The sequence below is a fragment of the Jaculus jaculus genome, chromosome 9 (assembly GCF_020740685.1).
Source record: "Jaculus jaculus isolate mJacJac1 chromosome 9, mJacJac1.mat.Y.cur, whole genome shotgun sequence".
Classification (NCBI taxonomy): domain Eukaryota; kingdom Metazoa; phylum Chordata; class Mammalia; order Rodentia; family Dipodidae; genus Jaculus; species Jaculus jaculus.
In genome coordinates, this window is record NC_059110.1 from 126,315,079 (window position 1) to 126,601,428 (window position 286,350).

Genomic DNA, 286,350 nt, shown 5'->3' on the forward strand with positions numbered 1-286,350 from the left:
CATGCCTATTTCTGGCATGGCCAAGGGTGTGGGCTGATAAGAGAAATCTGCTCCCAGAGGAAACAGATAAAAAGTGTGGCAAGTCAGTCAATTTTATCATCTACTTGAAATCAAATAGGGAACAGAAGTAGACTCAGGTAGAGAGAATCCCCAGCCAGGTGACACCTTGAAGTAGGGGCCCAAAGCTCTTTGAAAGGGGGGGAATGTTTGAGCAAACACTTAAGGAGATGATATTTTCTTCTCTCCTGCTTGTATACTTCGACGGCTCAGTTATATTAGCATGTAAGTGTGAAATACATATTGTTTAATGATGACATGAGCCATCTTCTGACTTCTAATTTGCAACCATTAAAAGGAATATAAGCCCTTTAAGGTTACATAGAGAGGGGCATGCTCATGTTTCATAAGCTCCTGGGTGTCTGGGCTAGCCCAAGCCAAGTCAGATTTCAGAACAGGAAAGAAAACTGCCCCACCCTTTCGTTTCATAGGTGAGTTTTGAAGGCCTGGCTACGTGCCACACGGAGAGTTAGAAATACAGTCAGAACTCGAGTAAGCCGAAATCTCCCGGGCTCTCGTGAAAGCGCACTTCCGCACTGCCACAGATGGCCAAGAAGGGAGGACAGAGGACATTTCTTAGTTCTTTGACCTGTAATAGAAATTTCTAGATGTCATACTTGGCCATTAAGTGTTATAGTCCAATTGTTTTCAATATTTCAGTGGTATTGCATTATTCTGCCACTTCTAATAGCAGTGAAATCACACTGTTTCCCCAACATGTTTTTAATAAATATGTTATTTATTTATTTATGAGAGAGAGAGAGAGAGAAAGAGGCAAGGGGGAGGGAGGGAGAGGGAGAGACAATGGGTTGCTAGGGCCTCTGGCCACTGCAAACGAATTCCAGACGGATGCAGCACCTTGTGCGCCTGGCTTTACATGGGTACTGGGGAATCAAATCAGGGTCCTTAACCTTTGCAGGCTAGTCCCTTAACCACTGAGCCATCCCTCCAGTCCCCAGCATGTTTTTATTTTCAGAGTTCACGTGGAAAACCAGAATGCAGGTCAGGCCGTTGCTGAAAAGCAGGCCCTCCCCACTGCACAAGAGTGACTAGCTTGCCCTCCCTCTCCCTTCTAGGTTCTCGTCTCGGCTTGTGGTCTGTTTCTGTAATTCGTACGTGGTTTTCTGCTGGGGCACTTCGTATCATTACTTGCAATAGCAGTTTTATTGAGATAGTATTCACAACCCACAAGCTCACATGTTTGAAATGTATAAGGCAACGGTTTTTAGTATAGTCACAAAGCTGCACATTGATCACTACTATGTGATTCCAAAATACTTTCACCATGCCCAAACTATGCCCATAAACATGCACAGCTATGTCCCATGCCTTCCACTCTCCAACCTGTGACACGACTAATCTACTTCCTATCTCTATCTCTATGCATTTGCCTATTCTGGATATGTCATATACACAAAATCACATAATTAGTGACCTGATATCTTGCTTATATCCTTACTCATGTAGCACCATGTACCACATATCAGTAGTTCATTCCTTTTTTTTTTTTGTTTTGTTTTGTTTTTTGGTTTTTCAAGGTAGGGTCTCACTCCAGCCCAGGCTGACCTGGAATTCACTACATCATCTTAGGGTGGCCTTGAGCTCACCGTGATCCTCCTACCTCTGTTTCCTAAGTGCTGGGATTAAAGGTGTGCACCACCATGCCTGGCTCAGAAGTTCATTCCTTTTGATGACCAAATAGTATTCTGTTACACGGCCATGCTACAGTTTACTCACTCATTCACCTGCTGATGCATAGTTGGTTTGTTTCTATCAGTTGGCTGTTATGACTAACGCTGTTGTGAGAAGTTACGTGCAGGTTTTTGCATGGCACACGTTTTCAGTTCTGGATACACATCTTGGAGTGAAACTGCTGGCTTGCACGGTAACCCTATGTGGTGGTTTCAATTAGGTATCTCCCATAAACTCACGTGTTCTGAGTGCTAGGTCCCCACCTAGTAGCAATGGGGGAATTAGAGCCTTGCTGGAGGAAGTGTGCTATGGGGGTCAGGCTTAGGGGTGTTATGTGGGCTCCCCCTTGCCAGAGTGGGGTTCTCTCTCCTGCTGCTGCTTCCACCTGCCATGGCAGAGTTGATGTCCAGCCTCTCTGCTCATGCCATCTTCCTTCTGTTTTCATACGGTTTCCCCTTGAGACTTTAAGCCCAAATAAACCCTTTCCTCCTGTCAGCTGCTTCTGGTTGGGTGCTTTGTGCCAGCAATGAGCAGACAACCATAGCAGCCCACGTTTGGGCATCCAAGTATTCCCAAGAGCATGCACCACCTTGCATTCCCACCAGCAATTTATGACAGCTCCAGTTTCTTCACACCCTCGCTATCATTTGTTATTTGCATGTCATCTTCTGACAGACAGCTTTACTTCTGCCTCCCAGTCTGATGTCGCTATTCCGTTTTCTTGTCAAATTGCTGTGACCGGAACCTCTAGTACGATGGTGCATAGAAGAGGTGAGAGTGATATTGTTGTCTTATTCCTGACCAGGACCCGCCCAGCCTTTAGCCATTCAGTAAGATCTTAGTTGGAGATGTTTTATAGATGCTGCATGTCAGGTCGAGGAAAAGGAAGCTCCCTTCCATTCTTATTTGGTGAGGTGTTTTATTATGAAGAGACACTGGACTTTGCCTGTATTCACTGATATGGTCATGTAGTACTTTGATATAATATTACATTGATTTCATATGTTAAGCCAGCTTTGCATTCCTGGAATAAATCTCATTTGCTTCTAGTACACTTTTTTAAAAAAGATATTTTAAAAAATGTTTTATTATTTTTTTGAGAGTGACAGATAGAGAGAGAACGAGAGATGGAGAGAGAGAGAGAGAGAGAGAGAATGAGAGAGAGAGAGAGAGAATGGGCATGCCAGGGCCTCCAGCCACTGCAAACGAACTCCAGACGCGTATGCCGCCCCCTTGTGCATCTGGCTAATGTGGGTCCTGGGGAATCAAATCTGGGTCCTTTGGCTTTGCACGCAAGTGCCTTAACCACTAGGCAATCCCTCCAGCCCAAAAGATCTTTTTTTTTTTTAAAGTGTGCATATGTGTGTGTGTACATGTGTGCCCATATTCAGAGGACAACCTTGGGTTTTATCTTCAGGAATGCCATCCAACATTCTTGAGACAGGTCTCTTGTTGGCCTGAAGCTTACTGATCAGGTTACACTGGCTGACCGAGCCTCGCGGGTCCTCCTCTCTTTACTGCCCCAGCACTGGGATTACAGGCACATGCTGCTGCACTTGGCATTTTTATGTGGGTTCTGGGACTAGAACTCAGGTCCCCATGTTTTTGAGGCAAGCATTTTATCCACTGAACCATCCCTCCATCCCTGTGTATGATCTTTTTCTATGCTGATGAATTATGCTTACAAATATACTGTTAAAGATTTTTACATCTATCAGATGGGGGTACTGGTCTTCAATTTCCATGTGTGTGTGTGTGTGGGGGGGGGTTATGCCCTTGTCTTGTCTTCCTTTCAGAACTATAGGAGCCTCGTAAGATGAATTGTAAAGACATCCTTCTTCTTTTATTTTTTTTAAGGATTAGTGTTAATTCTTCTTTAAACGTTTGCCGGCACTCGCCCATGAAACCATCTGCTCCTAGGCTCCTTTGTGGGTTTTTTTTCTACATAAAACTCTTTACTTGTGATAGGTCTACTAGGATATTCTGTTTCTTCTCGTTTCTGATACTTCTTTAAAAACAGGTGTGTTAAAGACTAATTTGTCAAATAAAATGATTACAGAGCTGTTCTTCCCATCAAGAGAGGCGGCTGTTGACAGTGTAAAGCTGCCAGTGGAAGCTTTCCATGAAAATCACAGCATGAGGTTCCTCTGGCGCTCTCCAGGGCCTTGTCCGTGTCCTCTGCATCTCTGAATCAGTTTCTTACCTCAAGAATCGGCTGCTGGGTCCATCGTCCTTGCATTCATTACTTTTCTACTTATTGTGACAAAACGTCTGAAAAAAGCAACTCAAGGCATGGAGGGTTGATTTTGGCTCCTAGTTTGAGACTACAGTTCACCACAGCGAGAAGACAGGGGGTGAGGGTGAAGGAGGTGCTGGCTGTGCTGGCGGGGGCATGAGGCAGCTGGTCACATTGCATCCACAGTCAGGAAGCAGACTGAGAGAGAGAGAGAAATTAGGTACCCTGTTCTCTTTCTTCTTTTTATCCCATCCAGAACCCATGGGTTGGTACTGCCCACATTCATGGTGGGTCTTCCCATCTCAGTTAATCCCCTCTGGAAATGTCCTCACAGACGTGCCCAGAGGCGTGTCTCCTAGACTGATTTTAAACCTCGCCAAGTTGACATGACCAACCGTCACAGTCCTCAAATGCTGTGACAGGATTAGGGATCATCCATCCCATGCTTAATATACCCATAATAATGCAGATCTATTCATCTGTTTTCAGTTTCCGACAAGTACCCTCTGGGTGCTGGGAACCACTCTAGGAGCACGCGCTGTAGAGGAAAGCAAAGTAGACGTGTCGAGGGCTTATGTAGGGCCCTGAATAACCGGGAAGCACCTGAGAGATGGACGCAGGCATGGGACAGGTTGGAGCTCCTTAGGCAGATTGCTAATGCTCAGTGCTGGGTTGTAGTAGCTTGGTGTGGAACCAAGAGGCGTCACCAGGGAGCTCTGACTGCACTTCTGGCCTGTAAGGACGTTGGGTTTGTGGAGTGGGACTGCTTCTGAGACGGAATGACTGGTTCTTACCGCCCCTAGTCAATCAGCTACTCTCGCTGGAGAAAGCTTAGGCCGTGGCTCTTGCCTAGTGGAGAAATAGGACTCAGTGGCTCCTATGCTCAGCAGGTCCTCTTCTGGTGGAGACAGAAGTGGAGGGAAGATGTCGCCCCCTTCTAGCTGACAGTCCTAGGCGGTAACAGGGAAATGGGAGGAACAGCATTTCTGGGAAGAGAACTTCAGGAAGAAAACTGAATGGCAGGAATGAGTCAAATAAGGAAAGAACATGGAGGGCTTGGAGGATATTGGCTGTATTGGTTTCCCTTCTTGTCACTGTGACAAAATGCCTGCAAAAGTGACTTAAGGCAGGAAGGGTTTATTTTGGCTCACTGTTTGTTGGTCCAGTCCGTTATAGTGGGAAAGGTGTGGAGGCAGGGGTGTGAGCTGGCCCATTACATCCACAGTCAGGAAGCAGAGAGCGAGCAGTACCGATTCCCGTCGTTGTCTCCTTTTCATTCAGTCTGAGACACCAGCCCATGGAACGATGCCATTGGCAGTTAGGGTGGATCTTCCCACCTAATGTAATTCACAGCTAGATTCATCTCCGAGGTGAGTCAAGATCCAACCGAGCTAGCAGTAAAAGCAAACCATCACGGTGATCCAGGCAGAAGTGACTGGAGGATCAGACATATTCCTGTCTGCCTCTTCCTCTCCTCTCTTCTCTGTCTTTTCATCCCTTCTTTATATGACTCACACTGACTTTGTCTTCCTCAGAATGCTACCAGGGCTGTCCCTTCCAGCCTGTAGCTTGTCAGTCAGAATTTGTCAGGCAAGAACAGAGTGCCAAGACTTTGAACTCTACTGACAGCCAGCAACAGCATGGCTTCAGAGGCTTGATGACCTCCTCTGCTGACATGGGTCAGCATTCACTAGAACTCTGATTTGTCTTTTTTAAAAAATTAAAAAAATATATTTATTTCCAGGGCAAGAAAGAGAGAGAGAGAAAGGTGGGAGGTGGGGAATGGGCATGCCAGGGCTTCTAGCCTCTGCAAGTGAATTCTAGATACATGTGCTACTTTGTGAATGTGACACTTTGTGCCTCTGGCTTTACTTGGGTACTGGGGAATTGAACCCGGGTCATTAGGTTTTCCAGGCAAGCACCTTAACCACTGAGCATTCTCTTCAGCCCGTGATTTGTCTTTGAACACAACGTACTTTCGGAGATGTTTATTCTGAACTCTGTCTTTCCAAGGGAAACCAGTGAATCTCTAAATGACAAAATCAAGGGTTCTATGTAAACGTGCTGCTGTGGGACAGATGATTCCAGTGGCTCCCTGAGATGCTGACATTGCTGTGGCCGGTACAGTGGCTTCTCCCTTGCTATCACCTGGTACTCACTGAAGCCACTGATGCAGCTTCTTATCCCCAGGTTCCAAACACTGGACGGCAAGGGCCTGCCAGGCCGGGTCTTCTTCCCCTTGAAAGTCAGCATTCTATACAGGGCACTGTCAGCTACGTGGCGGGCTTAGGCAATGGTCTGGGGGTTCTGGGGGTCATAACAACAGTGTCTCCTTCCTTTGGACAGAGTGCGTCACTTGAGAGATTGTGGACTGTTACTTTAAAGATCTGTTCATGGGCAGTGTCTTGGCATCTGTATTTCAGACAATGTTGAGTATGGATCGTGTTCTTTTTTTTAAAATTATTTATTTATTTGAGAGTGTCAGACACAGAGAGAAAGACAGATAGAGGGAGAGAGAGAGAATGGGTGTGCCAGGGCTTCCAGCCTCTGCAAACAAACTCCAGACACATGCACCCCCTTGTGCATCTGGCTAATGTGGGACCTGGGGAACCGAGCCTCAAACCGGGGTTCTTAGGCTTCACAGGCAAGTGCTTAACCGCTAAGCCATCTCTCCAGCCCTGGATCGTGTTCTTGACAGTGCTGGCCATGGAGCCCCATGTTAGGCACAAAGTACATCAGCAACTTGGGGCTTATAGTCTCCCTGGGACGTCTCCTGCAGGGTAGATGAACTCTGCCAAAAGACCGGGGGTTTATTCTTCATCCTCGGAGTGGACGGATAGGTTGAACTGACTGCCACTCACTACCTTCAGATAGCCTGGGCTACCGCTCACCCCTAGCTGATCGACCTTGGCACTTCCGGGGTCCTTCTGCCCCCTTCCGGCTGTGGGTGAGTTACCTGTCCTCCTGAGCCTCACTTTCTGCCTCTGTACAATGAAGTGTCGCTGATTTCCCCAGGAATGTGCCTTCTGCTCCTCAGTAGAAGGCCCTGTTTGTGTTGTTTCTCCTTGCTCCATGCTGGGCACCTGTGGGCCTCTCAAAACGTGTTTTGTTGACGGGGTTGGGAATGTACCTGTTGCAGTCAGGTTCGCATTGCTGGCAGAAACCACCCAACCAAGAGCAGCTTGTGGGAAAAAAAGAGGTTTGTTTTGGCTTACAGGCTCCAGGGGGAAGCTCCATGATGGCAGAGAAAATGATGGCATGAGTAGATGGTGGTCATCACCCCCTGGCCAACAGAAAGCGGACAATAGCAATAGGAGGGTGTGCCAAACACTGGCAAGGGGACACTGACTGTAACACCCATAAGCCCGCCCCCAACAATACACTGCCTCCAGGAGGCGTTAATTCCCAAATCTCCATCAGCTGGGACCTAGCATTCAGAACACCTAAGTTTATGGGGGACAGCTGAATCAAACCACTACATTCCTCCTCTGGCCCCCATAAATTGATAACCATACATGATGTAAAATGCAATGCCCTCATCCAACTTTAAAAGTCCCCATAGTTTTTATCAATTCCAGTGATATTCATATATCCCCATAGTCCAAGATCTTTTAACTGAACCATAATACGAAAAAATTCTCCCAAAACCCATAATGGCATAGAATAAACACTCACACTGCAAAATTATCAGGGCAAACATCAAACTCTGTAGCTTCAAGTCCAACAACTTTAGTCAGTAACAAATCTCCAACTCTGATAATTCTATTTTTTTTTGTTCATTTTTTATTTATTTATTTGAGAGCGACAGACATAGAGAGAAAGACAGATAGAGGGAGAGAGAGAGAGAATGGGCGCGCCAGGGCTTCCAGCCACTGCAAACGAACTCCAGACGCGTGCACCCGCTTGTGCATCTGGCGAACGTGGGACCTGGGGAACCGAGCCTCGAACCGGGGTCCTTAGGCTTCACAGGCAAGCGCTTAACCGCTAAGCCATCTCTCCAGCCCCAACTCTGATAATTCTAACCAGCAACAAATCTCTGGAGTTCAAATCCTCCCTCCCCCCCCCCCCAGCTAGGCTACTCACAGTCCTGGAAAACTTAATGTGGGGCCATCAGCTCTCTTTGGCAGGCATCTTGAGGTCCCAGCATCTCCACTGGGTCGCCACTGCAATCCACGGTTCATCCTCATGGCCCCATGGGGTCTCCATGCAGGCATCCAGCAAACCTGCTTCACAATGCCCATGGCCATTTCCAAAACATGAGACTGTGTTGCAAACTCAATGATCTTCTCTTTCTTGTGTTTCTTATATGCCACAATACCAGGTAGGGTGCCAATTTGCTAATCCAGGGGGAATAAAGCTGACTTTGAAAAACAGGACACTCCTTGAACACTCAGGCCCCTTCAAAAGAGTCTACATTCTTCCTTTTGCCCCAGTGCAGGTCAACTGGCCCAATCTCAAAGGTTGTAATCTCTCAATTGCAGCTGAATAGGCAACAGTTCACCCAAAGATTTAATTTTTTCTGTGCCATATCCCTCTGCTCACACCAATTCATTTCTATGCAAAGCAACCCTGCACAACTTCTTCTCAGGACACATGCATAACAGCAAGCTTCTCACACATACTTCTGGTCCAGTCCAAGCAAAGCTCTTTCTCACCCTTATAAGCCAAACCTTATAGTCCATAGTTCTTACTGCATCCAGGTCTTTCAACTCTGACCAGAATAGTCCATCAAGCTGTACTTACAGCACTGCAAGATATCTCTTAGGCCAAGGTTTCCAATCCTTCCACATTCCTTTTGAAAATCAGATCCAAAAGGCCAAAGCCACACAGTCAGGTGTCTAGCAGCAATCCCACTCCTCGGTACCACTTTACTGTTGCAGTCATGTTAGCATTGCTGGTATAAATCACCCAACCAAGATCAGTTTGTGGAAAAAAGAGGTTTATTTTGGCTAACAGGCTTGAGGGGAAGCTCCACGATGGCAGGGAAAAGCGATGGCATGATCAGAGGGTGGAAATCACCCCCTTGGCCCACAAAAGGTGGACAATAGCAACAGGACAGTGTGCCAAACACTGGCATGAGGAAACTGGCTATGACACCCCCAACAATACACTACCTCCAGGAGGCGTTAATTCCCAAATCTCCATCAGCTGGGAACCTAGCCTTCAGAACACATAAATTTATGGGGGGACACCTGAGTCCAACCAGCACAGTAGCCCAATTCCTAGTGTGCATCCCCGACATGCATGAAGCCTTGGACTCACTCCCGCCCCATCTAAATCACCCATGGTGGGGTTCCCCTGCAATCCCAGCACTAAGGAGGTTGGATATACAGAGGGGTCAGCAATTCAAGGTCATCTTCAGCTACATAGCAAGTCATAGGCCAGCCTGGGCTACCTGAGTCTCTATCTTAAGGAAAAAAAAAAGTAATTGAATGAGTGAGTGAATGAATGAAAGCCAAAGAGAGAAAGCCATTGGAGAGATTTGTGGCTTCATGACATCTTTGAAGACTTGTATAGGAGGTCAGCTTCTTATATTACTTCGGGAACCCAGATTGTACTGACCCAGGCCTTGCATGTGAGCTCCCCGCGGCTCCCCCCCCCCCCGCCCACTTCTGGGCTTTCTAACACATGGAGCTGTCTTTCCAGCCTGGTTCTGAGCAGCGAGGAAGCAGGCGATGCCAAAGTAAAATGCTCAGATCGCACGCCTGTAGTAACCAGAGCCCAAGTCCAGGTCAGCTGTCTGCCCAGAGAATAGGCTTCCGTCCTGCCACTCTTGCCCTCTTCCTCTTCTAGACCCCCAATTCCATGGTAGAAGAGAGGAAGGGAGCAAACTTTTGGTGTTAGACGAGGTAAGTGGTGTGGCTGATTCCAGAACTTTCAACAAACAAAGCCTTTAGTGTTCCCAGGGGAGTGCCCATGTGCGCCTCCTCCTTCTGGGGAGAGGGTGAAATGGGGTGGGGCCCAGGCATTCTGCCATCACTGCTCAGTCACATCTCCCACCCATCTGAGCTGCACCCTGGAGGGGAAGAAATGAAGGGAGGGAGAACAGAGGGCACTTGAGTGGAATGACTGAACTCACATCTTTGAGAATATTTGCATTACAAAGCTGCTTGCAAAATCTGGGTAGGGCTTCCATAGGCATTGCAGTAGTCAATTTAACTGGCTCTGTGAAAGGAAGAAGGCGTGAGTCCCATGCCCTCCATCACCTGGAGCTGGTATTCCTGGGTGCCAGGGACACCATTTCCAGGAGAAAACGTTAAGACTTTAGGAAGTAGAAGAGAAGGGACAAAGAATCAGAGATGTTTCTAGGCTTTCAACCCTGACATCTAAGGGGACTTGAAGATTGTAGGCATGAGTAAAGAGCTTAAAAATATTGATTTGTAGGTGGTGGTCTCAAATGAGCATCTCTAGACATGGCTGCCATATTCCCCAGACACGAGGCTCTGTCACGCACTCTCTGACTTCTATAGCAGGAGATCACAACATAGCCGCCTTCCATTATCTTTCCCCCACCCCAGTACAGACTCCTTTTTCTCATCCTTGCTTTTGACTCAGTTAACTCCACATAATCCTTTTACCAAGCTTCTCTATCTGCTTGTTTGTCTGTTTTTAAAAATATTTTATTTATTTATTTATTTGAGGGAGAGAGAGAGGTAGATAGAGAGAAAGAAAGAATGGGCACACCAGGGCCTCTAGCCACTGCAAACAAACTCCAGACATATGTGCCTCCTTGTGTGTTTGGCTTCTGTGGATCCTGGGGAATTGAACTAGGGTCCTTAGGCTTTGCAGGCAAACACCTTAACCACTAAGCCATTTCCCCAGCCCTCCATCTGCTTTTAAAGCCAAAGCCTGGCTGCTCCAGGAAGCCTTCCTTGGCTAGATGAGCCACGCACACTTCCAGGTCAGGCAGAACGATGTATGCAGCAGGCAGGCACCTGGGATGGACGGTTTTCCTTCTACCTGCCTTGTCACTTACCTTTTCACTGGAGAAACTTTCCAAGTCAGAGACCCCCTTTTCCTCTCATATACCTTAGGCTTGTATCTTTCCTTGCTCTTGATGTGCTCTGCAGTTATTTAGTGTAGTCACTCATTTACTTATTCTGGCTTCCCATAAAGAAAGGGATCATATCTCATCTTTGTCATCATATCCCCAATGCCAGCATAGTGCCAGATGCATCACAGGTGCCAGACAGACTAATTTTTTCGAAGGAAGGAGTGAATGGTCACCATTGTTCAGTTTAAGGCAGAAAGCTGCTCATTCCCATTCTTCATACAACCTGTAGGACAGATGCTATCTTTCTCATAAGTGGTAGTACCCCCGACTTTATCTCCCATGGTTCTATAACCACCAAAAATATTAACTGGTAGAATGATCCTGGAACGTAGGCACAGGCTAGTTATTTCTTCTAGCTGGGGCCATTTTTGCTCTACTATCAGGTGTTTGGATAGAACTTTGTTGGTGAAAAGCCTGAAGATTGTTTCAGTACAATTTGGGGGACTGAGTGAATTTGTCAGCCTGAAATGTACCATTAGCTTGCACTTGCTTTGTTATCTATATAATCCTGTCAGTCAAATGAAACCAGAAAATGTTGACTGAATCCCTCTTGAAGGGATTTTAAAAGAAAGCAAACAAGCAAGCCTATGATCCCAGCACACTTGACATTCGTTGGAGGACCCAGAACTGCACATGTGTAGATAACCAAGGGTGAAAGATGACATGCACTAAGTGTTGAATGGATAGATTGACAATGATATAAAGGTTGTGCTGAGAAGAGAGGCATCACTGTGACTGGGTAGGGAAGGAAAGGCCATTCAAGAAGAGCCTGTAAGACAGGCCTAGCAAAGTCCAAAGGATATTCTTGAGAGATAGCATGGTGTGAGCAATGATAAGGGGACATCACAGTGAGAAACTGAGAACTCGACCATGGATGGAGATAATGGAAGGAATCACTTCAGAAAGACTTTAGGGAGTATAAGAAAAGGGATAAAGAATCCGAGATGTTTCTAAGCTTTCAACCCTGACATCTAAGAGGACTTAAAGATTGTAGGCATGAGTAAAGAACTTAAAAGTATTGATTTGTAGGTGGTATCATACTTTGAATCAGAGAAGTGTGTGTGTGTGTGTGTGTGTGTGTGTGTGTGTGTGTGTATGATTGATTTGGGAGTTTGTCTGTGGAAGCACAGTGATCTGAAGGGAGGGACGTCAATGAATGGCAGGTCAAGGAAAGATTCTGCTGGAGACCTAGAGACTTACTGGGAGCTTCATGTAGAATAATATTCAAGTAGATAAACTTCAGGATCTCCAAGTCAAAGGATGGAAAGCATGGGAGCACTAGTCACTTATCACTGGGACAAAATATTTGAGCAAACCAACTTAGAGGAAGAAATATCCACTTTGCCTCATGATTTCATCAGGCTCAGCCCATGGCCATAGTCACCATGGCCTGTGGTGAGGGAGCTTGTAACAGAGGAGGCTGCTCGCCTTATGGTAGTGAGGAAGAGGAAGGGAGAGAGCACGAGTGGGCGAGAGAGACACTGGGGAGAAGAGACACTATTTAAAGGCACTTCACCAGTAACCCATTGCCTCCAATTAGATACCACCTTCCACAGTTCCCACCAACTCACATATATTTCATTCAACTAGGGGTGCATAAGTGGATTAGTCCATTGATTAGGTCAACATCCTTGTGATCCAGCCACTCCTCAGAAGTTCAAGCTTTGCATACTGCCCTGGGAACCAAGCCTTCAGCTATGAGCACTGGGGGTGGGGGGCTAGGGGGACACTTCAGATCCAAATCACAACAGTGGGATATTTATCCAGTGACTCTGTTTCTTCATGTTTGAGGGTTGTCCTTAGAAGGCTCTTCCAAGAAGTTCGTGTGGAGGGTTGAGCAAGTGCCAGGAACACGACCCCTGGCATAGCAGGAAAAACGCAAACGAGCTGGGCTGGAGAGACATCTCACAAGCATGAGGACCTGAGGCTGGGTACTTAGCACCCAGATGAAAATGCCAGGTGTGGTGGTATCTGCTTGCAATCCCAGTGCTGGAATGGCAGAGACAGGAGGATTCCTAGGGGATGCTGGATAGCTTGTCTAGATCCCAAATGGTGAGCTCAGGCACTATGTCTCAGTAAATAAGGTGGAGAGTGATTGAGGAAGACACCTAAAGTTGGTCCCTTGCCTCCACACTTTTATTTTTATTTTTTTTAAAAACCCATTCAATGCAATTGTTCCTTTTTATTTATTTTTATTTATTTATCTGAGAGCGACAGGCATAGAGAGAAAGAGGCAGATAGAGAGAGAGAGAGAGAGAATGGGCGCGCCAGGGCCTCCAGCCACTGCAAACGAACTCCAGACGCGTGTGCCCCCTTGTGCATCTGGCTAACGTGGCACCTGGGGAACCGAGCCTCGAACCGGGGTCCTTAGGCTTCACAGGCAAGCGCTTAACCACTAAGCCATCTCTCCAGCCCTATTTTTATTTTTTTAAAAAACCCATTCAATGCAATTGTTCCTTTTTATTTATTTTTATTTATTTATTTGAGAGCGACAGGCTTAGAGAGAAAGAGGCAGATAGAGAGAGAGAGAGAGAATGGGCGCTCCAGGGCCTCCAGCCACTGCAAACGAACTCCAGACGCGTGCGCCCCCTTGTGCATCTGGCTAAAGTGGGTCCTGGAGAACTGAGCCTCGAGCCGGGGTCCTTAGGCTTCACAGGCAAGCGCTTAACCACTAAGCCATCTCTCCAGCCCCTCCACACTTTTACACGCACATACATACACACACACAGGAAAACCAGGACCCACAGGTGACTAAGGTGGGGACAGTCGAATTCCACTTCAGGGCACACTGGGTGGGAAGGATTGGACGTGAGAGTACACCAGATACCCAAGGAGGGAGACACGAGGACAGTTTGGAATCAGAGCTGGGATATTTCTCAAGGCTGGAGAGAAAAGAAAGTCTTGCTAGTAGACATGGCAGAGACAGCGTGTGGCACAGTATTGCCCGAGCAAGGGAAGAGCAGATGTCACGTACAACAGTAGCTGTAGAGCGGACAAAAGTAAGGTCAGACTCAGCTCTGTGTCTGCAGTGGTTAGCAGGTCCCTGGGGCCCTGCAGAGGACAGCATTGGTGGCATGATAGAGGTAAGAGTGAGAAGGTAGGGACCCAAAGGGTGAGATGCTCTTCCAGAGGCTTGGGAGTCCACTGGAGAAAGCTGGGAGGACGGGGGAGGGGCCATGTTGGTCTTGTCCAGGCTACACTGTAAGGTAGCTGACGTTGCGTCTGAGCTCAGTTTGAATCCTATCTTCGGAGTGTTACTATAAGCCTTAACTATTTGTAAACACCTCAGAGAGCTGGACATTTTGTAAGATCTTGGAAGAAAGCTCTTCATGATTTGTGACTGAGAACCCAGTATGTGTGGAAGCACCAAGAAGATGTTGGGAGGAGATGCTGGGGAAGATGCCAGGAGGAGATGCTGGAGAAGACACTGGAGAAGACTAAGTCATCTCATGATGAGAAAAGGCAAGTCTGGGCTCTGACAGTCCCCCTACCGGGACCATGACAATGACTGATGGATCAACTGACATGACAAATTGTCTGACACACTGGCTTGCTGCCCTCACCTAAAACTTCATGCTAGCTCAGGAGCACTAATTCCTTGAATCACAGCGTCTCCCCCTCCTCTCATGACATCTGTCTGCATCTATCTGCTTATCACTTACTGAACTCTGCACCAAGCATGAAATTTGCAGCAACTAATTCCTGTAGCTAACTACTCCCACAGGAACCCACCACACAGTTTTGCTTTTGTCTTTCTCTTTGTGCAGTCCTCCCTTTGATCCTTTTGGATGTCAGCACCAAGTTCATCTGCCTATTTGAACCAGTCAACATGCGTATCCTGTGATCTGAGAGATTCAGACATTGATGTGTGGCATCCAAACTATTTCTCAACGCTCTGCCTCCTTTGAGGGGCTGTGGTCACGAGAGCTCTCCAGAACTTATGGCGAACTCCGAGAAGAACCCTGCAGAGTGTGACCGGGGCTGTGCTCTGATGGTCTAAAGCAAACACTCTGTCCAAAAGGCTTTGACTTGAAAACATTCTAAATTTTAACTAGATGTGTATGTATGCCCACTTGCAAAACTAAAAATAAAACAAAACAAAACAAAAAACCCACTCATGTGTGCAGCTGTAGATACAGATTCTGATAGTGTGAATTTCTGTCTTATCTCCTCTCTTCCTGTCTTCTCGCTTTCTCCCTCACATCCCCTTCCCTCCTCTCTCACTTCCACTCTCCCACCTCATCTTTCCTCTTGTCTCCAACTCACCTCCCTTTCTCTCTCCTCTCCCAACCTCTCCCCTCATTTCCCTCTCCTCCTCTTGCAAGCCTTGGTTATGTGCAATAACCTCAAAGATAAGGGACAGTGTGGTCGTGACAAAGAGGAATAAACCACATGAGCTCAAGAAACTCCATCTTGGGGCTGGGGAGAGAATTGGTGTGCCAGGGCCTCCAGCCACTGCAGTTGAACTCCAGATGCGTGTGCCCATTCTTTCTGTCTCTCCCTCTCTCTGCCTCTAATAAATACATAAATAAATAAGTAAAGAAATATAAAATAAACAAAAGTGAGTAGAGCATCAGGCCACCTTATATGGGCCAAGAACTGATAGGGTCCAGACTACAAAGCTTACCTCTCCACAGCCCTGCAGAAGCAGATGTGAACGGCCCACGTATCAGATGAAGAAATCAGGGCATACATGGTGGAGAATACCTCCTGGAAGGTCGCTCAGCTAGTCAGTGGACAGACCATGAATGGAGCGCAGCAAAGTTTTCCATGACAGAGTTGTCAAGGTTTATCCTCCTGAGTGGCCTGTTAGGGGGCTGGTGTGGCCCACCTTACGGACAAAAGCTTGACATAATGGAAATGGTGATGAGACTGCAATCACAGCCTTGTCTAGGGGAGAAAGGGGTGAGGGCGGGCAGTTGTTGTGGCGCCAACCTCAGCCATTCCCTCTTGCTCTGCATTTGCCATGAGAGGGAAGACGGAACTACAATTCCCAGGAAGCCATTCGGTCCTCCCAGCGCTCCGCCCCGCGCCCCTGCCCCGCCCCCGCCAGGTCCCAAAGATATAAAAGGGCCGAATGGGCCATCGGCGCGCAGAGCGCGGAGGAGGCGCGGGCGCACGCAGCTTCTGTGGCACCCGAGGGTTCTGGCTTCTCGGTGCCCGGGTCGGGTGTGTGTGTGTGTGTGTGGGGGGGGGGGGGAGGTGCCCTCTCCTGCTGGCCAGGCGTCCACTCTACGCCACCTGGGCCCGGCGGACGTGCCAACTCGCGGCCTCCACTGGATTTGCCTTTGGCGAGATCCTGCATTTGGCAGAGGGGGTTTTCCAGGGCGCGGATTGTGGGTTCGGGCTGGCGATGCTCGGCGAAGAAAGGCACGGAGCTGCTGCCAGGAGGGGAGTTCTCCGGGCGCGAGGAGGCGTCATGCGCTGGGCCCGGAGGTGCCCCAGCCCTCGAGCCTGGGGCGCTGCAGCCTCCGGGGATCCCTGGCGCCTGCTTTCCTGGTCACCCCCGTGGGTTGGCGGCGCTTTGGGAAAGGAGTGGAGACGCCGGATCCCCTAACGTGGATTACTTGGAGTCTTATCAGCTGAGCTCCGTAGACCCAGGACTGTTCGCCCTCGTCTGTGGATTGTTTCCACCTGAGTTGGCCGCTCACCTGGAGGTAAGTTTCCCCGCCGAGCAGGGTTGCGCCTTCTCTCCCCGCCCCCTATCGCTTTTTGGAAGGTCTCTGGACTGGAATCTTTGTTCTAGTTGACATCTAGGAAGGACATTTTAGTTACATCTCTGCCTCCAGGTGGGGCACATTCGCTCAGGTCGCCGTGGTCAGTGGCCACCCTCATCCTGAGTGTTCTCAGTTATGGTCCTTAAGCGTCCAGCACTGGCCAGGTCATTGCTCAACCCCCCCACGCCCCCAATGGACAGACCCTTAGCTTCCCAAGTCCTCGTGTGTCCTCTTGGCTCTTGCCTCTGTTACTTTGCAAACCATACCTGTTCGGGTGACTTGCCTACTGGGGCGCAGCGTTTGCAATAGGCGAAACCAGGGGGGGCACTTAGTGAGTGGCTTTCCTGCAGGGACTGGGCAGCAGCGGAGAAGGGTGATGCACAGGTCTGACCAGTATATGTGGGCAGACTTTCTGAATGAGTAGGAGATGGTAGGGGTTTGGTCTTGTGCAGCACCCACCATCCTTCCTCCCTCTTCCCTCTGTGCAGTTTGTCAGAGTAACAGGTTTCTTGGCCAATGTCTGATGGGGCTCCTGTCTTGAGGCCTAAACTTGATGTAATTTCCTCCCCTCCTTGTTCTTTTGCGATTGTGTTAATTTGAGGAGGTTGGTAGCTGTCACACGTAGGGCCGGAATACATGCTTGTTGAGTGAATGATGCTTCAGGGTCCTCATTTCCTTCTCTGTCCTTGGTGCCTGTCCCCTGGAGGTGGCTTTCTGTGGAAGTTTTCCCTCTCCCATCCACACTCCCAACAGTAGCCTGTGGGTTTTCTTCTTGACACCTTTGAATGGGGAATCTGTCTCCCACCCAGAACTTTCCCAGCGTAGAAACTCCTAGCCATGGACAGAAATTGTCCTTGGCCAGTGCTCAGGGGCCCCTTGTCCCCAGGATCTATTCAGGAAAGGCGGTAGGGCCAGGTAGTACAGGAAGGGAAACCAAGCAAATTTTGCCCATCCTGCCCCTTGCCCGGATGTTGGGGCTTTCAGCTGCCTCAGAGCCCACGTGGATCTGTAGACTGACCCAGGCTGGTGCAGCATAGTCCCTATAGCCATCTTCCCCCCCCTACCCCGCCCAGTTTTCTGCCCACCCTGATCCCTGTGAGGAGCACTTTGAAAACTCCCACCGACCAAGGACCCACAGCACACCTCTGCAGCCCGTCCTCTTGCCCCTTCCCTCTTGAACATCCTGCTTGAAAGTGCAAAAGGCTGGAGAAGCAAAATCCAGTTTCCATCGCAATGCTGGCAACTGGACGGTGTCGACTGGTGGAATCTACAATGTGCAGGACTCTGTTTTCTGCTCCTGTCTCCACCCTGCCCCTCCCCCCCCCCCCCCCCCCCGTCACCACTTATAGATACCATATTGTCCCACAGCCCTCAATCCATTGCTTACTCGATCACTCTGCAGCTGTTGCACCCTGTAATGAACTGGTGAGCATCCACCACCTTCTGGGCAGAAACCTCCAGGCATTGCTTTTTAAGTCAGTCAGGTATAAAGTGGAAGGACTGGCTCAGGTGGAAGACATTTCTGAGTGGGTTTGGAGCAAAACACCGCCACTCATCCATCGCACAGGCCTTTCTCTTAGAGAGGGACACAGAGGTTGAGAAGGCTGCTGAGTGACGCAGGGGTTGTCCTGCTCGGAGCCTGTACCCTGTCCCCGTCCAAGAGTCCCTCAGCACTGCAGGTAGAGTTAACCTGAGATTTGCCTTGAGGGGAATGATGTGAATTGTTTTAGTAATGGCATAGATGGAGGTTTACTAGGTTACTAGATTTGAAAGAAAACGTTCATTTTTTTTCACATGTGTTTGTATGTGTGCTGTGAGTATGCATGTTTATGTGTGTGTGCATGTGCATGCATGGGAGGCCAGAGGTCAATGTTGGGCGTCCTCCTGCATCAGTCTCCACTTTCCCTTTCTATCTCTCTCCAACAGAATGGCGAGAGAGAGAGAGAGAGAGAGAGAGAGAGAGAGAGAGGGGGGGGGGAGGGGGAGAGAGGGAGGGAGGGAGGGAGGGAGGGAGGGAACCTCCGGAGGGAGGGAGGAAGAGAGAGAGAGAAACACAAGAGAGTGAGAGTGAATGAGAATTTGCACGCCAGGGCCTCCAGCCAGTGCAGTTGAACTCCCGACGTGAGCACCACCTTGTGCTTTGTGCTGACCTTATGCATCTGGCTTACGTGGGACCTGGAGAGTTGAACATGAGTCCTTAGGCTTCTCAGGCATGTGCTTTAACTTCCAAGCCATCTCTCTAGCCCTCACCCTTATTTTCTGGCACAGGGTCTCTCACTGAACCTGTGGGTCTCCAACATGGCTGGACTAGCGGTCAGCACGTCCTCAGGACCCTCCCCGTGCTCAGATCGCAGGTGTCCACTTCCACCCCGGGCAGCTCCTGGGTCGGGGTCTCCACAGCCAGGCCCTCATGCTTGTGCAGCAAGCGCTTTTTCCAGAGAGCTATCCCCCAGCCCAAAGATGCTGTTTTGTATTGTCTTTTAAAAAAATCTAATTTTTAAACAATATAAACTCATATCTAGGAAAGCTGAGAAAATAGTACCTCGTGTCTTCCTGTGTTCTCTACCCAGCTTTCCCTGTGTGAACCTCTGGCTTGTAAAAGTGGGAGCTGACAGGGGGCACAGCAGGTGGCTGTCATCTGAGGTCCGAAACTGAGAGGTCACCTGCCAGGTCTACTCACGCCCCTCCTAGGTTTCCTCCCGCCCCTGACCGAGAGCCGAGCCTGGTCACAGCACCCTAGGGCCACGGGAAGCCCTGACCGTGAGTGGAGAAATCACTTCTCTGTCCTCTGCTTCACCAGACCTCCGACAGACACGTGTTGGTGAGCCAAAATGGCATCATTACCCAATCTGTCCCGACACGTTTCTGGAGGCGGGGAGATGGATGATATCCGGTGTGTGCGTGAGAGCGGGCTCCGAGCGGCCCGCTCCGTGGTTGAGAGGCGCGGAGCTGTGCCCGCGCGGTGACTCACGCCCCGGGAGTGGCAGGTGTGCGCCGCTGCTCAGCACGCCAGCCCGGTCTGTGCCCCAATTCCTGGGAACACGGATAAGGCTTAAGGGCCCCAAACTCTTGCCCTTACCTCTAAATGAATCGAGGGCCTTATCCAGGGGTCTCGGGTGAGGAAGTGACGCTCCTTCTCTTTAAAGGAGTTATCCCTGGGGAGAGGAGAGCGAACCTGAAGGGGTCTGGGGAAGCAGCCCATCGGGAGGGCGGTTGACCATGGTCTTGGCATAGGAGAGAATGCTTGTGAGAAGTTGAGGCAACCCAAGAAAGATGGTTCTTGGCTAGCTGAAGCCCATGCGGAGTCTTTCCCAGCTGAAGCTGACTGTCAAGCTCTCTCTTTCTCCTCCAGAAGGCCTCACGGTACTCTGCCACAGAGGCCCTCTGGGACGAAGCGTCGGACCCACAATCCGTGTGGATTAGGGTTGCCTGCTTCCAGCTGCATTTCCAGGGTGGGGTGGGTGCCTCGCAGAATGTGGGTGATGCTTGTGTGAAGTTAAGCTATTGAGGGTTTTTAAAATTATTTGTGTGTGTGTGTGAGAGAGAGAAAGAGTTTATGGGCACAACAGTCTCTCTTCCTTACTGTTTTTGCTGGGTGTGCCCCAGGCTAGCTGGTCCCATGAACCTCAGGTCCAGCTTTTTTAGATGCCAGGGACTTGAACTCAGGCTCCTGGCAGGCTTGCAAGCAGGCGTGTTTAACCTGTAAGGCCCTGAGGTCTCTCGACATCTCACCAGAACACACTTCCGTGAGACCAGGCTTGTCTGTCTTAGGCTTGACTTTTCTTTCCTCTTTGAGCCCTCTACACCTTTTCACCGCACCCCCCGCCCCCAGAAGCTTTCTTTGTTTGTCTTTCTTTGTTTCTCCAGACAAGGTCTCACCCAGCAGCAGAGGCTGGCCCTGCATTTATGGCCATTCTCCTGCCTCAGCTTCCCAAGTGCTGGGATTATAGGCATGAGCCCTTGCCCAGCTCTCCTATAGACTCATAGCCTGTAACCAAGAAAATCCCCACTCTCTCCCTTCTTTTCTGCTGTCCTGCCATGGGGACCAGAGCAGGGGACGCTGGGGAAGGAGGCCGGGTCGTGATGGACCAGCTCTGGGACAGTGCTGCTCCCGTCTGGATGTCCTATATTCCTTGTCAAGCCTCCCCTACTTCCCAGAAGCCGAAGCCGTTCAGGGATCTTCATTCCTTTGAGACTGCATCCCCATCCCCACAATCTGCCTTCACGTTGTGGCTCGTGTCAGAGTGAGTGGCTCACAGAGCTTGTTGGAAATGAAGAGAAGTAGCACTTCCTGTGCGGGGGCTGGGGAAGCCGCCTCCCTAACATGTACCAGACCCTTAGAATGGCTACTTGAGGAAAGCGAGCGATTCTTGGCCAACTGAAGCTTTTCTCCCCCTGACGCTTCTGCTTTTCCAGCCACAGGACGCTCTCTCTCCTCCTCAAGAAAGTTTTCCTGGAGCTGGGCGTGGTGACCCCGTACCTTTAATCTCAGCACTCGGGAGGCAGAGGTAGGAGGATCATCGTGAGTTCGAGGCCACCCTGAGACTACATAGTGAAATTCCAGGTCAGCCTGGGCTAGACTGAGACCCTACCTTGGAAAACAAAACAAAACAACAACAACAACCCCTCCCCCACACACACAAAACTTTAAAACTTTCCTGGCTTCTCGGCCCTCCTGTGGACACCCACTTGCACTTGGGCTGTTTTTCGGTACCAGTTTTTATTTAGACATTTCAAACCCTGGCATCTGATGTCCTTGTTAAGACAGAAGTGGCTGCATGCCGGTGGCTGGTAAAGAATCGCCTTTCTGGGCCGTGGGAACAGGTTAGATCTGTGTCTTCTCCTTGGGATTGTGAGCTTAGAAGATGCCCTGTGCTAGGTAACTGCCCGGCACATTTGCTTAAGTGTCCACGCAGGCCACTGTGACGTCTGGTGAGGACCAGCGTTGCTGTGGCCAGCGTTACTGTCATCACGGAGCCACTGGGTTCTTCCACACTGAGTGGATAACCCTCTTTATTCTTTTAACTTGAAATATTGCTGAGTTGGTGTGTGTGTGAGTGCGGGTGTGCACATGTGCCACGGAGCCCGTGGCAGATCAGAGAGCGGCTTTCTGGTTGGTTCTTGCCATCTCTCACTTGTGCTACTTCTACCCTGGCTTGTTCATGGCCGTGTTCATGAGCTTCTGGGTACGTCTCTTGTCCCTGTCTGCCTTGTCTCCAATGGTGCGCTGTGCATAGATGCCCACTATAGCTTCTGGCCTTTTAAGATATTTTATTTCTTTGGGAGAAAGAAAGACAGAGAGAGAAAGAGAGAATGGGTGCACCAGGGCCTGTAGCCACCACAAACCAACTCCAGACACATGTGCCACCTTGTGCATCTGGCTTTACGTGGGTAATAGGGACTTGAACCTGAATCCCTTTGTCTTTGCCGGCAAATGCCTTAACCACTAAGCCGTCCCTCCAGCCCCTTCTGGCTTTGGGGCCTGGAGATCCCAACTCAGGTCCTAAAGTTGTGTGGCAAGTACTTTACTGCTGCGTCACCTCGCTAGCCTATCTTTTAGTTTTTGAGACAAGGTCTCTCACTATACATCCCAGGCTGGCCTTGAACTCTTAATCCTCCTGCCTGCACCTTAGTGGGTGCTGTGATAACAGGCTGGAGCTGCCACACTCAACCCACAACTCCCTCCCCACCGTTATGTAATAAAGCACGTAGCTTAGTTCCGCTCATTTCACAAGAGGATGGTGTGTGAATTTCCCCCTTCCACGCTAAGTACCCGCTGTTCAAAATCCCTCGGGTTCCTTTGCTTTACAGACTAGACTTCTGCTGGCGGTGGGGTGGGGTGGGGAGGGGGAGTCTCTCTAATACCGATCCTGGTGGATGACATGACACCCAAAAGGCCTGGAGGAACCGTGCAAGCTGGAAGAATGCTGAAGTGGCAAGTTTCCGTCCAAGAATTCTTTCTGTAAGGTGAATCACCACCTTCCTCCCTCCTTCCCATATTTGGTTTGTTAGTACAGGTTTCTGCATAGAAACTTGGTGCGTGCGTGCATGCGTGCATCTAGACAGAGGTGGCTGTGTTTGGGCGGGCAACAGAGGCTGCTGTTCTGCAGCTCTGCCAACCGATCACAGCCCACAGGTCTGTGAACCTGCCCAGCTCCACAGTGTGGGAGATGCTGTCCAATAGAGTTTCCCCCGTGATGGATTTCAGATCTGTTTCTTTCACGTACAGAGTGGGTCCCTGACCTCATTCTAGGGTTCCATCTTCTTCCTCTTTCACTTTCATTGCACCGAGGAGCCTCAGGAGGCCAGGTCAGGGAGGGGCCGGCCGCGTCTGCCCATAGGTGCATCCCGTCATCTGTGGAGTTCCAGCCGTGCCCCCGTGTACGGAGCTGCCTCATGCTGCCGATGTTGAGTGCCTGCTGGGGGCTTCCTTAGACATGGGCGGGGCGCAGCCAGCGCTCCTGCAGTGGTGGATAGTGGACTTTGGTGGCAACCAGAGGCTGACTTGAAGAAGCAGCAGCCTTCATTGGAGGAGGGCTGCTTTGCTCCTGGAAATGAAGGTATCAGAGACGCTGGCTTTTGGGGACCGCTTCTTCAGTATGTGAGCCGAGCCTTCAGGGGTGTCAAGCTGCAGCACTCGCGTCTTCTTCACTGAGCTCATTAAAGGATTCCAACCATTAAAAAAAATTTTTCTTGTTATTTTTATTTATTTCAGAGTGACAGACAGAGAGAAAGAGGCAGATAGAGAGAGAATGGGCGCACCAGGGCCTCCAGCCACTGCAAACAAATTCCAGACGCGTGTGCCCCCTTGTGTATCTGGCTAACTGGGTCCTGGGGAGCTGAGCCTCGTACCAGGGTCCTTAAGCTTCTTCACAGGCCAGCGCTTAACCGCTGAGCTATCTCTCCAGCCCACCATTTTATTTTTTTATTGTGCTAAAATAGGCGCAAGGTGGCATTGAATTTCAGCCTCTGTTGCACAGTTTTGGCAACGTTCAGGTGCTGTGCCAGCCAACTCTCACCACCACCTGTCTGTGGAGCCCTTGTCCTTTGCCCACTCTGAAACCCAGTTCTCACGAAGCCACCAGGTCCCCGTCTGTCCTCCCAGCCCTGGGGGCCGCCTCCTACTTCCCATCCCCGTCTATCACGTGAGCGGAATCGGGTGGGAGCTGTCTTTTCCCTTAGCACGCTGTGCCCTCAGGGCTCATCCCTGGTGGTATCGTGACAGCCCCTCACCCCCTTCCAGCGGAATTTCACCCTGCTGAGGATGCTGTGCTCTGAGCACTCAGTTATCTCCTGGGCTTTCACCGTTCAGCTGTTGTGAATGATTCGGTTCTGCTTGTAGGTGTGCAGATGTCGCCTCTCAGGCCTTTGGGTCTGTGAGCAGAAGTGGAGTCGCTGGATTATGAGGTAACTCTGTATTTACAACTAGGTTTTGGGGGCTGAAGAGGTGGCTTAGTAGCGAAGGTGCTTGCCTGTAAAGCCAAAGGACCTCGGTTCGATTCCCCAGGACCCACGTAAGCCAGATGCACGTGGGGGCGCACACATCTGGAGTTCGTGTGCAGTGGCTGGAGGCCCTGGCGCGCCCATTCTCTCCCTCCTCTCACTCTGTATCTGCCTCTTTCTCTCTCATGCACTCTCTCAAATAAGATTTAAAAAAATAAAAATAAAATTAGGTTTTGGAAAAGCCCTCTTCCGAAGTGGCTGTGCCCATTTTACATTCCTGTCAACCGTCCACAGTTTCTTACCAACACTTGTCCTCCCCTCTTTTAATCACCCGCTCCATTTTCACTGACCTCCTCGCAGTGGCTCTGGCTTGCTTTGTTGCTCTGAGGACACGATCTCTACTCAGAGGTGAGCTCCCCGGAGAACCCCTGGGTGCCAGCCAGCAGTTAACCTGCCACACTTCTTCTGTCTGACTTAAGTGGCCGCATGCATTCCTGGGGTCCTCATTCCAGATACCGTTCTCCCGGGGCCTTTGTGCCCATGGCCTTCTGATGTGACCCGCGGCCTGATGATAGAACCAGGTGTTCCCCTGGCTTACAGAAGAGACCCTTAGGGCACAGGCCAGTGAAGATGGGAAAGCAGATGTTGTCTCAGCAGAACTCAGCTGCAGACCCTGACTCCTAAAGTGAGGGGCTCTGGGAGTGGCAGCTGTATTGGAAGTGTGGGTGCAGAGACATCAGGCTGGGAGGATGGAGGTTGAAATCACCCTTTGGGGGAACTCTAGGGGGAACCCTCTCTTCCTGCTTGTTCGGTGGGCTCAAGTTTTCATGTGTGAATCTTGCTGAAAGGTGATTTCTTATTTTGAGTGTGCCCCTTTCTGCATTTTTAAAGAATGGCTTTTTGGGTGAGATGTCAGATTTTGGTGGCAGCTCCCAAGGTAAGGTGGGTTCATGGCTGGGTTGAGGTGGCTGCCTTCTCTCTACAGCTTTCCATTTGAGACTGAGTGTGGGCATGAAAGGCTGGGTTTGTTCTGAGTCATGATGAGACGCCTAAAGTGCTCTTCTACCCTCCAGAGGGGGACTAAACACCTGCAGGCAGTGGCTTTCTTAGCCCTGGGGGACAGGCTATGTTTGCCTTCCCAAGGCTTTGCAGTCTTTTAGCACCTTTCCCACTTGTGGGGAGAGGAGCATGGCCATGTGCCTTGGAGCCACTATTGATGCGGTCTTTCGCTATGTTTGTTTTTTCATATGTATGTGTGCATGCATGTGGGGTAGCCAGAGGTTGACATTGGGTGTCTCATTCATTGCTCTCCATTTTATTTACTGGGGCAGAGTGTCTCACTTGAACCCAGAGCTCGCAGACTCGGCTAGTCTAGCGAGCCAGCTTGCCCTGGCAATCCCGTCTCTACCTCCTAAGGTGTTTATGTGGGGGCCGGGGACTCAGCCTCTGCTCCTCACGATTGTGCTGCAAGCACTGTGCCCAGTTGAGTCATCTCTCCAGCTCCCATAGATCTTTGTGTTCTCATGTGTACAAACTAAAGAGAAAAAAATGCACAGATCTGCAGCTGGTAGGGGTGAAGGGTGGAGTTGGTTCTTCTCTCTGTAAGGGAGCAGGAGCCTCCCTGGGATCTTCTCCCCTTTGGGACCTCTGCCCCATGGCTCTTTCTTCTCTTTGGCTTTAAAACCCACTTGTTTAGGAGTTAAGCGGTGTCTCAGGGACTCTGCAGTCAGTGGTAAGCCAGCTTGGGCATTCAGATGCTTGAGGATTTAATTAGATTTCTGAGTGGAAACCAGGAATGTGGTTGACCAGAGAGTGGAGATGGTCCTGGGCTCTCACTCCACCCCAACCACTAGGCTGCTTGGGTCTTTCTAGGGATGGCTTTTCTCATCACTTTTAGTATGCTCTTTATGTCCTGTCCTTCTGTCCCCATCATTGTGGTGAGATGTGGCTCCCTCTCTCCTTTCCAAACCATTTGTCACAGCCACCTGTCCGCGTATAGATCCCTGCCGGGGAAAGTTGCCCTGTGCCTGCGTGCGGAGCTCACTGTCAAACTGGCCCTTTGCCGATGTCGCTTGCTCCTGAGATCAAGTCCAGCACAAGTCCTGTCCTGCCCCACCATGCTGTGGTTCGGCCAGCTTCTGGTCGTTCTTGGAGAAGGCGCTTTCCGAATCTTTAATTTCTCTGAACCTCCCCACAGTCTTGGAGCTGTTTGAGGCTTGGAGACCTTAAGGAATACCCCTGTGATCGTGTAAGCGGAGCCGTGGTTCAACGTGACGTCCTGTCCATACCAGTCTCCATCACTTGAGTGGCCGTGCGTCAGGCACCTCGTGGCTGGGGCAGAACTCCTGAGCAGAGCAGCTTATGGAAGGAAAGGGCTTACTTTTGGCTTAGAGTTTTAATTTTAATTAATTTATTTATTTGAGAGGGGGAGGGAGAGAGGGAGAGAGAGAGAGAGAGAGAGAGAGAGAATGAATGAGAATGGGCATGTCAGGGCTTCTAGCCACTGCAAATGAATGTGCCACCTTGTGCATCTGGCTTTGTGTGGGTACTGGAGAATCATACCTGGGTCTTTAGGCTTCGCAGGCGAGTGCCTTAACTGCTAAGCCATCTCTGTAGCGCCCTTTCCTCCTCTTCTGTATCCACCATCATACTTAGGTTCACTTTGAGGCTGGGTAGGAAGGGCAGTGCCTGCAGGTCCTTTGTGTCTGCTTTCTGTGGGGCTGTCGGGTCACCCCTCTCTGCCCCACCCAGCCCCTATGGCTGGGAGTTGGTGCGCAGGACCGACTCTGCCCGGGTCACATGCTTCACACCTGGGTCTGCTCAGAGCCCCCAGCGTTCTGCAAATGGAAGCGAAAGCCCTTCTGAGATGCCACCAAGCACTTGCCAAGAATAACTTGGGTGGTCGGACAGCACACCGGAGCGTGTGCACGTCTGGGGCAGGGACCTCATCTAGAGCAGTCCTCTGTCTGGTGCCTGGGAGGGCCCGCAGGGTACGTTAGTGCCCGTGAGAGGCTGACGAGTGCGCCTCGCGCCGTGGCAACACTTTCTCCCTCTGCCCCTGAACCTGAGAGTCTATTTTTATCTACCATCTATTTAGCATGAAGACTTTGTATTACTCCGCCAGGGACCTGATGGCTCAGCTTTTGGGCTTGCTAAACGGTTAGGTCACCTGTGACTGGGTTCTTGTTCCACTGCACAAAAGAATTGTCATCCAGCAGCAATTCAGTGCTCTGAATGGCATCTCTTACCTGGTTTTCTTCAGAGAAGGGAAATGTCACACTAATTCTGAGCATGTGTGGACTGACAGTATTATTCCAGGTCTAGCTCCGGGAGACACATTTTCTCCTAGCCTGGCACGTGCAGCCCGGTGCCAGGAGCTGGGGGCCATGGATTCGTGCAGACTTCTCCTTGCGCTGCTGTGTTTAGCAGCCCGGGGGGAAGAGTTGGAGCCCAGCAAGGCCAGACGTAGAGCCAGTCCGGGAGCCGCCGCCGCCGCCGCCGCCACATAAGTGGATGTATTGAGATGGCTCTTTTGTGTTCACACGTTCATGTGCCAACTTGGAAGGAGATCTCCCGGTGCTCCTCCGTGTGAGAGAGGCGGCTTTGATCTCTCCAGGCTGCTGAGCTCAAGGCGGGGGACCCAATATTGCTTGCTTTGTCCGCTCTCTACACAGGTAGGCTTTGTTTGAGGAGCTGTGACTCATGCTCATGGGTTGCTTGAGCTCCTAAAGGAAGCCTCACAGCCCTGGCAGGAGCTCAGCTGCCCTCCTTTATCTCTCTCTCTCTCTCTCTCTCTCTCTCTTTCTGTGTGTGTGTGTGTGTGTGTGTGTGTGTGTGTGTGTGTGTGTGGCGGGGGGAGGGGAAAGTCTCACCATCGTGGTGATAGATTATTTCTGTCTAAAGCTCCCGTAGGGATAGCCTTGGCAGGGAGAGAAGTGGGAGGAGATGGGGAAGACTGTCATGTACTAGAGGGACCTATGTCCCAGGGGGAGAGCCAGCTACTAGGCTTGGTGTCACCCGCTGTCCCAGGTGAGGAAGTGAAGGTTTCCAGAGCTTATGCTACTTGGGCAAAGTCACCTTGTGCTCAGTGGCCAAGCCAAAGCTTGATCAGCTGACAAGCTGGAAAAAATATATATATACACACATATACATAATATACACACACACATATATACATACATGTATAGATAGATAGCTATGTCCATCTAGCTTCCAGCTATAAGCTTGGATTCAATGGAAAGTGCTAGAAGGCACATATCAAATGGATCTCAGCATATTTCTTTTTTTATTTTTTAAATTTTCATTGATTTATTTGAGAAAGAGAAGTGGTGGTGGTGGGGGGAACGAACTAGAGAATGAATGGGCATGCCAGGGCTTCCAGCCACTGCAAACAAACTCCAGATGCATGCACTACCTTGTGCATCTGGCTTATGTGGGTCACTGGGGAATCCAACCTGGGTCCTTTGGCTTTGTAGGCAAGTGCCTTAACCACTAAGCCATCTCTCCAGGCCTGGATCTCATGGTATTTCTAACTATGAGTTGTCCTTTCTCTTCTTCTCCCAGAACTCACTACCAGTTTTAAAACAGTGGTTTCTCTTCCTCTTGGGCTACAGTTAAAGTTGGAAATAGACTTCTTTCTCTCCCAAGACAAGACAGGCTAGCCAGTGTTAAAGACATTAATACTCAACCCACAAAGTACATTTGTTAGATTATCCCCTGGGAGAAATGGTCATTAACAACTCCCCTGGTTCAAGGCTTCCCACCGCCACAGCTGCACCTTTTCTGTTTGCCGCCCTCGTGTCCCTCCCCGGGATGTGACGTGTGGCTTGGAGAACCTTTAGTGAGACCCTGTCCTTTCCTAGCTGGCTGTTGGCAGAGTCAGAACCCAGGTGTAGATGTATGTCTCTCCAAGTCCAGTACATTTTCCCCGGTACCATCCCATCACTATTTGGTTTGTAGGTGCCCATACCCAAAGCATGCATGACCATGAACGCTTCCTTCAGGGATGTCGTACTTTGGATACCGAGGCCTGGTCTTGCTTAGTTAGTTGAACTGTCATCGCAGTTTACACCTGCAGTTGTTGGCATTGAGAGAGATGATTCTGGGGGCAGTGAGGGCTATTGGCATCCTCAGTGAAGAAGGCATGTGATGTCTGGCTACACGTTCCCGTGGGAGGGGCGGGCAACACTAGGGTGTCCCATTCTCGGTTCACCAGAACTGCAGTGGGTTAAGTTTCGCCTGGAGCGCAAAGCTGAGCTTTCGGAGCAGACCCGTGGCCGGGCTCACTCTTTGGATGTTGTGCCTGGAACTGGGAAGAGCTGCCCCATCCTGAACCAACGTTACCTTCACACGGGATGCTATGAACTCCCTGCCCATTTGAGTCGCACTCCCAACAGCCACCTCGTGTTCTGTCCCTTGCCTGGAACCTTTTAAGTGACATGACTTGGTGACGGAGAACAGAGTCCCTGTGTGACTTGAAGTTGGGAGGCTGATCGGAGTTGGTGTATGCGTCCTTGCTGAACTTGGAGAATCGAGCCTTGCATCCCTCCTCCTGATGGAATTTTCTTCTTCCTTATGGTTTAAAGCCTGTATGATTCTGGGGGGGGGGGGGGGAAAGAAAACTGGCTCAGCAGCTGTCTCTGCTCAGTCCACAGCTACATCTGTGCTCTCTGTGGCTGGATTTCGTGGGGAAGAAAGTCTCCATTTTCTAGTTAGAAGGCCCAATTACCCCTTGTTTTTGTTTTGGGGAGGGGAGTCCCCTTGGAAGTGTAGAATTTGGGTTGTGGTTTCCATCAGCCTGTGAGATGATGGTCTGTATGTGTCTGTGTGTAAGGCAGATAGAATGAATAACCAGTCGGGGAATGTGTTGGCCGGCAGTGGGCAGTGAGGGAGTGAGGTGTGGGGAGAGGAAGCGAGGTGGTTTCCTTGCTGAGGCCTGCAATGCCTGGTGTCAGCCTGTGTGCCTCCGGGGCCACATCTTCCTCCTCCTAGAGTCCGATCTTTTCATTCAGTGGAGGCTCAAGCTATACTCGGACCAACTGTCCAAGGGGCTGGGTGCTCACTTTGTTTGTGAGGCTGTCTTCTTTCCACCTAGCATTTCTCGGCCGTGCACGCTGACAGCACTGGCCGTCTGTGCAGTGTGCTGCCGTGATTGCGTCACGCCACAAGAGCGGGCCTTTCCAGCGTGCCCCTGTGTGTGTGTCCTCTGACTTCACAGCCCCAGGCTGGGTGCCCTCCCGGTCAAGTCTTCATCTCTTCACGGTGCCTGGGCAGGTGGGAGCTCCACGCTGCTCTGCTTTGACCGTGGCCGCCCTGTGACCGTGGCCGAGGTGGGATGCGGGCTCAGTAATCCCCATTGCATTGCACTTTCTTCTGAAGGTGGGGGTGTCTGTGCGGAGTGCTTCCGAGGACTGCACGCTCCTATCCCCTCTGCCTGTTTCTAGACCCAGGACCTTGTTTGGTCTCATTCCAGCCTTGTCTTTTTTTTCTTGGGACATATCACCATTCACTCTCCTCTCTGAGCACTTTGGAACTGGATACTTCTTGGACGGTTTGAACATAGAAGGTGTCTCCTTGCTTTCCTCACGGCTTCCTGCAGATGGCGGAGGACGAGGCTGGGAAGGAGGGTGACTCGACGGTCCTCTGTGGGCAGACCGCGTGTAGACTTTTCAGGGCACCACTGGGCTTCCCAGAGAAGGGCTTGGTCGAAAAATGGAAGCAAAGTACTGAACAGTCTCATGTGGCCTGAGAAGGCTTTCTCAGACATCACCTGGGATAGTTTGAGGTGTCTTTTCTTTTTAGGGTGGACCAGTACAAAAATAAGCAAAGAAATAGGTCTTCCCCCTGAAATTTGGCAGCATAGAGTTTGTGGAGCTGTTATGGGGCTGGAGCTTTGTGCTTGCCCCTTTCCAGGGCACACGTTTAGACTCCCACTGGCTTTCAGAGGACTGATGTTTATAGGACAACGTAACTGAAAGGCCCTTCTTTTTGGTAAGAATGGGATTCTTTTTGGCTCATGGGTAGCTCACATCCCTAGATTTTGGAGGCAGAGCTAGCGCTGATGGGAGACCCGGATGCCAGTAGAATTCAGCTCTGTGGGGCTGCTCGGGCATAGAGACGCCTTGTTACAGCCTGGATTGTTCTGGGCCATGAGGAGGGCTGCCACCCCCCCTTTCCTTTTCTATCCTCCCTCCTCTACCCTTAGGGAAAAAAATTTCTCCCCCCCTTTCAGCATCCGTGTCTTTAAGAATTCCCTCCATTGTAGCCTCAGGACAGAGACCCTTCTGTGAGCGTGCTGGAGGCCTGTCCTAGGGACACCCCGCCCCCCCTATTAAAAGACCATCGGAACAAGCTCTCCATTCTCCTCTGGAGAGGGTCCCTCTGTCCCAGGCCAAGGGACTCTTAAGGGAACGTTTATCCTGGGACACTCAGTTTACAAAGACTCCTGCAAAGTCAGATCAACTCACTGAGCCAGCATGGGGAGGGGGACAGGAGGAGGACAAAACTCCCTTTATTTTCACCCCTGCAGGGAGACCAATAAAGACTTTGTGCTGGAGAGCAGGGGTCTGGCCAAACAGAAGAAGGGGGTCTGCGCTGGCTGTGATGGGCAGAGCATTGTGGGTTATTATCTTATCATTGGGGTTTGGAGGAAAGCTTGATGAGACCGCTTGATTGCCTTCCCATCAGGTAACTGATGCCGCTCCCTCGACTTCTCCAGCTCCTGCGGGGAACCACGAAGCCTGTTGGCAAGTTGTTTTTTGCCGGGCAAGGGGAAACCCCCGACGTGGACGCTTTTCGTTTTCATTTATTCCTATTACTTGGGTAGAGGAAAAACCTCCCTCAGTAGACCTGGCTCCAGCCGTGCGTGTGCGTGTGTGTGTGTGCACACGCACTCGCGCTTTACATTCATGGCTTTGGGGACTTGGGATGACTCAGCACTGAGGATAAGTGTGACTATCTGCTTATGCCTGTTCTGGGGTGAGCGAGTGTGTGAGGAGCCCCTGCCCTGTGTTTATGTAGCCTTCACTATCAGGAGTAGTCTTGACCACACGTGGCGTAGAGATGGCACTCGTTATCTAAACTAGAAAGGTCCATGACCAAACGTTTGGGACAGAGAAGCCCATCGGTGAATGCTTGTTGAGGTGCTGGTCAGTGTTTGGGCTGTATCAACATCTCCCTTCATCTCAGGACATGGCCATGAGACTGTCCCACCATAGGTACCTGCAGTGCGTGACTCAGGGCCTAATGTCACTCAGCGCAGCTTAAGGTTCCAGCTCTGCTGTGTGCTGATACCCGAGCTTGCATTTGCTGCAGAGTGAGAAGAGGCGCAGGCAGGCTAGGGCCCAGGGCAGCTATCTGGGGTGGGGCGGGGCCAAGGGCGTGAAGATCACAGCGAAACTAAGGCCATGGCCAGGCCCGTGCCTTCCGGAAGCTGAGTCTCTGTTTGGTTTTATCTGACGTGCTCCTGCTTCCCCCCAGACTCCTCACCTGGTGCTAACGGAGAACTGGCCATTTAGGGTCGGGTGGGTGAAGGCGTGCGGGCAGGTGACCCCCCTCGTCCTGTACAGCCGTGTCTCTAGAGGTAGGGCTCAGCACACACCCGGGAGGAGATGGCACGGAGTCCCAGTGTGCTCAGAAGTGGCTGCTTTAGCGACGTTGAGGAACCTTGCTGGAACTCGTGTCAGGAAGGACCCTTCCCTGCAGTGCTGAAAGGAAACACCCGCCTGGGCTCGGCGCCGGGCTCGGAACCCTTGCTGCCATTGCCTGTCCTCGGGAGGCGTGACGGAGCCTGAAGTTAGTGCGTGAGTGTGCGCGCAGGCGCCTCTGCTGCTTCTGTCCCTGCCTGGAGTTGGTGCAGCGACAGGCAGGTGACAGGGCCATTCATGGTGGGCGTCATGGCTGAGGGCAGAGTCCTAGCTCGCATACGACAGCTGCAGAGCTTGACAGGGGCAGCAGGTCCCAGTGCCACCCTTGTCTGCGGGGCCCGAGATCCTCACGCCGGGGGTTGCCAGGTCAGCTAGAGGTGCGGCGGAGAGGTGTTGGTGGGAACCTGCAGGAGGTGGGGTACACTGCGGACACAGCACTCCCTGCTCGGGCCATGTCCGTGTGCAGAGGAGCCGGCTGGGGAATTCGGGGTGTGGAAAGGGGCAAGCGTGTGCGAGGAGTTGGCCACGCTGCACCCCTCAGTTATGTGGACGAGGGCATTTACTACACACAGCTGAGTGAGGTTGGGTGGAAGGTTTAAAGGAGGCAGGGGGCTGGAGAGAGGGCTCAGCAGTTAAGGCCTTTGCCTGCAAAGCCTAAGGACCCAGGTTCAATTCCCCAGGGCCCACTTAAGCCAGATGCACAAGGTGGTGCACATGTCTGGAGTTTGTTTGCAGTGGCTGCAGGCCCTGGTGCACCCATTCTGTTCTGCTTTTCTCTCTGTCTAATAAATAAGTAAACTATTTTAAAGGAGGCAGAGCACAAGAAGGGAGCCGAGGTTCTTCTCTCGGGGTGTAGAGGTGTTGGTGATGTTGAGGGTGGGAACGGCTGGACTTGGGAGACACAGTAGCACACCCGTTGGCACATGGAGGATGTGCCCCAGCCTCCTTGGTATTTTCCTGTGAGCACTGTGCTAAGCTAAGTGAAACCTGCCAACCACGGGGTCCAGAGAGTCCCCAGATGGAGATGAGCATAGATTGGCTCTTATACTGTCCCCTGCAGGTGACTGGTCACTTTTTGAAAAACATCTGTGTGTGTGTATATAGATATGTATATGATGTGTGTGTGTGAGTGTGGCTGCTCACGTGCTGCGGTAAGCATGGGGTGGTCGGAGGACAGCCGGGATGTCGTTCCTCACCTCCCATCAACCTTGTTAGAGGCGGGGGTCTCTTGTTTGCCCTGCATCAGCCAGGCTAGCTGACCGGTGAGCTGCTGGGGTCGTCCTGTCTCCGCCTCTCACGTCGCTGTCAGCGCGCCGGCTTCACAGATGCTTGAATTACCACATCTGGCTTCACGTCGGGTCTGGGGGTGCAAACCCAGCTTGTCAGCTTGTGTAAGAAGCGCTTTTCCCCAGCCCCACCCCGGTTTATTTCTTTACCATTATCACCTGAGAAGCTCCCCCCAACGTCTTGCAGGCGGGTGATCAGGGCCCACTCACTGCATTATCCACAGGGTCCAGTTTTGAAAGTGGTGGGTCTCACTCACAGCTTCTCTTTCCCCAGTGGGTGACCATGCAAGTCTCTGTACCTCACCGTGCCTCTGTTTCTTTCTCTGCCTTGAACCCTGAGGGTCTATCAGGTCTGCGTGCTTCGTGCTTTGAGGTGTGCGTATATGTGTGACCGAGAGAGAGGGAGGGAGAGAGAGATAGAGAGGGGGGGAGAGAGAGGGAGAGAGAGAGAGGGGAAGGCGTTCATTGTCTCTGGCCTTTCCTTTGCACCTCTGTGGCTCATGTCTCTCTTGCTCTGGCTCGTGTGCCCCTCTACCTTGCCTGGAGGAGCATGAGTTCTTGCAGCGTGGCAGTGAGGACTTGGAGGGCCCATCACCCCATATGGCTGTGTCCAAGGCAGTGAGGGCAGGCAGCAGCTGGCTGGGCTCAAGGGTGATGCTCAGAAGCGGCTGACCAGGCTGCAGCACTAGCCCCCCCGGGCGCTGGTGAATGTGAGTCGGGGTGCATCTGGCTTCCGAGCCTGCCTGACTCCCGTCACCATCCTTCCTTCTCCCCTTGCTGAGCTGGAGGCTTGGGGGATTGCTTTGCTGCCCCTGAACGCTACGAGGTCAGAACAGCCCGTGCCAGCGTGTGCTGGGAAGAATGACACGCGTGTCTCATTTTGGCTCATTGCTCCTGCGTGCTGGTGCATCCCGCCTCTGGTAGCCCAAGAGAGCAAGCTGTCCTTGGGGGTGAGGCCTTACATGGGCAAGGACAGCTGTGCTCCCAGGGTCACGTGGGGAGGGAGCCTTCTTGACTTGAGTCGTGAGGAGGAGTATCGGTCCTTGCTGGCCTTCATTCCTGTGCGCGCGCGCGTGTGTGTGTGTGTGTGTGTGTGTGTGTGTGTGTGTGTGTGTCTGCACAGGCCAGGGGACAACTGCAGGTGTCGTTTCTCCCGCATCATCCACTTTGTTGTGAGTGTGTACGTATGTGTGAGGTGTGTGTGCATATTCACAAGCATGTGGTCACACATGTGTGCGTGCATGCACGTGTGTGCGTGTGTACCTGTGGTGGAAGTTTGTACCTGTGTGGAGTTTAACACCAAGTGTCTTCCTTGATTACTCTGCACATACTTTTACTGAAGCCGGCTTTGGCACCCTAACCTTGAGCTTGCTGGTTTGGCTAATCTGACTGGCCAGCCTCCCCTGGGGACACTCTCTCTGCCTCTGACACGCTGAGCGGTCACGTGGGCCAATGCGCGTGGCTGCTCCAGTCCACATGCTGGCACAGCAACGTGCCATCCACTGAGCTCAGCCCCTCCCCCTCTGCTTTTGAGACAGAGTCTCTCATTGGTCTGAAGTTTGCCAGGTAGTTTAGACTGAGCTGGTCAGAGAACAGACAGGATCCTTCTGTGTCCACCTTCCCAGTGTGTGCCACCGTGCCTGGCATTGTTTTCTTTTTCTTTTTAATGTTCTATTTTTATTTATATTTGAGAGGGAAAGAGGCGGGGAGGGGGGCAGATGGGTAGGGAGAATGGGCACGCCAGGGCCTTCAGCCGCTGCAAACCAACTCCATCCAGAAGCATGCGCCCTCTTGTGCAGCTGGCTTACGTGGGTCCTGGGGAATTGAACCTGGGTCCTTTGGCTTTGCAGACTAGCTCATTAACCACTAAGCCATCCTTCTAGTCCATTTTTTTTTCTTTTTTAAATCGTGGGTTCTGGGGTTTGAGCTCAAGTCCTCATGCTTGTAAGCCAGGCTTTACCGGCTCAGCTGTCTCCCAGCCCTTCATCCCTTTTCTACCTCTTTTGTCATTGACATTTATTTTATTTTCCCAAGGAAGGGTCTCACTGTAGCCCAGGCTGACCTGGAACTCACTCTGTAGTCCCAGGCTGGCCTCCGTCCCACAGTGATTCTCCTACCTCTGCCTCCCAAGTGCTGGAATCAAAGGCGTGCGCCACCCATGCCTGGCTTCACCATTGACTTTTTGAAGGGTGAAGGAGAGGAACCTTCTTGTGGATGAAAGATGTGTTGTAGAAAACTTAAGAAACCTCGTTCGATTTTATCATAGGTTTTGTTCATCGCCATCTGTGCATGAGTGAGAAGGAGGGGCTGGGGGAAGTGGACCACTGGCCACCTTTCTCTGGACAGTCCCCCCCCCACAGTGAGGAGGGGGCTATTTTAGCACAAGTACGTCTCTCTCTGCTAGACATAGGACTCCTGTTTTTTGGCTGGGGGAGGGGGACCCTTAGCACAAGGGAGACTTCAGATGGGAAAGGCTGGGAGGGTGAGCGGGCTGGTGGCAGGAGGTGGGAGCCATGTCATTTATTAGGTCTATGGAAACAATACAGGGTTTGTCTCCTGGGGACGGTGGTGCCGGGGCGGGCAAGCCAAGATGGGCCCAAGCAGAAAGAAAACAAGCTCAGGTCTGACGAAAATGTGGTGACCCCAAGGAGCAGGGAGAAAGGCACCTTTGTTTCCTGAGGTCAGGGCAGGGGGTGCATGTGCGGGGGAGGGGGAGTCCCTAGGAGGAGCTAGCTTGATGAAAGTTTCAGGAGTGACTAACCTGCCATCGTGCATTCTGAGGCAAGTTTGGGGGTCATCTTTCTTGGTCCCATTTCTAGGGTGCCCCCAGGGTTGGTGGGGCAGAGGGGCTGTATGTGTCTGGGGCTCAATGAGAGGCAGAGCCCCTCCACAACCATTCCTGAATGGTTTTCAACAGTTCATTTCTTCCATATGCCCCTCCTGGCCTCTGAGAGAGAGAGAGAGAGAGAGACAGACAGACAGACAGACAGACAGACAGACAGAGGCAGAGAGACAGAGAAGGTGCCAGAAGTTGACATTGGGCAATTTTCTATATTGCTTCTCCACTTTTATTTTTATGAGATGAAGTCTTCTCACTGAACCCAAAATGCCAAACTCATTGCTTTGGTTGGACAAACTAGTCAGTTACTCGCAGGTATCCTCCTGTCTCCTCCACCTACCTGCCAGCCCTGTTGTTCCGGCCACGCCTGCTACTGACCTGAGTGCTGGGGACCTAAACTCGGGTCCTTGTTACCCACTGAGCCTTCTCCTCAGCCTGTGACTCACCTTTGAGCTTCGCCATCGATCCCCTCTTTGGTGGGGCGAGGTTAGGAGGTGACAGAACCTCACCGTGTAGCCCAGGCTAGCCTTGCACTTGTGCAGCCCAAACTAGCTTCAAAGTCATGATCTTTCTGCCTCAGCCATCTGGGTGCATCACCACACCCTCCCTGGCTTTTGTTTTTTATTAGCCAAGGAGCTGTCACTCTGCCGGCATGGGGAGGGGGGCTCCACCCTTAGCCTTCCTCTCCTTGGCGGAAGCACTCGCCTCTAGTGTGACACTGGAGCCTTGGGTGGGTCTGTCCTCCTGTGGCACCTGGGCTGTGTCGCCGCCTGCCAGCGGGCACTGCACGGGCCGGTCCTGGTTCTGGACATGGCCTGTGTGCTCTGACATTTTGACGCCCTCCTCGCCTGCGTTGTCAGGACCTCACCGGGACCACCCAGGGGCCGGCTTAGACCCCCTGGTGCCTGTGACAGGAGAAGGAGCTCCGGTGGTCTCAGGCTTTAGGACCTGGGCTTGGCCTCAGAACGCGTGCTGATGGAATGAGCCAGCCAGTGATGCCGGGGCCTTATGCACAGGTGCTCACGAAAGCCTTTGTGCGTTTTTCACAGGGACGCCTTGCGGGTAGACAGCGTTGTCACCTTTCTATTTCTGATCAGGAAACAGAGAGGGTGGGTGACTTGTTGAACACCCGGCTTGTAAGTGTTGCCATCTGGCCTCAAACCCGAGCCATCTGGCTCCACAGACTGTGTGCTGGGCGCTAAGCAGAGCGTGCGAGCCCTGGAGGCTGGGTGTCAGCCGCCCACCCCATGGTCACGCGGCGCTCCCGTGAGGGTAGCTGCCCTCTGGCCTTGCTATATGGCAGGAGCTCCTTTGGGCAACTGGTCAGATGGCTGAAGGATTCAAGGCTACCCACTTAAGTCCTTAAGTCAACTAGTGTGGTCCCTGTTCCCGGTGGGCATAGTGTTCTGGCCAGTTTGGGTCATCTGGCTTGCATTCTTTCTTGTTGTTGTTTTTTGAGGTAGGCTCTCACTGGGGCCCTGGCTGACCTGGAATTCACCATGTAGTCACAGGGTGGCCTCGAACCCACAGCGATCCTCCTACCTCTGCCTCTGGAGTGCTGGAATTAAAGGCGTGCGCTCAGCTAGCATTCTGTACAGTGGAGGGAGAGCAAATAGGGAGTGACAGGTCCACCCGGGGTGAGAGGAGGAAGAGGACTTGCCTTTCCCCCTGTGGGGTGGTGCTGTGTCTGCTGCTGTCTTCTCTCTGACTCCCCCCAGGAGCTGCCCAGGCTCAACCATGTGGTTCGGTTGACTCTGATTGCCTGCCAGCACCTCCTCAGGGTGTTTGTACCCTGGGTTGATGCTGTTTTCCTTTCCCTGCCTTTGGTCCACCCACCCCCTTGTTTTCATTAACCATGGTCTTCGAGGCCTTGTTTTCCACATTGTTCTTTGAAGATAGTGGCTTGAGGGATGACAGAGGAAGTAGTAACCCTTTCCTTTAAGCTGTGGAGTCCTGCCACTTGGGGTCCTCCTTTGTTATTGGCATTGGGGGGGGGGGTTCCCTGAGCCACAGAAGAAACAGAGCAGACAGTGCCTGGCTGGGCTGGAGGTTTTTGTAGGGAGACCTCCCTCATCTGTCTGCAGGTCACTCTCCATAGCCCCTGGAGCTTGTGTGGCAGTCGCTGTCCCAGCAGAGCCATCTCCCCTGCTCCTCCTGTCTCTCTTCAGTGTGGCTCATCCTCATCCTTCCTCGGCACTTATGGGGGGGGGGAACCCCCACGCCCCATCCCCACCCCTACAATATTCCTACCTCTGGGCTTTCCAGCACCTGTTCTACAGAACCTGCCTGGGAGAGTTTCAGTTTCCTGGAGTGGCTTTCTCAGTCTGCCCACAAGGCGGTAAACTTGAGTGGAGAGGGTTGATTGATTTATTTATTTCTGTGACTTTGGTATCCATCCTCCCAAACATGGAGCAGAGCGCCGGGTAGCATGCAGTAATGTCTTTGGGAGCCTGTCTCGTGCATCGGTGGACAGGACTAGAGGTCACTGTGTGTAACATGCTGTGGGCAGGTCCTTTTGCAGGCAGCTGTCATTAAGCATCATTCTACAGGCAAGAAAGCTGAGGCTGGGGAGTGTGCCCACCGTCACCATCACACCGCTGCGGAGGGGCTTGGCCTGCTGACTCCTGAGGCCTGTGTGGATCCAGGCCACCTGCTTGCAGACCGGAGGGAGAGGAGACATTCTTGGTAAAGCTCACAGGGTGGCAAGGTGACAGGCTAGAGAGCCATCCTTCATTCTTTTCTTTCTCCATTCTTTCCTCTCACCTTTTTTTGTTGAAAAAGTGAGAACGCGGCCCCTAGGTTTATTGAGGCGTGGTTTATGGGTTACAGAACCCACTTAGCACAGGAGTACAGCTCAGCGAGTTGTTGCGGACGGACGGGGACGGCCGTGTAGCCGTCACCGCAGTTCCGCCAGCCCAGGGCCCTCACTCCCGCCTGCTCGTAGCTCCTCCCCACTCATCCGTCCCAAAGCGCCGTGTGTGTGTGTGTGTGTGTGTGTGTGTGTGTGTGTGTGTGTGTGTCAGGTGTTGGTCTTCAGGCACGGTCTACCAGCTTTAAGAGCCGGTCTCTCACTGGCTTGAAGCTGGCGAAGTAGACTAGCCTGACTGGCCCCTGAGCTCCCGGGGTCCTGTCTCTGCCTCCCCAGCACAGCCACACCTGGCACCTTACGTGTGTCCTGGGGATCCACACTGAAGTCCCTTCCTAACTGAGCCATCTCCCCGGCCCCTCCTCTCTACCCTTGCTGGCCAGCCAGCTGTTAGCCACCTCCAACCTGCCTCTTTCTCTGTAAATACACACCTTGGGGATGTTTTCTGTAAACGAAAGTATTTGTGTGTGTGGCTTTTTTTTTTTTTTTTGCTCAGTTTTAAGATTTCTGGCTTACTGACCTCTCGCTAAGTCACGAGTGTGTTCAGACTGTTGGGTTTTTGGCAGTGAGTGAGTTAACAGGAGCTAGGAGGGTAAACTGGGCGAGGTGAAGGTTCCCTTTTGGGGGTCAGAGCAATGTCTTATCTCCTGTACTTCCAGCCCAGGCTCCCTCCTTGCTCCCATCTTGTTTGTTGGTTTTGAAGGACCCGTTCCCTTCCTGCCTGGGACGTTGATTTAGTCACAGTGACAGATGGAGAAGGGCTGATTTTTGGCAATTAGAGTAAGTAGAGTTTGGCACACAGGCCAACCCTGCTTGAGCCAGGAAGGGCTTGACTCCCCCATGCAAGGCTCCTGCCCTCCAAAGGGTCCCTGGGGATGCTGGCTGTCCCTTTCACAGGCTGCCTCTGGTCTCCTCTTCCCAGCTCACGGTCGGGGATGTGGTATAGAGGCATGGAGAGAGGATTTACTCTTAGTTCCAGGTCTCTTCCTCCCCACTGTCCCCACTGCAACTTGAGCATGCAGGGTGGAGCCATGTTTTCATTCAGCAAAGGTGTATTGGGGGTGAGATAGGGTGAGATGTCCCAGGGGCTTGTAGCTGGAAGCTGGGTTGATAAGCCATCCCAGCTGTCAATAAGGACACAATGAACGAGACCACTGACTCCCAGACAGGGGATACCTTGCTGTGCTTAGAAAGGGAGACCTAGGCTGGAGAGATGGCTTAGTGGTTAAGGTGCTTGTCTGCCAAGCCTAAGGACCCATGTTTGACTCTCCTACATAAGGCAGACTCACAGATGAGGTAAGTGCAAGGTCACACACGCCCACTAGGTGGCGCAAGCATCTGGAGCTTGATTGCACTGGCCGAGGCTCTGGCGTGCCAATTCTCTTGCTCTTAAAAATATAAATAAATAAAAAATAAAGGCAGACCCTGAGTGTGACGGTTCATCTTCCTTGTCAACTCCATTGTCTTTAAGAGTCACTAGAGACCTACATCTCTGGATGTGTCTTTGAGGGTCCTTCCAGAAACAGTTAACTGAAGCGGGGAGACCCACACTGGACATAGGCAGCTCCATCCCATTGGCTTGTGTCTCGTAATACAAAGGAGAGAGAAAGCTGAGCATCAGCATTTACTTGTGTGTGCTTCCTGACGGGGTGCCGTGGGACCAGATACCTCGCACTGCTGCTGCCGTGCCTGCCCCGTCATGGTGGACTGCACCCTCCAGCTGTGAGCCCCAAACCCCTTAGGTTGCGTTTGTCAAGTGTGTCGTTACGGCAGGGAAGAACTAACTGATGCCCAAGGGCGAGGTTACCCGGGAGGAAGATGAGTGCCTGGTCAGCTTGGGTCGAAGAACATACGCTTGACCCACCGTGTGGCAAGGAGTCACGTGATCACAGAGGGATCAACAGAGGCATGGAAGGAAAGGCTAGTGGCCCGTAGACTGTTCACCAGGAGGTCAGGCGCCCACAGTGGGTGTGCCTTGTCATACTCTGAAGTCAGGGGGAGGTGGGAGAAGTTGGGGGGCCGCTTTCCACTAGTGTTATTTGAGGGCGGAGCTTTTGTGAAGTGGCCTGGACTCTGGGACACGGCGGGCCACTTGCTCCCCTGCTGTCGCTCCTTGGAGGTGCTCTGGGGGGCCCTCAGGGGGTCGTATGTGTGCGCTTGTCCTGTGAGCTCTTGTGCCCTTGCTCCATGGTCAGCCTTTGCATTCGTGATCATAGAGCGTGGGGCGTGGTTCCTAGCTGCTGCCTTTTTATTTTTTCTATGAGAGAGAGAGAGAGACTAAGTTGGCACACCAGGGCCACCAGCTACTGCAACCAAACTCCAGAGGCATGTGCCAGATTGTGCGCATGTGCGACTGGCTTACATGGGACCTGGAGAGTAGAACATGCGTCCTTAGTCTTTGCAGGCAAGTGCCTTAACCACTAAGCCATCTCTCCCGCCTCTAGCTGGTTCTTAATCATTTACTTTTCTGTGTTTTTGCATCAGTCTTTCTCTCTCTCCAAGTCTTTCTCCTGTTAAGGATTTTGCTACAAAATGAGTAACATCATTTATTCAGTATAATTTTGAAGGAGCAGCACGTTGACTTTGAGTTTAATCTGTGTAACTATGTTGGTCACTCTGATTTGCCAAGCTGTCATTCAGTTACAGGATGGAAGCTGTACCGGGCAGCTGTTTATGGGGTGTGGATTTGCCACAAGTGAGCCTCTGGGGTGGGCGGGTTCCTGCCCAGGCAGTGAGTCCTAGGCTGTGGCTGAGAGACTGTCCCATTGTGAACTTGGGGCTGTAAATGCTCATCCCAGCCTCTGCTTTCTCTGCTTTCAAACTCCATGTCCTGATATTCTTGAAGAGTCTTTGGTTCTGTTCTTGAACCTGCCTGGCGCATGGCTGGAGCCTAAGGGCTGTTTGTTCAATGTGCCTAAAGGACCAGCTCCTGCCTGTCACCCTGAAGGATCCCCCAGTCATAAGGAGAGTGGGAAAGAATCACATAGTCTGCTGTTGCAGTTGGGTTCACATTGCTGGCAGAAGTCACCCCATCAAGAGCAGTTTTTGGGGAAAAAGGGAGTTATTTTAGCTTACAGACTTGAGGCGAAGCTCCATGATGGTAGGGAAAATGATGGCCTGAGCAGAGGGTGGACATCACCTCCTGGCCAACATCAGGTGGACCACAGCAACAGGAGAAGGTGCCAAACACTGGCAAGGAGACACTGGCCGTAACACCCATAAGCCCACCTCCAACAATACACTGCCTCCTAGAGGTGTTAATTCTCAAATTTCCATCAGCTGGGAACCTAGCATTCAGAACACCTATGCTTATGGGGCATACCTGAGCCAAACCACCACATCTGCTTTAGGAGCTGAAAAGTCATTCTCTTTTTTTTTTTTTTTACAACACAGCGCAGGCTCTAGAGATTAGAGTGTTATAGAAAAATTGTTTATGTGCATAGTCTGGCCTTAGGTGCCACCAACCGTCCCAACTTGAGGGTTGCCAAGTAGAAATCAGGTGGGAGGGGAGGGTGTGTGTGCATGCGCACATGTGAACGCTTGTTGCAGGGGAGGCTGTGGAGCTGTTATCCCCAAAGAGCTCTTCTAAGCAATGACTTCTGTAGTGGGAGCGGGGAGATGGGAAATGCCAAGATGGCGAACGTGTTGCCTGGCAGTGGGCAGTGCCACTGGGTGTGAATTCTCACGACAGACAGCGCCAGGTTCGAGGAGTGACCTAAGCTGAAGCACGCCCAGTGGCAGCCTGAAGTGCTTGACGGACGTCCATCTTGACGGATGATGTCTGCATCAAACTGCTGTTCCCTGAAGTCCGTTTTGAGGCACGAGTGAGCCTCACAGCCACCTTGATAATTGTGTCAGCCACCTCCTTGTTGCTGGAACAAAGTGACCGGAAGCAGCGTAAGGAGGGAAAGGGGCTCTCTTTGGCTTACCGTTCTGATGGGAAGTCCATGGTGGCTGGGAAGGCAGGGCAGGGGCAGGGAGCTGGGGCGACGTCCTCACATCAGCACGGAAGAGGGAGAGCGGGAGAGGGAGAAGGGCAGGAAGGAGGGAGGGAGGGGAAGATGGAGGTGGAAAGAAAGGGCAGGTGAGGCTGGACTATAAAACTTCAAGGTCTGCCCCCGTGACACATTCTCCCCAGCAAGGCTCCATCTCCTATTGGTTCTACAATCTTGCCAAAGAGCACCGCTAACTGAGGAGTGAACATCTAAACACGAAGAGTCTGTGAGGGACATTTCATATCCAAACCGCCACAATAATGGTCCGCAGTGATGCTCTGGAACACGAAGGAGTCAGCAAGCCACCGTTTATTCTCGGCCGTTCTTCAGAGGTGGTGTTTTCTGGGGGAGGTATATTTTTTTTACCTTAAAAAAATTAGTCAGAATGCACATGTTGACTGGCGTTCTGGATCTGGCAACCATAAACAGCACTTACCCGGTTCCCTGAGTGGGGGGTTGCTGGGCAATGCTGTCATCGCTGGCCCTCTCATCCGCGCGTGTCCCACTAGGTGTGCTCAGGTGGGAGGCAAGGCGAAGCTTGGCAACGGGCAGCTGGGCACCAGCTTGCCCCTTACCCCCTGGGCCTCTGTCACAGTTTCCTTCTCTTTGCTGGGACAAAGCACCCAACCGTAATAAGAGGAAAGTTTTCATTCTGGCTTACAGTCTCGAGGGGAAGCTTTGTGATGGCAGTGGAAAGTGTGGCATGAGCAGAGGCTGGCATCCCCTCTGCCACCGCAGTGGGAAGCAGCAGGAGAGTGAGCCGAACCCTGGGAACTCGCTAAGCCCACCCTCCAGCAACACATCTCCTCCAGCAAGGCCCTGCCTGCTGAAGTACCACCAGCTGGGCACCGAACACTCAGAAGACAGGAGGTCGTGGGCCCTCTGATCCAAACCACCACCCTCGCTCTCCTCCCTGGACCCCCAAGGAGACCTCTGCTTCTCCTCAGCAATTCTTTGCTTCTTGGTGATGAGACACGCGGTCCAAGCTGGTCTTATTCTCCCAGACTTCGCCCTCTTGCTGCCTGGTGAGCTGTCTCATGATCTGTCTTTTATTCATGGAGAAACACTTGCTTTCTCCCATTCCTTGCCTCCCAGCCTCACTGGGATTTTCCTGCAGCCAGTATTTGTCAGAGGAGTCCCAGGCAAGGGGGCTGACGTTGCCTGGCCACCTCTGGAGTACCCGGTCTACGTGCCACATGCTGGGCAAGCACTCTACCACAGGGTTGTGCCCTCGCCCCCCCTAATGCTTTCAGTGACATTTTATGGGTGGCGTAAAAGTGGCATGTAGGCGCCCAGCAGGAAACTTTACATTTTAAATTTGCTCTTTTCCAGGGTGAGGCACAGGTAGCATGATGTTCAGTCCCCGCTTGTGACGCTGGGCAGTGGCTGCCGGCCACAGCTCCCAGTCATGTGAGCCAGGGAAGCCTGTCGCTGAGTCAGACCTTTTGGTGTGTTAGTTGAAGTAAATTCATGTCTGAGGGTTGTTTTAAGATATTTAATTTTTAAAAAAATTTTTATTTATTTATTTATTTGAGAGCGACAGACACAGAGAGAAAGGCAGATAGAGGGAGAGAGAAAGAATGGGCGCACCAGGGCTTCCCGCCTCTGCAAACGAACTCCAGACGCGTGCGCCCCCTTGTGCATCTGGCTAACGTGGGACCTGGGGAACCGAGCCTCGAACCGGGGTCCTTAGCCTTCACAGGCAAGCGCTTAACCACTAAGCCATCCCTCCAGCCCAAGATATTTAATTTTTAAAGAGAGAGAGAGAGAGAGAGAGAATTGGCACGCCAGGGCCTCAGCTACTGCAGTGAAGCTCCAGGTTCTTGCACTACCTGGTGGGCGTGTGCGACCTTTGTGTGTCTGAATTTACGTGTCTGAATTATGTGGGATCTGGAGAGTCGAACACGGGTCTTCAGGCTTCACAGGCAAACACCTTGACTGCTGAGCCATCTCTCCAGGCCTCATGCCTGAGTTTTGATGCCTTTAACTTCCATTGTGTTTGTAGGATGTCACCCTAGCTAGTGGGAGCAGTTGCTCAATCCTCAGGGCCAAGGATGGGGTGTTCTGGCTGCAGAGGGCAGCAGTCTCCCACACTGGTGTGTGCCCCCACGAGCCAGGCCCCTTCCTCTGAGGCAGCTCAGGCTGTGCCCATCACACCCCGTCTTTGCCTCCTGCGCTCCTTCCCACTGAAAACTATTAGAAGTGTCACCTTACAACTGTGTCGGTACAAACATGACTATATTAATAGAATGGTGCAAAACACTAACGTGAATCTGAAATAGTCAAACCGTCTCTGTATCTGAAAAGGGTGAATTATGTTTGCTTTATTTTGCTTTATTTATTTGAGAGAGAGAGAGAGAGAGACGCATGCGCACACACACACACACACACAGAGGCAGAGAGGGAGGAGTGTGGGTCACCAGGGTCTCCCGCCACTGCAGCTGAGCTCCAGATACATGCACTACTTTGTGCATCTGGTTTTATGCGGGTCCTGGGGAATTAAAAGCAGGCCGCCAGGCTTTGCAAGCAAGCGGCTTTAACTGCCAAGCCATTTCTCCAGCCCTATGTTTTTTCTTTTGATTTCGAATGAAATTAAGCCTTTTTTTTTTTTTTTTTTAGTGGGCCCTTCAGTTTACTGTGGGCCCTGCACATGCCTCCTGGCCACATACAGCATTCAGCCTGGTGTGGCAGCAGCCTTCCCAGGTAGCGTCTTTGCCTGTAGGGATCTTCTGGGCTTTTTACTGCCCAGGGCTGTCCTCTGAAACAGTCTCACTGGCACACCGCTGTGGCCCCCAAGTCTGAGATAAGATAAGGTCCCAAAGAGTGGCGCCAGCATGCTGCCCGGGGCTCCGCCCTGGACCGTGAAGATAGGGAAGATGATGAAAGCCGATGCAAGCGCCGTCCCCACCGGCCCGTGGTCAGGGTTAGACGGCTGGCCGGCGTTCAGAGCAAGCCATGCGGTCCTCTGTACTCCGTCTTCATCATTTGAGGTAAACATGGGTCTTGACAGCTTCTCCTCTTGTGGTTGACCCAGTGTCATTCTCTACCAGGGAGTCATTTCTAGGAGACTGTTTTTGACAGAAAAGATTTAATAGAGCGAGAAGGGAACGAGTCTAGACAACTGGAGAGCGGCGCTTTGCTTCGAAAGCGCGGTAGTTACAGAAAGTCTTGTGGTCATTTTTATTTTTTAAACAGGACAGTCCCAGCCTGGTGGCTTGGATGTCAGCTGTGCTTAGGAGGCCGGGAGGGTCATGGCTCCCATGAAGCCTGGGCAGGAGCGTTGTCTGTGTTCTGTTTTTCTGTCGTCGCTCACAAGCCCCTCTGGGTTCCAGTGAGCTGTTTCGTCTCTGTGGCTCTGAGGATGGAATCCAGGCCTCGCTCCTGCAGGACGGGCGCTGGTTCCGTGAGCTCCGTCCCCGTCGGGCTCTCCTCTCCCCTGCGTGTGTCCTGCCTGGTGTGGGAAGAGATGGGACTGGGGGCGAGATGCTCCGGAGTGAGGACGGGCCTCTGACCAGACCGAGACGCACGGAGGGACAGGCTGAGGCACAGCACCTCTGGGTGTGGGGGACACACACAGTATGCATGTGCATGCACACAGGCAAGTGCACACACATCCAAATACACTCCACCTTGCTGCTTGTACACCCTGCAGCAGATGCACACACACACACACACAAGTGCATACACACACACACATCCAAATACACTCTACCTTGCTGTTCGTACACCCTGCAGCAGATGCACACACACACACACACACACACACACACACGCAAGTGCACACACGTGCATGTTCAAATACACTCCACCTTGCTGTTTGTACACCCTGCAGCAGATGCACACACACACTCAAGTGCACACACACGCATGTTCAAATACACTCCACCTTGCTGTTTGTACACCCTGCAGCAGATGCACACACACACTCAAGTGCACACACACGCATGTTCAAATACACTCCACCTTGCTGTTTGTACACTCTGCAGCAGATGCACACACACACTCAAGTGCACACACACACATGTTCAAATACATTCCACCTTGCTGTTTGTACACCCTGCAGCAGATGTGCATACGCACACAACTACACACATGTGTCCACGTCCAAACACACTCCACCTTGCTGTTGGTACTTCCAGCAGCCTATGTGGCCGAATACTGTTCCTCACAAACCAGACATCTCTAAGAAAAGCTGGCAGGGGCATCAGGAGCCAATGGGGCTGCAGACTTCTGGGTGGACTCGGGGTAGGGGGGGTCTTTCCCATGAGCTGGGCACCTCGAGACCCCCCCTGAGCTTGACCTGCATTCAGCCCAGCACCAGGTTATCTGTGGGCAGTTCTCTTGGAAACAGGCTATTGTGTTGGCCTTTGGGGAGGCACTGCAGCAAAGTGGAAACCACCCTGGGTGGGCCCCTCGGCACTCACTGGCCAATACTTTGGACACACAGGGGCAGGTGCTTAGTGATGTGAGCCGGAGAACTGTCTCCTGCAGATCTCTTAGCTCTGGTGGTTACTGGCTTTTTCTCTTGTTGAGCCCAGGTGTTTCCTCTAATGAAGGCTGCCCAGGACTAGGGCAGCCGGACTCTTGGTCGCTGGCGCCCTCTAGTGTTCATGCCGTATTATTGCAGGAGCAACTACAAACTTGGCCTGGTGATGTGGCTCGCACGGCATGTGCCTAGTATGTGTGAGGCCCGGGCTTCCATCCCTAGCTTCGCAAATAAGTAAATATCATGAAGGTGGAAAAAAAAAATAAGTCAAAGCCACGGACACAGCTAGGGTAGAATATTTAGCTTTCCTTCTGTGATGGCTGGGCCGTCGGGAATATGATCCAGAGTGGCCTAGAACTTTCTAATTGATTATCCATGTACTGTCCTTGGTGTGAATGGATGTTTGAGGATCCTAGTTCCCCAAGATGTCCTCAAATCTTTCCACAGGAGATTTTGACATCAGAGACCTTTTTTATTTCTTGCCACTTTTAAGGAGGAAGAAAAAGTGGGCAGTGGCAGCCAGGCATAACAGTGGGTATCCTTGGGATACCAGGAGCCATAATTCTCTAACTTGAGAGCATCCAAGGCACCTGGAGGACTGTCACACAGTCACCACCCCCCCCCGGGTTTCCTACTTGGTCACTGTGCAGGGCCTGGGAATGGCTTATCTCCTCCTTTCTTTCCTTCTCTTTATCTCCCTACCCCTTTCCTCCTTCCTCCCTTCTTTTCTTCCCAATAAGTTTAGTTACGGTTGTTTACAGGAGCATGGGCAAGGGATTATTGATGGGGACATGATCAACTTACCGGTGTTTGTGCCACTGAAGAAAATGTGTAAGTTGGGCTGGAGAGATGGCTTAGTGGTTAAGCGCTTGCCTGTGAAGCCTAAGGACCCCAGTTCAAGGCTCGGTTCCCCAGGACCCACGTTAGCCATATGCACAAGGGGGCGCCCGTGTCTGGAGTTCATTTGCAGTGGCTGGAGGCCCTGGCATGCCCATTCTCTCTCTCTCTCTCTCTCTCTCTCTCTATCTGCCTCTTTCTCTCTGTCTGTCACTCTCAAATAAATAAATAAAAATATTTAAAAAAAATGTGTAAGTTCTCTTGGAGGAGTGGGGCTGTGTGAAAGCATCCTTCCTCCTTGAGAGGTGTAATAATTACCTTTTGTTGCCGGCACAAAGCACCCGACCAGAAGCAAAATAAAGAAGAGTTATTTTGGCCTGTAGTCTTGGGGGGAAGCTCCATGATGGCAAGGGAGAGACGGTGGGGCAGAGGCTGGACATCACCCCCTTTGCCAACATCAGGTGGACAACAGCAGCATGAGCTGGACTCTTTAGCCAGAGGAAGCTGGCTGTGACACCCATAAGCCTGCCCCCAATAATACACGTTCTCTAGCAAGGCTCCAGTTCCCAATTGCCACCAGCTGGGAGGCAAGCATTCAGAACACATGAGTTTATGGGGACACCTGGTTCAAACCATCACAACAGCAGGAGCCCAGTCTTGTGTAGATCTTGTTCAGGTAATCGCAGCTGCTGAGAGTTCAAAAGTGCCACGGTCAGGTCACGCTTGGAGGACGGTGGCCCTCAACGCTCCACCCTGCCTCTAGCTCGTCCATGATTTTCACCCTCTCCCCTCTGATGGGAGCTGGCTTTGCTTTTCTTTTGTAAATCAATTTATTATTTTGAAAGAGAGAGAATAAGAATGGGCATGCCTGGGCCCCTAGTCACTGCAAATGAACTCCAGATGCATGTGCCACCTGGGTCCTGGGGAAATCAAACCTGCATCCTTAAGCTTTGTAGGCAAATGCCTGAACTGCTAAGCCATCTCTCCAGCCCTGAAGTGATGTTTATCTTAACCTATAAGCTCAGTGGGCCCTGCCCTGCTTCAGACCATTGGGGGGTGTGGGAGAGTGAGGCCCACAGCTAGAGCCCTGTGCTGGGGCAAGTGATGAAACTTGGGTTCAGACCTGAGCGGTTCAGGTTCTTAAGCCAGAGCACTTGAATTTTTAAAATGGGAGTCCTAGAACTCGTCTGTCATCCGCGTGGGTTATTGGTTCGTGTATTTCCCGAAGCACGCCTCTCTGGGGTGAGCGGGAGGATCCTTCCCAGGTGAGCCATCCCCTGGTTGTGGGTGTGGTGCTGGGTCAGGAGCTCAAACCTGTTTGCCAGAAGCCAGTGGAAGAAAAGCCTGCTTGTTCCCAGCATGTGGCCGTCCAGGATTACCTCAGAGGAAAGCCCCTTCCTTCTACTCTCACACATCTGGGCCAAGGCAAATGCACTGGCTAGAGAGCAGCACGTTGTGTCCAGCAGGGAAAGCTTACCCAGAGAAGCCTCCTGCCCTGTGGCCTCTCCTTAGCCTTGCTGGGCACCTGGCTTTGACATAGGTGGACTCTTGTCGCCACCTTGTGGTTCGTAGGCGTATCACCCTCACAGGGCCATCTCACCCTGCATCTGACATCTGAGAGAAAGATGTCCCCTAAGTGGGGGGCGGGGGGGGGGGAAGGGGGGAACTGTCTTCTTTGGATCCAGCAGAAGGGTCACTGGGGTTGTGTGGCCACAAACATGGCTTTGGGGTCAGTGCTGGATCATAGCCACTCCTGAATGTAAAGTGACCTCTCAGCCTAGGTTTTTTTCTTTTTTAAAAAAAATTTTTAATTTTTTTTTTTATTGGCAACTTTCATAATTGTAAACAATATCCCATGGTAATTCCCTCCCTTCCCCCACTTTCCCCTTTGAAACTCCACTCTCCATCATATCCCCTCCCCCTCTCAGTCTTTTATTTTGATGTCATGATCTTTTCCTCCCATTATGACGGCCTTGAGTAGGTAGTGTCATCAGCCGAGGTTTTTTTCATCACCGGCTTTCTCTCGGGGCGGGGGATGTTCATAGAGGTCTGGCAATTACAGTTAATCAGGTGCCCGGAGCTCCATTGCTGCTCCAGTTTGAAACATTAGACACAAGATCTGGCTGCCTTCCAGAGTGACCCAGGTACACTTTTAGCACCGACCTAAGTGTACACACGCCATTGACACCATCTTGCTTGACAGTGACATGGGAAACTTTTCCCCTGGGGAGACATGGACCTACGTCTTCACCCCAAATAGGTCTCAGATGGCCGACCAAGGTCCAATGAAGCCAATACCAGTTCACTGAACTAGTGAGTTTGTGGAGAGGGCACGTCCAGGACCATGGGGCCCCGAGCAGCCATTTCGATGGAGGTTGCTGTGTCAGCATTCCCCTGCACTTGCTCCTCCCTCAGTGGCTGGGTGAAGGCTGGCTTCCCGCGTGGGGCTCCAGACACTCACCTCAGCTGCGCTCACTGCCCCTAGCTCTTCTGCTTGCTGCGCACTCTGTCTTCCCCCCTGAGGCCACAAGCTCTCGTGTGTTACTGTACACAGCTGACACACTGCGCGTGGTGCCTAAATCGCCTAAATCTCAGGTGGGGGTCTGAGGACCCTGCCTCGGTTCCGCTGGTTAGTTGATCCATCTGCTTTTGATAAAGCTGCAGTCGTTAGTTGCTTTTACCTTCCAGTGTGGAGGAGATTTGCCATGCAACAGACACCTTCTTTTCCTTTTCTTTGGTTTTCCCAATCCTTTACTTTTTTACATAGTTTCTGTCTGGTCATTTCAGGCTGGCCTTGAGCTCCCAGGGATCCTCCTGCCTCTGCTTCCAAGTTCTGGGATTAAAGGCGTGCGCCACCATGCCTGGCCATAGTTTCCCTCCCTCCCTCTATCTGTCATTCAATCAATCAATCAATCATTTATCTGTCAATCATCTATCTATCTCAGTCTGGTATTGAGCACATTATGTAGACCAGGCTGGCCTCTAACTCGCAGCAATCCTCCTGCCTCAGCCTCTTGTGTGCTGGAGTGACAGGCATGAGCAACCACACCTGGAATGTGGGAGGATTTTACACATGATCGACCTCAGGGAATCATCCTACACTGATAGGAAAGGTCCATGTTAGGACTGGTTGAGCAGGCGTCTTTCACACCATCAAGGCATCCTTGCAAACAACAAGAAATTGACAGTGGCTCCTGTTAGTTTCCTCACTGAGGGCCTTTCTGGGTTCGAGGCTCCAGTGCAGGACCGCGCATCGCCTTTGCTCTTCTGTGGCCCATGCCGTGTCCTCAGTGTTTCGTTGCTCTTGGTGGTGGTGGAGGCTTGGAGCGTGTTGGTCCCGCATGTTGAGAAGTGTCCTGCGGCTCTGCAAGCTTTGTTATTGGCGTTTCCTCCCCCATAGATGGCGGGATTGATAAGAATTAGTCAGAAGTGAAGTGTATTCCTCCTTGCGCTGTTCCCGGGTTGGGGGAGGGTCGCTGTATGACATAGTTGTGACTTGTCATGGTGACCCTGACATTGATCACTTGGATGATGAACTGACAGGCTTTTGTAAATATATATACATAGTTATAGATATATAGAGAGCGCGTGCGTGTGCATGCTATATATACATGTCTATGTATATCTATAACTGCATATAGGTATATGTAGCAATGACTATATATTTATAGTTGTTTTATGTACATATACATATATGCATATGTTTATTTGTTGTTATTGTGAGTTTTCCATGTCCATTCTGTTCATTAGAAACCCTCCCTGGCTTTTTTGTTTGTTTGTTTTGAGGTAGGGTCTCACTCTAGTCCAGGCTGACCTGGAATTCACTATGTAGTTTCAGGGTGGCCTCAAACTCATGGTGATCTTCCTACCTCTGCCTCCTGAGTGCTGGGATTACAGGCGTGCGCCACCACGCCCGGCTTATCCCAGGCTCTGGGCAGGAGCAGCAGTACTTCGTGTGTGTGTGTGTGTGTGTGTGTGTGTGTGTGTGTGTGTAAATATATCCATATGCATTATTTGTAGCTCATTGTTAAGGGGGGCTTATCCGTGCTCCCACTTACTTACCTGTCCATCTCATCATGTACTTGTGGCCATGGGGACACGAGGTGTCTATCAAAGCACACCGTCCTTGTCTTGGTCCTGGAGCAATTTCTTTCCTGCTTGAGCAATGGCCACCGCTTTGGTCATGGGGCACTGCATGCCTTGATCTTGGCATGATCTTGACTAGGTCATTGGAGGTGGGAAGACCCACCTTGACTGTGGGCTGCGCCCTTCCTGAGTCCTGGGTCCTGTGGGCTGTTTGGAACAGTGAAAGGTGGCAGAGCGCTGGCCCTTCCTGCCCCGCGCCCCGGCTGCTGCTGTTAGGCTGAAGGTGACCAGCTGTCTTCAGCTCCTCCCGCTGCACCTTCCATGCCATGAAACTTCCCCTTGAATCCGTGCACTGAGTTTAAGCCCCTTTCCATCCCTAAGCTGCCTGGGGCCCGGTATTTGTTCACAGCAAGGAGAAAGTCACCGATACTGCCCCCGCCGGGGAGGGCAGTTCGCTGATCACTGAGATTCGGATGTCTGGGTGAAGTAAGCACGGGCTCCGGGGGTCCACACCACAGTTCTGTTCACGGTGGGCTGCATGATGCTCCTGGCCGGAGCTTCTGGGAGCAGCAGCCAAACTCAGCCTCCACCTTGGACCCCAGATGGGGTAGCTGAGTTTTTCCTTGGGAGGGTCACCGCCCCTCACCCACTGTGGCCTCAGCCTCTTGTGAAGTGTGGACCAGGGGAGGCCAGGGCGGGAGGTCGTGTGTGTAAGCGGCCTGGTACCTGGGTGTTTTTTTGTTCTTAACACTAAGAATGTCTGCATGGTGGACATGATGTTTAGACTTCCTTGTGAGAAGGCCATGAGCTGGATTGCTCAGGACTGTCCAAGGCCATGGCCAGGACATGGCTGACCTGGATTTGTACCCCTGGGAAGCACCACTTCAGAACCAGTGCTGTCCAGGGTGGTAGCCCCTTGTGTGGACTCCTAACCCTGGCCACCCGTGGAGCCATTCCTGTCCTCCTGGCCTCCAGCACCGCCCGGGCTCAGTGGAGTGGCAGTCAGGTTGAAAGGCAGGAGCCACTAGAGGGTGAGAGAAACCCAGGGGTTCGGAGGCGACGCGCTGTGCCTTGCTCTTCTGCAGGGTGTGGGAATTGGTGTCGCAGAGTCCAGTGCAGGAAAGCCAGGCGCTTGCTGCACACACGAGCCCGAGGCAAACAGAGTGGGTGGGTGTGTCAGATGCTTCCTCCTGCCAACCAGAAGGTGGGGACCCCCGGGTCGCCTTAGCAGGCTGCATTTCATTACCGTCTTTGTGGTGTGTGTGCACGTGGTCATGCCTGTGCCAGGACAAGGCCGACTTCAGATGCCACTCGTCACCTCCCACATCGCGCTAGGCGGGGTCTCGTTCACTGCTGCGTCCGCGGGGCTAGCTGGCCTCCTGCCTGCTGCTCCTCTCCCCCACAGGAAGGCCAGGGGTGTAGGTGCTGCCCACTGTGTCCAGCTTTACGCGAGGTCGTGACTCAGGTCATCACGCCAGGCGCTTTTACCCACAGAGCCATCTCCTCAACCCCAGAAGGCGACCTTTTGTCCTTGTATTAATTCTTGCAACAGTGTTGAAAGCAAGTGATGCTGTCCCTGTTTGACAGGTAAGGAGGCTGAAGTGGAGAGAGGCAGAACTACCTCTGCAGGTCTCAGAGCTAACTGTAGAGGAGGAATCAAACTCGGGCCACCTGGGTCTGGGATTCCTACCGTTAGCCATGACACGCATCATGTCTGCTGTCCCCTTTAGATCACCCATGAGCCAGAGCTGGCGTCGTGGGTGACATTTGATGCCTGTGCTCACAGGTGCTGTGTGGCCTGCCTGTCTGCCCTGGAAGACACTCGCCTCTTGTTGGTTTTCAAATAGGAGCAGTTAATGTTTGCTGTACAACACTCGAGCTTCCGGCAGGATGTGCTTACCGGGTGACCTCGAGCAAAGTTTGTAGGTCATCCAGGAAGTGGAAAGAGCACCTGCTTCATAGGGAGGGCCAACGCTGGGTGCCGCCACCCTCTGTTGGCTCCCCAGGTCCTCCTGTGTGATGTGAAGGTGACCGGAGGACTGAGGTTTACTGGTCAGGGCCGCTCTCGCCGCCGGAGCCGCCGCTGGGAGGTGAGCTCGCACAAGGAGCTGGATCTCAGGCCCTGGGTGTGCTGGGGCGGAGAGATCCCTGCCGTGGGTGGATCCTTACCCTAGATGGGCTGAGGCTTGGCTTCGCACAGGACTGGCAAGTCCCAGGGCAGGAGAGAGCATCTCACATCAAGACAGCACCCTCAAACCCAGACGGTGCCCGTGGGCCTGTGGGAAGGGTAGGTGTCCCATCTGGAGAATAGGGCTGTGGCCTCTACAGGGCTTGTGACTCTGTGCTTTGTGGGAGCACAGGCAGGTTGAAATGCATCTTCTTATGCAAAAATCCTGCCTCCCAGCCAGGCGTGGTGGCTCACGCCTTTAATCCCAGCACTCAAGAGGCAGAGGTAGGAGGATCACTGTGAGTTCGAGGCCTCCCTGGGACTACATGGTGCATTCTAGGTCAGCCTGGGCTAGAGTGAAACCCAACCTCAAAATAAATAAATTAATTAATGAAAATCCTGCTTAACTTTACAGCCGACAACCTCAGAGTCCTGGTCTATCATTGTGAGATACAGTGCCTAGGGCGCTTGATACTTTCAGGGGCCTATGCAAATGTTTTAGCATCCCAGAACCCACCAGGTAGGCAGCTGGGTGATAGGGGATGTCCCTGAATAGGGTCTGTGGTGGTGTGTGTTTGGGGGGCACATGGCTGTGGAGGCTGCAAGACTGACAAGAAACTACTAAAGATGCTGTGGACCCCTCCCCTGTGGAGAGGAGAAAACCTGTGGTGGCGTCAAAGGCCCGGACGCCGCGTGTGTCAAATCAACACCTCCCGATGGTCACGTTCACCGTGCAGAGTGCGCCCCCACCGGGGACTGATCAGAGCCGCGCCGAGAGCAGCGGGCGAGTCGGCCTCAGAGAGGTCCCCGCGCTCGCGCTGTCCAAGGCTGCGGGGAGGGCCGAGCGTGCGGCCTTGCCTCCTGAAGCCCGAGGTCCCACGTTTGACCCCCCAGATCCCATGTAAGCCAGACACACATGCGCACAGGGTGGCACACATGTCTGGAGTTCAGTTGCACTGGCTGGAGGCCCTGGTGGGCCAATTCTTTCTGTCTTTCTCTCATAAAAAAAAGGCCAGTCTGTTGGGCTTGCCTCAAAATTTAAAAAAAAAAAAAAAAGTATGCATGGATTTTTACCTATAAGGTTCACTTCACTAACGGAATTCCCAATGACACCTGAAATTGTGTGGGAGCTACTGATGGCTTCCAACGTCCTAAACTGTTAAATAAAATACATGATAGTGAACTGCTATGCTTTTTCAGAATTTAATACCTGTAGTACGGGTATATGTTTATATTTATATATATAGCATGTTGACTGTATACAGTTGAGTTATAAAGTCAGTTGCAGAGCAAGTTGCCTCCTGTTCTTTGTCATAGCAACTGGAGTTGAAATTTGTGTGCTCCATAAAAAAGTAAGACTGTTTTCACAAGCTGAGAAATTAATATGCCAAAATGTTTTAATTTTAGTTTATTATAAAATCAGAAGAAAAATGACTAGACACAAGGACTATATAATACATCAGTTTATTTTTACACTTGGATGTCGTCTTATACCAATGTAGTCATTAGATATGTTTTAACTTTTTAAAAACATTTTTATTTATTTGAGAGAGTGAGAGAAAGAGGCAGATTGATAGTAAAAGAATGGGTGCACTGGGACCAACAGACGCTGCAAATGAACTCCTGACACATGTGCCACTATATGCATCTGGCTTATGTGGGTCCTGGGGACTCGTACTGGGGCCCTTTGGCTTTGCAGGCAAGTGCCTTAACTGCTAAGCCATCTCTCCAGCCCTAGATATATTTTAAACAAAAATTTTCAAGAAGGAGGAGACCCACATATGCAATTCTGAAAACATATCCTTGGCCAGGTGAGGCTCCTGGTTTTCAAGTTCAGAAATGGACAGATTCCAGAATACTGAGGGTGAATATTCACAGCTTAGTCCTCGGGGCTGTGCTCCTGGAAAGCTGCCGGGTTACCTGCCTTGGCTGTTAAAACAAAGTAGTAGACTGGCTGCTTAAGAGTGACAGACATTTATTTGTCACAGTGTTAGAGGCTGGAAGCCTGAGAGCCAGGAGACTGCACATCTGCTGAAGCCTACTTCCAGACCCTTGCAACTTCCCACTGTGGCCTCGGGCAGCGGGAGTGGCCCAAAGGGACTCTCAGGGTATCCCCCCACCCCCCGCCCCGCCCCACAGGGTCTTTTTTTTTCAGGAGCACTAATCTCATTCCCAAGGGCTCCACCCTCATGATCCTAACACCAGTTGCTAATACCATCACTGTGAGGATTTGTACATGGGTGGGGCAGGAACACAGTTGAGGGACGCCCCATCGTGTGCCACATAGAGAAGAAACTTGCGAGCGTCAGTGCCTTTTAACCACCCACAGTATATTAAGCAGATAGATAAGTTATGCTTAATGTGAGACAAGTAGAATGTCCTATTGTGTGTGTGTGTCTGTGTAGCAATGAGGACTTTGCATGGCAAGCAGAGGAAGTACTGAGCAGACTGTGGCCATCTGCTGACCACCCAGGCTTACAGCACGGTCAGGCTTTAGGTGAGAACGGGAACCCTAAATTCACAGGGGCCAAGGTCAGGACCGTAGTCCCCATGTATGCACTAGAATGTTGGGAAACCCTTTCACAGGGCAGCTCCAAAGTCAAGGTCCCTAGGAGGACAGGAGGTGAGGCGAGGTGGGGTGGAGCTCAGTTGGTGGCATGCCTTGCACAGCCCTGACCTTGACCCTCAACTGTGCGTCAGGCCAGGTGCAGGCTCACGCCTGCCTGTGAGCCAACAGCAGGTGGCAGTGGAGAGAGAACCGGGAAGATCAGAAGTTGAAGGTTGCTTTTCTTTTGGGGTCAGGGAGAGAGAATTGTCACTCCAAGACCTCAGCCACTAAAATCCGATGCCAGACGCTTGTGCCACCTAGTGGACATGTGTGACCTTGTGCTTGCCTTACCTTTGTGTGTCTGGCTAATGTGGGATCTAGAGAGTTGAACATGGGTCCTTAGGCTTTTCAGGCAAGCACCTTAACTGCTAAACCACCTCTCCAGCCCAGTCGACAGTTACCTTACATGGCAAGTTTGAGGTCAGCTTGGACTACATGAGACCTTGTCTCAAAAATTAAAAAAAAGAAAAAAAAAAGCACGAGACTGGAGAGAGGACTTAGCAGTTAAGTGCTTGCCTGTGTGAAGCCTAAGGACCCCGGTTCGAGGCTCGATTTCCCAGGACCCACGTAAGCCAGATGCACAAGGGGGCGCACGCGTCTGGAGTTCGTTTGCAGTGGCTGGAGGCCCTGGTGCGCCCATTCTCTCTTTGCCTCTTTCACTGTCTGTCACTCTCCAATAAATAAATAAAAATTATTTTAAAAAATAAAAGAAAGAGTAAGAAATTAGCATTGTGTTTCCAAGGCCTCACGGGACAGACACATGGCCTGAGAGCTCTTCAGATGTTGGTCAGTGCCCTGAGATGCCATTCGCCTTGGATTTCAGAGACCTGTTAGCAAAAGCAGCAGACTCGCTCAGGATATTTTATCAAATAGTGATATACAAGATAATGGGATCATAGGACCTGTTGGGTAAAGCACAGTATATCACAGGGTGTGCAATTGAGCTGTTCTTTCCTCCCTCCCTCTCTCTCCTGCACGTGTGGTACATACGGTGCTGTGTGTGCGTGCTGGTGTGGCGTCCTGTGGGCTCTCCTGTGACGTCAGGTTTCCTCTTCCGTCACGCACCCGCCGGCTTTTCCTTGTGACCGAGTCTCTCACTGGTTCTGAGCTTGCTGCCCATGACTCTCAATGGTGGAACAGTCTCTGCAGACAGGGGCTGTAGGCGTGTGTGGCCACGCCCAGTTGTTTGGCAGGTTCTAGAAATCCAGACTCTGGTGGACTCAGGCCCTCTTAGGCCCTTTACACTTGCCCATGGAGCACACGTAACCTCCGAGTCTTCATTTTTTAACCTGGCGACTAGGAGCTAAAATCACGGATTTCAGTTAGACATCCCTGCTTTGTGCTGGCCTGTACCAGGCACACACTGTCACATCCTCATCCTGCAGTGCGGACCCCCTGAAATGCTGTGATGGCATCCACCACTGGTAAAGGATGTACAGAGCTGTGGGGTTCCCCCGTGGGCTCCCTTCGACCACTGCACTCCTCCTGCCTTTGAACTTCCTGCCACAGAGCTCACCTCATGGCTCAGGAGACAGGACAATCAAGTCTGCTAATACAGGGTTCTAATGGTGCTGGGATTGGGTGCTACCCCGGACCCGAGCGGTGAGAAGACATCACGGGATGCCCCAAGAGGAGGCGACACTTATGGTGGGCTTTGATTGTGAATGTCAGAGAAAGGGATGAAAATTTTAAGTGGCGGAACGTGGTGTCAAGCCTAAGGGATGGGGTGAGGAAGAGGGTGCCTCGTGGCCTGGTTTGGGGAGTGTTTGTTTAGGATGTCTCTGGGGACCCCCTAGGATGTTTTCAGGGAGTTGAGAAAGGACTTGGCCTGCAAGTGATGGGAAAAGGGGAGGCAGGGCTGATGGTTGAGTAGGAAGTGAGGAGAGAGGCAATATATTCAAGTGGGGTTGATGCAGGCAGAGAACCTTCTCTGGGAAAGGCTGGTCGGAGGTCCAGGGTCCTGTGGGGGTGGGGGAGAGGCGACACACACCAGTGGAGATCCTGGAGCCCTCTGTGGATCCAGGGAGGAGTGCTGGGCAGAGAACGCTCGATCACCGTGAATCAAAAATCACCAGAAATTGGTAGGAAAAAAGCAGGGAGAGGAGAAGCTGGCATGGGTGGGAAGAACATCTTTAGACAAGACAGAGTTCTTAGGAGGGACCTGCAGGGGAGGGATGGTGAGCCAATTTAGTGCCAGGGTGGAGAGATGGGCCGGACTCAAGGACAACAAAGACTCAGCTACTGGGAGCCTGCTTCATGCCAGGCATCCCACGAAGGCTTAAGCCCCATAGGTGTGGCTCGCACAGTCTCTTAAGTAACGTCTGACTGTGATTCCAGCCTCACCGGGCAGGTCAGAGAGAGTGTGCAGTGAGCACCGGGCCGCGTAGCTTTCACCAGGGCCCCTGTGAAATCTGCTCTGTGGCTGTCCCTGGGTCCCTGCTTCTCCTCTGCTCTTCACAGGGACATCTGGGGAGCAGGCCACCAGCTGGGGACACAGTAGCCAGATAGCCAGAAAGGAAAAGGGAGCCAGGAGACCTTTGTGTCCTGACGCTGGGAGGCTAAGACCAGTAGTGTTGTATTAGGACTCATGGCGTCTTTGAGTGACCTCAAATCCCAGCAGCTTCAAGGGCAGGCTGGGCCAGGAAGTTAATTGCAGCAGCGGGGGAAGGTGGGGTGGCCAGCTGCTAAGGGAGGGCGCAGGTGGATCCACCCAGGAGATAAGGAGGCCACAGCCCCTCACCTGCACCGGCCTCACGCCCTTACCGAACTGTGGAACTGTGTGTTTACAGCCTGGCTATCCTTAAAGAAGCAGAGCTCCTCCCTCCAGAAAACTCTGTGAGGTTCAGCCAGACAGAACCTGGGTCTGGAAGGGGGTGGCCGGGTGGAAGATGGGACCCGTGCTGTGATCCAGTCCTGCTAGTGCCCCGCGCCAGCTGGCAGCCTGGGGCGAGGTGTTTAATTTCTGGGTGCTGCCTTTTCTATTAAACAACAGTCATAAAACAGCCCACCTCCTTAGGTCATGGCAAAGGTTATGCGCACAAAAGAATCGGCATGTAGCATATAGCAAAACTCCGCAGTGCCGTCCCATGACTATAATGCCACTTGCCTGTTCACTACCTCCCCCCCCCCCGCCCCTTGTCTGCAACTTCACGTTCTGCCATCAGCCATGGTCTGAAAACATTACGTAGAAAGTTCCAGAAGTAAATAATTTGAAAAGTATTAAATTTTATCAAGGTGTATTGTAATTGCTGTTTCGTTATTAGTCATTATTAATTCCTTACTGGCCTAATTTTTAAATTAAACTGCAGTCAGAGGCTGAAAGTGCTTGCTTGCAAAGCCTCCTGACTCAGGTTCAGTTCCCCAGGACCCATGTAAAACCAGATACAAAAAGTGATGTGCGTCTGGTGTTCATCAGCAATGGCAAGAAGCCCTGGAGACACACACACACACTCACCCTCATGTGCAAATAAACGGCCACACATGTGAATGTGCAGGAAAGTCACGCAGCTGTGGTTTCAGGAGTCCTTTAGGGGTTCGGAAGCATCTGCGCACTTGGCAGGGGTGTGTTCCTGGTTTTCTGTCGGTAGGTGTCACATGATGTTTTCTTGAGTTACAGCAAAACTTGTCTTCAGGGACCAGCTTTGTCCCAGGAGTTACAGGCGGTCCTGTGCTATGTCCCAGGAGGGGTGTGTCCCGGGGCTGTGGACTGGGCAGGGTTGGAGCCGTGACTCCAGCCCAGCAGCTTGGACTCTCAGCTGCTGACCGCCTGGCGCTCTCTGTGGGCCTGGGCATTGCAGGAGGCCCGGAGCCAGCAGGCCGGCTGCTCATTGGAAGTCCCCTCTCTCCTGCCCCATGCTTCTTGGGAGCCAAACCCTTTACACTCCCAGCATACTGGGAGAGGGTCTGGTGGCGGGATTATCAAAGTAACCTTTTCCTGGAGGAGGGATGGGATCCCTGGGCACCTTCTAGGGCAGCAGACAAGTCCAGGTTCCAGGCCAGCCCTGGGAGAAGTAGAATGCCTGGACAGCTGGTGTCCATCTGCAGGCTCCTGCCCTCCGAGCCTGGAGCCATGGCTTGGCTTGGCGGGGGCCCATTTTCTCCCTTAGGAATAGTTAAGGCCAGAAATCCTGGACTCCTTCCCTGAACCTGGGGTTGTTCCCCGAATGGCCACATGATGGCGCTGTGGCTCCACCACACGTCCGCGGGCAGCTCATGTTTGCAGCCTTGGGCTGGGCTGGCCTGCAGTGGTCACCCAGGCGCCTGGCTATGCCCGGTGAGGCATGCTGCCCATGGGCCACAACACCCTGGCTGCCCGTTCCGCCTCAGCACAAAGCTGAGCAGTACCTCCCCCACTTACTGTCTCAAACTCTCCCAGTTAAGAAAGTTTGGGGCATTTGGTGATGTGTTCGGTCGTGCCAGGCTTGACAATCCAGAAAGAGACAGGCTCTCTGCCACCTTGGACCTTATTCGTCTTGAAACACATTCCCTTCTTTCTGTCTCGTTTTTGTTTTGATACGTGTGGTGTTCCGAACTATGTGCCATCATCCCTACGGTCGCTTTGTTACTGTGTGCTTGGGCACAATTAAATAGAAGGTACAGTCTGACTCGGGTGAGCAGTTTCTTCAGAGGAGGAGAGGCCGGCTGCAGGAGTCATTTTCGAGTTCCCCTGTCCTCCGAAATTTGCCCCGGGGGATCCCTCTCTGCTCTTGTCCTTGGGGGAGAGATGAGCTAAGGCTCAGCTCTGGAGGGCTGGCTGATCCCGGAATGCAAAAGAGCATTCAAAGAGCAGATGAGCCTGCCAGCCTCTCTGCAGTCACCCTGCCTTCCCGCAGTACGAGACGGAGGAAATGACAAATAGCTATGAGTTTGCACCTGGAAGCAGCTTGTACTCGGAGACTAAGCTCTCCAAGGTCGGTGCTCCTTGTTCAGAAACGTGCTCCTTCGTCCCGCAAATGGAGCCACTGCGTTTTTCCCCGTTCGGTGACCCGCTTTTCTGTTGATTGTTCCGTGAAAGTTTCCCTCTGTGAGGCGGTTTGCGAATGTCCCATTCTAGTCAGTAGACACCCAGGTTCTGTGTCCCAGGGTTTCACTGAAGCCATGGTGGGCGCCTAGACATTTGTGGAGATATGTGGAAGGGGCCGTGGGATTGTAGTTTACGGACAGGGTCATTCAGGAGCCCCGCTTCTGTTTGGAAGATGAGATTTTTGTCATCTCCACCCCTCCCCTCCCACCACCAGTTTCAATGTGCAAAGTGAGCAGCCCCCCCCCCCACCCCATCGTTTAAAACTAGACTGTCCTCAGGGCAGCCCAGAGCAGGCTCCTGAATTTGGGCCTCTCCATGCTGAGTCCCCCTTTCTGAACCCGCTCTGTGTCTGCATGCTGGTCAGAGCCTTCCCAGGCTCCCTGGGCTACTGACTGAGAGGAAGGGCCCAGGGGTCACTGGATCAGGCCCCTTGTCCCTTTGGAGGACCATGGGACGCATGTAGAAGGCTGGGGTGTGGGGGATGGGACCTGGGCTGCTTTTCCCATATCCGCCTGCCCCTTGGGGCAGGAGCAGTGTGGGGCCCCTCAGTGGAGCTTCCTGTAGTTCCCAGGGAGCCCTTGTCCCCAGGCAGAACTCTTTTGGAAGGTTGTGACCTCCTCCCAGTTGTTAGGGCCCCAGGTAGAAGCCAGGCTGGGCTCTTCTGTCTGAGCCCTCTTCCTCACGTCTCTGGGGCCAGGAGCTATCCTATACACTGGGAAAAGAAAACTTGTCATTTTATTCTTGTGAGTTTTCTTTTGCTACAGATGAGGCTGTCCTGCCTGGTGCCTCTTGGAGGCTCAGGAGATGAGTGGTCTCCGGGTGACAGGGAAGAGAGGCAGGAGGGCCAGGTTAATGGATGTAGCTACTGGAGTCCCTGTAGCTGGGTGGGCCCAGCTGGTTGATATTTTCTGTGCCTGTGGGCCCTGGGCAGCATGGTAGGACCATGGCCCTGTAGCCACCCCACCTGGTCCCTGTTTTGGCTTCACCCAATGTGGCTCTGCGGCTTTGGGGAACATTCCACAGTTCAGTTTTCTCATCTGCAAGACAGAGCAGATCCCATTCACAAGGTGGGTGTGAGGAATTGTGGACATACTGGATGGTCATGTCACCTCTTTTTTAACCTTAATTCATTTGGAGTTACTTTTACATATTGGGCGGTAGTTCCTTAACTAGAAGGTAGTGACCCTCTCATGGGCCTAACCCTTTGCTGAGACCTTTGCTTAGGTTTTTCTAATTAATCTTCCTCAAACCCCAGCAACTCTGGTGTTGTTATATCTCTGTGGTGGGGAACTGAGGCCCAGAGAAATTACGGTTTTGTGCCCCATCACCCAGAGGCAGCACCTCAGCAGGAATCGTAGTCCATGGCTTGGCCCGCCACCATCCTGCTGGGTCCCATCACACGCCAGCCCGCCCACACTGTCCCGTCCTAAGGACTGGGGTGTGGACCTACATGGACCCTTCTCCTGAAGTCATGGAGTGTGCCTCTGTTCTCAGACTCTGTGGTAGAAGCCATATGGAGTTTTGAAACAGGATTTTTATTTATTTGTTTATTTATACTTTGAGGCAAGCCCAACAGGCCTTTTTTTTAATGAGAGGGATGCACACGAGGGGGTGGGGATTTGGTGCACCAGGGCCTCATCACTGCAGTCGAACTACAGACGTGTGTGTACCACCTTGTGTGCACGTGCGACCTTACACGCTTGCATCACCTTGAGAGTCGAGCATGGGTCCTTAAGCTTTGCAGGCAAGTGCCTTAACCACTAAGCCATCTCTCCAGTGCAGGATTTATTTTTTAATTTATTTATTTATTTGAGAGAGAGAGAGAGAATGAGAATGAGTGTGCTAGGGCCACTAGCCACTGCAAACTCTAGACGCATGTGCCACCTTGTGTTTCTGGTTTTATGTGAATACTGGGGAATTGAGCCTGGGCCTTAACTGCTAAGCTCAGGACTTGATTCCACCTCAGGATTTTTACTCTTGAGACAGAGTCTTATGTATCCCACTCAGGCTGGCCTTGAACTTGATATATATAGCAAATGACTTTGAACTTGTGATTCTCCTGCCTCTACTACCCAGAAGCTAAGGTCATAGGAATGTGCCACCATTCCTGGTTTGTATAATTCTGGGAATTGAACCCAGAGCTTTGTGGATGCCAGGCGAACGTTCTGCTACCTCCCCAGGCCAACCCCCCCAAACAGGGGTACTCAAGGGGGATTTATTAATGAAATTTATTTATATATTTTTTTTGTTTTTTCAAGGTAGGGTCTCACACTAGTCCAGGCTGACCTGGAATTCACTCTGTCGTCTCAGGGTGGCCTTGAACTCACAGCAGTCCTCCTACCTCTGCCTCCCGGAGTGCTAGGATTAAAGGCATGCGCCACCACGCCTGGCTATTAATGAAATTTTACAGTTGTGGGCACACAACATTAAACAATAGTCTCTACTGTCTTATCTGCACACGTGACTTTCTTTCAAGGACATGTGTACATGCTGTGAAGTTGTGCATGTGCATGTGTGTGTGTGCATACGTGTGCTTCGCATCTTACTCTTTTTTTAAAATATTTTTTGTTCATTATTTATTTATTTGAGAGCAACAGACACAGAGAGAAAGACAGAGAGAGAGAGAGAGAGAGAATGGGCGCGCCAGGGCTTCCAGCCTCTGCAAACGAACTCCAGACGCGTGCGCCCCCTTGTGCATCTGGCTAACGTGGGTCCTGGGGAACCGAGCCTCTAACCGGGGTCCATAGGCTTCACAGGCGAGCGCTTAACCGCTAAGCCATCTCTCCAGCCCCACATCTTACTCTTGAAGCTGGGAATAAGCACAGGATGGCGATGAGAGTGGGGGCCAGGCGGAGGGCAGAGCGCCTTCTGGCATGCAGAGCTGAGCCGAAGTGGGAGGAGGGGCAGAGGTCGGGGAGGCTTCTGGGGCATCCTGCCTCAGTCCTGTGTCTGCTGGGATTTCTCAGCTCCCTGTAGAGAAGAGGCCCTTTCGTTGGTCACTCAGGAGAGGTTTAGCGGGCCACACCCCGAGGTGACAGTTGGGTGTGAATGAGCTTCAGCTGAAGTGCCATCCATCAGGGGGACAGGGGTGACTCAGGCCCTGCCACTACCACTAGGTGGGGATGAGCTGGCCGTGGGTGGGCGCTGAGAGCCGGCAGCCCAGTAGCCACAGTGGGGCCTGACTTTGGAGATGTGGCAACAGGATTTATTTTCTTCTGGGCCAACTGTCCACAGGGAGGGACTTGGGTAGTAATAAACCGCTGGTTACGGCCACCTGACTGTCTCCACTGGGGCCATCTTCCTTTGAGAGCGTGCTGAATTTACTGTGTGGAGTCTGTGTCTAGCATTTGCTGCCTGAGGTGTTTTTTCCACACTGTGTGACAAAGGATGGTTTTAGAAGACGTAAGCACACGCACACATGTTTTTATAAATAGTCAGTCTCCATGGAAATACGTCCCAGTGAAAGCCGGAAGTGGCCCCGGCAGGTGCAGCCGGCCCCCCCCATCCCCCTGGCGCTCCACCCAAGGCATAGTGTTTGTCTACACAGTCCATTGCTGCAGACCCCCGACCACTCACGCCCCCACCAGCCCACGGGAGGGTAGATGATCTGAGTACAGGCTTTGCTATCGTGCGACTTCGCCCATGCGCCCCGTGACCTCTGTGCGCCCTTGGCTGTGTGTCCTCGTGGGCACATCCAGCTGCTGGTGGGGTGCCCCTGATAGGGCTGCTTGGGGTGACACTGCTCGGAGAAGTCTTCTGTAGAGAGCTGAGGAAGACTGTCCTTAGGGAGCGTTAGGTTGGGACAGACACTATTCATGACTCCACACAAGAGACCCATTCCAGGCCCAGCGAGGATGCCTGCGACTAGACAGCATGAAAATGTGCCTGTCCAGTGTTTTTTTCTGTGTGTACGTACCTCTGAAAAAGTTTAATGTCAAAATTAGAAACAGTGGGAAATTAATGTTAACATGATAATTAAGGCAATGTGCTCTAGCAAAATTATGTGAACGTAGTCTCTGGATCTCTCAGGAGATATTTTTATGTGCGCCTGCGTATGTGTGGGTGTGTCTGTGTGCACAAGTGTGCGTGGCGGGCACCCGCTTCCTTTGAGACAGGGTCTCTCGTTGGCTTGGAGCTCATCAAATAGGCTAGATGGGCTGGCCAGCAAGCTCTAAAGAAACCCTCCTGCCTCTGCCTCCCCAGCGCTGGAATACAGGCGCGCTCCATCACTCTTGCCTGGGCACTGAGGTTCAAGCTCAGAGCCATGTGCTTGTGAGACAAGCCCTTTGCCAACTGAGCCATTTCCCCAGCCCTCCAAGGGATGTTCCAGTGCTGGAATCGCCTTCTGAGCTTGGCCCAGTGCTTGTGCAGCGGGACGGAGTGGGGACAGCGGCACAGCGCGAGGCCTCAGTGACGTTGTTGGGAAGCATTGTGAGCGCGGGCAGGGATGGCTGATGGGGTGACTGAACCTCACGTGTGGACCACTTACCATGTCCAGCTTCTGCTTATGACCTTGTATGGGTCTTTAAAATTTTTTAAAATGTTTTTATTTATTTGTTGGTGATAGAGGGAGAAAAGCAGATAGTGAGAATGGGCATGCCAGGGCCACCAGCACCTGCAGACAAACCCATATGTGTGTACCACCTTGTGCGTTTGGCTTATGTGGGTTCTGGGGAATCCAGCCTGGGTCCTTAGGCTTCCTAGGCAAGAGCTTTGACCACTAAGCCATGTCTCCAGCCCTCAGAGACCACTTTCAATGCCCAGGATCTGTTCTGTACATATTCTTAGGAATCTCCCATGGTTCTGGGAGGTGGGTGTTGCAGTCAGTTCCACGTGGCTGGGATGAACACCCAGACCAGACACAGTTTATGGGAGGAAGGGGCTTGCTTCAAGCTCACAGATCCAGGGGGATGTTTCCCTTGGCTACGGAAGATGCTGCCTCCATGCATCCAAGCAGAGAAATAACCACATAGCCTGCAAGCGCCAAAAAAGCAGTAAGCATAAATGGACAGCAGGCAGGACCCCAGAGCTCACACCTCTGTGCACACCTTTGGGCTGGAATTCAGATCCACCCCAAACACACCTTTTGGGCTGGGCCCCAGGATTCGTCTCCAGTGACACGTCCTCCAGGCAGGCAGCTGGAGCCCCGAATTACAAGACTTAATAAAACACCCGAGTCTATGGGGGACACTCTCACACTTGCACAGGAGAGCTCACGTGTGTTTTTGAATGGAGAAGCATATTAAGAGAAATTGAGAAGTCAACTTGGCCGAGGCCACACGGGCGTCATTGGTGGTGGAACTGGGGGTCTAACCGTGGGTGCATGAACCTCTCCAGCTGGCGAGCACCTTTCCTGGTCAGCTGTATGTGACACCTGCGTCTGGGCATGTAAAAACCCACCCCCCAAGGAAGTGTGGGGATGGCACACGGGGAGGTCTCCTAGGAACGGCGTGACAGAGTTGCTCTTGCCGTCTGTGAGCCCTGCCTGCTGCCGTCCCCTGCGGAATGACCAGTCTGGTCCCTGCCCAGCTGCCGACGCTGTCTGGGGACATGTGGGAATTTGAAGAGCTCTCCGAGCAAGAAATGATGGGGGCGGGGAGCATGGGGCTGTCACCTTTGTACGTTTTCAAAATTCCCAGGAATCTCACATCCCTTTTTTTTTTACTACAAGATAATAGTGTGTCCACCTGCCTAGGGGTGCCCTCGCCCGTCGCCCAGCTCGTTGGGATGGCGGGCAGGCGTTCCTTCCCCAGCTGCCTTGCTCTTTGCAGCCGGGGGGCCAGGCCTGGGGGCCGGCAGCAGGTTGGTGTGTCATGGCTCCTCGCAGTGGCTTCTGTGCTCGGCAGACCTTGTCCTACCACTTGGAAAATTCCTGGGCCAGGGCTTGGCAACATTATTTCAGATTTTGTTCTTCTGTCCTGTGCCCCTGATACCCGGCAAGGGAATCACAAGGTGCACATGGGAGTGGGAAGGCGAGAACTGGAGGTTCTTGAAAGAGGCCAGAGAAGGGAGTGATGGGGAAGGGAGACGCAGCGGGCCTGCGTCCCGGCAGATAATCAGAGTGAGAAGGGAACAAATGGGTTGAGAGATAGTTACTTGAAACATCACCCAGAAGACTGTTCTTGGTTTCTGGAAAAGTGAAAAAATTTAACCTTTTGATTGATAATTTTCGTACACGCACATAATGCATTTCAGTCATAACCCCCTTCCCTTCCCTTCTTTTGACTTCTGCTCCCCATCCCCCCCCATTTTTTGCAATCATCGTCCCTCATCTATTTTATCTTCTTCCCTCCTCCGTTGACCACAGCGGAGTGCTGACGGCCCGTGTTTGCGGTTCCCGTGTGGCTATTGTCATAGGCACTGTGAAGTCACAGGTACAATGGCCGCTGCCCGTCTTGAAGGCCACGTTCCAGAGGCAGTCCTCCCCATCCCGTGGCTCTTTGTGGTTTCTCTCCCAGAATGTTCCTCGAGCTTTGGAGGGGCTGATGCAGAGGTCCTATTGAGTGCCGAGCACTCCACGGGCACTTAGTCTCAGTGCTTGTAGGAGTTTTGGGACTGGGAGGAAATATTTCACTGCATAGAGAACCATCTGACCTGCTTGCTGTCAGTCTGTCTGCTCCATTGTTGGCTCTCTGGAGCCATTGGCTTGTGTTACGAGGAGGGTTTGCTGTGCCCCCATGCCAGCCTGGGGGTTCTCTGAGCCAGACAGAGTTCACCAGGGGGCTGAGCAACCTGTAACAAGGAGCTGTGTGGACAGAAGCCACTTGCTAAAGAGCAGAGGAAGGATGGCAGGGAAGTGTTTCATTCCGCTCGAGGCAGGCCACTCTGGGGACAAGTGTGTGTGTGACGAGAGATTGAACCTACAGCCTCGTGCTTGCCAGATATCCCAAAGCTCTTTCTTCACTTACGATTGTCACTGTTGCTTTCAGTTTTGAAAAAGGGTCTCACTAAGTTCCCAGTGTCCTTGAACTCACTCTCTAGCCCAAGCCCAGCCAAGGTTTAAACTCATGAGCCTCCTGCCTCAGCCTGTCAACTGGCTGTGCCACCAGGCCCAGCGAGTGGTGGTAGTATGAGGGCGCAGATGGCACAAGATTTGGAGGCTAAACACACTTTTTCAGTTCCTCTCCCACTCCTCCAGTTCTTAGACTAGTTCAGGTCAAAGGGAGCGGGTCTCTCTCTGCTGCTGTGTGTGACTCTGAGCGTTGATGGAATTGACGACCTCTAGTTTTAGATTTTGGAACTGCAAATCTGAAGGAAGACTTGGTTCTTCAAGGGCCTGTGAGTGACTGGGCTTATCTTGAACTGGGCTGTGTCACTGCAGGAAAACTGTCCTTTTCCAAATGGGCATGCACGCGGACCCACACCGTTTGCGGACCCTGGGCCTGGCCTTCCCGGCTGGCAGATCTCTGTGTGCACCAGTCTATCAGGAGTCTAAATAAAAGGAAGAATGAATGCCCCAGGTTGAAGCACAAGGGCTGCGCTTTCTACTTCGGGTGGTGAATGAGGGTTGCAAGTCTCCTTAGGAGACCAAGTCTGGGAGAAACAACAGTTCCCGGAGGGGCTGGCAGAGGTTGCCAGGATTTCTGGGTTCTGACACCATGCTGTCCTGTGGTTAGTGGGGAGAGACAGGTCATTAGACCTAACCCTGTCCTCAGCTCCTAGGTTCCTCTGTACCCAGTGGGTGTATTTTTCAAGCCAGTTCTTCCTGGTTGTGATGCTACAAGGGGTGTGATGTCGGCCACAAAGCAGCTTTTCTTTGAAGAAATGATCTTCCCCTTTCCTGTTCTGTGAGTGAGTCCTGTATGTTTCTGAAGCCACCAGAGGCCCTGTGTGTGTGCATATGCATGTTTGCATATACCTGATTGTATGTATGTGTGCATGTGTGCATGCATAGTTGCCTGTGTGTGCCACTGTACTCATATGCATGTGCATATGTCAATATATGGGTATGTGCATACATGTGCATACGTCGATATACGTGTATGTGCATGAATGTGTGCATACAAGTGCATGGTGTATGTGTGTATAGTGAGCTTGGAAGCAAGTACAGAGGTGATGTGGGGCTGGAGGGATGGCTTAGCAGCTAAGGTGCTTACTTGCAAAGCCAAAGGACTCAGGCTCAATTCCCTAGGACCCACATTAACCAAATGACAAGGGGGCACACATGTCAGGAATTTGTTTGCAGTGGCTGGAGGCCCTTTTGTGTGCCCATTCTCTCCTTTTCTCTCTTCCTCTCTCTCCCTCCCTCCTTCTCTGTCAAATAAATAAAAATAAAAATAAATAATTTAGAGATGGTGTGAGTGTTGGTGAATGTCCAGTGTGTATCAGACCTGGGGCTAAATCCAGAACCTCAGGCTCTGCCTGGAGCCAACCGACAGCCTGTCCCATTATTACCCATTTGTGAGTGGGAGAGATTCCAAGAAGGTGCGCAGTTCTCCACGGTCACCAGCCAGGTGACAACTTGGGACAGCATGCCCCAAATTCCCTATTCACCTTTTTTTTTCTCATGTGTGTGTGTGTGCACGTGCGCACGTGTGTTTAATGGAGTGTGTGTGGTGTATGAAGACTTATGTGCCCTTTGAGTCACTCCTTACATTTACCTGCGGTGGGGGTCACCTGCCCATGGAGGCCTGCTGAATGGAGGGGAGGTCATAGAGGATACTGGAAAAGTCAGGGCATACCTCATACATGGTCCTCAAGGTGTTTGCTATCTAAACATTAGTCTGTGTTCTTAGGATCTTAGGAAAGTTATTTAAGCTCTCTGTGTCCCAGTCTCCTCATCTGTGAAAAGTGAAGACGAAGATAAGTAACGCATGCAATTGTGAGGATAAGAGGGTTAGCCGTGCTGGACTTGGGGCAGCGGCTAGTAGTTAGGAGCACTTGGGGTACACTGGTTATGGTGGTTTGGGTCAGGTGACCCCATAAACTTAGGTGTTCTGAATGCTAGGTTCCCAGCTGATGGAGATTTGGGAATTAATGCCTCCTGGAGGGAGTGTACTGTTGGGGGTGGGCTTATGGGTGTTATAGCCAGTTTCCCCATGCCAGTGTTGGGCACACTCTCCTGTTGCTGTTGTCCACCTGATGTTGGCCAGGGGCTGATGTCCACCCTCTGCTCATGCCAGGGCTTCCCCTGCCATCATGGAGCTTCTCCCTCGAGTCTGTTAGACAAAATAAACCTTTTTTCTCCACAAGCTGCTCTTGATTGGGTGATTTCTACCAGTAATGCTAACCTGACTGCAATAGTAAAGTGGTACCGAGGCGTGGGATTGCTGTTAGACACCTGCCTGTGGTTTTTGCCTTTTGGAGCTGATTTCCAAGAGGAATGTGGAAGGAATTGAAACCTTGGCCTGTGAGATTCCTTGCAGTGCTGTAAGTACGCTTAATGGACTATTCTGGTCAGAGTTGAAAGGCCTGAATGTAGTAACAACTATGGACCGTGAGGTTTGGCTTATGAGAGTGAGAAAGAGCTTTGCTTGGACTGGGCTAGCAGTCTGAGGCTTTCTGTTATGCCCGTGTCCTGAGAAGTTTTGCAGGGTTGCATTGTGTAGAAATGGATTGGTGTGAGCGGAGGGATATGGCGTAGAAAAGATTGAAATCTTTGGGCCTAAACTGCTGCCCATTCACCTGTAAATTGTTTGAGAGATTACAAACTTTGAGATTGAGCCAGCTGACCTGCTCTGGGGCAACAGGAAGAATATAGACTCTTTTGAAAGGTCCTGAGTGCTCAAGGAGTGTCCTGTTCTTCAAAGTCTGCTTTATTCCCCCCTGCATTAACAAAATGGCACCCTACCTGGTATTATAGAGTATAAGAAATGCAAGAAAGAGAGGGTCATTGAGTTTGCAACACGGTCTTGTATTTTGGAAATGGCCATGGGCAATGTGAATCAGGTTTGCTGGATGCCTTCATGGAGGCCCCATGGAGTCTTGAGAATGAACCGTGGGTTGTAGTGGAGTTACAGTGGAGATGCTGGGACCACAAGACAGCTGTTAAGGAAAGCTTCTGGCCATGATGAAGATGAGAAGTTGTCCAGGGTTGCACTGCATAGAAATGGACTGGTGTGAGTGGAGGGATGTGGCACAGAAAAAAATGAAATCTTTGGGCCTAAAATGCTTTCCACTCACCTGCAAATTATTTGAGAGATTACAACCATTGAGATTGGGCCAGTTGCCCTGCACTGGGGCAACAGGAAGATTGTAGACTCTTTTGTTCATTTTTATTTATTTGTGAGTGACACAGAGAGAAAGAGGCAGATGGGGGGGGGGAGAGAATTGGGTGTTCCAGCCACTGCAAACGAACTCCAGATGTGTGTGCCCCCTTGTGCATCTGGCTAATGTAGGTCCTGGAGAATCGAGCCTTGAACCGGGGTCCTTAGGCTTCACAGGCAAACGCTTAACCACTAAACCATCTCTCTAGCCCTGTAGACTCTTTTGGAGGGGCCTGATTGTTCAAGGAGTGTCCTGTTCTTCAAAGTCTGCTTTATAATCACCTGGATTAACAAATTGGCACCCTACCTCATATTGTGGAGTATAAGAAATGCAAGAAAGAGAGGGTCATTGAGTTTGCAACACGGTCTTGTGGTTTGGAAATGGCCATGGGCAGTGTGAAGCAGGTTTGCTGGATGCCTGCATGGAGACCTCGTGGGGCCATGAAGATGAACCGTGGATTGCAGTGGAGACCCAGTGGAGATGCCAGGACCTCGAGATGGCTGCTAAGGCAAGCTGTTGGCACCGACGAAGTTTTCCAGGACTGAGTAGCCTAGCTGGAGGGGTGGAATTGGAATGCCAGAGACTTACTGCTGGTTAGTTATCAAATTTGGAAGTTTGTCACCTGCTAGAGTTGTTGGACTTGAAGTTACAGAGTTTGATGTTTGCCCTGGTTGTTTTAAATCTTGTATTGACTGAATATTTCTTTGCTATGCTCAATGCCATCTTTTAAAATTTTTATTTATTTATTTGAGAGTGACAGAGAGAGAGAAAGAGGCACAGAGAATGGGCATGCCTGGGTCTCCAGCCACTGCAAATGAACTCCAGATGTGTGCACCCCTTGTGCATCTGGCTAATGTGGGTGCTGAGGAATCGAACCTCAAACTGGGGTCCTTAGGCTTCACAGGCAAGTGTTTAACTGCAAAGCCATCTCAGCAGCATCCCAATGCCATCTTTTGCAGTGTGAATGTTTATTCTGTGCCATTATGGATTTTTGGGGAATTTTTTGGTATTATGGCTCATTTAAAAGATCTTGAACTATGGGGTTGTATAAACATCATCGGAATTGATAAAAATTATGGGGACTTTTAAAGTTGGATGAATGCATTGCATTTTACATCATGGATGGTTAACAGTTTATGGGGGCCAGGGATGGAATGTGGTGGTTTGGGTCAGGTGTCCCCAATAACCTTCGGTGTTCTGAATGCTAGTTCCCAGCTGGTGGAGATTTGGGAATTAAGCCTCCTGGAGGGAGTGTATTGTTGGGGGCGGGCTTATGGATGGTATAGCCAGTGTCCCCATGCCAGTGTTTGGCACACTCTGCTGTTGCTATGGTCCACCTTATGTTGGCCAGGGGGTGATGTCCACCATCTGCTTATGCCATCATTTTCCCTGCCATCATGGAGCTTCCCCCTCAAGCCTGTAAGCTAAAATAAACCTTTTTCCCCACAAGCTGCTCTTGGTTGGGTGATTTCTACCAGCAATGCAAACCTGACTGCAACACCGGTTATTATTATTAATTATTGTGCTATTTTTGTTGTGATCACATAGGTAGTTCTAGAAAAGATTGAAAGCAGCATTCATTCAGGGATGGTGCTGAAGAAGTTGTGTATTTGCAGGGCCGGCTGATGGGGTGGTTCTGTGTGTCCAGGTTTCCAAGAAGGAAGGCTAGTGTGGCTGAACCACAAGATAGGGGACAGCGTGTGGAGGTGACAAGGAGATGGGCATTGATGGAAAGGGCTTGGTGACACTTCTGAGAGTGGACATCCTAAGGGAAAAGGGGACCTAAGGGGGGATAATGCTGCCATGGAGAGCATGGGGAATCTTTGCTGGGCTTGGTGAGGTATGTGCGGGAGGGGGCAGATAATGCCCCAGGGCTGCGGAACTGACTGGCCTTGAGCTGCTCATGATGGCCTGGACATCCAGAAAGGGAGTGAAGCATAGCGAGAGCGGCCGGGAATGTCCAGGGACACTGTGACACAGCTCCATGTCCCCCTCATGTGATGAGCCTGATGCCTTCCATTGAGTTGGTATAGATGGGGGTTACTGCCCCCCGTTAGAAATGGAATGCATGTCAAGGGGTCCAGGTAGACCTGGGGTCCTTTCATCTGGTGGGCTACATGCTAGCATCCAGCCTAGCTACCGTGGGCCATGTTCCCCAGGCTCTGCGGGCCTCAGTGGTTCTGCTCGTTCATAAGTACATCAACTCGAAGCCTTGGGGCATCGGGAGCCAGACCTCGGGACCTGTAGCAGAAGCAAGTTTGTCATGACCCAGGCAGGTGACCCCACAAGGATGGTGACCAGGTAAATAAGAGTCTTAGATTCCCCAGTGGCCAAGGTGGCAAGAGTCATGGAGACCGGAACGGGAGGGGCTGGTGAGTCCAGACAAGACCAAGCCCACAGCTTGTTCACGGAGGCTCTGGTACCCGATGCAGATGGGGGGTGTCTGCCTTGCTCACACCCTTCATAGTGACTGTAAGGGTTTGCTGGTCTCTGAATGTTTTCGTCTCCCTCAGTTTGTATGCCCGGTGGGATGACATTAAGAGGTGGCGCTTTGGGGAGATGTTTGAGTTGTGAGGATGGCCCTCCCTCATGCCGGGGATCCGTGCCCTTATGAGCAGAGCATACTTGGAGCGGGGCAGCGGGCACAATGAGCAGCTCTGAGGTCACACTGCGTGAGACTGCAGAGGTTCACTGTCTTTGGGTTCAGTGCCCTGTCTTGCAAAAACCCTTCCAAGCAGGCAGTAAGCTCCTTGGATGGACTTTGCCTCCTCTTTTTTTAGGAGGCGGGGTCTCGCATGCCTCCTGGGCTGCCCTCAAACTTGAACTTCTGATCCTCCTGCCTCCATCTCCCAAGTGCTGACATTGCCGATGTGTGTTGTTGCCCCATTCATTTTTCTCTGATGCTGGGCGTTGAACCCGGGCCCTCCTACATGTGAGGTAAACCCGCTGCCAGCAGAGCCGAGTGCCTAGTGCCTTTTCCTTCTTTAATTTTCCTCTCTTCTTTTCATTAGTTATGTACATGGTGTGTATACAGCCATGTTGGTACCATCATTAGCCTCCACCTCCTCCCTGTCCTCCCCCCTCCGAAGGGACCCTCCTTGTTGGGGAATGTGGGTCTTGCATTGTGGGGTTAGCCATCAGTTATAGGGAGGAGGCAGTGTCTCGGTATAATGTCCCGATATCTTTTCCTCTTTTCTTCTATCCTCTCATCTCCTATTGTTCCTTCCTCCCTTCCTCCCTCCCTTCCTCCCTTCCTCTCTCCCTGCTATCCTCTTTTTCTTCCTTCCTTTCTTCTCTTCCACCTGCTAGGGATTGAACCTAGGGCCTTTCACCTTCTAGGCAAGTGTGTCCCTAGACCTCTTTTTACTTTTCTTCGTTAACTTGACCAGACTGGCCTTGAATGTCTTCCTGTATGTAGTTCAAGCAGACCTTGAACTTGTGATCTTCTGGCCTTTGCCTCCTGGGGATTCTAATCTGTACCAATCAAGTTCGGAAGGAATTTCCATTACCGCTTTCATCCAGGCACCATGTGGGTTGAGCTTAGTGGACCAGAGTGTAGTTAGGGGAGGGGAGCGAGGAGCTGGCCTGACTGAATTGTTAACTGGGCATCAAATAAATCTGTGACGACTTTTAAATTATTAGAAGTAATCTAGGGGGCTGGAGAGGTGGCTTAGTGCTTAAGGTGCTTGCCTGCAAAGCCAAAGGATCCTGGTTTGATTCCCCAGTACCCACGTAAGCCAGATGCATAAGGCAGCGCATGCATCTGGAGTTCGTTTGCAGTGGCTGGAAGCCCTGGTGCGCCCATATTCATATTCTCTCTCTCTCTCAAAAATAAATAAATACCTTTTTTTAAAAAAGTGATCTGTGTGTGCATGTGTATGCCTTTCCCTAGAAGAATGAAAGTGTACACAGTTTCCATGTAATGCTCAGTGTGATATCAAGCCAAAGACCAAGTGGAGTGCTTCCAGCACAAGAGGGTCCGTGAACACTTCTTTCCCTGCCCTCCATGTTGCTGGAGGGCAGGGGTCTCTGTCTCATAGCCTCAGGCTCAAGTGACAAGCCCAGCTGTCAAGCAAAGAGGAGGCACCTGCCTGTGGCAGCATCTCCAGGTTTAGTTCAAGTTAAAAAGGTGCTTTGGTGCATGTGAGCACCTTTTTTTTTTTTTTTTTTTTTTTTTTGATGAGATACTTAGATACCTCATTCATTTGTAGGCTTTTATCTGGCCAGGGTGTGTTTCCAAAGCACCCTCCCCCCCTCGCCACTATTTTATCTGACAGACCATCAAGTTTATTTCCTCTGCGGGCAGAGCCAGCCTTGGAGCACGTTTTTAAGAGCCGGGCTGCCCTTCCACCCTGTGTGCCTGGTGAAATGTTTCCTTTTTCTTGGAGCAGAGGGGCCGAGATGTGCCTTCACCCGCCTGCCTGCCCGCCCGCCCGCCTGCCTGCCTGCCCAGCGGGAGAGAGGATGCCCAGAAACCGCCTACCTCTGTCCTGCCGCGGGAGCCAGGGCTCATGCTAGAAGTCCCACTCCTGGTGGCCTTGGCGCTGGAGTCCTCCTCTGCCCGCTCTTTCTTTTCTTTCTTTTTTTAAATCCCTTCTCCTCTGTCTCATTCCAAGAGTGTCAATTCTCTGGACTTTGGTGTTCAGTGTGCTTGGTTGATTTATTTCCTGCTTGGCTTGATGAACTCAGTTTAGGTCCTTTCAAAGAAATGGTCTCCGAATGTGTGCGTGTCCCAGGGCACTTAATGCCCTCTGCGGTAGCCTCCGGTCTTGCTTGTGGTTTAGGGCTGGAGTGGGAAGCACCATGACTTTGAAATGATGTCTGCTAAAGGAGTCTCCTTCCCGATGATCACATGGCTGAAGGTGAAATGCAGTTTGCCGAAATGGCTTAGAAACTTATTTATGCGTATTTCTGGTGAAATAATCCCAGCCTGAAATGTTTTTTAAACTTAATTGTCTTGAGATTTTTTCATGCACACGTATTACATTTTGATCATGACCCCCCCTCCTGCTTGTCCCCTCTCAGTCTCAATGTATTCCTTCTCTCATCACTTACCAGTGGCCGTGCCGCAGAAGAGAGTGAACACCTCCACAACCTCCCCCTCCGCACTCTGCCCCTGCAGCTGTCATTAGCTCTTCAGGGAGGAGAGTGGTCTCTCAGGTCCTCCCCCTACCTAAAACAGAATGCTGACTGGCCCTGTCACATACAGGTCTTTTGCAGGGCCCGGCAGCTGTTGTGAGTTCACAGGTATAACAGCCTCGTCATGTCCAGATGCCAGAGTTTAACAGCCCTCCTCCCCGTCGCTCAGCTCTTACTGTTTTTCCATATCATCTTCGGTGATGTTCCCTAAGCCCCGGAGGGGATGACATATATGCATTGAAACCTTTTGTAAGCGTGCAGTTCAATGTCATTGAGCACACTCACATGGTTATGTGACCACACCACCCATCTACAATGTATTTTTTTAATCTTGCAAAATCGAACCCTCTAAACCCTAATTTCCCTTTCTCCTCTTCCACTACCATCTTGGCCCCCACCATCCCACTTTCTCTGTGAGCTGATTAGGGACTTCATACCAGCAGAAGCATATAGCATTTGCTCTTTTAGCTTTCTTTCCTCAGCAAGTGTCCTCAAGGTTCATCCATGTTATATCAGGTGCCAAATTTCTTTCCTTTCTAAGGCGAAACAGTATTTTTTTGCATGGATGGACCACATGTAGAGTCTTCTTAATTTTGCAAACTTTGAGCCCCTTCTGTCATCCTGACTTGAGTTCCCATTGTCCTGTCTGGGAGCTTCCAGGCAGTGTTTCAATATTTAAATGGGAAATAGAAGCTTGCCAAGCTGAAAGTGGGTTTTGAGGGAGGAAGTCTTGTGAGGCTTCTCATTTCCAGGGTTCAGTGCACAGAAAGCTTTGAGGCGTGGCCTAATGCTCCTCCTGTCTTTTGGCAAGCCGGCTTCCCTAGATTTCCAGAAATGAGATTAAGCTTGTTTAACCTGGGTTTAAAGGCCACCATGATGACGTGGTTTAGGCATCAGCTGTTGGCAAGGCCAAGGGCATATGGAATTGTCTTGTTGTCTTCCAAGTTAGTAGAATCAGAAGGCTTTGATGTGATGGGTGAGATGAATTTTTATTTCTTTTTTTTGTGTGTAGTGATCTTGGTCTCTAACGTGCCTTCATTGTAGGAGAGTCAAAATATACCAAGGGGGAAGGAACGAGGTAAGAGCCAGTCCCAGCTTTTCTGTTTCATCTGGGGCCCCTGGGAAAGCGTCTGTGTACTATCCCTCTGTTCTCTCTGTGGCAGCACGTGGACAGAAGTCTCCCTCTCAGCCTTCTCTCCCAGAGTCTTTACCTAGAAAGGTATTTGGAGCCTGGAAACGGTTAGGTGGGTTTTTTGTTGAGAAGAGAACTCTGTCCCAGCTCGAGGCTCGGCTTTAAAAATAATTTTTTTGTTTATTTTTATTTATTTAACTCTGGTTTTATTTAACATAAGACCTGCTGCTTTGGTGACGAGCTTGTATTCACCTTGTGCTTGCTCTTAGTAGGCTTACCTTCCACATCCATTCATCTCTTCATCCAACATTCATGGCTGGTTTTCCTAGGTTGGGCTCTGAAGTAGGGAGAGAATGAGAGACACTGAGGGGTAGGCAACATGCCTGTTGATTACATTTTGTGGAGCCAAAAGGACACTTTGGTGGGAGTCATACCTGTAGGAGATTTTAGTGCCCGAGGCTAATTCAGATGCTTTTGTCTGACGCCCAGCGTGATCTTCCCTCCCTATCAGAAAGGTCAACTCTGATCCGAGCATCTCTTCATCTGCTCTCTCACAGGCGTCTGCTGTGAGCCCTTGCCCAGTACTCTTGCCTCTTCGTATTTTCCTGTTGCACCGAAGTCCCAACCAATCACCAATTCTCAGGGATTGGTGATGGTAGTGGGGTGATATATGTAAGAAGGAGGCTGCCTGTACTCAGAAATTCCCCAATTATTTTGCCAGCGGCACTTTCCAGACTGAACCTGTGATGGCCACAGGTACTTCCTAAGCCATTGGTGTTGTACTAGATAAGACTCATGTGATGAACAGCTAAAGTAACTATTTCATCCTGAAAATAAGGAGGAGGGGCAGAGGTCCATGTGGCTGAGCCCCTGTGTGGGATTTCTGGCTGGTAGGAATTTCCTTGATGGATTGTTCTACATCATGGACCAGGACGAAATGATGGGCCTTTATGGTATACTTGGAGAGTGCTCCTCAGAGATCTCCTTCCTGTCTCCCAGTGGCTGGCCGGCTCTGTGTGTGGAGAAGTCCTCAAGCTCCTTAGGGTTCTTCTTCCCTGTGAGTGAATCGAAGAGGTCAACCAGATGTCCCTGTGATTAATTCTTTACAGGCGTCTCTAGTCTTCAGCCTGTTTAGCTCTTTGGGTGTCCCATCTCAGGCCTGTGGCTCAGTCTCTGGCACAAGCCTTTGCAGCCAGTTTCAAGAGACTGTTTAATACACAACCTTGCAGACTCTTGTAAGCCTTTTCTGGGTAACACTTACTTCATTGCACTTTTGAAAATGAAAAAAAAAAAAAGGAAAGAAAATGTTGCTCAGCAGACTCAGGATAATCGGGGCTGACAGATGTCACTCAGAATTTTATTATTTAAAGCCACAATGATTTTTCCAAATAACCTAAACATACATAAAATCCAGCCTCAAAATAGTGTCCTATAACAGAGGCCAGGGAAGCCCGTAGGAAACGAAGTCAGGATCTTGGCTCCCCTCGCGTGCTGGTTCAATGGCTTTGAACACTTTTATGTTCTCTGAGAAACACAGGAACGTGGAACGGTATCCAGTGACTCGGTGTGGCTGCCAGAGTCTGGGAGAGCTGGGGCTGTCTTGGGTGTTTCTTGCTGCCTCTTCAGCTAATGCAACACGTCTCCTGGTCCCTGTGAAGAGCTTTCTCTCCATGCTGTGAGATCAGCGCTGGCGATGCAATAAACTGCACATAGTTTTAAATTTAAGCCTTTATGGGCTGGAGAGATGGCTTCGCGGTTAAGGCGCTTCCCTGTGAAGCGTGAGAACTCATGTTCGAATCTCCAGGTCCCACGTAGCCAGATTAGTGACACAATGTGGCACATGTGCCATAGGAGGCACACACATCGGGAGTTCGCTCACAGCTGCTGGAGGCCCTGACATGTTCATATTCTCTCTCTCCCTGAATCTCAGAATTAAAACAAAAAATCCTTTAGGGCTGGAGAGAGTGCCCAGTGGTTAAAGGCACTTGCTCGCAAAGCCCGAGAGCTTAGGTTTCAATTCTCCAGTACTCATGGGAAGTGGTGCGTGCTTCTGGGTGTTCATTTACAATGGTAGGAGGTCCTGGTGTGCCCATACCCATTATCTCTCTTTCTCTCTCTCCAGTAAATAAATAAATAAATTAATTAATTAATTAAAATTAAGCCTTTAGGTTGTGCCACTTAATTCAGGTGAGTGGTAGAGATACTTCTGGAAGGGAAAGTTAAGATTCATGGAGTACCCCAGTCATCCAGCCACTATGTTTTGCTTAAACTTCATGTTATTTACTTCTCATGATTCTTAAACATTATTTGTGTCAGTGACCATCAAATAATTAACAAGCAGTACATTAACCTTATAAGCATTATTGTTCATGTCATAGATGTGAGCCGACTGAATCTGGGATCGCCTAGGGGACAAATCTCTGGGGTACGTCTGTGAGGGAACTTCTAGATTGGGTTCACGGAGACGGGAAGACCCGCCCTCACTGTGGGTGGCAGAATCCCACAGGCTGGGGTCCTGGACTACATAGAAGGGAAGAAAGAGAGCTGGGCTTCGATAGTCATCTTTCTGCTTCCTGGCTGTGACTCCATGTGATCAGTAGCCCCTCACTCCTGCCGCTTGCCCCTGTCACCGTGATGGGCCGGACTCCCTGACGCTGTGAGCCACAGGAAACCCTTCCTTCCTTAAGCTGCTTCTGTCAGGTGTTGTGTTACAACGATGAGAAAAGTAACTGCTTGAGATGTGGATATGCAAGGACAGAGGTTTTATGTCGCTTCCCCGTCCCATACCCGACAGCAGAGAGATGCTAGAACAGGGCTTTGAATCCGCACAGGATAATCGGGGTTTTGGATCTGGCGAGAATTTCATTGTTGGCCATATATTCTGAGCCAATAGCCCCGAGACCCTGAAGCGGACGTCAAGTCTCTGCGTGCTTTCTGGCTTTGTGAGAGAGTCTCACTCTCGAGCCCAGGCTAGTCTTGAACTCACGATCCTCCTACGCCAGCGGAAACGACAAGCCTGGCTCAGGTGTGAGTGGCCTAGATGAACAGAGTCAGGGCAGAGCCGCTGTGGTCTGGGCGGAGATGGGAGGGATGCGTGCGGGACGTGTGGCCCTGGTGGTCCCGGCCCAGCCCTGCCTGAGGGGGGTAATCCGAAACCCGGCCGCGCTCCACATGGTGGCCCCTGAAAGGTCTTCACTGGAAGTTCTCTCCCACATGGGTGTCCCGGAAGCATGTCAGGGTGGCTTCCGAGCCGGGGGAGAGGCCGCGGGCTGCCAGCATGGGCCTGGCTGTGTTTGGTTTTCTGTGACTGGATCTTTGTTCCGGTGAAGGCTTCAGCCGCGGAGGCGCTCGTGGCCCAGCTCCCTGCGTGCCGCGTGCAGCGCTAGCCTGGTTAAGTAAACACCGCTGCAGTCTTACCTGTCTGTTAACCTGTCAAAATTGCTTTACAGGCCCCTTTTATCTCCCCCCGCCCCCCCCCCCCACGGAATTTCCCCTGGAGTTTTCGGCTTGCTTTCCCTCCCCCATCCTGCACAACGTCTCCCTCCCTTCACTAAATATTGTCAGGGGTAAATATTGCCCGCCGCTGACGGCCGCCTTGTTCGCCTGGTTCGGAGAGATTGTTGACTGTTGACTCTCTGCTGCAGACCTGGGGCACTGGGCGCCCAGTCCCAAGAAAGTAACCGCCGTGCCTGCCAGGTGGGCCGAGGCCAGGGGGCAGCGGGGTGCAGGCAGCCTGAGCCCAGGAGGCTGTGCTAGCTCCTGGCTGGCTGCTGGCACCCCCTCTCCCCTCCTTTCTTTCCCTCCCAGCCCCACCCCACCCTCTCTCCAAACACGACTGTAAAAACTTGAGGGTCTTAGGGGGACGTCCAGTTCTGAGCCTCACGGTCACAGAGCCCAAGACCTGGCTCTGTGTGGTGAACTCATGATGGATTGAATGAGGTATAAGGTCCTTCGGAGCTTCTCTTTTTAAACTGTGTGATAAATTTCATAGTACATCAAACTGTCCGTTTTGGCTATTTTAAAGTGTGTGATTCAGTAGCATGTGGGACATTCCCGATGCTGTGTAACCATCCCTGTTATCTTCCATCTTCAAGTTATAACCTATGTGCAAATATGTCACACAGTGAATGCATACATTGTTATGCTGTCCGCATAAACCATTCCACAGGGAACCCCCTGCTCATCAGACAGCCGTCCTCCGGCAGTCTGCCCAGCCCCTACCAACCTCGGACCGGTCTGCTCTGCACACTTCACTGACACAGCCATGCGATGTGTAATCCCCGAGTCTGGCCTCTGTCACTGAGCGTGACACCCTCAAGGTTCTGTCTTGAACCTTGTCTTCTGAACCTTGAACTTCCGTCTTCTGGAGCTCCGTCCTCCGGGGGACAGAGCGGTGACCAGCAGGAACTGGCTGGGGGCTGGGTGCTCAGCTTCCTGTCAGTGTGGGCCCCTGCCATCTCCATCACTGGCTGGCCGTTTGAAGAATCACCCCGAGTGCTTGGGGAAGTCTTTTCCCCTCTCCTGAAAACACCAGGTCTTCCCCTCCCAGGCATTCTCCACCCACGGCTACTCTGCTTCCATCCTTTCCTTTCAAAATCCGACTACCTGTGGGGACACTTGATTTTGGACACTTGGGAGTTAGGACATAACACAGACTCCCCTCACTTAAGCGTGTTTTCCTTGTGTGTGTGGTTGGTGCGTTCTGCGTGGTATGTGCACATTATGTGCCCTGGGGAGACCCATTTGCTTGCCCGTGGCAGGGGGTCACTCGCCTGTGGTGTCTGGAGTGTAACGTCGGGCATCCCACTCCATTGCCCTTCTGCCTGGTTGTGTTTTGAGCCTCGATCTCTTTTTACTGACTCTGGAGCTTTCGGGGCTCCAACAATTCTTGGGTCCCTGCTTCCCTACTGGACTGGGGTCACAGGCACACGTGACCACACCCAGCTCTGTATGTGGGTGTGCCAGGGCCTCTAGCCACTGCAAACAATCTCCAAACACATGTGCCGCTTTGTGTATCTGGCTTTGTGTAGGTACTGGGGAGTTGAATCTGGGTCCTTAGGCTTTGCAGGCAAGCACCATCACCACTAAGCCATCTCTCCAGCCTCCTCTTTTCCTGTTGTATTTTTTTTTTCAAGGTAGGGCCTCACTCTAGCCCAGGCTGGCCTGGAATTTTCTATGTAGTGTCTCAGGGTGACCGCGAACTCACGGCGATCCTGCTACCTCTGCGTCTCTAGTGCTGGGATGAAAGGTGTGCGTCACCTCGCCTGGCTTCCTCTGTTCCTTTTCTAATGTTGTCATTATGTGTCAGGCACCTTTCCAGTGCTGAGGCAGAACACCTGACCAGAGCAGCTCAACGAAAGAAAGGGTTTCTTTTGACCTAGGGGTTTGGGGGGAAGTTTCATCATAGTGGGGAAAACATGGCAAGAGCAGTCAGCCTGAGTCATAGCGTCATGTCTTCACGTCACAAAAAGGAGCAAGAGCAAGTGGAGCTGGGCCGTGACCCCTCAAGGCCCGCCCCCAGTGACACACTTCCTCCAGCAAGGCTCTGCCTCCTAAGGGTTCCACAGTCTTACCTAACGGTGCCACCAACTGGGGGTTAAGCATTCAAACTTGAGTCTAGGGGACATTTCACATTCAAATCACCACACACCCCATCTTTGGAACTTCTCCTGTTCTAGGAATCTTCCTTACCTGCTCATGTCTCCACTCCACCAAGCTGATCTCACAGGGCCATGATGATTGGGCACCATTAACATCACACACACTGGCTCCAGAGAATGGGAAAAGAGTTAATGGTCTCCCAAGTGCCCTGTCTCTCCTGGGGTTGGGGAAAATGGGGCTTTATTATGTTTTAAATAGAATATTTATTATGCTATATATTTATTATCGAATTATTTCTTATGTGACTTCACCGAGCAGGCTGTGGACATGGTGGTAGGCTCATGGTGTTGGGTCCCGTTGTGGCTGTTGAATGTGATTAGTGTGTTGTGTGACCTCTTTGTTCATTTGGTTCCGTGCCTGTGAATCACTGGCCCTTCGCCTGTGTGTCCTGCTCTGTGGAGAGGGACTGGGCTCTCTCTGGGCACTGCCTGCTGCCCAGCTGTGGTGCCTGCTCTCAGCCAGTGCTCAGTAATCTTCCTTGAGATAGACATAACCAGGTTGGGAACCTTCTTGATGGAATTCTCTGGAGGAGGACCTCCATTGTGTAGATGTCTGAAGTCACTTTTGTGTTTTAAAGGAGGTAGCTTTTTGTTTTCAATTAAAAAAAATATGTCACACTTGAGAAGTCAAGGAAAAGCTGTTTATTTCCTTCTTATCACCTCTTATGATAAGTGTAAGTATCTGCATTTTTCATTAGAAAAGAGGGCCCTATGGATTTGTTTCCTAAGTCATGCTTATTGCATGCAGTTTACTTACAGTCAGTCACTTTTTGTTAGTGTTTGGTGCACTTTTAATTGTGTGCGTGTAAGTGTGTGTATTTCATGGTAGGGTCTAGCCCAGGCTGACCTGGATCTCACTCTCTTGAGACCTAGGCTGGCCTTGGACTCATGGAAGTCCCACCTCAGCTTCCTGAATTCTGGGATTAAAGGCTTGCACCAGTCTGCCTAGCCACACTTTTTAAATATATTTTATTTTTTTTGGGGGGGGGGATAGAATGGTGCACCAGGGCCTCTAGCCACTGCAAACAAACTCCAGACACAAGCGCTGCTACCTGAGTACTGGGGAATCGAACCTGGGTCCTTAGGCTTCACAGGCCTTCATCTCTCCAGCCTAAACACTTTTAATTTTTCCAAAAATATTTTATTTACTTATTTATTTAAGAGAGTGAGAGAGAGAATGGGCACGCCAGGGCCTCCAGCCACTGGGAACGAACTCCAGATGCATGTGCCCTCTTGTGTGTCTGACTTACGTGGGTCCTGGAGACTCGAACCTGGGTCCTTAGGCTTCACAGGCAAACGCCTTAACCACTAAGCCATCTCTCCAGGCCCTCTCTTAATTTTTTTTGTTTATTTATTTTTTTTATTTGATAGTGACAGAGAGAGAAAGAGGCAGATAGGGACAGAAGAGAGAGAATGGGTGTGCCAGGGCCTCCAGCCACTGCAAACAAACTCCAGACGCTTGCGCCCTCTTGTGCATCTGGCTAAAGTGGGACCTGGGGAATCGAGCCTCGAACCGGGGTCCTTAGGCTTCACAGGCAAGCGCTTAACTGCTAAGCCATCTCTCCAGCCCTCTCAATTTTTAATGCAAACCCCTCTTCCTAAAATGTCCCGGGGAAGCAGGTTTGGCGCTTGTGACTCTGTGTCCGTACAGGCAGAGTTCAGTCTCGGGACTGCTACACTCGGTGCATAGCTCCTGAGCTGTAGCGGTTTCACTCAGGCAGACAGACACAGCTGGAGGAACACTTTGCCCCCTCCTCTGGGGGATGGAATAACAGCTGCTGAGTATTTGCTCCTGTACTTTCAGGAAGGTCCTAAGCCCAGGAGAGCTGAGCTGTCGAGCGCAGCTCTGAACCAGGCCCTTGCAGCGTCCTCTGTGGGAATCTGTGGGACAGGGAGGGGGCAGCATCCTGGGCTGAGCTGGCTCACTTCAGTTCTCCTCAGGTCTTGTCCTGGGTAGATGGGCCAGCTGGTAGGGTGCTTGCTGGGCAAGCTTGAGGCCCTGAGCTTGGATCCCCAGCACCCACGTCGACGGCTAGGTGTGTGTTCTGGCTGTGCGTGACCCTAGCACGCAGGAAATGCAGACAGGGAGTCCCCAGAGCCAGCTGGCTAGCTAGAAGAGCTGAATTGGTGAGCTCTGAGTTTTAAGTGAGAGGAGAGTGATTGCGGAAGAGAGCTGATGTCAGTCTGTGGCACGCATTCACACATACACACCCCCAAATACATGCAAAGTAGCCAGGCATGGTGGCGCACGCCTTTAATGCCAGCACTTGGGAGGCAGAGGTAGGAGGATCGCTGTGAGTTTGAGGCCAGCCTAGGTTAGTGCGAGACCTCACCTTGAAAAACCAAAAGAAGAAAAAAAAAAATATGAAAACCAGTCTAGACCTCCCTCACTCCCCCTTCTCCCCTCTTTCTTTGGTGCTAGGGATTGGACACGGGCTCCTGCTCACTAGGAAACCCCTCTGCTACTCAACTGTGTCCCGAGCCTGTGTCTTGCTTTTTATTTTGAGAGAGTTACACCATGTGGCCCAGGCTGTCCTTGAATTCACTGTGAAGCCCAGTCAGGCCTTAAACGTTCCATCCTCCAGCCCCAGCCTCCCAAATAGCTGGGATTATAAACCTGTGCCGCCAGGCCTGGCTTCACTACCTTTTAGGGCCACTGGGGATCCTGGGCAAAGATTGTGCCTCCTTTTCCACGCCCTGTGAGCCTCCCCCACATGCTTTGGAGTGCGGAGTCTGGGCCGAGGGCTCTGCCGTCTCTTCCGGCTCACTGGCTCGGCGATACGGTCTCGCTGGATTTCATGTCCCGTTGCTGGGAAACAAGATGGCAGCGAGCCCTCACAGGACTCCTGAGCTTCTTGGGACCGCCATATTCGAATGAGGCTGATGACTTCTCATTGCCGATTCTCCCCCAGTGCTGTCTCCAAAGGGAGGGCAAAGCAAGCAGAAACTCCATTCGCCCTCAGAGAAGTGGTCTGACGGGAGCGTGAAGAGACAGGCTCAACGGTCGCTGCCAGCTGTCTAATTTCTCTGCTATAGCAACTGTCCTGCCTTCAAACCTTTGAGACTGAAGGCAGCCGCGGTCCACCTTGGGGACAGTGGCTGGACAGAATGCGGCTGCCCGTTGAGCACAGTGGGTGTGGGAGGAATCTTGCACGGCCCTGAGAACAGCTTTGTCCCCTCGCAGCAGCGTGTGGGCTTACAGCCACGTCCTGGCTGAGCGATTGTGCGTCCAGCTTGCCAGGCCAGGGCTGAGTCACCATCGTCCCCCCCTCAGCACTGGCAGCAACTGATTCAAGAGGCCCAGGACTGAAATGAGCACAGGGCCCCGAGGTTCTGGCCACAGGCCTCTCGACGAGAGAATCTGTCAGTCCCCCAGGGGATGAGGAAAACCGAGGGGAGAAAAGATGATTGTGGGGGGGGGGTCGCCATGGGGCTTTAAACACCAGGCCTTCATTCGATGGGGCTCCCTCTGTGAACGCAGGCTCACCCTTATTCAGAGCTTTCCCTGAGTCCTGAAGCATTCTTGCGTGTAAACTTCCCCACAGCCACCCGTTTACAGATGAGAAAGAGACATAGGTCACCCAAGTCAGAGCTGATGAACGGTTTCTCGGACAGGGTCTAGCTTTGCCCCGGTGGCCCGACTTTCTCTGTCGGCTAGATCTTTCTCTTGGTTCCCAACTCTGAGAGTTTGCAGTTCTTGATTCCTCATGTTTGTTTGGTCAGTGGTGGCCCCTGGCCACTGACCTGTGGAAGTGCCTGGGCTGTGGTCCCCCATTGTGTCTCCCTCCAGTGCCTGGTGCATAGTGGGTGCCTTAATGTTGAACGCTTATGTGAATGAATGACCCCAACTCCCCTATGGTTAACCTAGGTGGCCTCTAGGGGCTGTCTGCCTGGTCTGTGTCCATGTGGGAGGAGGTCTGTGAACCTGGGCAGCCAAGTTCAGCTCCCTCTCGAGAGGCTGGGGTGGGAGCATGGCCATGCACCTCACAGCTGCCATCTGTTGCTGTCCCAGGATGGTGGGGGCAGGCTGCTGGTCAGGATCATCTGAGGATGAGGCTTTTCTGCCCTGCCCACCTCCAGGGAGGCCTGGGGAGGAGTGACCCCGGAGGTGTCAGTCACTTCTCTGGTCCTCTGTGGGCGCCGGGGGAGGGGAGGATGGAGGGGCAGGGACAAGTGGTCCCTGGAGTGCTTCCTCTGCCTGGCTATTTCAGGGATGTTTCAGGTTGCTAGGCTACTCGCCTGGTGTTCAGCACCTTTCTGTTTGCCTTTGGAAGGGTGTCTGGTTCCACCACGGCCCCTTGCTCTTTCTTCTCTGGGCTGTGGGGATGGTGGTGGCTGCCCCAGGCCCAGCCTATGCAGAGGGAGAACTTGGGAGAAAGGGCGGGGCTTTCTGGAAGCCGTCTTCCCTGTGTCTTCCCTGTGTCTTCTCTGTGTCTGGCCAGTTGTCATCGTCCGTCAGTTTTGCATTGCTGGGATGAGCTTCCAAGCCTCGCACAAGTTTGTGAGAGGAATGGGATTTATGGAAGCTTACAGATCCAGGGGAAGTTCCAAAACGGCACAATATAGAAAACCCTACCCCAGCGAGGACTCCAAGAACCCAGGCCAGGCCCAAGCACTCTGCACATCTTTGGCTGGAATTCAGATCCACCCCCAGTATCACCTTAGGACTGGACCCCAGGATCTGTCCAGTGACATTTCCTCCAGCCAAGTTGCTGGAAATCTAAGAAGCTTTAAATAAACTCCTGACACTTGGGAGGCTAAGTTTAGAGGATCACTATGAGTTTGAGTCCAGCCTGGCCTACAGAGTGAGTTCCAGGTCATCCTGAGCTAGAGTGGGACCCTGCCTCAAAAACAAACAACTCCTGAATCTTTTAGGGGTTATCCATTCAAACTACCACACTCATGTTGTGAGATGGCCCCACCCACACAGACCTAATGAACCAAGCAGACCAGGGAAGGAGAGGTTAGAAACATATGAATGCCCTCACAGACATTTGTTTTAAACTCAAATATCGAATGGGTTTGGGGTGTCAGACACCCTGAAAACTGCATGGGTGTTAGTGCTTTTCAGAGGATGACAGGTGTGCCTATGCCTAAGCCACTCCCACTGGTCTTGGACATGGGATCCCTGACAAGAGACCCACCGAGGACGGAGGACTCCGTCATTCGGACCGCTGTTCTGCCGTCAGCCCAGGGGCCGCTCGCGTACGGTCCGCCATCCGTGGAGTAGAAGCCTGAGAATGAGAGCGTTGAGCTCTTGTGTGTCCTGTTGCACAGCCCCAGGTGGCACCCTGGATGTACCGGCCAAAGCCTCTCTGACCCGCCTCTGGAGGGACCTGCAGGGAGGTTGCTGCTGTCACCGGCTCCACCGCCCTATGCTGTCTGCCCCAGGAGTCACGTCTGGAGAGGTGTGTCTTTCAGAGTTCCCTGTCACTCAGCCACACTATGATTGTTCCTCAGTGTCAGGCTGAACTCCTTGCAAGTTGTATCTGATCTGATTCCTAGGAGGGTTTTTCTTTTTTCCTTTTTTTTTTTTTAATATGTCTATATCCTCCCCATCCACTCCATAGTCTGAAGTGTGTGTAAGCACTCATAATCTAAAGGCAAACACACACCACTGACGAGCATCATTCTGTTCGTGGCTTTGGTCAGGCCTCCACAGGAGCGAGTGTGCTCCTTTGTTCAGCTTGTGCTCACAGCCGAGCCCATGTATAGATGGACATAGACTCACTCACCCACACACTCCCTCCCGCCCTCCAGTTCAGTCTGGCTTGGGTTTCAATATGAGGGTTAATAGGTTGAATCACATGTCAGCCTCCAGACAGACCTGAAAATACAAGAAGGCTCCATGGGCAGAAACGTGCTCATTTCACCCAGGAAGAGACTCACAGAAATAACAGAGCTCTGGTTGCCAAGGGTTTATCTTGTCTTTGTGTAGTGACTTGCTGGTCTTATACATGCTAAGTCATGTGTCACCCAATGAGAAAAAGGGCTTTTTTCTCCCCCCCCCCCCCGCTGACAGCTTCATAGAGGTACAATTGACAACTAAAAATAAACCTATTAGAGGTGTACACATCACATGGTAACCAGTAAATCCATTACCTCCTGTAGCTGCTCTGTGTGTGTATGTATGTGCGTGTGCGTGAGAAAAAACTACTCTCGCTCTCTCGTAAATTTCAGGTGAGAAATACCTTTTTTAAATTTCTGTTTATTTTTAATTTTTTTAAAAATTATTTGCTTGCAAGCAGAGAGAGGAGAGAGACAGGTAGAGAGTGGCCTCCAGCCACTGCAAACGAACTCCAAGTATATGCACCACTTTGTGCATCTGCCTTTACGTGGGTACTAGGGAATCAAACCAGGGCTGTTAGGCTTGGCAGGTAAGCACCTTAACTGCTGAGCCATCTCTCCAGCCCCATTTTTATTTTATTTTATTTTCTTCATTTTTGAGATCTTGCTATGCAGCTCAAGCTAACGTTGATCTTCCTGACTCAGCCTCCTGAGTGCTGGGATTACTGGCATGCACCACCACACGTGGCCGTACAGTACAAGCCACACACTGCACAGGGAATCTTAGAAGGCATACACGTCATGACTGACAATGTCCCTTGTCTGGAGTCCGCTCATCTGTAGCTGCCAGAGAGCCCTATAGGAAAAGCAGGTGTGGATGTCCTCCAGGTAGATGCTAAGTCCCCGTAACCAGTTAGACCTTTCTCTTTGGAGAGCAGACCTCTCCCGTGGTTTCTGGGTAGGATTTGAGTGTGGAATGGGTTCTACCAGCCACCCCATCAGGCAGACAGACAACCAGGGCTCCCAAGGTCTCTAGGCTCCGATAGGGTCATTGTTCAACTTTGTGAAGGTGGGATTGGGTTTCTGTACCTCAAAGACATCGCTCCTCCTCAGGTGAAAGTGTGGCCTTGTCTAGAGTGACAAAACTGCAACCACCTGGGTGAGGAAAACATCACATGTGTTGCCCTGTTCCTTCTAGAATATTCTCCACTTCCTGTTGCTTTTCATCAGTTACATTTGGAGGCTTAGTTTGAAGCAGTGTCCCCCTTTAAGAGGTTGTGTTGTGTATTGATTCAAGCTGGGCTTGGCATGGCAGAGCAGTTTCCTCTGACCAGTAGCTTGTTTTTCTTTTTCTTTTCTTTCTCCTGTCCTTTTTGCAAGCCAGAATGGCACAGAAGAACTCCCCAGCATGGGGCATGGCTCACTTTCACCAAACTCTCCTGGCTACCTCCTTTCCAGTCACCCCAAGTCTATAGCACTTCTACGCTTGAGGATAAATGTTTTTCACTGAAAGTACAGAGATCTCAATAAAAATACGGGCTTCCATGGGAGGACAGTCACCGTGGTGTACTGGGCAGGCCCTAGTTTAAGTTCAGTTTGAGCCACTTTTAGATAGGCTAACAATTTTCATCTCAATCTCTCTCCCTGTTCCTTTTTTTTTTTTCTTAAAGGAAAAAAAAGAAAAGAAAACTAGGCACATAATTTTGCTGACTATCAAATGCTTTTGTCTTTCCTGGCGCTTACATTACATGAGCCAGCTCAAAGCTTTTCCTTCTGGGAGTTTCGAAAGACACTACAGAGAGATGAGAAGGAAATTAAACTCCATGGGGGTTGCCCTTGTACCCCAAAAGTAATTCCATGATTGAAATGCCAAAACCCGGAAAATCTCTGTGTTTCAGGCCCAGGGAGGAGAGCTAGACTCCTTTGGGTTGGTGAGAGTGGAAGTTGAATTTCTAAGCCCTTGTCTGAAATGATCAGTCAGGTTTGGGGCGAGGGGGAGGGGGAGGAAGATGGCTGTCTTGGAAGTCTGTTAACTCCTTCCTGACCATGGCCAACCACAGAGGAGTGGTGGAAGGGAAGTGTGAGGTGAATCTGAGCTAAGTTCCCTTATGCACTGTGGAAGGGCGAATGAGTTCAGGCTTTGTGGTCGAGTTGGGCACTATGAGAAGCATGAAGGATGTTCTTGTGACGTGGTACCTGATAGGTCATGTACACACTCCGTGGAGGAGTTTGCCAGTCCTGCATTGATGCAAGACTGAGAAACCAAAGCAATGGAAATGCCAGTGAGGAGGAGCGTGTCCCCCGTCTTAGCATCCAGGCTCTGACCGCATGGGTTCGCACTGAACCTCACTTCTAAGTACTGGGAGGAGGGCCCATTGCTTGCAGGCCAGGTGATGGCGACGGAAGAGAGATGCGTCCTGGGACAGTGGGCCAGGGCGGGAGCCTGGGGGTTCCCTGGGTAGAGCAGTTCTCGCAGGTGCCGCGCATTCCACGTTCCTGATAAACATATCTGTGGTGTATTCTTCAGGACAGTCCGTGAGAAACTACCACATGTGAACTCCGATGGGAAATAGAAGAAAAAGCTCACTGGAAAAATTGAGAGGCCGTGAATAAAACCTGTGGTATAGTTAATAGTAACATACCAGTGTCAATTTCTTAGTTTTGACAAAAGTGCCATAGCTAAATAAACCATTTGCTTGAGATGGGTGAAGAATGTTCCAGAACTCTTGGTCATCTTTGCATCTACTTTGTACATCTAAAATTGTAATGGGGTGCTAAGGGTCCGGAAAAGTCTTTGCACCTTAAACCCTATGTTCGTTTCTAACTTTAGTCAAAGAATTCAACAAAAGAGAAAACCGAGAAGGATAATTATTAAATTATTATATTTATTGAGGGAAGTAGAGCCAAGGAAAGGCACCCACGTGGCTAGAGATCCCATGTGGAGGGCTTGGGGAAAAAAAAAGCGTGGAATGAAAGAGAAAATTCAAGGAGCTCCTGCCCTGTGGGGAGCTGGAGGGGATAAAGAACCCGTGGAGAGGAAGGGCTGGGGGCTCTCCCGGCTGGGCCTGGGCTGGCTCAGCCTAGGGAAAAACTCACCCACAGCTGGAAGGTCCCAAGTGGTCAGAGAGCCTGTCCTGCCTTTGCAAAGGTATTTATGACCTATGTGGGTGGGTCAGCTGGTTGGTTGGGGCTAGGGCCTTCCCCAAGGAAGAGGGTTAGCTCTGGCACAAAGTTCCAGGGACTGAACTTGGCCAGCCACAATGTTTAAATCCTATGAAAGACCTCTCCCGCTCAGATGGGGTCCCGACTGTTTGTAGAAAAATAGGTCTGGAGCACCAGGCACGGCATAAGCAGTCAGATCACCTTTGATTTCTAAGCAAGTGCAAACTTCCCTGCACTTTTCACCTTAAGGGGTCCAGTCACCCTAACTCTACCCCACCTCTCAAAATTATTCCAGGTTAAAAAAATTAAAGCAAGCATTTATAGGTACACCTAAAACTTTTGGAAATATTACAAAAGAGTAACAGGTCACCTCGAGTGCTGGGATTATGAGTGATTTAAATTTTCTAGCTTACCATGAGAATTATTTTATGTGAACAGCAGGTCCGTAAAGTATATTATCTCTGGGGTAAAGAAAGGGCCATGCTACACGATCTCGTGCGTTGGTTCACTACTAGAGCCTGCCACCAGCAGACTCCATGGGTCCTTTCAGGTTTACTCTTTCCTAGGCACTGCCAGACCAGCCAGATAGGCTTCGGCTAAGAGCTGGACTTTGGAATGACTCAGATCTGGTCTGAATCCTTCCCTCGCCAGCTGCATGGCCTTGAGCTGTTACTTTGTCTGTGGCTTGTTTAAAAATAATAATAAAAAAAAAACCCGTAAAATGTGTTTAATGATCCCGATCCCACAAGGCCATTGCCAGAATGAAATGAGGCACTGCAGTGTCCCTGACAGGGACGGTGTCAGTCACTTAGGGCCTCAAAACCCTCATTCCCCACAGGTTCTGAGAGTGGGGGTTCTATTGTCAATGCACTTCCTAAGAATCTACGGGCTGTTACCCAAATAGGGAGCGTTTGAGAATCCTTACTACGCTGGGTCACATCCCCTGCAGCGCCGTCCCAAGCCTTATGCTCACATAGTCCTTGTGCCTGCTGCCCGGGTCGGTTGTCTCTAAATGAGGCCAGTTCAGGACAGTCTTTCTTAGGTGTGGCATTTTGTCCTCTTTCCTTCTCAGCCCAGGTCTTTGGAGCCATTGGCCTTGTGGTGATTCTGCCTCACCTCTGAGTCCTGGAGAAGTCTCCTAGTGTCCCGGAGGGAAGGCGGGGGGGGGGGGGGGGGGGGGGGGGCTGTTGTCCTTTTCCCTGGTTGGTGCCTGATGAAAGATGACCCCTGGGCTGCAGAGACCCAGTGTCCCCCTGCATAGAACAGATCTCTGCAGATGATTGGGATCCCAGCCCCCTGCGTTCGTTCTCAGCCCGGGGAGCTGTTGAGGAAGGTCACAGCCCTTTTGGCGCACTCCCCTCTGGATCAGCAGTGGCCCGTTAGACTTCCTGGGTCTGGTGCACTGTGATTCTAGAACATTTGGCAAGAACGAGCACCCTCCTCACTCACCCTTCCAAACACAAAACCAAACAAAACCCCAAAGCAACATCAGAGGCCTGAAGGCTTTGAACATACCATTTAAGAAATGTTTATTTAATATTGGATAAAAATACACGGCCTTACCTTTGGAAAGAAAACAATTAAACAACTCGGCAGACTTCAAAGCGTTTCCTCTCTCTCTGCTTTCCAGGAGGGGAAATATTTTTCAAAGTCATTTGAATATTAAGGAACTGGGCCTAGACGCATCGGGTGTCTGCTATGGAGATCAGTAAGTCAATCAAGTGTCTTTCCAAACGCTCGTTTTGTACACAGTGTGAAAGAGAGACCCTCTCCCTGCCACTCCTGATGTCACTGTCCCCACCGCCCCTCCCCCTTTTTCACCAGCACAGGCTGTGTGCTGAGAAACCGAATCCATTTGTTTCTGATTCATTTACACTTAACTCATCAAAATGCTATTTGGTGAGAGGCGTTTGAAGCCCACGTTGCTTAATCCCGTGGAACAGGAAATTGCATCTTGGTCAGGGGAACGGAACGCAGACCCAGCTGGCTCTCACTTTGGCTTTAACCTGGGTCCCAAGGTGACTCTCTCCACCTGGCAGTTTAGCTCCAGACCTGCCTCTCCTCTTCCCAGCCTCCTCTGTCTGCAAGCCCAAGGCTTGCCCCAGAGGCTCTGGAAAGCCCTTTGCAAAGTTCACCCTTCCTTCCTCACCCTCGATTACTTGTTGTAACTGATAGAAAAGCTGAAAGAATTTCACAATGCTCACACCCTCAACATAGATGCCACAGTTGCCCTATTTCTAAATTCTATAGTTCGCCCACTTTGTCACTTACCAGCCTGACCTTCAGACTTTTCTCTGTCCTGTCTCCATTCATCCACTGCTGCACAGGGATCCACTTGATCTCTTCCACGTAGGTCCCACACATCCCTGCAAACACTATCCTGCTCTAGAACCTGGCCGTTGCATTCAGATGTATTTAAAGTCTGCATGTGCCGGGCTGCAGAGTTGATTCCGTGGTTAAGTGCTTCCTGCCCACGTCTGTGGGCCCCCTAAGACTGCTCAAGTGCCCAGAACCCACGTTAATAGTAGGGTGTGGCCATACATGCCTGTGACCCCAGTTCCACAGGGGAGCAGAGACCTGGGCATGAAAACAGCACGCTCTGTGAGAGACTCAAGAACGTGTAGAAGGGCCAAGGAGCAGGACACTCAACTTGTGGCTCTGGCCATAGCAGGTGAGTGCACGGGGAGCCACAAGGGCACATGTACGTGCTCACACCCACACGCACCATGTTATACACACACAAGCAAAAAATAAGAAGGTCATGTGTACTATAGCGCAGCACACCTCAAGACTCCTAGTGCAGCTGATGCCAGCAGTGGACCTGTGTTCCACGTGACCCCTGCCAGCTCCCCCACCAACGCAGACCCCCCTTCTATTTTTCTGCCGAGATTAGCTGTACTATTTATTTATTTATTTTATGAGAGACAGAGGACTGGCGTGCCGGGGCCTCCAGCAACTGCAGCTGAACTCCAGATGCATGCGCCACCTTGGGCGCACGTGTCACCTTGTGCATCTGGCTTATGTGGGTTGTGGGGAGTCGAACCTGGGTCCTTTGGCTTCACAGGCAAGTGCCTTAACCGCTAAGCCATCTCTCCAGCCTGGTTGTACTACTTTCTGGCATGTTTGCGTGTGTGTGGGCATGTGTGTGGGGGGGAGTGCCTGCCTCCACTGTGCTGTGCCTTATTCCTTAGACACGGCCTCTCATGGACAGACAGCCCTAGATTCAGGTGATCAAGAGTCAGGTGGACTAGCCAGTAAGTCCCAAGGACTTTCTGCCTCTGCATCCCCAGTACTCGGATTAAACCCTTGTGCCACTGTGCCCGCCTTCACATGGGTGCTGGGCATCCGAATTCAGGTCCTCATGCTTGCGCAGCAAGCACTCAGAAAGGGGTGGCTGCACTCGTCTCCTGCTGTGTCAGTCCGCAGGATGCTTCTGAGGCTTGTCCATGGTGTCAGAGGCCTGAGAGGGATGGCTCCTTTCATATGCTGACTCATGGCCCATTGCATGACTGCCCCGAAATTTATCTGAAGGGTACATGTCCTACTTCCAGGTTTGGGCTCTTCTGAGTAAAGTTGTTACATACAGATATTCTCAGATAACACCTCACATGGCCGCTTGGGTTCATTTTCCTTTGGTAAAGAGCTAGGAGTGGGATTGCTAGATGCCAGAGCAGCTAGATGTTGAATTTATAAGAAACTGCAAGAGCCATGTGCAAGTCAGCTGTGCCACCCCGTTCCCCCCCACAGCCACGCATGAGGTGTTTCCGTCACTCCACTCCTCCTTCTCCTCCTTCCCACGTGGCACTGTCCCCTTATGAGACGGTGTCCTCTGGCGAGTGTGTCGTGGTGTCCCAGTGTCGGTATGTTGCGTGTGGGGTCGGGTGGTCACTGTGTGGGTGTAGATAGTGTCGGGAGATCAATGCTTACCAGGTTGGACGGAGCCAGGCAGGTCCCAGCTGAAACTCAGACCCCTTTTCTAGTGATCGTTTTTCTTGTTGCTGAAAAAAATACAAACAGTTATGGGCTGGAGAGATAGGTCAGTGGATGAGGCGCTTGCCTGCAAAGCATAAGGACCCAGGTTCAGTTCCCCAGTACCCACGTAAAACCAGATGCACAAAGTGGCACATGTGTCTGGAGTTCATTTGCAGCAGCTGAAGGCCTTGGTGTGCCCTCTGTCTACCTCTCTCTGCTTGCAAATACTCTCTCTCTCTCTCTCTCTCTCTCTCTCTCTCACACACACACACACACACACACACACCCCTACCCCTCCCCCCCCACACAAAGCTGCTTACGAGAGGAAGGGCTTGCTCTGGCTTCCAGTTCGAGGAGCTCCTTTCCACTGTGGAGCCGAGGGCACACCGGTAGGAACTGGAGGTTGCTGGTCCCATTGCATTTTCAATCAGGAATGCCAGTGCTCAGCTCGCACTCTACTTCTTTCCAATTTTTATTTTGTTTATTTTAGAGAGGGAGGGAGAGAGAGAGAATGGGTTCCCCAGGGCCTTTAGCTGCTGCAAATAAACTCCAGACTCATGTGCCACCTTGTGCATCTGGCTTTATGTGGGTACTGGAGAATCGAACCTGGGTCCTTTGGCTTTGCAGGCAAATGCCGTGACCACTAAGCCATCTATCCAGCCGCCTTCTCCTTTTTTTTTTTAAATTTTTATTTATTTATTTATTTGAGAGCGTCAGACACAGAGAGAAAGACAGATAGAGAGAGAGAGAGAGAGAGAATGGGCGCGCCAGGGCTTCCAGCCACTGCAAACGAACTCCAGACGTGTGCGCCCCCTTGTGCATCTGGCTAACGTGGGACCTGGGGAACCGAGCCTTGAATCGGGGTCTTTAGGCTTCACAGGCAAGCGCTTAACCGCTAAGCCATCTCTCCAGCCCCGCCTTCTCCTTTTTATTCAACCTCAGAGCACAGTCCATGGGATGGTACCACCCACAGTGCGGGTGTGTTGCAGTCAGGTTCACATTGCTGGTATAAGTCACCCAACCAAGAGCAGCTTGTGGGAAAAAAAGAGGTTTATTTTGGCTAAAAGGCTCAAGGGGGAAGCTCCACGATGGCAGGGGAAAACAATGGCATGAGCAGAGGGTGGGTATCACCCCTTGGCCAACAAGGTGGACTGTAGCAACAGGAGAGTGTGCCAAACACTGGCACGGGAAACTGGCTACAACATCTATAAGCCTGCCTCCAACAACATAGTGCCTCCTGGAGGCATTAATTCCCAAATCTCCATCAGCTGAGTAGCTAGCATTCAGAACACCTAAGTTTATGGGGGACACCTGAATCAAACCACCACAGGGTGGTTCTTCCCACCTCAGTTAGCCTAGTTTACAAACTCATGGCCCAGAGGTTTGTCTCCTGGTGATTGAAGCCCCACCAAGCTGACAAAATGAACTGCTCCACCTTCCTCAGAAAATTAGAGCTTCTTCAAGGGTTCTCTCCTGCAGTTCTGTTTCCCTTCCAGAGGGCAAACTCTCCAGCGGGCGCATTTTCAGTGCCCGGTTCTGCACGGCGCTCCGAGGGGCTTCACACCTGCACCAGGCTTTCCGGTGGCTCTGGGACCCCCTTCACTTGACTTAGCCACTGAGATCAGGGCATGTGCTGCAACCACTGCGTCCCTACACCCCCACGTCCCACGCAGTGAGTCAGGCACTCACTAGTCACCTGGGTAAAGGAGTGATCTGTCTTTACGCTTTTGGGGGTTTGTTCATTCACTTACTTTGGCCTGTTACATATTGCTTACCTGGTGCCAGGCAAGGGGGCACTGAGAACATCATGGAGGGAGACGTGGTCTCCATCCTCTTTCCGGGAGAGGAGGTCAGTGAAAGTATCTCAGCTTCCTGGGAAGGTCAGTAGGGCGGGAGGGAGCCAGGGACACCACTGACTCAGGGTTGTTGTCACCTGGCAGCTGTGTGGCCCAGGGAGGTTGCTGTCCTTGCCGCCTCTTTGTCTTGGTGATGGGATTGTGAAGGGTGGGGGCAGGGATTTGATCCTGTGCCTGGCACATCATGACCGTCCGGGAGGAAGAGTCTGTAGTTGTAGGCATCTGCAGTCCTAGGAGGTGCTCCGTGAGTCTGGGGAGGGGGCAGGGCGGGTCTGCTCTGGCAAAGGCTTCCTGAAGCTGAGACCACTTTGCCGCAGTTCCTGGAGCTTTCCCCTCCCTCTAGTAACCTTTCTGAGTGTGTGCCTCTGTGTCATATGGACACACAGTATGAATGGAAGTGAATGTGTAAGGTGTGTGTGTGTGTGTGTGTGCGCGCGCGCGTGCGCCTGTGCATACGTGATGTGAGCAAACGTGTGTATGTGCCCGTGGATGTGGAGGCCAGATGCTGACCTCTTAAGTTCTCCTCTTAAGTCATTCACTCATCAACTTAACTTTTTTGTGATAGGGTCTCTCACTGAACCCAGAGCTTCCCAATTTAGCTAGCTAAGCCAGCCAGCAAGTCCCGAAGATCCTCTCGTCTCTGCTTCTCTCACGCTGGGATCACAAATATGTGCAGCAACTCGCCAGGCATTTTAGGCGGGTGCTGGGAATCTGAACTCGGGTCTGCAAGCTCGCATGGCAAGCACTTCATTCACTGTGCCATCTCCCCAGTCCTGATTTTTTTTTTTTTTTACTTTAAAAAGGAAATATGCACTCCACACTGGATGTGGCATTGGGTTTGCCCACAGACCTGGGTCATACCAGACAGGTTTCTCCAACTGGTGCTTTTCAGATCTGCAACCCGTGAGGCTTTAAGGAAATTCCTAGACTCTGAACCTGGAGTTTTCTTCCTGCTTGGCCTCAGCCTATTGAGGCTCAGCCTGCTTACTGCGTTTGCCCTCTTCTTTGGGACGAGAATTGTAAACAGTCAGTATGCCTGAGCACCTACCAAGCGTTCACCTGCGTGGTCAGAATCCTGTTTCTAAGTATAAGGAGGAAGAGGGGGAGATGGTGGGCCAAGGGCTCACTCTGCTGTTGGCCCTGCCCTTCTCCAATGCTCAGTTCCCTCTCCTGTGACTTCCTTGGGCTCTTTGGCCACAGAGGAGTTCTAACCGCTGGACCTGGTGTCAGGGCCCACAGCTGTCTGTGTTCCCCTCCCGTTCCTCCACTAACCCCCTCCCCCAATCGCCCTTTGGATCCAAGGTTGAGTAAGAGATGTTGGCAAGAGCTGGGAAAGACAACTCAATTGTTTCAACTTGCACGGAGAGAGGGGGCGATGGGTCCTAATCCCTCAGAGAGATGACTCATGGGCACAGCACCCTGCACCCCACCCCGCCTGTAGAAAGTTCCAAACCGAATCCAAAACCAGAAACAAACCACAAGCAAGTTGCCCCCTTGTCTGTACACACGCCTGTCGTTCCAGTCACCCTTGGAGTCCTTTGCTCAGGACTGGCTCCCGTCTCTGTTTGGGGGAGTCGTGGCTCTGCGTCGTGGTGGGCTTTCTGTGAGCCCGCAAGGGGGTAGTTCTTAGGGGGGAGTACGCCACTCTGGTCCAAGTCAGGCTCATTGCACAGTCTCTTGCTGCATGGTTTCCTGACCCCCCTCCAAGGTCTCTCCTCGGGCCTCAGAGCAGTTTCTGCTCCGTTTCCTGGACTGTGCAGGAGCGTAGTTCCCGGCCCGCAGGGAGGCGTATCGTGTAACTCCGCAGGCCTCATCCCTATGCAGGACAGGTAGGCTGCAGGCTCTAACACGCCGCCAGCCCGGCTCCACCGAGGCCTCAGCACCAGTGGAAATTAAAAAAAAAAAGAAAACAAAAAAAAGCGGGAGGGAGGGCAGGAGCAAGTGAGTGAGAGAGGGATTATTTTGTTTCGACATGGGATCTGTGGCCAGTTGGGCTTTTTTCCCCTCTTCCCCCCCTTATTTACACAGCCTGTTCGGAGACACACTCGGGCCTGTTTGGAATGGGTGTTTGCTCCGGAGACAGGCCAAGTATTTCAGCACTGCACGTTGGCCCTGCCACCTCGGGAGGCACCAGGAGGCCCAGTCGGTCACAAGACCTCACGGGGCCTCCCCGCTTCCAGCTTATCCTTCCTTCACCTCCCTGCTGCCCGCCGGTGCCCAGCCGCCTTGGGCAGCCAGAGAAGCATGGGTGCCTGCTCCAGGGACTGGCGCCCCTGATGCGGGCGTTCCCGCTGGGCACTTGGTGTCCCCACGTGGGAAGATGTAGAACACGATTGAGGTGCACACCCCGAGATTGAGCTTATCTCTAGGAAGGGCTGGAGGTCCGTGAGGGCCTGGCCTGGAACTTGTAGTACGTGGAATAGAGCCAGGTCTGGGGAGGCCAGCAGTGGCCGGAGACTGGGAATCCACGTCAGGGCTGTTCTGGGGATGCTGAGCCGTAGGGAGGCGACGCTGTGCAGAGGCGGCCAGCACTGCCCTCGTTCCTGCCGTGCCAAGGGGCTCAACTGCAGCACATTTCAGGAGCTGGTCGGAAATGCAGGTTCTCGGGCTCTGCCCACATGTGCCGAAGCCAAATCTTCACTCCAACCAGATCCTTCCCCGGGTGTTTGTGCTGTGCGGTGGTGTTTGATGGAGACCTGCTGCTCCTCTGGGTCCCCTGTTTCACAAAGGGCATTCCATTTCCTGGCATCCTCACCATGCCTCGGGATGGGTTTGAATGTAAGGATTCTGTAAATTCAATCCGTTTGGAGAATATTGCAAAATGCACCCCCCCCCACTCCCTTAAAAATTCACTGGCTGTGCTTCCTGGTGAATTCTCTTTAAGAAATGCTACCAAAAAAAAAAAGAAGACATCTGTCTAATCTGGCTGAACTTGGTGTTTTCAGAGTCTCCTACTATCTCCCCCACACCCACCCCAGGAACACCATCAGTGTCCTCTAGTGCCCTTGGCTTCTGCCACAAAGGACATTGTCCCACCGGGTGAGATGGGGTGGGTGGTACAAGACACTGGAACCTTTCTCTTTAGCTACAGGACACGGTGAGTACGTGGACCCTAGAGCTGAACTCACTGGGCCCTGATCCAGGTTCATTTCCTAACTTGAAGTGTGACTTTTGATAAGTCATTTATCTGCCCCATGCCTCAGTTTCTCTGTGTGTAAAATGGGAATAAGAGTACTTATGACATGGAATCATGGTAAAATTTTAATCATCTGATCAGACGCAGATGTCCCCCCCCCCAGCGTTAATAAACATTGAATGGTTAGGGGTTTTTTGTTTGTTTTTTAATTTTTTTAAATTATAATTATTTTGCCCTACGTCTTCCTCTGTTGGAGCCACTGCCTCCCACGTACTCTGGGTGAATAATCCCAATCTCAGTACATCGGAATCATCTGTGGAAAGCTTGGGGGAGGGCGGGTTCCCAGAGCCCCAGCCCAGCCACACCCACCACATCAATCTCCCTCTGATCGGGAAGCGCTGGAAGTTGTACTCGAAGAGTCTCCTCAGTGATTCTGTCACCGTTCTCACCTGCAGTGAGGTGTCTTGGGACCAGATGCCAGAGTCCCGGCTTTCTAGAGCTGAGCAGGTCCTGGCCTGCTTCCCATCCTGAGTTCAGACTCACACGTCACTCAGGACCTTGCTGTCCAGCACAGAGTCCGACAGTAGGGCTGGAGCCGTCCTTATCTGTACTTAGTTCCGCCATCTGCAAAACGAAGGAAGCCGACGTGCGAAGTCTGGTCCTTGGTGTTGCGGCAGGTGGCGGTGGCGGCCTCAGGAATTTTGTTGTCGTGTAGAGACTGGGCCCCACCCCAGGCCTATGGAGTCAGAATCTACATTCTTTCAGGGTCCCCTTGGAGGTGGTGGTTATCCAGAAAACGCAGTTCCATGGCTGACCGCTGTCTGGGCAGAGGACTCGGAGGAGGCTCAACTGAGAAAGGTGTGATGTCAGGGCACATTGAAACAGTGACCAGCTGTTACCCATCCACGCTGGACAAGAGGAAATGAGCTTCCAGGAGCCTCGGGGGTTCCCGTTAGATTTATGACAACATTTCCTGATGTGGAAGGCCGTGCGCCCCTGGGAAAGTCTACAGGAATCGGTGAGCTTGGCTAGGTTTCTCCAGAACCCATTAACCTCAGATTGATTGCTAGGGATCCTGACAAATGTTTGTTTAGGTGTCAACTGTATGCCAACTAGGGGTGCTGGTAGGTTGCAGGTGGCCAGTGGTTGGCTGCATGTCACCACTGCTGTTTATGTGCAGCCAGGTCTCCTCACCAAGGATTGACACAGACCTGCTTTCGCATAGAGCTCCATGTGTGTGGGGCCGAAAGGATGCTCCAGCGAGTTGATGGCCCTGTGGAAGCTTACCAGATACCTGTTGCTGCATAACACATGGCTGCCAAAGTTCTTGTCTCAAAACAGTGGCTCGTGTGTTCAGGGTTCTGGTCTGGGTTGGGCCTAGCCGAGTGGTTCTTGTGCTAGTGTGACTAGGGGCCAGTTGGGAGGCCGTGTTCTGATGAAGAGTGGGTTGACTGGTCAACTGGGCAAACTGGGCTCGCAGGGACCCTGTCTTTCTCTTTCCACATCTTTTTGAGGCTTCTCTTTCTCCATGTGGCATCCCTCTGCATAACCCGCCAGTTGGGTAGCTCGAGTGAATACACGGTTTCAGAGTTTCGTCAAGGCTTAGGCCTAGGACTGGGCATGGTGCTGATTCTGCCACAACCCTCTGTTGGATAAAGTGGGTCTCAGGGTAAAGATGAGGGTAACGGCCTAAATGAAGGCCTGTGTCTCAGGAGGCAAGTTTCATCAGGAGCTACGGGAGTTGCAGATGGTCCATGAACTGGTTGTGTGGCGTGTACCGAAGCTTGGTCTAAGGGAGAGGGCTCCTTCTGTGTTAATGAAAGGGTCTTTAGCCGCAGCTCCCGGCTCCCCATTTGCTTTTGCATGTCCCTGTGTCGATGTGATGTCGATGTGAACACACTGCCGATAAGAGTTCTCAGTGTTTGATCCGCAGAGAGACCATCATTCCTCTCACCACATCAGACCCTGCGTTGTCAGGCCAGGTTCAGCCCTACCTCTTTTCTCAGGCCCTCCCCATGGTCTCCCATCCAGTCCAGCACAGCACAAGAAAGGGTATTGAGAAGGAGCTGGCAGGGCCCTGTGGTGTTTCCTACGCGGCTGCCTTACAGAGGTTCTTACTCACACCCATCTTGTGAGGGAGCTTTTCACTGACCACTCACCCCACCCACTTGCCTGTGGTCTGCTGGCTCCTGAGATCACCACTTCCATCTCTCCTGTGCTTATCCTCGAGGGAGGGATTCCTGTTTCCTACACGATAGAGAGAGGAGAATTCCTTGGATCTAGAGGGAAGCCCTCTTCAGTCTTGTACAAACTTTGGGCTGAGCCCTTTTATCCAGGGCAGTGTCCTCCACACCTCTCCAATTTGACACACTGCTTTCTTGCCTCTCTACATGCCGAATTTTGTCATCCTCCATCCTTTTTTCCTTCCATATTAATTGCAGTAAGTTCCATCTTTTAAAGTCCTGCCTTTTTTTTTTTTTTTTTTTTAATGAAGGCTTCTCTCGTCAGAGTTGTGTACCCTGACACTTGCCTTGACCATGACCATGTGTACTTGTTGGTACTTGGTATTTCTCATGGCTGGCTTTATTTTCTTTTTTCTCTTTTTTGAAATTGCAGTCTTTGAAGGGATGTCTCCACCTTTTCTTTTTTCCCGGCACGTGTATGTGTGTGTGTGTGTGTGTGTGTGTGTGTACGCGCGCGTGCGCGCACGTACACCTGCACGTGGGGACCAGAAGTCAACAAGAACTGTCTTCCTCAATCGCTCTCCACCTTATTCTTTGAGACGGGGCTCTCGCTTCACTTGGAGCTCACCAGTTTGGTCCAGACTCACTGTTTCCTCCCCAATGCTGGGTTTACATGTGTGTGCTACTACATCCTCCTTTTATGTGGGTGCTGGGGGATCCGAACTCAGGTCTTCATACTTGAAGCATGGCAAACACTTTACCCACTGAACCAATTTCCCAGCCCTAAAACTCCCTTCCTCTTGCTTTTCCAACTGCCTTTGTAGCTCTCTTCCTCCATGCCTGTCTGGGAAACACCCACCTCCACCTGTCTCCAGGGTGTAGCAAGACTCCACATCGCTGCCCCACGAGGTCCTGTGCATTTGTTTTGGGACTCGAGGACATCGGGCATGTATCTGTTCACATTCTAAACACGTCCGATAGACAACTAGGCACCAGTCAGTGCATGGTGAGGCCAAGAGAAAGCTAATGCAAGTTTATCCCCATGCATATTTGCTTCTAGATTGTTCCTACCCGTTTGCCCTTGGAAATGGTATGTGTATGTTCACGTATATACGTATAAGCATGAGAGCGTGTGTGTGTGTGTGTGGGGGGAGCATGTGCTGAAAGCATCAAGCAGAGGGAATGATGACAGTGGCTGGGGAATTGTTGGGGAACAAGTAGAAAAGATTAAAGATTTATTCATTCATTCATTCATTCATTTATTTATGTGGTTTTTCAAGGTAGGGTCTCTCTCTAGCCCAGGCTGACCTGAAATTCACTATGAATTCAAAGGGTGGCCTCGAACTTATGGTGGTCCTCCTACCTCTGCCTCCCAAGTGCTGGGATTAAAGGTATGCGCCACCACACCTGGCTTTCAGTTTTTGGTTTTTTTTTTGTTTTTTTTTTAAGATTAAAGATTTTAATGCCCCACTTAGACACATGGGGTTAAATTAAATGTTGAAAACTCAAGCATGGCGAGTTGACTCACTGGAAACAAGGTCCAGTTCACCAAAGGAAAGAGGTCACCTCATAGGTGACTTCTTTGGGGGTAAATTGCTTGCCACGTTCACAGCTGTTCCATGTGTGTGTTGTCCAACACTCAGGGGACTTGGCTGCATTAAATGGGGGTGGGGGCAGAGCCAGTGACTTGCGATGATTATAGGACATGTAATTGGCAGAGGTAAAGAAGAGAACAGAAAGACTTGGTTTCCTTCACGTGGGAGGCACCTTGTTTGAGGTGCTTATGATCTTAAGAGCTTTGTGTTTAATGATGGCTTTGCCAGGGTGGCAAAAAATAAAAAAGGATGGAAGACGCGTGGAGGGGTTCACTGATGTGAGAAAGAGGGGACTTGGGTCTATCCTCTGTTCCCTGAGGACGCAGTGAGCTTTTACCTTCATTCTTGCCTGCTCTGCATCACCATAGAAGGTCTTCCCTACAAGTGTAAATTCTGAGCCTCAAATCTGGTGGTCACCTTGGTGGGCATGGGCTAGAGGTAGTTCATGCATGTGTATGAGGTGTTTGGCTAAGAGCATAGCATTCAGTGTCTTCTTTTTATATTTGGAGTAGGAGTTTATTTGAAGACATTTTAAATATATACCTTAAGTACAGGGTTTCATACAGTGGTGTTGAGGGAGGGAACGAGACTTACCCACAGGTGAGTGTAGGCTTCTCAGGGGAGCCTCGCCTCAGGGGCCTGGCTGGTGGCTTCAGTCAGTACACTGGCCACCAAGCAAGCGTGCGGACCGGAGCTCGGACCCCTGCACCCATATAAATGTTGGGTGGGCGTGGAGACCAGCCTGTGATCCCAGTGCTTGGAAGGCAGAGACAGAATGGGATCCCTGGCTGGCTAGACTTGCTGAATTGGGGAGCTCTGGCTTCAAATGAGCGACCCTGTCTCAGTAAATAAGTTGGAGAGTAACTGAGGCTTGGTGTCAACCTCCCGTCCACACACATGCAAACCTGTATGCGTGTGTGCATACATACGCCCCCCCCAACATAAGCAAAAGAGAGAGTTGCCTCTGTGTTTTATGTCTTAAAATTTGCTGCCAATATGCCATTTTGTTACAGTAGGCCATTAATCCAGTTTTCCAGCTTTTCTTGAAAAGTCAGAAAATCTGGTAACAATGAGCTCCTCTTTTTCCCATATGGCAAAAATCAGCAAGCTGAGAAAGACATGCTCCTTCAGACAGGACGTTTGCTCTCCGTTTATTTAAATCCTCCCTAGCTCCCCTCCTCGTCCTTCCTATACCAGCCTCTCAGTCTAATGTAACTGACATCCAGGCCCGTGATCCCGACCCACATGTGAGATGTGTCTACTCGGCGGCTGAGGAGCAGGGTCTGCCTTGGTAAGGCTGGGGCGCTTGCCTGCTGTTTTCCTGGGGCCACTGATGCCTGCAAGAATGCAGGAGCCTCCAGGGCTGGGTCAGGAGGCTGAGAGTTCAGAAGGCTTCTTCCAGCTGTGACCTTGACTCTCCTGACGACCCATCAGCAGTCATTTAACCCAGGTCAGGCTGGCTGTGAAATGCCAAATTCTTAATACATCTGTAGTTGAATTGTTTTAGAAGGAGGGGAAAGAATTCCATGTGAAGTTTTACCTGTATCATTTTCCCTTTTTTTTTTCTTTTCACTCATCCTCGGTGTCTTATTTGGGGTAAAAATTATTCCGGATGTTCAAGTAAGAATCCTTCTGGGGTCTAGGGAGCTGAATCAGCGGACCAGAGCGCTTGCTGAGCAAGCATGACAGTCTCACTTCAGTCCCCAGCAGCCACGTAACAGCCCTGCATGCCTGCGACCCCAGTGCTGAGGAGGCCGAGACAGGAGGGGTTGCGGGGGCTCCCTGCTCAGCCAGTCTGATTGAGAACCCCAGGTTCAGCGAGAGACTCTGTCCAAGCAGATAAAGCAGAAGAGGGATAGAGGAGACCCAGTGTTCACAGGCTCCATGTACGCACATGCATACCGTCCCCCCCACCCCCACCAAAAGTCCTCCTAATGCAAATGCTCACTTGGAAAACTTTGTGATTGTGTCTGCTCAAGTTAAATATGGCAGAACCTCTCTCTCAAGCTCATTTCTCCATCTTCATAGGGAGGTGGAGCCGGGCAGAGTTGGGCTGAACTACTAAAGTTGCTTATATTCAAGAGAGTTAAGATGTTCACATTGCCCAAGAATATATGCATGGACAGTTCATAGTACTGTGTGTGTGGAGGGGTAGGTGCGCTAGGAATGTGTGTGTGCATATGGCGAAGGCACGTGTGTAGAGGCCAGAGGAGGAGAGCTGGTAGCCCCGTCACTCTCGCACCTTATTTCCTTGACAGAGGGTCTCTCACAGAACCTTGAACTTGCTGCTGTAGTTCTGTGTGCGTCCTGATCAGTGCTGGGCTGCATGCATGGCCTCGCCTAGCTTGGCTTTAATCCCGCGTGCTGCGACCCCACGCAGGCCCTCATGCTTAAGAAGCAAGCACTCTTACCTCTGAGCCCTCGCCCCAGCCCCAGGAGCACTTCTTATAGTAGCCCCAGATTAAGAGCGGCTCTTAATAGGGGTATCGATAAAAGCAGCTGCTGGTGTATTTATTCACTGGGATACTCCAAAGACAGCAAGGAGAACAAATGCTTATAGGTACGTACAACAGTATGGCCGGGTCTCCTGAGCACACTTTTGTTCAGTGACAGGTAGTACCTAGACCAGATAAACCTAGATTACCACATTTATATAAATGTTTTTCTAACCTGCGTGTGGGGAGATGGCTCAGCAGTCAAAATCCCCTGCTTGCAAAGCCTACCCATGTAGAGCCAGTTGCACAAAGTGGCGCATGCATCTGGAGTTCATTTGCAGCGTCAAGGGGCTCTGACCCACCCGTTCGTTCTCCCCCCCCCCTCTGTCTGTCTCTCTGCCTGCATATAATTAAATAATTTTTAAAAGTTTACATTCTGGAAAGCTCGTCTGTGGTATCAGTGGGCAAGACAGCACTGTGCTTGGTAGGTGGCAATGACAGAAAATGAGCAAGAGGCGAGCTTCTGGGCGGCTTGGCAATTAACAGGTTTTAAAAAACATTTTATTCATTTACTAATTTGAGAGAGAGAGCGCGAATGGGCACACCAGGGCCTGTAGCCACTGCAAATGAACTCCAGAGGCATGCACCACCTTGGGCATCTGGCTTGCTTGGTTATTGGGGAATTGAATCTGGGTCCTTAGGCTTTGCAGGCAAGCGCCTTAACTGCTAAACTATCTCTCCAGCCCATTTATTTATTTGTTTTTTTGAGGTAGTGTCTTACTGTAGCTCAGGCTGACCTGGAATGCATTATGTAGTCTCAGGGTGGCCTTGAACTCATGACAATCCTCCTACCTCTGCAATTATTGTTGTTTTTTTTTTTTGATGTGAGTACGCATAGTTGTGTTTATTTTCTGAAAATTCAATTAGTATTTTCATGAAACATGAATTTTTATATATAGCCATAAAAGATTAAGATTAATAAAGGCAAAACATTAAGAAAAAAATGCCACTGAAGCGACATGTTGAGTTCCAAGTACCAGTGCTGAGAATTTTGTACACAATTCTGCATCTGTCAGGCTTCTTGTGTTCATGTGACAGAAACCACCTCTGGCTAATTAAGAACAAATACAGAGGATACTAAGATCAGTGATCCCACTTCAGCGTCTCCAGGATGGTGGGAGAGGAGATTTAGAGGCCCGGAAGTGAGGACCGTCTCCCCTGACCAGTGTCATAGGTGTCACCTCTGCAGGTGACCAAGTCTCAACCTACTCAACTGCCCATAGGTGCAGAAGATGGTCTCTGAGTTGAACATAACTCCTGCCTTTCCTCCACTGTTCTATGAGCTAGAATGCTCATAGCTGTGATTTTGTGTGTGTGTGGTCTACATGTGTGTTTGTGTTTCTGTGTTGGGAGCACACTGTGGTTAACATCGGGTGTCTTTCTTTATTTCTTTCCACCTTATTTACTGAGACTTGAACCCAGAGCTCACTGCTTGAGCTGAGCTAGCTAGTCACCTTGCCTCGGGGATCCCCCGGTGGGCTGCCACACTCGCCTGGCCTTTACCTGAGTGCTGAAGATACATGCTCGGGGCCCACGCTTACACAGCAAGTGCCTCTCCAGCTGAGCCATCTCCTCGGCCCCATAGCCGTGTGTGTGTGGGGGTGTTGTGTATGGTAGTGAGCATGTGTGGTGCCCCATACACTCACTGCAGTGGGGGTCACTCACTTGCAGTGTCCTGTTCCATCACTCTTACGTCTATTTTTTTTGTTTGTTTTTTTGAGGTAGGGTCTTAGGGTGGCCTTGAACTCACAGCGATCCTCCTACCTCCACCTCCCGAGTTCTGGGATTAAAGGCGTGCGCCACCACGCCCGGCTTTCTTCTGCTTTTAGCTGGAGTCTTGTTACTGATTCTGAAGCTAGTTGCGCTCTGATGATGCCTGGGTCTCTACTCCCCTTGTGGATTGGAGTTACAGTCAGGCATGGCCTTGCCCTGATGTCTTAAGGGATCTGGAGATTCAAACTGTGGCAGTCTCAGGGCCCCTCACCCCCTCATGCTTGTGTAGGAAGTGCACTTGACCACCGAGCCGTCTCTCCAGCCCGTGACTTTTACTTTTAACAGGCACAGATCAGAAATCCTGCTGCTACTCCCAGCCCCCTACAAGCATGGGGCTCTCAGGATGTCTCCCACCTTCTGTTACTGCTTCACGTTCAAAGTCAGGCACTCACAGCTGCAAGCGAGCCTGGCGGTAGTGAGATTTGGAGGTTTCAGACGCAGGAGCAGGAGTCAGCTCTGTTTTTATGAGATAGGGCATTCTCCAAATTCATGTGATTGGCAAGTGCCCATAAGAAACATGATCAACCTGCTGAGGGCTAACTGTCCTCTTGGCAGCCAGTGGGGGAGCTTTCAGTGTGGTTAGGAATTTTCTGGTCTTTTCTAGACTAGAGGGAAAGTGTACCCACAAAGAGGCATCCAGTGGATAAATACATACATTCTGTCCCTCTTTTTCTCTTTGCTGCAGCCCAGCCAAAATCAAAGGGTGAATGCAGCCCCAGCACCATGGAGCAATAGGATAGGAGCGAACATGGAACGTTTGTACCACATCTGTTCCCCTTGACCCTCAGGCTTGTGGGAGTGGGGGGGGGGGTGTCCCAGGGCCAGAGTGGTCAACTTGACAAAGAGATGTTGGCACTGTACTTGAAGGTCACTTAGCTCAGTCCTTCCACCCATTGCAAGAATTTCCTGTGTTTATTTGATCACATTTCATGGTGCCAACATTTTCCTGGTGTTTTTCAAAATAAATTTGTGTGTGCTCATTCTTATCCATAGAAGAAAAAATATTTTTCAGTGCTCATAATTACCAAATGTTTACAATAATATGCTCCATTTTATTACAGGTTGTTTTGTATTTGTACTTGTTGCTCATGAGGTGGATTCATTGGCCAAAATATAGTATTTGTGTGTGTGTGTGGGGGGGGGGTTGTAGAGTATGTTCGGTGTGCATTGCATTCTGTGTGGTGTATTTGTGTGTGTCCAGGTACAAGCGCCCTTTCCATTGCTGGGCAGGGGTCAGAGTAGAATGTGCTGTGTCCTGTTTTCATTCATCTGCCTGTTTCCTTGAGACAGGGTCTCTCAGTCAACCCAGAGCTGCTGATTTCCAGTGTACGAGCCCTCGCGATTATCCGGTCTGTGCCTTTCACAAAACTGGTATTACAGACATGCATGGCCATATCTGGCTATTTGCGTGGGCGCTGGGGAATTGAACTCAGATGGTCTCCAGTCCTCATATTTAGGTGGCAAGCTCCCTTACCCACTGAGCCATCTCCTCAGCCCCAAGTTACACAGTATTCCCAAGCATCATTTTCCTTATCTGGAAACTGAAGATGATGAGACTGTTGTGAGGATCCAGACTACTGTCGCGTGGTTGACCGTAGGTGCCGCAGGACACTACGTGCTCCATTTGGTGTCAACAACCAATAGACTAATGATCTGCGCCCAGAGATTTTGGCTATGAAAATGAGATAATATCCACTTAGCTCTGGGCACAGATTGTAGTAAACATCCTATAAATCAGATTAAGAAGTCACTTTTACTGTTTGCAGACCCTGGCCATATTTATCTTAGCAGCGGGGTGATAGAGTGATGCTTTGTGGAACGTAAACCCTTGGCAGACCATGAGGAGCATACATCCTTCCAGAGACCCTCTTGCTTCTGTCTAACCCCCACTGCCCACCAGCTCAAAGACATATGCAGATGAACAAATGTAGGCCTTAAAGATCTGGTCATAGCTAAGCAGCTAAAAGACAGGGCACAGTTCTAAATAAGCCCCTGGACCCCAGTGCATGAACCAGGCAAGTACAACTCAAACTTCTGACTGTCACCACCACACATGTCCAGGGGGCATTGCCTTGAGAACCCCACGTATGCAGAGTAGTGGGAGAAGGAGTTCAGTCCTTTGGTTTCAGTGCATACTAATTACACCTCCATCATCTCAGGGCCTGTGTTTTCTGTGGAAACTGCCTGGCTGCCCTTTCGCTCCCTCATGACTATCTTGACTCTTCCCTATCAGGCACAGCTGGAAGAATCAGTTGGCCAGCGTCTCCACCTGTGGAGTCAGCTCTAGGTGTATCACCGGGAGTGTGTGAGCAGACTATGGCCAGCTTGCTGTGCGGGAACCCCTAGATCTCGACTGCGGTGATAGACAGGATGGAAGACAGGGTACTTGGAAAACACTACATGTCCACCCGCCTCTCTGTCTTCTCCTCTGGTCTCCTCTCTTCCTTGCTGATCCCACCCTGCAGACAGCCTGCTGGGAGAATAACCTCCTGTTTCCAGGATGGGCCGACAGGAAGATGCCCACGTGAAAGAAACGGTTGTGCCAGGCCTCATCCCTTCCACCTGAGCTGGGCCCAGCAGGGAAAGCTCTGGGCCTGCAAGAGGTTAAAACTTGCCCCTGTGTTTACTTTTGTTGGCTGCCACATTGCATAATAATCTGTCAGCACGTCAGGTGCGGATTTATTTGTGCATTAAAAATGGCCTAGAGCAGGCGGATACAGACGCTCTACAGCACGCTGGAAAATAAATGTGCCTCCAGCACAAAAAACAGCCTCTCAAAATATTTCACCCTTTTAATAAGTACATTTAATTAAAGTCATATAACTTCTTTTTATTATATTAAAAAAAAAACCTTTCGCTTGCTGAAGCTGAAAGTACACTTTCGAACACAAAGGGAGGGTTTTCCTCATTCTTGTTTTTTTTTTTTTTCTTTCAAAGTGCAACTGGTGTGTGTCCCTGGTCCTTGGCAAGCTGGCTTGAGGAGGGCATTAAGGGGGTTTTGCCTGGGAGAATGGTGTCAGTGTGGGTTAGGGGAATGGTCCCAGCTGGCAAGGAGACAGGCATAGCATGTCTCGTTGGGCAAGTTCTGTTTCTTGTCAAATACACTGTGTGAATACACTGGGTGCAATCCCCCATAGATGGCCAGCCCTGTGTGTTAGTGCAGAAGGAAGGTGTGTGTCGGGTCTTTGGAGGAACCAGTCTCTCTCTGAAAGGCCGGGGCATGGACTGAAAGACCTCCTGAGTCCTGACTTGGGTGTGGGTGAGGTGGAGGAGAGACCGGCGTCCAGATGATAGATGAGGCTTTCTACAGCTCCGTGCGGGCCTCTCCTCCCATCGCAGCTCGGAAAGTCTTGAAATGAGCTGAGACAGAGTCTGGCTCCGAGGTGGTGACAGAAGGGCCCTGTAGACTCACTTGGGGCCTCGGCCAGTGGATTAGGGAGCGTGTCAGGGTGAGAGTGTGGCCGCTGCCCCAGAGCGGCAGTGCCACGTGCAGACCCGCAGTTGGCGAGCTGGCACGAGGGCAGGAAGGGTGGGGATGTGTGTGGAGTGGCGGCGGGAGTGGCGCCGCTGGGGAGGGGGCTCGGGGTGGTGTTTGAGAGCGGGCAACCACAGCATACCAGGCCTGGTGACTTGAGGCCCGCTAATTATGCAGCCCTGGGGAGCCATGTGGACCTGCCAGAGCTGCCCAGCGGGGAAGCATGGAAAAGCTCGTCGCGGGGCTGTGTGTACCTCAGGTCTAACCAGGAAATCGCCTCCAGGGCCTGGATGCTGAGCCCTGGGGGACCCCAGGCTGGATGCTGTGGTTGCCTGTGTCAACGTCGATGGTCCTCAGTCACTCCCGGAGGCCCGCCGTGCCACGCCAGGGAGCACACCGTGGCAGGAGCTCGCCTCTTGTGCCGTGCCAGGCCAGGTCTCTGTAGCATCTAAAGTCTAGGAATGCCAGCTCCAGAAATTCTTCAGAGCCAATCTCCTCAGCCTTTAGCATTCTGGTTCCAGAGCACCCCTGGGAATGCTCATTAGTGTCTTTTTATGACTGCAGAAACCAAAATCCCAGAATTAGTTACCCGAGGCCACCCAGCGAGAGCAAGGTGACCAACGACCAGGCAGGCTCTGAAATTTCTTAAGGTTTTTCTTTTCTTAGCATCTTCTAATGATATAGGAGCATTGCTATTAATGATTGTTTTTCCTGCTCACAGAAAGTAAACAAGTTCAAGTTCTCGGCCTTCTTTTTGAAGCTGAGACCCCCTCACTCCTAAACCTGGCTTGAGTTTTATGACTTTCCCACTTTCTCCCATGGCTTTTTTTTTTTTTTTTTTTAAATCTAGAGAGAATTGGTGCGCCAGGACGGCAGCCACTGCAGTGGAGCTCCAGATGTTTGCCCCACCTAGTGGGCATGTGCAACCTCGCCCATGCCTTGCGCTTGCCTCACCTTTGCACATCTGCCTAACATGGAATCTGGAGAGTCGAACATGGGTCCTTAGACTCCGCAGGCAAATGCCTTAACCACTAAGCCATCTCTCCAGCCTGGCCTTTTCTTTTTAATATGTTCCTGGGAATGGTCATAGGTTGATCTTTGAGAATCTTCTCCACTATGCAGGAGATAATAAATTTCTTAAGAATCCAGGTTCTTCTAGACTTAAAAGTTGAAGATATGCTAACGTTTGCATGTTATAAAACAATGATAAATGTAGGAGGTGAATAAATGCTACACTTGTTTGCATGTGTGTGTGTGGGTATGCAAGTATACATACATGTGAGTGTGCATGTGTGTATGTGTGTGTGCCCATGTTCGTATATGTGTATGTGTGTGCTTAGATAAGAAACCTTTGAGGGCTGCAGATATGGCTCAGTGGGTAAAGTGCCTGCCTAGCATGCACAGGGCTCTGAGTTTGATTCCCAGAGCTGCATTATAAAAAACAGGCACGGTAATCCTAGCACTTTGAGGTGGAGACAGGATGATCAAGAGTTCAAAGTCACTCTCAGTTGCATCTGTTGCTGCAGGCAAGCCTGGGGCTACATGAGATCCTGTCTCAATAAATAAATAAATAAAAGAATAGGCTTCTGGGTAAGTGACAAACCTCCCTATATGACAGTGAGGCAGTGTTCGTGGGAAGAGAGCCAGTCACTGTGGGCACAGCACCTGCCGTGTGCCAGATACTGGCTAGGGCTCAGGTCCTGAGTTTGAGGAGAGGAAACTCTGTGATGATTTTAAAGAATTTATTTATGGCACCCTTTTGTGTATCTATGACATCTATGGAAAATTAAATACAGAGTTCACTGTGTATTCATAGAAAATTCAGCACAGAAATTAGAAACCGCAAAGAAGGAATAAAAGCATCTTCACTTGCCCTGTCTGTTGCAGCCTGTTTCTTCCAGCCTGACTGTGACCTATGGGTATTTCTTCTGTCTGCTAACGATTCTGCGTCTCGGGCACTCGAGAGCCGTCGCTGGTATGTCCATTGGTCAGCATTATTCGTCTTTCTTGTGTGAGGAATGAAACCAAGGGATTAAGACAAACATATTCGTTCCTTTTGACGTGGCACTAATAAACCCATTTTAATATTTTTGTTTTAAAAAAACAACAACCAAAAGTAGTGAGCAGAATGGCCTTTAACTGCTGAGCCATCTCCCTAGTGCAGAATGGCATTTTAAATATTGTTCCTAGACTCTAGTGTCTGGCTCAGTGAAAAATGGCTGAATTCTCTTAATCTGCTTCTGTGTGAGATTTGTAGCAATATGCCCTGCTATGAAGAGAGTGCAGAAAATCCAGTCTCATACATACATGTGCATGGATAAAGGAGAAAAATATTCATAGCCTTTTCAGATAATTGTGCACATTTGTATTTGATAATTCATCAAAATTTGACAAGTGGTAGTTTAAAAAAAGTTACTCCCAAGGTGAATTTGAAACCATTTCAGTGAACCTTATTATTCTGCTCCATTAATACCTATCCATCACCCTTGGGTTTTTAAATTTTATTTAATTTTTATTTATTTGAGAGAGAGAAAGAGAAAAGGAGACATGGAGAGAGAGAGAGAGGAAGAGGGAGAGAATGGGTATGCCAGGGGCTCTAGCCACTGCAGACAAACTCCAGGGGCATGCACCACCCTGTGCATCTGGCTTCTTGGGTACTGGGGAATTGAACCTGGGTCCTTAGGCTTCACTAACTCATCTCTTTAGCCTACACCATTGTGTTTTGAATGAATCTCTTACCCATACCAGGTTTTGAAACATCAGTCATTTGAAAGATATTTATTCCCCAAGTTATACAGTTGTTCCAAATATAGACAGAAGCCTTTAACCTACAGTGCCAAAAAACAAAACAAAACAAGAAAAAGCCCTGCCGTCCTTTGGCATCACCTCTGTTATCAGAAAGGTGTCTTGGTGTGGGAAGGCCGTCGGGCTTGTGGTGAGGAGTGCAGGCCGTCTTCGGTTCTGGCTCTTGACTGAAGTGCAAAGTGTGTCAGCAGTCAAGTGACTCCTCTCCTGAATGACAGGCATCTGTAGCTCCTTATGAGAACATGCCTACCAGAGATCCCAAGAGTGCACACCTATCTTTTTTTTTTTTTCAGGTAAGAAAATGTCATTCAGTGAAAAATGAAGATAGTGTTGATGGCTACTTGACACCCCCTACACGTTTTTTCTCTCAGACAAACATCACCTCTTAGAGTGTGTAAGAAGCGCTTTATAAGCACAGCCCGCTTTGTCATTAGGGTATTAAAATAAGTACTTATTACAATATTAAAACGAGGTGCTTATTCATTGAATAAGATGAATTTAAATAAGATTAAATTAGATACTATTCATACTTGTCAAGACTTAATAAGAAATGTTATCAAGTATGGCAGGGCGTGGTGGCGCACGCCTTTAATCCCAGCACTCTGGAGGCAGAGGTAGGAGGATCCCTGTGAGTTTGGGGCCACCCTGAGACTACATAGTGAATCCCAGGTCAACCTGAGCCAGAGTAAGACTCTACCTTGAAACCCACCCCCCTCCAAAGAAAATGTTATCAAGTATGATCTTAGGTAACATTTGCATGTATGTACATATGTATGGTAATGTGTTCATATGCATATTTGTATGTTTGGTTGCCAGCGTGTGGCAGCCCAGTGTGGGGCACTGCCTGTGTTCATTGATAATGACACCTACTACTGCTTTTGTGCAAAAAAAAATCACGTGAACATAGGAAAGCATGTTATTAAAAAATATTATTTATTTATTTGCAAGCAGTGGGGTTGGGGGAGAGACACTGCGAACCAAGTGCAGATGCCTGGGCCGCTTTCTGCGTCCGCCTCTCGTGGGCACTGGGGGACTGACCCTGGGTCCTGAGGCTCTGCAGGCAAGCACTTTACCTGTTGAGTCATCTCTCCAGACCCCTGTTATTTTTATTATGAAGGCAGGGTGTCTCTTGTGAACCTCCTTCTCTCAACACAAGGGTCCAGGGGACGCTCATGGTCCACGGACTGGGAACAGCTGATGTCCTACAGTATTTTCAACTTCCTGGTACCCCAATGAATTATGGTTTTATCGTTTCATTAGTGCCCTGTTGCTGGACACTTTGATTGTTTGCAGTCTTAAAAGTTAGCAAGAAGTGGCTGAGGAGATAGATCAGAGGAGAAAAGCCCTTTGTTCCTCAAGCCTGCTGGCTACAGCTCGGGTGCCCAGCACCTGTGTGACGCTGGATGCACGCGGCGGCGAACGAGCGATCACGCTGGGCCTACGGCAGTGGAGACGGAGTCAGGAGCATCCCATAGCTTGCGGGCCAGCTAGTGCGGCGGTCCCAGTGGCAAACAAGAGAGAGCCTGTCTCAAATGAAGGTGGAAGAGGACCACGGCTCTGACAAGCCATGGCACAGCTGCACCCCACACCCCACACACATTCACGCACACACAAGTAATAAGGTTAGAAATGACGCTGCGCTTCTGTGCCCTTGTTAGAGGTAGATTGATTGATGGCTTGCATGGTCTACATTGGGGGGCGCTATCTCAACAATCAAACAGACCTCATTTGCAAACAAAGTTAAGGAACTGGCGAGATGGCTTGATTAAATTGGTTAAGTTCTTTCTGTGCAAATGTGGAGGCCTGAGTTGGCATCCCCAATACCCACCTCAGTGCTCTCCTATGGGAATGTGGGCACAGATATGACTGGGCACACCCAGCTGGTTCTGTAGTGGTCTCGAACGCTGATGCTTACACAGAAAGGGCACTTCACCGCCGAGCCATCTCTCCAGCTCCGAAAAGTGGTTCAGTGACTTTAAACACCCAGAGCATCTCTCTGTTTTTGGCAGAGACACACTGTTGTCTCCACAGCCACCACCTTTTCTGATGGCCATGGCACCACTGCCCGCTGCTGCGCTGCTTCAGGACCGCGAGGTGGGGTGGGAGAAGGTGGACTTGGGGATGTGAGGTACCACTTCGTCTTGAAACAACAGACACGAGAGCGGGCTGAGCCTAGGGGACATCCCTTCTGTGAGGACAGGATTCAGTCAACACTCTGGCCTTTTCGAATGTGGTCACAAAATGGATTTTATTTAATGGCTGACTGGAGAAAAAGAGCCTCATCCTTAACTAGCTTTGTCAGCCTTCCAAATGAATGCAGGCTGAAACACAAATGATGTTTTTGGCTTTCTTTGGGCAAAGTCTTTTGAAAGCTTTCAAATTCTCCTGTTATTCTACATTTTTCTTCCTACTAATACCCGCCCCCCACCACCACACACATTAGAATCTTAAAGGCTTCTGCTTACTTACTATTCCAACCCAAACACAAAAGGTCTCTGTGATTTTACTGATGGGTTTAAAGCCTGTCACAGAAAGGAGATGACCTCCAGGACAGAGACCAGAACCTGCTTTATGGCCAGTTAGCAGCGGTCATCTTGGGCTTATCTGGACTGGGCTAAGCTCCGTCTCCTGCCCATCGGTCAGAGGGTATGTGTGGCTTCGTTACTTGGAGGGTCCTCCGGTCAAGGGTCCGTTAAAAAAAAAAAAGTGATCCTACTTGATCTTGTCTTCTGTGGTATCATGAGTGTCCTCAGATGGGCAGGGAAACTGCAAACCTTAGTGTTGACCAGCTACCTGCAGCCACCTGGCCGGCATTGGTCAGCTCATCTCTGTGACCTCTGCACAGCACCCTGACTCATCATCCTCTGTACATCTGTGTCAGTGTTTGCTTGAAGAAAGTGCCAGCCGTGGGAGGTGTGCAACACTGTGTTAAAACACTTGTTAAAAATTTAGGGGCATTTTAGGCAAGTGCTTTATTTATCTATCAGGAACAGAGGAATTTCCCCCACAGAGAAAAATTTCCATTCTTTTCCCAAGGACAAATCCTGATGTATTTGAACTCTTGGAATCACCCGCATGAACTGTGTCAAAGTTCTCAGCATCCTAGTGAGATTTCACTCACAACAAATGCTTCAGAAATGGAATACAAGATACGAGGCAAGATTTTCCACTCACTCTGCTTTGAATCCATGGACTTGCAACTTCATCTAACCAAATAGTCTTAAGATTCAATGACACAGATTGAGCGATGGCTATGCATTTGAAGGTTCTTGCCTACAAACCTGCTAATCTAATTTTGATTCCCCAGTGGCCACACAAAGCGATATGCAACGTGGCATCTATGATATCAGCATACCTATGGCAATGGGAAGCAGAGCCCAGAACTAGACTGGCCTATCCAGTGGGAAGAAACTAGGGATAGCTTGTCTTAATACAGAAGAGAACTGACGGCCTCCACACGGGCCCCTTGGCGCATGAGCATGCAGTCACACACAGACGCAAAACACAGTGATAAAGATCACACCAGTGATGTGCTGGTGACTCTTTGCTGGCGTTCTGTAGTGAGTAAGGACATTCTTGTATATTCCAGTAGGAGACAGAATTAATTCCAAGAACACTGGTAAATGTGTAGCTTGCGGGGCAGTTGCGGTATGGAGGGGAAAGCAGGGTCAAGAGGCTGCAAGAGCTTTCAGGGGGTCGAGGAGGGACCTTATTAGTGGGGTGGTGTCAAGAACTTAGGAGATGACATTAGGGTGGAATGTTTATCTAATAAAGGTGTCAACAAATGACAATGCAAGCTCAGTGTCCCATATCTTTTTTGTTGTTGTTGTTTGTTTTTTCAAGGTAGGGTCTCACTGTAGCTCAGGCTGACCTGGAATTCACTCTGTAGTCTCAGGGTGGCCTTGAACTCACGGCGATCCTCCCACCTCTGCCTCCCCAGTGCTAGGATTAAAGGTGTGTGCCACCACGCCCGGCTCCATATCTTGTTAGTGCTAAACAAGGTGTGCCCATGGCAACACGCTTGACCAGGAGTGGGTTGAATGTGTATGTGAGATGGCTGGAATAACTTGTGAGCCACTGGCTGGCTTACCCAGTGAGAGTTTGTTCTTATAGTTTTGGAGGCCAGAGTTCCAAAATCGAGGGGTTGACAGGCTGCCTCCACCTCCGTGGTCTCCAGGTTCAAGGAAGACTCTCTTGTTGCCCCATCCAGCGCCTGCTGGCTCCAACTTCCCTTGGCTAGTGCTGCATCATGGTGATCTCTGCCTCCATCTTGGCCTTTTTGTGTGTCTGGCTCCTCTTCCATCAGCCTATCAATTCTGTCAATCCTGCCCATAGATTGATGATATATCTGGGTCATCAAAAGTGACTCATCTTGAAAGCCTTAGTTTGGGGATCTTCCTCAATCACTGTCCACATATATCTTTTACTTAACACACAGTCTCAGAACCTGGAACTCACAAGTTCAGTTAGATTAGCTGGCCAGCAAGCCTCGGGATCTGCCTGTGTCCACCTCCCCAACACTGGGCTTACGATGGATGCAGTCACACCTCTAAATAAGGACATGTCTGCAGCTTCATCAGACTTGAGTGAGTGAAGTCTTGGTTCTCCTTCCCCAAAGCCATGCAGCTCGTTTCAGTGGTAATCAGGATCATATGCTACCATGAGCCCCGGTGAGCTGCTTGGGCCAGCAGTCTGGCCACACAGTTGCTGTGACGTGAAATCTCCAAGTGCCCTGGCAAAGATCACCATGTCAGACCGCTTCTTCTTTTTTTTTTTAAATTTTTTATTCATTTTTATTTATTTATTTGAGAGTGACAGAGAGAGGGAGAGAGAGACACAGATAGAGAGAGAATGAGCGCACCAGGGCTTCCAGCCACTGAAAACGAACTCCAGATGCGTGCGCCCCCTTGTGCATCTGGCTAACGTGGGTCCTGGGGAATCGAGCCTCGAACCGGGGTCCTTAGGCTTCATAGGCAAGCGCTTAACCGCTAAGCCATCTCTCCAGCCCTGTCAGACCGCTTCTAGCTAGACATGACAGAGGCCACTTCAGGAGGGGAATCGCAGCAGTGAGGTGCGGAGCTGTGGGTCTTCGTGGGAACTTGCTTGTAAAACCAAGAGCCGGTCTCCCAGTGTTGAGAAAGCAGAGTTCGGCTCAGAGGAACCGAGTAGGCAGGCTCTCAAAGCCGAGTTGGGGAGAAGAGCCCATGCGTAGCGTCCCGGGGGATTTCATAAGCACGCGGTGAGCAACTCCTGGTGGAGGCAGGAGACTGGGTCATAGCTTATAGAAGTCAGCAGCTTGGGAAGCAGAGACCTCAGCCCAAAAGGAGGTTTTATTGTCCCAAGCTGTCATCTCTTCTGGGAAGGTGGGGTGTGCAGGTGTCCCGAGATGCCTTCTGTAGGGAACCCACCTCCAGAGGGCGGACACACTGCGCTCCGACTTTATTGCTTGGCCTTTTGTCAGCCAAGTTTTGTGCCAGAGGAGGGCAGGGAGGAGCACGTCAGTCTGCCCCGAGCCTGCCCGAGTCGAGCTGGGGAATGAGGTTTGCCCAGTGCTGTGCAAGACCTGCCATTGCTCCAGGTGCTAAGTTAGACACTCGGTAATTAGCGGAGCTAATTTATTTAATCACGCTTGGTACTGTTTTCTCCTCGCAGTTGTTCTCCTGCCCCATCCCTCAGGTTTTCCTGGATCCACTCCCAGGTGTCTTTGTTGGGAGGAGGATGGTCCTTCGTGGTGGCTTGCGCTTGGCTGTGGGGAGCAGGGGCAGGCCTGCTTCTTCGGGATTCTAGGCCGAAGCTTCTCAACCCCTGGCACCAGGGGCACTTGAAGCCAGGCCCGTCTCTCTTGTGGGGGGCTGTCCTGCTCATTGCAGCACCCCTGGCTTCCACTAGGTGCCAGAAGCACGCCCCTCACCGGCTGTGACCACCAGAAATGTCTTCGTAGACTGCCAGAGAGGATGCCTCCTGGAGGGTGCAGAATTGCTCTCTGTTGAGAACTTCTCTGAGAAACCATGGTCCTCTCCCTCTAGTTTTGCTTCTCTTCCTCATCCTGCCCTAAACCGGTGCCCTAGGCAAAAGCAGGCACTGCCTTGTAGGCCAGCACCTGCAACCCCACAGCCCCTCCAGCTCAGGCTGTCCTCCCAGAGAGTTCTGATGGTGGTGTCAGACAAGGAGAGAAAAAGAAAGCTGTGTGGTGGGGAAGGACAACAGGTGCCAGGGCTGCAACCCACAGGAAGATAAGCAGAACCGGAAAAGCAACTTCTGTGTGGAAGGTGGAAACTAAGCTTCTAGGGCACTCACGTGGAGCCAGTCCAGCATGGCAGCCGCCGGGGGTGGGGCTTGGTCCTTTCTGTGTGGCCGTCTCCTGGCGCCAGCTTTCTCCAGGGGCCATGTGAGATCCTTGGCTTCCTATCCAAGGGTCTGATTGCGAGTCACTTCGGGTCTCCCCCAGAGACCTACCCCCCCCCCCCTGAGTTTTTGTGTATATGGAGGGCATCTAGTCTGTTCCCGGCAGGTGAAGGAGGTTTGCTAGGCTCCTGGAAAGGGTCCAGATGAGATGGGTCTGCAGGGAGAGAGACAAAGCCCGAGGGACAGAGCTATGAATCTGACCTATGGCGATGGCCCCATGGGAGTGAAGCAAGAGCCATGTAGGCCATTCTCAGCTTCCCGAGTGCAACATTTAAAGGAGGAGAAAGGATCAGGAGGCTGAGACAGGAGGATTGCCATGAGTTTGAGGCCAGCTAGGGCTGCATAGCAGGACCCTGTCTCCAAAATAACAAATAAGTAAAAATAAAAGTTAAAAGGAGGAGAAAGCAAACAGATGAGATATGTAAACATATTTTGTACATAAACCCAGCATATCCGGTTGTATCCTTCCAACAGGTACAATTATTAGTGAGATGTGTATATTTTGTGTAACATATGTAGTATGTGTGGCATATACACGTGTGTGCATGTGGTGTAGCCACATGTATGTACACATGGACATGCCCCATGTTTATGTGAGTGGAGGCCAAAAGAGGACATTGGAGATGTCAGAGCATCCTCTTCTATTGAACTTCCTTGAGATTGTCTCTCGCTCAACCTGGCGCTTCTGCCATGTTTTGGTTAGACTGGCAGACAAAAAAGCATCGGTGATCCTCCTGTCTGTGCCCCTCCTCACTGCTGGGCTTACGAGTGTGCGAGGCCATGCCTGGCTTTTGTGTGGATGTGGGGGATCGAACTCGGGTCCTCATGCTTGTGTAGCAAGCGCTCTTACCCACTGAGCATCTCCCTGGGCCGAATGTGCCTTTCTGTGTTTCTATACCTGAAGCACACCTACTTTGCCTCTGCCACCCTCCTACTATCCTCAGCTTGGGACAGCATAGGTCCAGAGGAGGCTGCAGTGATTGCATTCCAGAGACAAGCTATTGCTGATAGAAGAGGAATGCAAAATGAACAGAAGATTTCCCACTGCTGTCTGACAAGTGCCTGCCACCAGGCTCCCCCCAGACAGGGTCTGTCCCCCACCATCCGCTGGCTGCTGCTCTCCCTTCCCCCACCCCCTTTATAACCCACTCTGTTCTCTTTTGTTTCAAAGGAATGAGCACACAAAAAAATGCCTGCGTTCCAGTGGGCAATCTTATTCAAACGTGGTGTGTTTTTTCCCCCCTAATTAATCAGTAGTCTGCTCCTGCCCCCTTTTTCTCTGCATCTTAATCAGGGTCCCTGCCTGACTCTGTCTGGCCTGGCCTCAGGCTAGTTTCAGGGATTGGGCTGACACCTGCCCAGGTAAATACCCATGGCTTGGGCTTTTGCAGGATTCTCTTTCCTGTTATACTGAGAAGCCCAGTGAGAGCTTTACTTGGTAGGGACAGAGGGAGACACAGGGGGAGAGCTGGAGTTAACGCTGTGGGCCAACAAGGAGCCAGAAATTCAGTGGCAAAGAGGCAGTCATCTTATCTAACAAGCAAGGGCTTAGAATAGGCCCCGGGCTTCTTGGAAACATTTGAGCTTAGCTTTCCTTTCCCCAGGATCTCTTTCTCCTGCCTCCTCCAAGGACTCCGGAAGTCTGATCTTAGTGGATGAAGGAAGCTATTGTGTTCTGTCGCTGGTCACCTTGAGGTTTCCAGAATGTCCCCATACCAGACTTTTATTGCACTGTGCCCAGGTGAGGGGGATGATCTGGTGGGCCCTCATGAGTGAATCTTCCTACTATTAACCCCACCTCTGCCAGTAGTCCCAACTAGAGGTGATCGCCCCTATCCTCCACAGGGAACATTGGGCAATGCCTGGAAACAGTTTTAGTTGCTATGAGATTTGGAGAAGGTGGTGTACTTTGCTTCTGGTGGATAGAGGCCTGAGACACCGCTGAGATTCCTGTAATCCATGGCACTGATTCTCCTCCTCAACAAAGAAAGGGTGAACCTAAAGCATTAGAAATGCTGACAATGATCAGGAGCTCTGCATCAGAATACCTATCCTTTGAACCTTCTGGAATTTTCTCTCCAAAAGAAATTTCTCTTACCCTCAAAAGTTCTGTGAGGCTAGTCTTGAGCAAATAAGTGATTAAAAGAGGGCCTGACCTTGTTTATCAGTCAGCACCTCCTATGGCTTTATGGGAGCCAGCTGAGTGAAAGAGCTGGTTCCCTGCTGGGTGACGCAGGAGGGAGGGAGCTGAGCTGAGCAACCAACCAAACTAACAGTAATAGCTTTCTTTTTTTTTTTTTTAAAGGGAGGGGCCTGCTTCCCAGGCTAGGATCTCACTTTGCTCTCTTGAAAGCCACCTGCTTTGTGAGTAAAGGCTGGGTGAGGTCTAGTTTAGGACCCATTTCTCATACAGGTAGAATGACAAACCAGTCTTTGCAGATGTGGCAGGAAACTCACCTTGCATGGATTGGGCAAAGGAGAACATTAGGAATTCCCTAGAGCCCTCAGTAGGCCAGTACCAGTGTACATTTTCGTGGGAATTGGGCAGAGAGCAGGAGTACCCCAGAGGAGGTGGCAGCGGCAGTAGTACCCCAGACAACTGGTCTACCAAGCCTGTGCTGTGTATTGGATTTAATATTGCTCAGCATAGGTAGAGTCCCTGTGTTAGGCCACCTTGTTTGATTGCTGCCTTCCTATAGGCCAAGGCTGGCATAGTGTGATTGTCACAGCCCCTGTGTGCTTGGACATTTTAGGAATGCCCACTCTGCTTCCTGGAAACTCAGTCCTGTTTACCAAGGTGGGTACCTCCTGAGTCCTAGTATAGCAACTGTGTAGATGCTCCATGGTAAAGCTCCATGGAAGCTTTCCCTTCCTCTCTTCTTCCCTTTCTCCCTCTACTTCCCTCTCTCGCCCCCCCCCCTTTGTTGTGTGTGTGTGTGGATATGTTCATAGCCATGCAGGCACTTGTGTACACATGTGTGCATGTAGAGGCCAGATGTGGACACCAGGTGTCTTCCTCAGTCACTTTCCATCTTTTATTTATTTATTTATTTTTGAGGTAGAGTTTCACTGTAGCTCAGGCTGACCTGGAATTCACTATGTAGTCTCAGGGAGGCCTTGAACTCACAGCGATCCTCCTACCTCTCATTCCCACATGCTGGGATTAAAGGCGTTCAACACCATGCCTGGTGCCCATCTTATTTTTTGAAACAGAGTCTTTTACTGAATCTGGAGCTCATCAATTAGGCTTGGCTATCTGGTCAGCAAGCCCAAGGGATCCTTCTGTCCCGGCCTGCACAGGGCTGGGATTTCAAGTGTGTGCCACCACGTCTGACTTCTAGGTGGGTGCTGGGGATCTGTACTAGGCATGTTACCCACTGAGCTGTCACCTTGAGACCCTTCTTTCTAAGCACTTTGGGTGTCCTGGGCCTGTCAACTCAAGCAGTGCCTTTACCTTGCTTTAGCCTTACTCAGAGAAACGCTTCCAGGAGAGCCATCTGGGTTAGGTAGCCACCAGGGAGCTTGTCCTGGGCGATTTGGAATCTATCACTCTTGCCAATTTCTGTACCACGGTTCTCCTTGTAGAGTTACTGCAACAATTAGAAGGCATTTGGGGCCAGAGAGAGAGAGCGCGAGAGTGAGCAAGCGAGAGAGGATTTAATTCATGGATAATATGTGTGTTGAAGGTGGCAAAATCTGTTGTTGAAAAAAAAAGTGACTAAGCAGAATACATGTCTGGCTTTTTCTGCCTTAATGTCATTTGAGATGGACTCCCAAAACTTCAGATTGACCCTTCTTTTCTTTCCACCATAAATGTTATTTAATGTGTGTATATGACTATTCATTACCTCTTACCTGGCTTTCTGTCCTCAAACAACTTTTGTAAGTGTAGTTAATGGAAATAATTCCAGAAGACTGGTCATTAGCTGGCCGCGTACACTGAGACAAGTTGCCGAGCCTCCCTGGGCTCAGTTCTTCGTTCATAAATAAGTGGAGCTGTTGCAAGGATCAAATGAACTAATGTCAAACAAAAAGCCTTGGAAAAACGATGGGCAAGTGTTTGTGATTATTTGTACTGAGGGTGATTTTTTCTTTTCTTGGTTGTTTTTTTTTTTTTTACTCCTCCCCCACCCCAGACCTTCTTGCAATCCAAGGCAGGAACCTTCATTAGCAGGCATGTAAACTTCTAAGCCCTTCCCTCACTTTCTAACCTCTTGCCTCCAGGGTTCAGTGCAATCGCTTACTGGGGAAGACAGGACTGGGGTGGGAGTAAGAACGGGTAGGAATTTGGAGTAATTGCAGCGGTTGTCTAATTATAGACCCGGATCCCCATTAGTCCTGAAGCTGTGTGCATGGGACATAAATCATTTGTGTGTCCCTGGTGGGAATCTGCTCTCCCATCCCCTGGGTACTGCCATCACCGTGAACTGTATTCCCATTCTTCACCCAACGTCTTTCCTTCTAATAAGTTTTCTTTCCCCAATAAAAGCCAGGTGGGAGCCTCGGCGATCCCACGTCTGCCGCGGTAGCACCTTGGTCAAAATGGGCTTTCTCTGGCTGCCTTGATTCTTTTGTTCTTGAAACACTTTGTTCAGCCAGCAGCCTTCTGCCATCCTGACAGGCTGCCTGTCCCTTGGAGAAGTAACAAGCAGAGCCAAGGAGGCGAGAGAGGGCGAGCAAACACGTGGAGAGAGAGATTAGGAGGAAAGGAGAGGCATGGCAGCCCATTAAAAAGAAATAAATTTTGCAGAGGGGAAGAGAGAGGTCCCTCCCTTGGACTCTGTAAATCATCGTGTTTTATGGACGGGATGGGAAGGGAAGTAGGAGATGGGCTGGTCCTGATAACTGGGGTCAGTTCTCCTACACACGGCTGTCTGAATTTTAGGATGTTCAGTACGAGAACAGCTCCGGGAAGGAAAACCGCTGGGGCTCCTCTTTAATTTATTGTCGTCATTATTACTCTCAAATCAGAGCCGCGGTTACTTAAGGAGGGCACTCTGAGCGTTTTATTAGAAACACGACCAGCTTGTTTCTTCTGCTTGGTTTCCCCAGCACGCCCTGCAGCCCGCGCGTGGCTGTGTGGCCTCTGCACACAGAAATGGGTTTTTTCTAGGTTGTTTGAAATTGCCTCACTTCCAGAAGTTCCATCTGAGGCCGGAAAAGCTGTTTTGAGACCCAAAGCTCCTCCTAACCTCAGGATCTCAGGACGTGCCTCTCTTTGTCTTCTTAACAAATCTTTCAACCAGAAAGGCATTTGGGGGAGGGGGGTGTTCACAAGCCAGCAGCCCCAGAGGCCTGGGCTTGGGTTTGGGTGTGCTTAGCTTTTGAGTTTCTGCTTATGCTCTGTGCTAAAATGGTTTGGGTTGGCTGCCAATTTCTAAACTGCGGATATTTCACATGAAAAGTTTGGATCTTGGACTTTGCTTCCAGGACCCCGAGCCATCAGGATATAGGAAGTACCACATCACAGTTTCTCTTGCCTCCTATTCTATCCCTGCCCACAGCTTTCATTCTTCTCCAGAAACTACTGAACTGAGACCCCTCTGCCTCCATGGAAGCCTTGGAAGCCCCACTGGAGAACTTGGATGCATGATGGGTCAGTGGTTGGAACTGGGATGGCGGTGTAGAGGTCTCTCTTCTATGTGCAGAGGACCCCTTCTGGGATGTGTGCGCGTACCTGGTAGCTAGCCGTACACCAGCTGAGTGGAGTCAGATATGGTTCCAGTAGGGATGTGAGATTATGCAAGTCACTTCTTGAGCCTTCACTTGTTTCTTATTTAAGGCAAATTGATTGGAGTTGATATTGATTACTCATTGCTCTGACCGAAAGGGAAACGGCACGGGGAGGAAAGGGTTTATTTTGGCTTATATTTCTAGGGTACAGCCTTTCACGGAATGGAAGGCATGGCAGTAGGAGGCTGGCTGGTCACTTTGCATCCAGTTAAAAAGCAGAGAGAGAAACAGAGCAGGAAGAAGGCCAGGGAGGGAGGGAGGAAGTAAGAGGGAAGAAGAAAGAGCACACAAGGTGGGCCCAGACTGCAACACCTCCAGATGTGCTCACCAGTACGTACTTCCTCCAGCAAGGCTTCACCTCTTAGAAGTTCCACCACTTTCCCTCACAGCTGTGGACATAGGAGCTTAAGGACAACATTTCACTTTCCAATCACGGCAGAGTTCATTGGTTGTTTAAAATATATTATCCAGGGCTGGAGGATTGGCTTAATAGTTAAGGTGTTTGCCTGCAAAGCCAAAGGACCCAGGTTCAATACCCCAGAACCCACGTAAGCCAGCTGCACAAGGGGCACATGTGTCTGGGGTTCATTTGCAGTGGCTAGAGGCCCTGGTATACCCATTCTCTCTCTTCTATCTCTCTCTGTGCTTGTAAATAAATAAATAAAATATTTTAAAAATATCGTAGCCATGGGTGGAAATCCATCTCTCACACAAGATAGCCTGTGTGGGTTGGCTGAATGCAGCCAGTGAAGAGTCAGGAGAGGCCTGGTGTGTCTTCATTCTCAAGACTGCCAGTAGGAAACCCAGTGGTAATGTAGTATGACAAGTAGATGCCCTTGGCGGCCTCAGGCTCAGCTCTGCAATGGGGTGACACTCCCTGGTGTGAGCAAAGTGGGCCTGTCGCTCACCCAGTGGTCACTGGTCAGTAGTTCACGGCTCATCCCATTGGTGACTTCATGGAAAGAAAATGCGTCGATGCACCTGTGTGGCTGAATGTGTGCTCATCACGCATGGGCATCCTTAGCACCATGTTTCTTCCAGGTCAAGATGTGTGGGGGTTGGTTCCCTGGGTTGAAGGGGTGACCTGCCAGGTCAGAACATGGCAGGAGTGGCGGGGGAGATACAATGCAGAAAACGGCCGTGAGGAGCCTGGAAGGGTGGGCCGGCCTTCAGTAGAGACAGAATAAGGCAGTAAAGATCCCAGAGCTGTGCAGAGGTGAGTCTGGGCAGGGCTTCCCAGGGCTTCCCAGGGCTTCCCAGGGCTTCCCAGGCAAGTGGCTAGTGGGCCCGGAGTGGAGGCCAACAAGGGAGGTCTCAGCTGCCAGGCCTGGGAGTTTGGGCAACATGGAGAGCTTTCAAGATAGAGATGGACTTGTCTGGGCCCTGGTGAGAAGGAGAAGGGAGCGGAAGCTGGAAGTGGACAGGAGAGTGGGGCGCTGCTCCCGGTTAGCCGGGGCAGCAGGGCCTAGGCCGGGCCTTCAGCGCTGGTGGAGGAAGGGGAGCCGTAAGCAGGGGCTGCTAGGAAGGTGAAATCCACAGTGCCTGAAGATTTGAATATTCCTGGGGTGAAGAGCCTCAAAGGTGATATCAAAATGTAATCCCAACAGCCTGGGTCCGATTCCCCAGCGCCCATGTGAAGCTAGATGTACAAAGTTGTCCATGTATCTGGAGTTTATTGCAGCAGCTAGAGATCCTGGTGCACCATTCTCTGTCTCTGTCTCTCTGCTTACAGATAAATAAATAAAAAATATATTTTTAAGTGAACCCAAGCCAGGGTATTTCCCAAATGAGTTAGCATGCCTTTCTTGAGAGTCCCCTGAGCTAGCTAAGGTCTAGGAGTAAGGAGCCAGCTGCAGTGGAGAACCAACATGGGGTGGCATTGTGACTTCCTGAAGTCACCAGAGTGTAGAACTGGGGGAGCTGTCTATTTGGCCATTGGAGATGGGGACTTAAACAACATCATCCGGCTCCCTTTTCCACTTTGGCTATGACTGGGTCCTGGGGATAAACGTGTGTCTGGATCAATACTGGTCCATCAGCAATGGCAGAAGTTAACCCCGTAAACCAAGAGATGACAAGAGTGTGTCATTGGTACTTGGAGGTGGGAGCTGAGCAGAGGGGCAGTCATGATCTCTGCACCAGGGACTCCGTGGAAATTGGGGCTGTGCATCCATACTCAGCCAAAGATAAGGGTGGGCTCGTAGCTGGGCAGTTGGGAGAATAAGAAGGGGCAGATTCCTGGATAGCGTGACAGCCAGGAAGTGGATGGAGATGAATGAGCCCTAAGCGACACTGGAGCCAGAAGCCGGGAAGAGCAGAGCTGACGGACAGACGGATTCTAGGGATGTGTGCCGATAGCAATCACAGATGCTCACAACTCAGTCTTCCAGATCTTTTATTACATGTGACACTTGACTACATTTTGCAAGCTGAGGCCCAGAGAGCCAGGAAAGGTTGCCAACCCCAGAGACAAAGTTCTCTGACAGTTGGGATGCCAGTACCCCGGAGGGTCTTTCTGAGCCAGACCCTCTGGTCACCCCTGTAATCCCCATACTTAGGAGGATTAGGAGTTCAAGGCTAGCCTTGGCTAAAAGTCCCAGGCCTCAAAAGGCAAAGGTGTTTTTCTGATCTGGGTGGGCGTCGTTAGCCTGGCATGAACCGGAGCAGAGGCGTAAGAGTGCCTTGTCTGAAAGTCTTGCACGTAACCAACCCTCACCCTTTCTCACCACACAGGCGCTCGGGAATGGAGAGGCCGGGGCGGATGCTGGGTTGAACATGCGCTGTCTGTGTGGTTAGAGGACTTGGAGAATGCAAACAAGGCCTCTTGGCCCAGTGCTTCTCATCTTCCATCTGTGAAGTGCCTGGGTCTCTGGGCTTAGGTCTAAGCAGGAGGAGGGCAGGTGGAGTCCTGCAGGGATGGCCTCAGGCCTTTCCTACCGCTTGATGCCGGGAGCAAGTTCAGGGCTAATGACCGTGTGCCGCAGGTAGGAACATGATCAAACCCTTCAGCCTGCACATGTGTGGTTGGACAAAAGACAATCGCAGATGTTTCTGGAATTCCCAAACCGGATACAAAATTGCTAGCAGGATGCAGAGAAAGAGGATGGAGCCAAGGGTTTTACATAATGAAAAGCTTGCGCCCTGTCTGCTTGGCTTCTCCAAGGGAGCAAGCGAGCACCCAGGCAGTCTGGCCTCCGCATTGCTTCCTCAGGTCCCCAGGATTAAGACGCCTGTGCGCATGTCTGGAGGATGGAAGATCGGCTCTAGCAGACAGCTTTTCCTCACTCTGGTTGGTCGGTTTCTGTCCAGGATCTGCGGCTTTCCACTGGGCGTGGTGGGGCCAAAGGCAGCTGGGCAGTGTGTTCCCTCTACCCAGATGTGCCTGCCTCGGTGCCCGGGATGGAAAAGACTTTGGGCAACAGGCCTCAAACCAAAAGAAGCCACCCAGTTCTCTTTCCCACCCCCAGAATTCTGTCTGGATGGTAGCAGTTAAAAAAAAAAAAAAACAACAGCATAGAAGGCATTTTATATCCAACCTGGTCAGTGAAACTGGGGAAAGACAGGAATCAAGTAGCAGGAGGCCATGGGGCTGGGGATGGTAATACAGATAACACATGGGGAAGCTCCTCACAGGGCAGTGGGTTCATTCATCCCACAGAGCTGAAACAAGCGGGCCCAGGCTCACCCCTGCAGTTCCCACCCCCTTACCTCACCTGATCCATCATGCAGGGTAGCACTAATAGTTTGCTAAATGTACCCACCTACTGCTGACCCAACCCCCAAATAACTCCTAGAGGCCATTTCTGCCATGTTTCACTTGGATAAAATGTTTGGGGAGGAATCTGTACAAGAAGGAAGGGTGAGGGGCCTCCTCAGTGGTAGCCCTGATAGGACCCTTTTCTGAATTAATATACAAACTCCAAAAGGGGTGTAACTTCTAAAATCCCTTCTTCATGTTAAGGCTGCTGAACATACTTGTCCATGTGACTCTGGGGTACGATTCCTAGGATCCAAAACCTTGCTATGGGAACTTGGTAAATTAATTTTTTCTCGTCAAGTCTCAGGTCTGGGAAAACAGGGAATTGTTTGCTATCTTCCACGTTCATACAAAAACAAAAAAGCCTTCCACATTTCATCCCTTCACGGAACAAAGTGTTGTTAGCTTGATTTTTATATCTCTCTTCAAAAGAAAATCCTCAAAGGGTTTTGACATTTTTGATTCTTGACCAGTACTTAAAATCTGGTTCCTGGGCTAGAACCAGCCCGTTTTTGTATAGCCTGTGAGCTGAGAACCATTTTCAAATCTGAAGTTTTTTTTTTTTTTTTAAATAAAAAACTCGAAGGAGTTTGTTGGGACATTTGGAAATTAAATGAAATTGACATTTGAGGGTCCATCAGTGAAGTCTTATTGGAACTCAGCCATACCAGTGAGCTTGGCTGTTGCTGGTGTCTGCTGCCAGTGAGCCTCAGCAGCGGAGCTCTGCCGGGAACCCATGCCCGCAGAGCCGAACAGACCTACTGTGTGGCCCTCACAGAAAAGGTCTGCAGTCCTTCCTAAAACAGAGGGCAAGAGGAGGCAGCTAAAACAAAAATGCATCGTATCTCATGTTGGTTGTATCCCTCCAGGTTACTAGCATCCCAATTTTAGAACCCACCAACTGCTATTGAGTAGAAGAGGAGAGAATGCACTGGAGAGATGGCTTAGCAGTTAAGGCATTTGCCTGTGAAACCTAAGGACCCAGGTTCAATTCCCCCAAACCCACCTAAGCCAGATGCACAAGGTGACATATGTGCATAAGGCAGCACATGTGTCTGGAGTTTGTTTGCAATAGCTAAGGCCCTGGCATACCAATTTTCTCTCTCTGTCACACACTCATAAGAAAAATTTTAAGGAGAGAACGTGTGTCTAGTTTGTTATTTTGTGTGTGGAATGTGCATATGTGTAGGTATATTAATATGTGTGTGGGTGCACATGTCTGTAGCTGTGTGTGTGTATGTGTGTGCACATGTGTATGAAGGGCAGAAGTCAGTGTTAAAGATCTCCATCGGTCACTCTCTACCTTGCTGTAGCCTAGGCTGACCCGAAATTCACTATATGTGCTCAGGTTGGCCTTGAACTCACAGTGATCCTCCTGCCTCTTCCTTCCTCAGTGCTGGGATTAAAGGCATGCATCACCACACTAGCACCTTTTTATAATTAAAATTTTTATTTATTTGCAACGAGAGAGAGAGAGAAAAAAAAATATATGAGCATGCCAGAGCCTCTTGTCAATGCAAATGACTTTGAACTACATATCCCACTTTGTGCATCTGGCTTCGTGTGGGTACTGGGGACCTGAATCTAGACAATCAGGCTTTGCAAACAACTGCCTTTAACCACTGAACCTTCTCTCTCACCCCTCCAGCTTACTTTTTGAGGCGTGGCTTCTGGTTGAAGATGAAGCTCGGCAGGTGGATTCAGTTAGATGAGCTGAGCCCAGGGACTTCCGTTTCTGTTTCCCCAGCGCCGGGACTCTAAGCCCGCTCCACCATGCCTGGGACTTTTACATGGGTATCGGGGATCTGAACTCATGCTTGCACAACCAGCACTTTACCCACTGTGCCATCTTTCCAGCCCCATTTTTTTAAAAGAGAAGTAAAGTGGATGTGGGGTTTGATTTCTGGGAGACCCTACGATGATGATTACATCATTCTTCAACCCAGAAAAGACCTGGACGTTTGCGTTCAGTGGGGCTGGGGCATGGGTCCTGCAAGTCCCTAGAACAAAGACTGCACTGGTGTGTGGAATGGGTCAGTGTCAGGGTCAGTGTTGGAAAGTCTCTCATCCTTACTCAACTCCTTCCTATGGGAGGGACTCCTGGAGAAAGAGTCATGATTGAGCGGCCTGACTTCGATTTCACGGGGCACATATCTGCTGATCCCCGACCTTGTCTCATTTGGTTCTAGCAAAGCCTGAAAGTAGCCAGGACCCTCAATGCTCAAAGTCTCAGATCCCAGGAGCAGAAAGGCCGAGGGCCTGTGGTTGAGGAGAGGAAGCAGAAGGTGTCATCGCTGATTTAAAGGAGGCCACCCGTATGGTGATTCATGTGTTTGAACAGAGGGAACATTTTTCTTGCCCTCTGTCACCCCCCACCCCTATTTCTCCTCCCCGTTCCTCACCCAGCATATCGCGTTTGTCTGAGAGAAGGCGAGGATGGGAAAGAGACTGCCCTGAGCTCCCGTCAACTGCTCGCCAAGGGCCCAGCGCCGGGGAGCCGCAGCAGGCAGGTCTGCAGAGCAGCCCTGGACGAGAGCTTAGGAAAGAGGGAGGCTGAGTAATGGGTGGAAACTGCAAATCCAGGGGTGACAAGGCTGGGAGCAGGGTTTATGAATCACTCTGAGCATTTGCTCTTTGCCCCAGGGGAGCCACTCACACATTCCCAAGGGAGCCACTGCCTGGGAGACATGACGTCATTGTCACCAGGAGAGGAGTTTCATCCACGTGTGGCCTCAGAGGAGTTTGTTCCCAGGGGTTACACCCAAGCTTCTCAGGGTGAGAAACCTCAGTGTGCATCCATGAACAAGTGCGTGTGTGCGTGCACATGTGTGTGTATATGCACATGTATAAGTGCATTAAATCATGTGTCTCATCCACTCAGGGACCTCATTATTAGCTTTTGCCTCTGGTTCCTTTCCAGACTGACAGGAACTTGCATGAGGAAGGAGGCAGGTCTGTGACAGGCCACCAGTCTGTAGCCACCCCGACATTTTTCTCAAAAGACATTCTCTCCTCCTCAGAATCCTGCTTCAAACCCATGATTTGCATGAGACATTTGCCGTGTGCAGCCGTGATGTCTGTTCATCTGGCCTGCGCACGCCTGTCGTGGTCAGAGGGGGCTGGCCGCCCTTAATTGATTTCAGAGAGGCGAGGCCGGCTCCTCGGAGCAGCCTGTTATTTCTCCCAGGCATCAGCCTAAGAGTTCTGACAACTTTTTCCTGCTTCGTTGGCCCAACAGGGCCCTCTTGCTGCATGGGTAGCTCACGTGGAAGAAGGGAGCTTACCCACAGAAGATGCTCTGCTGCATTTTTATAAAATGGGTAAATACGTAGAGAAAAAACAAATTCACCACAAACCCAAGTTGCCTGTCCTTTTCACTGTTACACATACTTATTCATTAGATTTTGTGTGTGTGGGGGGGGTGCTCCTGAGCTACACCCCTATCTTCTGTTTCTTTGAAACGGGTCTCACTATGCAGCCCAGGCTGACCTTGAACTCAAGATCCTTCTCCTCAGCCTCCTGCGAGCTGGGACAGCTGACGCGTGTCACCACCCCTGGCTTTCTTTTAGACTTGTATACTTGTGCAGTGCTGTCCTATGGGAAAGCTCTGGGCTACTTCTCACTTCCTGGTTTAGTGAGGACACAAAATCCTCTAAAATACTTTATCTTCATAGATAACCAAGCCAAGAAGGGGGATTGAGTGTGTACAATCTTAACAATTAAAACTTTATTTATTTATTTTATTTATTTATTTATTTATTTATTTATTATTTGCAAGCAGAGAGAGAGAGAGAGAGAGAGAGAGAGAGAGAACAGACAGATGGAGAATGTGGGTGTACCAGAGCCTCTAGTCACTGCAAACGGACTCCAGAAGCATATGTCCCCTTGTGCATCTGGCTTATGTGGGTACTGGAGAATTGAACCTGGGTTCTTTGGCTTCTCAAGCAAGCGCCTTAACCACTAAGCCATCTCTGCAGCTCAAACTATAATTTTTTTTTTTTTTTTTTGTCTTTTTGAGGTAGGGTCTCACTCTAGCGCAGGCTGACCTGGAATTTACTATGTAGTCTCAGGGTGGCCTCGAATTCTCGGTGATATTCCTACCTCTGCCTCCCAAGTGTTAGGATTAAAGATGTGAGCCACCATGCCCAGCAAAGATGGGGTCCAGTGAGGATCTGTGGTGTGGTATATAATCTGAGGACATGATTTCGTTGGGGACAGCTACCCATCCGCAATGTCTGCCGGGTAGCTGTTCGCGACATGTGCTGCCTACTTGAGACAGACAAGCTGGCGAGCCGCCGCTCGCGTCCGCTCGCTCACCCCCGGAGCGCGGCTGCGCGTGTCGTGGACCGTGTTGGTAGCTCCTGTGAGGCTCTGGCCGCGAGTCCTCGCTTCCTCTGAACGCTGTGTGCGAGCTGCCCGCGTTGGGCTTCCCACTTCCACATAAGCACCTGAGCAGCCAAGAGTGTTTGTAGACTGGGTGCTGAGCTAGTATCCAGGAACTGGGCTTAGTTCTGTTCGCTCCACCCACCCCCTGGGTAGAATCCCTGATAGGAAGGCCACGTTGTGGGCCAGTCAACAGAAAAAGACCAGCACTTCCCTGGTAGGAGGCGCATGTGCCTTGTGGCCGGCTCTGTGGGTCACAGAGTGACCTGAGTCACATTTGAAAACCACTTTCCTTTTTCTTAATCGCAGGCTCTGCTCTGCTCTGTGTTTCCTTTCTGCCATGGTCTTTTTAAAGGGGAATGCACACATCCAGCAGACGTCCCTGTGCCAGGTCATGTGCAGAGCCTCGGGGGCCGTTCTCCTGACCCCGTGTTTCCGTCATGGACGTCCGTCACGGCTGGGCTGTTTTCTGGGTGTCTTTTGCTGTCTCGTGGTAGATAAGAAACACTGGCCAGGTTTCTCTCTTTCTGGGGCTGCTGCCTTCTGACAAGCTTTGCTTTGAGGGATTACCCGTTGACTACAGGTGGGTTTCTTCCCCTTCCTGCCCCTGTCACCTTGGACATTACCATGGCGATAATCCTCCCTGAAACAAAAATAATGGGCAGAACCGGTTGGACAGAAAGTGTGGCCGGGCGCGCTGAGACCCAGAGGCACAGACTTGGAGGTCATGTCCAAAAGGAGAGAGAGGGAGCAGAGTGGGTGGCCGAGGCGCTGTGGCACAGCACAGATGAAAACGCCCTGGGCCCGTGCTCGTGAGGTTTAGGGGAAGGCTTCGGTGAGAGTCCTTCGTGGATTCAGTGGGAGAATTGTCTTTCCGCAGCCAGCAACCCTGCCTGGGAGGCCATTGGTTTGTGACTCTGGGGGAAGGAGAGGGAGGCCGAGGATTATAATCTCTGTAAAGCCCCGTGAGCTGGGCAGTGCTGAGGTTTTCTTTGGGCCTCTCAAAAGCCTAGTGGTGGATGTAACTATGTCAGCGTAGAGAAACCAATTTTGACAATTAGGGAGGAAGGACCCACCATGTCTTGAGGGAGAGATATGGGTATTATTATCTTTTCTTACTGAAAAAGAACATACATCAGTCTTCAAAACAGAGGCAGGGCTGGCTTTTGGTGGGTGCAGGCGGGGTTAAGCAAGAAGCCATATGTTTATTTCCTGAAGGGTTGACAGCTCCTCAGAGCAAAAGTTCTTGGCTAATGGAATTGTCTCCTGGTTACACAAAGCAGTGGCTTCAGGGCCATGGAGCATTGAGGTTCTGTTTGTGCCAAGATCTGGAAAAGACGAAAGATCAAAGAACTGAGATGTGCGGGGATGGTTCTGTTAGCAGCGTCCCTGGAGACAGGGAGGTGATCCAGCAAAACCTGGCTGACCTTTGAAAGTCCTTCCCGGCCCCAAGGTGTGAGACCTGGACATTTATGGATAAGACTCATGCATTCCCCCAACAGGTATTCACCCAGGGCTGAGTAAGTGCTGGGCATTTGCAGCAGACAAAATAAGAGGTTTTGTTCTTCATCTGTGGAGGGAAGACAAGCTCTAAACAGAGAGACGCAGGTTCTGCAGTGACACATGCCGTGTGTGTGTGTGTGTGTGTGTGTGTGTGTGTGTGTGTGTGTGTGGCGGGGGAACATGGGGACTCCAGGGTGGAGAGCAGGAGAGGACCCTCCTCGGGAAGAGCGTTCGAGGGTTGAGGGTAGCGCGCAATGGGCTTTGGGTCACGTCTTCTCGCCCGTGTTTTTCTGAAGAGGTTAATTGGAATCCAGGATGACAGCAGAGTTGAGAGGGTGGTCACAGCGCCCACGGGTGTGGGTCTGCTGGGAGTGAGTGTCAGAAGCTGCCTCCCTCGCCCCATCCTGCCCTGCCTCACTCTCCTCCACCCTGGGCTGTTGCTTCTCACAGAGAGAAATATGGCTTAGTGGCTTTGTGGGGCGCCTGCCCTACCCCTGGTCCATTTCTTCTCAGGGATTTGTTTACATGGTCCAAAGGGCTCTCATCCATGTAGTGCTTGGAAAGCCATGAAGGATCTCTTGTCTGTGTGGGAACAGGGTGCGGTGACGGAGCTACCCTCAGAGCTGTCACGCCTCCGTCACATTGACTTTTTTGCATTTTCATGTATTTTTCTCGTGTCTTCTCAAGGTCTCCAATCTAGACTGAAAACCTCCCGAGGATGAGGTCCATATCTCATTTATTCCTGGCCCTGACCACGTGCCGGCAGTTCCTTTTTGAATAAAGAAAATTCTATGTCACGTTGTCAATGTACGTGTGAAAAACGCCACAGTGACACTAGCTGTTTTGTATAATCGCTCTATACTAATAAAATGAGAACCAGGGCTGGAGAGGTGGCTTAGCACTTGCAGTTGCTGTGAAGCCTAAGGACCAGTGTTTGACTCCCAGGCCCCAAGTAAGCCAGACACACAAGGTGATGACAGTGTGCAAGGTCGCTCATGTGCACAAGGCAGCGCATGTGTCTGGAGTTTGAGTAAGTGGCTAGAGGCCCTGGCATGCCAGTTTTCTGTCTGTCTCTTTCTCTCTCTCTGTCTTGCATTTAAAAAAGGACCAGTCTATTGGGCATGCCTAAAAAATAAAATAAAAAATAAATGACCTCTGGTTTTGCATTTTTTATCTTGTAAAGCTAAACAGAAATGAGTTTGGGTGTTACTTGGTTTTTATTTTGGGTGTGTATGTGGGTATACAGGTGCCTTGCTCACATAATAATAAAGAATAAAGAAATGCCACTTCAAGTTGTCAATGTAATGTGTGAAAGTGCCACAGTGAAACCAGCTATTTCGTATAATTGCTCTACAGTAATAAAATGAAAGCCAGGGCTGGAGGGATTGGCTTAGCAGTTGAAGGGCTTGCCTGCGAAGCCTAAGGACCCGAGTTCGACTCACACATGGAGGTCAGAAGACAGCTTTGGGTGTCGGTGATGGTCATCTTCCACTTTGTTTGAGGCAGGGTCACTTGTTGTTGACCTCTGTTTTCACCAGGCTACCTGGCCCGTGAGCTTGCTTCTGGGAGAGTCTTCTGTCTTTGACCCCTCACTCTAGGCGTGCTGGGATTACAGACGCTTGCTGCAGCATCTGGCTTTCTGTGGGATTTGAACTCAGGGACTGTCTCTTGTGCTGCAAGGTCTTTAGCCATTGAGCCATTTGTCTCCCCAGAACCCCCCCCCCCCGTGTCCATGTGTTCTTTCACCTTTTGTGGAGGGGTTCATTTACCTTCATAGAGAGTTGGTGTGGCTTCAGCTCAAACAGGGCATTGGTGGGGCTACAGAGAATAGGGAAGGTACACAGCCACCCTCGACTTCTCTGTGGCCTGGGATCCTGTGTCCAGGATTGGCTTTCCAGACACTGCTAGAAGAGCCATCTCTTCCACAGAGCAACCTTGATCCTCAGAGATCTCTCGTGAATTCATACTGCTCAGTACATAGGCCATGCATTTAGCAGTTGCCATCACCCCCTGGCACGTCTCTTTAGACTGCAGAGGTCGGATGGCTGCTCACATATGCAGCTGGTCCCGGAAGGGCTGGTGCTGGGTTTTTATGTGGCAGGTTCAGTGCATACCCACGTGTTGATTGATGGGTAGCCCATTGGTAGTCTGGCATTGGAAGTCACCGTGTAAATGTCTCTCACTACCGTAATTGGCCTGGTTCTCAGGATTGCAAAATGAACGTAACCAGACAGCTCCACTGAGTTTGGGCTTGGGTACTTCCTCTCTGTCCATATTAATATCAGTTCCCTCATGGATAGCCTGCAGGTTTCTCACCCGCACACTGGGGAAGATCAAAGTAGCTTCTAAACATGTCCCCAGGAATGCCCAGGACGTAGTGTGCACAGACTTCTGCCACCGCACCGGAAGGTCGCGCCGTGGAGACTGAGGGTGGGACCCTGTGTTTCCTTGGGGCCTTGCGGTGGGTAGTTTGGGAAACCCTTTGTGTGAGATGGAACTCTGCTTCGGATGCCCAGTGCTGGTTCCTGAAACGGACAAGTATCCAGAGCAGCAGTGACACCAGATCTTCAAAATGAGACTTTGTTTTCTCAAGTGTCTGTGTAATTGACAGTCTTAACTTTGCGTGAACCGGGAAGTTTGGCAGGTGACCTTCCTTGTGATCTCAGGTGAAGGAGCTGAGGAATGAAAATGCCAAATGGGAGAGAGGGAGATGGGAACGCAGGTGGTGCCTGAGCCAGGCAGGGCCTTCTGACGGTGGCCCTTGCGGGCTGCCTGGAGGGTCCTGGGGGGTCTAGGTGGTGACTGGTGACAGAAATGGGCTTTCCTCCTGCCTGCTGGGTGGCTGCCAGTGCAGGCTTTAATTATTTCATTTACGTATCTTTACTGCCACTGAGTTGGTTTATTTGTTTTTTTTTTTTAACATTGAAAGCCACTCATTTATAAGAGAATGAGATCAGTGACGTCCTCAGCTTGCGGACTTACCAGGCTTTGGGGCAGGAGTCAGTGGAGCTTATGCAGGGACCCCTTCCTGAGTCTCTTTCTGGGCGTGCCTCTGTTTCTATGTGCTGAGGTAGAAGGAACGGACCTCATAGGGGACTTCCAGACCTTGCAAACCCGGCTAACGCCTGCACCCTCGCTTTCCCCGACAGCTTTCCCCGCCTGCAGGCCGGCTGGTTGCACCAACATGACAGGCAGCTGCCCACCAAGTCTCCAAGATCTGATGATAAGCAGGGCATGACCCCAGGGAAGGGCTTGGAATGAAAAGTGTTTCTCAACATTTTTGGTTGTGGCTTCCAGAAACGGTTATACCTCATGTTCATCAGCTTGCCCAAACCGTGAAGCTGCTTAGAATGATGGTATTGGGGTTCCAGGGGTGCAGCTCTTATGCCTACCCTCGGGAGCCAAAGTCACGGTTCTGGATCTGGGGTAAATATAGGCAAGAAAGTTGGCTTCTTGTCACCACAGGTGTTCCCAAGCTGAAGCCCTTGATTTCCTTTTCTTTCTTTCTTTTTTTTTTTTTTTTTTTTTATCAGTGAAGTGTGTGCATGTGTGTGTGTGTGTCGCAATCATCTCTCTGGATCATCTGTCTGCCATCTATCAGCCAATCAAATGTCTGCCCACTTGTCATCTATCTGAATGTCTGTCCATCATCTGTCTTATCTATCAGTCATCTGTGCTCGCCTGTCTGTCTGTAAGTCTCTCTCTGCCCATCTGTGAATCTGTCCATCTACCCATCCATCTGTATATCTACATACCTACCTGAACTAATTTATATAAGTAGCAGTTCTCAATGAAGACATGTGACTTGTCCCTTCAGGCAGCTCTGGGCAAGGTCTACAGACGCTTGGTGATCAGAGGTTTTGGACCGTGGCTCCTGATGTCAGGTGAGCAGCAAGGCTTCTTCCTGCACAGGATAGACAGTGCCCCTCCCCCAGGAGAATAAACCGATCAGACAGGCCCCTAGGGTTGCGGTGAAGAGAATGATTTAAATATCATTTTAAAATGAAATGTTGGGGCTGGAGAGATGGCTTAGTAGTTAAGGTGCTTGCTTGCAAAGCCTAACGGCCCAGGTTTGATTACCCAGCACTCATGTAAAGCCAGATGCACAAAGTGGTACATGTACCTGGAGGTTATTTGCAGTGGTTGGAGGCCCTGGCACGCCCATTCTCCCATTCCCTCCTTCCCTTCCCTGTGTCTCTCTTCCTCCCTCTTCCCCCCACCCCACCGCTTGCAAACAAATAAAAAGAAGTATTTTTTAAATGTTTGAAAAAAAACTGATAGCATAAGAAAATGAAAGGACAAGTCTCCCTCTGTGCCCTGTCCTATAGCCATTGCTTAGAGGACCTGCTCCCTGCCTTCTACTAGAGCTAATCACTAGACAGGGATGGGAACCCGGGCTCTCTTTTTTCACAGGTAGTTATAATGATAATAGCCCCCTTTAGGCACAGGCCTTTTCATCTTCAAAGCACTTTATAAACATGAGCTAATCTTCCTGCTCCCATGTGAGGTCAGAAGTCCTGTATTTTACTGGATGAAGCCACCAAGGCAGGGGAGCTACATGAGTCACCCACAGCCTAAGCTGGAAGTTAGGCGAGGTTGAGGTTGGGATTCAAGTTTACGGTTGCTGGACTCCTGGACAGATCCTTTACCGGGCCACACCTTTCTCTTGGCCAGCCCTGTCCTGGTGTTTGTGCCAAGCCTCAAATTCAGGCCAGTCTGGGGAGAGAAAGAGAGGGTGACATTTCTTCTGGGTTCTGCCTCTCTGTAGACCGCTCTCACCGGGGCTGCTCAATGCCTTGCTTTCTTTCTTGCTTTTCTTCCTCTCTGGGATGGGGCAAGGTCTCATGTAGCCCTGGTTGACCTCCAACTCATGATATAGCCAAGGATGATGGCCTTGAGCTCGTGACCCTCCTACTTCTGTCTCTTGCACTGGAATTACAGGTGTGCACTACCAAACCTGGTTCACGTAGTGTGGGGATCAAATGCAGGTCTTTGGACATGATAGGCAAGTCCTTTACCAACGGAGTTACATCCCCAGTCCTCTTTTGTTTTTATTCCCTCCCTTACGTCTTCCTTCTTTTCTCTCCTCTCTATCTGACTCTGTTCCTCTCTTTCTGTGTGTTTCTCCTTCCTTTCTCTCTTCCTCACGTCTCTCCCTGTCCACTCCTCCAAAGGCAGGGTAACCCCCCCCCCTCCACAAAACCACAGTTACTTTCAGAAAATTTTTCCTTGTGGACCTTGTCTCCAAGAATGGCGGTAGAAGTAGGATGGCGGCAGTGTGCCCTTTCACAGAAAGCCTGTGGTTGGCAGGGGCACAACCATAAGGACCAAGGATGCCTGGCTGTGAGCCATGACCACTGTGACAAGGACCACCCTGGTGCAAGCAGCTTTGGGGGTTTGTGGGCATGGACAGAGCATTCCTTTGCGCTCATCCCAAACACCTCTGACCTTGGCTGGGAGGAGCCATCGTGGGTGAGGTGGCCAGGAGGACCCTGAGGTGGGCCTGGGAGGCTAAAGTAACTAAGAGGCCAACAGCAGCTGGATCTCACCGCATCCCAGATATTAGAACAGTGATCCTAACAAGTCAGGTGCTCGGGATGTAAGGGATGTGTAGCCTGCGTGTGGACCAGCTTTTGTGTCCCTGGGCCTCATGGCTCCAGGGGTAGTGATAACATCATTATATGGTGTCCTGTGGCCACCCATACCTCTGTGCAGAGTGGGTTAATCAAGGCAGAAAGTGCATGGAAAGGCAGAGCATAGGGAGTTGGTCAGGAGCGTGATTCAGTTTATGTTGGGAATATCCCCATCTGTGGGCTGAAGAACTCTTAGGAGCATTGAGACCTTTGTGTGCTGGAAGATACTAGGTGTTTTTCTTTCTTTTAATTATTATTATTATTATTATTATTTTTTGTGTGTGTGTGTGTGTGTATTTGCAAGGAGAGAGGAAGAATGAATATAGGCATGCAGGAGTCTCTTGCCACTGCAAACACACTCCAGAAACATGGCGCCACTTTTTGTACGTGGCTTTAGGTGGGTACTGGGGAATGGAACCCCAGATCCGCGGGCTTTGTAAGCAAGTGCCTTTAACTGCTGAGCCATCTCCCTTGTCCAACACTGAATGTTCTGAGATGCCTTGAATCTTGTCTGTGGTACAGTGAACAGCTTCAGCTCCCTGTTGTGCGCTCCCTTAAAGCCTTGGTACTTGTCACGCTCAGTGTGGGACTGGCAGCTACAACAAGTGCTGTGGACCAAGAAGTTTGCACAGCAACCGATTCTCACAGTGTGGGCAGCCAGGAAGGCCCGGATCAGAGTGTCAGCGTGGCTCGGCTCCTTCTTGGTTCATGGATACCCAGCGTCCTGAGTCAAGGCTCGAGTGGAGATGAGGGGATGAGAGAGCTTACACAGACACGCACTCCTTCATGCCGGCTCCAGACTCATGGGCTCAATGATCTCCCAAAGGCTTCACCTCCATACCCCGTCTCACAGGGGATTAGCCTTTGAACGCATGAATTTGGGGTCCATGGTACCTTCTGTGGGATCTTTGTCCAATCAATTGTAGGGTACAATAATGGGGTTCTCAAACACCAGGACTGGGTTGGGGGAAAGATGCAAAGTAATTGACCACTCCGTGTGACCCAAATGCTGTAACTGAGACTGGACCAAGATCCTCTTGCATCTGCCAGTGACCTTGGTCAACCCCCGCTTGCAGGATGTGTGGGTAGACCTTGCAAGCAGAGCCCAGCATGAGCTAGCTGCAGGAGGACTTCTTGACCAGCATCCCACATCGGAAACATGGTCTTCAGTTGTGTGCGCACCCCCCCCCCCAACACACACACAGCCGTAGCTCCGTTGGTCCCATAAAGGTCAAATCCAGTTGTCAGAACAGCCTGTCTTGTCATTTCACCTTTGTTGCTAAGGGATCCGGTTCCCCAGAGAACAGAAGGGTGGCTCCATTGTGGCACTGTATCCTCCTCAAGGTTCAGTCATTGCTTCAGGCTTCCTCAGTTACCATGGTTCCTAGCTAAATGCAGGTAAGTGATATGCAGATAGAATGAGGTGCAGACAAGGAGGGGGTCCCCAGGGGAATGAAAATGCTCCATCAAGGCCCCAGACCTGGGGAGGTGAACACTTTCTCCCTGTGTGTCCTTTGTGTGACGCTCTTCCTGCCTCTGGTCCCTGTCCGCCCTGCAGGTTCCCTTGATCCTCCCAATTCCACCCCCCCCCCCGTGGCTCCCACCTCACAGCTGGGATGGGGCAGCACAAGCCTGACCATTGGTTTCTGCTTTATCCCCACCTCCCCTTCCCTTTCCCTACCTAAGCTCTAGTCGCCTTCTGTGGTTCTGGAGCTCAGAGGACTTTACGCTAAGGAGATCCTCTACCCCTGTGCTACATCTCTCTGTCTCTCTCTTACTCTCTCTTTCTCTCTCTCTCTCTCTCTCTCTCTCTCTCTCTCTCGTTGCCCATCTGTCCAGTGTGTCCTACATGCTTGAAGCTTTTATGCCTTTTTGCATGTATCACCTCAGTGAGATGTTTCTAGACTGTGTGCTGAGAGCAAGCCATGTCACCTGGGATCTAGGCTCAGCTCAGGTTCCTGGTCTTTCCAGGTTCAGGATCTGTTTATTTCTTTTTGACAGCTGCAATACTTTCTAGGCAATATCTGTTTTTCTTTTTCCTTTTTTCTCTAGGACATACTTCAGGTTTTTGTGGTTTCATCTTTGTGTACATTTATTGCTTTTGTTGGGGAAGTTGGCTCTTATTTAAAAAAAATATTATTTGAGAGAAACAGGTGGAGGGAGGGAGGGAGGGAGAGAGAGAATGGGCATGGCAGGGCCTCTAGCAAACGAACTCCAGACACATGCACCCTCTTGTGCATCTGGCTTATGTGGGTCCTGGGGAATTTAACCAGGGTCCTTTGGTTTTTATAGGCATACACCTTAACTGCTAAGCTATCTCTCCAGCCCAGCTCTTTTAATTCTAAGTTATCTGTCTCAAAAACTGCTTTGAACCTTCACCTCTGAGTGCCCCATGCCTGGGTACTATTGTTGTCTTGCTTTCTTACTGTAGGTGTACACATGTAAATACGTTTTTCAACTTTATTTGTAAATTATAATAAAAACACAAAGACTGTTCACAACCCCTTAATCTATATTCACCTGTTCTTAACATTTTATCCAGTTGGCTTTCTTATGTCCTCCTTCCTTTCCTTTTCTCCTCTTTAGTTCCGCTCTCATTCTGTTTTTTAAAAATATTTTATTTTTATTTATTTGAGAGAGACAGAGAGATAGATAGAGAAATAGGCAGATAGAGAGAGAGAATGGGCGCACCAGGGCCTCCAGCCACTGTAAACGAACTCCAGATGCATCTGCCCCCTTGTGCAACTGGCTTATTTGGGTCCTGAGGAGTTGACCCTGGTCCTAAAGCTTTTCAGGCAAGTGCCTTAACCACTAAGCCGTCTTTCCAGCCCCTCATTCTGTTTTATTTATTTATTTTTTGACTATTATTATTATTATTTTTTTTTTTTTTTGAGGAGCTCCACCAACACCAGCAGGATGCTGGGTCTCCTTTTTTTTTTTTTTTTTTTTTTTTTTTGGTTTTTCAAGGTAGGGTCTCACTCTGGCTCAGGCTGACCTGGAATTCACTATGTAGTCTCAGAGTGGCCTCGAACTCACGGCGATCCTCCTACCTCTGCCTCCCGAGTGCTGGGATTAAAGGTGTGCGCCACCACACCTGGCGACTATTTTGTTTTTGAGGCAAGTTCTCACTCTAGCCCCAGGCTGATCTGGAACTCCAGTCTGTAGCCCAGGCTGGCCTTGAACTCACAGTGATCCTTTCACCTTAGCCTTCTGAATGCTGGACTTAGAAAACATGTGACACTACACTCTGCATCATTGGTTTTTCCCAAAGTATTTGAGGGTAACTTAGATACACTATAGATCTTTACCTTTAAACACATTAGCATGTTAGAGCATACTTTGCAATGACAGGGATATGCCTCATGCAACCACAACTCTGTGACCACCACTGTATATTTGTATCAGTGGTATGCTTTGGTTTCCAACAAAGTTCAGATTTTATTAATGCAACAATGTCCTTTAGTGAAGCGTTTCCTTCCAGTCTAGAATCCAATCTAACATAAGATGCCGTGAGTTTTCACTTTAAGCTTCTCTTAACATGAAGCATTTCCATAGCCTGCCTGTCTCCCCTCAGTGTGTGTGTGTTAATGAGATGGACATTTTTGAACACTATAGTTCCCCTCCTATTTTTCAAAGGAAAATGTCTCATTTTGCATTTGGGTTATTTTCTGGGTTATACTTTTGTTTCTGTTTGAGATAGGACTTTACTATGTATCCCAGGGTGGCCTTGAACCCATGACAATCCTCCTGCCTGCCTCCCCTCCTGCATGTTGTGATAACAGGTGTACACAACCATTCCCAGCTCTTAAGATTGCATATTCCTGTCTAGGTTGCTATTGAGTGATGATACGATATCTTCTTTCTTAACATGTCACTCCTGGAGCTGACCTGATATCCCTCTGATTAATGTTGGTTTTGGTCAACTGAGTAAGTCATTGTTTCATGTACCCACTGTAAAGTGAATGAGATTTGGGCTGGAAAGATTTCTTAGTGGTTAAGGTGCTTGCCTTGCCTGCAAAGCTTAAGGACCCAGATTCAAGTCCCCAGGACCCATGTAAGCCAGATGCACAAGGTGGTGCATGCATCTGGAATTTTGCAAAGGCTAGAGGTCCTGGCGTGTCCATTATCTCTCTGTCTATTTCTTTCTATCTTTCTCTCTCTCAAATAAAAAAAAAAAAAAAAACAACTAATGAATAAGAATTTTTGTTTCTCCTTTGCAACTTGCAAGCCGTGTGTGACTTTCAGGTCACGCGCAGCTCCTCCCCGGGACGCTCTCTGAGCACCTGGTCCAGGGGTCGTGCTTGCTCCATACGTGTGCTGCCCAGTCGGCTCCAAATGCCGTTCTAGCTCTGTGCACCTCTCTCGTTTGCCACTTGCCTCTTGACAGCCTGCCGATAGCCAGAACCGCCGCCTGTCCGCGGTGTGCAAGTGAGCTCCTTGTAGGGGTGGACCGCCGAACTCCTAGTGCCTCAATGGCTCTGTACTGCTACACACTTACTTTTGGTGCTCAAATTGCCCCAGATTTGGTCAGTTGTGCCCCTTCAAAATGGTTCCCGTGCCCTTAGGTAAACACACACACACTCTGTTGAACAGATGGCAAGGCTGTTGTGAACGTGCGGGTCCACACACGATAGCATGCCACACGCAGGGCAGAGAGGGCCAGATGTGCCTTTCGGGTACTGTACTGGTTACTTTCTCCTTGCCGTGACTGAAGTAGACCGAGGCTTTACCACAGCTTACAGTCCGCGGTGGCAGTCCAGCCTGGCTAGGAGCTTGGGGCAGCTGGTCACATGCATGCAGTGAGTGGCCATAGTGATGAATGCTAGCGCTCAGGTCTCTGCCGTCTTAGTCTTCCGTCCAGGACTCTAGCCCATGGAATGGTGCTATGAACAGTTGCAGTGGGTCCTCCCACCTCAGCTAACCTAACCAGGAAACCCCCTCACCAATGTGCTTGGGAGATTTGTTTCCATGGCAGTTCTAAATCCCGTTAAGTTGATGGCCAGAGACGAACCGTCATGGATGCTCTCTTGTGTTTTTTTCCTGCCGCCCGTGCTTTAAGTGTGTAAGGTGGAGAATCGAGGTGCCTCTGCCCAGATCATATTTGTGGTGAGGAGCTGTGAGTGTGAGAGCTGCCGGCTTGGGAAATGGAGGACTCTCCCTCCTTGATGTCGACTCCTCTGATGTCCGTGAGCTGCTTTCACCCTGGGCTGCTGTGCACAGCATCCATCTTTAACGGTCTGTGAGGGCCAGTCAAGTAAGAAAACTCAGGCAGGAGCGAGCAGGTAAGAGTGCTTGTTGCATAAGCATGAAGGCCTGAGAGGGGCTGGCCTACCTTGGAGTTTGATTCCCCAGCATCTATGCCCACATCTGGGTATGCCAGGCTTACCCGTAACCCCAGTCCTGTGGGAGGTGGAGACAAGGAGGATCACTGGGGTTGTCTGGTCAGGAACCATATAGATAAAGTTAGATATATACGTGCATGTGTGTGTGTGTGTGTGTGTGTATCCACATATAAACTATATAAAACTCTAAATATAGATGCCTATAGAGTCAGGACGGCCACTCAAAAAAAAAAAAAAAAAAAAAAAGGTGACATTGATGCTTTGCCACGGCGTGGGCTGCAGTACACTGGAGAAATCAGTCACCGCAGAGAGCGGCAATTTCTGGTCCTGTGACTTGGTGTACTGGAGTAGAAATGTGGGGGTGCCAGGTGTTCTCAAGAAATCTGTCTTTTTATATAAAACCTTAAATCTTTCAAACTTTATATCTCGTCACCCCTAATTGCAAAAATATTAAAGCATGCTCTGAGACTTATAAGCCAAGCCACTGAACCATGTGCCTTGTGACCCCGGTGCCCATCCAAGCACAGAGAGGGACCTAAGGTTGACCTTTGATGAGTCTTCCTGAGGGTATAGTTTGGTGATCTTGGGGTTTCTTATCTAAAACTATACACCTTAACCTTCCTCTTAATACTCCATTCAAAACTCAGAACAAGGGATATGAAGTTCATACTTTTACAACCCAAACCATTGTCTTTTCATGTAAGTCCCAAGTTCATAGCCAATGCCTCTGCGAAGCAACAGTCCCCAATGGCTGGCTTGGCTCAGTCCCCGTGGACCTGCAGTTGTGTGTGGTGTTTAGAGACGAGCCTCTAGAACTGACAGGATGCATGGGAAGTTTGTGTTCTCGCCATCTCACACCCAGCCCGCCATACTGGCCCTTGCTCGGAAGCCATTTCCAGGACCATATTGAGTATGCGAAGTTGGTCAGGGCTTCACAGATATTTCCACTGAATTGTTACCAAGAAAACCATTGCTTCATGAATTTTTGTTTTATTACTTTGCTAAAGCAAATACTTTCAAAGACATGCACTGTTCCACTTCAGTCAAATGCTGTGCCTAGAGCATGGACTCTCAACCTCTCTCTGATTCTTCTAAAGACAAATCCTAGGAGGTCCCAACTTGTAACACATTACTTCTTCAGACGTACACGTTTCTCTCTGCTCCTTTTCACTCTAAGGAGATAAAGTGGAGGGCTGGCGAGATGGCTTAGCGGTTAAGGCATTTGCCTGCAAAGCCTAAGGACCCTGATTCAATTCCCCAGGACCAACGTAAGCTAGATGCACAAGGGGGCACATGCATCTGGAGTTCATTTGCTATGGCTAAAGGCCCCGGCACGCCCATTCTCTCTTTCTCTTAATCTGCCTCTCTCTCTCTCTCTCTCCCAAATAAATGAATAAATAAATTAAATATTTTTTTAAAAAAGAGGTAAAGTGGAATTTGCATTTGAAAGCCCCTCAGGCCACATGCATCTTATGACACCAAAATAAAATATAGTGGCTTGTGTTGGGAATAGTCACGTCAGTTCTCACTTGACTCTGCTTTCTTCCCTGAGTGTATTTGTCTCTTCTTTCTATATCAACAGGTCCAGAAAGACATTTCCCAGTTCTTTGTGTTCCAAGGACGCATAAGCCTACTACTGTCCTAGCTGGAATCCTGTCACCCTGGCCATGGGACATTGGCTTATCTGTGGCACTCCAGACGGGAGTCTAAGTCTTTGTCCCGAGATCTGTTTTGTTAATTTATTTTGGTTTTAGGGGTGGCAACCAAAGCCTTGAGTATGCTAAGCAAGCACTCTACCACTGATAGACATCCCCAGCTCATCTGCCCTGGAAATCCAATTCTAACATTTAAAGGGACCTTAGCATTTCTTTCTTAAGGCAAATGACATCCCTACTGTAGGGAAAACCATCTCCTGGTGTCTCCTTGCAAAGGGCAAATGAGTCTCCCTCAGGTCTGTGTTTCTTTTTCTTTTTTTTTTTTTGCAGACTCAGCCTCCTAGGGAATAACCCTGAACTCGCTCACGCCCTGTGTTTACTTTTATTTCCAGCCACATCTGGAGGCCAAAATTCATAAATTATTGCCAAGCCTTACAACAGTTTACTGAGTTTGTACGTTAAGGGTAGGGGGAAAAAAATGAGCTTCTGACTTGTCGAGTGTAAAATGGATGGATAAATCGGTGGGCAGATCATAAACCCCAGCCGTGTTTATTAACATCTGTGGCCTGCCTGCAGACGGCAGAGGCGTGAGCAGGCTGTGTTTGTCTTGGAGGTTGAGTCCAGAGAGTTCCATGGTGTGTGTTCTCCCTATACCTATAGCCAAGCATCTTTTTAACCCACCAGAGGCCCAGGGTGGGAGACAAAGGCTGTTCAGAAGTGGAGGGCCACAGGTCCCCACAGGGAGAACAGGGATGGGCACCAGGCCCTGTTTACCGTTGGGGCAGTACAGTGGGTGGGCCAATTCTTGTGACGTACTTGAGGCTTAAAAAAATGGTCATAAATCTGATGGCTGTCAAACAGGACTGGCATTTTCTTTTCCTTTCACAACCAGGTTTTGTGTAACCGAAAAAAAAAAAAATGTATGATTTTTTTTTTTTTTTTTCCTAGCAAGAAATCCTCTAACGTCTTATGATGATCGCCCCTGCATCCCACTGGTGGGGTAAAGCCCTCCTTGCAGAGGTTCTCTAGAGCGTTTGGAGAGACTGTGGCTCCGGGTTCTCCTCCACAAGGAAGGTGCCCCCATTATTTCTCAAGTTCTTGCCAAGAGACTGGGATACACCAAGCGCATGGAGCCCTGAAGCTCTGTGTTCGACGCCTTGGCCTTGCGTCTGACACGCTCACCCTAGGCAAGCCAGTAGCAACTCGAGGTCCTTGCTCTTGTGCCAGAAGTAGAGCAGGAAGCAAGGGGCGATCCTGTGGGGGCCCCCGGGAAGGTTGGAAATGGGGCGAGAGGACGTGCTGTGTGTGGCTGCCAGCCACGGACCCTCTGACTGCAGAGAAATGTGCCGGGGATGTCCCCGAGCGGGTGGTTTGGCTCCGCGGGATCTCACGTCTGAGGTGAGTCCCGCCAAAGAAAAGGGCACTTTCTGTGGTCAGAGCCTGGGGCTTGGACAGAGAGAGTGTGTGCCTGGGGGAAGGTGTGGCCCACCGAGGAGGAGAAAAACCCCCTGTGTGTGGGGAGGGTGGCTGCCAGGTCTCCACGCAGGGAACAGTGAGCGACTGTTGGGAAGCTTGGCTGGCCTCAGCGTCCAGGTGTGCCCTGGCCGGTCAGGTATGTCATCTCATGAAGAGAAACGTGAGGGTCCTAGTGTCCGCCCTCGGCCCTGTGGCCACGCTGCTGAATAATGCCAGTCTCCCATCATCCGGGCATGTGGCCCCTTCGGGACCGTTGTGTGTCCCACAGGCCTTCACCCTCTGCTGTCATATGGGGCAGGTTAGAGCGCCTGCCCCCCCCCCCCTCTGCTCGCTAGACCTTCCTGTTCCATTTGCTGCTGTGTCTCGGCCAAGCTTCGAGCCATCGAACCTGAGGAGCTCACTGCTTTTCAGGGCTTTTTTCCTGGCTCCGGGCCACCCTTGACTGCTTAGTTATTTGGACTGGGTTGTTCAAGGGTATGAAACAAATTGGGACACAGAGAGAGAGGCTACCTGGGGCTTTACCCAGCTCTGTGGGATTTCCCTGTGGGCTGTGGGTGATGGGCATAGATGCATCTGCCAATTGGGACCCCTGGAATCAAACCAGCCACTGATGGGCTAGTACTTTTCCGTTGGTGGGTGGGGCAGGGTGGAGGGAGGACTTTGAGCCCAGGGACCTAGCAAACTAGGGATTTTCCAGACTTGGGGAGATTATTCCAACCCAGGGGGCTTCATTTTGAGTTTTGATTTTTTTTTTTTTTTAAATCACATCCATGGTGATAAAATGTGGAGTAACATGCTGGAGATACTCCTCAGAGACTGCCCTGAAGGCAGTGGGCAAGAGAGGCCCGGGAAGGGGGAGGGTTGGCTATCAGAGAAGGCCGCAGCTTCCTTCCTTCAGCATGGCTTGGTCATGCCTGGATGGTGAGTGCCAGAGATGGGCAAGTGTCAGGGGCTCTCTACATCGCTTTCCCCGCCTTATACTAAAAACCAGCCTTCTCCAGCTTGCTGTCCTCTCAAGCTCAGTTATTATTACTTCTTAATGCTTCTAAGAATTTCCATGTTCTGAAGTGTGCCCCTGGAGCTGGGTCCAGTCTACTGATGCCTGGACTCCAGCCAACAGGCCCCGTGTTAGTTTACATGGCCGACTTGGTCTACACTTCAGGTGTTAGCTTAACGTCCTTTCTTGAGGGGTTCTTTGACGCCCCTCTTCCCACACTCACAGCCTTTGTACAAACTTTGGGATTTACCATCGAATGTTCACATCTGTGTGTGTGTGACCCGTACCGTGTCTTTCCCGGGTGTGGAAAGCACGCAGGCAGAGGCTTGGGCACCGACGGAACCCAGCCTCCAGCATGGCTTCTCCGGCACTGCAGGGGCTCAGCCGGTGCTCCAGGGGAAAGCCACGCTGGGGGGGGGGGTGCACGGCGGCTCGGCTCGTGCCTTCTGGGTCCCAGTGTTCCCGTTGTCTCTAACTGGTACTTGGCTACTCTAGTCAAGGACACTGCACAGAAATGTGACTTACCGTCCAAGCTCTCGGTGTGCTGGTGATCACAGCGCCGGGATGACGGTGTGTTTGTTTCAGATGAAGGGAAATATGCAGGCGAGGTCGCACGTTGTGTATATCGGTGGTGATTGTAGGGATGGCAAATCGTGGCAGCATTTTCCAAAATGGTAACGTAGCGTCAGTTTTATCCTTCCTTGGCGGGGGCTTGAAAGTACTGGGTTCTGATTTCATACTCCTGTTAGATAAAGCGGTCTTACCACTGACTGTGTGAGAGGCGGCGGTCTGGTCACCTACAACAGGACCACATTCAGGTGCCACTTTCTGTAGAAGGATTGGGAGCCATGTGTGTTTTGTCACCCACCACAGCTTCCCTTGAAGCCCTGCTTAGGTGCTGGGAACCTTGGATTACTCCTGCAACTTCTGGCTAAAAAGTCCAATTGCTAACGAGGCCTGGGCACTGTGTTAAGAGTGTGAGTCCTTAGACGCTGAGCTCTGGCTGGCAATGCCTGGGCTAAGGAACCTGAGAAGGGGGCTCTTCTATCTCGCTGCACAGGAGACTGTAGAGTATTCTCCACGACATGTGCAGAAAGTTTAGGAAGCAGGATTTGGGGATGTGTTATAGCCACCCAATACCACCAAGAGATGACCTGGCCCTTGGCTTCACAGGGCATCCACGCTGGTGGGGACAGTGAGCTAGGCTCACCAAGTGTTAAGATGAGGACACAGCTGGAAACATAGAGGAGCCATGAGAATTATAAGCAGGTGATAGGAAAGCCCTAAGCTGCTATGCCCAAAGAAATGAACGAGTACTAAGTGATGCCAGCAACCGGAGTGCCAGGCTTGTACTGCTGTGTATGGTACAGATTCTACCCACTTCTTTCTGAAAAACACAAGGCCATGGCATGCCCAGTCTCCATTCTGGCTATGAACTTGACTCTTCCTTTCTGTGAAACTCTGCCTGCCTGTGTCTGGTTTGCTGTGTGGATTACGCCCTGTGTGTGGGCTATAGAGCTCGGCACGTGTTTATTCTGTGTTCCTTTACATTGCTTGCTAGTATGTGCCAACTGATGCATTTAGGAACCCGTGAAGCCATGTGCCGAGATGCTCTGAGACTTTTCCACGAAGAGGTTGGCTGGATCTCGCCTCTCCTCTCCCCACTCCACCCCTCCCTGTCTTCATCTTGGGTCAGTCATGTCTGTGCATGGCCTGGAAAGAGGCCAGCCTGAGTCAAGGGGTCCCATGTGGCCCAGCATGTGATGACTGAGGCTCCCATCCTAGTGTGACCTCCTCTGACTCTCAGTTGCAGAAAGTCACAGTCCAAACAGAGCCATGACGCTATCAGTATCACTCCGCTAAGGAGCCAGGCTTGGGTTCGTAGGCTGCCTTATTCCCAAGGCAGGTCAGGCCCATCATTGTGTGATCTTTCTACCCTCCTTATCAGAAAGGAGCCCAGCTGAACCACTTTCAGGTAGAGCTCCTGGTCATAACTCAAGACTTTGAAATCAGTGATTCCAGCAAAGAAGGAATCAAATGAAGGGGTCCAATTCCAGCCTAATATTTTTAAACACACGCACATCCTTTCCTGGCTACTAATTTCTATTAAGATTTTCTGAGGAACCTAACGAAACCCGTGGTCCACCTGCTCACCAGTGACTTCTGCAGGTAGAAAGGTTGTCTGTTCAGCTCTGAGCCAGCCTTCCTCCTGAGATCACAGATCTTTAACCTCTAGCCTCCCCTTTTCCCCTCTTCCTCCTGGTTGGTTCTCATGTGTCTCCAGACACTCCGAGGAGACGGGAAGGATGAGGTATGATGGTCTACATCTGTCCCACGGATGGCGCTGGCAAGGCAGTGTGATGTGGGCGTGCACATGCCGTCCCAGACGTCCTCAGGGTGGGTTCCTCTCCCTCACACCTTCCTTTGGCCCCATGCAGTACCACCTCCACTAAGAGCCCACCTTCTCTTCCTTGAAGCTAAATTCTCACCCAAAGGCTGGCTACCTGGTGCTATGCCGAGTGCCCAAGATGGTGTACCTAGAAAGTCATTCCTACCCAGATATGCCCAACGTCCTTCTTTCCCCCAAACAGACTAAACCCTGTAACAAATGCCCCTATAGCAGTTTTTCTCCTCAGACCCCATCCTGACAACCCAGGGAGACACAAGTCAGCCCTCCCAGCCTCACCATGCACAACGAGCTTGGCATATGCCACGCATAATAGGTTAGGTGCCGTCTACACATACCTATGGACATAACCCGTATCACAGGATGTGAACGTTGGCTGTTTCTGTTGTGATCTACAGTACAGGGCATGGGACCCAGTGCCTTACACCACCACTGAGCCACATCCTCAGCCCTTTATTTTCTGGGACATTGTCTCACTATATAGGGCAGGCTGACCTTGAATGCATAACCTTCCTGCCTTAGCGGGGAGCGCTGGGAGGACAGGTGTGTTTGTCACCACACTGGTCACAGTGGCCCTTTTTGGTATCCCCTTTCTTACTGAACTTTTGACCCTGGGGATTCTGGGACCTGCCTTCTCCCTGTCTCTTTCTCATGCATGCTCTCTCTCCGCTGGCAAATAGTGGGTAATTACTTAACATGGAAGCATCTTTGTGGTGCATGGGTGACTGTAGATAGAGGGGCTATAGGGGTTTTTCATGTCTATGCCTTGTGTATTGTTTTAAGATTACTTGAGGGCTTTGTGACCTCTCCCCCCACCCCCTTTCTCCCTCTGTCTCTCTCAGTTCTTGGTATCACACATGCTAGTCACATACTCTATTATTTTTAAAAATATTTTTATTTATTTATTTGAGAGAGAAAGAGGCAAATCAAGTGAAAAGCTGGGCAAGCCAGGCCCTCTAGCCATTGCAAGCAAACTCCAGACACATGCGCCACCATGTGCATATATGGCTTACATGGGTACTGGGGAGTCGAACCTGGGTCCTTGGGCTTTGTAGATAAGTGCCTTAACCACTGAGCAGTCTCTCCAGCCCATGCTCTACTACTGAGCTACAGGCTCAGCTCTTTGTCATGGTTTTCTGTAAGAAAAGCCCTGCCCCCAGAGGGCAGCATGGTGGGTTGCAGTGAAGGCTGACTATATGCACTATGTGGTCAGGGTATCTCCGTGCAAACCTTGGGCTTCCCTGTGGTTAGCTATCTGTCATCTTCCAGGCCCTTGACATTGGCAGGGGCAGTGTACCTGGACAGGGAGCCCGGAACATTTTGTGACCATTTACACGAACCCATTTGTGTTGCCACTGAAGGCTTTGTGACGCCGCAGCCCTGTGTGTGTCGGTGGAATGTGAATCCTGCGTCTGAGAACACACCTAGGTTCTCGACTCTGTGTCCAGGACTCTGCGTGGATGGACAGTCCCGCAGGTGCTATTTCAAGTAATGTCTCAGTGTTCATTGGTTGGACTCTCAATACAGCCATCGAGGTAGCTGATAATATTGTGTAAAGCTTTTTAATTTTTTTTTTTTTTGAGGTAGGGTCTCGTTGACCTGGAATTCACTCTGTAGTTTCAGGGTGGCCTTGAACTCACTGCAGTCCTCCCACCTCTGCCTTGCAAGTGCTGGGCTTTGTGGCGTGTGCCACCATGCCCGGTTTACGTGCAGGGAAGAGCCAGGGAAGTTAAAGCATCCGCCCAAGGCGTGCGAGCAGGGGAGAGGGGTTCAGACTCCCCATCCATCCAGGCACGGGGTTGTGCTGCTTGTCAGGTTAAGTCTGAGAGTCGAGTGGCGGTGTGTGTGTGTGTGTGTGTGTAGTCCCAGCCTTTGAATGCTTGGGCAAGAGGATTGTGGGTTCAAGGCCATCTTGGCCTATGTAGTGAGGCCTTGTCACAACAAAGAACAGAAGAGTGATTCGGAAACCTGAGAGAGTTTCGTCCGCTCTGACCCTCACTCCTGAGTCTGCTGGGCACCCTGGGGACCAATGCAGGCATGCAGGAACTGGTCTTTGTCTGGCAGAGATGCAGGTCACCTGGAGAAAGGATTAAGCAGTCACTGAAAGGGTTGGGAGTGTGTGGGACTGGGGATGAAAAGAGACAAGGTGGAAGGAAGAAAGGCTGTGGCTTGGCCTTGTGGCCTTCCTATGCACCTATCTAGATGGTACCCAGGGAGGGAGGTGGGATCCACCTTCATTCCCTCGCCTCACTGCACCGATAGCTGTTAAGCCAGGATTTCCAATCAATAGATCAGACGCACGAAAAGTGAACCGCGAAGGAGAGTCGCGCCGGCGTTTCCCTGCTTCTTGATTAAAACAAACAACATTGTGAAATGTCAGTCTGTCAGTCCTTTGACAGGCTTGCGGCATGGAAAGGCGATTACCCAGGTGACTCTTAAAAGCATGAGAATTGGCCTGGCTGAATGCTTTTTAATTAATGCTATGAGTTAACACAAATAATTATTTCATAGCCCCGTGAGCTGGGATTGGGGTGGGTTAGGAAACATTTGGTATCTCTGGCAGAGGTAGATGTTGACCTGGCTGGCAAAGGGGCCAGTGGCAGCTCTTTTGCCAACCTAAGGGACCTCAGGTTCCTGTGGAAAGTGATAAAGACAAGACGGGCTCTTTTTTTAAAAAGACCATGGGCTCACGTAACAACGTAAGAGTTTTGTGTTAGCATGGTATGTCTGCTGTCCATGTGGTCCTCTGGGATTCAGGTCTCCGCATCTTCATTCCCACCCCAGTTTGTAAATAAGCCTCTCAGGGGATTCTTTGAAAAAAAAAAAAGTTGCTTGGGGTCACACTGTTTAAAAGTACCTCCCTGATTTTCTGTGATCTCATTTTTCCTTAAAATATCATTGGAAAAGTGTTTTGGAGTTGAACATTTTATTTTCCATTTAAACATGCTGAAACCCAGACACGGGGGCTCTGGCTTGGCACAAGGCTGGTGGACCTGGGCCTGAGATACCTTCTGTGGTTCGGCTTTTAGCTGGCTGCAAGCAGCATGTAGCCACAAGTGACATCATGAATCTGCGGGGGGGGGGGGGTGCTGCCTTGGTGTAGCTACTGGGCATGGATGTGTCTTCCCTGGGTGTCCTTAGGGACACAGATGTGGTTTGAAAGGAGAAAACCTGATGGGCTTGAACACTTTTGGATTTTATTTTTAACTACAGATTGTCAGCTCCACTTTCAATCCAAGTTCAAGGCTATTCAAGGAAGATCTAATGGGGAGCTCAAAGTCAGACTAGGTTCAGATGGAGACAGACAGGGAAGGATTTGAGAGGAGGTACAAAGGCCATCAGGAACAGCTGGCCCATTCCAACAGGAGGGAGAGCGAGTGGCCAGCGTGGAGGTCAGACACCAGCTGGCCACGAATGTAGGGCAGAGATACCGTGGGTTACACTGAGGCTGCTCTTAACTGGCAATCTGTGGGCTATGCCAGGTTCTAGAAAATTCACATATTTAAGGTAAGTTGCCCACAATAATGATGTCTAAGGCTTTCTCGGAGAAAGGATACAGGTTAAACTACCCCCTCATTATCCTAAGCTCAGTGCCAAATGTGGGGTTCAGGAAGAAAATGTGGGCACTCATGTGAGGGCTGGGAGGCCTGTTCTCATGGGTAATGAGATGTGGGCTAGCTTCAGGGAAGGTGTGGTGGAGAGAAAGAGTAGAGGAGGGAACGAGAATTAGGTAAGATTTGTATATATGTAATTACAATGATTGTAATGGGGAGGTAATGTGATGGAGAATGGAATTTCAAATGGGAAAGTGTGGGGGTGGGGAGGGAGGGAATTACCATGGGATATATTTTATAATCATGGAAAATGTTAATAAAAATTAAAAATAAGTAAATAAATTAATTAATTTAAAAAAAGATGCTTATAGAACAGGCTTTCTTAACTTTTACTGGCACCTTTCAAATTTTTACATAGCTAGGTACATGGGATACAAAATAGGTATGAAAATCAAACATTTACTGGTAATGAATCATGAAGAAATTTCTTCTAAAATAATTCTTTGCTATATGTATAATAACTGTGCACTAAAGCAAATTTACATGCTAATGAGGTAGATAAGCTTACTGACTTTGTCATCAAGAATTAAATCTCTGCTGAACATTTCATAATATAGGACATAGAACATCTTTAACACTTTTGGATTTGATTAATATTCTGGATTTACAGTCATCAGGGCAGAAGATGCCAGCTTGCATAAATATATAGTACAAAATGGTGGACATATGTTTATGGCCATTTCAGAAATTGTTGGAAATTTTGCCTTAACCTCAAGCCAAACTTCACTTAACTATTGTCTATGAACCGCAGGTTAGCAGTTCAAACTGTACTTCTTAGGACACTGTATCATCCAGTGACAGACTAGCTTGCTTCATGCATGTTGAGGAATACTTAGGCTTTGTTTTCCATGGGCCATTATGTTTCTATAAGAGCAAAAAGCAAAAATATTGAACATACGGTGGAAACACTGAAATTTTAACAAATGGTAGCCTGTAATCTGAGCTAGAGTGTTGTAGACAGTGTAGGTTGGTGTTATACTGTTTGATGGCATGTGCAGTGCAAAGTGTTTTCAAAACCAAGGTCACAGTGAGATGGCAGGATGCATCACAGGTGAGTGCTGGACCCAACACGCATTCGAGTCGGAATTCAGGCTGGTCACTGCGTCTTTGGAAACTTTACTGCTGCCGAGTTTCTTGCAGTGTCTACATTCAGGCATCCCGCTTCGTATGGTTGCAACCCATAATTTAAGAACTTGTGTCACAGAGCAGGTGTACAGAGAAGACTGGAGACAGAAGAAGGAGCTATTGGAGCGTAGATGGCCTTGGATCCACAAGGAAGGATCTGAGCTGTATTTGGAAGGCGCTAGGGAGCCACTGGCAACTGTCAGGCAAGGTTTGGCAAAGCTCATGGGTGGTTCAGGCTTGGTAAGGTGCGAGAACGACATGGAATGTGATGGGCCGGCACACCCTAGGTGAGGAGCCCAAGGGAGGGATGGCTGCAACAGTGACAGGCCTCCCTTACCTGCGCTTCGGAGGCAGAGGGCCCTGTTGCAGATGTCCACTCATCTGCTTAGCAGCCAAATGACCTTAACAAGTGCAGAATCCTTCTATAGCTCAGTTACCCAATCCTTCACGTAACCACACTCTGTTCATCCTCTTATTTATCTATAAAAGGGGCCTGTTTCAGGCATTTTATCCTATAGTGGAGAATGAATGAACAAACTGTCCACACTCAAGGATCTTACAGTTTCATCAAAAGGTGAAGCAAATCTGAGACTTGAGTTTAAAGTATAGTGGAGAACAGAGAGGTTCCACTTGGCTGGCCTCTGTGAGGAAGTGCTGGGGAAAGGGGTACTGAGTAGTGTTGGACACAGTGCTCCTGGCTGAGGAAACAGCAAGGGCAAAGGCCCTTGGAACTTTCAGGTAGGAGAAGAACTAGTGAGTGGAAGGGTAATGAACAAGATGAGAAGTGCTACTAGAGAGAGAGTTGTCGAGGGAACTAAGGTAGAAGAAGGGCTGGGGCATAGGAAACATTCGGCTAATGGCATCATGGAAACATGACGGGCTTAGGTTGACAAGGACTTGAGTGACCGTCATGGCCATGTGCATCTAAAAGAAGATGGCTCACAAACACAAGCACTGACAGGGTATAGTGATTAATTTGACTTTCAAAGAAGGCTTCCCACCAGATGATGAGGGGGAAGGTCCATTCACTGGTCCCTGGGGAGCTTCCCCTGGCTGAGATGGAGATGACCTGACGGGCTTAGATGAGGTGAACCTGAGATTCCATAGGAGCCTATGACCAGCCTGCTGTGTAGGCACCTGGCAACCTGGGGCTTAGGAGAGAAGCCGGGGGGGGGGGGGGAGGGGGCAGAGACCCAAAGCATCATTAAGGAAGAGGGAGAGGGGAAAGGTTTCTTTCTGTGCAGCAGCATCTGCGATGGGGGTCCTGTATGAGGCCCCTTGTTACCCTCCCACACATTCCCCTTAGCAGCCCCCAGAGTCGGTGAGAGGACTCTGGATCCTGGTTCTCAGGCTCAGACCATCTTCATTCCGGCAGCATCTCTGCAGCTGCCTGGGCTGAAACAGCAGTGTCACCAGAGCCCTGGGTCATGGCACAGGTATTTGGAGCATGCCACAGAGAAGGTCTGTTGCGCCCTGTGGCTTGTCAGCTGGGTTAGGATTCTTGGTCAGGTTCATGGTTCGAGCCTGGACCTTTCCTCTGTCCCTGTACTGGTAACTGCCTCTGAGGTGGCCTTGTACTTGCCGTCAGGTCGGCCTGCTCTTTGGGTCACTCTGAGGCTCCAGCTCAGGCGCTTACACTTACTCGCTGAGCCATCTCTCCAGCCCTAGTCTTTATTGATTAGTTACAATGGTCCAGGAAATACGGGGGAAACTTGAATGCATGGTAACAGTAGAGAAATGAGCATAGACGTACAGGCCTGTCTTCCATCCTCAACCAGAAATAACAGTTGTGGCCGTGAAGTGCTAGCAAGGGACAGGGCCACTAATACCTCCATTTTTTTTTTTTTTATTTGAGAAAAATGACACCTAAACAGGGCCCAAGGTGACACAAGTAGTTAGTGGTCAAGTTACGATTTTGACCTTGAACGCTCTGCCTTTAGAACTCAAGACTGATGGCTCAACATAAGTGAGCTCCCCCTGCGTCCTCAGCACCTTGCCGGCTGGCTCCTGGTGTTCTGCCATCCATCTTCCTGCCCTCCGCTCACACCTGGAAGGACGGCCAGCACTTTAGAAGAAAGCTGGTGTCACTTACTCAGTGTTCAGGAAAAGAGCTATTTATCTTTGCGGCCTTCCTCCTCCCAAGACTGCACAATTGCTTTATCCCTCAAGTGGATGTTTTTGTCTCCTTCCAGAAAGTGCAAGCTTATCTCCACTACTTTGGACCTGGGGTGTAAGAGCTGGCGAAAACTCCAGAGAAAACGCGGGCTGTTTGATATTAGTCTTCATGTCCCATTCGTCTTTTACAGCACTCCTGAGTGGATCACCTCATGGCCTACGTCTACGAAAGGACATTTCCATTGTTGTAACTCAGGGGCAGTTGCTCAAAACTATTTGTTTCCTGGACTGGGGATGTATAGTGGTTGCCTGTCAGGCATGAGGCCTGGGTTCGATTGCCAGTACTGGAAAAACTTTGCAGTGCGCCTCTATAATCCCCATACTTAGGATGTAGGAGTTCAAAGTCACCCTCAGTTACATAGGAAGTTTGAGGCCAGCTTGACCTACATGATACCCTGTCTCAAAAAAAGAAAAGAAAGAAAAGAAAGCCCAAGCGTACACACAAAAGCATGTTTCCTGTAAAACCATTGTCCTTGAAAGAAGGCTGGGTGTGGTGGCACATGCTTTTAATCCCAGCATTTAGAAGGCAGAGGCAGGAGGATCACCCTGAATTCTAGGCCAGCCTGGAAGTACACAGTGAATTCCATCCAGGTCAGCCTGGGCTCGAGCAAGAGTCTCCCTCAGAAAAACAAAATAAAACAAAACAGAGAAAGAAATACACACACACACACACACACACACACACACACACACACACACACACAAAGTGCCCGTGAATGTGTGTTTTAGGTGGTTGCAATGGTCAATCTTTCTGGCTGTCAACTTGACAGGATTTAGAATCACCATAGGAACAATTCTCTGGCCATTGCTGTGAGCCATTTTCTGACTTAGCTTACTTGAAATGGGAGGCCCCCCTAACTGTGGCTGCACCTCTCCAAGGACTGGATTCTTGGGCTGAATACACAGAGGAAGCGGGCCTAGTGGTAACGTTCATCTCCTCTGCCTCCCCCTGTTGATGTTATGGGCTTCTGCTTCCCTCACGCTTTCTCCTCCATGGCGGCTTCTGCCTTCTGGGAGAACTGTAAGCTAAACGAGATTCTTCCTCCCTTAAACTGATTTTTGTCAGGTATTTTGTTCCAGCCATGAGAAGTTGACTAGTACAGTGAGACTGGCCATCAGCAATAAACCCTCAATCAAAGCACAGAGGCCTGGTACCTATGACAGCGTGAAGACCAAACTGCTGTCTCCTCTCCATGTAGACCTGGAAAGGCACTCTTGCTCTTTGATAAGTGGCACATCGGAATAATTTCATGGGTTGAGCTCACAAGTACCAAAATTAAGGATGCAGTCTCAGCCCCTGTGCACATCACGACCTTAGCTCTCTGATAGTATTCCACCAATGGCCTAATATGTGTGAAGGTGAATTCCTCCTTGTTGACCAGAGCCTTGGTTTTCAAGCTCTCGGTCATGTGGTCATGTCTGGACTGACATAGGAGTTTGGGTAGAAAATTGCCTTCCCAGAGTGGAACCCCAGTCAAGGCAGGCATACATACTATAATGTTTGTTTTTGTTAGATGAAGGGTAACAACCCTCCTTTGGAATCAGCTTGCTTGGGCATTGGGTAGCAGCACTTTGGTGATCTAGCTAGCTGTGTAATGTCTGAAGGGGACGGGTACCACCTCCTATTAGTGACCTCTCCTGGGTGGGCAGGAGGGTGTTTAGAGAAATGTGTATATCAGAACATTTGGCAAGTAAACCTTTCAGAGTGGGGCCTAAAGAACTACCTGGGCAAGTTGCTACCTGGGAATATGTTAGTGCTTTGTTGACCTTGCGTTGTCTTAGTGTCTGGTAATGAATCCCTCAATTTAGGGTGCCCAAACATCTTTTCAAAATACTTTTACTGGGCTGGAGAGATGGCTTAGTGGTTAAGTGCTTGCCTGTCAAGCCTAAGGACCCTAGTTCGAGGCTTGACTCCCCAGGACCCACATTAGTCAGATGCACAAGGGGACACACATGTCTGGAGTTTGTTTGCAGTGGCTGGAGGCCCTGGCAAGCCCATTCTCTCTCTCTCTGCCTCTTTCTCTCCTCTCTCTGTCACTCTCAAATAAATAAAAAAAAATTAAAAAATATTTTTTACTTATTTGCAATTGGGGTTGGTGGTGGGGTAAGTGTAGGTGTGCTGGAGCCTCTTGCCATTGCAACAAGATCCAGATGCATGCGCCACTTTGTGCATCTGGGTTGATGTGAGGTTTGGGGGAAATGAACCTGGGCCAGCTGGCTTTGCAAATCAGCACCTTCAGCCTGTGATCCATCTCCTCATCCCTCAAATATTCCTTCCTTGGAAAACTTACCCACCTACCCTCCCACCTACCCATCTCTCCTTTCATCTGTTCATCTGCTCCGTCACCTGTCTGTCCATCCATCCATCTGTCCCTCCCAGGTGGTGTTCTATCTGAGCCTGGCTGGTCCGGCACCACCTGGGAAGGATCTGGAGGAAACTGGCTTACTTAAAAGCTAGGCCTGGCCTGGGTACGGAGGGCAGACAGGAAGGGAGGCCTTTCCATACTCCCTCAGCAAGAAAATAAAGGAGATAAATGAACCTTAATCCTGACCCAGGGGCAAATCCTAATAAAGATCCAGGTTAATTTTTCCTGCCGATCCAACCCTTGAATTCATTGTGAGAATTAGACAGTTCTGTGGCATTAATTTGCCACATGAGATTGTATAATTATCTTTTATAGGCCTGGGTGTGATGTGTGCTTGATGTTTATGCTGCGGGGGCTGAGCGTATGTTTGGGCTTTTAGTCCCGCCAGGCTGTGCTTCTCGCACATGGGTGGGGGTGACAGCCAGTGTGACCTGTGCCTCGCCACAGACGGACCCAGCAGCATGCAGGGCCACCGCTGGACTTGCCCGTGACCAAACACACAAGCCGTGGCCAGAGCACAGGGCAAAGATGGCAACCCGGCCATGAAGGACGGGTCCTGGCAGGAGTGACATCTCCCAGAAAGATCTTCTTGCGAGAAGCAGCAATAGGTCATTCAGCAAGTGGTCTCAGCTCTGTTTCTATCTGTGCAGGTCCCTTCCTCCAATAAAAAAAAAAAAAAAATTACAGCTACAGTTTTATTGCTGCAGTGGTATAAAGATGAGCAGGTTCCAGGCTGGACTCATTGTTACCTAGGGATTACTGTAACAGTCGTTTGTTCTGGCTTTAAAAGAAACGAGGACATTTTTGTGGGCCTCTGGAAGTGTCTGTGGCCTGGTGGATGTGTTGAACTTGGGGAAGTTCCTGGAAGTGAGCCTTGGGAGAGCTGCTTGGCCTGTTCTATAGAAGTCACCCCGTCTGATATTTCTTCCTTGTTTATTTTATTTGCTGCAGTGCTGGGATCGAATGTACAGCCTTGCTTATGCTAAGCAAGCACAGCACCACTGAGGAATAGCCAAACCCCTCATTTTCCTTTTTAAAATGTTTTTAAAATATGTTTGTTTACTTATTTTCAAGGAGAGAGGAAGGAAGAGCAGAAGGGCCAGGGCCTCCTGCTGTTGCAAGCAGACTCCAGATACATGTGCCACTTTGTGCATCTGGCTTTATATGGGTCCAGGAGAATTGGATTCGGGCTGGTAGGCTTTGCAAGTAGGTGCCTTTAACTGCTGAGCCAACGCGCCAGCTCTCTTTAATTTTTTTTTTACGTTGCTAGGGGTGGAACCCAGTCCCTTGCACATGATAGGCAAATGCTTAACCCACTGAGTCATACCCAAGACCCCTTCACTCCTCAGTTAAAGGGGTCTAGGAGGAGTGGGTCCTTTTGTCTTGGTTGGTAGCTGAGCTGTTTAAGTCCTAGCACATGATTCAGGCATTGGGAGCCGGGCTCCGGAAGAAACCTATCAGGGAGCGGGGGTGTGAGGAGTGAGCAGAAGGGGGGGGTTTGGGGCAGCCTGTGGACAGCGGGTTATAGTCAGTGGCCTGCCTCCCTCTGAGTTCTGGTCAGGCATGGGACTGCCGTGTGACCCACTTCTGAAGCTGGGCCTCCCATTGCTGTCTCCCGCCCTCTGTAAACATACAGGCTGTGCTTACATGGTGGGACGTGTGTACCAACCATGGCAAGGCTCCCAAGCCATATGCCAACCAGCATGCCAGGGAAAGAGTCGGGATCCTTGGGCAGCCAGGCTCCCTCCCTGGGGTGCCCAGGTTGCCACACCACTGTGGAGAAGAACAGAGCAGAAGCAGACATCCTGCTGAATGCTGAGATCTCTCGGGGGGTGTGCCACAGGACAGAAGCTGGCCCCATGGAGCTGGAGTGCAGAGAGAGAAGGGACCCCCTCCAGAGGCAGCTCCGCCCTTCTCCAGGGCTCCTGCAGGAGTGTCTGCCCTAGAAGGGAAGCTGTGGCTGGCAGCCAGAGTAAGGTTGTATTGTCTGAGATCCTGGGCCATGGCCGCGGGAGGTGCCCCCGAGTGTGGTTATTTGCTCAGTTGGTTCCAGGGGACCCCAGCCTTGGGTTCCATCAAGAGCATGTGAAAAGTGCAGAATCTGGATCTGGGGAGGTGGGTCAGTTGGTAAAATACTTGCTGGGCAAATGTGAGGTCCTGAATTAGGAGTCCCAGCACCCACATAAAGGCCAAGTGTGGTAGCAGGCACCTGTGGTAAAAGCGCCAGGGAGGCCGAGACGGAAGGCTCTCTGGGGCTCGGTAGCTAGCTGGCTGATTGTGCTGTGAGTTCAGTGAAAAGTACAGTGGGACTGACTGACTGCCGCTCTCACGGCTCAAGAACTCGTAACCCACAACTCCAAGGCCAGTACACGTGGTCTCACCCAGGAGGCCCCTCGGTGGTGGAGTGGGGTCAGGGAGGAGGGAAGTGAAGGCCCCAACACAAGTTGTATCCATGTAAAGGCTCTACTTCATTTTAACATTATAAAATAAAAACTGAAACCAGTATTTTCAAAATCAATTGGGTGCCCACGGAGTTTTTATTAATAATTAAGCATAGCAATAAATGATATAAACGTGAAAAAAATAAAGATGGAGAGCAATTGAGGAAGACACATGATGCTGACCTCTGTGGCCTTTACACACATGAGCACCTACAAACAGATGCCTGCATACGTATACATCTCGCACACATTTATATACGTGTGTGTATACGAATGAATGAAAAAACAATTCAAAACCTTAGGCCACCACCCCAAACCTACTCAATTCCTCTGTAGCCATACAGCCATTAGAGTCTCGGTTTGACTGTAGAACTTTTAGGGAACACCCCGGTTCCTGGGCCTTACTATAGACCAGGCAGAGCCGCTGGGGTGGGACCCGACTTTAGTATTACATGGAGGAGCAGGGCAGTAGCCCCAGCACCCCTTCCCTCCCCCTCCCCTCCTGAAACTGCCCCCAATTCCGGGACTTCAAGGTCCCAGTCCCTGGGTCCCACTACTCTCTCCCCCAGTGACTGGCACTAAATTGGCCGAGCTGAGGCGTCATGAGAGTGTGAGGACTGAAGATCGCATCCTAGTCCAATGACTTCAGGTCTCCTCTGGAGGGAGGGAAACGCTAAGCTGTTTCTGCTTATCTGGGCTCCAGCTTGATGAAGCTCATGGGCTATATTCCACCTAATAATGAACTAAAACTGGGTGGGTGTGGGGCAGCCTTGCAGAAAGGGGAGGCAGTCCATTCCAGATGCAGGGTCGCACTTGGTGGAGGGCAAGCACGCGGTTTGGCTTACACCCTGGCGACGAGTTTTCTGTCTTTGCCAATTGGCCGGTGGGGCTCCAGGTGTGTCATGGCACGCCCGGGCTCCACCAGTCAGTTTGTTTCACCCTGTGGTCAGATGCCTATTGCATCCGCGGCTGTTCATGGGATAAGTGGGTAGATGGGATGGTGAGATGTAGAGCCAGTGAACGTGGCGCTGGGGTGCGGGGAGGGGTGTTACAGCGTAAGAAGCACGCCCCCGCCGCCTCCATCTGCCCCGGTGACTGGAGTTGTTGGCTACAGAGGACCAGCCCAGCCCTGTCCTCAGGAACTCAGAAACCCCTGGAGTGGTGATGCGCGATACTCACTCAGCATGGAACAAAAATGCCACCCAAACAATCCTTTCTCTTTGTGTGTGAAGGTTACAAGTCTTCTGTTTCAAATCTGATGGTGTTCTTTTCCCCCCTTGTCTGTCTTCTCTCTGTTTTCACCCGCCAACCTAAGGGTCTAGAGTGATTTCTTTGAGCCTAATGATGGGAGGCTTAGAATGAGGCTATTATCTCTAAACACCTTTTGAAATAGTACTCTTCCTGGTGTCTGCATTAGATTGAACAGAGGCCGGATTTAAAGATTAAGTATCTGTTTTCACAGCAACAATGACAGCAACTCTGCTGGTACCTGCACATTTGTTCAGGAATTACATGGTGGCGTGAAGCAGTCTCACACTCCAGACCCCCACAGGGGGCAGCGTCATTCGTGACTGGAAGCATGGCAGGGGCCAGACACCCGTGCTCGTAACTCATTGTCCCATTTCATGAGTTCAGTTCTCCAGCAAGGTCAGAACACAAAGAAGCAGTATCGTAGGAGGCTGTGTAAAAGGACCAGTCAAAACAAACAGAACAGCTCACCATTTGGCCACTGGCTGTTTTGCAGTCGAGGTCTGTTGTGAATATGAGTTTTGTTAATAACTTGGGGGGAAAAAAAGGCCAGTAATACTCATGTGTACTTAGTTTATTCTAACAAGTTTGTTATAAAAAAAAGTCATATGTCCTTGGAAGTATTCTTCAATTTTGTCATGACCATGATTGCCATAAGAAATGTCTTGCAACCAGACATGGTGGCGCATGACTTTAATCCCAGCACTCGGGAGGATCACTGTGAGTTCAAGGCCAGTCTGAGACTACAGAGTGAATTCCAGGTCACCCTGGGCTACAGTGACATCCTACCTCATAAAACAAAAATAAACAAAAAAGAAATGGCTTGCTCCTTTTATTTTGCATTAATGTGGTTTTATTCTATATTACTGAATGCGAGCAACTGTCATTTAGGCGTGGAGGTAAACACTTGTAACCCCAGCATTCAGGGAGCAGAGGGGAAGACTCGTGAGTTTGAGGCCAGCCTGGGCTGCACAGTGAAACCCTGTTTCAAAAATGAATAAGTGAATCTAACAGCAAGTATTAAACGTCCATGTGCCCTGAGGGGCGGGGCGGAGGCCAGCGCTCAGGAGCCACTCCCTCCACATGTTATTTCTGAAGTTGGTGTTATTCCCTTATCCCCAGGTGTAACCCTCTGCTTATTTTTCTAGGTGAAGCCAGGAGTTGCTGCTAGCAGAGGTGGGTGCCTTGACCCCACAAGGAAGAGCAAGAGAAAAGGTGAGCTCCACCTCGTGTCACAGCATAGCTGTATCCCTGTGGTTCCTGTTGCTTTGGGGATTCTGCCCCTTTTGGACAACACCCTCGTGCTCACAACCCCGTAGCACATTTGGCAGGTGCCAAGCCAGAGCACAGGGGGCAAGCAGGACACTCGCAGACCAGCACCAGAGAGGGCCTGGAGCATCGGGTGGTAAAGGCACGGTCAGCGCAGTTTGCTCAGACCCGGCCATGCACACTTCTCTCTGTGTTGCCATTTCAAGGGATGAGATTGTCCCATCAGCCCCCGCTGCCTGCACTTCTCACAGAGTCTGCTACAGGCCCCGGGGTGTGGCAGCATGTGGGGAGAGCCAGGCAGGTGTCTGAGCAGGAGAGTCATGTGCAGGAGATAGGAAACAGGTGGATTGCACCTGCTGTGCCTTTCAGGAGTGTAGAGACTCTCCCCGCAGGATTAAACAGGATCTCAGGGCTTTCTGGAAGGCTGCCGACCCGAGTCTGGTCCTAATAATGCTGGATGTGGAACACACGGCCTCTCCCTCTATACGAGAGCTGGCTTTGCCCATAGCTGTCTAGACTCCTCCATCCATAGCGGCTACAGCAGTTCTGGCTGTGAATCCCAGTGGTAGGTACTGAGCGGCAGGCTCAGGAGGTGGGCATGTTTGATTACAGGCACCAGCAGATCGTTCCTTTGTTTTGTACCCAGCCTGGGAAAGGGGGTGCCAGGGATGCAGGGCAGGGTTCCGCAACTGCACAGACACTGCTGTTCTAACAGTGGACCCTGGTGGTCTGGGATCAGATCCAACTTCCACCGCTTCCTCACATTACCCTGGCCTGGCTGATGACTTTCCCTGCTTGGGACTTTGGTGTGGTCATCTGTAAAGTGGGGACACGTGGACATTCCCATGCTTGAAGTGAGATTTAGTGCCTGGCTTGGCTGCTGGGGGAGATGAAGCATTTGAGAAATGCCAGGGTATGTTCTGTTTTGCCTTGTTTTTATTTTGGCAGTAATAGGTATGTGTGTGTGTCGGGCATGCGCACGCTCCATTTCCCATGTGGAGGTCAGAGGACAAGCTTGGATTTTGGTCTTTCCTTTCCCCTGGTTTGAGGCGAGGTCTCTTATTGTTCACCACTGCGTTTGCCAGGCTGGCTGGCCCACGAAGTTTTCAGGCCATTCTGCCTGTGCTTTCCGCCTCGTATGAGATGTGCTGGGATTACACAGGCCCAGCCAGCGTCTGTCTTCATGGACTCTGTCTGTGGATTCCTTATGGGGATCCGAAGTCAGGGCCTCGTGCTAGCAGAGATTGCTTTATCCCCTCAGCCACCTCCCCACGTACATGTCTAAACTCCATCTCCTCATCCACCAAAGGGTCATGCTGACTCCCTGCTCTTGGGGGAGACTGCGGGAGGGGGCTTGAAAGAAGTAAGACATAGCCAGGATCCACTCGAGTGCTAAGTCCTGACACTCTGGACAGACAGCTTGCATCTGAGCCTTCTCCCTCTCCTCCCTCCCCCCCGCCCCCCCCACCCTGGTCCCTGCTCTCCCCCTAGCTTTGGCAGAGGCATCTGGGTGAGCCACCAAAGGCTCTAATCTGGGACTTCTGGTCTGTCCTCCCCTAAGTTACATCTTCCAAAAGTCTCTCTTTTAAGCCCCATTTTCTGTATGTCACTTGGGGAAGTTATTGACGGGATCAGGGAGATGTCTCTGTCAGTGATGTGCTGGCTGCACAGCCCTAAGGACCTGAGCTCAGTCCCCAGCCCTCACCTGAAAGCCGGGGCGGGGGTACACGCGCCTGCAGTACCAGCATGGGGAGGTGGGAGGGAACCCTTATTTCAGCTCTCCCTTCATTATCCCAACATTCACACCTGCTAGGATCCCCGTCTCATCTCCCATCCTTCCCTCTCTCCTGCACGGCATACCACCCCGACACTGGACTCTTTCTGCCCCTTGCCTCCAGGTGTTCTCCCCGTCCAACCCTCCAGGCCTTCTGTGGGCCTTACCTTCCCAAAATTCACAACTTTGAGGGTCCCATAGATTGTCCACTCCTTCCCCTGGCCCACCGTCTCCCCTGAAGGCTGTCACTGCCTGTGCCTCCCCACTCAAAGCTCGGGAGGCGAGTATGGCAGGGCGGCTCGCTGTCTGCCTTGTCCTTCTTCACGGTTGGTCTTGAGCACGCAGGTGGCATGCTCAGATGACTCGCTGGTGGGGACGTGGCCCTGTGTTGAGCATCAGTCACAGCGCTCACTCTCTACCTGCCGCCTGGGCTGGGCATCCGGCAGGCTGTGTGCGTGGTGGGGTCAGGAATGGTTAATCAGTGACTCCAAGGGGATTTCCAGGCCAACCGTGAGCCCTGCCTTTGTGCAAACCCCGCTCTTGTCCTGCACCAACCCTCAAACTCCTTTCCCAGATAGCCCCAACCAGCGCCAGGGTGTGGCAGAGAAGGAAGCCCGTTCCTCCCACCTTAGTGGCAGTGGTCCTCTTCTCTGTGCCCCAGTTCGCTCGCCCACCCGCTCACCCAACAGGGACGCGCTGGGCCGAGAACAGAGCAGAGCAGCTGTGAGCTTTCCTAGCGCATGCCTCCCAGTGAGGAGAGGACTGGTGATCAGCAGTGAAGTGCAAGTGGCTCACACGCGAATAATCGAGAACAAACAGCAGGAGGAGAAGCAGCTGGGTGCGAGGAGGAGAGAGCGAAGGGCAGGCTGCAGCAGTCGGGGGAGAAACAGCAGTGGCCTTGAGGGGAGGGGGCCGCATGTGCTTGACGGAAGAGAGCTTGGGACAGAGAGCGCAACCCAAAACAGGAGCGTGGGAGGCACCAGCTGGGCCTGAGAACCCGGTGTGGGTAGAGGAGGGCTCGGTGAGGGGTGAGCACCCGCGTGGACGAGAGCCAGAGCAGGGTGGGCCCTGGGGCTTAGAGCCTCAGTGGGATCTAAGTGTTCTGGGATCCCACTTTCTAGTCCAAGGCCCCTTTGCAGGGTCTGATAATGGAAGGCCCGAGGAGAGAGTGGCTTGAGAGGAAAGGGCATAAGCTGAGGAACATTGAATGTGCCCATTTCTGTCGGTCCCCATCACTCTCGCGACAGTAGAGTGTTGACGATGAGCTGAAAAGCCAGGCTGCATCTGAGAGCTGCTTCGCATCCGCCGAAATGAAGGCCGCCTCTGGCCTTGGGGGTCTGGGCTGCCTACGAGGAGGGCCCTCCCCTCCCCTCCCTCACCTGCAGGCACAGCAACAAAGGCAGAAGAAAAAGGGAAAGATGAAGGGAACAGGGATAGGAGAGAGACGAAATGCCCCTGTTTTCCTGTTCCAGTTGTGTCTGGTCAGGGAAGGGTGCCAGGTATGTTCAAGGGACCCCTGACGGTGACATCATTAAGCCCCAGAGCAGCTAATATTACTGGGGAGCTCCCCAGGGGATGTCCCTGGCTTTCGGGTGCCTCTTCGTTGTCTGCAACCTTCATTCAAGCCTTCTCTTGCCTTCCTGTAAGAATGTGCAAGTGTGCCACCTGGCAGCTGGAGAAAGGAGTGGCGTCGGCCACCAGGCCTCTCGGCTTTCCCTGCCTGCAGCCACAGTGGCCACCAAAGAGGGGCAGGCTGAGGGTGCCCGAAGTTCACACCCGTTACAGTGGTTCTCTCTCTGAGACTGCCCGTGAGGACCTGCCCTGTGATTGGGTGGGACCTGGAAGCTGAACCCATTTTCAGGGGTCCCTGGGGAAGCTTTGCAAATGTACGCGTGGGATCCTCACCCATGTGTTTCCGTCGAGGTGAAGCCTGTCTCTGGAGGGCTCCTTGCACTGCCTTGTACTCTGACCACCCAGGAACGTGGGCAAGATGGCGGCGTGACAGCCAGGCCCCAGGAGCCGTAACTGTGCATGGTAGCCTTACGGAATTACTCGCGTGTGCTTGCGTTGCGTGCTGCCTGTCCCGGAACTGTCACATCGTCTGTGTTACAGCCCCCAAGGCTCCTGGGCCGGGTCAGCAGCAGGAGGAAAGACTTCTGGAGCTGATGACAAATCTGACACCTAGGGAGGACACACTCTTTCCTCCGTTCTCCATGTGCGTGCGTGCGTGCGTGCGTGCGTGTGTGTGTGTGTGTGTGTGTGTGTGTGTGTTGCTGTTGGTGGGGGGCGGGGCGGGGGAGGGAAGAGTTGCCTTGGCTCACATGGCCATTCTCACCAGGACAGAAATGGAAAGGGGACATCTAGGGCTGTGGTCTGAGTGTCACAGTGCAGGAGTGAGCTCAGCCAGGGACCAGTGCCATCCCAGAGACTCACCGACGGAACTCCCCCTCGGGATCCGACTATGAGTCACTTTGGTTCGTGCCCCTGAAGCAGGCTCCGTCCCCGGGCCTCCCACTTTCCCCTGGGACATCATGGTCACAGGTCAGGGCTGGTGACTCACTGGGTACCTGAGCCAGCTCTGGGGGTGGAGTCCCTCACCTCTTGGCATGTGGACCCCAGTGCTATGGCCATAGTTCAGCTGGCTGTGGCTATGCACAAGATGTGTGTGTGTGTGTGTGTATACACACACGGGTGTGAGCCCCTCTCGCTCTGGCAGAAACCACAGTGGCAGCATAGTTCAAAAGGCAGTTTGGAAAGTCTGGGGTGCTCTGTGGATGTGAGGCAGCCAGCCACTGCATGCTGAGCCCTTGGGTGAGCTTGACAGTGACTCCTGAGAGATGAGGAAGTAACCGGCGCCCGGCCGTACCGTGCAGAGACCTGAGGGAGCAGAGCAGGCAGAGTTCACCCAGAAGGCTAAGGCTGGCTGGCAGAGCCGCCGTGACCCAGCACGCCCCTCAGCCTCAGTCATCCGCTCTGAGCGAAGAAACAGGATCATCTCTGCTCAGCCTTACAGCTGCCTGGAGCTGTGCTGCTGCAGAGCAGGGGCTGTCCCACCTGAGGGCTTGTGGCCTTGGCTGCTGTTGCAGACAGCGAGTAACAGCAAGATGGACTTTCTGGAGATGAGGAAAACAGTAAATCCCCACACTACTGGGGAAGGGTAGTGTTTGTTTTTTAATTATCTATATGTTATAACAGGTTATACTCTTTTATCTCCTCCCCACGGCTCCCATCCCCCAGGGGTCTCTTCTCGGTGGGGTTGTGGTAATCACTGTAGGATCATGAAGGGCTCAGGCAGTTCCTATGTGGTAGAGGATGGTGCCTCAGAGCATTCCTACCCACTCTGTGGCTCTTACAATGTTTTCACACCCCCTTTTGCAAAGTTCCCCGAGCCATGGCAAGCTTGTTGGCAGTGTATTTAGTGTTGAGTTCTCTGTAGCCTCTGGATTTTTGATAGTTGGTTTTTTTGTTTTGTTTTGTTTTGTTTTGTTTTGTTTTGTTTTGTTTTGTTTTGTTTAGGTAGGATCTCTCTTTAGCCTAAGCTGATCTGGAATTCACAATGTAGTCTCTTTAATAGTTTTGTTTTCTCCCTCTCTGAGTCTCTTTTCAATTAAAAAACTATGAGACCATAAGCATGTGGGGAAAGGATTGCTCAGGAATGCATGCGTTTTTTCCCTCTCATGATCTTCATTTGATATCTGTCCTGAGAGGTTTAAACCAGAGTCGCCTGAATGCCTGGGGTCTTGGCCTCAGTGACCACTGGGCACCCAGTAGGAAAAGTCTTGTTCGCTCTCATGGGACTCAGTTTACCTGACGTCAGCCTACAAGAGTGGTAAAATTGATTTATTTGAATCACAGTTTTGCTGTCCGTTCTGACACTTTCCACTTCTAATCTTGTGCCCAAGCAGAGGGTAGAGGAGGTATGATTTAGCGTAAATGTTATTAAAGGTGAAGACACCCTGTCCCTTGGGATCCACCTGCCAAGTGCTGTGCTTCTCAGGCAGCCCGTTGGACCTCCCTCTGGACAGTGACTCAGCTGTCCCAGCTGAGAGGGGAAGGGGAAGGGATGCAGAAAGATGGTCGCTCACAAGGTCTGCAGGGGGCAGCTCCGTGCAGTCCAGCTGGCCTGGGAAGAAGACAGTTCTAAGCTATGGGCATCTCTGGGAGTTGACCAGGGTGTGAGGACTTGTGTGAAAGGGTCGGCTCTGGGTGACTCAGCTAGCTAGCAGACTATAAAAAAGGGAAATGACTCACTTCCAACCCTGAACAAGAGCTCCTGAGGCCAGGCTGCCAGTACCTGTCTGGGATGCGGTTAGTTATTAACACTGCCAGTAAGAGTGTCATGGGAACAGAGCACGGCCGGTTGGCGTCTCGTCCTTCCCCAGCTCGCAGACCGTTCCCCTCGCCCTCTCGCTGCTTCTCTCCACCTGGCCCCAAATACGGTAAAGATGCCAGAGACACAACACCTGCCGAGGTACAGGTGAGAAAGGGACAAACGCATGGCCCAGGGAGAGAAGCCACAGCCCCTTGTATCTGTCCTTCTGGAAAGTCGGCTACAAGGAGTCTGCCCATCCCCACATCCTGACCTCTGCTGTACTTGGGACTGACCTGTCCTCTTTCCTTGCCCGAAGGTGTCAGTCAGCATTTGGCTTCCTCTGTTAGTTGCATCTACAGGGAAGATCCCTCGGTGGCATGAATTGTGTCAACCCAAAGGGTCCACCCAAAAAACAACAACAACAACAACAACAACAAAACGAAACCTAAGCAAGCTACTCCAAAGAGGCCCTGAATTGAGGATCATGACGTCATGCTGTGGCCCCAGAAGATGGTAGTATTTTTCTTGCTCCATTCATCTCTGATGCCCACCAGCTACTTCCTGAGAAGGCTAGGGAGATGGTAGACCCTGCTCCAGAATAGACTTTGATAAAAAAATAAAGCGAAGAGTTCAGATCAGCTCTGCTTAATCCCTTCTTTCTCCCTGCCTGGAAAAGTACGGGTTGGGCGGGTTTTCCTCCCAGCTCCTTGAAGGCATGCCCTGCCACTCTTGAGGGAGGCACAGCCTGGGCACAAGCCAGGCCCACTGCTGCCAAGGCTTTGCCCTCCCCGTCCCACACTACTAGTCAGGAAGAGGAAAGGCAATTTCGCTACTCCAGATCTCCAGAGGAAGCCTCGGGAAGAGATGTCCCCTAATATTTATTGTCATTTCTACAGACGCTCAAGGGCTCCCAGGGGACATCGGGCTGCCTGGGCTCTTGAGGGAATGCTGGCTCAAGAACCGGAGCCACGCTTCTGGGTGGCCATATGCCCTGTACACATGGCTCTGCCCACATAGGCAGAGCTTCCCCGTCTGTAAGGTGGGGATGATAAGAACACCTGTCCTGCTTATTGACAGGGTGTGTGTCTGCGTGAGGCCCTCTGAGATCACCCAGCATGTGACAAGGCTTGGGAGTGGCTAAGGGCCACCCAGATAGGTGCTTACGGTGTTTAGCCTGTAAAGCAGGGCCTGAGGTCTGGGCTACCTGGGAAGGTGGTTTTACAGGTACCCACCTGGGGCTTAAGAGCTTCTTGGGCCTCCCACAGCTGGTAAGTCGCCCATCCTGTCCGGTAGGTGTGATTTGTCTGGGCCTCAGCTGGAGCAGGCAGCCAGCCCTTGGCTCCTCTGCCTTCACGTCCCTTCTTTGGGGGCTGGGGAGGTGCAGAAAAAGGTGTCAGGGCCTTGCTGCCCTTTCCCCAGGAGAACCCTCCAGCTGCCAACATAGGCAGTCTGGGGATGCTCAGTGCACCTCAGTCATACCCTCACTGGGGTGGTGAGTCACGTGGCTGCTGCCCTAGGATTCGTCTAAGAATGTTACCTTCTTGTCATCAAAGAAGAGGGGGAGACACTTAGGGGTGTCAAATTTTACCCCAGAGTGCAGCATAATCACGGAGGTGCTCTGTCAGTTGCCATCAAATATACAGACAGGAATAAAGTTCTTATTTCCCACGCATGAGTACCGAAGTTCAGACCCCCAGAACCCACATAAGAGCCAGAAGCTGCCGCAGACTCCTGCAGCGCCAGTGCGCCACGGCAGTCAAGTAAACACCCCGAAGCCCATGGGCTAACCAGTCTGGGGACCACAGTGTTGAACACCAGGAGAAATCCTGCCACAGACAAGGCGAAGGCAAGGGCTGACGCTCAGAGTTTTCCTTGTACCTCTGCATGCATACTGTGGCCTGTGCATACGTGCACTCACACGTGTACACACGTGCGCACACACTCACACCAAAAATGTGCCATCCAATTCTCAGCATTTCCCTTAAAAAAATTATTTATGAGAGGAAGAGAGGCAGGTAGAGAGAGTGAATAGGGATGACAGGGCCTCAAGCCATTGCAAACGAACTCCAAACGCAGGTACCATTTTGTGTATCGGGCTTTACGTGGGTACTGGGGAATTAAACCCAGGTCCTTAGGCTTTAAAGGCAAGCACCTTAACCACTGAGCTATCTGTACAGTCCCAACACTTCTCTTTTCTTGGCTTATTCTGTTTTGTGAGGATCCCTGCACTCATTGAAAGGGGAGTTCAGGTTGATGGAATACCACTTCAGTGAGCATGCATCTCAGTAGCACTCAGTGCTGAACTTGGTAGTATTGGTACCATCCTTCCTCTCATGCTTTGGTCATTTAGTGCCATCTCCCATCCAGACCCATGATGTCGTATGGATAGGTGTTTTCCACAGAGACAATTTGATGGTGGGGATTTTCATCTTTCCTAAGGCCACCCACTCTGAGGTTGGCAACTCCAGTTGAACAATAGAAACGGAGGGCTGGAAAGAGTACTTGTCTAGCATGCACTAGACCCTGGGTTGCATCCCCCATAGTTAAAAAAAAAAAAAAAAATACATGTACCAGAGAGAAGAATAGATTGGCATGGTAGGCCAGCTTAGTGTTTTGATCAGTACCCAATACATGTGTCCCTAGGGCCTCAGAATGTGATCTTGCTTAGATAAAGGGAATCTTTGTGGATTTAATCAGGTAAGGACCTGGAGATACAGTCATCCTGTACCTAGGATGGGCCGCATATCCAATGGGCAGTCTTTCAATAGGAACACAGCAAAAAAAGGTGACAGGAAGGTAGAGGCAAAACTGAAGCATCTGTAAAGGGAGGGGTGTCAGGGATCACCTAGAGAAGCTGGGGGAGAAGTGTGGAAAGAGATTCTCCTCCAGAGAGACCAGACGGAACCACCTCTTGACTTTGGATTTCTGACCTCCAGAAATGAGCACAGGATGAATTCCTGATGTTTCAAGGCACCAGGTAGCATTTTGTCATAGCAGCCAAACATATGGATGCCCTGGCTCTGCTTGGCATTTCTCTGCTAAATTTCCCCCACTACTGCTTCTCTGAGAGACCAGGATCAAACCATCCTTAACTCTCATACCACCTTGCAAATAAAGGTGCAACTTTACACAGGCAAAAGTCAGAAGGGGCTCTGTTAGTAACTCTGCCCACTAGTGAGAGAGTTTTGTGATGAGGTAGTATTTCATTGTAGGACCATGGCGTCATTATTCTTGAATAATTCTTTAATGTTTCTCACAGATATTTTTCTTGTTGCTGTGAAGTATGGCTCTGAAGACAAATCCTTACAGTAAGAACTTTACTCCTAACTGCACTAGTTTCCCAAGTTGCTTAATAAATCTCAAAACGCTTGGTGGTTCCAAACAACTCACATTTCTTCTCTTACAACAGAGAAGCCAGCAGTCTAAGGTGAGACCTCCAGGGATAATCATGTGGCTTAGTGGTAGAATGCTTGTATTGCCTGCACAAGGCCTCATGTTGGATTCCAAGCACTGCAAAATAAATAAATAAATAAATAAATAAATAAATATCATGTATCCTTTCATGAAATAAAACAGATCTTGGAAGCTAAAATCAAGCTGTATACTGTTATATCTAGCTTCTGGTGGTCTGTGGCATCTTGTGTCCTTTATAGGATCCAGGGATCCAAATGTTGCTGATTTTGTGTTTGAATAATTCTATTTAATGATGTAAGAGTAGAGAATAAGAGGACATATCTTTGCCTAGCCTAGCCTAGCCTCACCCCCATGTGTTCTCACAGTACATTCTGTGAGCAGACATGTAGGGTTAGGGGCATTATGTGGCATGCACATATAGCCTGTTCTGCTAAGTGGATTGAGCTGGCGTCCTGGTATGCTGTTCCTTTAAGAGTTTTCTCAGCTCCCCTGGGAGTGAGATCAAATTGGTGGGAGGGGGATGCCTAAGATTGAACTCCCCATGACAAGAATCATTTCAAGTTGGCCTCTAGACGCTCGAGGCTAATGAGATAATTCCTATTAGGAGAGGAAGGAAACGAAGGTGGCCTGGCATCCCTTCTGTCTCTAATTTATATGATTCACTGAAGCCTCCCCTTCCCCCACGTGGGCCCTCCCTCGGCTGCCCCTTTGAATTCTGGTTCTGCTGTCCGCCCCCTTCTGCTAGCCCGGGCTCTGGTTGCTGGCAAGTCGTAGCACGCCAAGCAACCTGGGAAGATTGCCTTCCTCCCAGATGAGGCATCTGGGCTCTTTTCTTGGAGGTCTTGCCAAAGCATGTCTCCTCAGCTCTGTCCTTCTGTCTCCCTGAGCCTCGCCCAACAACCCCAACCCCCGGCCCTGCTCCACAGGGATGGGACTGTGGCCTGAGGACCAAAGGAGACAGAAAAGCTATGGAACCCGAGAACCTGGATGGGAAAGGAGAGGACAGAGCTGTCATGATTTTGTCCCCCCCCCCCAGCCTGCTGTTGTTCCCCACTTGGACTTTAAGAGGAGGGGACAATTGGGACAAAGGAGAGGTCCTTTCTTCCTGTCTTGTTCAGCTGCCTACAGTCAGTTAAGGTTCTCTGCAAACATAAAAACCCAGTTGAATCCTCTTTATTTTTTAAATTCTTGTTATTTGTGTGTCTGTATACATGTGTGTGTGAGATATGGGAGGGGGAGGGGATGTGCCACAGCACTCATGGGGGGGGGGGGTCTGAGGACAACCCTAGGGTGCTGGTCTTCTCCTTCCTCCTCGTTTGAAACTGGGTCTCTCTTATTTCACTGCTGGGTAGGCCACACTGACTGACTTGCGGGCTTCATGATGCTCCTTACTAAGCCTCTCATCGCTCTAAGTGCACCCTGTCATGGACGTCTGTCTCTCTTTAATCACTGCATCCAGGTTTACATGGGTGCTAGGGTTCCAAACTTCTGAGCCAGCTTCCCGGTCCCCATGGTGGTGTCACCCAAGTTTTGGGGGGGGGGTTTCAAGTTCAGGTCAGACGCAGGGTACATATCCAGGGGACAGAGAGAAAGAGGAGCCCAGAGAAGGAACCTCATGCTGCCTTGTTACAATCAGCCACCACCCGTTCCATTCTCCTTTCTCGCTCTGGCCTGCTGGGGACAAGACGAGTCATCCTCCAGCCCCTGCCTAAGCATGGTCCCTGGCTCATTTCCTTTCCTGCTCTCCGCTCCCCAGGGAAGCCATATGGTGGAGTCTTCCGAGTCAGGGCCAAGGGCCAGGGTAGCTCTGGCTCCGGGGACAGTCCGGCAGCCCTGATGTACCGTGTGGGTGGCCTGTTCTGTGAACTTGTGCCTGACCTCACAGTGCCTCCGAGTCCAGCTGCAGCCTAGGGAAGCGGTGGTCCTCTCGTGAACGGAGGGCATGCTGAGACCCACCTCCCCTTGTCACCTTGACATAGATGCAACAAGCTGGTCAGGCCGTGTGGAGTTGAACAGGGCAGAGCAGACAGAGCCCCATGGACGCCATTTCCCACTGGGCTGACCCATCCTGGCCCCAAAGGCTGTGGTTTTGCTACTGAGAGCCAGTAGGAGATAGATAAAGTGTACTAGGGAAAGAAGCAAAAGCCGGATATCCGGTGGGGGTGTCACTCGGGGCTGCAGTGCCTGCTTAGCGTGCACAGGCCCTGGCCTTGATAACGGCAGGGTCCAGGCTCAGTTCAGGTTGGCCTTAGCTGGTTTAGAATGAAGTGCTGGTCTGTAGCTTTGCTATTTGCCGTGGGGACTCTGAGCTCCCTTCCTGCTCAGCGCCTCGCCCCCTCTTTACATGCCCTCTCTGCCTGTGGGCTCAGCTGTTCCTAAGTTTTAGAAGTGGTCTGTGCTACACAGAAGCAGAGCAGGTGAGACTGGTCAGAATGCTAAGAGCAAGCTTAGTGATTTAACTACACACACACATAGATATACATATATGTGTGTATATGGATACATAGTGTATGCATACACACACATATACATATATACATACATGTGTATGTAAAATTAAAACACAATCAGTCGATCAATGGAGGATGTGGATATCTTTATACACCTCCCAAGCATGGTCTGGTCTGCACAAGACACACAGCCGTGGACATGGCTCAGTCCATTCTTCCTTCCTTCCTTGGGAAACATGCTGGGTACATTCAGTAACAGAGAGAGCGCTGTAGGGGCTAAGAGTGATCAAGGCAGATCTACTGATTCAGTCTCTCACATGTAACTCAGCACTTCCTCACTAAGTACAACTGTTCTCTCTGTTTTTTGGTTGAGCTAAAGAGAAACTGAAGTAGCTTGCATAGTCTCGTACAATTTCATAAACAGCTGCTCCTGGGCTTGAACCCTCATCTGGCTGTATGTGATGAAGCCCGGGTGTCTCCAGTGAGAACTGTCACCCTGTGGGGTTCCCGCTGGTAGGGAAGCATGTTCTTGCTTCATGTCTCTCACACTTCCAGGATAACCAGCTTGTACTGTTAGTAATCTGCGAGTGCATGCATTCTATCCTTCATTTTCCCATCCACTCACCCGCCATTCACTGTCCACCCATCTGGCCGTCTACCTCCATACTCCCACCCACCCATGTGCCTCCCCAGCACGGACGGTCTTCAGCAGGCTGCTGGCTGACCTAGAGCACAGGTAAAGAACACGCGGGAGTTGAGAAGCCCACAAGTAGCCACAAATGAAGGGCCTGTGCTCTTTCTCTTCCTTGGTGCCCCAGAGGCCTGCTCTGTCCTCACTGCGGACTGACCACTAACCCTCCAACATCTGGGAAAATGGCAGAGTCCGACAGGGAACCTCTGGAGCCAGTCAAGAGGGCCTGGCAGTTTGTCCCTGCCAAGGAACACGTGTGACGAATGACTTCCCTTCCAGTGTGATTCATAAAGGGGACAGGAGTGCCTGCGTGGCCCAGTGCTGCATGGTCTGTTACTGCTAGAAGGTATTAGAAAGGCCTTGGCAGTCGGCTGCTAGGTGGCCCCTAAGGGACATAGTGCACAATAAGGAGAGGACACAGGGAGTGTGGGAATGGGATACCTGTTATCTTGAAAGTCCATCTTTAGGAGCAGTCCACTGGGGGACCAACAAGGGACCCAGGTTGGCAGGTTCGGAAGGGTCTTTGATCTACCTATAAGTTAATACTTTTCAGTGGTGAACCGCAAAGTGGCCCCACCCAGGCCAGAGATAACAGGCCAGCGCAATCACAAACCAGCCGCCTCCTGATAATACCGGGTTTTATTGAGGTCTGGTCCTCACCCAATGGGAACACATCCGGCGGGCATCAAAGGGAGCGGGCGTCACCTTGTGCAAAGTATCCTGGGCCCTCAGGTGTGTGCGTGTTGGGAAGGGTGCGTGTGTGGCTCTGTGTGCACAAGCAGGCCCGTTGGCAATTACCTTTCTGTAGATCAGAGGCCACCAGCCCCAGAGGGGCCTTGACAAGCCACAGACTCCATTCCCTTCCTCAAGCTGGCCTGGCTCCTAATATCTCCCTTCATGTGGTCATATCAAAGCATGAGCGTGAAGGTCACTCGTGTGCCATTTTGTCCTTTCCTCTGTATGCCAGTCATACTTGAATGGAGAAATGAGGTCGATGTTCAGTAAAGATGAAATCTGGCCTAGGGAGATGGCTCAGCAGTTAAAGACACTTGCTTGTAAAGCCTGCTGGCCTGGGTTCAATTCTCCAATACCCACATAAGCCACGTGCACAAAATGGTACATGCATCTGGAGTTCATTTGAGTAGCAAGGTCCCTGGTATACCAGTTCTCTCTCTCTTATTCTCTCAATCACCCCTGTCTCTCCTGTCTTACTCCCTTCCTCTCTGTCTCTAAAATAAATAAAACATTTCTAAAAAGAAAAGGACTGATAAGATTACTTAATGGTTAAGGCGCTTGTCTGCAAAGACAAAGGACCCAGGCTCAGTTTCCCAAGACCCACGTAAGTCAGATGCACAAGGCGGCGCATGTGTCTGGAGTTTGTTTGCAGTGGCTAAAGGCCCTGGCATGCCCATTCTCTTCCTTCTCTCTCTCCCCCTCCCTTCCTCCCTCCCTCTCTCTCTCTCCCTTTTTTGTTTCTCTTTCTCCCCCTCCCTCCCTCCTTACCTCCCTCTCCTTTTTTTCTCTTTCTTCCTCTTTCTCAAATAACTAAAAATAAAAAAAGTTTTTTAAAAAAGAAAAGATAAAATCTATAAGTTATTTGGGAATCTCAGATCTACTCTAATGTAGACTTTTAAAAGATGTGTGTGTGTGTGTGTGTGTGTGTGTGTGTTTTCATGTGTATGTGAATATGGGCACACACACACCGCTACATGTTTGGAGCTCAGAGTACAGCAACAGGTGTCAGTCCTTGCCGTCCACCTTGTTTGAGGTCTTCAGTTGCTCACTGCTGCATACACCACGTTGGATGCCCTGTGAACTTCAGGGTGCTCTCCTGTCCCCCTCCATCTTGCTGTGGATGCGTGGAGGTCAGACATGTGCCCTGTTGTGTGTGGCCTTCGGTGGGTTCTGGGAATCCAGACTGACATCGTATGCCTTCACAGTGAGCTCTTCTATTCACTGAGCCATCACCCCAAACCTCTGCAGGGTTTTGAAGACTTGGCCGTGACATGGAATGAACCCCAACATGTCATCTGGAGGAAACATGCTGGTCTGTGGGGACTGCATTTCTGCCAAAGAAGAGTTCATGGGGGAGCTGTGGCCCTGGTGGAGAGCTACTCTCCTGCTTCCTCCTGGCTGGGCCTGGTGGCTGCCTCCTGTTTTCTCTGGGCAGTCAGGATGCTGTGTGTTATGTATTGGCCTCTGGAGACCAAAGCAAAGAAACACCACAATACAAATAGAACATCTGGAAGCCTTTTCAGGTTTATTTTTTAACACGTTTGCAAGAGTCAGGACATTCGCACAAGAAGTGTGGAGGCTGGAGGGATCCCAGAGATCTTCACCAAGTGGGAGAGGCATTCTAGGGAGGGCTTCGGTTAAGGGGAGGATGATGGGGACATGGGGGGCAGGGGCTCCTGGCACCTCTGCTACTGCTGGAGCAAGTGAGCAGGTAGTTTTCATCTTCCTAGTCCCAGGCAGCTGCATTAGGGATGGGGGGGGGGTCAGGACCTCTGGGAAAAGGTGGAGGGGCAGGCAGATCCTGCTTTTTTGCACTGCAACCTTTGTGAGGCACACTGGCTTCTTCTATGTGCTTTTGCAGACTCATGCCTGGCCCTCCATCTTCCCACCTGGGCAGGAGGAGGAGTAAGTGGGCTGAAATAAATAGGTAAGGGGACAGGGAAGCCACTCATTCTGGTCCTGCCATGACATAGTACATCAAAAGCCTGTTCATACTGCCTACTCCTCTTGTTCCTCCCCACAACCCCTGTTCTCCTCCCGTACCCCCTGTTCCTTCTCCTGCTGCTCCCCCACCCCTTGACTCCCCTTCCCTTCCAGCTCCTCTTCCCCCCAGCTTCCCCTGCCTCCCTGCTTCCCTTGCCCTTACCTGTCCCCCTCCTCCAGCTCCTCTCCCTTATTTTTATGAGTCAAAACATCAGGTTTTCAGGCTGTCTCTTAATGGCTGGGTTCTCATCTAATTCTTCCCCTTTCTCTCTTCCCAGGCTGCATTGAATAGACTCAGTCTCTTCTTGCTCTGAGTGTGCCTTTCTTCAGGAATTCATGCTCCTGCAGCTTAAAACAGGCCCCACTGCCCCAGATCGGTCTTTCTAGATTAGTCACTTTGCTCATTGGATGCTTTTGTTTATTCGAAGAGGAAACTGAAACTTTGTTACTCACGTGAGAGACTGAAAGGTGTCCACCCTGCGGGTCATGAGGTGACACAGATACCAGGAATGCCATCCTATCTGGCTACCCACATGCTGGGCCCCAGGTCTGCACAGTCACTGTCAGTAAAGTTAGTGCCTGGGAGCACGTGTGTCCCCCCGCCCTCCGCACCTATAGCTGGACTCAGCAGTGCCTTTGTGTGGCCCACGGCACATCCTCTCGTGGGCATGGGCAGCAGACCCTGGATCCACCTGGTCCTGATCTAGTGACGTCCTCCTTCACTGGGATGGCCGTTGGAACTTTGAAATGCTTCCTAGGGGATTCTGGTGAGCAGCCAAGGTCAAGAAAGAAACAGGACTCCAGGGCAGCGTCTCAACAAGGAGTGATGTTGCTGGCTCTCCACTCATCTTAGATGTATGGATGGCATTATCTGCGACATTGTTCGCAGTCACCCTGGGATGGGTGGTGCTGGTGGGTGGAGAGGCCAGGGATGCTGTGGTCCATGCCCCACATGAAGAGCGACCAGCTCCATGCATGCCTGGAGGAGACAGCTTGCTGTAGCTTGGTGGCGCTCATGCCTGTATGGACCTCAGAACCCCTGGAGTGCCTGTTAAACTATGGATCGCCGGGGTTGTAGCTTGGCATGTCGAGAGTGCTTGCCTTGCATGCGTGAGTCCCTGGGTTCAATTTCCAGCACCACAAAATAGCATAGAACATTGGGCTCCACACTTGGAGTTTTGTATTTGATAAGCGTGTGGTGGAGTCCTGGAACTTGCATTTTTAACAGATTCCCATGTGATGTTGAAACTAATGGTCCCGAGCTATTTTGACTGAGAAATCTATTACGATTACTAGAAAACTCTCAAGCAAGGATTTGACTAACACAGAAGAGCGTTGTGCTCTTCCATAACAGCAGTCCAGAGGAATTGTATCCTGGACGAATCCAGCAGCACCAGAGTGACCAGAGGTCCCATCTCCCATCATTTCACCATGTCCCTTGTAAACCAGGATGGTGGCTGGAGCACCAGTCATCATGTCCTTGCTGATTTAAAAAAAAAAAAAAAGTAATTATTTGTTTGCATGTGTGACTCTATAAGCACACCAGGGCTTCTTGTTGCTGCAGATGAACTCCAGAGGCCTGTGCCACTTTTTGTGTCTGGCTTTACATGGGTACTGGGGAATTGAACCTGAACCAGCAGGCTTTACAACCAAGTGCCTTTAGCTGCTGAGCCATCAACACAGCCTCTTACTGCTTTTCCTTTTTGAAGCAGGTTCTTACTGTAGCCTAGAATTCCTGGCACCCACTCTGTAGGCCACTGGCCTCAAACTCACATACTCCTACCTCAGCCTCCCAGGTGCTGGGAATATAGACATGAGCCACCACGCCTGGCTCATGTCCTTATTGAAACAGAAGGAATTAAAGGTAGACTGGTAAAAATTAAAGCTTGATCAAGTACCTTTTGAGCAGTCTCCTCTGAATTACCCCTCAATAGTTCTGCTTAACATCGTAATGAACAAATCATACTTACATGACTATATCTGGCTGCCCAAGAATATGGGGAATGTAATCTTTTTTTACTTTGAACTACTTCATGCCAGCCAAAATTCCAAGCTCTAGTACCAAATAGGAAGGGGTAGGCTAGATATCAGGGTGGGCGACTACACACCTTCTGCTCGGGTCGGAATGCCTGATCTTTGCTAAGTGTTATCACTGACTTGGCGTCCTCCATGCGCCAGGTGCCTTTCACGTATTATCTCATTTAATCCTGAGAGCTTTTGCAAGGTAGATGATAATATTAATCTCTATTTTGCAAACAACTGAGGCATTCAAAGATTAAGCCACCTGCCCAAGCTTCAACCAGAACATGGTGGCATTTAGCAGTTGGCTCCACAGCCTGAGCTGTCCCTTGCCTCTGTTGCTGTCTTTCTGCAGAGCCAACAGGATGCTGGTTAGACCTTTCTGGTGCCTTCCTGACCCCGTCCCCTCTGGTCCACTCTGCTTCCTACTGAAATGTGTCTTGGCAAATCTTCGTGGGTGGTGAGCAGGGGCTGGGAGTGTGGCTCAGTGGTAGGGCGCTTGCCTGGCACCCACGGGGCTGTGGAGTGCGTGCTGCACAGGCACGGAGATCCAAGTTCAGACCCTCAGCGCGAACATGAGGATACCAGACTATGGCGGCGCACCCCTCGGGTCCCAGCACCGCTGAGGGGGACTCCCCCCTGGCTTGCTGGCTGGCTCATCTAACTGAATGGACACCAGACGTCAACCTCAGCCTCTACACATGTGCGCCTGCGTGTGCCTGTGTGACCACATGTAGACATCCAAGCGTGCACATGCACATACACCACGTATAAAGAGATACTGAGATGTCAGAAAAGAAAAACAAAACCAGTGGGGAAGTAGAGGTAAATGCAGAAAGCCCTGAGGCCAGTTTCTGTGGGCTAGAGTTCCTTTAAGGGAATCTTCACTGCCTTGTCCTTTTTAGCTGCATGGTGGCCTTGTGACTCCTCCTCGATGCAGCTGAGCTCACAGTTCTGCTTCCACAACTCTGCTGCCTGCGTGGGGCCAGCCTCCTGGCCCATCTTTCACGACACTGGTACCCAAGCAGAGGACCAGCCTGGTGATCCAGGAGAGTCTCCTGCCTCGGAGCTCTAACTTTGTTGTGTCTGCACAGCCCTTTTTGCCATGCAGGTTGTGGGGCCCAGAATGAGGATGAGGTTGTCTTTTCCACATCCCCATATTTCTTCCCTGGGCTGCTCCAACTGTCATCTGTACATGTGTGTTTAACTGCTGTCCAAGAGGCTGGAAGAAAGGTGTGGTGGCTTGTGTTTACATCATCTCAGCACTCAGGAGGCAGGGACAGGCTTGCCCAGACTTCATGGGGCCAGCCTGGGCTACAGGGTGAGACACACCCCCCCTTCTCAAAAAAAAAAAAGAAATGAACAGAGAAGAAAGATGGACAAGGAGGGAGGGGAGGAGAAGAGAGAGAGGGAAGGAGGGAGGGAGGAGAGGAAGGAAAGGAAAGGGTAAAGGCAAGAAAGAAAGGAAGCAAGAGGAAAAGAAAGGAAAAAGAGAAAAAGGTCTGAGGGAGGGTCAGTGCGGGAGGCAGGAAGATGGGCCAGGGCCAAGGCAGCAGATTCTGCTCTTGCGTGGAGCGACCACTGAGGATGGGGAAGCATGCCCAGTAGACGGTGTAGTTTGGAACCCTTCGTGATCCTTCTGATCTGTCTACTCTCAGGCTGCATACAGATGCCAGGTTGGGGGGAGGGACATATCTGCTCATACCCTAACCTCACTTTCTTGGGGGTGGGCACTGATGCCCCAGGGCCTACCCCCTCCGGTCTGTGTTTTGCTCAAGGCAACACTCCCTGTTTTACATGCCCCACAGCCAAATGCATGGAGTTGCTGGGCAACAAGAAGGAAGTTCCAACTGCTGCCAATTAATGTGCTGGCAGCTTGAGGGCCTTTCTCCCAGGGGGAAGGCTCCTGGGTCTGTCTAAGACAGCTCTGAGGCTGTATGGGAGGGGAAGGAAACCAGAGGAGGGGTCCAGAGCTTTGACATGATGTGGGGGTGTTTTCAGATCCAAATGAGAGGGAGTGTTTGGAGGTTCCAGGCTACCCTTGGAGCAAAGACTCATGGTTTCCTTCTTGGCCACCAATCAGAAAACCCCTGCCTAAACATTAGCCTTTTGGTCTTTTCATTTGTAAGACTTTAAACTGCAGCTGCCTCCTTTCCCCAGCCCTCCTGCTGTGAAATGTCTTCAAGCGCCTTCTCCCTGCTCAGCCCCTGGGCCCTTGCTCCCCACAGCTCCCCTCGTCACTGTGCTTACGGACAGTTCTCTGTCCTCTCCGGGAGACCCTTTGCCTAGGGTTTGACTGGGACTGTGTTCGCAAGTTTGTGGGATTCCAGAGTCTGAAAAAGCAGAGCGCTTCTCCCCTCACCCCCCCCCCCCCCGTATCTGGGTCCTGGCTCACGCCTTCCTGAGCAGTCTGTGACCAAGGTAGCCCTTCCCTCATGCTCGGCAAGAATGGGCCTATTTCTCAGTCCCAGCATGGAGCCTAGCAAGGTCACATCGGGGCGAGCTGTCGCAGTTTCTCGTGGTGGATTGACAGTACTTGCTGGAATCCTAGGACTGTAGCGTCTCCATCTGGGAACAGTCCCCTTCTCCAGTGGCCAGTCCTAGGCCTCACTGAAGTGGGGGCACTTCTCTAAAGGAGTAAGCTATTTGCTGCTCAGCAGAGATGGGGTGATGAGGAGCGGGAAGGAAGTCTGGGGGACGGAGTGATGCTTCCTTTCTGCTGTGAGCACTGGGAGGAGAGGCAGGCCTGATCTTTTCTGCCCTCTTCTGAGGGGCCCACATCCGTTCTGCGTCCATTCTCCCAGCATTTAGACGCATGGCAGCCGTGGGGATGTGGAAGCAGACCCTTCTGTTCTGAGGACACTGGCACTCCGTGTACCTCAGCTTTCCTGTCTGAAAAGGACACCTCCTTGCCCATCTGTCACAGGTGTATAATGACGTGGTGAAAATTAGGATTTTCCACTTCCCCGTGGGCTGGTTGTATTCCATGGGATTTTAATAAGTCAGCTCTGGAAAAGGGCGTGTTCACATATGTCTGTCATTTCAGCCTTTGGGAGGTTGAGGCAGGAAGATTGTGACATTGAGGCCAGCCTGGGCTCCGTATAAGTTCCAGTGCTAACTGGACAATTTAGGGAGAAACCCTGTCTCAAAATAAAGTTGTTTTATTTATTTATTTATTTTTTTAAGAGCTGATTTTATTCAGTGGTATCTGGTGCTCGCCTAGCATGTGTGAGATTGTGGGTCTAATCCACAGTACCATTAATTAATTAATTAGTTAATAAATCAAAAAGTCAGCTCTGAGTGTAGCAGTGGGATTTTACGTTGGGGTTCATTGTGTACTGGGAGTTCCTTGGCAGCTACAGACGAGTCAATCTCTTCCCTCCACCCTCGCTCTCTCTCCTTTCATTCTTCCTTAACTACAATACTGTTTTGAACGTTTTGTTCAGTTACAGCCATAATTAGAATTGGATGGAATGAAGCAAGAAGACCGATGTCCACGCCCGTAGCTGTTGGTGGAAAGAGCCCACACCACCATCTAACTCGTGTGCTGTCTTTTGGTCCGCAGGCCCGAAGGAGGCTGACCGAGGACAGCTGCTGCCTACCCACCACTCACGCTTGCCCACCAGGAGGCCCTGCGGAACCAGTCCATGCTCCCAGGAAGCCTCGAAGGGCCAGGCTGGGCTTAGGCCACCTCTTGCAAGGCCAGAGTCCTGGATTTGATGGAGAATTCTTATTTTGGAGACTTATGGAAACTTCTGGGCTGTGGAGACATTTGGTAGAAGCCAAGGTCTATCACCCTGAGGAAACAGCGTGCTTTGACCTGAGCGTGCAGACACACGCATGGCAGCAAGCCTGCGTGGGAATAGACACCGTTGCGCCTGTGGAAGACATGTCCTCTGCGGCAGCTGCTCAGGACACTTACCCACTCTGACCCTGGCACCACGCCCTCCCCTACCTGGCCTTCGAATGCTCACCTTGCCTTTGGACGCGGTGGTCCTGGTTCTTCTGATGTGCTCTGTTGGCTTCCAGCCGGATAAAGAATGAATAGTTCGCTTCACCTGGGGTCTTGGCTTTTGTTCCTGCTCCTTGTAAAGAGGCCAGTGTCTGCGCGTGGCACACGGTCCTGGAATGGCATTTGAGTCCTACCCTCCCTCCTCGTCCCCTCCTCCTCTGGGGTCCCAGAGTGACGCATGAAACAATGTGGCAGTCCTGCGGGCTGTCGGAGGTCAGGCCATTGGAGAAGGCCTGGGTAGGAGAACTGAGTGGTGAGAGCTAAAGCTTTCCTCATCCTGCCTGTCTTGTTTGGGAAGCGCGTGCACACACACACACACACACACACACACACACACACGCGCGTATCTCTGGAAAGGCAGAGGGGAATCCTGTTGTCCTCTCCATCTCTGATGACCCAAATGCAGTTGGCTATGAAAATGCTCCTCTCTCAAAACAAACAAACAAACAAAAAAACAAAACACACATACACACACACAAAGCTGGGCGTGGTGGCTCACACCTTTAATCACAGCACTCGGGAGGCAGAGGTAGGATTGCCATGAGTTCAAGGCCACCCTGAGACTACATAGTGAATTCCAGGTCAGCCTGAGCTAGAGTGAAACTCTACCTCAAAAAAAAAAAAAAAAAGAAAGAAAAAAAGAAAGAGAGAAAGAAAATGCTCCTCTCTCAGGTGACACTTGGAGACTGATCAAGATCAACGCATGAGGGCTGGAGAGATGGCTTAGCGGTTAAGCGCTTGCCTGTGAAGCCTAAGGACCCCGGTTCGAGGCTCGGTTCCCCAGGTCCCACGTTAGCCAGATGCACAGGGGGCGCACGCGTCTGGAGTTTGTTTGCAGAGGCTGGAAGCCCTGGCATGCCCATTCTCTCTCTCTTCCTCTATCTGTCTTTCTCTCTGTGTCTGTCGCTCTCAAATAAATAATAAAAAAAATTTAAAAAAAAAAAAAAGATCAATGCACACACACCACCCCCTTCCCCGCCAGCAGCTGAAGCCTTCTCTATTCCGTCTTCTCTGTGCCCATCAAGAGCATGGTTAGAAACCCTTCCTGAGTATGTTCATAGTTCTACCACCTTGAGTATGCTTGCAAAGATGTACTTTCTTATTTCCAAAGGGGATAGATGCTCTGTTTTGTAAAACTGAACTAAAGCCTCCCTGTATTGCAGAAGATACATTTGCATGGGGTTCTTGGCTTCTGGGATGCACAGTGCATTTAAAGATCACCTCCAGGAGATGTTTAGTGCACTCACCTCCCGTCTTTGCCCTTCTTTCTTTAGCATACCGTGGCAGCAATTGTATTGCTTGAATTCCTTCAGGTTTTAAGGAATGGGGACCAACTTTTGTAATCCCTGCCAGTGTAGCCTATCCAAGACTGTAGTGGAAATAAGGTGAGAGACACACCCCAAGCAGCTGCCCAGGTGACCTGCTTAGAATTCCAGTCTAGCAGTTTTCTTCTCGTTGCTGGAGTAAAACCTGACCGGAAGTAGCTGATGACAGGAAAGGGCTTACTTCTGGCTTCGTTTCAAAGGGAAATTTCATCATTCTGGGGGCAAGCATCTCAGGATCAGGAAGCTGGCTCACACAGTCGCATATCAGGAGGCAGAAAGTAGAGAGCGAGCTCTCTATCAACCCCTAGTGGGACTGGAATAATAAACCTGAAGCCCCGCCCCCCCCACCCCGCATGGCACACCTCCTCCAGCAAGCCTCCACAGCTGGGGATCAAGTATGAGGCTTAATTGCAAACATGTGAGGCTGTGGGGACATTTTTTTGCATTCAAACCATCAGAGCCAGTCATTTAGCATGTCCTGTGCTCATCGGTCTAGGACAGTAGCATCCGGGCCATCACTAGTCCTCTCTACAGCAGGAGCCACTGTTCTCGACTCCCAGGTTTGGCAACGATGAGCTTAGGGGACAGGCCTTCCCACTGTGCCCAGGACAAGGGACTTCTTGAAACAGAACTTTCAGAGCTAATTCTGGGGCAGACCTGGGAAAGCCAGAACATTTTGGTTACCCTGCTACTGAGTGAACCAGTGACCCTTCCTCTGCTTCTCTTTTACCTACTGTGACCAGTGGAAGCTCTTAGTTGGCTTGTCCACTTCCTCATTTAGAACTCTGTATCTGGTCATGTTGCTGGCCACTGGGCAGCCTATGGATGGACTAGGTCAAGTACAAATCCTGACCAAATGTGGTGTTTGTAAGATGGTAGGTTTACCTGATACCGAGTGGAGTCCTGGGCTTGATGGAGCATGTCCTTCTGAGGAGTGTTGTGATCAGTGAGCGTGGCAGGAATTCCTGGTATCAGGCGTTTTTGCAATAGAGTTCTATCTGTACAGGTGAAGCCTCTCATTAAAAACAAAACAGTCCCTTAAGAAAAATAGGGCTGGAGAGATGGCTAAGTGGTTAAGGTGCTTACTTGCTTACAAAGTCAGAGGACCCAGGTTCAATTCCCCAGGACCCACGTAAGCCCTATGCACAAGGTAGAGCATGAGACTGGAGTTTGGGAGCAGTGGCTGGGAGCCCTAACATGTCCGTTACCCCCTCCCCCCATCTTCCTCCTCCTCCTCTCTCTCTCTCTCTCAAATGAAAATAAATATTTCTAAAAAGAAACAGAAAACCCAGCCATCAGGATGGTTGAAAATGGGCTATGCTGAGCGTGTGTGCGTGCATATATGTTCGCATGTATTCTCACACTGTGAAGGATATGACATGTCGAATAAACTCAGAACAACTTCAGCTCTTTGCCCAATGAGACAAAGAGCTGAAGTCTTTGGGACAAAGTCTGAAAAGCAAACAAGCTGGCTAGGGGACTTCCTGAGATTTCCTTCAACTATCAAGAGCTTGTCACCTGTGGCTAACTGTGGGCGCTCTTTCCAGAGTCTCGTGGGTAACCTTGAGTGCAACTCCCAAGTGTGGAGAAGGCACTCGCAGCTTCCTCTTACCTTTGCAGACGCACCGACTTGATCTGGGATCAGGGAATAAGAGGAACGTGCAGTGGGATGGGAGAGTGCAGAGTTATGCCAGTCCAATTTTGGATGTTCGTGACAAGGAAGTTTAATTAAAAGGCAAATTACAGGTTCTTTTGCAAGTTAGAAGAGCCAGGTTTTCAGGATTGCTTGGCATCTGGAGTTGTTGCTGCATGTCAGGGGGTACAGCCTCCATCTTTCTGCTAAGACAGGCAGGGGCGTCCTGGAACCCTGCTCATTTCTGGTGGCATGGCCACAGGGAGGTGATTACGTAGGAGAGTAGAGATGAGTGTGCAGGCGTCAGGGACTTGCATGTTCATTAGTTTCCCTGCACGTGGGAGGAGCGCTAGCCCAGCTTCTTGAGTACCGTTTTCCTCTATAAAAAATGGATGTGGGAAGCGAGGCCTGGTGGCACACACCTTTAATCCCAGCACTCGGGAGGCAGAGGTAGGAAGATTGCTGAGAGTTCGAGGCTACCCTGACTACATAGTGAATTCCAGGTCAGCCTGAGCAAGAGTGAGACCCTACGTCAAAGAACAAAAACAAAATGGATGTGGGGCTGGCTTAGTCTATAAAGTGCTTACCTCGTAAGCATGAAGACCTGAGTTCATCCACAGAACACATCTTTTAAAAAGTCAGGCAAGGAGGCTGTAGAGGAAGCTTAGCAGTTAAGGAGTTTGCCTAGGAAGCCAAAGGACCCAGGTTTGATTCTCCAGGTCCCATATAAGCCAGATGCACAAGGGGCAAATGCATCTGGAGTTCCTTTGTAGATGCTAGAGGCCCTGGCATGCCCATTCTCTCTCTCTCTCTGCTTGAAAAAAAAAAAAAAAGCCAGGAAAGGGCTGGAGAGAAGGCTTAGCAGTTAAGGCGCTTGTCTGTTGTGGTGGTTTGATTCAGGTGTCCCCTGTAAACTTAGGTATTCTGAACGCTAGGTTCCCAGCTGATAGAGATTTTGGAATTAATGCTTTCTGGAGGCAGTGTATTGTTGGGGGTGGGCCTATGGGTGTTATAGCCAGTTTCCTCATGCCAGTGTTTGGCACACTCTCCTGTTCCTGATGTTGGTCAGGAATGATGTCCACCCTCTGTTCATGCCACCGTTTTCCCTGCCATCACGGAGCTTACCCTTGAGTCTGTAAGCCAAAATAAACCCTTTTTCCCTCAAGCTGCTCTTGGTTGGGTGATTTCTGCCAGCAATGTGAACCTGACTGCAACACCTACAAAGCCTTAGGACTCATGCTTGACTCTCCTGATCCCATGTAAGCCAGAAGCACATGATGTCACACATGTGCACAAGGGGACACATGTGTCTGGAGGCCCTGGAACATCAATTCTCTTTCCCCATCTCTCGCATAAAAAGAAAAAAAGCCAAGCAAGGTGTCAGGTCCACGTATAACCCCAATGCTGGAGAGATGAAGACCGGAATATCCCCGAGGTTTGCTGGCTAGCTAGTCTAGCCTATTTGGAAAGTTCCGGACCAGTGAAAGATGCTGTCTCAATAAAAGGGGAGGGAGGATGGTGCCTGAGGGGTGATGTCTGAGGTTGTCCTCTGACCTCCAAGTACATGTTTGCAAGTACACACACACATACAACATACATGTTTCAGCTGTTTTCTTCGTGTGTATACAACATCCATTCTTTGGTTCCAGAAAAAGCTATGTTGTTGGGCCAAAGGCCACCATCTTCCTGTCTTCTCATCCACAGAGAATCCCAGTGGCTCAAGTGGTCTAAAACTCTAGGCTCCTGTAGACCCATCTCTGACTCACACAGGAACCCCCTTTCAAACATCTGGCCAGAGATTGTCCAGCCCCTCAAGGCTGTGGGGGGAGGGAGGGTTGGGGAGAGGGAGATATGAGGGAAGACTGACTGATATTTCATCCTGATGTGGAAGACGAGGATCTTAAAGAGCAATCCATTGGCTACCAAGTAGCCACAACTGCAATTTCTTAATGACATTTGGAGGTAAGTACATTTTGCCTTCTCTTCCTTATGTCTCATTTATTCTGTCTGGATCCAAGTAGTGTGTCTCATGCTGGTAAGATTTAAAAAAAACGGGGGCTGGAGAGATGGCTTAGCAGTTAAGGTGCTTTCCCAAAGCCAAAGGAGCCAGGTTCGATTCCCTAGGACCCATGTAAGCCAGATGTACAAGGGGGTGCACGCATCTGGAGTTCATTTGCAGTGGCTGGAGGCCTTCATGTATCCATTCTCTCTTCCCTCCCTCCCTCTGCCTATTTCTCTCAAGTAAATAAATAAAAAATAATTTAAAAAGAAAGGAATTGGAAGGCCTGAGGCTTTGATCTCAGGTCCCTCAGTTTCTTCTGTGCAATGTGAAGGGGTTGGGCACAGGTGCCCAGGACCCTCTTCTAGTTCTGACATATTCATGGCACTATTTTGTTGGTTGCAAAGCCATTAGCATTCAAGGGTTTTGATTCTTAAATATTTGCTGTCCTTCCTTCTGTAGTGGAAGAGCAGAGTTGTCCAGTCTATGTGCCAAACACAGTCACCCTCCATCGGTCACAAGTGCAACCAAACTACCCATGAGCTCTGCACTTCTGGGATCTTATGGGGCATTTGAACTTGACCCATGGGAACACTGGTCCCCTTCAAATGGGCCTGGAGACCGTGTGTGGAAATGTGAGAACTGTATTGGCATAGACACAGACCTACCATGGTGGAGCTGGCCCCCTACTCAGGAGACTGGCTAAAGGACAAAGAGGTCACCTTAAAAATGACCTTGGTTAAGACCCTTAAATGCCAGGCGTGTGGACAGCAGGTGAAGGGAAGCCTAAAGAAAGCCTTCCGGGGTTAGAGAAGTGATGTGAGAACCTGGAACTAGTCCTTTGCTTCAGCTAGTCCCAGTGTCATGTGTAAGTCATTCAAGCACTTTCCTTGGGTCTTGGTTTTCTCGTCTGTAAAATGGGAGAGGGAAGGAAAGAGGTTGGTCTTGACAGTCCCCTAAGGTCCCTCCATGTGTCGAGTTGGCAGACTCTCCTTGCCAGTGGCTCGTGTCTGACCATTTCCTGACAAGTAGCTTGTGCCTTCAGCGACACAAGTCAGAACTGGGGCCATCCTGGGGAAGTCCATTACTAAAGAATACTTCAAAGATGTTTGCACACGCTGTCAGTTGCTCTGAACATGAGTTTGTCGAAGGAGAAAGTAAACAGGCTCCCAGCTAGTGACAGGGGGTGCTAGGGGTTGTTTACCCCCAAGTAACTACAAGGCAAGGAAAAAGAAAACCTCCCTGACATTTCAACCAGTAAATAAAAATGGGGAGCCCTGATTGGTTAAAACTGCAGGGGATTTATTAGTTTGCTTAGTGAAAGGGCAAATATTAAGTCTGAAGCTGACCCGTCCTGGAACCTGCCTTTTGGCTTTTGTATGCCGTCAGACAGCGATCACCTTGTTCATGGGGTTATCAAGTTCTATTGAAGGATTTGTTTCTTCTTTTTTTTTTTCCCCGTCTCCCTCTTTTCTTCCTCCTCCACCTACCCATTCTTCCTACCTCCTACTTTCTCTAGGAACTCAGGTCTGGATTTTGGAGAGGGTGGAAGACATCTTCTTTTCATAAATTGTTAGTGTTCAGGGCTCCAACTGTCCTGGGATTGTCTGTGAGGTGGTGGTCCTAGCAAGTGACCTTACCCAGCAGTTCTCACAGGACCCTCCATCTCTGTCCTGACTCTTAAATGTTATGCCCTGTGAAGCAAATGATTTTTTTTCCCTCACTAAACTTTGAGCAGAATGCCATCAGAGGGAGATCACAGCTGTTTCTAAGGCTCTCCAGCATAGGGATTATTAGCACCCACCCATGACAGGGTTCTGCCAGGCACGCTGAGAGGTACTGATCTGTGAAAGCTTGTGGCTCTCCACGGTGCAACTCCAGAGCAAAGGAACCGGGGCAGAGAAAGCAAGTGGAATGCAACATCCCATCACCAGGCAGTCTACTGGAAGTCACTGTGGTTGCAGGGTGCAGTACAACAGGGCACCCTGCTCCATGTCTGACCCTCAGTGCTGTGTCCAGGTCTGCCTCTGTTAGGTGCGTTGTACTCCAGTGGCCTGGACATTATCGTTCTCCACCAATTGCTTATGCAGCCCAGGGTTGGGAATGTTCTAGAAGTGCTTAGTGACGAAAGTTCTTCTCATATTCCAGTAATGAGCTTTATTGAAATAAGTATGTTAGCTTTCCATGACTATAGCAAATACTGGAGATAATCAACTTACAAAGAGAACAGGTTTATTTTGGCTCCTGGCTCGGGAGGTTCCGGTCCATGACTCTTTCTGTCGATGGTCCATGGCTGTCAGGCCCTTCAGTAGGAGCAGTCGTCCATTGCAAGAACACATGGCCTAGCTCAGCCACCCACCCACAGCAAGGGAGGAGGGGAGAGAGACAGGCAGACGGTCCTGGGTTCCAAGATCCCCTTTAATGACATTTCCCGGTAACATGGATCCCTCCCAATGGACCCTGCCTCTTAAAAAGTGTCCACACCTTCCCAGTGCTACCAGGCTAAAGATCCAGCCTTTAGCACATGGGCCTTTGGAGGACCTTCCAGATTCAAACTGTAACACATGGCATGATTTTTTTTTTTTTGTTTTTGAGGTAGGGTGTCTAGTCCAGGCTGACGTGGAATTTGCTGTGTAGTCTCAGGGTGGCCTCAAACTCAAGGTGATCATCCTACCTCTGCCTCCTGAGTGCTAGGGTTAAAGTTATGCACCACCACGTCTGGCTCCATGGCATGATTTTTAATCCGTTGCCTATCTTCATGGAGGACTCTGTATGTGTTTGGTGTGAGTATGTGTGTGCATGCTGGGTGGTGTGTGATGTGTTTGCGTTCATGTGCCTGTGGAGGCCCAAGGAGAAAGATGAGTAGCCTCTCATCACTCATCCATGCATTTCTCTACTTTGAGATGGGGTCTGTCCCTCAGCCCAGATCTCCACTCCCCTCAACTGGTGTTACAGATGTGCATGTCTACGTCCAGCTTGTTACATGGTCTCTGGGGAGTTAAACTTGGAGTACTCTGGACCAAGAAGCCCTCATGCTTAAGCGGCAAGCACTCTTAGCTGTTGATGGCATTTGTTTCACGAAGGAAGATGATAGGCACCTAGGCTGCTAGGCTGCCAAAGCCTATGACTCCAAGACTTGTTTTGAATGCTACCTTCACTTTTTTTTTTTTTTTTTTTTTTGAGGTAGGGTCTCACTCTAGCCCAGGCTGACCTGGAATTCACTATGTAGTTTCAGGGTGGCCTCGAACTCAAGGTTCACTTGGAACTTCACTTGGAAGCCTTCCTTGATTTCTTCTTCCCTATCAACCAGTTGGGACCTTCCCTTGCTACATTCTTCTAAAGCATTCAACATCATATATATATATATATATATATATACAAAACAGACAAGTTACTCAGGGTTGGAGAGAGAGCTCAGCAACTAGAGGTGTATGCTTGCAAAGACTGACAGCCTGAAATCTATTCCCCAGTACCCGTGTAAAGCCAGATGCACAAAGTGGTGCATGCATTGGGAGTTCCTCCGCAGTGGCAGGGCAACCTGGCATGCTTATTCTCTCTCTCTTTCTCATAAATATTGTTTAAAAGGTAGGTCCCTTGTCCCACGACTATACTTCAGTATCTCATTTACTGCGTTTATATTATATTTTGAGCGTCTTCTCTCCCTCACCCTCTTTCCCCTTCTCAGCCTTCTATAACAACAGGAACTGGGTTCGTCTTTCCTTGCTCATTGAAAGTGACCCCTGAATTGCTTGATGATGTTCAGGTCCCGGAGCAGACCTTCGGATGACCTTACTGCGCCTCCCCTGCCTTAACCACTGCACTGCCTTGACCAGGTCTCACACGTGAGAGTCGGGGCTCAGAATTGGGGTCACTGACACAGTAAACGAACAAGAAAGACATGGAGTTGACTTTCCCTGTTTACAGTCTGTTACTCTGTGTACCACCAAATTTGCCTGTCTTTTGTTTGCCCTGTATTAATCAATAAAGTGTTATCTGAACAACATAGAAAATATGTTGGCTGTGTGACTGGTTGGTTGCTATGAAGAACATTGAATGTTTCTGGGTGTTTTGTTTTTTTTTTTTAACAGTTAAATATAGTCTCATGTTTAAGGTGGGAAAGGAAAATATAAATTCAAAAGTTTAGGTCAGAATTTTTAGAGAATTTTATCTCGTCTGGTAGGGAAAAGTCAAGGAAAGAAAAAATCATAAAAGCCACATGCGAGCACATCCCTGATCACGGTCTCGTCTGTACAGTCAGATTTGAGAAGGCCACGTGTACAACCATTAATCATGTGTGTCAAATGAACTCATGGTTCGTATTACCATAGAACCTGGGTGGGTCATGCCACCCACTCTGCACTCTAATATGAACCTCCCCAGTAGATCATAGGCAGAAAAGTTGGGCATCACTGGGCATAGCATTGCCACAGCTTGTGCCCATATCAATCAATAAAGTGTTATCTGACATAGAAAATATGTTAGCTGCTACGTGACTGGTTGGTTGGTTTCTATGGAGAACATGGAATTTTTTGTTTTTTTTTTTACAGTAAACTATAAGCTAGGCTCATGTTTAAGGTGGGAAAGGAAATAGCCATACTGCATCTTCACTGTTTTAGTCACTGGACTGCCTTGGTCAAATCTCACATGTTAGCGTCGGGGCTCAGAACCAGGGTCACAGAAACAGTAAACGAACAAGAAAGACGTGGAGTTGACTTTCCCTGCTTACAGTCTGTTGCTGTGCATACCACCAAATGTGACTCTCTGTTGTCCGCCTTCTCCTTCCCTACCACCCAGTTAACGGTGCATGCTTGCAAAGACTGACCGCCTGGGTTCAGTTCCCTGGCACTCATGTAGTGTACAGGGCAAATAAGAGTTCAGACAAGGGGATGTCACCTGTGGGCCACAGTCACCAGTGATGGTGTCAGACAAGAAAATGACAGGACCTTCTCTCAGAAAACCAGGCAGCTTCGAAGAAAATCAAGGCCAGATGCACCTGGCCAAACTTCTCACTTCAGTCTCTTGGTGAGAAGTTATTGAGACCTCTGGTTCTTACAGTTGAGGCAACTAAGGCTGAGAAACATTCAGTGGCTTCCTCCTCTTGCTGGTGAGCAAGGAGTGGATGTGATGTGCAGACATGCCTTTGTTCAACTATGGCAGCCTCAAAGGACCCCCCTTCACGGCTGCTGACACGCCGTGGGCAGGAAGTGGCTACAAGGCTCTCCGCGTGGATGCAGGGAATCCTGGAAATGGCCATCTCTGTTACGCAAATGCTGGGGAGCACAGGGAATTCTGCCACGTGCTCCCCATGGCAACTGGGGCTGTCCCTAGTGCCTTCAGCATGACAGCCTTTAAAAAGCCCGTGAGTCCCGGCCGGCTGGACACTCGGTGGTCACAGGCTGGGATACGTAGTTTCAGAGGCTCGGGGACGACTGAGCAGGGTCAGAGAACCAAAGCGCACGAAGGCAGGGGAAGAGCAGAGCTTGGGCACCGAAGTGCTGGCTCCGACCACCCACTGAACTCCACCCGTGACCTCTGCTGACGCAGACCCCCCTCTGCACTCCATGTGAGACCTTGTAGGCGTTGCCCTCTCTGCATCTCTATGCCTCCTTCTGTAGCCTGTTTCCTGGGTGGTTTGAGGTATTAAAGACCTGACTCTTAAAACAGCATGGGCAAGAGCACTCAATCATGGCATCGTCTTTGCTATTGTTTGTTTCTCTGTGTGGTGTGTGTGTGGGCACGTGGATGTGTGTGCATGTGGAGGCCAGGATGACCTCAGGACCCCTCCTCAGACAATCCTTAGGCAGGCCACCCACTTCCTTTTGGGACAGGGGTCTCTCCTTGGCCTGGCACTCATGGATTCACCTAGACTGGCTGACCAGTGAGTTCCTGGGATCCACCTACCTTGACCCCCTTCATCCAAGCACTAGGATTGTAGGCACATCTACCACACCCCGCTTTGGGGCCTGAACTCAGGTCCTAATTCTTGCGAGGCCAGCACTTAACCAACTGTATGACGTCTCTAGCCCCAGGGTCTTAGCTTCAGCTCGGGTGACGGTCCTTTATCTAGATTGCTTGGGAACAGAAAAATGAAATGTTGGTTAATTTTCATTTTCAACTTGATGGGGTTGAGAAACGCCTAGGAGATTGGTAGAGCACACCTCTGGGAATGTCTGTGAGGGCATTTCCAGAGAATAATTCATTGACGGGTTCATAATTGGGTGGAAGTGGTGAGAGGTAGGAGGTGGGACCTAGTTGGAGAAAGCAGGTCACTGCCAGGATGCCTTTGGATGGACTGTCTCGCCCTGACCCCTGCCTGTATCCCCTTTCTCTCTGCTGCCCGTCATGAAGACCCTCCTCTGCCGTAGTCCTGCTGCTGTGAGGCTGCGCAGCGCCCGGGCTAAGCAGCCATGGGTGGAGCCCTCAGAAACCGCCCACCAGAATAAACCTTGCTTCCTTTAAGATAGTTGCCTGATATCTGTCACCGAAACACAAAGTGACCAATATAAGAAGCATTTAAAAAACCTTTTTTTCCTTCAGGTTTTGGAATATTTACATACAAAAATGAGAAATGTTGGATTCAAGTCTAACTTTGGAATTTGTGCTTTACATAGACATGATACACATAGCCTGAAGGTAATTATATACAGTATTTTCCATACACCACTATTTTGACTGGAGCGCATGACGTGAGGTCAAGGGTGGAATCTTCCAACTTCGGCGTCATGCCAGGATGCAGAATGTTTGAGTCTAGACACTTCCGGTCTGGGGGCTGGACGTTGTCGATGAGCTCTGACGCGGCCCCTTCCCTGTGATTCTGGCTCAAGCCCAGAGCCACGGAGGTACATTTGTGCAGTAGCCACGTGCAATGGCCTTCCAGGCTCTCTCCAATGTTCTGGGTTTTGCCTGGTGTTGGAGAAAGAGCAATGCTGTGGACACAGGCAGCGGCCTGATGACCACCCCTATCCCCCCGGCCAGTCTTGGCCTGTCTTTATCTCAGATGGTTCTAATAAAATCAGACTTTTCCTCCCAAAGGTCAAGTTCTCACGAGGATCTGTCCACATCATGTACCACCTAAGAGGACCTACTGAGGAAGTGAAATCTTAGATACATATATCAGATGCTGAAAGCTCTTTCTGTTGCCTTCTCTCCTGGGGCAGAAAGCTGATTTCTAGGCCTTTGAGGGAGCCTGCGAGTCACCAGCCATGTCCAGGTTGTAACTATCACCCTTCCTGTACCGTACTGGACACCAAGTCCCCATCACAGAGCCCGTGGCCTGGGCGTGGGCTCTCAGAACTGTGAGACCTTAGTGGCCCTGGGTTCTGGTGCCAGCTCAGCCTGTTCCATCTTGAACGTCCTGGCACCACCAGGAGAATGGAAAAGCTAGTCTGTTTACAGGACACGGGGCCAGCAAAGCATTACAAAAAATCAGGAGCAAATAAAATGTCATAAACAAATTTCCTTTCCAGTGAGGAGCGCCGTCTTCCCTGTCCTCCAAAACGAAGGCTTTTCTGGTGTTTGGATAAACTTTCATCCTTCTGGGCTCCCATGTCCCAGGGAGGGGCCGCCTATTTCCGCTGGCTATTTATTTTGATTTTGATCATTCTTCTCGGTTGGAGCATCACACACCTAATTATAAAGAAAATGGATTTCCTATGGGCGCCTAGGGAGCAGCTTCTCCCTGATTTCCCATGCAACCTCCCTCTTCTTCCCAGCGTCCTGACACCCCCAGACTACGATGGAGGGTGCTCATGTGGTGGGCCTTTGGCACTGGCTGGAAGCTGCAGCTTTCCAGGAGAGCTCTGAGCACCGCACCGTTGAGTGAGAACCAAGGAGGGAAGCAGGCGAGGCGGGAGGGAGGCGTGTTTTCCTGTGAGAAGCTGGAGCGGACACAAAGGGCCGTGTGGGGCTGAGTCTCTCTCCCGGAGCGCGCTCCTGCGTGACAACCCTGCGTGAGGTTTTGTGTGAGCTGAAACCCTCGGAGCTCACGTTTCCTGACCCCAGCAGGTAGCTTATTGTAAAACAGTTCATCCAGAGGGGGAAAAAATACCTCGCTTCAGCATTTTAGTCTTTGCTTGCTCAAAATTAGACTCGAGAGAAGGAAAATGGAGGTTGCTGTCTACCTCCCTTAGCTCAGAAATGTGCATGACTGGAGCAAGAAGCAAGACCACCAAGGGACCTCAGAATAAGTGGTCTTTTCTAGAAGTGTATGGTGTTGCCGGGGACCCCTGTTTGCGTATTGGCTTACGTATATGTGTGGTGTGTTTGGGGGGTGGTGTGTGCGTGTGGGTGCAGGTGAACATGCATGCACGTACAGGCCAGCGGTTGACATCAAATGTCTTCCTCAATCTCCACTTTTTTTTTTTTTTTTTAAGGTAGGGTCGTAGGGTCTCACTCTAGCCCAGGCTGACCTGGAGTTCACTATGGAGTCTCAGGGTGGCCTTGAACTCACGATGATCCTCCTACCTCTGCCTCCTGAGTGCTGGGATTAAAGGTGTGCACCACCACGCCTGGCTTCCACTTTCATTTTACTGAGGCAAGGTCTCTCAGTTGAACCCAGAGCTCATTGATTTGGCTAGTCTAGGGACCTCTTGTCTCTGCTTCCCTCCCTTCCAGCCACTGGAATTTGCAGGCAAGTTGCCATGCCCACCCAGCATTTAACATCTACGTGGGCCTGAGGATCTGAACTGTGGTCTTCACCGAGGTGCCACAGGTGTTTTATCTGCTGAGCCATCTCCCCAGTCCCTGCTGCTATACACTTTTAAAATATATTTTGTTTATTTATTTATTTGATTTACTTGAGAAAGAAGCAGAGAGAGAGAGAAAGAGAGAGAGAGAATGGACACGTTAGGGTCTTCAGCCACTGTAAACGAACTCCAGATCCATGCACCCCCTTGTGCATCTGGCTTATGTGAGTCCTGGAGAATCAAGCTTTTGGCTTTGTAGGCACATGCCTTACCCACTAAGCCATCTTTCCAGCCCCCGCTGCTATATTTTGAACTAACCCTAGGTGCAGTGCTCAGACTCTCCTTTGCCTAGCTTTCCCTCCATACTGGCACAGGGGAAGACCAGGGGACACCCACGATGGCAGTGATGAGTCAGCCTCACTTTCTACCCACAATCCATTTAAGTCTCAAGTCTCTTGTGGGACAAGGAGCTGAACACAGAGAGGCTGTGAGGAGCAAGGTGACCCTGACTCATTGATAAGTCATGAAATCCTTACAGCTGAAGATTCCTGAAGCTTTTATTCAGCGGAGGCACCAGGAAGTGGTTTGAGTGGAGAGTGGAGTTGGCCACCCCATCACAACTTCCCAATGAGCTGAATTCCCCGCCTTTGTCCACTCTCCAGCTTGAGACCCTACATGTCCCTTTCCACAGGTGCCATCAAGAAGCTCCTCTGCCACATGCTCCTGCCACCGTGATGTGTTGCCCAAGCACATGGGTCCAAGTGACTATGTCCTGAGCCCTCTAAAACTGTGAGCAAAAATAAATCATGCCTCCTTGTCCTAGGCTTAGCACCTGGGGTATGAGGCAGTGACTAGAGAAGCTAGCCATTCTCCCCCTTGGGAGCCCCTGGCTTCTGTGTGCTGAAGGGTATGATTCTATTGCAGAGGATCTGAGAGTTCCACTAAGAAACCCCCATTGGCACTTGATGTGCTTATTAGAGATCACAGTGCACAGAACCAGGGGTGTACGGTGGGCTCTGTGCCTGGTGGGAGTGAACTTCAGACAGACTCTTCAAGAAATGAGGAAACTAAGCCCCCTATCAACTGCATGCTCAGGCCGCCTGAGGGCGATGGTAAGAATTATCATCCAATCTAATATGTGGAGGGAAACACGTTGGTCCTTCATCTCAGACCTGGTAACATGAAGGTCCACACAGGACCACAGAATCACACAGCCTCACTGAAGAAGTTACTGATGAGGTTTGTCTAGAGCAGGCCTCTAAATTCCTGGCACTCCTACTTGCCTCCCAGGGCAGACAGACACAGGCCTGGGAGACTGGAGAAGGTACCCTGGATTCTGGGCAGGAGGAGGAGCCACGTAGGCAAAACGCTGTAACAGCAAAATCCAACGGTGGTCTGTGCCTGCCCCGTCAGGGTCGGATGCTCCTGGGTCAAGAATGCTTTGAGCACGAGGCTCTGGGGGTGGACCAGCCTCTGTGTGGGGTGCTGCACTCTCCAAGAGGGGGAGACTTCATCCGGGCTAAGGCCCCATGCTCAGTTCCGCTCTATTTAGAACACTTTTTTTTTTTTGGTGGAAAGCAGATTGTGAGGAGGAAAGCCCAGACTGGCTGCCCAGGGAAGTTGATTCTCTTGAGCTTTCTGACTTGGGGGTGGGGAAGAAAGAGGAAAAAACCTGGAGCATGAAGACCCAGTCCAATAACCTACTGGTTTTTCCCCATCTCTGCACAGAGTATGATGAACCACAGAGTAGAAATCTCTGCGATGAATTTCACCTGTGCAAAATGAGGTGTGTGATGTTGTACATCTACCCAACCAAATACCCTCTCTGTCACGTGGTGCTGAGTGGGCCTCAGCACACATAGGACAGGCTTCCAGGCACTCACAGTGGCCTGCGTTGTGATGCTCTGCTGGAAGTGTGGGTGGCCTGGATTAGAGGAGATTTTGAGCCTCACCGCGGTGACGCTTTGCTTACAGGACTGAACTCATCCCCACTCTCCTCCGCAGATGGGAAGCTTTGCTAATATAATATAGGTCAAGAGAGTTGTGGGTGGCTGCATGATTTCTCAAAAAATGTCTTTAAGAGCCTTTCCCTAATGCCTGGGGAGATGGCTTAGCTGGTAAAGGCCCTTGCTCTGCAAGCCTGCAGACTTGAGTTCAAGCCCCAGCACCCACATAAAACTGGACCCAAAGGGGCCCTCTGGCTGTAGTCCCAGTGAGCCCATGGCAAGGGGAGGCAGAGCCAGGAGAATCCTGAAGCTTTATAGCTTGATTGGCCTTCCTGGTGGTAGAAGCAAGAAAGACCCTGTCTCAAAGAAGGTGGAAGAAAACTGATCTCTGATACTGTCTTCCAACCACCCCCCATCCACACGAATGCTATGACACGTTTGTGCCCAGACATACACACATACACAAGCAAGTAAGTTTTAAAAATTAAAAACAATTTCAAATCTCTTCCTCAATCCCTTGCACTCTCATTAAGCCTTTGTTTTGTCCAAGAAACTTGAGTCTAAGAAGTGGTTCTCTCTGGCCTCTGTAGGGCTCACTTTGTAGCCCAATAAGACAGCTGTCTCCAGATGATGTCTCAGATGCCCCTTAGCAATATCCTTCCTCCTTGAAGTGTATGAGAGTCTTCTTGACCCTTCTAAAGTCATAGCAGTTTGAGGCTGTTGCAGGCCTGCCCATTGTTGGGACAGAGTATCCAACCAGAAGCAACTTACTTAAGGGAAGAAAGGGTTTATTTTGGCTTCCAGTTGTGAGGGGATGTTTCATCACGAAAGGGAAAGCATGGAAGAGCAGGGGCTGGGAATCACATGTTATCACACCAGCTGAGAGGTAGCAAGAGTGACCTAGTTAGTGAACATCCCCATAGGACCAAAGTAATGAACCTCAAGGTTGGCCCTCAATGACACGCCAAGACTCCATGTCCCAAAAGCTCCACCATCTGGGGACTGAGGATGAGGCTGAATCACAAACCCACGAGGCTATGGGGACATTTCATATTTAAACTATCACACCTTCCTTGCTGAGAGGAAGGGAGGAGCTACACCTCTTGAGGGTTGCAGGGTTTAATGCATTCCTTCACATCTTGTTGTCACCATGCCCTTCTTCCCGATGACTGTCACAGCTCTGTCCCCGTTGAGGTCTGGGGATGACTAAGTATATTCACATACTCAGCTCTGAGCACATGGGGGCCTGAGGTGTGTATCTGCTTGTGTGTGTGTGTGAGCTATTGTTAGGGTTACTGTCTCCCTGATCAGTTCATTGTCCCCTGGTTGAAGCAGTCAGAACCACATCCAGGTAAGCACTTCCTAACTATTTCTTTGGCACAACAAATCCCATGGAATTCCAGGTAGCAAAGCTGTTGGTAGAATCATGGTATTGGGCGGGTCTAGTTTTGAGTCTGATTTGACCACTATCACCTTGGGGTCTGTTGCAGCTACCTTCTCCTTGCTGGGACAAAACACCCAATCAGAAGCAGCTAATGGGAAGAAAGGGTTTATTTATATGCAGGGCAGAGCAGACAGCTGGGGTATTGAGTCTTATCATAGCAGCAACAAGAAGCCAGTAGAGTGAGTCAGCTCTGAACCCTCAGTGGGCTGGGCCAATAAACCTCGAGGCCCATTCCCAGTGACCCACCTCCTCCAGCAAGGCCCCACCTCCCAAAGGTTCCACAACTTTCCCAAATTACTACCAACTGGGGAACAAGTATTCAAAACCCATGAGGCTATGGAAGACATTTTACATTCAAGCCACCATGGGGTGTGAGTGATTCTTCATTATAGAGAGGTAGTGAGGACAGAAGCCCGCTCTCTCTATAGCTGGTGAGGCCAGGGCTGTGTCTTCCTCCTTTCTGGTGCCCTGTGACTTGGTCTAGGGTCAGGGGCACAGCAGGTGCTTGGAAGGACATTGTTGAACTATGGATTTAGTCAGCTGTCTCATCTTTTCAGCACACAAACCCTCCACAGAATCAAACCATGCCATTTTGTGTCTCACTCAGTGTGGGGTTTCTTACTAACCCATCTGGATTGTGGTGGGCCCTGGAGGGCACATCCATTGCTTAATGACAATCGGAGGAGATGGCTGCAGGTTTCAACCTCTCCATAGTCGAAGTAGAAAACTCCTTTAGGGCTGAGGAGCTGGCTCAGCAGGGAAAGTGCTTGCTGAGCCAGCATGAGGGCCTGAGCGCGGATCTCTAGAGCTCACCTATGAGCGGGGGCGGTGGTGCATGCATGTCACCCTAGCGCCGGGGAGACGAACCCAGAATAACCCCTAGAGCTTGCTGGCTAACTAGCGTGGCTGAATCAGTAAGCGTTAGGTTCAGAGCCATACTGCTTCTCAAAAAATAAGGTCCAGAGCAATTTAGGAAACCACTGGATCTTTGGCCTGCATAAGAATGCACACATGAATGTGTGTACATCTGCACACACCCGTGCACCTACACACACACACACAGAGAGAGAGAGAGAGACAGAGAGAGAAACTCACTCAACAATGGCTCTTAATCAAAGACAATGCCTCAGGGTACATTTAGGAAACCCAGGGGCTATTTTGGTTGTGTCAGGAGTCCTACTGGCATCTGGAAGGTAGAGAGAGGCTGGGAACATTGCCAGAAATGCTTCAATGCATGGATCAGACCCACAAGAAAGTATGATGGCCCCAACTGTCAGGCATGCTGGGGCTGAGAAACGTGTTGGCAAACCTTGGCTGCAGCTCTGACCCTTGTCCTAACCCTGGGCCCCTACCTCTTCCCCATGGCTTTATTTACTTACCAAAGGGGGCAGAGGCTCTGTTATTTTCTCAGGAGCATTTCCCTTGCTATCTTATCAAGAACCACCAAGTTCAGTGCACCCTTGATTAGTCACTTCCATTAATGGTGTTTATTTTGGGGTTTGTTTATTTTTTGAAACATGGTCTCCTTTTCGCTCCTTGCTTCCTTATGCACTAGTGAGACAAGGACAGCTTTCTGACATGGCCTGGTCCAGACTTCCCTTAGCTGCTCATAAACCAGAGGCCACCTCTGGAGACATGACTCCCTGTCTTTGTCTCTGAAGGAGACAGCTACAGAGCTTTGAAGTTTTCTTACAGGGGCAACTGTGGTCATATCATGCTTTGGATCCTTTTTAAAATATATTTTAAAATATTTGTTTCTGAGTGTGCATGCACGCGAGTGTGTATGAGTGCACCAGGGTCTCTTGCTGCCACAAATGAACACCAATCTGGCTTTGCAAGCAAGCGCCTTGTTACAGCTGAGCTACTTCCCCAGGCCCCGTTGTGGAGCAGGCCTCCTGTGACAGGCCTCACTGTCTGTGCTGTGTGAAGTCAAGTGACTTCAGTGGTGTTCGTGAGTCAGAAGCAAGGAGAGTTTTGACTTGGGGATCCCTCTAGTTTTCTTCCCACTCTGGACTACTAAGTGTTTCTGGATCACAGGAGAGCTGATCCCTGCTCCTCCCCACGCTCCCTGACTGTCCTTGGTGCTCCCTTCCTTCCAGAGATGTTCCCTGCCTGAGGAGGCCCAGGGGATCTCTGCACCTGTTCTGAAGGGTTCGTCTTGGGATGACAACTACCATCTTTGTCTCCTTGTTTCTGAGTTCCAGCAGTCACAACCTCTTCTCTTCTTCTTTTATTTGGGTTTTCGAGGTAGGTTCTCACTCTAGCCCAGGCTGACCTGGAATGCACTATAGTCTCAGGGTGGCCTCACGGCGATCCTCCTACCTCTGCCTCCCGAGTGCTGGGATTAAAGGCGTGCACCACCACGCCTAGCTTTCTCCTCTTCTTTTATGTGGACCCTGTGCATTCAGGTGGGCCTCGTTTATAGCCTGTCCCCAAGCAGTTGCCTAATTCTTGGACAAAAATCACTGGTCCAAGGACACATTAAGGCAGGTAAAATGGCAGAGATGGCAATGAGGAGTACTCTCCCTCAAACACACACTGGCCCCTCGCACATTTATTTGAACATCACCTCCTCCACCACCACCACCACCACCACCACCACCACTGGTAATAGGTTCTTTGGATCATTTATTTGTTTAAACATGAGTGGTTCTTAGATAGAGGGTGTTGAATTTCAAGGTTGGGGACCAGTGCAAACAGAAGTGGGTGGTCTGGAGAAGTAAGCTGGGGTGAGAGGGAGAAGACCCAGCCACATTCCCAAGTTTGAGGCTGGAAATGCTGCCCCGTGACCTCCTTCCTGACCCGGTTACCTGGGTCAGAGCTGGAGCGCGTGGCTAGGCTCAGAGGCTGCTCCAGGAAGACCGTCAAGAAGCATCATCACTTGGACACAGGTGCACAATTCTTTAGGTCCAGTAACTGATTAATTTACCCCAAGGGCTTTGGTGACTACCCTTGGACCTTGTGGAGGAACAGGCTATAGGGTATGGACTAGGGGCCTGGGGGAGATCCTGCTGCAACCCCACCTCAGAGATTCTAGAGGATCCCTAAAGAGCTGAGAGTAACCATGACATAGTACACCTCTTTCCCTAGTGAACTTGAATTATTGTATAGAATGAATGTGTCTTCCTTGGGCTCTAGGGCCAGCCTCCCTCCTACCTGGGTTGAACTGGCCAGAAAAAAAGAAAAACAACCTCTCAGTGGTCTGAGTGAACAGGAGTTACAGGGCGTGGAGTGGGAGGAGGCACGTGACTGTCTTAAGGAAACCTAACATGGCAGGAAAATCAGAGGTGTAGGGAAAACTCTCCACTGAAGGAGCGTATGCCACACCCAGAAGCAGTGGTAATATCCCTTGTCCCTGTGCTCCTCCAAAGGCTGTGCGACTGCAGAACGGTGCAGCGAGAGACCCTCTAACAGTCTTCAAGGATGGGATGTTCAGAAACTGGAAGGTTTTGCCTGGAGATATTTTTTTTTTTTCTTCGGAGGGTAAACACCAGGAAAGGCTTGGGAGAAAAGGATGGACGCAGTTAATGACACTGTTAAATAAATACTAAGGGCTACAGGAGGAGAGTTGTAAATGACTGTTTTCAAATGTCTTCCTGGGAGGGGGGGAGATGGTAATGAGTGGAGCAGTGACAATTACGTCAGACACCGTCACCCATCTCCTCCCACCGAGAGCTATAGCATCAAGATGCTGTGTCCTCCCACCCTTCCTCTGCTTGTGCCCATATGTGTGTATGTGCCCTGCATGCATGTGCATATGTTTTTATCTGTGTTGCGCATGTGTGTGTGCATGTGTATGTGTGTGTGTGTGTAAGCTAGAGGTCAACACTGACTGCCATTCTCAATTCCTCTCCACCTTACTAATTGAAACAGGGTCTCTTAATGAACCGACAGTTAGTCTAGCTAGCCAGCTTGCCTTGCAGATTCACCTGCACCTACCTCCAAGCACTGGGGTTATACGCACATGCAGCGATACCCAGCCATTATGTGGGTGCTGGGGATCCTAACCCAGGTCTTCATGTTTTCATGTCAAGCACTTTACTGATGGAGTCGTCTCCTAGACTCCCACACCCTTTAAAAAAATTTAAAGGAAAGAATGCTTTTCTTCTAAGCCATAAAAAGTGCTCCATTGAATCAGAGAGATGGTGACTAGGTTCAACTCCTGAGCGCTCAAGGAAGGGTGTTGAGTCAAAGCCCAGGAATCAGCTGGATGAGAAACCTTGTTAAGAATTAATGATGAGGGGTGTGGAGATTTCTTAGCAGTTAAGAAGTTTGCCTGCATAGCATCAGGATCCTGGGTCAATTCTCCAGGACCCATGTTAGCCAGATACACAAGGGGTGCATACATCTGGAGTTTGTTTGCAATGGCTGGAGGCCCTGGCATGCCCATTCTCTCCCTCTCTCTCTCTACCTGTTTCTCTCTTTAAATAAATAAATAAAATTAAGAAAGAATTAATGATGAGGGCTGGACAGATGACTTAGCAGTTAAGATGCTTCCCTATAAAGCCCAAGGACTCATGTTCGACTCTCCAGGTCCCAAGAAAGCCAGATGCACAGTGATGCAAGCGCGCAAGGCCGCACATGCACACAAGGGGGTGCACACATCTGGAGTTTGATCGCAGTGGCTGGAGGCTCTGGTGTGCCAATTCTCTCTCTCTCTCTCTCACATAAAAAAAATTAATGATGAGCATATTGGAGTATTCAAGGGTGGAATGTCTTGATCATAAATGGGACAAATGAATGGGACTTATGGGAAACTATGTGGTTCCATAGATGGATATAAGAATCATAGAAGTTCATGGGTATAACATTTCAGTATGTTTGAAATTCCAATAAAATATCAGAAGAAAGAACAAATACTTGTTCTACCTATGATGATCTTAATTTTGTGAGCTTGTGGCAAAGTCTCAAAAATTTTAAGCTCTGCCAGAGATTCTGATCAAAAGGGAAGTTTGGGTTAATGTGAAATAGACCCTGTTCTCTAGCTTGAATGTGCTTGTGTGTCCCAACAGGGCTACTTCCAATTTCAATAGGTGTGGGTGTGGCCTGAGATGATGCCTGTCCCAGGCTATGTGGACACTGCTGCCTCAGGAAATACACCTTCAGCAAGAACAGTATGATTCTGCACGGCCTGTTCTGACTGTGTGAGCTACACCCTCAGGAATAACAGTGGGAATCTGCATGGTCTGTTCTGTGTGTGTGAGCTACACCCTCAGTAAGAACAGTGTGATTCTGCGTGGTCTGTTCTGTGTGTGTGAGCTACACCCTCAGTAAGAACAGTGTGATTCTGCGTGGTCTGTTCTGACTGTGTGAGCTACACCCTCAGTAAGAACAGTGTGATTCTGCGTGGTCTGTTCTGACTGTGTGAGATACACCCTCAGTAAGAACAGTGTGAGTCTGCGTGGTCTGTTCTGACTGTGTGAGCAACACCCTCAGTAAGAACAGTGTGAATCTGTGTGGTCTGTTCTGTGTGTGTGAGCTACACCCTCAGTAAGAACAGTGTGATTCTGCGTGGTCTGTTCTGTGTGTGTGAGCTACACCCTCAGTAAGAACAGTGTGAGTCTGCGTGGTCTGTTCTGACTGTGTGAGCTACACCCTCAGTAAGAACAGTGTGAATCTGCGTGGTCTGTTCTGACTGTGTGAGCAACACCCTCAGTAAGAACAGTGTGAATCTGTGGTGTGTTATGTCTGTGTCAGCTACACCCTCAGTAAGAACAGTGTGATTTTGCGCGGTCTGTTCTGTCCATGTAGCTCAGTGAATTTCAACTTGTGCTTCCCATTAAATATCTGCGGACTTTAAAATACATTGATATCTGGAGGTGTCTTATTCCCAGAGCTTCCACTTTAACTGCTTTGAGTTCTAGCCTGCAGAATGAGATTGAATATTTTTATATGTGTGTATTCATATGTATTTTGATATGTAAGTGTGCAGGTCCCTGGGCATGTGTCTGCCTGTGCATGTGGATGCCAGAGTATGATCGGAGGGGGTGTCTTACTTGATCACTATTCATCTGATTCCTTGAGGCAAGATTTCTCACTGAACCTAGAAGTCACCTATTTGACTGGACTAGCTCGCCAATGAATCCCAGGGATTCTCTATCCCTGCCTCCTCAGCACTAGGGTTACAGGCATAAACCATCACACCTGGCATTTATTTGCATGGGTTCTGGGGATCCCAAAGCAGATTCTCATGCTTGCATAGTAAGTGTCTCACCCGCTGAGCCAGCCTCCTAGCCCTTCTCCAAAGACTCTAATGTGTAGTCATTGGTTGGATCCTTGGGCGATTAAATTCTAGGACATGGAGTCTGATGCAGAAGGACACCATGGTCCCTATCCAGGGACTTGCCAGGTAAGGCTGCCTTATCCAAGAAACAAGGAAATCCTCTGAGGTCCACCCCTGCTTCCTACTTAATTTCTCTCTAATGAGAATGACTAACAGCCAGCATTTATTGAGTGCTGGCACTTTCCATCTATTAATCATCTAGTCCCTGGGTAACCTGGTAAGGCAGGAATTTTTATCCTGTTTAACACACGAGGAAATTGAGCATGGTGGAGGTGATACTACTATGAGCCTTGAGTTGAGATCTGAACTAGGTTTGCCTGACTTCCAAACCCTGTCCTTGCAAAATTCTGTCATTCTGCTGTCTTTGTGATCTATGCCAGGTGGTTAGAATACATATTTGCCTCACAACTCTTAAACTCTTGGCTTTTATTTATTTATTTGCAAGGGGAGAGATGGAGAGAGAATATGGGTGTGCCAGGGCCCCTAGCCACTGCAAACAAACTCCAAGATGCATGTACCACTTCGTGCATCTGGCTTACGTGTGTACTGAGGAATCAAGCCTGGTTTGCCAGCATTTCAGGCAAGCGCCTTAACCGCTGAGCCATCTCTCAAGCCCTGAAGACAGGCTTCGATGCCGATGGATCACGAGTCTTAGGATGCTACGCTCTAGGCACTGTCCCTGCCCTGCTAATGGGCCTCCATGTGGAAGTGGGCTTTCCTGAGGCTAGCTCACAGACGTGCCTCATGAAGACTGAGGACAACTGACATGCCAGGGACGCCTTTCTCACCTTCTCATCCTGGGAGCTGATGCCTCTGCACAAAGCTTAGATCTGCCCAAGCAGCCTGTGGTTTTCCTTTGCTTGTGCAGCCTACAACCCTGCTGGACCATACTGCATGCCATAGACGCCTGGCAGGAGATGGTCTTGAGTCGAGACACGTTTCCCAGGGCACGTAAACTGCCACTTTTCTCAGATGGGAGACCGGTCGGGACAAACAGCCATGCTTGGTAGTCCACTCGGACATGTTGAAGTTTCCAAAGGGAGTTTATGCTGGTGCTTAAAACCACAATCCTACACACTGTAATCTTCAGAGAATTCCGAGAATCCAGGAAAGACCCATATCCCCTTCCTCCACTTTAGTCACAAAACAAAACCCTGCAATCCCGGATCTGGAGGAATCGTTCCTGAAGAGCAAGGCACGGGGAGGTCCACCAGCGGGAGGGGCAGGGGCCGATGGGTCAACAGCCACATCCCGGAGCTGCCCCGGCCACCTTGCAGCCCCAGGGTCAACCTTAAGATGCCTAGAAGATGCGGGGGGGTGGGAGGGCGGGGGCTGCATCCTCAGGTGCCTATTTTGTATGAGAAGCCCTTTCCTGTCCACTGCTGCCAGGTCTCACTGTGCGCCCTGCATGCCCCTGGGTCCTCTCACGTCTTTCCTGCTGTGCTGGCCCCTCCGCCGCTCTTCCACTCACTATGAGACACGGATGGGGCCAGGGGTGGTCACGCAATCCTAAGGCAGATCTGTATGACTCCACGACCAGCTTTTTAAAAAATCATCATCATCATTATTATTTATGAGAAAGGAAGAGAAAGAGAGAGAGAGAGAGAGAGAGAGAGAGAGAGAGAGAGGATGAATTGGTGCACCAGGGCCTCAGCCCCTGCAAATGAACTCCAGATGAGTGTGGCACCGTGTGTATCTGGCTTATGTGGGTTCTGGGGAGTCGAACCTGGGTCCTTAGGCTTCACAGGCAAGTGCCTTAACCGCTAATCCATCTCTCCAGCTCACCAGCTTTGCTTTTTAGCTGTCCTTCCAAACCAGGTGTTTGGAAGTGTTGGGAGAGGGGCCAGGAATTTTCACCAATGGTTGCTGTTACTGTGAAATCAATAAAGACCTTGAATAATAATAAAAATTCTGGTCAGCTGCTTGCTTTAGGGAGTTTCATTGGACAGCTAAGCTCATCACCCATGCACTGTTGATGACTATTGTTCCTCTACCTTGACGGAGGTACATACTTGAAACAGAGAGCTGGTGGTCTCCAGTTCCTGAGAGCTTTCTTACTAGCCCTTGGTGGATCTATCAGATTTGTGATGGATGGTTGAGGTCATTTGCACGGAACAAGGACTTAATCCTCAGCCAAACCTAGATCAAAAGGAGTGGCCCATGGAGGACGAACTTGAACCCATGATCATTGCTTGGGCATTTTAATTCCATCTTATGAGCTGTGTTTCACTCGAGGGTGATTTATTTCCTCCGCACATGTTCTATTTTGATGTCAAGATCTCTGATCTGTTTTCTTAAGAGCAGGAGGTCTTGATCCAAAAGCCCCGGGGCCGTAATGGTACTCTCTGTGGACTCGGGTGAGGGAGGCCAGCTGCTGGCCACCTTCCGTTGTTCCAGCTCCAACACCGTGGGAGGCCTGCGTGGAAAACCTCTCCCCCTGCTGCTCTGGGGAGATGTCACCAGAAAGAGGCTTCCGCCCCATCCCAGCAGCCACCCATCCAGAAATTCTAGCAGGAGGTCAGCAGGGATGCCGCCATCAATCCATCAGAGCCCCGCCTTCTGGAGGCTTCTTGGCCAGGAGCTGAGTCTGAGCACCCTTCACTCACCCTTGGGGGATGGGCTGGGCATTTGGTAACGATTCTGGATTTCCTGTTTGGTTAAGTTTCTGTCCGGGGGACTCTGGGCTACACAGCTCATGTGCACATGCGCTGGTATCCCTGGGTTCTTCTGTTAGTCTCCTGCTCCTAAGGAATGTTTATGTTATTGATGATAAAATTGGTGTTGCAGAGCAGGGAGCAAACTCCCAGCCTTTTTTTTTTCCCCTGGAAAATGGGTAGAAAAGGAGAAGTGAAAGGCTGGGAGAGTACAGCTACCGTCCTCTGCCTGGGTTCCCCCGAGAGCATCACATGGGCTAAGGAGACACTGTCACCTGGACATACCTAAGAAAGGGTGTTTATTTTTTTTTATATTTTATTTTTATTTATTTGAGAGAAAGAGAGAAAGAGAAATAGGCAGAGAGAGAGAGAGAGAGAGAGAGGGACAGAGACATAGAGAGGGAATGGGTACACCAGGGCTTCCAGCCACTGCATGTGCCCCCTTGTGCATCTGGTTTATGTGGGTCCTGGGGAATTGAACTTGGGTCCTTTGGCTTTTCAGGCAAGTGCCTTAACTACTAAGCCACCTCTCCAACCAGTGCTTATTTATTTATTGATTATTTATTTACTGTTTATTGTCTGTTCATTTTTTTTATTTATTTATTTGAGAGCAACAGACACAGAGAGAAAGACAGATAGAGGGAGAGAGAGAGAATGGGCGCGCCAGGGCTTCCAGCCACTGCAACAAACTCCAGACGCGTGCGCCCCCTTGTGCATCTGGCTAACGTGGGACCTGGGGAACCGAGCCTCGAACCGCGGTCCTTAGGCTTCATAGGCGAGCGCTTAACCGCTAAGCCATCTCTCCAGCCCCTGTTTACTGTCTGTATGAGACACGGAGACACAAAAGAAAGCACCATCTTGTCTGAGGAATGGAAGAGCGGCAGGAGGTCAGGGTCCGTGGGCCAGGTTTTGGCATGGAAGCCTGGGTTCTGTAAAATGTGCCGGACGAGAGGGACACCCATCACCAAGCACCCCAAGGAAGACTACACCGGGACTTCACCACTCAGCCACTCCCATGCTGGTCTCCGTCTGCAGCCTGGCTACCTTCACCTCCAGGGAGTTGGTCTGCTGGAATCCCAGAGCAAAGCCTGCTCTGCGCGCGCGCACACACACACACACACACACACACACACGCATGCAATCATGATTAAAGTACCTTGTTTGTATTCAGTAAGGACTTCGATCTCTCCTACTAGACAAAAAGAAGAGGGTGTGCCCTTGTCACCGCTTTTCAATGGCCCACCTTCTTCCCTGGGTCAGGCCCACTTGTCCCCCATGTTGAGGGAACAGGCTGTGTCCTGCTGGGCTCGTCCACGTCCACCATTTAGAGGGGGAGTGGCTGCAGCCCCAGGAGCTGGTTGGATTGTGGTTGGGCCCACATGGCTCAGGTCAGTCCTGGAGACTTCAGATGAGTGTGGGGGACAGGATAGACCCAGGGTCCTCACTGTTGCTTCCTTCTGTGCTCAGCTGGTGGCTTGCCCCTGCTGATCACGCAACCTCAAGCTGGGGACGTTGTGGGGAAGCTGGGGACAGCCCAGTATCTACAGCTGCAACTTGGTCTGCCGTAGAGGCGTCATGATTCTGAAAGCCCCCGGCCAGGTCAAGCACCTGACTTACTCTGCCTTGGTGGGGGAGGGGGCGGGCGAGGGGGGATTGCTAGCTAGGTAGAGAGGCTGGGACTCCAGCATTTGCCTTTGGTCCCCATCAGTTCTTGGGGCGAGGGTGAAGTACCAAAAATACTCCAAGCATCTTTTCGTTTCCTCCCTTTAGTACAAGGGATTGAACCCAAGGCCTTATGCATACTACACCAATGCTCTACTAATGAGCTTTAGTCCCAGCCATCTTTGTATGTTTTATTTTGAAATACAGTCTCACTTAGTTGTCCAGACAGACCTTGCAATTCAGTCTGTAGCTCAAACAGGCCTTGAACTTGCCATCCTATCGCCTCAGCCTCCCGAGTGGCTAGAATTGCAGGTTTACGCCATTACACCCGAAGGTTTTTTTAGTGCTTCTAAAGCTGGGCACCCCAAGGCCCTCAGACCTGAGAAGAGGGCAGGAAAACAAACAGTATGCTCTTAGGAGGTATAGCAAATACCAGAGCTCCCATCTGGACCCAGAGCCCCTTGAAACCAGCCAGACCTGACAGCAGCTCGGCAGACAAATGACAAATGTCTCCTGCAGTGACCTGCCGGCTCCTGCGGGGGACCTGCAGGTCAGGTGTGCTCAGCAAGGAGGCTGGAACCAGCCCAGCGGAGTTAGGTGTGAAAACATGTTTTGTAAAAGCTGCGGCTTCTCCAGAAGTAAGTGGGATGCTCAAAGCTTTCTACCCATCACTTAGTTCCTCTGAATGCATGCGTGCTTGTGCGTGTGCGTGTGTGTGTGTGTGTGTGTGTGTGTGCGCGCGTGTGCGTGTGTCTCCTTGTGATGCCCTGTGCACACACGCCCTGGCATGCAGCAAGGTGCATTCTCCTGCTTTGGCCTGAGCAGACTGTCACTTGTCCTGTTCCATTGCTTTTCTACCTATTCTTATTTGAGCTGGAATCTCTTACTAATCTTAGAATTGGCTGGGTTGTTTTGTTTTGTTTTTATTTTTGTGAGCTCAGGTCTCTGCTCCCCTACTGGAGTGGGTTACAGATGAGCATGGCCGCCCTCAGCTATTCATGTGGGTCCCGGGGACTGAACTCAAGCAGTCTCTGAGGCCTCCCCGGTTCCCCGTGCTTGCTCAAGAAGTGCTCTTAACTCCATGGCTCCAGCCCTTCTCTTTTCCTTCCTTTTCTATTTTTCATCTTTCCATGTTTCTATTTCTTTTTTGCTGTGTGTGTACGACGTGTGTACACTCATGTGCACAGATCGTGTGTGTTGGTGTGAGCATGCAAATGTCATGGTGTGCATGTGGAAGTTCCAGGACCAATTTGAGTGCAGCCCTTGCCTTCTGCCTCACTGGAGACAAGGCCCCTGTCCGCACTGTGGATGCCAGGTTGGCTGGCCCTCGAGTTTCTAGGCCTTTCTGAGCGCTCCACTTGCCTCCTCTCCATAGGTGAGCTAGGACTCGAGCCCTGCGCACCGCAGCGTCCGTCTTCACGCGGGTTCTGGGGACCGGGGCTCAGGCGCTCAAGCTTGTACAACAAACACTTCCTTTACTGAGCCATCGTCCCAGCCACCGCTGACTTTTCTGTCCACACACAGTCCTACCTCGTCCCTGCTCCAACCTTATTATAAAGGAAAACTACATCTGACCATTTTGCCAGGCAGATAATCTTTTTATTTAATTTTTTTTTTAGCACTTGCTTGTTTAGTTATTTAATGTGTATGGTATGTGTGGGCACACACGTGTGTACAAGTGTGCATGCTTGTTGAGGTCAGAGGTCAACATCAGATGTTTTCCTCAGTCACTCTCAACCTTACTCCTTGACACAGAATCTCGCACCCAGCCTAGAACTCGTGGATTTGGCTAGACTAGCTAGCCAGTGAGCCCCCGAGATTCCCTGTGCCCACCTCCCCAGCACTGGGATTACAGGCGCAGCCCAAACCCTGCTTTTTTTTTCTTCCAAATTTTTATTAACAACTTCCATGATTATAAAAAAATACCCCATGGTAATACCCTTCTTCCTCCCATTTTCCCCTTTGAAACTCCATTCTCTATCATACCCCCTCCCCATTTCATTCAGTCTCTCTTTTAATTATATTTAATGTTTAAAAGTTATTTTATTTATTTCTTTATTTGAGAGAAATATAAAGAAGGGAGGGAGGGAAGGAGGGAGAGAGAGAGAGAGAGAGAGAGAGAGAGAGAGAGAGAGAATGGCTATGTCAGGGTCTTAAGCAACTGCAAAAGAACTCCAGATGCATGAGCCACCTTGTGCTTTACATGGGTCCTGGGGAATTGAACCTGGGTCCTTAGGCTTTGGCAGCAAGTCCCTTAGATCCTGCTAAGCCATTTCTCCAGTCCAGATAATCTTTTTAAAATGTGACTACATCCCAGTCTACTCCTTTGGGAAATTCATATCTATATATGCATGCCTATGGATGTGTATGTATACACTTGATGTATAAACAAAGAAATGAAGTCCCTACAGAAAATGATAGCTGGTCCTTCAGTACCCACACCCTCTTCCGGGTGAGGTGACCAACTCATTCTGGTTTGCCTGTGACTGTCCCCATTTTTAAATAAACTTCATCCTGGGAACTCCCACAGATCCAAATAAACTGGAATGATCCGTCACCCTAGAGCTAGGATGACATCTGTCTCCTCAGAGCCTCGTGATGACACTGTAAATTGAGTGATGCTTCTAATGAGATACTGAAGGAATTACCAAAGGCCACATGCAAAGTGGGTCACTCTTAGGCTGAAAGCAAAGGCCATGTGTTTTTCATAAAGCCACCTCATGCCTAGCAAATAGAAATAGGGACAGCTCTGGGGTGGGGAGATGGCTCAGCAGTTAAAGACACTTGCTTGCAAAACCCTCCAGCCTGGGTTTGATTCTTTAGTATCCATATTAAGTCAAATGCCCAAAGTGGCACATGTGTCTGCAGTTGGCTGGCAGTGGCAAGAGGCCTTGGCATGGCCGTATCTTCCCTCTTTCTCTCTCTCTCCCTCTCCTCACGAGTAAATAAGTAAAATAATAATAATAATAATTTTTTAAAAGGGGGGATAGGGAAAGCTCTGTTGATGGCCCATGTGGCTGATAAGGATTACCTGAGGTGGGAGACACAGGGCCACAGGAGGAGAATGTTCTAGATGGCTTAATCTGGGAAGGCTCAGACGGCTCAGAGGTCTTTAGATTTGGATTCTGAGCAGGATTAAGGACTTGCTTCTGGCCATGTTCCCTCTGCTGGCATGCCTGAGCCCCTCCATGTGGTCTGGAGTTCTAGCTCTTTCCCTGTTGTCCCTGGGTCACACCAAGGCAGGGCTAGAGGAACTGGGAAGGAGAGGTGGGGCAGTGGGAGCCTGCCAAGAGCTTCTCCCCGGGCTGCACACTGTACTCTCTCTCTCTCTCTCTCCTGGTGGCTCCTCCCACCTCCGACATAGCCTCTTAAGATTCTCTAGAGGTTTCCAAACAGGTTCTCCTGGCCTGTCTGCCAGACCCACTCAGGAGCTATAGAGCCTGGCCAGGAGCAGACAAGCAGAAAGACCAAGAGCTAATTACTGTTTTCTCCTGCGTAGTCCTTATGGCTCTGCCAAGCTGGGATTCCCGTTCTGTAGGGACCTTAAGCCTGTGCTCACACCTGGAGCTATCCCAGGCATAGAATCCTTGATCATTATCACGGGTCTGCTTCCAAAACCCATCCCCAGGCCCTCCCACCCCTGCCGCCTCACCCCCCCCCCCCCCACCCGCCACATGCCTTCCAGTTCAGGTTTCCTGGATGCCACTTACACAAAGAGATGGTGAGGTTTTACCTGGGGCTTGGCAGAAATGAAGTGATAGGAAACCAGGCCAGGCCATTCCAGCCCTGGGGGCTGTGAGAACAGGGGCCCTCTTGGGAGTTTCCCACTTTCAAAAGAAAAGCAGAGTCCTAGACTACAGAGCTCCCCAGGACAGAGGCCCCGGTCCCCAGTGCTTCATGCAGTAGATGATAAGCTATGGACGGAAAGCCATCTGGACTCAGCCTGGGGACCGTGGTGCCAGGCTACTGTGTCCCATTCAAAAGGGAAAAGCATCACCCTTGCCCGTGCAGAGCTTGGTTCCCTAACGCCCTGTCCTGCCCCCATTCTTCTCCCCCCCCCCCCCCCGTCCTGTTCCCACTGAAGTAATCACAGGGTAGGCCCAGCCTGGCTGTGTTGCCATGACAACTGTTCTAATTTCTTATAATCCCAGTGTTCCTTCCTAAAGGGACCTCCTCCAGCCTGCACCCCACTGCTTCTCCCCAGTGTGTTTTCATGGTCGCGGCTCCTGGGATTGGAAGAGGCAAACGGCCATGTGGGGAGCTGGCATTGGCCTGACTCCATCCCCAAAGTTGCTTACCCAGCGGCCGCCAGGCAGCTCTCTGCCCTCTACCTCCCCAGCAAGAACCGTAGGGGAGCCGGGGCAGGCCGGGGCAGGGGCTGCCCAGGGAGCGGGAGCCTTCTCCTCTCCGGCACGAATGAACACAGGCACGGCTGAGAGGCCAGGCTCGGCAAGGTTGAGGTTTCTGGGGGCCGTTTAACGGCATGTCAACCCGTCCCCGCCACCTTGCTCCCACCTTCAAAGGAACCCGGGCTCTGTGGAGCTGCCTCCGGGTTGGGAACTTCCTTCCCTGCTGCCTGTCCCCCGCCCCACTGGTGGGGCTGGGCTGTTTCCTGCTGTCTACAGCTCAGGCAAGGCTTTGGCTCCAAGGAAGTCTTTGTAGGATGATATTCAACAAAAGCATTTACTAGCCAAATAATGTTCTGAGATATTTGGCATGTGAATGTGTGTGGGGGGGTGCTGTATATATGCATAATTGTGTGTGTGCACGGGTGCTCATGCATGCACATGCATGTGGAGGTCAAGGGTTGATATTGGGAGTCTTCCTCACTCGTGACCTTATTTTTAATTTTTTTTATTCTTATAAATATTTGAGAGGGAGAGAGAGAATTGGCATGCCAGGGCTTGAGCCACTGAAGTACAACTCCAGACACCTGTGCCACCCAGTGGACATGAGTGACCTTGCACTTGCCTCATCTTTGTGCGTCTGGCTTACGTGGGATCTGGAGAGCCGAACCTGGGTCCTTAAACTGCACAGGCAAGCACCTTCCCTGCTGAGCCGTCGCTCCAGCCCTCCACCTTATTTTTTGAGGTGGGGTTTCTCACTGAACCTACTGATTTAGCTAGAGTAGCCAGTGAGCCCCAGGGATCCTCCTGCTTCTGCCTCCCCAGGACTGATATTATAGGTGTGTTCCACCAAGCCTGGTATTTTTGTTTGTTTGTTTAAATTTGTTTTTGCTTATTTTATTTATGAGAGACAAAGATCAAGAGCAAAAGGAGTCCTTTAGTCACTGCAACCAAATTCACATGTATGCACCATCTTGTGTGCGCGTGCAAGCTTGTGCATACATGTCATCTTGTGCATCTGGCTTAAGTGGGTTCTGGGGAGCCCAGCCTGGGTCATTAGGCTTCATGGGCAAGCACCTTAACCACTAAGCAATCTCTCCAACCTTGTTTTATTTATTTATTTATTTTAAGGTAAGGTCTATCTCTAGTATCCAGGCTGACCTGGCAGTCTCTGGGTGGCTTTGAACTCATGGCAATCCTCCTACTTCTGCCTCCCAAGTGCTGGGATTAAAGGTGTGCGCCACCACGCCTGGCGTATTTTACATGGGTGCTGGGGATCCGAGCTCAGGCCTTCGTGTTGTTCAGCAGAGTACTTTAGCCCCCGACTCTCCTCAGCCCCGTAAGGAGCTGTTGTAGGGGCTGGGCTCCTGCTGGTGAGATAGGAGGCAGAGACAGAAGAATTTCCCAGAAGCTCCTGGTAAGCACAGAAACAAACAAACAAGCAGTGGAGGGGAAAATCCAGGAAGAGAAACCCTGCCTCAAATGGAATGGCAGCTGAGGACCAAGCAGAAAGTTGCCTTCTGATCTCCTGCTGGTGCCTGTTCTCACTTACAATCACCCACACACGAATATGCACACAAATAAAGATTTAAAAGTTAACTTAAAAGAGGTAGGTATAAATGCAGAAATCCGGAGGATACAACCCTTCCCCAAAAGAAACCTTCGAGAAGTGAAATCACCCACAAATCCCCATAATTCCAGAGGTTCTTATATTCCTCTTGGCTACTGTGGGAACTTCTGAGATGCGCATCCCAGCAGCCAGCAGGCTTCCCCTCTCCTTGGGTCTGACTGACAGGGGGGTTGTGACTCAGCTTGCCTTTCTACTGGGCGCCCAGGGAGAGCCAATGCCCAGTGGTACACCAGGCTTCTCACCACCGAGCACACGTGCAGATCCGGAGCAGCTCTGACCTTGGACATGAAGTGTTCTGTCTTTATGCAATCTAATACAACAGAGAGCCCCCAGGCCCCTGAGGCTACCCAGTAGTTGAATCGTGGCTAGTGCAGCGAAGAAAGGGGACTTTTAATGGTATCTCATGTCCATTTGTATAAATTTCAGTTGTCACATGACTCACCGGGATGTTGAACAACATAGAAAGTTCCATTTGGCAGTGTGGGTCCAGGCTTGGCATGTCCTCCCACGGGAATAGGATGCAACTTTGAGCACAGACAGCCACCAGGTACGCGTGTGCCTTGGCCGTGCTCCCTGGACCTCCTCCTCCTAGAAGCCCTACTCCATCAGCTTGCTATTCTATGCATGGTCCGTGTCTACATCTCTCTCTGGTTTCTGTCCAGCTTCAGATGGACCGCTGAGAAGGCAGGCTGCAGTCTGACAGCTTGCCTTGGAAATCAGAACCTAGAGCTTTGGAAGTGACTCAGTCAGTAAGTACTTCAGAAATGTGAAGACCCGAGTTCAAATCCTCGGAACCCGTGAAAATGCTGAGTGCGGAGGTGCATGCTTTTAATCCCAGCCAGTGCTCGGGTTGCAGAGACAGATGGATGCCGGAGCAGGGTGGCTAGCTAGACTATGGGAACCAGGCCAGCTCTGGGTTCAGTGAGAGACATTGCCTCAATAAACAAACTGCAAAGTGATGGAGGAGGAAGACACTCGACGTTGACCTCTAGCCTCCACATGCATGTGCACAGATGTGCCTATGTACCCCCCATGTGAACCCACATACAGAAACATACACACCATGTACACGTATGCAACAGAGAGAAATGAAAACCTAAAATCTGATCAAAGCCTGCAAGTCTTCAGTGGTTCAGAGGGAAACTCACTTGTCTTCAAAGCAGGGCGGAAGGCTCAGGGGCCACCATGCACCATCAGATGCTGTCCCCTGACCTTCCTTCCCCCTTAAAGACACCCGCAGACAGGTTTCAGTTGACACGCCAATGCTGCCAAAGGAAGCACTTGGTCCCCATCTGCTCCCACCATCATCCTCCAGGGTCAAGCTTCCCCTTAACACACTGAAATATTAGATGTTCAGTTGGGAGTCCAACAGCAAAATATTTCTGAAATTGTGTGTGCGTTTTTTTCCCTTCTAATTTAATGTGCCAGACAAGCCCTCCTGTAATTAAAACCAGAAACAAGGACCAGTCTTAGACAGAGATTTGAAGGCTGTAAAATTCTAGGACAGGTTTATGTAAAGCAATTAAAAAGGGAGTTAAAAATTGTTAAAAAATTAAACACTAATTACTTTTTTTTCTTTTCTCATTTCTGCTGAGCTGTTTGGCCACTGAGCTCGAAAAAAGATATATAAAAAAAAAGAGAGAAAGTTTTGCCTCGCTATAAATCAAGTTCAACCAATGTTTCTCAAAATTTTGCAGCCAAACCCATATGCTGTCAATTAGTCTAAATCATGACTTTTCAATTAGAGTGGCTTAGGGAAGTCTGGTAGCGAAGTTTGTGTGTGTGTGTGTGTGTGTGTGTGTGTGTGTGTGTGTGTCCCTGTGCACACTTGAGAGGGGGACAGTGAGAAATGAGGAAAAAGGTGAAATCTGATTTCAGGCTGCAAAGTGGAAATATTTTTTAAAAGGTGTGATTCCCAGTTTAGTGTTTTCCATATAAAGCGGGGTACTATTTGCCGTACTGTGGGGAGCAGTGAAGTGTGGAGACAAAGCTGAGGAGCTGAGCCTGCTGCCTGGCCATGAACACTGGCTAGAGGTGCTGGTGGGGTACGGAGACCACCGTCTAAGTGGAAGCAGGAGGAGTGGCTGCAATAGGAGGGCCCTGGGAGGTACGCGTGGGCACACTGCCCCTTCCATGTGGGCACAGCGGGATGGTACTGGAATTCATAACTTGGTGTAGAGGCTGATGAGGAAATGCGATGATCTTTCAGGATCTGGACTAGACTAGGCCTGGCCCACACGGGGACTAGGAGGGCTCCAGTCTCATTGGGCCATCAGTATATGACTCTTTCTTTTGAGGGCTACCCAGTTCTCCTGGGCTCTGTCCTAAGGGAAGGTCAAGTTGAGGAGTATTTGACACAAATGCTAAGTTTGTTGTTGTTGTTTGTTTTGTTTTTAGAGAAGAAGAGAGAGAATTGGTGCACCAGGGTCTTGGCCACTGTAATCAAATTCTATATGCTTGCACCACCTAGTGGGCATGTGTGACCTTGCTCCTGCCTCACCTTTGTACATCTGGCGTACATGGGTCCTGGAGAGTCAAACATGGGTCCTTAGGCTTTGCAGGCTACACCCTAACCGCTAAGCTGTCTCTCTATCCCACCAGGGTAGTTTTGACTGAGGATAAAATATTTTGTAGTTGTGTTTTTGCACTGGGGATCCCTTGGTGCTCCATGTCTCCCCAGCCAATGATGATCCCAGATCTCCCGGCTCCTGGATTCTGACCAGGTTTTCAGGTAGAGTCTGCCTAAGAGATAGATGACGTTGAGGGGGGGTTGTTTGTGTGCGTTGAATCCATTTGCCTGTACTCAGCTTGGATGGAGGAGTCTGTATCCATTCTCAGCTGGGCTGGGGTTCAGGGGAGTGGATGTGGTAATGGTAGGTCAGGTGATGTGAGCTGGGTCTTTAAGAGTCAGGTCAGTGTTGGTATCAGTGATGATGCATGCTGACAACAGCTATAATTTATGGGCTATAACCTTCCAGTACCACCTGAATGCTTTACCCAGGATCCCTCAATTCAGTTACTTTTCCAAAGGTCATGCAGATCACAGGGATATAGGTAGGACCTGAGCTGGGTTGCATGCCTGCGACCTAACCTGCACTGTGCCATCTTGGATAGTTGAGGGGCTCTCGGAGAACTTCCATAGTGTTTATGGATATGTGAGATGCTTAGACTTGAATGGCTTTAAAAATCACGTAGGAGGCACCTCTCGGACTGTTTGTGAGGCTGTTTCTAGAGAGTTTCCACTGAAGAGGAAAGACCCACCACCCTTGAATTTGGGTGGCATCATCCTATGAGCTAAGATCATGGACTGAATTAAAAAAAAAAAAAAAAAAAAAGGAAGACAGGAGTACCTTCTTTTCATTCGCCCCTCCCTGTTTCCTGACTACAGAGGCCTCGTGACCAGTTGCCTCACGCTTCTGCCAGCACAGAAACCTTTTCTTCCCCCAGCTGCTTCTGTCAGGTAGTTTGCGTCAGCAGTGAGAAAAGTAATGAATACACGATGCTTCCTAATGGGGTTTGGAAGAGGATGTTGGTGATGAGAGACACCTTGGAATTACTTACTGATGGTCTTGGGTGGGACTGATGGTATGCCCATATTGAAGTGGGCACATCTGTGCATACATGCCATGTCTGTAACCATCACCATATCACTTATTGCCTTGGCCCATCTGCAGGAAAGGAGTTGAGCCCCACCTCTCTAAGGCGGACATTTCTCATGTTCCCTGTGTGCCCGACGTGGAGAAGATACTCTATAAACACTACGCTCCTGGCCTTCCTTGCTGGTGGCCTGATTCCATGAAGTTTGACCTGGTTTCTTTCTGGCTCTCAGCCTGTGATTTCCTGTAAGATATAGTTACAGGTCTCTTTCCAAATGATTCACCCTAAACAAGCCCCGGGTGGGATGCTTTCTGTAGGGCAGGCCCACACCCCTCTAGATGGAGCCAACACTTCCCATCTAGGGACTCCAAATATATTGGGCTTTCTTCTCCCAGGAAACGGCTTCCTGGGACCCCTGAAAAACTTCACTCTTTGTGATGATTAGAAGACAAAGATAAAACCCACCCAGTCTGCTCTTGGCTTGCTGTCCCTTCGAGCTGACTGGTACCCTACTGGACAGCCCAGGGAGAGAAGAACCTCCTGGCCTTTCTCCAGAGCAGTCCTGCAGGTCCCCAAGCAGAATGACCTCACTCTGAGCCCCTTTAATCTGACAGCTGAGTGCAGCGAGCCAGGACCAGGCTTCCAAGGGGCCTCCGGCGCCAGGCACCAACACTCCCTGCTCCCTCTGGGTGGTGGGTAGGGTTGTTGCCTGGCTCCTCGTGGCTGGCAGGAGGTTGTGGGGGCAAAAGCTGCAGCTGGGTGCTTTCTGGAGCGTTCTCTGTAGATCGGAGCCCACTCAGTGGACGTGCATGCTGCCCTTCGAACTTCCCTGTCATCCATGGTGTTCGTGGTGTTTGAACATGAACGTGAATGTTCCCCCCCCCCCCGTAGAACTGTGTGTGCTTTAATACTTAATCCCCATTTGGTGGTGCTGTTTGGGAAGGTCATAGACCCTTTAGGAGGTTGAGCCCTGCTGGAGAAAGTGCGTCACTGGAGGCGAGTCTCGCGGTTTTATAGTCCAGCCCTGCGTACTGTTCTTGCCCTACGTCCTCCTTGCAGATTATGACATGTGACATGTGGCACTGGCTGTCTGTTCCTGCCACACTTTCCTTGTCACGATAGAGATTGTAAGCTGAAAATAAGCGCTTGCCTTTCCTGAGCTGCCGCCTCTGGTCAGGTATTTTGTTCCAGCAATGAGAAAAATCACTGACACAGTTCGGCAAAAGACAACTTGCCTATACTGTCAAGCCCTGCCCCAGCTCCCAGGCCCCATCGGAGAGCGTGGGGTCAAGAGAACGAGCCGTGGGTCTCAGTGCTGTCGCTTGGGCAGATAACTGAGTTTCTCCAGGCTTCGGTTTGCTTAGCTGCAAACTGAGGGCACATCACGCTCTTGGCATGATCCTGGATAGCTGCAGTAATGAAAATGAAGCCTAATCTAGAGCTGGACTGCCCCATCAGCCTAGAGGAGAGACAACACTTGTCCCATGCCCTGCAGATCTCCTCTTCCCCTTCCCCCGCCTCCGGTCATCTAATACTGTTACCCATTGCCTCCAGGAGCTGCGGTCCATGGAGCCGCTTTGGAGCCAAGTGGCCTGGCTGTCACTGCTCTTCCATTGGGAGAAGCCTGACCTAGGCCTGATCTAGGCAATGTGCTCTGGGGTCCATGGCGAGTCACAAGATCCGGTTGACACTCAGACTCCTTACTGCTGGCTGCTATTCCTGACGGCCATCTGGGACTTGAGAGGTGGCCCTTTGTCCCGTGTGAAGACATAGTTCCTGGGCATTGCTGAGCTTAACTTAACAGGACCCTGGAAGGGGGAAGCATGGCCCCAGAATCATGTCCTGACCTCTCAGTGTGCACCAGGTCTTATTGGCTGGGAGGAGTTAAGTGGCTATCTTGCTACGCACGCCCCTGATTGTTGAAGGCTGCACAGGCTGACCATCCCTGAGAGCCACCGTACTGTCTTTGGAGAGGCAAGTTCCTTTGGATGGCACCCTACAGTGACAGTCTCCTGGCTCTAAGGCATCCTGCCACCAGACCGGAAGAAAGGATCTGAGAGGAGGCCTGGAGACCACTTCCATGACATGTGGAGTGTTTTTGCCCTCGGTGGCATGAGCTTGGACCACAACGGTTGTCTGGTAGAGCTGCGACAAACTGACCCAGCGACGGCCAAGCTGGAAAGAGAATGGGGAGGCAGGTTTGATGGTTCCACAGCGGTATGGCCTTCCTTCTAATGTGTGTGTGGAGAGCTGGCTTGGTCTGACAGGGGAAGTGGCGTGGATAGGCAGGCACATGGACTGTGAGGGTTAGACCCCTGTACTGGCTGCCTGTTCAGTGGGTATGAATTTCTCCGCTGGCTTTCCAGGTCATGGACGCATTCTCCCATCAGTCCATTCGAATAGCCATCATTGCTGTCAGCTGCTCACTCACCAGCCCTGGAGCTGCATGCAGGTCTCAGGTCCCTGGAGGGCGGGGCTGGGTGGGTGGGCTCAGAAAGCGCCTGTTAGATGGCTACGTGGGAGAGACCAAGGTAAAAGCTCACATTGGTGGACACAACAGGGTTTTTGAGAAGAGCCGCGTTGCTTGAACGGCACGATGCTCCTGGTCTAGCCATGTCATCTTGGCTTCCTGTAGACCTACCTGTGTTGGAACCTGGAAGGTGGGTGGAGCCCCTGTAACCTGCCTCTGAGAGTCTGGCTCCGGCTGTCCCACTGCAGGAAGTCCCAAAGTGTCAGGGCACACGCCAAGTAGCAGCACGAATGGCCAGTTTCCAAGGTGAACAAGGAACAGAGAGGCTCACCTAACGTGGAGGCTGACCTGCCCAAGGCTGGCCAGCCCAGGAGAGTGGGCAAGGCGTGGGTAGGAAGGGTGCGTTGGCAGGGTGGCTGCATCTTCCCACACAGCCAGCAGGAATCAAGCTTCTGGTCCCTGAAGGGCAAGAATGAGAATGCGAGCAGTTCAGGTCACCAAGTCCTCGGTATATAATCGTTACTTGGGAGTCCAGGACCTGGCTTATTCAGGGCCTTCTGCGTGCAGGCTCTGTCTTGTGGTCTGTTTCCTGAAGTGGAAGGTTTGAGCTCATTTCTCTTTACAGGCACAGCCCGTGGGGAACTACAGCTGTCTGTAGAAGTTACCCGGGACTACCCTTGGAACTGGAGGCCTGGGACCACTATGGGGTTTCCTTCTACCTGCCATGTGGCTTTGGGGCAGTTACCTAACAACCTTCCCCCCAGCCTCATTTATTGCAATAGAAACACCATACCTCCTAGAGCTTTGGGGGGTTGAATAACAATGAAATTCCATGATGCTTATTCAAAATAAATACTCTAAAAATGCCAGGTACAGGATGGAGAGACGGCTCACTGGATCAAGTGCTTGCCACAGAAGCTTAAGTACATGAGTTTGGGTCCCCGGAACCCACATAATGCCAGACACTGTAGTGTGAGCCTCTGGAATCCCAGTGACAGGGGAGGTGGAGACAGGTGAGTCCCCCAGAGGCTTGTGGGCCAGTGAGCCTGGCAAACATAGCAGCGAAGAGCCCTGCCTCAGAACAAAGGTGGAAGGCAAGGACCACCTCTTTTTAAAAATATTTCATTATTTACTTATTCATCAGAGAGAGAGAATGGGAAAGAGGCAGGTAAAGCGAAAGAGAAAGAATGGGTGTGCCAGGTCCTCCAGCCATTGCAAGTGAACTCCAGATGCATGTGGCACCTTGTGCTTCTGGCTTACCTGGGTGCTGGGGCATCAAACCTTGGTCCTTTGGCTTTGCAGGCAAGCGCCTTAATCACTAAGCCATCTCTCTAGTCCAAGGGCCACGTCTTGAGGTTGTCCTCTGACATCCACACGTGACACACACATGACACACAGATGAGACATGTGGCACACACACAAATCCCAGATGCTATTGGCGTTTGACTGCAGTGGGGCTCAGCAGGGCTCAGAGGTGCCCTCCCCTGAAACTCTCCCCTTTGGAACTCCCTTTAGTTAGACTCTGAAACTTTCTCCTGATCAAGATTTTACTTTTGTTTGTTTGCTTTGGCTTCTGATGGAGACAAAAGGCCTCATGAGATTGAAGGGTAGGAAGTCTCCTGATAGCTGGGCAAATGCCCAGGACTCTTGGCCTGGACACCGCCTCCAGGAAGCCAGGTTTCTGATGCCCGGCCACAATGCATGTGACTTCTCTGCAGAAAGTGGGTGGATATGAGGTTTGGCAATCTTCCCCTGACACTGTCCCTCCCAGCTTCTCCTGGAACAACCTGGACCCTGCCCCCAGGGGTGACCTAGTCCCTTTGAGCTGGGCCAAATTCTTGTTGAATCTGTGGCAGAGTCCAGTTCCCAGCTGGTCCTGCCCTGGCCTCAGTCATCCATGCACCTCAAATCCTTCACTTTAGACGATTGCCAACTATTCTTTAGAAGTACAGTTTTATACTGCCCATTTGAGTGTACACTTAAAAGGAAGAGGTTGGTGAGTAAATTAATATAAAAATTACAGAAACAACTGGTCTATGTTATATCACCGGGTCTGAGAGCTGCAAATTTGAACACAATGAAGTGTAGTATCACAAGGCCCTGAACCAAGGATAGTGAGAGTAATTAGGGGTCTCTAAGCCTTACTTTTTGGAGACCCCACCCTTCAGTCTATCAAGAGCATTAAAATGCACCCACACCCCACATTAAATATAATTTTGTAGAGGGAAAGAGAATGAGGAAATTATAATAACTTTTGGTCAGTTTGAGATTTAAGGAAACAGGATCTATTCATATGATTTTAACTTTATTATATTCATTAATAAGTTTGAGAATTGCCTTAAATGACCATTGGCTAGTTGACAGTGTAATTTTGTAAATTGGCCATTTGTAAATTGGCCTTGTAATTCTTTATGATAAATCCAATATTTTTCTTTTCCTCCCATCTCCTTTCCTTCCTTTCTTTTCCCTCCCCCCTCTTTCTTCCTTCCTTCCTCCCTCTCCTACCTTCGTCTTCCTTCCTTCCTTCCTTCCTTCCTTCCTTCCTTCCTTCCTTCCTTCCTTCCTTCCTTTCTTTCTTTCTTTCTTTCTTTCTTTCTTTCTTTCTTTCTTTCTTTCTTTCTTTCTTTCATTGAGGTAGGGTCTCTCTTTAGCCCAAGCTGACATGGAATTCACTGTGTAGTTTCAGGGTGGTCTTGAACTCTCCTCTCCTCTCCTCTCCTCTCCTCTCCTCTCCTCTCCTCTCCTCTCCTCTCCTCTCCTCTCCTCTCCTCTCCTCTCCTCTCCTTTCCTCTTCTCTTCTGTTTGTGGGCCAGCTAATGTAATAAACGCAGCAGTGAATAATAAAGGAACTGCCTCAAACAAAGATAGAATTAAATTATTAATGTATTTGGGTTTCAAATGTTTCTATGGTCTTTGGAAGTCCATTCTGTCACTACTGCCTTAAAATCCTGCTGGAGTCAGAGTCTGGGGGTGTGCTGGGCTTGCACCTTGTGACTTCTTTAAGCTTCACTTTCCCATCTGTAAGTGGAGCTAACTTACTCTGTTGCCTGTGATTTGTTGGGAAGATTAGCTGAGAAAGTAAATGAAAGTTCATAGCCCAGCGCTCAGCTCTACCCATAAAGTTATCTGCTAAAATGTGTTAGCATTAAAAACTTCAAGCAACACTATCTGCTGAATTTTGTTAAAATGTACAAATACACAAGGCATGTGATTCTGGAATTTTAAAAACCTTGAACTTGGAAATTCTCTCCTATTCTCTAGTTAGAGTCTACATGCTCAGATGTAAATATATACATATGATAATGAGCAAAGATTTAATTCATTAGGAATTCATTGCCATTTCTCTGTGTTTTAGGTTCAGCTTTGAAATTTTTGTGGTACTACACAAGGGTTAATGATAGAGGGCTGGGGGGATGGCTCCACAGTAGGAGTGCTTGCTGCAAGTATGAGGGCCTGTAAGGTCCTGACACCCCCGAGTTCAATTCCCCAGGACCGAAACAAACATCTATATATGGCCACACATATCTGTAACTCCAGTCCTGTGGGTAGTAGAGACTGGATATTGCTAGGGCTATGTAAACTGTAGCTCTGCCATTTTAAAGATATTCCATCTCAAGGACATATGCAAATGAGCAACAGAGGAAGGATACCCGATGTCCTCCTCTGGTGCACGCGTAGTGCGTGCATCCTCACATACATGTGCATACCATGCACGCGCACACACACCTTGTAGCGTACACACAGAAGACTTACTGATGAAAACAATCTTTGGTGGATGGGGGCGGTTTTTGGTCTACTTGAAGAAACAAGCTTTTCAAACCTTCAGACACATCTACTCGGGAGCAATTAGCGTGTTAATTAGGGCAGCTTCTTATCAGATGCATGGCACCTCTTCTTGGCTGCACAGGCGGAGCTGCGTTCTGCAGCACTCTGCAACTGTGAGCTCAGGAGCTGTGGGAGGGAGGTGGGGCTCCACGGGTGTCCTGGGTGTCCCAAGGGGGACTCCCCCTAAAGCACATGATGAACACGAACCTGCACGTGACATGAGTCAGCCCAGATGGCGCTAGGGAGTTTACCTGGCTCGGCCCTTGGCATTTGTACTTCTTGTCTTTCTAATTGGAAGGGCGAAAGATGTGAATTGATGGATGGGCGCTGTAGGAAAATATGTGGGTATTTCAGAGAAGGTCCTGATGGCCACATGGCGCCACTTTTTGACTGTCAGCCTTTGCATCAAGACCATGTGTCTTGGTAGATCGCTGCATTCTTGATGGTGTGGGAAGCCTGGAGGTTTGAGACACCTGAATTCCAACTTGGGTTCTGCTATTAATAAGCCGCAGGACTTCGAATAATCTTCTCTGACCATTCGGTTATTCCATGACATTCTGAGTTCAGTAAGAATTATAGATGGGGGAAAACTAGATACTTTCAAAAGTAAACACTAAATGAATGAGGTTTTATTTGACTTTATTGTCTGGTTAAAAAAGTGCATATGGGTTGGATAATGGTCATACTTGGCAGATTCCCAGATGGTTAAACAGCTATGGCCAAGGTATCAATCAAAGGCTGGTTTCAACTCAGTTATGCTGTAGGGCTCCGTCCCTGAAGCTCAAGAAGGGCTGAAGATGACACCAGGCTAAGGAGTAAAACCAACATGAGTGATGTAAGTGTCAGGGTCCCCGATAAGCTCCACAGATCCCAGTGCTCAGCCAAATCCCTGCAAGACGGAAAGCTTTCAACCCTCACTGTTCAATTTCATGTGGTTTTCAATTCAGAAGCACAGAAACTAGATTAGAGAGCCCTTGGTTGGCAGCAGTTCACATGAAAGAGATCCGGAGGTTTTAGTTGACCACAAGCATAATGTGGCCTACTGGTGGGACTGTTGCTGAAAACACTGACATAGCTGCAGGCTGTCTTGATAGACAGATGGCCTGCAGATCCGGGGAGGTGACACTGCAGAGTCTTCTGGCGGGGCTAGGCTATTTCTGCTGGAATGTGTACATCAGGACGAGAGCGACCTTTAGGGATATGTAACGGAGTAACAAGGAAAGATATACCCTAGTGGGTTCGTGAGTGTTGAAACCCTCAAGACACTTGCCACCCTTTAACGTCTTCCCAGGCACCCTGCAAGCCACCCTTCCCAGAATCCCCCTGTGGTTAGATAGACCATCTGTTTAGCTTCAGATTGATGGAATATGAGCAAAACCAACTGGGTCCGTCTCAGACTCACCCTGTAAAGTGTCCTCATGGAGCCATATCTTGATCCTTTCCTGCCTTCTCCTAAGGACAAGGCTCAAGGATCTGGGTGTTAGGAATCATTTATAGTTCCTCTTGAAGGCTCCCAGTGGACCACCCCTTTGGGCTGTGAGAAGAATCAGCCATGAATGTTTACTGTGTTAAATGCCTGAGATCTTGGGAGTGCTTGTTACAGCAGCTAGTGTTGATTGCACTGACTACTTTCAGATCATTGTTGACAAGAAAGTCAAAGGGAGAACAGATGGTTATGTCTCAGCAATATGCATGTCAGATGAATCCTCTGAGGTACGCCCGGTTTTCACAACTGCAGGCCACTTAGGAGTTACTGTAGACCTTCCTCTTTGACACAGGGTCTCTCAGTGAACCTGGATCTCAGTGGTTTGGCTGTACTAGCCAGCCACTAAGTCCCAGGGGTCCTCCTATCTGTGCTTCCTCAGCGACTACAGGTTCACACCGCCATGCCTAGCATTTTACCTCAATACTGGGCATCCAAACTCAGGTCCGTACACGTGTGTAGCAGGCACTTTACTCTCAGAGCCATTTCACTAGATCCCAAAGGAACATTTTTTAAAGGTTGTTTGTTTGTGTGTTTATTTTTATTTATTTATTATTTGTGAGCAACAGACAGAGAGAGAAAGAGGGAGAGAGAGAGAGAGAGAGAGAGAGGGAGAGAATGGGCACATCAGGGCCTTCAGCCACTACAAATGAACTCCAGATGCATGCGCCACCTTGTGCATCTGGCTTACATGGGTCCTGGGGAATCAAGCCTTGAATGGGGATCCTTAGGTTTCACAGGCAAGCACTTTACTGCTAAGCCATCTCTCCAGCCCCAAAGGACCAGTTTTAGACAAGAGCCCTGGAAGCTGCTATGGATCCAGGATTATGCTGCCCATACTTGGTCTGCAGATGGAACGGTGGCCCCAGTCCCTAGAAGCAGTGTGGGTGGTGGGACCATCCGGGAGGGAAAGCGCAGGTGCCTGAGAGCCCCGGGTCATAACTCAGGGCTGGTTGTAGGCAGCAAGAAGTCTCACACACCACAAAGACAGCTCATGAAGCATTCTTCGAAAATGAGAGAATACGCCGTTTCATTGCATGCCCCCCCCCCCGCCCACCTTTTGCCAATAAAATAACTAAACTATGCTTTCCATGGGGTCTGCTATCTCTCTGGGGCATGGAGAAGCTTGACTGGCGACAGAGAGAATGGACATTCTGAGAAGGGTGTTGAGGTCTTGGAGGGGCACCAGGGAGGGGCCAGGGGCTGCTGACTTCTCGTCACCCCAGGTGACATACGACTTAGCACGTCCCCAGGTCTCCAGGGCTGCAGCTGGCTGAGTGCTTTCCACATGTGTTTGGTATTATCGGTGTTTTTACAATAATAACTGTGGTCTTGAAAGGGTTTAAAATTAATTAAAATGCAGCACCCTGACACATTTCACACTATGATCATTGGAATGCCTGGCTGGAACTGGGGAGGGTGGGGGGCATCTTGTCCCGTCTCCTGTCCCTCCCTGGGTTTTTCATCAGTTAGCCATATCAGCTAGCCTGAAAAGAGTGCCTGCTTAAAGGTGTTTTTTTTTTTCTTATTTTCCTTTTGTTTTGGGTGTGTATGTGTACGTGTTGTGTGGTGTGTGGGTATGTGCAGATGTGTACACCCCATGCACATGTGGAGGCCAGAGGAGAACGTAGGGTGTACCACTTTGTCGCCCGTCTTTGTGTGTCCTTGAGATGAAAGTCCCTCTGAACTTGCAGCTCTGGTTGTCACAGGTCAGGGGTCACAGGCCTGTGTGGGCACACCCAGCTGCTTACACGGATGCTGGTGGATTGAACTCAGATGGCCTCAAGCTCTCTCGGGTCCTCAGGCTTGCACAGCAAGTGCTCTTTCCTACCGAACCCTCTTTCTAGCCCTCTCCCCAAATCCTTTCTTCTAAGGACATATTACTTGATAGATATTTCAACTGAAGTGCAAAGGAAAGAACTAACAGACAAGTTTACACATTGAAGCATCATACTGAGGAAGCCAATACAGGTTGTATTTATCCAAATAATGCGTGTCTTCATCGCTGGACCCCTGCTTGAAAGGACGTTTGGTTAGAGGCGAGCATGTGGCGTTATTTTAAGGCAGGCTCTAGCTCTCAAGCTCAGCTCAGCACTGCAGACAGTTTGGGACTGGTCAGTCTATGCGAGGAGTCTAGCCTACGCCTTGCAGGATGTCTAGCAGTACCCTTATTCTGTGTCCAAAAAACGCCAGGAGACCTTCCACGTCCCTTCAACGTGCACAATCCAAAAATGCCCTTAGAGGCTGGGACGGTGGCTCAGTGGGTAGAGCGCTTGCTGCCCAAGCCTCAAGACCTGCGCTTGGATCCCCACCACCCATGTAAAAACCAGGACATGGAAGCACATGCCTGTAGTCTCAGTTTTGGGGAGGTGTACACAGAAGGAGCCTTGGGAATTGCTGGCTAGCTAGGGCTCTGGGTTCAGTGAGAGAGCCTGTTTCAAAAAAATAATGAAATAAAATAAAAGGTTGAGAGTGATGATTAAGGAAAACACCTGGTGTCAACTTTCTGGCCTGTACATACACACACACATGAGCCCACGCGCACACGAATCTCACCCCCCAAATATGCCCACATACTTATGAGCACACATACATACACAGCTCCTACATACATAAAAGTCCTGCTGTTTGGGGCTGGAGACATGGCACAGCTGTTAAGGTGCCTGTGAAGCCTAAGGACTCGGGTTTGATTCTCTAGGCCCCAAGTGAGCCAGATGCACATGGTGGCACATGCATCTGGAGTTCGTTTGCAGTGGCTAGAGGCCCTGATGTACCCATTCTCTCTCTCCCTCTCTGTGTCTCAAATAAATAAATAAATAAGTAAAAATAAAATCTTTTTAAAAGTCCTTATATTTATTACCGAATAACCCCTGAGGAGGGCAAAATTGCACGCAGATGAGACGTACTGATCTAGGGCAAATCTCTTTGGAATTCTACCCCCTCCATGACCCCCAGCCCCCTGTACCCGCTCCAGGGAAACATCTAGGTTGGCATGACATAGAGAATGTCATGCTCACACTCGAGTAAGGGAATAAGTGACGGGTTATGAATAACTTCCTGAGATTTACTGATGATTCACTTGTTAAAACAAATTAGAGCAGGTAAGAGCACAGCAACCTCCCTTTCACCGCCTCACACGCCGGGGTGTTCTTCCCGGTCAGGCCATCCGTCCCGCCTGCTGCCTGCCGGTCACAGCTCCGGCGGGCGGAGTGAGCTGCTGATGCTGCTGACCAAGAGCGGTGGTGCGCTGACTACAAACTATTGCCTCAGCTTGTCCATGAAGCTGTGCTGTGCCCTGCACCAGCATGTCTGTGTGTGTGTGTGTGTGTGTGTGTGTGTGTGTGTGTGTGTGTGTGTGTGTGTTGCTAGGGGAGATGGAACCCATGGCTTCATGAATGCTAGGCAAGCTCTCTACCACACAGCTATGCCCCCCAGCCACCCTCACGTCTGCCATCCTTGAACTTAATCATCATGTTTTGGTGCTCATGTGCGTGCTATGTGTGTGCAGATGTGTGCATGCCATGTGCACGTATGAAGGGTGAAGGAGAACGTTCTGTGTCCTCCTCTCCTGCCTGCTTCCTTGAGACAGTCTCACTGAGCCCCGAGCAGCTGTTTTCAGTCAGACTGGCAGACCAGCTAGCCTCAGTGACTCTCCAGTCTCCATACCCCACAGGCCTTGGGCTGCAGGTGTGTGTGGGCACACCCAGTTATTTCCATAGGTGTTGGGGGGGATCGAATTCAGGCAAATTAGTTCCTCTCTACCATCATGCTGACATGGCAAGCTCTCTTGCCCTGTGAGCCATCTCCCCTAGCCCTAGCCCTTATCCTTGAATTTGAACTCGGCTTATGAACGAACCTGGACTCCTCAGGCTCTCCTGGCCCTGCTGGGCTGGCTGTATCTTTATTTCCGCTCATGCGCACTCCATCCACAGTCCCCTCTTCCTTGTTTTCTTCCTGCTCCTTGCCAGTTGCTCTAAGCGGATCTGGTTCCTTCTGCTTCTCGGAAGGGCTGGGCACACCTGACCTCTGCTCTACTTGGCTCTTTTCCTGCCAGGCAGTCTCTGTCATCTTATCATACTCTGTCCCTAACCCAGGTCACTTGTAAGCACCTGTGCCGATTAAGAGCCGGGCAGTGTTTCCTGGGAAGTTCAGGCTGTGGTAGAGTCAGGCACAAATTGGGGGAATGAGTAACTCATATGAAAGAAAAGGGGGATGAGGCAAGGGAGCGAATGCACCGTGAGGGGCTTACAACTCTGCCAGCCTGCCTGCCCACTGGCGAAGATTCAGTGGGTGGAAAAAGCTGGGCAGGTAGACGACCATCGTCTCATTCACTCACTGAAGGTTATCAGCCAACCATGCTCTTCCCAGCCAGAAAGTGAGTCCTTTCCTGATGGGAGAGCTGAGTGGGCTCCTTGCAGAATATGTGTTTTCCAGGGCTGGGCCCCAGCCTGTGGATCTGCTCGTGGCTACTTCCCTGGAATGGAAGAACAGAGCCTAGTGTATAGGCATTGGCGGCTCAGATAACACTGTGGACAAACACGTCATTAGGGGACGAGGCAGGAAAACATTGCTGCAGGTATCAGACTGTTTTTCACCCTGCAGTGCTTCCAAAGTTTCAATTTTTTAAAAGTTATCGTGCATCCTTCAGCTTGCTTCTTATAAATTGGCTGGGTGGGATCTTTCAAACCTTCTATATAAGTCGTGTGGGGTGGAGGGATGGATTACAGAGGCCCAGGAAGTCCCAGAGGAGAGGTCAGCTCCATCAGGTGGGCCAAAGGCACCCACCAGGAGGCCTGTGGGGCCTGCATGGTTATCTGGCCTGGCAGAGTCCAGCATCGTGGGTGGCCAAGCAAACCTCAGATATGGTGTTCCCAGGGACTCAGGGTGGGGAGACTGTCCTTTCCTTTTAGTCTGCCAAGCAGGGCTGGACTTGTCACCTGCATGGCTGTCCTCTTAGGGGGTGGATTGAAGTCCGAGATTCTGAGGAACCAGGCCCATGTCCATAGATGCTCGTGTGTGCACAGCAACCAGGGAGACAGGACTCTTCTTGGTGGCAGAGACACCATAGGTGGCTGGCCGGGAGCCTTGGGGTAAGGAGGGCAGTGTGTAAACCCTGTGCCGAAAAAGAGGGTGGCAGGGTCTGTCTGGGAGGCATACCTGGCTCAGAACACAAGCGTGCACCTGTTTACATACCCAGGAACAAGAACTAGAGTTTTCTTTTCTCCTTTTCATTTCATCTTGTTATTGTTGTGGGTTACTTTTTTTTTTTTTTTTTGAGACAGTATCAATATGTAGCCCAGACTGACTTTGAACTCATGGCAATCCTCCTGCCTCAGCTTCTCATATGCTGGGATTATAGGCTTGAACCATTGTGTCTGGCTGAACTTCATTTTTCTTTATTTTTACTATTTTATTTTGCATGTGCATGGTGTACATGTATGTATATACATGCTTGTGTGCAAGTGGGATCACATGTGTGAGGAGACCAGAGGTTGACATTGACGTCTTCCTTAAACACTCTCCACATCATTGTTTTTTTCCAGACACGCTCTCTCTCTCTCCAAAGCTGGTGCTCACTGATTTGGTTAGCCTCACAGTAAGCTCCAGGGGCCCTCTTGTTGCTGCCCCTCAGCACTGGGATCACAGGTGTCCATCACCATGCCTGGCTATTACGTGGGCATGGGGAGCTGAACCCAGGTCCACGTGCTTGAGCAGCGAGCACTGTTTCCACCGAGCCATCACCCCAGCCCTAGAATTTCATTTTCGTATAGCTCAGTTGCGGCAGGGCATTCCAGGCCCCTCTCTCCCCTCTTTGCTGCATCTTGGCAAGGCTGTTAAAGAGTGTTGGCATCAGGAGGCTGCTTCCCATGTGCCATCTTCCTGCATCAGTCTTCTGCCCTGGACTTTTCTGAGGCTTGCCACAGCTCTGTACAGGGTTCTTGGCCATCACTCCTCACAGGTCATGGCCAAGTTTTCTTTTGTTTCTAACCAGAGACCATCCAGGGCCAAGGCTTCTGGCTCCTTCCTCAGGATACCCCATCAGTACCCCTTCTTGATTCTCTCACCTCACTTTCTGCTTTAATATCCCAGTGATACAAATCTCTCTTTGCGTTGCTCTGAGAGCCACTTTATTGTCTCACATCTCTTCTTGTTTGCTACAAAACTTCTCGTTTGCTATGCATTTTAAATGCGTGCATTAACTGACTCTCCTAAAAGCAGAATTAATGATTTCTCTGACATTTCTCTACTGTCCCTAACGTAGAGAAGAAAACAGTGGAGGAAAGTCCAGTGTGAATGAGGACATCCCAGGCATGGAAACCAGAGGTGGACATTGGCTAATATGTTGCTGGCATCCACCGACCATGTCAATCTTGCTTTAAGGACCTTCATGCCCAGAGCTTGCCAGTGTCACCAAGAGATTCCCCCCCCACACACCACTTTCTCATTCAAGCCCAGCTGGCCTTACAGGGAAAACTAAGAAGCTGGCGCTCTCTCCCATCATCTGGGGCAACAAAAATGTGATCAGGCACCCATGGAGGTGAGCATCAAGTCCTCTCCATGAGCAAAAGTCCTCCCTTTCCAGTGGCCAGAACCCTGGGTGGGGAGCTAGGGGAGCAGAGAAGCAGAGTCAGCTCTGAGGAGGGCACAGCGCACGAGGAGGAAACGTACTGATGGCCCACCGGGCTGGAATCACGGAAGCCACCAAACACAGAGAAGTAGTTGCACCTAGGCAGTGCTAACGCGAACGGGACATCCACGGGCACTGATGTCAGACCCAGGCTTCAGTGATCGTCCTGCAAGGCAGTGATTGTAGGAACCCAGCTCGCGTCCGCCCCACCTTCAGGTGGACTTAGTTCTAAAGTTAAAGTAGACCCTCAGCATATTACTTGGCTGTCTCTCTCTCTCTCTCTCTCTCTTTTTTTTTTTTTTTCCCGAGGTAGGGTCTCACTCTGGCTCAGGCTGACCTGGAATTCACTATGTAGTCTCAGGGTGGCCTCGAACTCACGGCGATCCTCCTACGTCTGCCTCCCGAGTGCTGGGATTAAAGGCGTGCGCCACCACGCCCGGCTTGTCTCTCTCTTTTAACAATGTTTTTTTGTATGTGTGAGTATGCATGTTTGCAGATGTGTGGTGCACATGTGTGCAGATGCAAGTCAAGGCCAGAGACTGACAGTGAGAGTCGACACCTTATTTGTTAAGGCAAAATCTCTTGCTGAACCCAGAGTTTCCTCGTTCGGTGAGTCTAGCTAGAGAGCTTGCCCAGAGATCTCCCATCTACCTCCCAAGCGCTGGGATTACAAGTGGACAGCTTTGTTTACCGTGTTTTTTTTTTTTACATGGCTGCTAGAGATTTGAACTCAGGTCCTTATGCATGCTGAGCGAGCACTTGACCCAGTGAGCATCTGTCTCCCCAGCCTTTTGCTCAGTCATTGTTACTTGTCTTTCCTTCTCTTGGGAAATCCAGAGGTGAGACTAGATCTCACTGTTATGGCCCTGAGTATTGCTATAATGCTCAGAATTCACCCAAATGACCCTCCAAGAACCATAATGAAACAAATGCAGAGAACCAGTCACCAAAACCCTCCTCCTTCCCTGTCTTTCTCAGCTGTGCTCCCTGGAAGGGTGTCTAATCAGGTGTTCCATCTTGGCACAGACCCTAACACTGAGTGACTCAAGCTCTTGCAATGCCCTGCATTGCTAGGGGACTTATTTCATAGTTGACAGCCTCTCACCAGTAAGCAATGCTTCCTTATTCAGTATCAATTTCTTCAGCTGATTGGCTCCATTCCATTTCTCACAGTCATAGATGCTCACCTAATACAGGTATAGCTGTAACGCTTTAAAAGGAAATGCCCATTCGAATCCCTGCTTCTATGTGAGCTTGCCGCATATTAAAGAGATGTTTTCTAATCCACTTAAAATACCTGTAATCAGGCTGGAGAGATAGCTCAGTGTTTAAGGTGCTTGCCTGCAAAACCCAAGTACATGGGTTCGATTCCCCAGCACCCACATAAAGCCAGATACACAAGGTGGCTCATGCATCCGGAATTTGTTTGCAGTGGCCAAAGGCCCTGGTGCACCCATTCTCTCTCTTTCTCAAATAAATAAAATATTTTAAAAACTACTAAGGATCACAACTATGTAACTTCTAGGCATAAAGTTGAGTGAGTTCTGCATGCTTCTAAGCTGAGATATTTCTCAGATTTGGGGCACTTTGGGGTCAAGGGCTCTTATGCTCTGGAGGTGGATGAGTTACCTTTCTTGTTGCTGGAGCAAAATGCCTGACAAATATCAGTTTTGGGGGAGGGGTTTATTTCGGCTTCCAGGTCACCATGGCAGAGAAGGCGTGGTGGCAGGAACTTGAAGTGGTTGGCACACTCAGTGAGGAAGCCAAGCGTGAGGAACACTGCTGCTTGGACCCCTCTTTTTTTTTTTTTTTTGAGGTAAGGTCTTGCTCTAGCTCAGGCTAGCTTGGAATTCACTATGAAATTACAGGCTGGCCTCGATCTCATGGCACTCCTTCTACCTCTGCCTCCACACCCGGCCAGCTCTTTCCTTTTTATACAGTCTAGAACCCTAGTCCATGCAATGGTGCCACCCATAGTTAAGATGGATCTTCCCACCTTAATTAACCTAATCTAGATGCACCCTCATAGACAGATGTTTCCAGATGTGTGTTTCCATGTTGATTCTAAATCCTGTTGACAAATCAACCCAGGAGACAGGAGTGCTGGGGTTTCAGTAGAAAGGTCAGCTTCTTGGGAGAGAAGAGCTCATCCTAAGGCTTAGAAAGGCAGCACCCAAAGGCAAGAGGGTCGTTTGTATATAAGACCATCGGCCTGTGCGGGTAAAGGACACCCAGGTGATGTGCGAGTTGCATCTTACATTCCTCAAATGTGAGTCTTTGGTGAGAATAAAGGGTGTTGGCGCATTCTTTGGGGATTGGACTATTTTATCCTGATTCAGAGGGCTGGGGCAGGGCAGAGAGGAGAAAACAGGCACCTGAAATGGGAAAGTCTCTGCCCATTATTTTGACCTTGCTGGTCTGCCCCTTGTCGGGAGGCCGTGAGTCGCCCCTGCCACCTGTGAGTTCAACATCGCCGATTCCGCTTCTGTTTCTTGGGCTACTTCAGTGGGGGTGCCTGGGCAGAGGACTGTCAAGGACTGGTCTGTGTTTGCAAAGCCCTTTTACCTTCCTTGTGCCAAATAGAAGAGGTCATGTCTGCACCGAGCTGCCAGCACATTCCTGACCTGCTGCGGAGCCACTAGCTGCCACCCATGGTGGAAGATCCCCAGGCGGTGGCCAAGGTCACCATCATGATGTTCAGGCTGGGAGGCATTCCACCCAACAATCTCATCTTGTAGGCTAAGCCCATTGAGTGGCTCGCGTGGGAGAGTGCTCACGGCCACAGAGGAGGAGCTAGAGTGCGCTTTCGTAAAGGCGTGTGCATGCAAATTGAGCGCGGGCCCATAGATGTGTGTATGCAAATGAGGCACAGGTCCGCAGATGTGCGCATGTGGAAATGAGGTCTAGCGCTCCAGCCGTGTGCCTATGCAAAGGCGTGTGGTGTGTGAGTGAAGGTCTGCTTAGTACTATGGAGGCTTCCCCGTCAGAATGGCCACCGCATACAGGGCTCTCCCGTGCTGTCCTCTCTCTTTCCAGCTCCTCCTCTGCTGTGGGCTGCGGGAGACTAACCTGTGCGAATTGAATTGCTCCTCTGATTTCTGGGTGGCTCTGGGAAATGCTGAGAGAGGGAGAGAGCAAAGCTGAGGTGGCCACTGTCTTTCCCCCCTGTCCCTGGCAGCTGCTCTTCAGCGTGCCCTGCATGGGCCCCAGTGAAATGGTACCATCCCCCATGATTTCTCCACACCTGGGAAGATTACCCCTTTCCCAGCTAACCTCGGTTGAGTGAGTCACCTATTTCCTGCCAAGATGCAGATTGACTCAACCTGGAGACGTTCAGTGGGAGTCTCTTCACATTGCATTGTCTCTCACTTAAGCCCTTTTCGCTGACGCTCCTTAATAGCAACCCGACTGTGTGAGTTATCGCCTCCCTGCTGGGACAAAAATCAGTCCAAGGGAAGAAGGATTTATTTCAGCTTACAGTTCCAGGTTTCAGTCCAGCATGGTAGGAAGGGCGTGGTGGCAGGAGATTGAAGACGAGCTGGTCACTTCTCTCTGCTGACAGCGAGAAAGCAGAGAGGGATGACTGCTGCTTCCCAGCCAGCTCTCTCCCTTCTGCACAGTCCAGGACCCTGGCCCAGGGAATGGAGCTGCCCACAGACAAGGTGGATCATCCCTCACAGGCATGCCCAGAGGATAACCTAACCTAGGTCACCTCTCACAGTTGATTCTAGGTCCTGTCAAGTCGACAATCAAGATGAGCCACCACACTAAACTTCAGAGGTTCCTGACCAGGATTGCTCTGGGGACATGAAAGAATGTGTAACTCTGAACTAGCACATTCCATTTTCTCTGCTGTTTCCTTACATCATTATTATTCTTGATATTTAAAACAACACAAATGACATGTGACTGCATTCTGGCTGCAGAAACGGAAAGCCACACAGGCATATGTGGATTGAATTTATTCAACCTCTTCCCCCTAATGCTAATCTCACCCAGTTCCTCAGGGTAACTCCTAAGACACTCTACAACATTCACTTATGTTCCTTTTGTAGGCATTCTGTACAAATTTATCATACACACACATACAAAATGCGCATATGCCAATGTAGAGCTTATAAACTGTACACTTGACTCATAGTGTAAGTTGGTCTACGCATGTGTATTCTCCCAGTATTCACACAGGAATCTTAACTCCCACAGGGACGGTCATAGGGGGAGAGTCCTTCTGGCGTGATTAAGTCATGAGGGCATGGAGGCCTGGGGTAGCTCTTTGGTCCCTTGTGCCACACGAGGACACAGCAAGAAGTCAGCAGTTTGTGCCACAGAACAAGCCCCTCTTGTCACCTTGACTTTGAACTTCTAGCATCCAGGACTGTGAGAAAAAAAAAAAAATCTCTATTGTCAATAAGCCATTCAACCTTTAGCATTTTCTTATAGCAGCCTGAGTTGCCTGAGACACAGCACTTAGTTCTGCTATTTTCCCTATCAGTATAAATGAACCCCGTAGCCCTTTTAAACAATAGTATGACATTTTGTACAGTGCAGGTTTGATAAGCTACGTAGCCATTCTATGAGTGGGTAGTAAGCTTTTGTGTTTTAACTATTAAAGACAACATTGCCATGAAGGCTCCCATGCACACGTTCACATAAATGTGTTGTATATGTACACACATCTGCACACATGTAGGTATAAATGTCTAAATGTAGAATTGTTGCCCTAATGGACATCTATTAGGCAAATTTGGTAAATCTTCCAACTTGATCATGTCTTTAATCCCAGCACTTGGGAGGCAGAGGTAGGAGTATCACTGTGAGCTCGAGGTGAACCTGAGACTACAGGGTGAATTCTAAGTCAACCTGGGCTAGAGCAAGACCCTACTTCAAAACACCAAAACAGAGCTGAGTATACTGGCGCACGCCTTTAATCCCAGCACTGGGGAGGCAGAGTTAGGAGGATCACAGTGAGTTCAAGGGCACCCTGAGACTTCATAGTGAATTCCAGGTCAGTCTGGGCTAGAGCGAGACTCTACCTCAAAAACAAAAACAAAAAAACAAAAAACAAGAAACCCCATAAAACCAAAAAAGAAAAGAAAGGAAAGCTGTATGAATACTTTTACTTTTTAAGTTTTATTTATTTATTTATTTTCTACTTATGAGAGAGAGATAGAGTGAGTATAGGCACTCCAGGACCTCCTGTCACTGCAAATGAACTCAGACACCTGTGCCACTTTGTGTGTCTGACTTTACATGGGTACTGGGGAATCAAACCTAGACCATCTGGCAAGCAAGTGCCTTTAACCACTGAGCCATCTCTCTAGCCTGAGAAGATTTTTTTTTTCCTTACTCACTCATTGACTCTTTGACCAACCAGTTCAATTTTGCCAAGTAGTTGAAAAAATTAAGAAAGGCTTGACCTTATTTACTTACTTTTGAGGTATCTCACTCTGTAGCCTAGGCTGACCTTGAAGTCTGCCACAGCTTCCCAAGGGCAGGGATTATAAACCTGCCTCTAAGAGCTACTTTTAAAACGTTGGTGAATGACGATGATGCGCTCAGCTTCAAATGGGCCATGCAAAGCACCCCTTCAATGGCCCGGGGAGCTTTGCAGAAAGGGAGCAAAGGCAGTGTGAGAATGGGAGGCTAGGCAGGAGAGCTGTGGCATGCTGCCATCTGGGCCGGACTTGCTGGTTAGACTCAGGAACTCGTGGCACCTGTGGCTTCCAGCCTAAGATTGAGTCTGTCAATACTTCCTTAGGGATGAAATGCAGGATACAGGAGTCGCCACACTTCCCAGTGTGGCTAATGGTTACCAGAAGAGGGGAAGGAATCATCACTGGTGCAGCCACTGGTAAGTTGCTCATTCCACAGTAACTAACCTTCTACCCATGATCATGCAAGAAGCCATAATTTAACTCAGGGGGCTTAAAACAAAAGCCTTAAAAGTAAGATGGGGATTAGTGGGAAAGAAGAAAGGTGTTCATGGGAAGGGGATAAGAAAAGGTAATTGGGGAGAATAAGATCTGAATATATCATTGACATGAATGAAAATGGCAATAATGGGAAAAAACAAAAAAAAATTTGTTTTTAATAACTGCTGTGAAACTAAGTTTTGCTTATTTATTGATTTCCACCTGGATTTCTTCTATAAATATTTTATCTCCATTTCTAAGATTTTGTCTTTCTTCAGCTTGGCCTTCTTTGACCTGCTTGAGTTATCTTCATCTGTGGAGGGAAGTATATACAGTTCTACACCTGATGTTTACAATGACATCCTCAATTCAAAGCACATGCTTTTTACCTAAGACACTCAGAAAATATCCAAGAAATTAAATTTAGGAAATGAAAGAAGAAAATGCAAATCTAACAGCACTGGAACATGTATCTCTTGTGGTCGCTGACATAATTTCATCTTGCATTGTATAGATTCAGTTACAAAATATCTACCTGTAATAGGTACTTCTCTCATGGGTGGGACAGAATGCCTGGCAAAAACAACGTAAGGAAAGAAGGGCTCATTTTTTTAAAAAAAAAATTTGTTCATTTTTATTTATTTCTTTGAGAGTGACAGAGAGAGAAAGAGGCAGATAGAGAGAGAAAGAGAGAGAGAGAGAGAGAGAGAGAGAGAGAGAGAGAGAGAGAGAGAGAGAATGGGTGCACCAGGGCTTCCAACCACTGCAAACAAATTCCAGATACGTGCGCCCTCTTGTGCATCTGGCTAACATGGGTCCTGGAGAATCGAGCCTCGAACCGGGGTCCTTAGGCTTCACAGGCAAGCGCTTAACCGCTAAGCCATCTCTCAAGCCCGGAAGGGCTCATTTTTGCTTGCTCATTCGACGCTGTAGTCCCTCATGGCAGAGAGGGTATGGTGGCAGGAGTATGAGGGGCTGGTCACGTTGCGTCTATGGTCAGGAAGCAAAGAGGGATGAATGCCAGTGCTCAGCTTTCTCTCTCCTGTGATTGACTCTGGGACTCTAGCCTATGGAGCGGCGCTGGCTGCATTCAGGATGGGGCTTCCAATCCAGTCCAAATGACAATCAACATTAACCATCACATTATCTAATGCATTTCATTTATCTGCCTGATTATCTGCTTAACTTTTCCCCTCCTATGTTCTCTGCCTTGTTAGGATATAGTGGTCCCTGCAGACATCAAGGCTGTGTTCAAGGGACCTGGGGATAATGATCATGTTTCATTCTGAAACATACCGAATAGCATCCTCTTCAACTTTTGTTTGTGCTGTTCACACACACACGTGTACACACACACACACACACACACACACACACACTGCCCAAGGGACCATCATCAACTAATTGTGGAGCTAGAATTTGAACCGAGGTCTTCTGATTCTCAGGCCTGCCTCTTTTCCTTGACACTGAGTTAATTTTCCTAATTTAATTCAGTTCAATGGAAGTGCCATGCCTGGACAGCTGCACACGTTAGTACTCGTGAGTGGGCATGGCTTAGAGGTGAATGGAGTCTTTCCATCAGTGAGCAGCCGATCGGCTGAGTGAGGGTGGGTTATCTTTACTGTGTTCTTGGCAGGAGGCTGGTAGAACTTGCAGGACGGACCTGGAGACTCTTGTCATTGAGTGTGAGCTTCGTGTGTGCACTTGTCAGGCCAAGTACTTAATCAAACACCAATGTGGGTATTGTTATGAATGTATTTTGTGGACGTAATTAATGCCTATGATGCGCTGACCTTCCGCAAAACGTGGGTGGTCCAATTCAGCCAGACCTTAGTAGCAGAACTTGAGGTTTCCCAGAGAAGAAGAGATTCGGCTTCCAGACTGCAACAATGACTCTTGCCAACCAGTTGGCTTGCCTTACGGATTTCAGATGTACCGGGCCCCTGCAATTGCACGAGCCATTTCCTTAAAATAAATCTCTCCATATATACAGCCATCTGTCCGTATCTGTGGGCTTCACATCTGTGGGTTCAATCAATAGTGGAATTCTAGAAAGTTCCAAAAAGCAAAATTTGACTTTGGCTGCCTTGTGAATACCACAATGCATCCATATAAGTGAAGGGATATGTGGGCATTGCACGCATGATAAGGAACCTAGAGTGACTTGATGTATACAGAAGAGTGTGTGTAGGTTATCAGCATGTAAGGGACTTGAACATCTGGGGATTTTGGTGTATGAGAGAGTCCTGGAACTAATTCCCCACAGATACCATGAGATAACTGTGTGTGTGTGTGTGTGTGTGTGTGTGTGTTCATTTGTTTGTAAAACACACACACACACACACACACACACACACACACACATTTCCTATTAGTTCTGTTTCTCTACAAGAGTCCTGACTGATACAAGGCTCCAATCCTTTGGCCATATTCACATATGAAGAGCAAGAGACTGTCAGACCCATAGGCTGCTGAGGCCTCAGTATGGAGCGTCACAAGACAGTGGTGGCCCCGGTCCTGTCTGCTGCTTCCTTATTCATAGGCAGACCAGCTGCTTCCAGCCCTGTGCTCAGGCATATTTGGAGTGTCTGGTTTTCCTCACCGGCTGGCACCTTGCTCCTCCTCCACCAGTAGGAGAGATTGTCTCCAATCCTTCTTGGTGGCCAGGAATGCAGTCCCCAAGACAAGTTGGTTTTGTCATTTTGCAATCCCTGTCACTGGCACGGAAACATGTCTCCAGCTGCCTGCCACCTCTTCTCCTGCCTTCCCAGGTCGCCAGCCTCTGGAGCCTGCCTGCTGTCTTGACTGGGTCAACTGTTGGCACCATCCACTGGTGATGATCCCTGACAGGTGCTTTAGGACCTACGACAACACCTGCAGAAGCCAGGGGTCGGTTGAAAGGGCACAAAGGAAGAAACTTGGATCCTCAGTTTCCCCTGAAGTCTTAGCACACTTCAGTACGTCACTACTCCTGGCCAGAGCAGCAGAATGAGGAGAAAATAGAGGAGTTTCTCGAAAGAGATCTGCCCCATTAAAAAAAAAAAAAATCAGCAATAAAAATCAAACCTCTTAAGCTATGTAGCTTTAGGGGGAGGAAGAGGCGGAAAGTTGGCCACAGTAGGCCCCTGAGCTTCCTGTTTTCAGGCAAGCCCAAAGCACAGAGCAAACATCCTTCTTCATTTTCTCTCTTTGTTCTTGCTCAGCCAGTGTGCTGTGCAACAGGGTGGCCTTTCGGGTGCATGCTCCTGTCTGCGTTATCTGCCTCGGATCAAAAGAGAAAATGCATGAGAATGTGCTTGGAGGGCCTGGAGACCGCACACATGCCAGTTATGATCACAATCAGCAGGGCCGGGGCTGGGACCTCTCATGGGGAAGCTAGGATTGTGTCCCCCAGACCTGTCTCCTCCCTGGAGACTGCATGTGAATGTGCCGGGCACTAAGCTGAACGCCAGGGGACACACACCCCAGTGGGTCCCTTAATGAACTGACCCCCACGGATGAGTCTCCATTGCTCCCAGAGGGCACAATGACTGAAGACGACAAGATGAATTAGGTGACTGATTCCTTCCTGTGGCTCCCAGGAGCGGACCCTTTTCTCATGATAGCTGAGGGGCTTCTGTTTTCTCCTCCAAAGATCTAGAAAGCCCCTAACCCTCCCTCCCTCCCCGTGGGTTCAACACAGTCCCAGTCTATTCCAGTTTCCCCTGAGTGGTTACCAAGGCCACTTTTTCCTTCTTAGCAGTGTTCCAGTTTAGCCAGGCCTGTGATCTCAGCTACTCGGGAGGGACAGAGGCAGGAGGATTGTAAGTTCAAGGCTTGTGGGGGCTCTAGAGAGAGCTCAAAGCATCTTGGGTAGTGTCGTGAGACAACTATGTCAACACACAAAGGGAAAAGGGAGATTCCTGAACAGTAAAAGCATTAGCAGGAACAAGGCACTAGGGTTAGTCCCCTGTACTCTACTGAACAAAGAACGCATTCTGGTTCGGGTGGTAAATTCTATGAGCAGCTGCAGCTCTACTGGGCAGCCATGAAAACACGAAGCACTGCGGCGGGACTGGGTTCAGGGAAGGACTTGGAAATGGACGATCAGGTTGTCCCATCACCTGCGGTCTGAGGCCTGTCACAGGCAGGGACTGAGAAGTACGTGAGGGGTGGAGTCACTGCTTCCCACGTGCCACCGGCGACGTGCCAAGGACGCCAGTCGGGGGCTCCTTAGAAGCAGCTGGGCTTCGGGAGCCCGGCACAGTGGAGCAAGAATCCAAGTGTGAAGAGAATTGGTCTCCGAGCCTAGTATTTGTGGCAAGATGCTTCCACATGTCTAGTGGGGCTGGATACCTAGGCAGACATGTCATTTGTTTAGAGTTTGGCTCGAGCAGGGCATATTTGCATGCGATCTAGCTTGGGGCTTGCAGCCATGGGAGGCAGGGCGTTCCCATCCATATTGTTTTTACTTCTTAAGAAGGGGGAAACGTGTCCACAGGTGGCAGGACGTAGCGTCTCGTGAGTCCCACACTTGAGCCAGTCACCTCGTCACTGTGGAGGCAGTGTCAGGGGTGGCAAAAGCTCTTTGCTTTCCCACTGGTGTGTGGCACTCTCTGTAAGGTGAGCTGGCTTGCAGAACCAACGTCGGGGTTCTGTTCCCACATTTGTACCATCAGAAGGTGGCCTGGAGTGTGCTCCAAGGATGCAGTTGCCTTACAACTCTGAATACCTGAGTTCAGGTCCCCAAACCCTACATGGCAGCTGAAAGCTGTGGCCGGCTTCTGTTAGGCCAGTGCATCTGTCACCGAAGGAAGGTGGAGATGGGAGAGTTTCCTGGAAGCTCATAAATGGAGTAGTGAACAGTGAGAGACCCCGCCTCAAAATGAGGTGGAAGGCAAGGGCACACTTGAAGGTTGTCCTCTGGCCTGCATATGTGTACTGTGACACACACACACATACACACACACACACTCCAAATAAACAAGCAGATAAAAATTCCAAACCAAAAAAGGTGGACCAGGGGAATTCCCATGCCTCGAGGGCCGGGCTCGCAGCTGGGGCAGAAGCCGTGTGCTGAGGGTTCCCGTGAGCTCATTTCGGTTTCCAGCGTTCAGGCCGCTGGCCCGGTACCCAGCCAGGGCCAGGACCCAGCCCCGTAGCAGGAGCAGAGGCCAGGCTGCGTGCGGTGTGTGTGGCGAGCAAGCCCAGCTGCAGGGCTGGCGTTCTCACTACGTGATTGGGGACATGTGAAGGCAGGGCAATTGAACTGCGGGTGACCCCGTGGAGCGAGGAGGCTAATTAAAGCTTCTCTCCCCACACTTCAGTCAAGCCCCTCCTGCCCTTCCTCCTGATGGAAGGCCTGATAAGGGGTGATTGGATTTATGAAAAGCGATGAAGATGTTTGGATAAGCCGTGGTACCAAGGCAAGCCGGCCCAACGAGTTAGGGCCTGACCGAGGCAGCAGGGAAGCTGACAATGTCTCTGGGGCTAGCCAGGCAAGAGGAGAAGAAGGGGGCGAACCGAGTGCTAAATGTGGCACCCCACAGGCTGGTGTCCGGCTGCACACCTTGGCAAGTCCGGAGGAAGAAGTGTTTGCTGTGAGCTGGCTTTGCACCCGGACGGCTGGACACTTGACCCTGACCCTGCAGTCCTCAGACCTGCCACCCGAGTATCTTCTAAGTGCAGCCAACAGTAGAGTTAGGAAACCTAGGGGGCTGGGGGGCAGCACCTTCCCTCCAGACACACGAGGTCAGTCTGCCCACACTGCACAAAGGGCTGCGCGTGCAGTTTGCCTCTGCACTCCTTCACGTGAGTGGCGGAGATATTACAGGACCATTATATTGAAATGCAGAGTGAAGCTCAGAGAGGTTAGGGCACACAGCTGGTAGCCGATAGATTTGGAGATCAAAACCAAGAAGAAGAAGAAGAAAATTTTAAATGAGACTCTGGAGTCTTTATTCCAAATGAACATACTCCCAGCCAGTCCCCTGGGCCACGGGACAAGACAAGGGAGCTCAGAGGGTCTACTACGACTGTCCTAGGCTGCCCATACTCATCTCCTAGCCCAGTGGTCCTCACCCGCCCCCCTCTAGTAACTGGGAACAGGCGTTAGTGGCAGACTGAGGGCGCCTCCATTTCAAGCCCTGAATGCGGGCTGAGGAAGCACCAGCTTTGAAGCTCTTTGGAATAACATGCATACGAAGCACCTTGGGGCGCTGTGTCTTCCTTTCATCTTGTTCTGTCCCCCACTTCTAGCTGCCTGAGCACCATGGATGTCCGTGGCTGCTTCCCCTCGATGGCCAGCCTCCTTCCCTAGCCAGCCACACCAAGTCTGTGAGTCACAGGTAGTTGAGGCAGGGGGGCTGCTCTGATGTGGGATCAAGAAAATAGCGGGCTGGCTGGTATGAGTGTGGTGTTCTGGGAGAGAGACGTAGCCGATCATAGCTAAGTTAAATTAAAAGGGAACCCCCCGACCCTGGCATACTGGATAGGAATGGATGTTCAGAGGCGATGGCTATCTTTAGCATGGATTTTTGGCTCCAGTCTCAGAGGCCAGCCAGGAGGAGGCCATGCCAATGGGACCACACCTGTTGACTTAACTCGGGTCCTCCCTTTTGGCAGACCTTTCTCCCCGAGCCAGAGTTGCCACCTCACCTCTATCCTATAGGGAAGACTGCAATTACTTGTATTAACCCACCCCCAGCTCAGCATGACCCAGTTCACCAAAGAATGTTTTCTGCTGTTGTTTTGGTTTTTCCAGGTAGGGTCTTGCTTTAGCCCAGGGAGACCTAGAACTCATTGTGCAGTTCCAAGCTGGCTTCAAATTTACAGTGATCCTCCTACCTCTGTCTCCTGAGTGCTGGGATTAAAGGTGTGTACTACCACACCTGGCTTGAAGGTGTTATTTTGAACAATGGCTTTTCCATGCATCTCCCCTTTGGTGGGAATTCCTTTTCACTGTATATATATATTTAAAGGTCCAACCTTAATACAGATCACTGTAACTGGCCTGATCTGGTGTGATCCAGTTGGGGGCTAGGAGGTAATCAGACAGCATCAAGCCAGGCTGGAAGAAACCTCTGTGCATTCTGATAGCAAACGTCTACCCTTCTGGTTAAATGCAGAGCACGATGTGTAAATCAGCCAGAATCACTGAGTCAACAGCTCCGACTCAGTTTTAATGTTGGTCATGGGTGCCCCAGACTCACTTCATTAGTGTCAGTTTAACAGTTGGCTACATGGGCCAGGGGTAATATTAATGATTACTTGTCAGTTAAGTGGACATGGAGCTTTTACATACAATGCCGTGGGCCACGAGGTCTTTGCTGAGCTTTCTGGGCAGCGTGGCTCTGCATAGGCTGTGATGGGGGTGGGGGGGGCGCCAGGAGGCCAGAGGCTCCCAGGAAAACACATGGAAACCATCACCAGAGCCACAGCAGGTCTGGTTGGACCTAGCCCAGGTACTTGGCTCAGGAGGGCCCCTGGAGTGCTAGCTGCCTGCACTCCGAGGTTGAGTCATGGCCTGAGCAAGAGCTCTCTGTGCAGAACCAAAGCTCCATGGCGGAGAGGGGAGAGCCGTCCCTAGGCTTCCCTCCACAGAGGGATGCTGCCGGCGTGGCCGGGGTTGTGTGTTTCTTGTGCCAAGAGGGAAATGCCCACCAGTGATTTGCACAGACGTTTATAGAAAGCGTACAGCTTTACTCACTCCCACACTGGGAGAACAGAGTGTGTTTGGCCCTGGCTGAGCTCTGCGGCAACTCTAGGGTAGTGGGGCCCGTTGCCATAATTTCCAGACATGCCCTGATTTGCCCGCATGCGGAAGGCCAAGGTTGCATGGGAACCAGCTGCAAACGGAGCCCCGAGCACAGGCCACCTGACCTGTGCAGCCAGTGTGCACTGTTAGCAGGGGTCTCCTTTTGTCTTCCCCGTATCCTCTTCCAGACACTCTTTGTCCCTCAGAACTTGCTAAATGGTGGGTGATGAGGTCATATCCATGACTCGGTGACATGAAGCCTTGAGGACCACCATGTTGGACCTCAGGAGGAAGGTGAGACTGTCTGGTTCGGCCGGCTGGGATTCCCGTGACACTCCACAGCAGTGGTCTTCCGTTCCCTAGGCTGAACAACCAGTGTCAGCCGCTGATGAGTCACCCAGCCCAGCCAGCATCTCCCAAGTCTGGACCCGGCAGCCTTGCTGTGGGGCCTGTGGGTGGGTGGGCAGAGAGAACCAGTTCTGGCAGAAACCACAGACCCACAAAGTGATTTTCTTTCTTTGGATGCCATGCTGAGCCCCTGGCTCCCAATGCCAAAGGCTGTGGGATGGGCCTGGTCGGGAGATGTGTGATCAGCGGAGCTGGCGGTGCTGAGCAAAACCCAACGAGGGATCAAAGAGGTTGGCAGTGTGGACCAGATGACCCTCCAAATGCTGTCCCTCCAGGAAGAGTTCCAATCACTTTGTGCTGTGGGAATTCCCTAAGAGCCCTGGGGAGCCCTGAGCACAAGACAGCAGCAGAGGAGAAAGGGAGAAGAGGAAGGCGGTGTGGGAAGGGACAAGCCACGCTCCTTTCTCCCCGTGTTACTCAATCTGCGAGGCCTTAGCGAAGTGAAGACTTATACAGCCTACGTGACGGGCATTTGTTTCTTGCGGTTCTCTAGGCTGGGAGGGAGGGGCTTCCATCAGGGCTGGTCTCTTCTGAGGTCTGTCTTCTTCTTTGCTGCTTGTCACCTTGCCACCGTGTCCCTGCACATGCCCATCTCTGTGCACGCACAAGCCTGTGTGCTAATCTCTCCGTGTAAGGTCAGTAGTCATCTCCAGCTGGAGCCTGTGCACAGGGCTTCGTGATGTTTGCACATGTATGGAGGCCAGTCTCCAAACACAGTTGTGGATTCCTTGAGCCAAGGCTTTCTGTGGCCAGGCTCTGAGCCGAATGCGAATACACAAGACCTGGTGTCAGTGAGCCCTACTCTGCCCCGAGATGTGCCATGTATAGAGGGACTGAGTTTTGTGTCGGCTACTTGATTCATCCCGTCACCTTTTGTGGAAGCCTCCTTCCTTCCTTCTCCTCCTCTTTCTCTCTTCTTTCTTTCTCTCACTCGTTCTTACTTCCTTCCTCATTCTCCTACTGTGGATGGAACCCAGGGCTTTGTGCCTGCTGGGCAAGCTCCCTACCACAGAGCTTTCTACCAGCCTAAGTTTCATCTTTTCTTTTTAAATGAGAAAGAGTAAAAGTAAGAGCAAGCAAGGGAGAGAGAGAATTGGTGCACCAGGGCCTCCAGCCACTGCAACTAAACTCCAGGTGTGGCTGCCGCCTCGCGCACACGTGTGATCTGAGCATGTGCCTCACTGTGCGTCTGGCTTACGCGAGACCTGAAGAGTCAAAGAATCCTTAGGCTTCACAGGCTAGTGCCTTAATGGCTAAGCCATCTCTTTAGACCAGTCTCATCTTTTAAACAAAAGCAAAACACAAGACCACCAGAAGAGAGAATGCCAGGACATATAACTCTGGCTTCGGCAAGCTCCTAAAGTCTCTCTGGCTCCTTATTTTGCTGAGGTGCAGACTGAAGCCTGGAGTAGGTCACATGGATGCTGATAAACTCCCAACTTGCCACCCATGTTTCCTTCCTGACCCCAGGAGAAAATATATAGTGTGCCCACCCTCCCTGGATGGCTTCCTTCCACTGGGGCATCATGTGCTTTCAGCTGCCCGGCTTTGCATAGTGCTCCCAGTGGAGATTTCTCCCACTTGTCCAGCTGCTCTGGCCTCTTCTGAGTCTAGAAGTTGCTTTGACAGGAGCACAGGCCACAAAGCAATTCCCGCTATCGACTTTGGGATGTGACATCGAGCCTCGCATCCACGTCATTTGAACAGCCCAGGGAGAGCGGTCTTGGACATGGGTGTTGGTGTGAGACCCACCGCAGGTGCGCTGCTGAGCTTGTCACGTGACTAAACTCATCTGGGGCCAAAGAGATCCCTGAAAGTATGAGCTCACTGCTCTTCCTGACAGAAGCAGTGTGACCTCACATGCCAGGATCCACACGCTTGGATAGGGGAACTCGGCCGCCTCTCCCGACTCTCAGAGCTTTGACGGCATACCTGTAAAGTGGAGAGGGGACCCCGCACCCAGATGCCCTCCGCGAGGAGATCCGCACGGGGCACGAGGAGCACCGCAAGGAGCTGGCTGCGCTGGCGCCAAACATGGGAGCGGTAATAAGGACCCTTGTACTGAGGCTGCTACAAACTGCACAGAAATCCACAAAAATGTTAAGAATGTGGTATTTAGAGCTGTGTGTCTCTGCCCAGTGTCTCCAGATCTTTTGCTCTCAGTTCCAAGAAAACTCTCCAGAAGAGAAAGGCACTCCTGTGCTTCCTAGGGTCCTTCTTAGAGTGCGTTAGGTTCCTGATGGGGCTGTGTTATGAAGGACACATGAGCTCCTCGCCTGAGTGGAATCACTGCCTGGGGAAGTGGGAAGGTCCAGTGGATGTTTCCAGTGTTTCCTGATGTGTGAGCATCCATAGGCTCTCACTGGGACTGACCCCCGCCCAAGAACAAGGCCATTTTTATACCAGTTAACAAGTGATATGAAGTTTGAAAGGATGAGTTTTGTTACAAGGACTCCAACAGCCGTTTTATTTTGTTTATTTTTAAGAGGAAAAAGGCATGCTTCTTTATTTTTATTTATTTATTTATTTGACAGAGAAAGAGGGAGAGAGAGAGAATGGGAGCTCCAGGGCCTCCAGCCACTACAATCGAACTCCAGATGCATGCGCCCCCTTGTGCATCTGGCTAACGTGGGTCTTGGGGAATTGAACCTGGGTCCTTTGGCTTTGCAGGCAAACGCTTTAACAGCTAAGTAATCCCTCCAGCCCCCAGCAGTCATTTTAAAGAGACTGCCACTGGCCAAATATGGCAGCAGAATTTAGCATGGCATTAAAAATGCAAGGGGTCCATGCTAATGTTTAGATAAATGCATAGGTAGGCTGGTGCTCGATAGATGATGGACAGATAATCAAAGATGAAAAAATGAACGAAGGGGGTGGGCTAATAGAATGCCGAGGCTGGCAGGTAGATATAGGAGGAGTGCTGGAGTTGGAAAGTCATTTGAAACCACAAGTCAGGTGGCGACCTCCGTGGCATGTAAATCTAGAACCGAAACAGATTTGCATTACCTTACTCTGTGTCCTCTCAAGTTGCTTGTTATTTATAAGGAAGAGAATAAACCCTACAAAACTAGCTATTATCAGCAGGGCTTTCTTGGGACTGTCTTGGCCATAGTTGACACCACTACTGACAGATGGTATCTTGTTCCTCCAGAAGTTACACAGCATCAGCTTTGACAAACATACATGGTCTCTTCATGAGGAACAAGCTGGTCAGACAATACCCCCCCCCCCAGACATTCTATTAACAAACCAAAAGGAAGATAGGCATGGTGGCGCACACTTAGCATTCAAGGGTTCAGAGCAGGATGATCATGACTTTCAGACCAGCCTGGGCCATAGAAATTGAGAAACCCTGTTTCCAAAAATCCCAGAAAGAAACAAGACAATCACAACAAAACACAAACAATCAACAAAAGAGAGGTATGTGATGGGGCTGTATTCTTTTTTTTTAAAGTCAATGTCAAAAAAGATTGAGAAAACAACTGTGGGCAGGAGGGATGGCTTAGAGGTTAAGGCATTTGTCTGCAAAGCCAAAGGACCCCCATTTGATTCCCCAGGACCCATGTAAGCCAGACACACATGGTGGCACACGCATCTGGAGTTCATTTGCAGTGGCTGGAGGCCCTGGCAAGCCCATTCTCTCTCTCTACACCTCTTTCTCTCTCTCTCAAATAAATAAATAAAATATATCTTTAAAAAAAGATTCAGAAGACTGTGTGTTGACCCAGGTCTGTGCACATTGGTGGGAATGATAACTGTGCTGTGGTAGGAAGCTATTGCTGTCTTTAACCAGCATGCACCGAAGATCTGAAGGGTACAGAGCGTGTTGTACATCACATGTCCTTAAATGGTTCAGAAAGACGCGTGAGCCCCCTTCTCACCCACAGGGGAGAGAGTGAGGGGGCTGCAGGGATGGCCCAGTCAGGAACATGTTTGCACGCAGGTGTGGGTTCCGATTCCCAGGAGCTATGTAAAAAGGTGGGTATAGCAGCAAGACCTTTATCGCTAGTGCTGGGATCAGAGGGAAGGCTCCCGACTTGCTCACTAGCCAGACTTGCTGAATTGGTGAGTCCTGGCTTCAGTGCGAGACCCTGTCTCAAATCAACCGGAGGTGGAAAGCAATGAAGGCTGGCTCCTAATGTTTATCTCTAGCCTCTACATTCATGTGCGTACATGTATGCTCATAAACACATGAAAATGAACATGCACACACACACACACACACACACACAGAGAGAGAGAGAGAGAGAGAAATAAAAGATACCCAGAAACTAAGAAGTGCACCCAAATTATTTTTTTCTCATGGAGATACTGGCCATGTTTTCTTACCTTTTCATTGCTCAAACAATGGTCTCGCTAGTTAGAATTTCTCCCTATCCTTCCACTGACAAGTTATTACTTCCTTTCCAAAGCCTTGCTGGCCACCCACTCTTTGTCCAACTTCCCTTCTGCTCTCTTTCCTCCTGGTTCTTGCTCTTGCTTCGGAGTGTTCTACAGAACCACCGCCCCCATGAAGCTTTCCTGGATCACTCCAGTGTACAGCGTTGATTCTACAGGTGTACGAAGATGGCTCCGCATGTCTGTGTGTGACAGTCTCTGATGTTACTGTCAAATAGCGCCAGCTCTTGGTCTACTGTGAACCTGTTAGTGATGTGCTTGCTGGGCCTTGAAGGGTTTAGGTAGGATCATGGTACCACATGTGAGCGGATGGGGTGTGTCATGAGCCAGGTATGGCAGTGCCTACCTGTAGCCTCAGCTGCTGTAAAGGCCAAGGCAAGAGGATCACTTCAGCCCAGGAGCTGGAGATCAGCCCAGACAGAACGGTGAAACCCTACCTCAGAAAAGAATAAAAAGGACAGGAGCGGGTCCCTTCAAGGCTAAGCCCTCCCTGTTTCTCATCTTCATGGTGACCAGGAAGATTCTAGTGGGTATCACTCAGAGGAGGTCCAGAGCTTGCGGCTGAGCCACTTGATGAGTTGAGAAAGAAAGAAAGAAAGAAAGAAAGAAAGAAAGAAAGAAAGAAAGAAAGAAAGAAAGAAGAAAGGAAAGAAAGAAAGAAAGAAAGAAAGAAAGAAAGAAGAAGAAAGGAAGGAAGGAAGGAAGGAAGGAAGGAGGGAAAGAAGGAAGAGACAGAGAAAGAAGGAACAGAGTAAACAAATTAGGTGTGGTAATACATGCCTGAACTTCCAGCATTCCGGAGGGAAAATAAAACTCAATGAGCAGACCTGTGTTATTTTGTTTTGTTTTTTAAATATTTTATTTATTTATTTATTTGAGAGCACCAGAGAGACAGAGAGGGAGGGAGGGAGAGAATGGGCACGCCAGGGCCTCTAGCCACTGCAAACAGATTCCAGAGGTGTATGCCCCTTGTGCATCTGGCTAATGTGGGTCCTGGGGGATGGAGCCTTGAACTGGGGTCCTTAGGCTTCACAGGCAAGCGCTTAACCACTAAGCCATCCCTCTAGCCCTTGTTTTGTTTTTTGAGGTAGGGCCTCACTCTAGCCCAGGCTGAGCTGGAATTCACTCTGTATTTTCAGGGTGGCCTCAAACTCATGGTGATCCTTCTACCTCTGCCTCCCGAGTGCTGGGATTAAAGGCATGCACCACCACACCCAGCCTGTGTTATTTTGTAGCATGGAGATGTTGGAGTGTTTTATAATCTTTGAATAACCCATTCCGTCCTTTCTTTATGTAGCTTATCTTTATAAATGATGTTTTCTCAACCAAGAATGTCCCATCCTTTACCTGAAAAATCATTACTCATGTTCCAAAGCCCCATTGGCCACTCCTCCTTGCCAGTACCCTACTCGCTCTGCTGGAAAGTAAATAAATAAAAATACCTTTTAAAAGGAAGTAGGAGGTCCTTTACTCTTTGCTAGAATATATCTGATCACTTCTTCTATAACACACACATACAATGGGCACACAGTGTGCATGCAATTCCATGACCCTTATTTTGTCACCTGTTATCATTTGAAGCTGAAATGCCCCCTCAGGTTCATGTTTCAAACTCTTGGCCTCCAGCTGGTGGTGTCAAGTTTGTAGAAACTGAGAGTTGAGGCCCCGCTGACAGAATTAAGTCCCTAGGGACTGACTGTTGACGGTCATAGCCAAACCCTGGTTCCTGCCTCACACGCTGCTTTCCGGTCTGCTGAGATGTGAACAGCCCTGCCACTTGCTTCTGCCGAGATGTGAGGATGTAAGCTGTCTGCCCCCCCCCCCATTCCTTCCCCATCATGATGCACTAAACCCCTCTGAATCTATAAGCCTAAGTAAATCAGTACTTTTAAAGTTATTTCTGTCAGGTATTTTTGTCACAGAGGGACGAAAACAGTTAGCACATGTCAGGCTGGTCCCTGCTATTCCTGGTGTGTGTCAAGGCTGAGGCTACGGGAGATCTGGATACCCACTGCGTGCGTCACACTCATCTGCCACGACCCTCCCTTATAGCTCATAGGAATGGGATAGAGATGGTCATGAATTCATCCCAACGATGTGATCAACAAGTATAGAAAAAGGCCCCCAGGAGAGGCCGGGGCTGGTGACCTTCCATCCTCAGGTGCTAGTTCTGTGTTCTTGAGACTTGTCTCTGGTCATCTGCAGTTGGCTAGACATAGCCTTGGGTCTCTCCCTAGAGCACTTGGCCACTGATCCTTGGGCCGTCACCTTCCCTTCTCAGGGCATTGAAGTCTACATCTGCAAAATGGGAGCAGACGTGAGTGACCTAGAGATCTTTTCTGCTCTGTTTCCTCAAAGACAATGTAAGTGGGTCCATGGGGATAGCTCCCCGAAAGACTCTGTGGGGTATCGGATTCCTGTGCATGGTTCAAGGGCAGGAACACAATAGCTCTGATCCGAGCCATTGGACACACTGTCTTGTGTCCTGGACTCCTGGGAACATTTTCTGGCATTTGGAGGAAAGGCTTCAGTGTGCCAGTTTCCAGCCAGCCTCGCTTCTCTTTCCCAGCTGAATAAAGCTGGCAGAGGAGGAGCAGGCGCCCCCGCCCCGGCCCCGCGCCCCGGTATGGTGGTAACACTTCAGAAGGCTCTCTAACGAGCCTGTATCCCTCCCAAAAGCCAAACTTGTTTGCTTCTCCTGGGAGTCTGGCATAGAGCCTTATATGCTGTGTCATTGTGTTGACATATCCCCTTCCCCCTGCGCCTTAAGTGGCTCAGACCACTACTCTGGGCGGTTTTGCCCCAAACCAAGCGCCGACCCTGGCACACCTATACTGACTCTCCATCCTGGTGGCTGCTGAGAGTGGCCACTAGAAGCTCAGCACTCTCTCTCTTTCTGCACAGTTCCAACCGGGAAGTTCTGGGGCTGGGTTGGTGGGGGGGGGGCAGTGGGTGATCTGTAGACATTCATTCACAACTTGTTGTTGGTTGGTATTTCTCTTCCAAGAGAGGCGGGGGTGTGGTTGCAACATAAATCTTAGTGGTTTTTTTTTTGTTGTTTTGTTTCCTTCTTCCCAAAGAAATCATTGTGTTGTAATGCGAAGAGAGCTGAGCTGATGACATTTTTATGGGGCTGCTGCTAGTGAAGACTGTCATGTCTGCCTGGGCCATCCACAGGGTCTGGAGGTCTCTTTCTCTCTTCCCATTGGCTTTCCCCACCTCCTTTTTCTCTCAGCAATACAATTTTCGTTCAATACTTGTCCAGAATTCTCAGTGGGGGCACCTAGGCCCGAGAGGGTGGGCGTGGGGGAGATGACATCATATCCTTGCGAACTGATTGGCTTCCTTCAGGCTTCAGGCATGATGTCATCTCTGCTTGGACCTTTCCACTCCCCTTTGCTTCCAGTTCTTCCCCTGGCTGGCCAAGGGCCCCCACCCCAGGATACCCTGTTGCCTTGGAGACCACAAGTTTTCAACTGGGTTGTCTGAAGAGATGGTAATTCATTATATGTGTGACATGGGGTGAGGGGGGGGGGTTAAGGGTGCCAGGGAGGGAGACCCGGGCAGGATGGTTTTGAGGGAAGGTTGTGGACAACAAAATAATGAACAAACATATGTTTCACGCATGAGAAGCCGTCAGAAATGGCAGTGAAGGAAAGGTCACGGCAAACGGCATTCAGCACATGGAAAGCTGACGGCAGAATTCTAAAGAGGAACAAGCGGTGGCCAAAATATTGTGGAAAGTAGCCACCCCCTCCCCGAGACAGCTCATTAGTTAGACTGTCCCAGGAGGGAGGTGGGGGCTGTCAGGCTGCCTTTGGACAAGAGGCCATCCCCTCTGTGGCCCTGAGTGTGGACACTAAGGCGGCCCTGCCTTGCAACCATCTCTGCAGGGAGCAGCCAGATAAGGAGCTCCTGCTTCCATCTCCAGCAACACCCAGTGGACATCTCCAAGCACTGAGAACTGTCGTCCGTGTCCCCAGGAGACCAAGGCAGAAGGGCAGAAGAGCTTCCTGAGGGTGGCTTCTGGGTGTCTGTGTCCTAGGGTGTCACTCGTCTCCTCACTGCATGCATGGTCCTGCTCACTGGGGTCTTTCTATCACCACCCCACCCAGTGGTTTAGTTTTCTTTCTTTAAATTTATTTTTGGTCTTCAGAAAGTGTTAGCATTGGCTGGCCTGGGACTTATGGCCTCCCAGGATCACAGGCGTGTGTCATCACATCAGGCGCCCCACCAGGAGAGTTAAAGACATCAGCCCTCGAGTTCTCCTTCATCCTAACGTGCTTCCTCTCAAGCCTTCACTACTCTGGCTCCTCCTCAAAGGTACTTTCCATGAGAGATGCAGTCTAGGAGCCTTGGGTGATTTTGTCATGCAGAGAACATTGAGCAGGGCCCAGGTGGTCTAGGGCCATCATTCAATTGCAAATGCACTTGAGACGTTGTAAACCTGGGATGCATGAGGCTGTTGTTGGCATTACCATGATGAAATACTGTTTTACAGTAAACTTATTTTTATAAGTAGGAGAACATTCTAAAAACAATAATAAGCATATTATAGTAATCATAAACCAGTTACCTAGTTGTTTATTATCTTTATGAAGTATCATGTACTGCATATAATTGTATGTCTATACTTTTATTTTCCTGGCGAAGAAATAGGTTTGTTTGCACCCACATCACAACAAACATATGAGTAACAACAGTGTATTGTGACTTACAGAGGCTGTGGTGGTATGGAGTGATAGGAGATTTTCAGTTCCATTCAAATCTCTGGGATCATGGTCATATATTCAGCCCATCATTCACTGAAAGATGGCTAGGTGGCACACACCTGCTTATTTATACACATATACATAGCAGGTCTGCATATATGTATTTATATATAAACACATATACATTCATGTGTGGGTCCTCTGTGCTTATGTGTGAACACATTGCTTATTTCTGTTTGAAATTTCCAAATGTTTTGCAGTAGATAGCTGCTGCAAATATGCTTGGGGTGGAAAGCTGTTAAAAAATCTGTAATTGGGGAGGATGTTCCAAAGAGCACATGAGTATGACTTCAGAGATGAAGTAGGATGTGGATCAGCTCAGAGAAAACAAGTTGTGTCCCCAGTAGGGTGCTGATGTGAACACCTCTGGAGTCTGTGTGGCTTCCCTCGTGTTTGGCCAATTTCTTAGCCATAGCGGGAAAGAAAGATGTTCAAAAACTTAGAGAGCTGATCCTGGTCTGCCTCGGGTTCACGTTCCTCTCAGCTAAACTGAACGGTTGATTTAAAGATCAAGCTGTCATCGTTTCCCCAATGTCTGCCACCCTCCGAAAGCCCCACCCCAGGACTCCTGTTCTGACCCAAGATAGAAAATTTGGAATCGTTTTTGATTCCTCCTTCTATGTCAGTCTCTAAGACACTTACCAACATTTTATTTTTCCTTTGATCACGTCACTCTAGTCATCCTTCTCACCGTGTCACTATCCGTATCCAAGCCACTTCCTCTAAATTTCAGCCAGAAGGCTAAACCTGTCTTGATTGATGAGCATCTAACCTGGACTGCAGTGAAATGAACCTGAACTTCAACAGATTGTGTAGCCAAGGTAGACCTCCATACATTCTACAACCTGGACCACACAGTTCTTGTGTTGTCTGGGGACTTAAACTTGCTATCATAGCTGGACCACCTGACTCCAGAGAGGGGACTCTTAGTAAAGTCACATCAAGGAAGCTTAATACAGCTTACTGGTTAAGCAAGAGAAAACCACTTTTACCCTCGACAAGCTACACTGGTATCTCCCTTTTGTCTCCGTATAAGCATGCTCCAAGTTCCTCATCCATTTAAGTAACCTCTCTTTCTCTCATATTCCTAAGTAGTCAAATTTCTTGTATTTATTTTGTTTGTGGGTATGCATGTGTGTAATGTGACCTATGTGTGGTATATGCACATGTGTGTGTCCGTGTGGTGCCCAGGCACTCCCCTGTGGCTGGGGATATTTGCCTATAGTGGTTATTGCTCTTCTGACAATTCTTATTGAAGCCAGAGTCCCTTACTGATAATGGGGCTTGCTGGTTTTCTCAAACCCTAGGCAATTCCCTGGCCTCTGCTCTCCTTTGCAGGACATGGGTTACAGTTATGTATGGCCACGTCTAGCTGTATACATGGGATCTAGAGATCCCAACTTAGGTGGTTTCAGGTCTCTTCCGGTCCCTGTGCTTGCACAGGAAACACACTAAACCACTGAGCCATATCTCCAGGCTCTCTCACATGCTTTGGTTATTTTTTTTTTTTTGAGACAGAGTATCACTCCGTCAACTAGGTTCCCTTGGAGCTCACTTTGTAGCCCAGGCTGGCCTCGAACTCATGGCAATCCTCCCATGTCAGACTCTCAAATGCTGGGATTACAAGTGTGAATCACGGTGTCCCATCTCTCATGTGTTCTTATCCTTTAAGATAGTAAACGGTACCTAAATTCTACTCTAGCGTCAAAGTCCCTTCCCAGCAGTTTCCCGTTCTCTTCACTGGCCTGGACGGCAGGGCAGCCTAATGTCTAAGAGTGTTGCTTCTGGGCCTTGTCTGCTCAGAGCTGGAATTCCAGAATGGTAGCCACTGGCCACAGGCAGCCATGTGAGGTTAAATACATGATAGTCAAGTAGAATAGAGATTGAGTTTTTCAGTCATACCAGCCACTTCTCAAGTAAGTGCTCAGTAGACTCCTGTGGCCAGGGCCCACCATATTGGACACTGAAGTCAGGACGTGGTGACCCCTGCAGAAGGTTCTATCTGGCAGAGAAGGCCAAATCCACACCCTAGCGGGGCCGTCTACCATTCATGTTTTTCAAGCACTTTTTCAGTTTACGTGTACGTGGTATGTGTACACACATGCATGCTTATATGTGTACGCGTGTGTGTAGAGGCCAGAGGTCAGTGTTGAGTGTCTTCCTCAATCATTCTTCATCCTATTTTTCTTTTTTCTTGAGACAAAATCTCTTGTTGAACCTGGAGCTCACCACCAAGGCTAGACGAGCTGGCCAGCAAGCCCCGGGGACGCTTCCGTCTCTGCTCCTGGCTCTAGAGTTACAGGTACCCACTGAAGTGCCTGGTTGTTTAAGTGGGTACTTCGGATCCAAACTTAAGTCCCCATGCTTGTTCAACAAGTATGTTACCAACCGAGCCGTCTCCTTGGTGTTAGCTTAAGCAGAATAGTTGACTTTCTGGGCCAATTCCCTTGTGGTCCCTACAGCCTTGAGTCGTGTGAGGCTTCAGTGAGTGGATTTGTGTAAGACATTTAGCACAGTGATTGCAGAGGAGCGCCAGCCACTTGTAGCTGCTATGCTCTGTACGGGGCCTGCTTCCGGAAATTATTCATGTCTATGACCTGATTGTGGATTTATATTGCATTTTTTTTCCAGCACTTCTGCCAAAGATCTTCCTTTATCTTCCTAACAAGACTATTATCTGACCAGAAAGGACCTATGGAGCCCGTCCCCTTACCGACTTCTGAATTACTTGGCAAGCCCATAGTCTCCCTTACAAATGAGAACTGCTTATGGAGTCACTGTGAAGGGGCCATGTGGTTAGGGCTGAACCCCTGTGACCTCCAGCCTTGGCCCCTTGGCCTAGGTCTGTAGCAGGCCCAGGCCCTGTTTTCTCTCCCTTGGATCTGAAGCCACAAGTGGAGACGTAGAAATGACGTTTAATCAGCCTGAGCATTCCTTGCTGGTGACCTAAGGAGCCGGCATGACTAAATGACCATTAGACAGAATGTTTGTGTGAACGGCAATAGAAAAGTTCCTCCAAACTTCCTGCAAAGGAAGATAATATATCTAAATAGCTTCCTGTCTCTTCTCTGCCAAGCACCAGCAGCAGAACAGATTCGCCAGGGGAGGGAGGAAGTCTTTAGCCTGCCGGGTGCTCTGAGCTCCTCCCGGTTTCCGGGAGCGAGCGCAGGGGAGAGAGTGGGCCACGAGGCTCTCCAGATGCCAGTGATGTGTGGAGACACGTTTAGCCACCTTTCCGAGCTGGAGATGAGGATGGAGGCGAAGAGGCAGCGTGGGAGGGGCCCACGGGGCAAGGGACAAGATGGGCACCCTTGGAGCTGGGCTTGCTTCCCTGGACTCTGCTTTTGCTCTGAGTCTTAGAAACCTCAGTTCATGTCTTAGCAGGAAAGGGAAGAGCAAACTGCTTCCTGCCTGTAAGATTGCTCCCAAGCCTCTGTTCGCATCTCTTTTGGGAAGACCTTTCCCTTGGTATTAAAAGCATGTTTGGGGGCTTTACTTTAAATGGAAACTGCAATTTAACCTAGGCAAGCCACAAAAGAAGAAAAAAGCCCCTTTCCATCTGCTGAGGGCCCAGTGAGTGAGGCAGGCCTTTCTTAGGTCACATGGTATGTTCCCCACTGGAGCCCTGCTTTCCCAGGTGTATGTAGTGGGGGAGGTGGGAGAGGGAGAAGGTACCCCAGGCTGCAGTGACCCTGGGGGCTAGCTCCAGCAGATGAAGCCAGCTGCCTGTGGCTCCCCGCGGCTGGAAGCGCCTCAGCTGGGACTAGAGACTCTCTCTAGCCTCCCAGGCACCCTTTCTCCTCGTCTCCATCCTCACGCTACACGAAAGCCTACGGCCCCTTCTCTTGGGATTCAGACCAGGGATTAGCAGAGTTGTTCTTAATGGGACAGAAACTCACCAATACCGCGTAGGTGCTTATGTAATCATTGAAAATATAAAGCTAAGCAAACTTTTCTGAGTCTGGGGGCCATGCAAAAGCCGGTAGTTAGATGAGTTTGACCCATGAACTATATAGTTTGGTGGCCTTGTGATATGGGTGTAGACTGATGAATGACTTGCTATTTTGTGGACAAGAAATGTTTATTTTAGCACATGGAAGTTACTGAGTCCTGGATGTTAGCATCTACTTAAAAAAATAAAAAGAAAAAGAACAGAACAGAGCCAACAGAGGATATATCTTTCCTAATAATTCATTTTCTTTTTCCTTTTTTTCTTTTGCTTTGTTTCTCTCTCTCTCTCTCTCTCTCTTTCTTTCTTTCTTTGTGTTTTTGAGACAGAGTCTGGGCTTGCCTTGAATTTACCACGATCCTCCTGCCTCACTCACCTGAGTGCTGGGATTACAGGCATGCACCACCATGCCCAGCTCCTAATAATTTACTTTCTAGGGAGATGACGGACTACAGAAAGATGCAGTTCCAGCACAGGGCCATGGGCAGATGGGAAGCCAGGGGTACAGATCTGTATCAAGCTGGGCTTGAGGACAGGCATCCACCAGGCCCAGCAATGACATGTGACAGTGTGTGTGGGCGCTGGAGCTATCAATTTAAATGTCAATTAAGGAAAATGATAGGAAATTAAAAATTCTTGTGTTCAGTTCTACAAACCATATTTCAAGTGCTCAGTAGTCCTGTGCAAGTAACAGAGACATACCAGAGAGAGACAGGGAGACAGCAAACAGAAGGAGAAGGGAAGGCAGGCCGCCTGGCCCAGGGAGGCCTAACGGAACCACTGGCCAGGGCAAAGAAACCAGAATGGCCGGAGAGGGAGACATGGAACTGGAAACCAGCCTGGGACTCTGAGAACAAGTGGCGCAAGCCACGGAGTAGGAGGGAAGTCCAAGGGCAGAGGGGCCACACCAGCCTGTGTTCTCTCTTTGTTGGTGGACTGGGTCACTTGATGACATGGCATCCATTACCTAAGCCTCTGAACAATTCCTTGAGATTGACTCTAACCTGATAAAGGGGGAGAATGAGGCTCAAATTAAATAATGCCTAAGGACTCACAGAGGGATGATGAGGCTATGTCACATCCAGGTCAGAACACTTTTTAAGCCGTCCTCTCCTGGGCCCCCCACAAATATCACTGAGCTACCCATACCTTGTGAGGAGCTGTGGATCCCCAAGTCACAAGCACATATGGCTGGTTCAGTTCCCACTAACAAAAATGAAATCACATTCCTCCTTCAGTAGCAGAAGCCACATTTTATTTTTATTTCATTTATTTGCAAGCAGAGAGAGAGACAGAGATAGAGAGAAGAGAAGCAGACACAGAGAAAATGGGCATGCCAGGGCCTCCAGCCATTGCAAACAAACTCTAGACGTATGTACCCCCTTGTGCATCTGGCTTACGTGGGTACTGGGGAATCGAACCTGGGTCTTTTAGCTTTACAGGTAAGTGCCTTAACTGCTGACCCATCTCTCCAGCCCAGAAGCCATATTTTAAGTGTCCAGTGGCCACAGGCAGCTGGCAGCTCCCATCCTGACCATTGAAGATGAAGGACATTTGCATTGTCACAGAAAGTTCTCCAAAGAGCTGCAAGCTTTCTGTGCCTGGTTCTGGGAAGCTGTTAGATAGGAAAAAGAAAAGAAAAAAGAAAAAGAAAGCTCAGCTCTTCTTTTCTTACAAATAGGCTGTCTCTGGATGTGGGAATGTGTCCCCGCCTCTCAGTGGAGCCGGGGCAAGAGACAGAACAGACAAAATGGGGCTGCGTTGGGGGGACTTTTTGTTTTCCCCAATATCACTAAGCAACCAAGTCCTAAAATCTCCAGAACTAGCCACAGAACTTTGTTTACCAGGAAGAAAACACTTGAAAAGCAGAGTATTTGGCGGAAATGCGCCTGGGATTAACAGGTTTCCCCCCCCCCCCAATACCCACTTCTTTTTTTTCTCTCTCTCTCTCTCTAATGCCGTTTTTGTTTTTCTTCTGGGTTGTTCAAGGTAGTGACCTAGCACTGGGCTCCCTTTGCCAAGAAACTCTTTCCCTGCCTAATTAGCTTGTGGTATTGTTTGTGGGTTCTGGGAAGGGGGGGTGGGGGAGGAGAGGGCTGGGCAGCCCCGATGGGAGCCTTAGTGAGCTGGAGGGGGTGCTGGGAGCTGGGCTTGGTCATTAGATGCCCAGGGCTTGAAAATCCCTCTGTAATTAATTTTCTCCTGCATTAATTAGAGCGATGTTGGAACCCCGGGAGAAGGGAGGGGTTTGTTGCCTGTGGGCTGCTTTTCAAGGCGATTTAAGGGAAAGATGGAAATGGGCTGGAGTGCTGGGCTGAGGACATATGTGGTGGCTGGCTTGTTGAGACTGCAGACTGTGGCATGAGGACAATGTTTAAACCAGAGGCCACAGGGTGACCCCAGTTTGAGTTTAACTTGGGCTGGGTCATGGTACATGGCTCTTGGGAGACCGTGTGTGTGTGTGTGTGTGTGTGTGTGTGTGTGTGTGTGTGTACACTGTATGCACTTGCACTTGCACACACCCTTATACGAATGCTTATGTTGCATAAGCAAGTGAGCACATGCACACACACCCTTATCACTTCTGGATTCTAAACTCTGGATGCAGCCCTCTCTGCAGACCACCATCTCCTTCCTCTCTTTCTTGCCCCATCTTACACATACATTCACACTGAGATGCAGGTGAGGGCAGTCCTTGCCTGCACCTCCTCCAGAGCTGGAGTCAAGGTAACCTTTCCTCCGGGGTTTTTCTCCGCTCCAGAAACTTGGTCGTGGATAACCTCTGGCAAGTGCATTACTAGCCCAGCGGGAAAGAGCCCCAATAAGATTCTAGTAAAAGCCTACGGAATCCCACTATGTTGACAACAATGTTTGGAGGTGGATAATCAGCACACTTCTAGAATTCGATGCAAGTCTCCTGGTCCTATTAACTATTTTTCATATATATATGTAAAAGAGAGAGAGAGAATGGGTACACAAGGGCCTCTAGCCACTGCAAATGATCTCCAGACACGTGCACTACCATGTACATCTGGCTTATGAGGGTACTGGGGAATAGAACCTGAGTCCTTAGGCTTCACAGACAAGTGCCTTAACAGCTAAGCCATCTCTCCAGCCCACCTATTAGCTATTTTAAAAAATGAATATTTAAGATGAGTCCAGTTTCTTCAGGGTCCTTACCCTGTATGTGTCATGAATTGGATAAATGCTGTCTGTTTTGGTAGATAGTGGGTCTTGTCCACTAAGTAGCAATGACGTCAAGGCTGTCCCTATGGTGAACACCTTCAATGTGTTGATTGGATGGAGTTGTTTCCAAAGAATGAGTGAGGGCCAGCCTGTTTGCCCATGCTGCCATTTTCACAGTGGCCAGATAAGTGATTGGGAGATAGGGGTTTAAGCCCTGGCTTCCTCTGAGTATTCACTGAAATGCACAGATCTCCAGTAGGAAGGGGTGACATGGGATGAATGGGTACGTGAGCGATGGAACAGAAGCTGGTAGCCAGTTTTTGGATGTCAGCTCCTTTGCTTCTGGCTGCTCCAAGCAACTGGAAGGTTAAAGCAGAAACAAGGAACAGGCCCTACAGTACTCACTCCCGGTTCCTTGACATCCTACCTGCGGTTGCTAATGTCCAATGGACACTGTACCTGTCCATGTTTCAGCTCCACTCCTTGGACTCTCCCACCTGCTTGACTATAGCCACGTGACTTACTTCCCCTAAGAAGAGGTGAAGGAGGAGACAATGACAAAGGAACATGGAAGAATGTGGGTGCAGATCCTGGGAAGGAAATGGGGCTGGGAATGCAAGTGATAAGAGTGAAATGGGATCTCTCGGGAGCCAGCAGCATCTTAGAAGGCTCTCAGTGCCCTCTCTTGCCCGGCCCATCCCGAGTGCATTCTTCACAGCAGCTGTTTCAACTCTTCTCCTCCCTCCTCAGCTTCCCAGTCCACCCCCACCATTCATAGAAGATGACCTCACCACCAGCTCTTGGGAGAGGCCCCAGCCACTGCTCTATGCTAATACTCAATGACCTGTGAGCCTGTGCCACCCGGCAGAAATGGATCCAAATCCTCAGTCTGATACTTAATGCTTGTCTGTGGGTAATTGGCTTTGCCTTTCTCAGCCTTGGTTTCCTCATATGTAGTATGGGTTTGTTGTGAGGGTAGCTTAAACGCTGCTGAAGAAGATATGTGTAAGGAAGAAGGAATTACTAGGAATAACATCACTACATCACCATCACCTCCACCATCACCACCACCACCTCCACTGTTATCACTATCATCCACATATCACCACTACCACCTTCACCATCACCATCACCACACCACCACCACCACCACCACCACCATCACCATATCACCACCACCATCACTACCACTACTTCCATCACCTCTACCACTACCTCCACCATCACCATCATCATCACCACCAATGCCATTCACTCGTTCCTCTCACCATGTCCAGATGCCTCAGTTGTATCTGCCTTCTGTCTTTCCCCCAAAATTGTGATCTCTAGTGTCTTCTTCTTGGTCTTCAAACATGTTTGGCTCTTACATAACTTTCAAAATGCCTTCATTTCTTGATTATTCCCTAAACCACAGTCTCACCCCTTTCCTTCCTCCACTCACATTTACCCAGAGTCATCTATGTTTATTGACACCACTTCCTCTCCTCCCACTCACTCCTCAACCCACTACAGTTGCCTTTTGCCCCCACTGCTCGGCTGAAAGAGGACTCTCAGATGTCTTTCTAGCTGCCTCTTCCAAAGTGCTCAGTCCCTGGGGAACATCTGGGCTCTGTTCATCCAGCCGGTCATTCTCCAGCCCTCTTCTCCCCATATGTGAATCTGTTCCCAGCTACTTCTTCACACGTGAGTTGATCTCAATGTCGGTGTGCCCCGGGTGTCACCTTATGCTTGCCCCCATGGGTGGTCTTCTACTCTCTGCTTGCAGTGACGATCTCCCCAAGCAGTCTGCTAAGTCCAAACCTCCAGTTCCTGCCTATGCTCTACTCCAGGTTCTCATTTCCAGCTCCTTATGTATCTACGTAAGGATGTCCTGGGCCTGGGGGTGGCTCCGTGGGTAAAGTGCTTGCTTCATAAACACGAGCACCTCAGTTTAATCCATAGTACCCATCTACATCCAGGTGTGGTGGCATGCACCCGTCATCCCAGCATTAGGGAGGCAGAGAGTGGAGGCTCCCTGGAGCTCACTGGCCAGCTAGTCTAGCCTAATTGGTTAGCTCCAGACCAATAAGAGACGCTGTGTCAAAAAGATGTGGATGGCATGTCTGAGGAACAACATCCAAGGTCGTCATCTAGCATCTGGATACATGCATGGACACCCCCACACATGGCCATGCGCACACACACATGCACACACACACACATAAAAAAGAAATAGAGAAAGACCAAAAGAACGCCCCTCTTGTCCACCCATCTCCTACTAAGCCATCAGTGCTGTGTAGGCCCAACTATCTCTTCCTCCTGTCTGCCATCAACCATCATGACTCCTGGGTCTTCCTTCAAAGTGGTCCTTGCTTTCCATTCCCATTAATGTTCTATTTCTAGAAACCTTTAACCTTTCTTTCCCATTTTGGATGGTTGAGGGTTTTTTTTTTTTTGTTTTTTTTTTTTTTGAGTGGGTTTCTTTGGGTCCTGCCTCTTTTTTTGGCCCCCAGTTTTTGTTACTCATGGGATAGAGACAGGGTGATCTGAACTTCTAGTGTATTTTAACTTGGCTTGTGTGGGATACTGGTCCTTACTGTGCCGATGGGGGGAACTATTGGACCTTTAAGAAATAGGGCTTAGCTTGCAGTCCTTATGTCATTAGGGCATGCGCGGTGGTGCTTTGGAATGGGTTGTCATAAGAGCCCGAGCTTGGCCTCAGAGCCTCTCCCTGACTCCTTCCTTGGTGCTGTGAGAACATCTCCCATACATGCTCCTGTCCTGATGCCATGCTACCCACTGCTCTAATCAGATGCTGGGCCACGGGGTCTGCCCAGTCTGGAACTGTGAAGATCCAAAATCACGAGCTAACTGAATCTTTTTTTTTCTTTATAAGCTGACTTGTTTCAGTGAGTTCATTATGGTAACAGAAAACTGACCAGTGCACTCTACACAGAAGCCCTTTCTGCATTTCCATTCTTGTCCTTCAAGGTTCTGCTAAAATGTTATCTCTCCCTACAGCTTCCCTAAAACTCTTTAGACACAAATGCTCTTCCTCTTCTGTTCTGATGGCACACCCATGACCTTTCTCAATGCATCCAACATTTCCAGGTTCTCTGTGTGCACAACGTTTCCCTGGAGATGAAGCCCTCGGTGTGTAAGGTCAGGCAGCACCTTTCTCCACATCTGTCCCGGATGTCAGCCTCTTCTTTGCTCCGAGGAGCGAGGAGCGAAGGGCGAAGGCTTGGTTCTGAGTGCCTCATTGTGTCAGGCTCCAGCTCTACGTGACGGGCTTCCATCCTCATGCCTCCCAACCACACACTGCTCTTTTTCTCCCTCTGCAGAAGAAAGGAAGAGGTGAAGACATTAAGTCACTCATAGCTGGGAAGTAAAGAATCGCCTTTCAAGCTGAGGCCTTTAAGAAGTGGGCTGCACGGGATGATGGCTCAGTGAGTCAGTGCTTACCATACAAGCGCAAGTAACATATTCCCAATGAAGAAGTGGAGATAGGAGAAGCCATAAGGTTTTCAGGATAGATAGTCTAGCTGACTGGGTGACCTTCAGACTCCATGTAGGACCCTGTCTCAAATAAGCCAAAATGGAGAGTGACTTCGAACAACACCCAGTGCTGACTTCTGGCCCCCCATGCATGTGCACACATCTATGAATATCCGTGCAAGCATGCACCAACACATACAGGGCTGCACACCACAGACACATTCAAAGTGCAAAGAGGAGTAAATTGCACAAATGACTTCCAATCTTATGCTCTTTTCTTACCCCAGGATCTACACAATATTTGTTAAGATTTAACAAAATGAGGGCATCAGATAACACAATTCACACTGGTTCCTCAGCACGCTTTTCTTCCACCAAAACAAGAACCACCAAGGGACTCAACAGTTCTAGCCAAGGAACCCAGAGCCAGATATTAAGTAATGTCAGTGTCAAACAGACAAAAGAGCGAGAGTGAGAGAGGTCGCAGATGAGCATTTGATTAGTGATTATACATGGAAATGAGGGTTAAGCATAAATGTTTTCTGCTCTGGTTATGTTATGAAAGAGAGATTTTCTGAGCAATGCAGCATATTAGAACTTTCAGTGGAAGATCTTGTCCTCCATTCTGTCACTCTCACTGTTTGACTGCCAGGATAGTGGAATCACTAAGACAGTCGACGTGGTCGCCTTTTGGGTGCAACTGGAAACCGAACAGTGGATTGTGTTGCAGTCAGGTTCATCGCTGGCAGAAACCTCCCGACCAAGAGCAGCTTTTGGGAAAAAAAGGTTTACTTCAGCTTATAGACTCGAGGGGAAGCTCTGTGATGGCAGGGAAAAACCAATGGCATGAGCAGAAGGTGAACATCACCACCTGGACAACATAAGGTGGACAACAGCAACAGGAAAGTATGCCAAACACTGGCATGGGGACACTGGCTATAATGCCCATAAGCCTGCCCCCAATAATACACTGCCTCCAGTAGACATGAATTCCCAAATCTCCATCAGCTGGGAACCTAGCATTCAGAACCCCTAAGTTTATGGGGGACACCTGAATCAAACCAGCAGAGCTGGTAAGATGGTCCAGTGGATGAGATGCGTGCAGCCTCAGTGTGATACCTGAATGGGGACGCCCCTGACCCAGTACCACACAGAGCGAGGTGCTACAGCGTTTGTAATCCCAGCGTGCCTAGGGAAAGATAGGAGGTGGAGGCAGGAGAACAGCCTAGAAATTCATGGTTCACTTAGCCTAGTGAGCACAGTGATGCACAATGGGAGTTCTACCTCAGCCAAGGTAGAAGGCGAGGCTGACACTCAAGACTGGCCTCCTCACATACATGGTGGCAGGCCCACACCCACAACTCACCACAGAAGTATGTGTGTGCGCGCATGCACACGCATGCACGCACAAAGAAGAGCAAGATCAAACCGGTTCAAAAGACTCGAAACGAAACAGCCTAAGGAGGACCTTGGAAGGACCACTGGCTTTTCTTGTCACGTGGGACATTTTACTGAGTAGTTTTCTACTGTTCCTTTGATTTGGTTGTAGGACACGTGATGAGGAATCGAGGCCCCTCGAATGCCACTGTCATCTGACATATAAACTACTCTGAGATGTCATCTGTGGCAAGTACCTGGTGTCCAGAATGGACGAGATAGGGGATCCCTATTGGAAAAGGCCAAAGCAGCCAGGATAGAGAAGGAGAGGTCGGAACAGGCAAGAAGACTCAGGTCTGATAATGACCTGCATAAACACCAAGGTGAGCGGTGCAGGACTCGTAATGAGATGAACTGTAAAGTGCTATGTACGTAGCTGTGTACACTCTGTACTGTGTACACTGGCTGGGGGGGGAATGGCTAAACAGTTACTTGCCTTCAAAACCTAAGGACCCAGGTTTGATCACCTAGTACCCACATAAGCCAGATGCACATGGTGTTGCATGCATCTGGAGTTCATTTGCAGTGACTAGAGGTCCTGATACATCCATTCATTCTCTCTCTCTCTATAATAAATCAAACAAAATTAAAATATTTAAAAAGTCATAAAGTAGCTGCCCATCATTTGATCACCCTCTAACAAGAACTATTAATACCTGGTGATATTAACATTTATTCTTCTCTGCACAGATAAAAAAGTACAAGCATATGTAATTACATAAACAATCCCTACTGTATTTGCTTTTACATTTCATGGCACATTTGTGATTTGCATTTCATATCAATGTATTATGAACCCTCCCTGGCGCCTGAGCTTGCCTCTCTATAAAGTTCAGCCCACGCAAACTATCTTGGGCACCTGCTGAACAGTTCTAGAAACACAGAAAAGTTGGAGTTAATTCCCTTTCTACCTTACCCTCCTTGGGGACACAGTGGCAAGAAGGAAGTCAGAACAATGGACCCAACACATGGGGGCCCCACAGCCAAGTGAGGGGTAGAAAGGGGAGGTATCATGCACCCCATTAGACCTAAGTCTCCTCAGATCCCCCACTTCTCCTTGTCATTGCTCAGATGTCTGTCTGTCCTCCCATACCCTGCCATCCGCATCAAGGGCTAATGTGGCTTGTGGAAGAACCACCCACCTTCTTGGACAGTGGAGCCTGTGGCTCCTTAGGGCAAAGATAGGAATGAAACGGCCCGAGGTCACATGTGCTGACAACTTCTGCAGGGCATTTTCAGGCTGAGGGCTCGCTAAGAAGACAGGGCATGACTCTCTACTCTCCCCATCCTTCTAAAAGTCTCTTCAACTAAATCTTCTTGAGACCATATATATTTGAGGGCTGGGATCCATTTAAGTCATCTTGGCTAGGTATCAGCAAACTAAGGACATGGATGGAAAGTTATTAGCTGCTAATTAATCTAAAAAGGTTTATGGATGCAGCTATGTAGGTTACTGCTAAAATGTTTGCATTAGCACCTGAGACTGGTCAGTGGTAACACACACACACACAAACTTCGTTGGAACACATAGGTGCGCTCACTTTCACATGTTGTCTATGATTACCTTTACAACAGAGCTAAGTAGTTGTGACAATGACTATATGGCCCGTGTAGCACACAACATTCACACCCTAGCCCTGTCCAGAAAATCTGCAGCCAATAGCCCATTACTGCAATGTGCTAGGTCATGGTGATGCCCATGCTAGACTGGTTATTAGTCCACACAACCTCTCAAACGCTTTTTGATTATAAAATTATAAAGTAGGGCTGGGGGGGATGGCTAAACAGTTACTTGCCTTCAAAACCTAAGGACCCAGGTTTGATCGCCCAGTACCCACATAAGCCAGATGCACATGGTGTTGCATGCATCTGGAGTTCGTTTATAGTGACTAGAGGTCCTGATACATCCATTCATTCTCTTTCTCTCTGTAATAAATCAAACAAAATTAAAATATTTAAAAAGTTATAAAGTAGCTGCCCATCATTTGATCACCCTCTAACAAGAACTAATAATACCTGGTGATATTTACATTTATTCTTCTCTGCACAGATAAAAAAGTACAAGCATATGTAATTACATAAACAATCCCTACTGTATTTGCTTTCACATTTCATGGCACATTTGTGATTTGCATTTCACAGTGGTCACTTTACATGGCCCTAGTTATTCCTTGTTCAGGTGGTGACTTCTTTTTGGTGGTCCTGGGGATTGAACCATGTGCTCATACATGATAAGCAAGTGCTGTACCACTGAACTACATCTCCAGTCCTTATGTGAAACTTTAAAAAATATTTATTTATTTATTTATTTATTTGCAAGCAGAGATAGGGGAGAGAGAGTGAGAGAGAGAGAGAGAGAGAAAGGGCGCTGCAGGGCCTCTAGCTGCTGTAAACAAACTCTAGACACATGTGCTACCTTGTGCATGTGACTTTATGTGAATACTGAGGAATTGAACCTGAGGGGGGATGGTTAGGATTTGCAGGCAAGCACCTTAACATACACCATTGCACTGTGAAACTTGTAGGTAATTTTAAGTTATTTGTAATTCAAAATATCATGGACTATCACAAACACCATTGAACAGAAATTGTTCTCTGATTCTTTGATGATATTTCTTGAGACAAATTCCCAGAACTGGAATTACTGGGTTAAAGGGTGAGGACAATTTTCAGGGTCTTGATCACACATTACCAGATTGTTTTCCTGAAAGATCATACCAATTTATGCTCCCACCAGCAATGTACAAAATTGCCACCTTCCCCACCTCTCACCAGCCCAGAGCACTGTCATTTTAAAAAAGTTACCAAATTGATAGGCAAAAATTGCATTGTGTTGTTTTGATTTGAATTTCTTTGATTACTGGTGAGGTTAAACATTTTTTTCATATGTTAAACACTTCTTCATATGTTTATGGACAAAGGGAATCTTAATAATGGTTATCAAGTGAGCAAAGGGGTTATTTAGTAGATTAGGACCAGCTGTTTTCACAAAGAAATGGAAATGTTTAAATTCAGCAAAAAAAAAAAAAAAAAAAAAAAGCAATTGGCCCAAGGTCCTTCCATGCAGGATGGACATTTGTATGGTCAAATTCTAAGGAAGATCATGTAGCAACCCCAGACCTCTTTATTCAAGGTGCAAGGAGATCTGAGAAAAATTGCTGCAAATTGCTGGGTGTTCATAAGTGCTAAAAACTTCTGATACTTACATGTGTTTGCATTTAAATGCCTGCAAAAGCCCTGTGAGAAACACATGGCTTCAGCATTTTATTATTGGTGATTCCACTAGGCCTGAGGTGCTCACGCTAGCATCCGGGCTTCAGAACCATGGCCTCTGAGAGAAGGCACTCATTGAACATTCCTGGCATAAACACCTTTGCAAATCCTTCAAATGAAGGAAGCGTGGCCCTAATCTCTGATAATCCCTCAGCAAGACGTCTCCTCTCAGCACAAAAAGCGGTGTAGCCCTTTGCTGTGTGAACCTCCTGGTGGCTGCTCTTTCCTAAGGCCTAAGCTTCAACTAGACCAGCCCTGATGGGCAAGGCGTCGCTGGTTGCTGCCCTCTGCTCCGGTCTGCTGTTTCCTCCTGCACCTGCACTTCTGGCTCCTCAGATGTAGGAGACCCTTCTCTGCTGCCCTTAGTTCAGTTTTCATGAGCTGTTCCCTTCCAGTAACATTGCCATCAGCCTTGCACACGTGTGCAAGCTCATGTAAACATGGTGCTGGAGATGCCTCCTCACTGCAGACACCAAGCACCCAACCAAGAGTAGCAAATTATATTTTGCCTTACAGACTCAAGGGGAGACTCCATGATGGCGGGGTAAAGCGCGGCAAGAGCGAAGGCTGGACATCACCCCCTGGCCAGCACCAGGTGACAACAGCAGCAGCGAACACCGGCAAGGGGAAGCTGGCTATAACACCCATAAGCCCACCCCCAACAATACACCTCCTCAAGCAAGACCCCAGTTCCCAAATTGCCACCAGCTGGAGACTTAGTGTTAAGAACACATAAGTTTATAAGGGACACATGATTCAAACAACCACTCATGGTTCTCTTGATGTAGTTGGGTTTTTTTCCTAAGTAGAAAGAATGCATAATTGGGCTGGGGAGATGATTCAGTGGGTTAAGTGTGCTTCCTGCGTGAGTATGACCTGATAACAACCAGAGTTCAAATCTCCAGATCCCACATCAACAGCTAGGTATGGCCATGGGCCCCTGTGACCCCAGTCCAGCAGGGGAGTAGAGACCCAAGGGTCACCAAAGCCCTGCGAGCTCTGAGATCAGTAGAGAGACTTCAGCTCAAAACAAGACCAGACGGAAGAGAGGCGGAGCGCAGGTAAGAATACGGGGTGCCATACCACACCACACTATGCAGTCACCACCTTGCACACATGTGCACACATGCACACACATACACATGCACACACATATACACACTAGCTGAAAAAAAAAACAAATGTGTAATAATTTGGTTGACTGCCCATCCCTTTCACTAGAAACACCAGCTTAGTGCAAAATCATGGCTGTGGATTTGTATAGCACATTATGTGCAGAGGTCAATAGTGTGAGGTGGAATTATTTTTCTAGGAATGAAGGGTGACCCAGAACTGAGTTAAACACCTGGTCAGCCTTCTGGAGAACGCTGAGTCCACTCTTCCTCACCAGGAGACCCCACTGGACACGCTTTGGAGCACAGAACTAAATCAAGACAGTTCTGGGTTAGAAACTGGATCTGCTACCTGATATGCAGCCTTGAACCTTGCAGTTTCTGAGAGAGGTTTCATTGTGTCAGGGAAAGCAGGGCAGCATGGAGGCTGTAGGTCACATCTTGTCACATCAGCTGGAAGGCAGCAGCAGGAGTAGGTGGCTCTAGCCACTCAGTGGGATGGACTAGTGAGCCTCGAGGTCTGTCCCCAGAGACACACCTCCTCCAGCAAAGCTCCACCTCCCAGAGGTTCCGGCAGCTTGGGACTGGGTATGAGGCTGCGTCACAAACGCACGAGGCTAATGGGGGACATCTCATTGAAACCACTGCAGCTACATAGCAGGACTTGGTCTCTAAAGGGCTGGGAGTATGTAGCTCAGTGTCAGAGGGTTTTTAGAGCAAGCACAAGGCCCTAGGTTCCATTCCCAGTACTATCAAACAAACAAACAAACACAATGCATGCTGACCTTCCCTTGGTAAGCCTTAAGGCCCAGAAAGCACACTCCTGTACCCTTGCTGCTCCTCTCTGCAAGCCTGTCTTTTACTCATGAGGCAACTACAAATCAAGATAATGGAACTCAAAGTGACCACTCTTTGCAGCCTATTATTTATGGGCAGGAAATGAGACTGGGGCCATTTCCTGTCCCAGGGGGGTTCGGGGTCTGTGGTGTAAAAATGTAGGACTTGGGGCAGTTCTGAGGGTGGGAATTGGCCATGGGGTTGTCCTTCTGAGGTTGTAGGTAGATCCATAGGTTCTGGTGTCAATGGGGCACCTCTCGGTGTCTGCCACCAGGTGTGGGGAAACATCAACTTATGTGCATTTTGGGGTGTCTCTCTGCAAGCATCCTGCAATCATATTAATGACTGTCCATCCTCCCCTGGTGCCTCCCCACTTCGTATCTGCATTTCTCATAGCATTCCTCTTCTCCGCATTGTTCCACTGTGGAATTACAAGATTGCTCCTTTACAGAGCAGCAATTAGAGAGATTGCTTCATTGGACCAAGGCTAGGGGATGGTGTTTCTCCCAAGAATGCTGGGTGTTTACCATGGGCCAGCCACTGACTGGCCTTAGAACACTGAATGTTTCATCTGATTTAACTCTGCAAAAATTTGTGTAAGGTGAGGTGTTGGATCTCCTTCTTTTTTTATTTATTTTACTTTTAAAATGTGTGTGTGTGTGTGTGTGTGTGTGTGTGTGTGTGTGTGTTATACGTATGTGCCCTTGCAGTGTCCCATATGCTGGCCTGTGGAGGTAGCCACTCACCTACAGTGGCAGCTGTGGAACGTCAGGTGACCCGGTCCATGGCTCTTCCACATGGTCTTTTTGTGAGCTGGAGTTCCTTTTTGCTGCTCCAGGAGCTTGTGGGGCTCTGGAGATTCTCAGGTGTCTGCTCCCCTTGGGACCGGGGTCACAGGCAAGTAGAGGCCACGCTTAGCTGTTTCATGTGGGATCTGGAGACCTGAACTCAGGCAGTCTCAGTTCCCCTCAAGAAGTACACCTAACCATTGGGCAATCTCTCTAGCCCTCTTTTTTCTTTAAGATTTATTTATTTGAGAACAACAGACAAAGAGGCAGACAGAGAGAGAGAGAGAGAAAGAGAGAGAGAGAGAGAGAGAAGGAGAGAGGGATGGAGGGAAAGAATGGGTATGGCAGGGCTTCCAGCCACTGCAAATGAACTCCCAATAGATGCGACTCCTTGTGCATCTGGCTTACGTGGGTCCTGAGGACTCAAACCAGGGTCCTGTGTCTTTGCAGGCATGTGCCTTAACCACTAAACTGTCTCTCTAGCCCCTAAAGTTATTCTTTTTTCATTCCTGCTGAATGCATGAGCTAGTGGGGCTGTGGTCTTAGGCTCAGTCCATTCTTTCCCATCTGCACCTGCTCAGAAGGGGCCACCCGTATCAGGTGTGTCCTTCATCCAAGTTGTCCCCCTCTGTCGTGGGCTCGGCTTTCTTTCCCCACCCTCCCCTCACCCCGATCCAGGTCATGTAAACCAAGCGTGGCTGCTCTCCCTCCTTTCCCCAGCTCTTCTCCCCACCACTCAATGGGAGCTTTGTCTTCGTACAGAACACACCTGAAACACACCCTGCTTCTGTCCAGCTCCCAAGCCACTTAGATTCTGGTAGGGACCTGGCCATGTAAACTCCATCTACTTACGAATACTCAAAGAAAGTCATCTAGCAATATTTAAAATTTCAGCAAAAGCAGAAAAACCCTTGCTCTTCCCAACTTCCTTGCCTTTGCTGGACAATTCTTTGTCCTTCTGGATGTCTCTGAGAACTAAGCCCCGTGTCTGTGCTGGGGTTGTGCATGCTGAGCCCCAGAAAGAACCGTTCATCCATTTCCAGAGCTGGAAGGTTCAGGTGGGGCTGGCAGAGTTCTTTGATTTTTAATTTTTTTTTTTAATTTATTTAACTGCAAGTGGCGGGG

General features: G+C 50.2%; 1 protein-coding gene across 1 annotated transcript; it reads left to right on the forward strand.

Annotated features, from left to right (window-relative positions):
• Nucleotides 1-2,504: 2,504 nt before the first annotated feature.
• LOC123463554 lies at nucleotides 2,505-192,377 on the forward strand. The gene is made up of 5 exons (XM_045159571.1): nucleotides 2,505-2,520; nucleotides 6,856-6,932; nucleotides 16,013-16,696; nucleotides 170,822-170,888; nucleotides 191,886-192,377. The coding sequence occupies exons 1-5, from the start codon at nucleotides 2,505-2,507 to the stop codon at nucleotides 192,038-192,040; spliced, it is 999 nt and encodes a 332-aa protein (XP_045015506.1). The 3' UTR covers nucleotides 192,041-192,377.
• The last annotated feature ends 93,973 nt before the right edge of the window (nucleotides 192,378-286,350 follow it).

Excerpts from the sequence above, each read along its gene's own strand:
- LOC123463554 (XM_045159571.1), top strand. Across the intron at positions 6,933-16,012 it reads CTGCCCCCTTCCGGCTGTGG|GGAAGACGGAACTACAATTC; the intron begins GTGAGTTACCTG and ends TTGCCATGAGAG. Across the intron at positions 170,889-191,885 it reads AAGGAAGAGCAAGAGAAAAG|GCCCGAAGGAGGCTGACCGA; the intron begins GTGAGCTCCACC and ends TTTGGTCCGCAG.